The sequence below is a fragment of the Mya arenaria genome, chromosome 5 (assembly GCF_026914265.1).
Source record: "Mya arenaria isolate MELC-2E11 chromosome 5, ASM2691426v1".
NCBI classification, from domain to species: Eukaryota; Metazoa; Mollusca; class Bivalvia; order Myida; family Myidae; genus Mya; species Mya arenaria.
In genome coordinates, this window is record NC_069126.1 from 25567883 (window position 1) to 25835939 (window position 268057).

General features: G+C 37.6%; 5 protein-coding genes across 8 annotated transcripts; 1 reads left to right on the forward strand and 4 right to left on the reverse strand.

The window, feature by feature from the left end:
• Positions 1-14781: 14781 nt before the first annotated feature.
• Positions 14782-27195, reverse strand: LOC128236050 (uncharacterized). The gene is made up of 8 exons (XM_052950871.1): positions 27053-27195; positions 21454-21596; positions 20074-20213; positions 18923-19062; positions 16702-16789; positions 16331-16508; positions 15592-15760; positions 14782-15183 (listed from the first exon to the last, which is right to left on the reverse strand). The coding sequence occupies exons 1-8, from the start codon at positions 27156-27158 to the stop codon at positions 15149-15151; spliced, it is 999 nt and encodes a 332-aa protein (XP_052806831.1). The 5' UTR covers positions 27159-27195; the 3' UTR covers positions 14782-15148.
• Positions 27196-27509: 314 nt separating this feature from the next.
• Positions 27510-64254, forward strand: LOC128236059 (uncharacterized). The gene is made up of 9 exons (XM_052950878.1): positions 27510-27593; positions 30158-30215; positions 32655-32791; positions 44775-44923; positions 53096-53229; positions 60364-60454; positions 62101-62269; positions 62586-62727; positions 64091-64254. Exons 1-9 carry the CDS (start codon positions 27537-27539, stop codon positions 64141-64143), a joined length of 990 nt encoding a protein of 329 aa, XP_052806838.1. The 5' UTR covers positions 27510-27536; the 3' UTR covers positions 64144-64254.
• Positions 64255-64348: 94 nt separating this feature from the next.
• On the reverse strand, positions 64349-74147 carry LOC128234566 (semaphorin-5A-like). The gene is made up of 4 exons (XM_052948855.1): positions 74084-74147; positions 68039-68230; positions 67657-67824; positions 64349-67373 (listed from the first exon to the last, which is right to left on the reverse strand). The coding sequence occupies exons 1-4, from the start codon at positions 74118-74120 to the stop codon at positions 66931-66933; spliced, it is 840 nt and encodes a 279-aa protein (XP_052804815.1). The 5' UTR covers positions 74121-74147; the 3' UTR covers positions 64349-66930.
• A 27-nt stretch (positions 74148-74174) lies between these two features.
• On the reverse strand, positions 74175-157867 carry LOC128234564 (semaphorin-5A-like). Of its 4 annotated transcripts, none has more exons than XM_052948852.1 (18): positions 157374-157867; positions 153522-153577; positions 144271-144339; positions 113746-113941; positions 99469-99674; positions 96194-96325; positions 94783-94999; positions 94187-94275; positions 93740-93939; positions 92775-92910; positions 92377-92507; positions 82617-82839; positions 82215-82291; positions 81919-82055; positions 80463-80630; positions 79742-79918; positions 78076-78258; positions 74175-77518 (listed from the first exon to the last, which is right to left on the reverse strand). In XM_052948852.1, the coding sequence occupies exons 4-18, from the start codon at positions 113879-113881 to the stop codon at positions 77184-77186; spliced, it is 2547 nt and encodes an 848-aa protein (XP_052804812.1). In that variant the 5' UTR covers positions 113882-113941; positions 144271-144339; positions 153522-153577; positions 157374-157867; the 3' UTR covers positions 74175-77183. The 4 variants fall into 4 exon arrangements, with proteins under 4 accessions (XP_052804812.1, XP_052804814.1, XP_052804811.1 ...); XM_052948854.1 differs by having other exon boundaries at positions 157773-157810; XM_052948851.1 differs by lacking the exon at positions 144271-144339.
• Positions 116522-175413, reverse strand: LOC128235578 (uncharacterized). The gene is made up of 5 exons (XM_052950390.1): positions 175250-175413; positions 174376-174537; positions 123574-123634; positions 117241-118423; positions 116522-116526 (listed from the first exon to the last, which is right to left on the reverse strand). Exons 1-5 carry the CDS (start codon positions 175411-175413, stop codon positions 116522-116524), a joined length of 1575 nt encoding a protein of 524 aa, XP_052806350.1.
• Between the last annotated feature and the right edge of the window lie 92644 nt (positions 175414-268057).

Consider the following 268057-nt stretch of genomic DNA (forward strand, 5'->3'; position numbering starts at 1 on the left):
TCATTTGATTGGTCAAAAATAAGAATTAACAGGGGAGAACACCTTCGGAAAATTGGTTATATAACACTAGTATTCAACAGCGAGATAAAAATCGTGACCGGGCGAGCGAGGTCGCGGTGCAGTAGCGAAATCGATAGTGTTGCATTTTGATCGATTCTTCATCAACGAATAGTTCAATTTTAGTGTTTTTTTCTTTATAATGGAGAATATGAATTAATCTTGACAGGGAACCTAAATTTATTAAATAACAAATTACTTTTGGTATAAAAAATCGAATTTAAAGTACACAAATATTTTACGAAAATCGGCACCAATTACATAAATGACGTGACGTTCTGAACTCCCTATTTATACGAGACTGTTTAGCTAAAGTACACTTATTTCGTTATTGTTATTTCAGAAAAAAGCAATGTGACTAATTGTATTTTGTTTAATAATGCGGATGGTGAAAGCAATTTTTTAAATCGTTATATTACTTACTGGATAGGGACCTTAATGTCTGGCGCCCGAAACAATTCTATTTCGTTTCCACCGGCCATTTTAGTAGATTGTAATAACTATATGTAAAGCTGCTGCTAATTTTGCAAAGACAACGTTGACTACCAACGACGTCAATATATTAAAAATATACGTCATAAAAAGTTACGTCATAATAATGTCAAAAGACGTTGAAAAAAAGCGAAATTGTCAAGCAGTCATTGACACGGTGGAGAACCCACGTGACTTATTTGGTAAAGTGCACGGCAAAAATGTCAACAAGTCTCGATTTAGGTAAGGTTTTTAAAGATAACTTTCTTAATATTTGGAGAATTTTTGTGATTTAAAGACCATAAACCCCGCATTTAAGAGCTCTATCCACGGTAATAAAGAACTTTCTCTAATATCCTAAAGTTTTCCTGAAAATCTTGACCAACTGATTTCTCAGAGTTGAAATCTAAGGCAAAGTACACGTGGCATTCGTATCCCGTACAGTTGTGTGTACGTGGCATATTTATCCCATATAGTTGTGTGTTTGTGGCATTCGTATCCCGTTCAGTTGTGTGATCGTGGCATTCATATCCCGTACAGTGGTGTTCGTGGCATTCACATCTCGTACAGTTGTGTGATCGTGGCATTCATATCCCGTACAGTGGTGTGTACGTGGCATTCATATCTCGTACAGTTGTGTGATCGTGGCATTCATATCCCGTACAGTGGTGTGTACGTGGCATTCATATCTCGTACAGTTGTGTGATCGTGGCATTCATATCCCGTACAGTGGTGTGTACGTGGCATTCATATCTCGTACAGTTGTGTGATCGTGGCATTCATATCCCGTACAGTGGTGTGTACGTGGCATTCATATCTCGTACAGTTGTGTGATCGTGGCATTTATATCCCGTACAGTGGTGTGTACGTGGCATTCATATCTCGTACAGTTGTGTGATCGTGGCATTCATATCCCGTACAGTGGTGTGTACGTGGCATTCATATCTCGTACAGTTGTGTGATCGTGGCATTCATATCCCGTACAGTGGTGTGTACGTGGCATTCATATCTCGTACAGTTGTGTGATCGTGGCATTCATATCCCGTACAGTGGTGTGTACGTGGCATTCATATCTCGTACAGTTGTGTGATCGTGGCATTCATATCCCGTACAGTGGTGTGTACGTGGCATTCATATCTCGTACAGTTGTGTGATCGTGGCATTCATATCCCGTACAGTGGTGTGTTCGTGGCATTCATATCTCGTACAGTTGTGTGATCGTGGCATTCATATCCCGTACAGTGGTGTGTACGTGGCATTCATTACCCGCACAGCTGTTTGTTCGTGGCATTCATATCTCGTGCAGTTGTGTGATCGTGGCATTCATATCCCATACAGTGGTGTGTACGTGGCATTCATAACCCGCACAGCTGTTTGTTCGTGGCATTCATATCTCGTACATTGGTGTGTTCGTAGCATTCGCTTGGCATTCGTATCTGGTACATTGGTGTGTTTGTGGCATTCGCTTCCCATACAGTGGTTTGTTCGTGGCATTCGCTTCCCGTACATTGGTGTGTTCGTGGCATCCACTTCCCATACACTGGGGTGTTGGTGGCTTTCGTATCCCGTCCATTGGTGTGTTCGTGGCATTTGCTTCCCGTACAGTGGTGTGTAAGTGGCTTTCGTATCCCGAACAGTGGTGTGTTCGTGGCTTTCGCTTCCCGTACAGTGGTGTGTTCGTGACTTTCGCTTCCCGTACAGTGGTGAATTGGTTGCTTTCGTATCCCGTACAGTGGTGTGGCATTCGCTTCTCGTACAGTGGTGTGTTCGTGGCATTTGCTTCCCGTACAGTGGTGTGTTCGTGGCTTTTGCTTCCTGTACAGTTATGTGTTCGTGGCTTTCGCTTCCCGTACATTGGTGTGTTCGTGGCATTCGCTTCCTATACAGTGGTGTGTTCGTGTCTTTCGCTTCCCGTACAGTGGTGTGTTCGTGGGATTCGTATCCAGTAAAGTGGTGTGTGTAATAACTTAAGATTTCATAAGCTTTACACACATTTATTCTCGACAAGTATCACAGTACAACTGAATACATTTAGACAATGCGAACCATAAGTAATATCAAGCTATAGTCTATTTCACATTACTACATCCTTCCCCCCTAAATTAAGAGTTCATTCATGAATCAATCGAGAAGTTTTCTCTGAATTTCCATGAAATAAAACTGTCTTGTTTTGATAACCTTTGCTAACATTTGTAAGTTGAATCCTGGGTTTGGCAATTATACTCCAATAACAGAACGTTATCAAGTTAATGCGGTGTTGACCGATTAAAATGTCAAACACTCTGGAAATGTACATGAAAATAATAACCCGATGTCCTAGATTAGCTTTTTGTGAAAAATAGTGTTCCAACATTCCAGGCTTAATTTAAGTAGATGTACAAAGAAATGTTGGTCCTTTCAAACAATCATTCACATAACGTAATAAACATATACAGATGAATATATATGGTTATTAATTATAATAGCATATACTAGTATATAAATATTGATCTATACTAATTTTCTATCAATTTATGAAAGAAAATATCAGCTTAGTATGATACTTGACACTTATTAATGGTTAGGGATTATTATGCCCTTTTAACACACAACAATATTGTAAAAATCTTTTAGCACACATAATCCTTGTAACGGATTGGCGGTTTGCGCTCGCGTTGTGGTCGTTGATACTGCTGTTGTTGTAGCTGAAGATTTGGTGGTTGCTGTGGTTGTTCCGCTGCTATTGAAGTATCGGCGGTGGTTGACGAATCCTGCGTTGTTGGCGAATCCTGCACTTCTGGCATACTCTCGATTGTATCCTTCTGTTGCATGCGCGTAGCTGGATTTGGAATTGGGGGTATACCATCCTCTAATTCAGGCTCTTCTGTGATATCAACACAGTGTCGGTCACGCAAATGATCCACATGTTTTTTTTTCAACAAACGACCATCATTTGCTTCAATTTCATATGAAACCGGTCCTGTTTGATTAATAACTGTCCCCTGTGTCCATGATTTTCTAACACTTTCCCACACAAAAACCTTTTCTCCAGTTTGAAATTGTCTGTCTTTTGCATGTGCATCGTGGTAGGTTTTCATAGTTGCCTGTTTATTTTGAACTTTTTCAGTGAAATTTGGCATTACCATATCTAACCTTGACCTTAATTTTCTTCCGTAAAGGAGTTCACTCGGGCTCACGCCAAGTGTCGTCTTTGGTGTAAGTCGATATGTGAGTAACACCTTTACCAACCTTTGCCGAATAGTCCCATGACGTTGCTTCTTCAACCCACTTTTGATTATCCCTACAGCTCGCTCCCCAAGACCATTGCTCGCTGCGTGGTAACTTGCAACTCGAATGTGCTTTATGCCATTCTTTTTCATGAACTCGTCAAATTCTGAACTAGTGAATGCACTTCCATTGTCTGTGACCAGTTGCTGGTATAGTCCATATGTAGCACATGTCCTTTGTAATAGTTCAAATGCCACTGCTAAAGTCGACATGCAGTCTCACCCAAGGTCGTTGCGGCCATTCCCACGGATGCAATTTCGTTTCTGTGTGCATGTTTCTGTTTGTCTGACAAAGTGTTTCACATGATTTTCAATTTCAGTGTCCATTAAAGGTCACCATACATACATTCTGGCTAAGGATTTCATCCTGTTTGCACCTGGATGTTCTTCGTGTAACGTGTCCAACATCGTTACACGTCCACGTGGAGGTATAATTACACGATTTCCTCGAAGAATGCATCCATCATGCATGCTCAAATCATTTCTAACAGCATAAATAAGGTCTTAATTCCTTATTTGGACATTTCTCCGGCCATCCTTTTTGCAGAAACACAGCAACTTTTGACATAACCGGATCTCGTTGCGTCCATAGCCTGACCTGTTGTGATGTTACCGGCGTTTCATCCAATTGTTCAATGGCTAACACGACTTCCGTTGGAATTGGCGGTTCGGAAACCTCTGTAGATCTCGGTAATCGACTTAGACCATCAACAGTTCCAATACTTGGTCCCGCCTTGTATTTCAAAACATACTCTGAACCTGCCAATGTCAATTCCCATCGCTGTATTCTTGCGGCTGCCTTTGTTGGAATTTGTTTGTTTTCCTTCAGTAAACCCAGTAGCGGTTTATGGTCCGATAGCAACCCAAATTTGTTTCCATACAAATATTGGTGAAATGTTTTCACTCCAAATACCAATGCTAATGCCTCCTTTTCAAGTACTGAATAGTTTTCTCTGCACCAGATAGAGTTCTAGAAGCAAACGCAATCGGCCTCTCGGAACCATCTTCCATATTGTGTGACAAAATCGCTGCAACTCCATACGGCGATGCGTCACAGGCTAACAGTAGCTGTTTTTTAGGGTCAAAATGAACTAACAAATCTGAAGATGCCAAAAGCTTCTTTGATTGCAGAAATGCCTGACTTTCGTTCTCGCCCCAATGCCATGTTGCTCCTTTCACAAGTAACGCATGTAACGGCGTCAAAATCTGTGATATGTTCTTGAGAAACATATGATAAAAGTTAATCATTTCCAGATAACTTTGTAGCTGCTTCTTGTTGCTGGGTGCTGGCATTTCCTGTACAGCCTTTACCCGTTCTGGTAGTGGTGCAACTCCCTTTTCTGTGAGTTTGTGTCCCAGATATATAACCTCGTTTGCTAAGAAGACACACTTGTTTCGATTCAGCCTGACACCATGCCTCTGTAACCGGTCTAACACATATTCCAGATTTTTCAAATGTTCTTTGCGTGTACGTCCTGTGACTAAAATGTCATCAACTCTTACAATAACACGCGGTAGTCCCTGTAGCATATTTTCCATGGTACGCTGAAAAATTCCTGGACAAGACTTTTCACCATAAAGCATTCGATTGTACACAAATAAGCCTTTGTGCGTATTTATGGTGACATACTTCTTCGAATCTTCTTCAAGTTCCAATTCCAAGTAGGCTTGTGACATGTCCAATTTTGAAAACTGTTTCCCGCCATTTAGCGTAGCATACAAATCTGTAATTTTGGGAATCGGATAATTGTCCGACTTTGAACACTGATATATTGTTACTTTATAATCACCACATATCCTGATTGATTTATCACTTTTGACAATCGGTACAATCGACGCTGCCCATTCAGAAAACTCTACAGGGGTTATTGTTTCTTCGTTTTGTAGACGCTCAAGCTCTTTTTCAATGTCTTCTTTCATTGCATACGGTACTGGTCGTGCTTTAAAGTACTTTGGTTTGGCATCTACGTCACTGTAGATGTTTGCCTTCACGCCAGTTATTTTTCCTAATCCTTCATTGAATACGGTCCAGTATGTGTTCAAAATCGCATTCAAATCATTGTCATCAGTTGCTCCACTGACTTTAACAGAAATTTTTTTTCTCTCCAGTCAAGCTTTATTTTTTCAGGCCAGTTTAATTCTTCCAAGGAGATTTGGCCCGTCATTATTCACCACAATGATCGGCAATACAACGTTCTTGTCCTCGTATATCACGTTGACGTTGCATTTCCCAAGAATTGTTAAATACTCTCCAGAGTATGTTTTCAACTTTGCCTTAGTTTTCTCAAGAGATGAAGATTTTTTCAACCTTTCCCAGGTCTTCCGATTAACTATCGTTGCTGAAGCACCAGTGTCCAGCTCAAATGACACAGTTGTGGAGTTAAGGCTTATTTCAACCTTATATGGCGTTGTATGATCACCAATGTTATACATGGTCTACACTTCATCGTCGTCATCGTCCTCCACAAAGTTCGGTTTTCCTGGTCTCTTTTTAACTGTTTTGGCGGAAGCTGTTTTTGCTTTTTCTCCGCTCTACAAGCTTTTTGCACATGTCCTGTTTTTGAACAATTGTAGCAAACACAATCCTTATATGGACAGTCGTTTGGTCCATGAGTTGTACCTGTGCACCTATAACACGGCTTACCACCTGCTTTTCCAGATTGCCTGTTGGGAGCAGTCCTTGCTGGCTTGTGCCTATTTTGACCAACTTTATACACAGTAGTTCCATTTATCGACTGATTATGTAAAGTGGCAGCACTTTTTGCCGCAAGTTCCAAGCTTGTCGCAATATCCAACGCTTTTTTAAAATCCAACTTTGGTTCTGACAGTAATCTCCGCTGCATCCTGTCCTCATTAATACCACAAACGAGTCGATCACGAAGCATTACTTCTTATGTCTCTCCAAAATTGCAATCCTCCGACAATTTACGTAATTCCGCCATATAGTTTGATACAGTTTCTCCACTTTTTCGAGCACGGCTGTAAAACTTAAATCTCTGTACTATTTCTGATGGTTTAGGATGATGATGTTTCTGAACAAGTTTTTTTAATTCAGCAAAAGATTTGTCACTTGGTTTGACTGGTGAAATTAAATTGCACATCAGTTTGTATGTTTTTGCACCAACCACTGATAATAAAATCGCTTTCTTCTTGTCCGCATCAGTAATTTCATTTGCAATAAAATAATATGCCAATCTTTCAATGTACTCGTTCAAATCTTCTTCCCCATAGCAAAACTCTTATTCTTCCGTACATAGCCATTATCCACTATCCTCGTCGCCAAATGTAATAACTTAAGATTTCATAAGCTTTACACACATTTATTATCGACAAGCATCACAGTACAACTGAATACATTTAGACAATGCAAACCATAAGTAATATTACAGTGTGTTCGTGGGATTCGTAGCCCGTACAGTGGTGTTCGTTGCATTCTCTTCCCGCACAATACACCATATTGAGTGTACACCATTACTGCCCACACATCGCCTTATTTCATAATGTAATGAAATAACTGTGTCAAGTAAGTTTAACATGAGACATTGGGCATTGAACACTTAAAAATAAATGTGATGGTACGACATTGCCAGCACGACTTTTCATTTTTAATGTCAAATGTCGTGCCAGACATTTGTTTTTATATATCTAATGTCCTATTATTGTGCCAGCACGATTTTTTGAAAGTCCAATTTACACAACATTTATTTCAATAGTCATTGTTGCGCCAGCAAGAAATTCGTTTTTGAATGTCCAATATTCTGCCAGCACGGCATCTATTTTTGATTGTCCAAGGATCAATGTCGTGACAACATTCGTTTTTGAACGTCAAGTGTCCAATGTCACGCATTTATAAATAGCTTAATGAAATACAACTCCTGAAGCTAAAAAATTGGTAGTTATGAAACCGTCATGGTGGCTGCATGACTTATTTATCATGACTTCTTATAATGTCAGTTTGACACAGTTCATCATAAAAGTTTAAAACGAATGATAAAACATCCCTCAATTTGTTCATCAACGGACACCGATTTCAAGGTAAAGGAACTTATTTCATTTCGACAAATTACTTACTTTATATTTAACAGATAAAAAAGTTGAAACTAAGTTGTCGATATATTATTAAGTTTACTTCATCAACTCAGAACTCTTCGAAATAAGAATGTTATATTAATTGCACGAACAATGTTCTTAGTATAATCCTGCTATAAAGGACTTGAGGCAAACCACCAGGCAAGTGCCAAACTAGTCGAAAGCCTCAAAGTAAGAGCTGACTGCAAAACACCGTTTAACACTGTTAAAGCAGTTGTGTTTTCCTTTCGAATAAGCTTAAGAAACTATTGCTGAACTTTTTTTAAGAAATCGCCACAAGGATACTATTCTAAAGTTTTTCATAGTTCGATTAACAATACTAAATATTTCCCTAAAGAAGAACTATTTCCATTGACGTCAAAAACGCATATCACTTGTTAACCTCACATTTGACGTCACGTCAATGTTCTAATGCACCAATAGTTCCCAGTAATTTCGAAAATATGTCTACATTTAAACACGATTGATCCGAATTCGTCGGGACACAGAAAGAAGTTTCGAAATGACGATATTTCGGATAAAGAATTTTTAGAAATTGGATATAGGCGTTTATGCCGTAACAAGGTGAGATACAGGTGTGTAGGCCATTAAAAGGTGAGATATCGGCCTGTTGGTCGTAACCAGGTGTGATATAGGCGTGTATGTCTTAACAAGGTGAGATATAGGCGTGTATGCCGTAACAAGGCGAGATATAGGCGTGTATACCGTAACAAGGTGAGATATAGACGTGTATGCCGTAACAAGGTGAGATATAGGCGTGTATGTCGTAACAATGCGAGATATAGGCGTGTATACCGTAACAAGGTGAGATATAGACGTGTATGCCGTAACAAGGTGAGATATCGGCCCGTTGGCCGTAACAAGGTGAGATATAGGCGTGTAGGTCATAACAAGGTAAGATATAGGCCTGTTAGCCGTAACAAGGTGAGATATCCGCCTGTTGGCCATAACAAGTTGAAATATAGGCCTTTATGCCGTTACAAGGTGAGATACAGGCGTGTAGGCCATACAAGGTGTGATATCGGCCTGTTAGATGAGATTTAGGCGTGTATGCCGTAATAAGGTGAGATATAGGCGTGTATGCCGTAACAAGGCGAGACACAGGCGTGTATGCCGTAACAAGGTGGGATATAGGTGTGTATGCCGTAACAAGGTGAGATATAGGCGTGTATGCCGTAACAAGGTGAGATTTAGGCGTGTATGTCGTATCAAGGTGAGATATACGCGTGTATGCTGTTACAAGGACAGATATAGGCGTATAGGCCGAAACAATGCAATGTGAGCATTATCCGAACAGGCCGTAACCAGGTGAGATATATGCGTGTTTGCCGTAACCAGGTGAGATATAGGCGTCTTGGTCGTAACAAGGTGAGATATAGGCGTGTATGCCGTAACAAGGCGAGATATAGTCGTGTATGCTGTAACAAAGTGAGATAAAGGCGTGTAGGCTGTAACAAGGTGAGCAATATCCGAACAGGCCGTAAAGGGTGAGACATAGGCGTGTTTGCCGTAACAAGGTGAGCAATATCCGAACAGGCCGTAAAGGGTGAGATATAGGCGTGTAGGCCGTAACAAGGTGAGCAATATCCGAACAGGCCGTAAAGGGTGAGACATAGGCGTGTTTGCCGTAACAAGGTGAGCAATATCCGAACAGGCCGTAAAGGGTGAGATATAGGCGTGTAGGCCGTAACAAGGTGAGCAATATCCGAACAGGCCGTAAAGGGTGAGACATAGGCGTGTTTGCCGTAACAAGGTGAGATATCGGCCTGTTGGCCGTAACAAGGTGAGATATAGGCGTGTATGCCGTAACAAGGTGAGATATAGGCGTGTTAGTCGCAACAAGGTAAGATATAGGCGTGTTGGCCGTAACAAGGTGAGATATCGGCATGTTGGCCGTAACAAGGTGAGATAAAGGCGTGTATGCCGTAACAAGGTGAGATATATGCGTGTATGCCATAACCAGGTGAGATATAGGCGTGTTGGTCGTAACAAGGTGAGATATAGGCGTATAGGCCGTTACAATGTGAGATATAGGCGTGTAGGCCGTTTACAAGATGAGATATAGGCATGTTTGTCGTACCAAGGTGAGATATAGGCGCATATGTCGTACCAAGGTGTTTAATATGCGTATTGGCCGTTACATAGTGGGAAATAGGCGCGTATGTCGTACAAATTTGTTTTATATGCGTATAAGTCGTTAGAAGGTGAGAATTAGGCGCGTTTGTCGTACCAAGGTGTTTTATATGTCTACATACCGTAACAAGGTGAGAAATGGGCGTGTATGTCGTGCAAAGGTGAGATATAGGCGTGAAGGCCGTACCAAGGTATTTTATATGCGTATAGGCCGTTACAAGGTGAGAAATGGGCGCGTATGTCGTACCAAGGTTATCTGCGAATAGGCCGTTACAAGGTGAGAAATAGGCGCGTATGTCGTACCAAGGTTATATGCGTATAGGCCGTTACAAGGTGAGAAATGGGCGCGTATGTCGTACCAAGGTTATATGCGTATAGGCCGTTACAAGGTGAGAAATGGGCGCGTATGTCGTACCAAGGTTATCTGCGAATAGGCCGTTACAAGGTGAGAAATGGGCGCGTATGTCGTACCAAGGTTATATGCGTATAGGCCGTAACAATGTGAGAAATGGGCGCGTATGTCGTACCTAGGTGTTTTAAATGCATATGGGGCGTTACAAGGTGAGAAATGGGCGCGTATGTCGTACCAAGGTGTTTTATATGCGTTCTGGCCGTTACAAGGTGAGAAATGGGGGCGTATGTCGTACCAGTGTGTTTAATATGCGTATAGGCCGTAACAAGGTGAGTAATGGGCGCGTATGTCGTACCAATGCACTGTATATGCGTTCTGGCCATTACATGGTGAGAAATGTGCGCGTTTGTCGTACCAGTGTGTTTTATATGCGTACAGGCCGTAACAAGGTGAGAAATGGGCACGTATGTCGTACCAGTGTGTTTTATATGCGTACAGGCCGTTACAAGGTGAGAAATGGGCGCGTATGTCGTACCAAGGTTATCTGCGAATAGGCCGTTACAAGGTGAGAAATGGGCGCGTATGTCGTACCAAGGTTATCTGCGAATAGGCCGTTACAAGGTGAGAAATGGGCGCGTATGTCGTACCAAGGTTATATGCGTATAGGCCGTTACAAGGTGAGAAATGGACGCGTATGTCGTACCAAGGTTATATACGAATAGGCCGTTACAAGGTGAGAAATGGGCGCGTATGTCGTACCAAGGTGTTTTATATGCGTGTAGACCGTTACAAGGTGAGAAATGGGGGCGTATGTCGTACCAATGTGTTTTATATGCGCAATGGCCGTAACAATGTGAGAAATGGGCGCGTATGTCGTACCAAGGTGTTTTATATGCGTGTAGGGCGTTACAAGGTGAGAAATGGGCGCGTATGTCGTACCAGTGTGTTTTGTATGCGTACAAGCCGTTACAAGGTGAGAAATGGGCGCGTATGTCGTACCGGTGTGTTTTGTATGCGTGTAGGCCGTTACAAGGTGAGAAATGGGCACGTATGTCGTACCAAGGTGTTTTATATGCGAATAGGCCGTTACAAGGTGAGAAATGGGCGCGTATGTCGTACCAGTATGTTTTGTATGCGTACAGGCCGTTACAAGGTGAGAAATGGGCGCGTATGTCGTACCAGTGTGTTTTGTATGCGTGTAGGGCGTTACAAGGTGAGAAATGGGCGCGTATGTCGTACCAAGGTTATATGCGTATAGGCCGTTACAAGGTGAGAAATGGGCGCGTCTACATGTCGTACCAAGGTTATATACGAATAGGCCGTTACAAGGTGAGAAATGGGCGCGTATGTCGTACCAAGGTTATATGCGTATAGGCCGTTACAAGGTGAGAAATGGGCGCGTATGTCGAACCAATGTGTTTAATATGCGCATTGGCCGTAACAATGTGAGAAATGGGCGCGTATGTCGTACCTAGGTGTTTTATATGCATATTGGGCGTTACACGGTGAGAAATGGGCGCGTATGTCGTACCAATGTGTTTTATATTCGTATAGGCCGTAACAAGGTGAGAAATGGACGCGTATGTCGTACCAGAGTGTTTTATATGCGTTCTGGCCGTTACATGGTGAGAAATGTGCGCGTATGTCGTACCTAGGTTATATGCGTCTAGGCCGTTACAAGGTGAGAAATGGGGGCGTATGTCGCACCAGTGTGTTTAATATGCGTATAGGCCGTTACAAGGTGAGAAATGGGGGCGTATGTCGTACCAGTGTGTTTAATATGCGTATAGGCCGCAACAAGGTGAGAAATGGGCGCGTATGTCGTACCAGTGTGTTTAATATGCGTATAGGCCGTTACAAGGTGAGAAATGGGCGCGTATGTCGTACCTAGGTTATATGCGTATAGGCCGTTACAAGCTGAGAAATGGGCGCGTATGTGTACTAGTGTGTTTTATATGCGTATAGGCCGTTACAAGGTGAGAAATGGGCGCGTAGGTGTACCAGTGTGTTTTATATGCGTATAGGCCGTTACAAGGTGAGAAATGGGCGCGTATGTCGTACCTAGGTTATATGCGCAATGGCCGGTACAAGGTGAGAAATGGGCGCGTATGTCGAACCAAGGTGTTTAATATGTGTATTGGCCGTAACAATGTGAGAAATGGGCGCGTATGTCGTACCTAGGTGTTTTATATGCATATTGGGCGTTACAAGGTGAGAAATGGGCGCGTATGTCGTACCTAGGTGTTTTATATGCGTATATGCCGTAACAAGGTGAGAAATGCGCGCGTATGTCGTAGCAAGGTGTTGTATATGCGTTCTGGCCGTTACATGGTGAGAAATGTGCGCGTTTGTCGTACCAGTGTGTTTTATATGCGAACTGGCCGTTACAAAGTGAAAAATGGGCGCGTATGTGGTACCAAGGTGTTTATGCGTAAAGGCTGTTACAAGGTGAGAAATGGGCGCGTATGTCGTACCAATGTGTTTAATATGCGTAAAGGCCGTTACAAGGTGAGAAATGGGCGCATATGTCGTACCAATGTGTTTTATATGCGCAATGGCCGTAACAATGTGAGAAATGGGCGCGTATGTCGTACCTAGGTGTTTATATGCATATTGGGCGTTACAAGGTGAGAAATGGGCGCGTATGTCGTACCAAGGTGTTTTATATGCGTATAGGCCGTTACAAGGTGAGAAATGGGCGCGTATGTCGTACCAATGTGTTTTATATGCGCAATGGCCGTAACAATGTCAGAAATGGGCGCGTATGTCGTACCTAGGTGTTTTATATGCGTATAGATCGTTACAAGGTGAGAAATGGGCGCGTATGTTGTACCAAGGTGTTTTATATGCGTATAGGCCGTTACAAGGTGAGAAATGGGCGCGTATGTCGTACCAATGTGTTTTATATGCGCAATGGCCGTAACAATGTGAGAAATGGGCGCGTATGTCGTACCTAGGTGTTTTATATGCGTATAGACCGTTACAATGTGAGAAATGGGCGCGTATGTCGTACCTAGGTGTTTTATATGCGTATAGGCCGTTACAAGGTGAGAAATGGGCGCGTATGTTGTACCAAGGTGTTTTATATGCGTATAGGCCGTTACAAGGTGAGAAATGGGCGCGTATGTCGTACCAAGCTGTTTTATATGCGTGTAGACCGTTACAAGGTGAGAAATGGGGGCGTATGTCGTACCAATGTGTTTTATATGCGCAATGGCCGTAATAATGTGAGAAATGGGCGCGTATGTCGTACCAAGGTGTTTTATATGCGTGTAGGGCGTTACAAGGTGAGAAATGGGCGCGTATGTCGTACCAAGGTGTTTTATATGCGTATAGGCCGTTACAAGGTGAGAAATGGGCGCGTATGTCGTACCAAGGTTATATGCGTATAGGCCGTTACAAGGTGAGGAATGGGCGCGTATGTCGTACCTATGTGTTTTATATGCGTATAGGCCGTTACAAGGTGAGAAATGGGCGCGTATGTCGTACCAGTGTGTTTTATATGCGTATAGGCCGTTACAAGGTGAGAAATGGGCGCGTATATCGTACCTAGGTGTTTTATATGCGCAATGGCCGTAACAATGTGAGAAATGGGCGCGTATGTCGTACCAGTGTGTTTTATATGCGTATAGGCCGTTACAAGGTGAGAAATGGGCGCGTATGTCGTACCAAGGTGTTTTATATGCGTATAGGCCGTTACAAGGTGAGAAATGGGCGCGTATGTCGTACCAGTGTGTTTTATATGCGTATAGGCCGTTACAAGGTGAGAAATGGGCGCGTATGTCGTACCTAGGTGTTTTACATGCGCAATGGCCGTAACAATGTGAGAAATGGGCGCGTATTTCGTACCTTGGTGTTTTATATGCGCAATGGTCGTAACAATGTGAGAAATGGGCGCGTATGTTGTACCAAGGTGTTTTATATGCGTACAGGCCGTTACAAGGTGAGAAATGGGCGCGTATGTCGTACCAATGTGTTTTATATGCGTATAGGCCGTTACAAGGTGAGAAATGGGCGCGTATGTCGTACCAAGGTGTTTTATATGCGCAATGGCCGTAACAATGTGAGAAATGGGCGCGTATGTCGTACCAAGGTGTTTTATATGCGCAATGACCGTAACAAGGTGAGCTATGTACGAGTAGGACATAGCAATGTGAACTATATCTGTATAGGCCGTATTTAGGTGAGATATAGGAGTGTAAACCTCAACAAAATGAGCTTTATGCGCATAAGACTTAACAAGGCGAGATTAAGGCTATAGGCCGTAAAAAAGATGAGCTGTATGCGAACAAATGACATGCACATTCCGCATATAGCTATATATAATATGTCTAAACGTTGAGCTTGCTGTATACACGATCGAGTAAAATGATAAGATATGAAACAAAATGATTCCACACATATATATTATACAAAGAAATCATATAAGTGGATATTGAATTACACCTGCACACACAGTAGAACTAGGGTATAAAGACATTTAGACATGTTCTAGAAATGATAAACAATATTATATCACTATGGGAATTGAGCATGCATTTAAATACGTTCGCATATACATGTAGCTTACATTGCCACGTGCTATATGTGGAGCGGGCATGTATTTTGTAGTACTCAGCAAAACTCATATCTGCCAGCTATTAAACTAAAGCTATTTATGCATATTTTTTTTGTATTTTAATCAATAATAGAGATTTATTATCTTTCAAAAATTAATATTCGTTTTCTAATACAAAGTAATTTGGCGGGTCAGTTCAAGTCACGGGAGCAGGGCACAGAGTCAGACGGACAGGTTAAACACAAGCAACGCCATCACTGGAAAGAAAGACATATCATAACCAGAATTAATAAACGGTTATAGCAATTCATTAACAATATTAATGTTTAAAAAAATATACGAAACTCGTCAGGGACGGCGAAGTTAGTAATGCAATATTTAGCACGAGGACGAGGAAATACGCCGTTAACGACGCTGACGCAATACTGTAACGTGTTGCTGAAGAGTGTGATCACATAGAACATAGGACCGTACACAATTAATTTAAAATCGATCAAAGTGGGCACAAGAACATCGTTAACAGGTGCCACCAATCGTTCTGTCTTTGGCGACGAAGGGTACTTGCTATACAATTGTAAATTGCCAAAGTAAACACATGCACAAAGCCTTTAATTACTTTCAAGTTAAGGTTAACTTTTTGTTGACATAGAAAAAAGTTTGCTCACTTGTCAAAACATTGCCTCCAAATCTTTCCCCACCATTTACTTGTCGAGTCATAGTGGGCTCCAAGATGCGGATATTCCTACTGGCGACAACACGGAGCGCCGTGCCGTCAATGACCTTTTTGTGTATACTCCTACCGGACAAAGACCGCTTTGACACGTTTGAGCAAGTCTGAAAGGTATATTATAATCTGTTTGTAAATTGCAAGTTCTGTAGATTTAAGGATTACCAAATCGTTGTTCCTGTCATCGTATATAATACAGTTCCAACCAGAGGTGAGCGTCAAATAGCTTGGACATTAAAGAAAAACATTTTATGATAGTTCCGGCTACGATTCTTACATTATCAGACGATAATATTCGCAGACTAAACACTGACAATGCAAAAAACAACAACGAAACAATGAAACGGTTCGAGTGCTACGAAACAATCCCCCCAAAACAATTAAAAAACTGACTGACATGCTTAGATTTGCGCATGCATGTAGTGCGGGAAATGGCATTGCCTTGTGGTAACTAGAGCAGGTGAATAAGGCTGGTCATTGTTGCTATTTTTTAATGGTAGAGCATGCGATAAAAGGAATCTGACACTCGTCATAATATAATTCACAATTTTATTAAACTCACTAAAGGCTCGCTTACTAACACAAACCCCGAACTCGTTGATATGCATTATATGACAACTCGTGACGGATCCTATCTACAGTACTTATATATGATTTGAAAACAAATGTTCGCGTACCATGTCGCAGTTTGACTGGCCATCAGGCGGACATATGAGCAAGGTGCACTGGAAGAAGACATTGTTACTCTGGAGGAAGCGAAACATGGTCAAAGCGGTGTGGTAGACGCGGGTGGTACCCACCACTGCGCTCTTGGACGGATGGAAGCTCCGTGCCAAATTGGGCAGGTCTGTACAACTGTAAGTGAAAGGGGCAATTTAGGCGTACGTTAACACGGGCATCGATGAAACTCAATGATGAATGATTGGGGTACCCTGTCTTATTTGAAATTTAACTGCATTGTTATTGAAAATGTTAAACAAAAAAGTAATTGATTGCTTCCGCTTTTTATTCATAATTCTATAGCCGGAGCGTGTGTGTATATATTCACCCATCAGTGATGACAGTGGCTTTCGTGTCCTGATCCTCGGTCGTCCCAGGGTTGACGGAACAGCTCAATACCTTCAAGTAGTAGTCCTCTGTGGGTAAATAAATACAGGTTAACAAACAACGTATTGTGTGCAAAGTCGGGACAAAAAACTGTAAAAATGATGTCCCTCTGGGATCAAATTTACCTCTAAGATGGCGTAACTTGGAACAAACATACCTCTAACATGGCGTATCTTGGATCAAACATACCCCTAAAATGGCGAACCTTGGAACCTTGGAACAAACATACCTCTAATGTGGCGTATCTTGGAACATAAATACATCTTACATGGCGTACCTAAGACCAAACATACCCCTAACATGGCGTACCTAAGACCAAACATACCCCTAACATGGCGTACCTTGGAACAAACATACCTCTTACATGGCATACCTTGGAACAAACATAACTCTAACTTGGCGCCCCGAGTGCATCTTGGAAGAAATAAACAGGTCAAATAGCGAACATTGTGAACTGTGGAACAAACATACCGCTCACAGGGTGACCCTGTGGAACAATTATACCTCTTACCTGGTATAACTTGGAACAATTATACCTCGAACATTGCGTCCCTGTGCGTCATAGAACAATGTACTATTAACATGGCGCCCAAAGTGCATCGTAAAACAAATATACAGCTCAAATAAAGAGCATTGTGAACTGTGGAACAAACATACCAATAACATGGCAGACCTTGTGAACTGTGGGACAAAATAAACAGGTTAAAATAGCGTAACACACCTTAAATGGCAATCCTTATGCACCGTGGAACAGTTATACTGCTAACATGGCACACATTGTGAACAGTGGAACAAAATTGATATACAGCTAGTATGTCGCACTTTGTGCAAAATGGAAAAATATACCGCCAACATAACAAAGCTTGTGTCAGTGGAATAATTATACAGCTAACATGGCGCACCTTGTGTACCGTGGAACAAATTAATATTCCTATCATATGGCCACCGTGGAACAAATGTTCTTCTAACATTGGCACCTTGGAAGAAATATGCTGCTAACATGGCATACCTGATGCACCGTGGAAGAAATATACTGTTAACATGGCATACCTTATGCACCGTGGAACAAATGTTCCTCTAACATTGCGCACCGTGGAAGAAATATGCTGCTAACATGGCATACCTGATGCACCGTGGTAGAAATATACTGTTAACATGGCACAAGGCAGTCATACATTGACCAAATTAAACTGGTCGCCATTTACTAAATGACTATTTGAAAAGTTGAAAGCGTTAGCAAAACAGTTATAACAATTGGATTGAAAACGTGTTTCCAATTTTAGTGTTTGTTTCATGACAATCACATTGATCGACTAGATTAGATAAGAGATGGACCTTATTCGCTTGTGGACGGGTCTTTTCCAAGATGGTGTGAAAACCACGTTTAGTTGTTGATATTCAACATTTAACATTTTGTGGTGGGGTATTTTATTATCAGCTAAGTATCAGTTAATTGTTGTGTGAATTTTCCACGGAGTTCGTATTACAGTAAGACACTTTGAAAAGAACATTATTTTTATTATACGCAACATCAATGTGAGGTACTCGGTTTTAATCATAGGGAAGTAACTACAATTGGTTTTAAAAGTAGTTCTTAAAACTTTATATATATATTTTCACTCCTGAGTCTGAAATGAAAATACAAATTGATATTTTCGCTAATGTTATTTCACTGATAAAACTCCATATTTCAACGAAAAGCCTGAATAAAATATTCAGTAATCACGACGTGCCTTGAGCTTTCATCAAAATACGGCACTCTTTCCCAGAGTTTACCTGACGATGCAATCAAACCAAACCCCTTGTTGTGACATTCCATCAGTTAGGTTACATGTCACACAAAATAACAAAAGAGTATTATCGCATGCATACTACTATAATTATGAAAATTAACATTCCTTCATCAAGACATGTTTCTCGTGTTTAGCAACATCAGTTCAACTACGCCTTCCAAGTATGGAGCCTCATATCGACGCTATGGAATCCTTTTTAATTGTTCTTAACATGTTTTCAAGAGGTTTAAAGATATAGAACTGTTATAACAAAAGTGATAAATTTAATCAAACGGACAGAATACTTATTATTAAAGATCACTATACCAATACAAACACTCCTGTTAGACCTTCACCATTAACGGCTCAAGATGACAAGACTGGTCTTACCGTCAACCTCGAGAGTCCATGTGAGGGTATTCCCTACAACACCGGAAGTGACGATAGTCCCCGTGTGGTCAACGTCCCGGAAGTTCATCGTGACGCCTACACTGGGAGTCACCGGAGGCCCGCTCGTCGGTACAAGTGTTCTGGTAAAATAAGCTTAGGTGTAATGTAACAAGATAACTTTGAAATGGACAATTCCATAAAAAGGTAAATTAGAAACAAATTATGAATTTTGCTTTGATTTTGCTTTAGAGTAAATAACAAGAAACGACACAATGCAACGAAACCAGGTTTTCAATGATTGACAAAAGAACAGCAGCCTTCTTTGTAAGATTCAGTTTAAATTGTATTTCTATTATTTAAGTAACAGCGACCTTGACACTAGGGCCACAAACGCAATCCAATGAAAGATCACCTTAGCTCATCCTAAACACCAAGTTTTACTCGTGATATGGCAACCCTAATTGAGATTTTTCGGGTTCAACCATTTTTCTATTTTTACTAAGAGCGACATTGACATTGACCCAAGGGGCCCCAAATGCAATCCCATGAAACCTGTCTTAAAAACCAAGTTTAGTCAAGATATGTCAACCCTAACTTAAGTTATTATTTAGTTTCAACCGTTTTTCCATTTCTAGTAACAGTGACCTTGACTTTGCCCACAGGGGACCCAAACACAATCCCACGAAAGGTATCCATAAACATAAACTCTTCCTAAATATCAACTGAAGTCAAAATATGTCATTCCTACCTGAAGTAATTAAGTTTTAATCGTTTTTCTTTTTTTTAGTTATATCGACCTTGACCTTGAACCTAGGGGCCCCAAAATGCAATCTCATGAAGGTCTCCATAATCTCTTCTTGTCAAGATAAGTCAACCCTTACTAAAATTATTCAGTTTCATAGGTAAGTTTGACGCCGCCCGCCCGCTCGAACAATGATGTACGTCATACTAATGATCAGGGCCGCATTCAATAAGCAACTTAGATTGAACTTAAAATTAAGAATAGAAACTAAGTGTTTTGATTGGCCGGTATACTTAGCTGACCAATAGGCTAAATTGAATCACCGAGGCATGTCTAAGGATAAGATAAATATTGAAAACTGGCCCTGGTTAAAACAAATATTCTTCATACAAAGGAAGCAACCACTTACGAAACGACAACTCCCTGTACAACGTCTTTGGAGATACCGTCTTCCTTACAGTGGACGATGAAGATTGTGGCGTCCAGGCCTCCAATTATGGTTGGACTGTCCCCGCTGCTGCTCGACAACGACACCACGATGTTGTCGTCCTGTCAGGATTAACGACACAGTAAGGCTCTCGCACGGCAAGAAACATGCAAAGTGTGCATACATTCATGATTGTGCACTTTTATAGACGTGTATTCAATGAGTATCGCGCACCATTTGACACGTTGACACGATAGGCCGGTGTAAAAACACAACAACAAATTAACTCACAGTCACGAATGTCACGCAGATCAGTGATTTGATGGGAATAAACTCCTGGTTTTGTGTCATTTGACCTGTACAATATTTAGTGACATCTAACCTAAAATATTTTTTTTTCAGATTTATCGAAGGGGTCACTCCTACCAACTAAGGCTTTAAGATTATGACCCTACAAAGTGTGAGAATATTATAGTAGCTACTGTTTTTAATCATGTTCAGATATCATGACTGATATTTGCAGATAAACATGTATCCTCTTAGCAGAATAAGTAAATAATTATGACGTAATTTTTTAAATGACCAATATAAGTTATGACCGAGACCTTTGACTCTATGACCTCAAAATCTGTAGGGGTCATCTACTGGTCACCCCAACCTAAATGTCAAGTTTGAGGGCCATGGGTGCAGGCATGGTCGAGTTATCACTCTGACAACCTTTTAGCATTCTAGGTCACTGTGACTTTGACCTTCGACCCAATGACACTTAAAATCAATAGGGGTCATATACTTGTCAGGCCCAGCCTCCATATCAAGTTTGATGAGAATAGGTCCTGAGGCATTGTTGTTATAATCACTCGGACAATCTTTGACAAACTTTTCAAGTATAAGGTCAATATGACCTTGACATTTGACCCATTGACCCATAAAAATCAATAGGGGTCATCTATTGGTCAGGCCCAATTATGTCAAGTTTGATGACCATAGGTCCAGGAATTGTCGAGATTCACTAGGAAAAGGTTTGGTCTTCAGACGGACGGACCGACGGACGTGAGCAAAGCAATATACCCCCTTTTCTTCGAAGGGTGGGGGGGGGTTGATAATAATGGTTGCATGTAACCTCAAATCACTCTCAAATGGAGTTCACTCATTGAGAGATGCTACGCTAATGTACACTGGGCATACAATCATAAGGGTTATAAGCGCGCCAAAAATATCAGAGAGGATACAAATACGAGAGAGGAAATTTACAGCAAGGGACGCACATAGTAATAAATGACCATCGTTTAGAACGCAGGAAATTAGGAACGCAAATATATATTAGTTAAAATGCATATATTCAAGTATAACTGACTAAAGTACCTTTTTACATCCTGTTAGAGAGATTGTTGACATATCAGCCGCCATGGTAACCGTGCATATGTTTGTCGAGTCTTCTGCATACGCGCTTAGCCACGTTCCCGGGTCAGGGTTGGTTATCACAATCGTGTCGTCAGGGAAGCATTCTGGTATAATTCAAATACTGCAGTAAATATGAAGTATGAATTCAAGACATTGTTTTATTAAAATGGCATTACAAAGATTTACACATTAATCAATATGGTCAAACTGAAATCTATCATCTTAGTAACACACACATAGAATAACATACACACACGTAGAATATACACACACATAGAATAACATACACAGGTAGAATAACATACACACACGTAAAATAACATACACACGTAGAATAACATACACATACGTAGAATATCATACACACACGTAGAATAACATTCACACACAAAGAATAACATTCACACACATATAAGAACATACACACACGTAGAATAACATACACACATGTAGAATAACATACACACACTTAGAATAACATACACACACATAGAATAACATACACACACATCAAATAACATTCACACATGTATAATAACATACACACACATAGAATAACACACACAGGTAGAATAAAATACACACACGTAGAATAACATACAAAAACATAGAATAACACACACAGGTAGAATAACACACACACACGTAGAATAACAAACACACACGTAGAATAACATACACACACGTAGAATAAAATACACACAAGTAGAATAACATACACACACGTAGAATAACATACACACATGTAGAATAACATACACACACGTAGAGTAACATACACACATGTAGAATAACATACACACACATAGAATAACAAACACACAGGTAGAATAACAAACACACACGTAGAATAACATACACACACGTAGAATAAAATTCACACATGTATAATAACATACACACACGTAGAATAACAAACACACAGGTAGAATAACATACACACACATAGAATAACATACACACACGTAGAATAAAATACACACATGTAGAATAACATACACACACGTAGAATAACATACACACAGGTAGAATAACACACACAGGTAGAATATAACACGCACTCACGTAGAATAACACGCACTCACGTAGAATAACATACACAACGTAGAATAACACGCACAGGTACAATAACATACATACATGTAGAATATTATACACACATGTAGAATAACATACACACACATATAATAACATACACACACATATTATAACATACACACACGTAGAATAACATACACACGCGTAGAATAACATACACACATTTAGAAACAAGAGCTGTCACAGACAGCTATATCCCCCGCCTCATGGGGGCATTTTTTGTAACAAAAGCCAATCAATGGTAAGGTTAGTTTCTCAGGAACACAAGAAATGCGTAAAATTAAGAAAGGGCAATAACTCTTTCAAAAAAGGTCAAATTGCAAAAGCCTGACAATATGCGCTGCGTCACTATATAGTCATCAATCTGTGAAAGTTTGGTAGAAATCGCATGAAAAACTTAAGAGGAGTTGCGAAGAAACCAATTTTATATGTAAAATAAGCAAAGGGCAATTACTCTTTCAAAAATGGTCAAATCAGGAAAGCCAGACAATATGCGCTGCTTCACTTTATGATCATCAATCTGTGAAAGTTTGGTAGAAATCGCATGAAAAAACGTAAAAAGTTGCGAAGAAACCAATTTTAAATGTAAATTAAGTAAAGGGCAATAACTCTTTCAAAAATGGTCAAATCGCAAAAGCCAGACAATATGCGCTGCTTCACTTTATGATTATCAATATGTGAAAGTTTGGTAGAAATCGCATGAAAAACGTAAGAGGAGTTGCAAAGAAACCAATTTTAAATGTAAAATAAGCAAAGGGCAATAACTCTTTCAACAAGAGCACCAGGACACGGAGCATTATACGCCCAAAGAAGATTCGGATTGAGGTCCTTTCAATGTAGTGATGATTTGTATAAAGTTATTTGAAAATCGCTTTATTAGTTACCAAGTTATGGCCCGGACACGGAATTGCTAATGGACGAGTAACAAAGATGTGGCCCGGACACAGAATTGCTAAAGCCCCCATGGTGATTCTAGTCTTTGAGGTATGAACCTGGAAATTGCGCGCGACACATCCTTTTAATGTAGTGATGATTTGTATAAAGTTATTTGAAAATCGCTTTATTAGTTACCAAGTTATGGCCCGGACACGGAATTGCTAACGGACGAGTTACAAAGATGTGGCCCGGACACAGAATTGCTAACGCCCCCCCATGGTGATTCTAGTCTTTGAGTTATGGCCTGGACATGGAATTGCTAACGTCCCCCCCCCCCATGGTGATTCTAGACTTTGAGGTATGGACCTGGAAATTCCATGTGACACATCCTTTTAATGTAGTGATGATTTGTATAAAGTTATTTGAAAATCACTTTATTAGTTACCAAGTTATGGCCCGGACACGGAATTGCTAACGGACGAGTTACAAAGATGTGGCCCGGACACAGAATTGCTAACGCCCCCCCATGGTGATTCTAGTCTTTGAGTTATGGCCTTGACATGGAATTGCTAACGTCCCCCCCCCATGGTGATTCTAGACTTTGAGGTATGGACCTGGAAATTCCATGTGACACATCCTTTTAATGTAGTGATGATTTGTATAAAGTTATTTGAAAATCACTTTATTAGTAACAAAGATGTGGCCAGGACACGGAATTGCTAACGCCCCCCCATTGTGATTCTAGTCTTTGAGGTATGGACCTGGAAATTGCGCGCGACGCATCCTTTTAATGTAATGATGCTTTGTATAAAGTTATTTGAAAATGACTTTATTAGTGACCAAGTTGTGGCCCGGACACGGATTTGCTAACGCACCCCCATGGTGATTCTAGTCTTTGAGGTATGGACCTGGAAATTGCGCGCGACACATCCTTTTAATGTAATGATGCTTTGTATAAAGTTATTTGAAAATGACTTTATTAGTTACAAAGTTGTGGCCCGGACACGGAATTACTAACGCACCCCCATGGTGATTCTAGTCTTTGAGGTATGGACCTGGAAATTGCGCGCGACACATCCTTTTAATGTAGTGATGATTTGTATAAAGTTATTTGAAAATCGCTTTATTAGTTACCAAGTTATGGCCCGGACACGGAATTGCTAACGGACGGACAGACGGACAGACAGACAGACAGACGGACAGACAATAGAGGCCATAACATTATACGACCCTTCGGGCGTATAAAAATGGTTGAATCAAGAAAGCCAGACAATATGCTCTGCTTCACTTTATGATCATCAATCTGTGAAAGTTTGGTAGAAATCGCATGAAAAACGTAAGAGGAGTTGCGAAGAAACCAATTTTAAATGTAAAATAAGCAAAGGGCAATAACTCTTTCAAAAATGGTCAAATCAGGAAACCTGACAATATGCGCTGCTTCAATTTATGATCATCAATCTGTGAAAGTTTGGTAGAAATCGCATGAGAAATGTAAGAGGAGATGCAAAGAAATGAATGTCGGACTAACGCACACACGCACGCACGCACACATGCACGGAATCGCGCCAACCATTACTATATCCCCTCGCCTTTTCAAGCGGGGGATAATAACATACACACACGTAAAATAACATACACACACATATAATAACATACACACACGTAGAATAACATACACACATGTAGAATAACATACACACACATTGAATAACATACACATGTAGAATAACACACACGAAGAATAACATACATGTAGAATAACATACATACACGTAGAATAACATACATACACGTAAGATAACATACACACGTAGAATAACATACACACACATAGAATAACATACATACACGTAGAATAACATACACACCAAAGAATAACATACACACACGTAGAATAACATACACACGCGTAGAAGAACATACACATACGTAGAATGTCATGAGTATTTGTATGCAGTTCTAACCAAAGGATTTTAATAAGCGCACAAATGATCTGATTATTTCAAGATCCTTTGTTTATAAATGTAAACTCACATTTACCTGTATTCTATGAAAAAGAGAAATACATAAAGGATCAGTGCTTATTACATTTTGATACCGATCATTTGTTACCGATTGAGCACCGAAAGTCATGTATTTTCATGAATCCACTTTTGGTGTTTACGAGATAAGTCCCTTTACAACAGCAATAAAATATTGACCTCGATTGTTCATATTCATTTGCTTTGTGTCACCTCCGAACAATGTCGTCCGCGACAGCGCACTTTCGTTTGTGATCAAAAACTTTTTGAATGACTTGACGGCCTTCACATTTATCATGGTAATAAGATGATATTATTGAGTAACCGTACATACTTATTTATGTTATAAATTATACGTGGGTGATTGTTCACTTCCATATCTTGTCCATTATACCAGTAACATTACAATAGGATATTCATACCTGATCAAACTCTTCAACAATCAAATGATAGAAATATGGGTAAATGCTACAAATCCAATGAGGTCAAATGTTTGTTTTTTTGGAATCCATTGGTTCACCTTTTTACTAACCAATTGACAATACCAATATGAACAAGAGCACCAACTGTTACAAAATGCGACACAAAAAAAGGACACCAAGTTTGTTGAAAAAAATGTGTGTATATTGAGCCAAATTTAGTGAGCGGACACTGTTAATACAGTTATTGTCAATTCAAAGGCCATAACTCTGGAGTGACTGAGGCTACATGGCTAGTTATGGAACCTGACCAGGATATTCTGCCCATACACAGTCTTACCAATGTTAGTGTTGATTGGACAAGGTAACTAAACTAGCTGATCTGATATGACGGATTTTAGGGAATTTCTATACTTAAAGAGCAACTACTTTTTTTTAAGGTTTATTAAGAGACATGGCTTAATTATAACCAAAGAGTTGTGAAATAAAACATATTAACAAATAACATGGTACAAACAACAAATTATCTTAATAGTACATGTTCTTAGGTCAAAACAAAAACATATATGTAAGTTTATACTACTATTTACTTTTGAATCTGAATTGCACAAAACTAGAAAAAAGAAAAAGAACATATTTATATATGATATATATATATATATATATATTAATTTTAAGGGGAGACTATAAAATTTAATATACAGTAATAAACTGAAGACGCCATTAAATAATTGACTTCTTGTATTTTATGTTTTGACACAAGCTATATAGCTTTCGAATGAACTTGTAAATTATTAAAGGTTGATGTATCAAACTGAAATAGTGTGTATGAAGAGCAGAACTTCAGTCACTAGAAGCATCCTGATCCAATTATTTAGTTTTAAATCCATCAATTTAAATATTCATGTAAAAAATCAAGCAACTGCTTGAACATTCGTTTAAATTAACGTAAGTGTTGAAAGCACTGAAGTATTATTTTATTAGCATGCCTAGCCTTACAATATTTGAAGGCAGAAGCCCAAGTTTTATTTCTATCAAGGGCACAAGTTAAAATGTACATTACGTAAATGTATTGCATTAAACATATACTTATTCTAGGCCTATACCAATGCACATTTCTATCTACTGATGCTATATAAACCTTACCCATATTCACCTCCAGAGCTCCACATGGAATGGACAAGGACGCCCAAAGAACAATTACCAGAAGTCCTGACATGTCTCCACTCGTCAACCTCGATGTGTCCGCCATGTCTTTCCTAGAATCCAAGTGTAATCCAACACCTTGTTTTATGTAAATAACCGCGCCCGTGCAAAATAGGTGTGTTACACGGGTGCAGTTATCCGCCAAAAAAGAGTAATTTGTAGTTTGTAATTGTTGTGCAAAATTGGTCGCATTTTGCACACACTAACAATATAATCATATATAAATTTGGTGTGTGTTAAATTGAACTACATGTACATTGTCTGTTGTCACTTACCTTTCTAAAAGTGTCATATTCGACAAAGTGAATCCAACAGCCATATGCATTTGTGACGAAGTATTCACCCAGTGAACCTAGCTTGACACTTTCCCCTAGATTTCCTCGGACCCTTCCTCGTGCGCATCGTCCAATTAGTCTCAGATACAATGGCGTGTGGACAGAGAAGAAGACGGCATTTTATGCATACCTGGTTTTGTTCAACAGTGAGTAGAAAACCTTTTCATGAAAATGCATTGATATAATGTTGACATTGTATTGTTTGCAAGTAAATATTTCTCTTTTATAACTTGCCGTCCGATCAATAACAAATATCCAAACTAAAATAAAAAAGAACCCGACCTGGTTCCGCCTCCAACACTAAAACTTATATTATTCAACGTACGCCTGGAAAAAATCTACGCCCAGAACTTCTAGTAAAATTTTCTGGTCAATTAAGGGCGAAACATTTCTTACAGGTAGAGTACATCAGTCGTTTTAGAAGTCCTAGTCAAAATAAGTCTATACCGTGCGACGTCAAAGAAGGCCAGCAGATCCCTTCAGAGAAAAGCATGCTCGACCTTGAAGGGGTCCACTGGTCTTTATATACAGTAAATTCTCAATCCACACGGAGCCCACGCTTTGCTAATTTGCATATTACCAACCAAGTAAACATATATACTATGAACGTACTTCCGTCTAAAACGGAATGTAATACTATGAACGCTCATCCACCTACAGCGGACCGTTACAAGTCAATCTCGGAAAGAAAATCTCATTGTCAAATAAAAAAGCAGAGTATTTATTGTCTATTTCAGCTTTAAGATAAAGCTTGTTTAATTTTTTTCAGAAACTCACAAAAATACTAAAAATAGGTCTCGAATAGCATTTATTGAAGCTCATAATTTTAGTCTCAGAGTCCTGACATACCTTGTTTGTCAAACCCTGAATTTGGAAATAACTAAATAAGCATAGGCCAAGCATATAATCCAGCTTGAAAGTTATTCTCATAAATATGGATCCAAGGTCATTTTGTCTCTTTATAATTTTGCAGACAACAGAAGGATTGGGAAATAATTAATGCCACAAATTATCACATTCCAAACGCATGTTCAAGCCATATCACTTCAAGTAGAATGTCTTACTTTTGCACCAGTCAATTGTAACCACGGCCCCCCAGGTCCGGGGAATAGCCGGGACTTTGACTTTCGGTCAACCCAACCCCGGGTAAAATCCCCGTCCTGCGGGGACAAACTGGTCAAATCCCCGCCAAATGCCCCTACCCCAGGAAGCCTAGGTAAGGCCCATTCCCCGGTATTGCTTTGCACATGTCAGTCGGTCGGTCGGTCAGTCAGTAGACCAAAGCTTGTCCGAGTGATAACTCAACAATTCCTGGACGTATTATCATCAAACTTGACATGAAGGTTGGGCCTGACCAGTAGATGACCCCTATTGATTTAAGAACTCATCACACAGTGACCTTTAATGGTAAAAATCATTTTAAAGCTTGTCCGAGTGATAACTTAACAATGCCTAGACCTATGGTCATCAAACTTGATATGAAAGTTGGGCCTGACCAGTTGATGACCCCTATTGTTTTTGGGGGTCATCGGGCCAAAGGTCAAGGTCACAGTGACCTTGAATGGTAATAGGTTGTCCGAGTGATAACTCGACAATGCCTACACCCATGGCCCTCAAACTTGAATTTGAGGTTGGGCCTGACCAGTAGATGACCCCTTTTGATTTTAGGGGTCATTGGGCCAAAGGTCAAGGTCAGTGACTTTGAATGATAAAAGGTTGTCCAAGTGATAACTCAACAATGCCTGCACCCATGGCCCTCAAACTTGACTTGGATGTTGGGCCTGACCAGTAGATGACCCCTGTTAATTTTAGGGGGTCAAAGGTCAAGGTCACAGTGACCTTGAAAGCAAACTTGACCATTCCTGGACCTATGGTCATTAAACTTGACATGAAGGTTGGGCCTGACCAGTAGATGACCTCTATTGACTTTGGGGGTCAGTGGGCCAAAGGTTAAGGTCACAGTAACCTTTAACGCAAAAAAGTTAATAAATATTCTCCAGTGATATCTCAACAATGCCTGAACCTATGATCATCAAACTTGACATGGAAGTTGGGCCTGACCAGTAGATGACCCTTATTGGTTTTAGGAGTCATTGGGTCAAAGTTCAAGGTCACAGTGACTTTGAATGTGAAAAAAGTTGTTCGAGTGATAACTCAAAAATGCCTGCATCCATGGCCTCCAAACTTGACTTGGGGTTGCGTCTGACCTATACATGACCCCTTATGATTTTAGGGGTCATCTACTGGTCAAAGGTCAAGGTCACAGTGACCTTGATAGAAAAAAAGCTTGTCTGTGTGATAACTTTACAATGCCTGCACCCATGGCCCTCAAACTTGACATGTAGGTTTTTGGTGACCAGCTGATGACTCCTTTTTAGGTCATATAGTTAAAGGTCATAACACACTGTCCTGACACTTTGAATGGTCATAATCTTAAAACTGCCTCAACGGCATCCAATGTCGGTGACAAATCAGCTGTCATTTTGGTCCATGCATATTTCATTCAATTGTCCATATAATGCTGACAACAAGGCACTCAGGGGGGCATAATGTTTGACAAACATCTTGTTAGTGTCTGTTTCCCAATACACAACTCACCAATTATGACAAGGGTTTACACAGACTAATTTGACAGTAACATGTATGTTCACTATAATGATTGATGGAGCAATGGTTTCAAGACTCAATCATACATTTAAACTGTTTTCAGGCACAAGTTTGTGCGGTACTGCTGTTTGCCGTCCCTGTGACGAGTACCCCAGCCTGGCGTAAGTAATGCCCTTACTGCCTTTACAAGTTTGTAATTTCTGTTCCCGAGGGGTTATTCATGTAGTCTGATTAATTTTGTTGATTTCTTGAAGTCTTGATTTAATTATGTCATATAAGTGTAGTTGGCGTATATATATTGCCTATGCAAATACAAAACAGGACAAATACCCAAATCATGCTATTTTACTATATTAAATCATATTCCATTTTAAATACAAAATATATTATACTTTTACATTATTGTAGGAAATCGGTAATTGTTACTGCATACACAACCCAACCCCAGTTAATGACTGTCGGCTCAAGAGAATTCTTTTAAATCAAAATGTAGCGGGTGGCATTTGTACCGTGCATACATGCCATATTTTCTTGAGACTATTCAGGGGGATTTGTTCAGAAAGACTGAAAATTCAGGGGGATTTTGGTAGTATTCAGGATTTTTTTAGCAGGTATAAGTTGGCGAAATTTCAAAGTATTTTTAGACGCAAGTAGGAAAAAATGTATTCACATATATTTTGCTATGAAAACCTCTAACTTCTTCATTACACAGAATTATTTTATGTCATGATTTATCATATTCTTATGATACACTGTCATGTGATACTGTACTATACTGTAAATAAAATTTACCTTCCTCCAAAGTCTTTTAAAAAATTCTGCTTAATACTGTCAGCTATGATGAAGTTCAGACACTAAGAGAATGGAATGAATATTATTAATTTCTTCCTTTTTTCCAAAATAGTAATATTTCTTTGCCTTTGATCATTACTTCAAATTAATTGATCACTTGTTGTTAAGGTTTCCTTTTGGCATTTATCAAACCTTTTTTAAACAGGCATTTCACTCTTGCGGAGTTGTTTCTTTACATTCAGTTTCACTCACATACTGTGGTTTTACTTTGTCATTATTGCCTGATGTAAAATCTAAAAAAAATAAAATAAATAAAATAAATATTGTAGCAAATTTGGGCAGAGCGATACATTGTTAAACTGTTGTCTGCTGCTTTTACAGTAAGGTATATATTTTTGCTATTGTACACTTTCGCTTTCGTTTTGAATAGTTAGCAAACCGCTGTTTTTCAATTGTCTTAAAAACAATATATTTCTGTAGCAAGTATTCTTTAAAAGCACAAGATGAAATAGTAAATAGTAAGTTTTCATTATCAACTATTATTTGGATTACTATTTGGATATCTTTGATATGCACTTAATGCTTAACTTTTAATATGGGGTATGAAATAGTTAAGAGAGTGAATTTTCAAGAAAAACGACAGCTAATGATACAACATGACCGTAAATTGGAATAAGATGGTTGAATATTTACAATCATGATGCGAACAGCGATTTATACTTATACTGTTGTTTTCTGAAAATATGAAAATATAAGGCGAAACCCCTACGGAAAAGGACTTAACGTTGAAAATGGACTATTCCAACCGGTTAGGACCGTCCAATGTGGTCACGTGATATCGTGAGTATAAATACAGCAAACCAGCGGATTTTATTCATTCTTGTGCTGGCTTCTGCGAGAGTAACAACTTGATAAGACAAGGTGTAATATATTTATTATCTCTAATAGGGGTTAAACACTATTTGTCCTAGTGGCAAATATACATGTTAATTCCCTAGGGGTTTATACCAAACTATCTATATTAATATAGATATAAGTATGGTATAAACTGTGAACCAGAGAATATTAAATAGAAAAGCGCCTCCTTAACAATAGAAGTAATGAAAGTAAACTCAAAAGTCCTTACCGTACGTTCTTACCGTACATTGACCTAATACTATTAGAACAGTTTTTAAATAGAAAGCTGGGGAAATCGAAAAAGTTGGATAATTTAATATGTGTGTCTATGAAAACTGTAAATATTCCAGTCTTTTTTGATTTATCATTGATTGAACGATAATTGTATTCACTATCCAATCATTTTAAATAATCATTAGTGCAAATTATTTGGCAAACTAGCCAAAGAGGAAAATCTTATATAACTATTTGAAAGTTAGCCCCGGCACGTTGCAATATATATTTTTTGAAATGCCGGGGGATTTTTATCTCCCGCCAGGAGACCGGGGGATGAATCGAAATTCTGGGGGATTTTTCTTCCCACCGGGGGATATGGCATGTATGACCATGTTGTGAAGGACAATATTCAAAAACTAGATTGCAGTATATGTGTATAGTGTTGTATTTTAGATGTATGCTTGTTATTGAATGGTTAAGCTCCATCTACATGTACTTGTTGTCAATTGGATATAGGGATCATGTAAAGATGAAACCAACAAAACATTTCCAACCAATGGTACAATTGAATTGATATAAGAAGCATAATTTTTTTATTAAAATCATTTCATCTATGCTTTTCAACAATTGTCAATAAGCGCTCCAGTATTATAAATATGAATGAGTTTGAGCATGCCATGATGTATTTTCACAAGGATGTTTCCCTAATGACACAATTGTGGTGGAGAACCCGGGTGGATCGACACGTGTGTTCACTAACAACGACAGCAAGAAGTGCACCGCAGATTGGGTTCCTAACAAGTTGGCCGCCATTATCACTGGATGTGAGAAAGTAAGTTAAACTTATTAAGATTTTGATGAATACAAGTTTGAATAGTATATATATCTATTTAGCTATAGAGTTGTGGAAAGTTGCTGCACCCTGATATTGCACCTTAGTAGCACCCTTCTGCCCTCATGTAAACAACCTTGGGCACCTTTCTGCTTTTTATACCCCCGACAAACGAAGTTTGAAGGGGGTATATTGAAGTCACCCGGTTGGTCGGTCGGTCGGTCGGTTTGTTGGTCGGTCCGTTGCAATTTACCTTGTCTGGAGCATAACTTAAAAACTACTTGATGGAATTGGATTAAACTACATACAATGGTAGAGCATAATGAGAGGAAGTGCAATGTACAATTACCATAGCTCTATTCTTGCTTATTACTGAGTTATTGCCCTTTGTTACTTTTTTTTGTCCGGAGTATAACTTGAAAAGTACTGGATGGAATTCATTGGAACTTCATACATTGGTAAAGCACAGTGAGAGGAAGTGCAATGTTCAAGAACCATAACTCTACCTAAACTATTTACTGAGTTATTGCCCTTTATTTGTTTTTTTTGCTGTCAATTTTTTTTCAAGACATTAACTTGCAGGCTACTGGATGAAATTTATTAAAACTTCATACAATGGTAAAGCACAATGAGAGGAAGTGCAGTGTACAGGAACTGCAATTCTATTTCAGCTAATTACAGAGTTACTGCCCTTTGTTACTTTTTCTTGTCTGGAGCATAACTTGAAAACTATTGGATGGAATTTAATAAATCTTCATACAGTGATAGATCATAATGAGAGGGAGTGCAGTGTACAGGAACTGCAATTCTATTTCAGCTAATTGCAGAGTTACTGCCCTTTGTTACTTTTTTCTTGTCCAGAGCATAACTTGAAAAGTATTGGATGGAATTTAATAAAACTTCATACAGTGATAGATCATAACCAGAGGGAGTGCAGTGTAAAGGAACCGCAATTCTTTCTCAGATAATTACAGAGTTACTGCCCTTTGTTACTTTTTTCTTGTCCAGAGCATAACTTGAAAACTATTGGATGGAATTTAATAAAACTTCATACAGTGAAAGATCATAATGAGAGGGAGTGCAGTGTACAGGAACAGCAATTCTTTTTCAGCCAATTAAAGAGTTATTGCCCTTTGTTACTTTTTTCTGTTATGTAGCATAACTTGAAAACTATTGGATGGAATTTAATAAATCTTCATACAGTGATAGATCATAATGAAAGGAAGTGTAGTGTACAGGAACTGCAATTCTATTTCAGCCAATTACAGAGTTATTGCCCTTGGTTACTTTTTTCTTGTCCGGAGCATAACTTGAAAACTACCGGATGGAATGTAATAAAACTTTATACAATGGTACAGCACAATAAGAAGGAGTTCAGTGTACATGAATCACTAAACTATTTTAGCAAATTACAGAGTTATTGCCTTTTTCTGTGTTTTTTTGTCAAACTTTTGTCCGGACAGTAACTCGAAAACTACTTGATGGAATAGCATTAAACTTCATACAATGATAAATCATAATGAAAGGCAGCGTTCGGGGGTATTAATCACCTTCAGTGATAGCTCTAGTTTAGAATTTAATATGCATTTGTAATGCTAAAGATTGTCAAGGATTCCTTTTGTTTTGATTACATTTATTAGATGATTACAATGCATTCAAAATATTTTGCAGTTGAAACCTATTATTGAAGAAGCAAAATACAGATTAATGCATTTTTAGCTCGACTATTCGAAGAATAAGGAGAGCTATCCTAGTCACCCGAGCGACGGCGTCTGCGTCGGCGTAATCACTTATGTTAAAGCTTTTGTAAGAGTTTTTGTACCACCTCAAATATTTTCAAAGTCCATTGACATATGGCTTTGAAACTTTGAACACTTGTTCACCATCATGCCCCCAACCTGTACACAGGAGGAGGTAACTCTATCAAGGATTTAGACAAAATTATGCCCCTTTTTCTACTTTGAATTTATGTTAAAGTTTGAGTACCACCTCAAATATTTTCAAAGTCCATTGACATCTGGCTTTGAAACTTCCCACGCTTGTTCACCATCATGCCCCCAACCTGTACACAGGAGGAGGTAACTCTATCAAGCATTTTGAAAAATTATGCCCCTTTTTCTACTTTGAATTTACGTTAAAGTTTGCGTACCACCTCAAATATTTTCAAAGTCCATTGACATCTGGCGTTGAAACTTCCCACACTTGTTCACCATCATGCCCCCAACCAGTACACAGGAGGAGGTAACTCTATCAAGCATTTTGACAAAATTATGCCCCTTTTTCTACTTTGAATTTACGTTAAAGTTTGCGTACCACCTCAAATATTTTCCATTCAATTTATGTAAATATCTCGGCACATCATGTATTGCATTGAAATCTAATCTAACAGTGATCCATGCATGTTTCGCCAAAACTTTTCAATCCTTACACTGAAAAGCGGCGGAATAGAAGAGCGCGCTGTCTTTGTGACAGCTCTTGTTATTTTAACGCATTGTTATGTTCAACTTAAATTATCAAAACAAAAATAGTTGATGTTTTGTATGTAGATTAAGATATTTGGCGCATTTTTAGCTTGACTATTCAAAGAAAAAGGAGGGCTATACTACTCGCCCCAGCAGTGGCGTCAGCATCTGGTTTTAGGGCAAGTTTGTATTTTCACTTCAAAGTCCAATACCCTTCATTCAATTCATTTAATTCTTCACAGAGTTATTCAGGGCCATCACATAATGAGGTTAGATAACTTCATATTATGCTTTATACAAATTATGGCCCCTAATTGACTATGGAACTTGGGTTAAAGTTTTAGGGCAGGTTGGGATATTTATTAAAAGCTTCTATACCCTTCATTCAATTGATGTAATACGTCACACAGTTGTTCAGGACCATCATACAATGAGGTTACATAACTCCATATTATCCTTAATACAAGTTATAGTCCCTGATTGACTTAGGAACTTAGGTTAAAGTTTTAGGGCAGGTTAAAGTTTTAGGGCAAGTTTGGATTTTCACTTACCGTAAATGACTGGGTATAAGCCAATAGGGGATATAAGACGCAGGCAAAAACATCCGTGAAAAATCCTAGAAAAAAACTTTTAACCTATGTTTTTGGTTAAAGGACGCATAAAAAAAATGTCAAAATCGTCTGCCGCGATCGGCCACCATGTTTGTTGACAGTGACGTAAAAAATATTTTTTTCGTGAAAATGGTGATGGTTATTTTTAAAACCATAGAATACTAATGCAAAGCAAAATATGTTTCATTGTTGATTGGTTTCATGTTATATAAAACATAATAAATTATTTAAAATTTATTGCTGGATGGCTCTGTAAAGTACCTTTTATAACAATTTGTAAGATACTGTCTTTCTGACAGTATATCGTAAACCTGTCGAGAATGAAAAGTTTAGTAATGCAAAAACCTTATACTGTAAGGGTTTTTTCTCAAAATGTCAACACCTACAAAAAGAATAAAGAACGTGGCAAAGTGTGAAAAATCGAGTTCATTTTCGCAACAGTTTGTAGTATTGGTTTATTAAACAGCTTTAAAGGCAGAGTGAGTTTTCACACCTTATCGTACAACTGACAAAAAATATTTTGACAGTGCACAGCTTTGCTTCTTTATATGCATGTTTAATTATTGTTATATTCAAAATGATATTGAATAATTTTAATAATTTTAATCGTACAATTTTTTTTTTGAATTATAAACGTCTTACGATATACCATATCCTGATCTTCAACTGCAGTTTTAACCCGTATATACTCTATCGATATGACCCAAGTAACATCCCTTTCTACATAAATCTAAAGAAACGTTCTGCCTGAAATCAACTTCAGAAAAAAAGTTCAAAAGCTTGTTACCGGTTAAAAGATGCAGGAATTTTTTTTACATCGAAATCTGAGGGAAAAAAGTGTGTCTAATACCCAGTCATTTACGGTATAACTTCAATACCCTTCATTCAATTCACTTAATACTTCACACAGTTGTTCAGGGCCATCACATAATAAGGTTAGATAACTCCACATTATCCTGTATACATATTATAGCCCCTGATTGACTATTGAACTTAGGTTAAAGTTTTAGGGCAGGTTTGGATATTTATTAAAAACTTTTATAACCTTCATTCAATGGACTTAATACTTCACACAGTTGTTCAGGACAATCACACAATGGGGTTAAATAACTCCTTATTATCCTTAGTACAAGTAATGGCCCCTGAATGACTTAGAAACTTAGGTTCAAGTTTTAGGGCAGGTTAAAGTTAAGGCAAGTTGGGATTTTAATAAAAAAAACTTCTATATCCTTCATTCAATGCAGTTAATACTTCGCACAATTAATGACGACCATCTAACAACAAGGTAACAAACCGTAAATGACTGGGTATAAGACGATAGGGGTATTAGACGCAGGGAAAAAATTCTGTGGAAAGTCCAAGGAAAAAACTTTTAATCTATGTTTTTGGTTAAAAGACGCATAGAAAAGATGTCAAATCGTGTCATTTTCGGCCACCATGTTTGTTGACAGTAACAAAAAAAAAAAAAAATCGTGAAAAATGGCGACGGTTATCTTAAAAACCATACAATGATAAACTGTCGAGAATGAGAAGTTAAGTTATGCAAAAACCTTATATTGTACGGGTTTGTTCTCAAAATGTCAACACCTACAGAAAAGAATAAAGTATGTGACAAAGTACGAAAAAAAACAAGACCATTATCGCAACAGTTTGTAGTATTGGTATGTTTAACCGGCATTTGCGTACCTAATATTAGGACACCCAAAGGACATCAATCATAACTTGCACAGTTTCCAAGTTTCACAGACGAAGATTATTGATTTTTATCTTTACAATGCCTGGCTAGATAACTTAAGGTATACACCACTGTGACAAGTTAATTAGTTATTACCCATCCTAAAGGATTTATTGCCTGTTGAAAAGGAAGTGTGATATATTTATTGGAGGATTAAAGAAACAACAAGGGCAATCAAGGGATTAAGAAAACATAGACATGACATGTTTGTAAAACGATCTGCCAATAAACTTTCAAACTTGTACCACACAGACTGTATGAAGCAATAATCGTACAGTTATACATTAATCCTGCATAGCAATGTCCATGCTCTCCACGAGATCCTCGTGGGTATAACTGTAAGTTATGTGACGTCACACAGTGTGACTCTTTGATCTGAAGCCGATAGAATGTGTTAATTCAGTTCAATGCATGTATAAAATGGTGTTTTAATTAACTTGATGAAGGATTTACACTTATAGGCGTAATAAATAAGTTTATGACCAATGATTACTACGGATAAATTAATAAGTGGTAAAATGCAAACATGAAGAAAAAAGGCAGGTTAAACAAACATGTTAATAAAATGTAAAAATGGTAATTTTCTATGTATTAGGACAGCGAAAAAAATAATTAAAGGTGTCCGAACTCTAGTTGAATTCAGGTAAATAACTAATCAAAAAATATTTTTGTTTAAATTATAAAGGTCTTACGATATACAGTATCCAGATATTCAACTGCCGTTTATACTCGATTAATATGACGCAAGTAACGTCCCTTTCTGCATAAATCTAAACAAACTCTCGGCTTGAAATCGACCTCAGAAAAAAAGTTAAAAAAATTGTAACTGGGTATTATACACAGGCATCTGAAATCTGAGGAAAAAAAGGGCGTCTAATACTCAGTCATTTACGGTAACTTCATTTTAACCCTGAATACAAATTATGGCCCTTGATTTAATTTTGTTATGCCCCCCTTCAAAGAAGAGGGGTATATTGCTATGCACATGTCGGTAGGTCGGTCGGTCGGTCGGTCGGTCTGTCCGTCGGTAGACCAAAGCTTGTCCGAGTGATAACTCAACAATTCCTGGACGTATGGTCATCAAACTTGACATGAAGGTTCAGCCTGATCAGTAGATGACCCCTATAGATTTAATGGCTCATCGGGTCAAAGGTCAAGGTCATAGTGACCTTTAACGGTAAATTATTTTTTAAACTTGTCCGAGTGATTATTCAACAATGCCTACACCTATGGTCATTAAACTTGACATGAAGGATGGGCCTGACCAGTAGATGTCCCCTATTGATTTTAGGGGTCATTGGGCCTAGGTCATGGTCACAGTGATCTTGAATGATAAAAGGTTGACCGAGTGATAACTCAACAATGCCTGCACCCATGGCCCTCAAACTTGACTTGGAGGTTGGGCCTGACCAGTAGATGACCCCTATTGATTTTAGGGGTCAAAGGTCAAGGTCACAGTGACCTTGAAAGCAAACTCGACAATTCCTGGACCTATGGTCCTCAAACTTATTTCGAAGGTTTGGTCTGACCAGTAGATGACCCCTATTGTTTTTAGGGCTCATTGGGTCAAAGGTCAAGGTCACAGTGACCTTTAATGGTAAAATGATTTTAAAGCTTGTCCGAGTGATAACTCAACAATGCCTACACCTATGGTTATCAAACTTGATATGGAAGTTGGGCCTGACCAGTAGCTGAATCCTATTTTTTTTTGCGCGTCATAGGGCCAAAGGTCAAGGTCACAGTGACCTTGAATGGTAAAAGTGATAACGCAATAATGCCTGCACTCATGGCCCTCAAACTTGACTTGGGAGGTTGGGCCTGACCAGTAGATGACCCCTATTGATTTTAGGGGTCAAAGGTCAAGGTCACATTGACCTTGTAAGCAAACTCGAAAATTCCTGGACCTATGGTCCTCAAACTTGATATGAAAGTTGGGCCTGACCAGTAGATGACCCCTAATGATTTTGGGGGTCATTGGGCCAAAGGTCAAGGTCACAGTAATCTTTAACGCAAAAAAGTTAACAAATCTTCTCTCAATAGTGCCTGAATCTATGATCATCAAACTTGACATGGAAGTTGGGCCTGACCAGTAGATGACCCTTATTGATTTTAGGAGTCATCGGGTCAAAGGTCAAGGTCACAGTGATCTGAATGCGAAAATGTTCATTTAATGATAACTTGACAATGCCTGCACCCATGGCCCTCAAACTTGATATTTAGGTTTTTGGTGAAGAGCTAATGACTCCTATGGATTTTGAGGTCATAGAGTCAAAGGTCATGGTCTAACACACTCTTTCCTCACACTTTGATTGGTCATAATCTTAAAACTACATCAACGGCATCCAATGTCAGTGACAAAATCAGCTGTCATTTCGGTCCATGCATAATTTCATTCAATTGTCCATAAAATCCTGACAACATGGCGCTAATGGGGGTGGGGCATAATGTTTGACAAACATCTCTTGTTAACAAGGTTTTCAACGAAAACCGGGTTATTAGAATGAGGTTGTCGTTGGGCGGGCGGGCGGGCATCCAACATTGGTTTCTGTTCAATAACTTTAGTTAGCATTGACCGATATTGATGAAACTTGGTGTGTAAGTTGCTTATGTGAAGAGCTAGCTTGGGATTGCTTTTGAGTGGGGAGGGGCTAAGGTCAAGGTCACTGTTACTTTAAATAGAAAAATGGTTTCTGCCCAATAACTTTAGTTAGCATTGACCGATATTGATGAAATGGTGTGTAGGTAGCTTATGTACAGAGCTAGCTTGGGATTGCTTTTGAAGGGGTGGGGCTAAGGTCAAGGTCGCCTGTTACTAAAAATAGAAAAATGGTTTCTGCCCAATAACGTAAGTTAGCATTGATAGATATTGATGAAACTTAGTGTGTAGGTAGCTTATGTGAAGAGCTAGCTTGGAATTGCTTTTGAGTGGGGAGGGGCTAAGGTCAAGGTCACTATTACTAAAAATAGAAAAATGGTTTCCGCCAACAGTAATTTTCAGTTACGTCTTTTTTTGATAAAAGTAAAGATAAAGTCATACAACAAATTAATTGGCTATAATTTCTGATTGCCCATAACAAAAACCTGGTTTCGTCGCATTGCGGCGCTTCTAGTTTTATTTTTATTTTAATTTCTTTTCACAAGCACATTTTTATATTCTTAACCAGGTTTTCATAGAGGAAAAACAATGTATTAGAATGACTTGCGTCATTGTTCAGGCGGGCTGGTGGGAGGGTAGCGTCAAAGTCACCTTATTTTTCGAATAATTTTAGCTAGGTTTGACATAAAGTGATCAAACTTGTTATATACGAAGAGTTTATGGAGACCTTTGGTGGGAATGCGTTTGAGGCCCCTAGGATCAAGGTCAAGGTCAAAGTTACTATTAATATAAAAATGGTTTGTATTGATTAATTTGTATAATAATAAGTAAGGGTCTATATATTGTGACACTTGGTATATAGGAAGAGTTTATAGAGACCTTTCCTAAGATTGTGTTTCAGGCCCAAGAGTTATGGTCTAGGTCATGGTCACTGTTGCTAAAATTAGAAATATGGTTAGTACTGAATAACTCAAGTAAGGGCTTGACATAGTGTGACCAAACTTGGTATATAAGGACAAATTTATGCAGAGCTTTTATTGGATTGCCTTTTGGCCCCCTAGTGTCAAGGTCACTGTTAGGCCACTTCTTTTATGTAAATTGGTTTACAAAACCGGCGGGTCTAATTTTCAGAAAAGTACAAAAAGAAATAAAAAATGAATTCCATTTTTTTTTTCAAAATTATTTTCCCGACCGTATTGATTTTGGTGCGAAACAAAAGAAAAACGAATAGATATGAGTACTAATGCAGTAGATCTCGACTGGTTTGTTGTTCCGTAGCAGTATTTGCCAATTTATAGTGATAGCATGTGAGCCAGTCAACTGTTATGGCAATTTAAAATAATATGCCATATGTAATTGACACATAAAGACAATGTTGCATTTGTATGACCAAAGCTGTGATGTTGTAAAGCATAGAGGATTCTCAATCCTATGGCACAGACATTATGTAATGTGGTCTTGTAAATAAACCAGCCATGTTGGTTAGACATAATGCCCTGTAGTCTTGCAATGCCACCAGCAATATTGGTAAAACATAATGCCATATGGTATAGCAAATGCATCAGCCGTGTTGTAAATTATGCCATGTGGTCTTGCAAATGTGCCAGCCATGTTGGTTAGACACAATGCCATGTGGTGATGCAATGTTAGTTAGACATAATGCCATGTGGTCTCACAAATGCATCAGCCATGTTGGTTAGACACAATGCCATGTGGTGATGCAATGTTAGTTAGACATAATGCCATGTGGTCTCGCAAATGCATCAGCCATGTTGGTTAGACATAATGCCATGTGGTCTCACAAATGCATCAGCCATGTTGGTTAGACACAATGCCATATGGTCTCCCAAATGCATCAGCCATATTGGTTAGACATAATGCCATGTGGTCTCGCAAATGCATCAGCCATGTTGGTTAGACATAATGCCATGTGGTCTCGCAAATGCCCCAGTCATGTTGGATAGACATAATGCCATGTGGTCTCACAAATGCCCCAGTCATGTTGGATAGACATAATGCCATGTGGTCTCGCAAATGCCCCAGTCATGTTGGATAGACATAATGCCATGTGGTCTCGCAAATGCTTCAGCCATGTTGGTTAGACATAATGCCATGTGGTCTCACAAATGCTTCAGCCATGTTGGTTAGACATAATGCCATGTGGTCTCACAAATGCATCAGCCATGTTGGTTAGACATAATGCCATGTGGTCTCACAAATGCATCAGCCATGTTGGATAGACATAATGCCATGTGGTCTCGCAAATGCATCAGCCATGTTGGTTAGACATAATGCCATGTGGTCTCGCAAATGCATCAGCCATGTTGGATAGACATAATGCCATGTGGTCTCACAAATGCATCAGCCATGTTGGATAGACATAATGCCATGTGGTCTCGCAAATGCATCAGCCATGTTGGATAGACATAATGCCATGTGGTCTCGCAAATGCATCAGCCATGTTGGTTAGACATAATGCCATGTGGTCTCGCAAATGCATCAGCCATGTTGGTTAGACATAATGCCATGTGGTCTCACAAATGCATCAGCCATGTTGGATAGACATAATGCCATGTGGTCTCGCAAATGCATCAGCCATGTTGGTTAGACATAATGCCATGTGGTCTCGCAAATGCATCAGCCATGTTGGTTAGACATAATGCCATGTGGTCTCACAAATGCATCAGCCATGTTGGATAGACATAATGCCATGTGGTCTCGCAAATGCATCAGCCATGTTGGATAGACATAATGCCATGTGGTCTCGCAAATGCATCAGCCATGTTGGATAGACATAATGCCATGTGGTCTCGCAAATGCATCAGCCATGTTGGATAGACATAATGCCATGTGGTCTCGCAAATGCTTCAGCCATGTTGGTTAGACATAATGCCATGTGGTCTCGCAAATGCATCAGCCATGTTGGATAGACATAATGCCATGTGGTCTCGCAAATGCATCAGCCATGTTGGATAGACATAATGCCATGTGGTCTCGCAAATGCTTCAGCCATGTTGGTTAGACATAATGCCATGTGGTCTCGCAAATGCATCAGCCATGTTGGTTAGACATAATGCCATGTGGTCTCACAAATGCATCAGCCATGTTGGTTAGACATAATGCAATGTGGTCTTTTAGTCTCGCAAATGCACCAGCCATGTTGGTCAGACATAATGCCATGTGGTCTCGCAAATGCATCAGCCATGTTGGTTAGACATAATGCCATGTGGTCTCGCAAATGCCCCAGTCATGTTGGATAGACATAATGCTATGACTGTGGTCTTACAAATGCACCAGCCATATTTGTTAAACATAATGCCATGTAGTCTTTCAAATGCACCAGCCATGTTGGTTAGACTTAATGCCATAACTGTGGTCTTGCAAATTTACCAGCCATGTTGGTTTGACATTATTTCATGTGGTCTTGCAAATGCACCAGCCATGTTGGGTAGACATAATGTCATGTGGTCTTGCAAATGCACCAGCCATGTTGGTGAGATGTTGGCTAGACATTATGTCATGTGGTCTTGCAAATGCACCAGCCATGTTGGTGAGACATGTCATGTGGTCTTGCAAATGCACCAGCCATGTTGGTTAGACATTATTTCATGTGGTCTTGCAAATGCACCAGCCATGTTGGTTAGACATAATGTTATGTGGTTTTGCAAATGTGCAGGCCATGTTGGTTAGACATAATGCCATGTAGTCTTTCAAATGCACCAGCCATGTTGGGTAGACATAATGCCATGTAGTCTTTCAAATGCACCAGCCATGTTGGGTAGACATAATGCTATGTAGTCTTTCAAATGCACCAGCCATGTTGGGTAGACAAATGCACCAGCCATGTTGGGTAGACATAATGCTATGTAGTCTTTCAAATGCACCAGCCATGTTGGGTAGACATAATGCTATGTAGTCTTTCAAATGCACCAGCCATGTTGGGTAGACATAATGCTATGTAGTCTTTCAAATGCACCAGCCATGTTGGGTAGACATAATGCTATGTAGTCTTTCAAATGCACCAGCCATGTTGGGTAGACATAATGCTATGTAGTCTTTCAAATGCACCAGCCATGTTGGGTAGACATAATGCTATGTAGTCTTTCAAATGCACCAGCCATGTTGGGTAGACATAATGCTATGTAGTCTTTCAAATGCACCAGCCATGTTGGGTTGACATAATGCTATGACTGTTGTCTTACAAATGCACCAGCCATGTTGGGTAGACATAATGCTATGACTGTTGTCTTACAAATGCACCAGCCATATTTGTTAGACATAATGCCATGTAGTCTTGCAAATGCACCAGCCATGTTGGTTAGACATAATGCCATGTAGTCTTTTAGTCTTGCAAATGCACCAGCCATGTTGGTTAGACATAATGCCATGTGGTCTTGCAAATGCACCAGCCATGTTGGTTAGACATAATGCCATGTGGTCTTGCAAATGCACCGACCATGTTGGTTAGACATAATGCCATAACTGTGGTCTTGCAAATGCACAAACCATTCGTCACATGCTGTGACAGCTCTTGTATAGTTGTATGATGCAGTTGATTGTTTTTCTGTCCTCTGTCTAGGATAATGTTGTTGAAGTGACGTTTTTCACGCATGACTTCACTAGCCCTGATGTGTACGGAGGGCCGAATGCGCTGACATACTCGTTCAAATGTAAAGAGATCTCGGAGTCAGGAGAGTTCCACACCATTTCAGTCTCTCTACAGGCTAAGTATGGAAACCCCCTCTTGGTATTTTGTTAGTTAAGAATTAAAGTTACTTTCTACTTATTTTGCATATCACGCCAGATTGAAGTAGATGAAGTATATATACTTTAGTGAAATATATGTCGGTCAATCTCTTGGTTTATCAGTCTGTTTTGTTGACTTGTCGGTTGGTCAGTACACCATGTCATGAATGGTAAAAAATGCTTTGATCTTATATTTTGAAAAGAATACCCTCCACAAAACACTAGAAGTAGCTTCTACTTGATAAATTTGAGTTTCAAATGCCTGCAAAGTACATGCACTAGATTTAAAACAATCATGAATGTAATCTGTTTGTTTTGAAAAGCATTTCTTTTTTTCACAAACCAATATTCTTAATTTCACTTTTAGTTTCATAAAACATGTTGCCATAGTTACAACAACCTACTATGTACTGAACAGTTAAATCTGTGCAGTGGTTAATAGTTCAATGTCTATTCTAAAGATAGAGGCACATAATCAGATAGGCACCTTTAATTTCAAACAAAAAATATCAACAGACTCTACTGGCCAAAGGCCAGAAGAGCTTATGCGATGGTAATGTGTACGTAGTATGTGCATCTGTGCGTCCGTGCATTCGTGCGTCCGTGCGTCTGTAAACAATTGCTTGTGAACACGATACAGTCTTCAGTTTTGATTGTATCTCGATGAAACTTGTACAGTATCTAGATATCCATTAGAGCTCGGTTCCTTTCGAAAACCAGCCAGATCCGCCCATGCATGCCTAGATTATGGCCCTTGATAGTATAAAAAAATGCTATTGTGTGAACACGATACAGTCTTCAGTTTTGATTGTATCTCGATGAAACTTGTACAGTATTTAGATATCTATTAGAGCTCGGTTCCTGACCAAAACCAGCCAGATCCGACCATGCATGCCTTAAAAAATCAGTTTGTCTGTAAACAATTGCTTGTGAACATGATACAGTCGTCAGTTTTGATTGTACCTCGATGAAACTTGTACAGTATTTAGATATCCATTAGAACTCGGTCCTTTTGAAAACCAGCCAAATCTGCCCATGCATGCCAGGATTATGGGTCTTGAAAGTATAAAAAATGCTATTTAAGCTAAGTCTATTTTTAGCCAAGTCTGCATGAGCGAAGTCTATTTTTAGCCAAGTTTACATGTAAAGTCACATTTGCTTGTGAAGGTTTGTTCAAATTATGCCCCTGGGGTCATTACTTCCCCCCCCCCACCGAGATTGTCCCGCAAGGGACGGGACCAGTGCGGCAAATGCAAACGACCTCAGCGACGTTGGCGGAGGCCCAGGGAAGAGTACTCTTTTCTTTGTAAGGGACGGACTCCCCCCCCCCCTTAAATTGGGAAATGTTAAAAACCTTTTTGTCTGAAACCACTATGCAAATCCTTGCTATTTTGAACAAGGCTTTATTTAGTGGTCTACTACAATGGTTGTTCAACTTATGCCCCTTGGGTCAAAACTGGCACTGCCCTGGGTGTCACAATTTTCCACACTTATTTAAGAAATATTTTCAAAATCTTGTTTCAAACCACAAGGCCCATACCTTTGATATTTGTTGTGGAGCATCATATGATGCAATTGAAAACATTTGAAATAATGCCCCTTGGGAAAAAGCTGGCCCCACCCCTTTTGACTTACTTATTAATTTTTAAAGCTACAGTAATGAAATTTGACCATGTGAACAGTTTTGCAAACAAGCATTAATGTTGTCCTCGGATGTCCTTGACTTTGACCTTTGAAGCTACAGAAATTTCGAAATGAAATTTTGACGATGAGTACAGTTTTGAAAGCAAATATTTTTTACCCTCAGATTACCTTTACTTGGCACATATTAAAAAAGTTCATGCAACTAATCTGCTTACAACACTTCCTGTCCTCAGATGTTGAATGTGCAGCGTTTTCAGCTAACCCAAATACTAAAAGTGAACTATATTAGTTGCCTATTACTCAAACGTACATGCTCTGGATTGAAAATGACCACAAGAGCCATGCCAGTAGAGCATAGGCCCTTTTGGGCCTCTTGTTTCATATTCAAATAGTAATATCTAGTCTTAATGAAACATCGAAAACATATTACGTTATATTTGAATGCGAACAGTAATTTTGTTTAAGCTCTGTCTATGTTAGTTGGCAAATGGTCAACAGCAGTTGTTTCATATTAAGATTATTTTAGGCATTTTGATGTTCAATTATCTTGACCGAGGTTACATGCTTTATATACATGTCTTCAAAGCTTGGGTAGAGCTTAACAACACAAGCAAAACCAATATTTGAAAAAAATATAGTGGCATTACCATGATTGATTTAAAACCAGCATTAGCCACACAAAATACTCATCGTACCCAAATATATGGTATCAACCAAAGCAAGTAGACTGTCAAATACAAAGTAAAAGCTGTGTTATATGGAAGATAAAGAGTTTGTTCTCCTGAAATGACACATATTTGTTGTCATGTGCCATACATTGCAATACTTCAATTTTGTTCAAACCCATTTCAACAAAAAATAAGATGTTCCACAGAAGTGCAGGCTTTCTTTTCATTATCAGATAAAATTCTAAACAATTTGTATATGACCTTGCTGGGACAGTTCAGTATCTCACTCATTATTGTTCAGCACAATTTTGTCCTAGATATGAGAACATTTCAAATGTCCTAACATACCTGTCTCTGTTCTTTAATTAAATTTCCTTTCAATATTCCAAAGATGTTATAAGTATACACCTGGACATGTGCAGTTAAAACAGTCACTCATTTATGGACAAGGTATACACCTGGACATTTGCAGTTAAAACAGTCACTCATTTATGGACATAGTATACACCTGGACACGTGCAGTTAAAACAGTCACTCATTTATGGACAAGGTATACACCTGGACATGTGCAGTTAAAACAGTCACTCATTTATGGACATGGTTTACACCTGGACATGTGCAGTTAAAACAGTCACCCATTTATGGACATGGTATACACCTGGACATGTGCAGTTAAAACAGTCACCCATTTATGGACAAGGTATACACCCGGACATGTGCAGTTAAAACAGTCACCCATTTATGAACAAGGTATACACCCGGACATGTGCAATTAAAACAGTCACCCATTTATGGACAAGGTATACACCCGGACATGTGCAATTAAAACAGTCACCCATTTATGGACAAGGTATACACCCGGACATGTGCAGTTAAAACAGACACCCATTTATGGACAAGGTGTACACCTGGACATGTGCAGTTAAAACAGTCACCCATTTATGGACAAGGTGTACACCCAGACATGTGCAGTTAAAACAGTCACCCATTTATTGACATGGTGTACACCTGGACATGTGCAATTAAAACAGTCACCCATTTTTGGACAAGGTATACACCTGGACATGTGCAATTCAAACAGTCACCCATTTATGGAAATGGTATACATCCAGACATGTGCAATTAAAATAGTCACCCATTTTTGGACAAGGTGTACACCTGGACATGTGCAGTTAAAACAGTCACCCATTTATGGACAAGCTATACACCTGGACATGTGCAGTTAAAACAGTCACTCATTTATGGACATAGTATACACCTGGACACGTGCAGTTAAAACAGTCACTCATTTATGGACAAGGTATACACCTGGACATGTGCAGTTAAAACAGTCACTCATTTATGGACATGGTTTACACCTGGACATGTGCAATTATAACGGTCACCCATTTATGGACAAGGTGTACACCTGGACATGTGCAGTTAAAACAGTCACCCATTTATGGACAAGGTGTACACCTGGACATGTGCAATTAAAACAGTCACCCATTTATGGACATGGTGTACACCCAGACATGTGCAGTTAAAACAGTCGCCCATTTATGGACATGGTATACACCCAGACATGTGCAGTTAAAACAGTCACTCATTTATGGACAAGGTGTACGCCCGGACATGTGCAGTTAAAACAGTCACTCATTTATGGACAAGGTGTACACCTGGACATGTGCAGTTAAAACAGTCACCCATTTTTGGACAAGGTTTACACCTGGACATGTGAAATTAAAACAAACATCCATTTGTGGACAAGGTATACACCTGGACATGTGCAATTAAAACAGACACCCATTTATGGACATGGTATACACCTGGACATGTGCAATTAAAACAAACATCCATTTATGGACAAGGTATACACCTGGACATGTGCAATTAAACAAACATCCATTTATGGACAAGGTATACACCCATACATGTGCAATTAAAACAGTCACCCATTTATGGACAAGGTGTACACCTGGACATGTGCAATTAAAACAGTCACCCATTTATGGACAAGGTGTACACCCAGACATGTGCAGTTAAAACAGTCACCCATTTATGGACATGGTACACACCCAGACATGTGCAGTTAAAACAGTCACCCATTTATGGACATGGTATACACCTATACATGTGCAGTTAAAACAGTCACTCATTTATGGACAAGGTATACACCCGGACATGTGCAGTTAAAACAGTCACTCATTTATGGACAAGGTGTACACCTGGACATGTGCAATTAAAACAAACATCCATTTATGGACAAGGTATACACCTGGACATGTGCAGTTAAAACAAACATCCATTTATGGACCTGGACATGTGCAATTAAAACAAACATCCATTTATGGACCTAGACATGTGCAATTAAAACAGATACCCATTTATGGACAAGGAATACACCCGGACATGTGCAGTTAAAACAGTCACTCATTTATGGACAAGGTGTACACCTGGACATGTGCAATTAAAACAAACATCCATTTATGGACAAGGTATACACCTGGACATGTGCAGTTAAAACAAACATCCATTTATGGACCTGGACATGTGCAATTAAAACAAACATCCATTTATGGACCTAGACATGTGCAATTAAAACAGATACCCATTTATGGACAAGGAATACACCCGGACATGTGCAATTAAAACAGACACCCATTTATGGACAAGGTATACACCCGGCCATGTGCAATTAAAACAAACATCCATTTATGGACAAGGTATACACCCGGACATGTGCAATTAAAACAAGCATCCATTTATGGACAAGGTATTCACCTGGACATGTGCAATTAAAACAAACATCCATTTATGGACCTGGACATGTGCAATGAAAACAAGTCACCAATTTTTAGACAAGCTAATGTTTACACATTGACATGTATGTGCAGGTCGAACAAACACCCTTTTAGGTGTAAATCAGTTAAACCAATGTCCGTGACATTCAATAATCTCCGATTTAAAGAATGATATTATTCGAGTCCAATGAGATCACTTGTTTGAGCCCTTAATAACAAGTTAATCATAAAAAACTGAATATACCCAACCTAATAATCGCCCCCTTTGTGCAATAACATGCAAAGTGCATTTTAAATGTTTTCAAGATAATCGCATTTATATGTTTTTCATACTTGAAAATGAATATATTGCAATAAAATCTGTAAGGTTAAAGCCATTGTGTAGATTTATGTACCCAGGAAGTGGGACATGACTTACCTCATTAATTATTTGTATTTAATTAATTTTATGTAATGGTACTTCAAACTATTTCTTGAAATTATAGGGTTTGTGTACATGACATTAGGTACCCTTTTTACTTTTTATGCCCATGAAGATGGACATATTAAAGTCTGTCTGTCCTTTTGTCTGGCTTAACTTCCCACGTCCAGGCTGTAATTTTCTCTTGTATGGACAGATTTTAAAATAACTTGACATGTTTTTCACATACATAGACAATGACTCATGTACAAGACCTGTGTTTCTACCTTTAAGGTAAAGGTCACTCTAAGTGTTTGAATATGATTGAATGCTGCATATAAGGTCAAAGAGTATAAGTGATTGTATTAAGCCTTTAACTTTCTCATATATGGACAGATTTTAATATAACATGTCAAATGTGTTTGACATACCAAGACGACATGTCTCGTGCAAGACCCATGCCCCTACCGCTAAGGTCAAGGTCACACTTAGTGTTTAAATACATTGGAATGCTGCATATGAGACAGAGTATAGGTGATCTTGTCGGGGCTGTAACGTTCTCATGTATGGACAGATTTGAAAACAACTTGCAGCATGTGTTTGACATACCAAGATGACTTGTGGCGTGTAAAACACGTGTCACTACCTCTAAGATCAAGGTCACACTTAGTGTTTGTATACTGAGACGAGTTGGAATATGGGTTATCTGGGATGAAAAACTAGGTCACATGACCCAAAAATAGAAACATTTTATTAACACTCTAGAGGCTACTTTTTCAGGCCAAATATAATGGAAATTTGTCAGAAAGGTTGTTTCGATGATTTTTAGCTCAAGTTCAAATATGGGTCATCTGGGATAAATAACTAGGTCACAGAGCCCAATATGGAAAACCTTGATAACACTCTAGAGGTAACATTTTCATTCCAAATATTCTGAAAATTTGTCAGAAAGGTTGTTTTGATGATTTCTAGCTCAAGTTAACTAGGTCACAGAGCCCAAATATGGAAAAACCTTGTTAATACTCGAGAGGTAACATGTTCAGCCCAAATATCCTGGAAATTTGTCAGAAAGGTTATTTCAATGATTTCTAGCTCAAGTTCGAATATTGGTTACTGGGGTCAAAAACTAGGTCGCAGAGCCCAAATATGGAAAAACCTTGTTAACATTCTAGAGGTAACATTTTCAGCCCAAATATCCTGGAAATTTGTCAGAAATGTTGTTTTGTTGATTTCTAGCTCAAGTTCAAAAGGTTGTTTTGATATTTTTTAAGTAAAGTTCGAATATGGGTCATCTGTTTTTATGCCCCTGAAGGTGGGCATATTAAAATTGCACCGTCCGTCCGTCTGGCCGGCCGGCCGGCTTGGTAACTTTCCCTTGTATGGACAGATTTTGAAATAACTTGCCACTTGTGTTCCACATACCAAGACGACGTGTCACGTGCAAGACCCGTGTCCCTACCTCTAAGGTCAAGGTCACACTTAGATGTTTATTCGTAATGGAGTGCTGCATATAAAGACATTGAGTATAGGTTGTCGTGTCCGGGCTGTAACTTTCTCTTGTATGGACAGATTTTAAAATAACTTGCCACATGTGTTCCACATACCAAGACAACGTGTCACGTGGTAGACCCGTGTCCCTACCTCAAATGTCAAGGTCACACTTAGTGTTAATTCACAATGGAGTGCTGCATATAAGGACATAGAGTATAGGTTGTCGTGTCCGGGCTGTAACTTTCTCTTGTATGGACAGATTTTAAAATAACTTGCCACATGTGTTCCACATACCAAGACGACGTGTCACGTGCAAGACCCATGTCCCTATCACTAAGGTCAAGGTCACACTTAGTGTTTATTCAAATTGGAATGCTGCATATATAAGGACATAGAGTATAGGTTGTCGTGTCCTGGCTGTAACTTTCCCTTGTATGGACAGATTTTAAAATAACTTGCTACGTGTGTTCCACTTACCAAGACGACGTGTCACGTGCAAGACCCATGTCCCTACCTCTAGGGTCAAGGTCACACTTAAGTGTTTATTCACAATGGAGTGCTGCATATAAGGACATAGAGTATAGGTTGTCGTGTCCGGGCTGTAACTTTCTCTTGTATGGACAGATTTTAAAATAACTTGCCACATGTGTTCCACATACCAAGACGACGTGTCACCTGCAAGACCCATGTCCCTACCACTAAGGTCAAGGTCACACTTAGTGTTTATTCATAATGGAATGCTGCATATATAAGCACATAGAGTATAGGTTGTCGTGTCTGGGCTGTAACTTAAGCAAACACATATTTGTCATGTTTTTACACGCCTGTTTAAAAAAATGGACAAATAATAGTTTCACCTAACGCTTTTAGCCATAAAACATAAATTGTCAAGGGAAATATAAAAATCGTCAATCTGATCTTTGGTCAGCAATCTATTATCACTGGTTTGCAGATATTTACGAAAAAATTTACTCATTCCAAGACAGTAAATAAAAAAAAGTTGTCTAAATGGTCAATCGATAAGAGTGCAGCTTTAAAACACTTGCCACATGTGAATACATTATGATGCGTGTACAGTATGTGTGCACTAACTTTCTAATCAATGATCTGGTGAATACATTATGACATGTATGTACTTTAACTACTTGTGCATGTACTTCCATATCAGTGATCTGGTGATAGAGAAGAGGATATACCCTACATTTGCTGTGAGATCAAAGATGTTCCTAGATGACACAGAAGAAGACATTGCAGAAACAGTACCCGCAGGGACGCCAATATGGTGGACCATAGAAACTATACGTATGCATATCCTAATTTTGTGGATTTGAACAGATCAACATTTGAAATTCAGTCATGTTATTCTTTAAAAATCAGAACATATTTGTCACGGAAGTACACTTTCCTTCAATAAAGGACTGAAACCATACTTTTAGCTACAGTTGAACACCGTTAATCCGAAATCGTGTGGACCGAACAAATTACTTCGGAATAGCGATGTTTTGGATTAACAATTTCAGCAAATGACAGTGTTCGCGAATTACGTGAAATACTAAGTCGTGAAGATTGCAATGTCGGTTACACATTACCAATACGATACACACAGTTTAGTCATTTTTCGTAATATTTACTTCAGAATAGCGATTATTTCGGAATAGCGATTTTGGAATAAAGACCAAAAGTTAAGTTAAAGGAGTAAAATCGGGACCAAAACATAATTTCGAAATAACGATAACAGCGGTGTTAAACTGTATTTGAAAATAGTATTGAATAACATATTTGGCCACCCTTTTTACCTCACCTGAGCATGAGTACTCGGCGTGAGCTATTGTGATACAGTGATTGTCCGTCGTCTGCTTGTCCCTCATCAACATTTTCTTCCAAACAACTCCTCCTAAACCACTGGCACAATTTCAATCAAACTTCACTGGAATGTTCCTAGGGTGGTCCTCTTTCAGATTTCTTCAACAAATGTGGTTCCATATAGAACTTTGGCAAATAAAAGGAAACGCTTTGAAAATGTTTATATATCAAATTTCTTCACCCTATTGTGATTAATTAGCTAACTTGGCTGCCAAGGGTGCAGCTAGTTTTCACTTTGTCTTGTTACTCTTCTCTTCAGAAAACACAGGCCCAACTTCAAAATATTTTCACAGAATTCTTCTTTCCTCGAAATTATGTTTATTTATCATTTTATAATTAGTGCTTTTTTTTATGCCCCCGAAGGTGGGCATATTAAAATCACACCGTCCGTCCGTCCATCCGGCTCTGTAACTTTCCCTTGTATGGACTGATTTTAAAATAACTTGCCACATGTGTTCCACATACCAAGACGACGTGTGGCGTGCAAGACTCGTGTCCCTACCTCAAAGGTCAAGGTCACACTTAGTGTTTATCCACAATGGAGTGCTGCATTTAAAGGACATAGAGTATAGGTTGTCGTGTCCGGGCTGTAACTTTCTCTTGTAAGGAGAGATTTTAAAATAACCTGCCACATGTGTACCACATACCAAGACGACGTGTCGCGTGCAAGACCCGTGTCCCTACCTCAAAGGTCAAGGTCACACTTAGTGTTTATTCACAATGGAGTGCTGCATATAAGGACATAGAGTATAGGTTGTTGTGTCCATGCTGTAACTTTCCCTTGTATGGACAGATTTTAAAATAACTTGCCACATGTGTTTCACATACCAAGACGACGTGTCGCGTGCAAGACCCGTGTCCCTACCTCAAAGGTCAAGGTCACACTTAGTGTTTATTCACAATGAAGTGCTGCATATAAGTACATAGAGTATATAGGTTGTCGTGTCCGGACTGTAACTTTCTATTGTATGGACAGATTTTAAAATAACTTGCCACATGTGTTTCACATACCAAGACGACGTGTCGCCTGCAAGATCCATGTCCCTACCTCAAAGGTCAAGGTCACACTAAGTATTTATTTACAATGGAGTGCTGCATATAAGGACATAGAGTATAGGTTGTCCTGTCCGGACTGTAACTTTCCCTTGTATGGACAGATTTTAAAATAAATTGCCACATGTGTTCCACGTACCAAGACGACGTGTCGGATGCAAGACCTGTGTCCCTACCTCAAAGGTCAAGGTCACACTTGGTGTTTATTCACAATGGAGTGCTGCATATAAGAACCAAGAGTATAGGTTGTCGTGTCAGGGCTGTAACTTTCTCTTGTATGGACAGATTTTAAAATAACTTGCCACATGTGTTCGACATACCAATACGACGTGTCGCGTGCAAGACCCATGTCCCTACCTCAAAGGTCAAGGTCACACTTAGTGTTTATTTACAATGGAGTGCTGCATATAAGGACATAGAGTATAGGTTGTCATGTCCGGGCTGTAACTTTCCCTTGTATGGACAGATTTTAAAATAACTTGCCACATGTGTTCCACATACCAAGACGACGTGTCGCCTGCAAGACCCATGTCCCTACCTCAAAGGTCAAGGTCACAGTTAGTGTTTATTCACAATGGAGTGCTGCATATAAGGACATAGAGTATAGGTTGTCATGTCCGGGCTGCAACTTTCTCTTGTATGGACAGATTTTAAAATTACTTGCCACATGTGTTCCACATACCAAGACGACGTGTCGCGTGCAAGACCCTGGTCCCTGCCTCAAAGGTCAAGGTCACACTTAGTGTTTATTCACAATGGAGTGCTGCATATAAGGACATAGAGTATAGGTTGTGGTGTCAGGGCTGTTACTTTCCCTTGTATGGACAGATTTTAAAATCACTTGTTATAATTATTTTTTTGTTCTACTATCATTTAAATATCAGCTTCAAACTTCATAAACTTATTCACAGTAACAATGTGCTTTTTTGTGAAAAGTTATATACCTCCAACTTAAATAATGTAAGAGTATTGGCCCTTTGTAAATTTTTAAACAAATACATATTTTTTGTGTTTTTATATGCCTGTAAAAAAAGGGATTTATAATAGTTTATCCTGCGTTATACGGTGTCGAATATGATGTCTGATCAATAACTTTTGAACCCTTTGTCTAATCATGACCAAAATTGGTCAGAATGTGTATGAGCAAAATATCTTGGACAAGAGAATAACCAGCCATATTGCTCTAGTCACTCAAGAGGTATTGCCTTCCCACATGGGACCCACATGGGTTTTGGAACAGGGCTCGATTTAGGACCCATATGGACCCCACATGGGTTTTTGAACAGGGATTTAAATGGGACCCATATGGGTCCCACATGGTGTATGTGGGCTGTATATGGGCCATACCTAAGCATTATTACATGTTATTATATATTGATTCCAATTACCTAAAATATTTGATCTCGAGTGTTCACCTATTGCATAACTATCCTTTCATTTGTTATCTAGACTGACAGCTATGTTGTGAAGTACAAATGACATAATGTCAACATAATATTTCATTACACAACAAAAATAGCAATCATCTTATTAAGTTTATTAACATGAAAACATCAGAAATGTAAAACAAGATGTACAAACTAAATTAAGTCAACAAAAATTAAATACTGACAGGATTTTGCGTAATACTGGCAATATAAAAGTGGCACACAAGAAAAAATGTGACTGAAATTTTGACACATTTTTTTCAGTTTGGTTTGACAACACCAAGCTAAAAAGATCTAGTACATCTATATGGGAATTTGATGAATGACTTAATAATAAGTCTAAACTTCGTTTTATTGATTGTATCTGTCACTTAAAGGTGTCAAACTGAAAAAGCCTGTCAGAAATTACATGTAATAGAACACACATTTTAAAGGCTTTAACGACATTCGGAGGTCCTCGACTATTTTTATCGAAAACAACTTCGGATGTATTAGGACGGTTTACATACTCAAAAAGCGGTATGTTTAAGTCTGCTTCAAGTAGATCGCGTAGTAATTTTATTTAGCACGTCAACTTCAAGACTTAACTCAAGGGAATCTTAATTATCTTTGCAATAATACACTTCACTGGCAATCAATTTAAACTTAGAGCAATAAATACAACTCTAAAATCCTACATTCTGTAATGATAAAATTCAAAAATTTACACACTATTTCAACTGATGTACCAGCATACATCCAAGGTTGTTTGGCGGAGTGCTTTAACAAATGTGTTTAAAAAAATACACACATCGAAAGACACACAATTCTAATAAACAGAACATGTAGAGAATCTACACATTCAAGTATAACAATATTGCTTAGACATAAAGCAGCATTTCAATCCAGAAATGAACTAACAGTTTCAAGTTAATTGTCACATTGGGTTCAATCACAAAAATCATGCATGTAAAATAAAGAAGAATTTAAAGGAGAAAAACTAAACACAAACAAGAACTATTGACTAACACAATTAATGCACCTTGAAAAAATGACTACTGAACTGACATCACTGAATGTTAAAACATATATATCCTTATTTCCTCCATGTATGAAGAGTTACATAAGTTACATAACAAAATACATATGAAACAAAAGTAGAGCAACAGCATAGAACAAATATTTACATAATAACTTAAGATTACATCATTAAGACCCATTTCATTGTTGTCTATCAAGAAGGATTAATTAATATATACACACTTACTCCATAGGTTAAAAAAAATGTATCTACCATGTACAAATCAGGGATCACTGTTATGGCCAGGAAAATAAATGGTGTTGAAATAATTACAGTCATCTGGCCCCAATTTCTTAAAAGTTCTAAAGCGTAACACCCTTAAGTAACTGCCATTTAATTCAGCCAAATTCCTTACTTCATCTTGATATTTTACTACACCCTGGATAAGAAAATATTATAGTAAAATTAAAACCGACATCATTCTGAGATATAATGATAATTAGTCAATGCCAACAGGTTTCGCTTTCATCAGGGAAACAATAATCTAAGTAAAATATGACAATATTGACACCGTCACTTGGGAATTCACATATGTACACGTGTTGGTAAATGAAATCTGACATCGTCACGTTTTGTTTAGAATTGGATCAAAATTGTTAATAAAATATATTTATTAAGAGTCTTCTTTTGAATAATCATCCAAATGTGAACTAAACATATTTGTCTTGTTGATGGGTCTCTTATTTGTCATGGACAGTTTGTCTTATGTTTATACAAAAATGTAAAAGCAACATGGATTTGCATATAAACATAGATAAGAAATGCTCTTGCAACTCTTAATGATATGAAAATTTATGGCAAAAGTTGAAAATATCTCATTATTACATTATTGTGTATTTTGCATACGAACTACATAACATGTAGTTCGACGTTGATGTCTATATGATAAAACAATCGATGCATACAAATTGTATATAATCAATTTGAAAAGCGGTGATAAATATTCTGCAATTTTTTAGTCATAAATCCGATTTTTTGTTGGTAAGTAAATAAGTCAACATTCTAGGTGCACTTGTCAGAATCCATTCAAGAGAAAACAATATGTTAAAGTCTCTTTGGAGGTCTATATGTAAATAGGTTCCCCAGAGCTGCATGAACAAAGAATGTGTCGTTGTTTAGTTTTGCCATCTGCCATCCTGAATGCCTTTATAGTTTATATCGATATGATCGCGAAATTATATGACAAATCGTAGCACAAACAATACTTCTATATGAAAGTCATCAGTAATTAACTTGTTTGGAATCGATCAAAATACTATACATATAAATAAAATTTGCTTTTAAAGTAAAATAAGAACCTTTACCTTTTCTTTTATGATGCCTACCCTTGTTTTTTCACTCAGTCGCGTTCATCATTCGCACGTCAATGAAATATCACGTGACATATTTTCCACATATTTTTTTTTATTGTGACTAAATTGCTACTAAAAACACAATTGCAAAAGTTTTATATTTAAGAAGTTATAAAAAAATGAAATTACTGAAAAATATCTGTTCCTTGGTGTATTTATGTATCATCACCACAACATCGTGCCTTACCATCTAACACTGCCCTACTATGATGATAATGCCGAGTTAATGGGACCTATCTGGGACATATCATGGCAAAAGAAATGAAGCCGATGCATGAAATAATGAACATTTTTCACTTTGTATCGATGTTTACTATTTTTCATAAAATTATAACAATGATCTTCGTTTTCCTTTGTGTATCCAATTACAGATGAGCATATATACATATATATGGGTCCCATCTGGGCATTTTTAACCATATGGGTCCTATATGGGCCCCATTTAAAGGTCAGAGTACACATACTCTTGTCCGCACTATAACTTACTTATGCATTGATGGATTACCATATTACTTGGTATAAATAATGTCTTTATTGAGACTATGTGTAGTGACCTTGACCCGGGTCCATACCTCAAAGGTCAAGGTCACGAGGCATTTAAAGGTCAGAGTACACATACTCGTGTCCGCGCTATAACTTACTTATGCATTGATGGATTACCATATTACTTGGTACAAATAATGTCTTCATTGAGACGATGTGCAGTGACCTTGACCCGGGTCCATACCTCAAAGGTCAAGGTCACGAGACATTTAAAGGTCGGAGTACACATGCTCGTGTCCGCGCTATAACTTACATATGCATTGATGGATTACCGTATTACTTTATTGAAAATATTTAAGGCTTGCTATTTCATCGATGTTATAAATCAAGGACTCATTTTCCTTCTTTTTTTAGCTAAAATAACCTTGACATTGAACTTAATTACACTACACACAATATGAATAAGTTTAACAAATATCCTTTTATAATATGCTCATATATCCAAGAATATTAAGGTTACCGATCAAACAACTTGTATTTTCTATATTCCCACTCTTGACCAGTGGTTGTGTACAATTTTGGTCAGATTCAATGTAACAGTCAGGTTGCGAGAAAAACAAAATATACTAAAAAACAACGGGGGGGATATAGCCATCCTTTGGACTGCCTTGTTTAATTTTTGTTTGGCTGATTTTGGCCGAAAGAATGTTTGAGTGAGCAGGCGAAACAAAAAAAATATTTAGTTAAAAAATAGTAGTCAGAAAATGAAAGCATTATTATCTATAGAGGTAATATATGGATGGAATTTCTGAACAGTTTTAATTCAATTATACCTTCTAAGTGTAATTTAAGCTCATGTATTTAATTGTTGCAATGTTTCTGATATTATCAGAGACATACATGGATGATAACATGTTTTGCCTTGTTTGATGCAACATTTTTAATCAAGAAAGTGAATAAGTAAGAGGAATCAATGTTTAAACATCTTAAGATAACATTTCAAGTCTGTTTAATGGGAGAATTGGTTTCAAAATAGTATAAGTGAAAATATACAAACTTTATGCCTAATTGAACAAAGTCAAAATAACTAAAAACATGTGTCCTTTCTTAGTTTAGGTTTAGATCTGGACTTTAAGGCCAGGGTGAGAGGTGAACACTTTAATTATTAAATTTGACCACTTCACAATTTTCATTTCAGCGACTTTTGTGATGAAGCCAGAACACTGCTGGGCATATGGAGGTCAAGAAGTGCTCGATGATGTGCCCAAAGTCCAGTTGATACAGAACGGGTATGTCACACCGTCTGTTTAAATAATATCAGTGGCATTGTCTCATTGTTTATTCATAATAAGCTCATCTGTTTTTGGAAGATGTGAAGTCCTCGGTGTTGAAGTCAGATGTGATGGCCGTGGTGTTGTAGTCAGATGTGATGGCATTGGTGTTGTATTCAGATGTGATTGTCTTGGTGTTGTAGTCAGATGTGATGGCCTTGGTGTTGTAGTCAGATGTGATGGCATTGGTGTTGTAGTCAGATGTGATGGCCTTGGTGTTGTAGTCAGATGTGATTGCCTTGGTGTTGTAGTTAGATGTGATGGCCGTGGTGTTGTAGTCAGATGTGATGGCCTTGGTGCTGTTGTCAGATGTGATGGCCTTGGTGTTGTAGTCAGATGTGATGGCCGTGGTGTTGTAGATAGATGTGATTGCCTTGGTGTTGTAGTCAGATGTGATGGCCATGGTGTTGTAGTCAGATGTGATTGTCTTGGTGCTGTTGTCAGATGTGATGGCCGTGGTGTTGTAGATAGATGTGATTGCCTTGGTGTTGTAGTCAGATGTGATGGCCATGGTGTTGTAGTCAGATGTGATTGCCTTGGTGCTGTTGTCAGATGTGATGGCCTTGGTGTTGTAGTCAGATGTGATGGCCATGGTGTTGTAGACAGATGTGATTGCCTTGGTGTTGTAGTCAGATGTGATTGCCTTGGTGTTGTAGTCAGATGTGATTGCCTTGGTGTTGTAGTCAGATGTGATGGCCGTGGTGTTGTAGTCAGATGTGATGGCCGTGGTGTTGTAGTCAGATGGAATGGCCTGGGTGTTGTAGTCAGATGGAATGGCCTTGGTGTTGTAATCAGATGTGATGGCCGTGGTGTTGTAGTGAGATGTGATTGCCGTGGTGTTGTAGTCAGATGTGATGGCATTGGTGTTGTAGTCAGATGTGAAGGCCTAGGTGTTGTAGTCAGATGTGATGGCCGTGGTGTTGAAGTCAGATGTGATGGCCTAGGTGTTGAAATGCAGACTTTGGCAATAGCATGAAGAAAGTTTATGATATTTAAATGAGTCTATAAAGTTGTCCAATCTTTAAAAGAAACAATGGCCTTGTGTTTGGCATGGTTCCATGGTGCTTTAGTAGTTTTGATCATTTGGTGAAGGCATGGCTCAGCGGGTCCATTGCCCCACTCATGATCTTGCTGCACAATGATAATTGATTGATCATAATGAGAAGATTGAGATTTTGATAATTAACAAATGTAATAAACTTACTTCTCAAAAGATAAGCTTATATCAATGTTAAGCTCAAAGTGTATATAGATAAAGCTTATTTAAGAGTTCAATGCATTTATGATTTACAAATGTTCAAGTTCAGAATTTATCTTGATATCAGATGAATGACAGTCTCAATGGGGTCTCAGCCCCTTTACCTTGCTCTGGGCATGAATCCTTCATACTCAAACAGACCCTGGGCAGATTTTCAGAATAGACTATCAGCTGTTAGAAGCCCTGATTTCACTTCATCATTAACTATCACAGGCTCTAAATCCAAAAAGTTAGCATATGAAATGCTCTAGAATAACCATAATGATGTGCCTATAGATAATTGCTGTTGCTTGGTGATGTGTGAATATGAGCATGCAATACAGACATATCCTCGCTTCTTTACTAGGTGCACAATAGACTCGAGCTTGTGTTCAAACTTCATGTGGAACACTGCAAACAATGGGTCCAAGATCAATGCTGCCCTGATCGGCTTCCGGTTTTATGGATCAGACTACATCACCCTCCAGTGCTCCATGCGCATGTGTCCGTCCGATACATCAAACTTCTGTGATTGGGTAAAGAAGACTTTCAAAATTGTTAAGAAATTGTATATATTATGAAAGGTCATGTATAGACAAATATCCGGAGTTGGAATTTGATTGACTTAATTAAATAGTTGATAATGTTTATTCACGGTTTCCTGTAACACCATGATACAAGTGATGTTACTGTTGCTATAATGGTATTATAATTACAAGTATTTGCTACCAACTTTAGGTCAAATTGCAAAATCAGGATTAAATTTGGGAATGAATGAACCCTCTTTGTATTTCAACAAAACAGACTCCGTGTAAAGTCATGTGTATGACGATGACATTTTCTTTTTACCAGAATTGTTCTTCAACAAAACGGAAGAGATCTTACCTATCGGAAAGTGATGGCAGTGAGACCAAGTCAGAAACAAGAAGCGTTCTCTACAGCCTCAGGATAACAGACAATGATTTAATTTTTTCTTCTGAGGCAACACATCTAGGTATGTTTTAATGGGTCTGTTTAACTCTGGTATGACATATGTAAAGCCATTAAGAAATCAACAAGTATGTTGCAAACTACATAGATACTTGTATCATTTTGTCATTCGGAATGAATCAGACATATGCAATGATGGATGTCAAGGGTAGCCTGAAACAGCGCGAAAAATAAATCAATGCTGAGTCCTGAGTTTCAGCCTTTCAGTATCTGAGAGTTGAACGATGTTAAGCTCGTGTCAACAGCATCTTTTAAGGCTCTTCTATCTATTAAGTCTTACTTTTCAATATTGAATACAGCTCCATTATTCATGTCGGAGTCTTAATTAGTCGGCGCCCAGAAGGGCGCCGACTATATTTGATATTACTTTAGAAATATTCCAACTTAGGGACTAGTTCATAAATTGCAGAACAATGCTTTCAATAGTTTCCACGCTGCATGATAAAATATGAAATTTAGTTTGTTTTATAAAACTTTGCACTTTAATTGATAATGAAACCTTAAATTATAATAGCCCTGCTTATCATTATGAAAATTTTGATTTTAAATACCAACTCAATCATAACAACTCGGCCATCTCCGAGATAGATACAGACCGAGGTGTTCTGATTGATATCAAATAGATGATGGTTACACGGTACTATTAAAATATCCTTTGTTTGTAAACCTCCTACGCAGTAATCTCCCTTGGTGACAGCAAAAATGCCGAGTTTTGAATAATTAACCTTGAGCTTAATTGTTTTGAAAATGACATTCGAAAGAATGAACTCCAGATAATTCCCCTTTGATGTATAGTATTTTTATCCCCGTTCTATATACTCATATGAGTGAAATGTGTTACAAAAACTTATAAAATATATAAAGCAAGGAATTCACATAACATGCTGGTACAAATAAAAGGTGAATTTCATGCTATTGAAATCTATGTATTAGACCATTGACTCTATTTCATCCGAAGAAACCAATGTATATTTTTGTTATAATTTCTATAATTCCCGGCTTAAACTATTGTAACAATATTATTAACCATAATGTCCTTCGAGCACAACATGAAACAAAATATTATCATTAAAATAATAACCATTTTTGGTTATCTGCATGCACTTTTTCTTCTAATTTCATTGTGCCGACTTGATGCTATGCATCAACTTTTTTCTTGTCCTCCCTGATATTAAAAAGTATACACAGGGCTGCCAGTAGGTATCCCTTACGACATGGGCCTCAGCCACGGGAGAGCTTTACTACCATGCCACGTTAAACGGGACAGCTTTACTACCATGCCACGTTAAACGGGACAGCTTTACTACCATGGCACTTGAAAGATTTAGCTCTGTTGTCGGTGTTGTAATTATTAAATTGGTTTTCAGAGACAGAGTGTGTGTGGCTCTTCCTGGTTTGGCTGTGTACCCGTTTCCTGTGACCCTTGTGCCTAAGTCTGATGTTACTTCCTGATACATGATGTCACCTTTACAACACATGCTTTGGGCCTGCATGTCAAGGACCTATATTATATGAGAATTATTGAAATACCCTTGGTTAAAGTAAATAAAAGAAAGAAAAAAATGCAATATAACGTTGCTTTATTTAATAAGTTAGGAGTACATTGCCATGAATAAATTATAGATATAAATATATACACTTTTAGCAGGTCAAAGTTGCTACGTTTTTTGTACAATACACTTTTCATAAAAATGAGCAATAAATGACAACTTCAAATTTAACATTTGAAAATATTTTTAAGCATTTCTTTATATTCTGTATGATAAGATTTACAAAACATGTCTTTATGAAAAATACTAATTGGCTCAGTTTTAGAGAATGCATCATTTAGATAAAGAATTGTTTTTAGTGAAGATATAAAACATGGGACAATGGGGTACACCGCATTTAAGCTGCATTTTCATTTTATGATGTTTTTTTTCATTTTGATTTGTGGTTCTTGGGCAGTAATTAAAATTTGCTCTTTACTACCGTTTATTCTTAAGGTTTGAGTAGAGCTAGATAAAAATCTGTCATGATTCAAATAATCTGACAAACAGACATTATGTCTGTTTTTTACTGTTTATGGGATAGCAAGTGAAATTAGTTGTTTACAAGTTTTATGAAAATTTTATTAAACAGGTTGAATTTATGACAGGGGATTTGACATGTAGTGACCTATTTTTGACCCGAGGTAACCTTTGTTTAGAACTGCTCAAGACAAGTATTCTGACCAAGTTTCATAACAATTAGATAAAAACTATTGAATTTATGACATATATTTTCTTTTAAGATTTGACCTAGTGACCTGGTTGTTTTACCTGAGGTGACCCATATTAATGTTTTGTCAAGACAACTTGCAGACAAGTATTCTGACCAAGTTTCATAACAATTTGATGAAAACGATTGAATTCATGACCTGGAAAGAAACTTAACCAAAAATTGTGACCATCACCCGATTTTACACCATTCCAAATATCTTAATTTTTCATTAAAAAATATGACTAAAAACTGGGTTTTTTTATGTCATTTTGGGAACAAACACAACACTTTAAAACCTGAAAATGCAATTACAGGATAACAATATACAACATTTGATTATAGCACACAAAGATAATTATAACACTGAGCAAACTATTGTACGAAATTGAGTGGATCAGATCCAGGGACCTGAATAAATGAAGGAATGGGCTGCACACATTCACAACATCACAGTGATAATCTGCATCTACCTGTCATGAAGGAATGGGCTGCACACATTCACAACATCACAGTGATAATCTACATCTACCTGTCATGAAGGAATGGGCTGCACACATTCACAACATCACAGTGATAATCTACATCTACCTGTCATGAAGGAATGGGCTGCACACATTCACAACATCACAGTGATAATCTACCTGTCTACCTGATTTTATACATCATATGTTTTAAAAATGCCTATATGTACAATGTTCTTGCTGGCATAAAACAGTGTCCTTGTGACCTAGACAAACACACAAGTTCAGCATGCGCTGGCTTCACTTTTCGGATAAGCAGCACTACACAACTGAGCTAACAAGTAACACTGTACAACCTCAATAAGGTCAATGTTTATTGTACATGGAGTAATACATGGGTAATACAGGAGTTAAACAATTCAAAAATCACTGAGCTATACTTATAATGGATGTCTTCCCTGATATAAAGTCCTGCTATAAGCTGTTAAGAATTACTAAGAGCTACTCAGAACTTATATTAGTACCGGTATTTTTAATGCATATATAGCTTATAGATAAATATGAAGAAGTTTAAAAAGATTTAGTTTTAGGACTATTAATTATTTTTTTTACTTTAATCTAGATTTTTCACTGTGTTGTGTTTAATTAAAATTTAAACACATGAAGCATTTTTGTAAGGAGTTTTCTGAGGCAGCATGTTTAAAATGCAATATCGATATCAATTCATTTAGCTATGAATATATATATTAATAAATCTATAAATAAAAACTGGTATTAATCAACAGTGTTGCATTGAAAGAAATTTTGAGATGTCCATAAAACTTAAATTGCTACTAAGAAAAATAGAGAGCTGCTTAAAGCACTAATAGATTTAACATCTATATAATCAAGTTTAAAATCCGGTAAAAAGTGGACAGATTAAAATGAATTTTGAATTTAATCTAGATGTCTAGTGTTTGATTAGAATTGAAATAAGTCTTTTTATTGAAAAAGAAGATTCTCTTGAGCATTCTATGGATATGCGTATACATGCAGCAACTTGAAAAAGAGCTTCTGTAGGACTTTTGGATATATTTTATTTCATTACTTCTCTTTATAACATTACATAGTGCTTTTAAGTGTCTTGTAGTAGCTCTCAGTAGTTCTAAGTGGCTATTTGGGGAGTACCGCCTGATTCAACGCTATGAAAAGAAAAATGTGTGTAAATTTCCATGTTCTTCTTAAAGAGTAGACAAAGTCTCTTCGTAAATGCCCTGACAAATGGGACAACCAATGAAATTAGTAATTATAATGCCATTTGTAAGTCTAAGCTTCATCCCTATTTATTACTTAAGTTGATTTACTGCTAATTAGCACGGTACATACAAGTTATTTTGACAGTAAATAGTACATAAACTGGTTTTAAAATTAACAGAATTCAACCAATCAGTGTAATATTTACATGATATCACAATGAACACCTTCAGAAATTAAAGATTAAACACTGCACCAAAGACAAAGTTGAGCTAAAGGTCTTTGATGGTGAATGTCTGTAGAGTGCACTTTTTGTCAATGGTTGAGTAGTACGGCTCTGCTTGTTCACCCATAACATCCTTTGAGATGCCCTGTACGTCATACACCTTGCCCCTCCCACCGAACATGTGCTCAATGCTGGCCTGTGATGTTACTGAAGGGTTGTAGCGCAACGATGAGTGGATGGAGGCAGCAGAGAGCTCTGACTGGCGCTTCTGGTGTTGTTCCCGCTGTTTACGATGAGCGGCCTGCAGGCGCTCCTGCTGCTTGGCGTCCTTCATTGCACGACAGAAGCTTGTGACATAGGCGTAGAGCACAAGGGATGCAGAACCGCCAAGGAAGAAGGCAAGGGCCCCAACGAGGAACATCTGCCCGAGGCTGAACCGCGGCCGTGATAGGTACCCGTCCTCAGACAGCGAGCTTGCAATTGCTACCACTGTAAAAGTGATTTGGTTTGATTGAAAAGCAAAATACATGTATTTCAAAGTTTTCAAGTTATAAATATCTTTCATGTGATTGAATGAAATATGTACTGCCAGATTTCCCTTCATTGGCAAAACAAGTTCTGAAAAACACCAGTGACAACCTGAAGAAATTAAACCTTTTAAAATCTACATGTACGTGTTCAGAATGCATAATACCATGATATTACAGACACATTAATAAGAATCTTCTATTAGAACCATAAGGACACCAAGATATTTAGAATACAGTCTTACCCCTGCATGGTCCCATATCACAGTTGGAGAAGTCCTCGCTGCTGCCATCACAAGTAATGGTGAACTTCCGTCCAGGTGGATGAGAGCTGCACATTCTTGTGCGTGACGTCACACCCTGTCCGCATGTGACAGAACATAGGGACAATGTGGACCAGCAGCCCCATTGACCTAGGATTGAAGAAAATTAGAGCTTTAATTTTCTGTTTAAATATACATGTAAAAAGCAACTGAACATAAAGTGACAAAATGCCAGTGTGAAGGAAAGGAATACAACACCTCACTTGCCACTCATTAAATGTCCTAAAAATAAAGCCTTGTGTGTAAAGGGGAGGAATTTATGGTTCTCTTTATCGAGTTTTATTGAATAAGAAAGAGCACATACCTTTACATGGGTGGTCATTGCACAGCTGACCCTCAAGCGTGTGACCAGGGCAGTCCTGACCGTGTCCTAGGGGTAATGGGTCACTGCATTCCCGCCGCCTCCACCGCTGTCCACCCCCACAGTCACGTGAACACAAAGTCCAGTCTGTCCATTGCCCCCAACCACCGTCTACATCATCAACTAACGACACCTCTGAAACCCACAGATTTTTTACCATCCAGAAAGGAGAGGATGAGATGGTATTGTATAAGTGAATGTGTGGCATGTCTTTTATACAAGAACAGGGAACTTTTACACAATCACTGCCATATATTACTTTACAAATCGGTGGAAGGCATGAACTCCATTATACTAATGTAATTAGATAAGCGCACTGACATCACTATAATGCAATGAATGCTATGGACTGTTATGACCAGATTTAAGTATTACAACTCGATGAGTCATATGCACTATATTATATCGGAATACACAAGATGTATGCAATTGAAACAACTAGATGGATACACTACATACCACATAGTGCAAGAAGCACCACAAACTGAATCTAATGTTGAGATGTATTGAATTATTACACAATGAGCAGGGTTTACTGCATAACAAGACTGGGAGCTGTATGAAGTCCATTACAAGACAGGAAGCTGGATAAAGTCCATTACAAGACAGGGAGCTGGATGAAGTCCATTACAAGACGGGGAGCTGAATGAAGTCAATTACAAGACGGGGAGCTGTATGAAGTCCATTACAAGACAGGGAGCTGTATGAAGTCCATTACAAGACAGGGAGCTGTATGAAGTCCATTACAAGACAGGGAGCTGTATGAAGTCCATTACAAGACGGGGAGCTGAATGAAGTCCATTACAAGACAGGGAGCTGTATGAAGTCCATTACAAGACTGGGAGCTGTATGAAGTCCATTACAAGACAGGGAGCTGTATGAAGTCCATTACAAGACAGGGAGCTGGATAAAGTCCATTACAAGACAGGGAGCTGTATGAAGTCCATTACAAGACAGGGAGCTGTATGAAGTCCATTACAAGACGGGGAGCTGAATATAGTCAATTACAAGACAGGGAGCTGTATGAAGTCCATTACAAGACTGGGAGCTGTATGAAGTCCATTACAAGACAGGGAGCTGTATGAAGTCCATTACAAGACAGGGAGCTGGATAAAGTCCATTACAAGACAGGGAGCTGTATGAAGTCCATTACAAGACAGGGAGCTGTATGAAGTCCATTACAAGACAGGGAGCTGTATGAAGTCCATTACAAGACAGGAAGCTGGATAAAGTCCATTACAAGACAGGGAGCTGGATGAAGTCCATTACAAGACGGGGAGCTGAATGAAGTCAATTACAAGACAGGGAGCTGGATGAAGTCCATTACAAGACAGGGAGCTGGATGAAGTCCATTACAAGACAGGGAGCTGGATTAAGTCCATTACAAGACAGGGAGCTGAATGAAGTCCATTACAAGACAGGGAGCTGAATGAAGTCCATTACAACACAATGAGCTGAATGAAGTCCATTACAAGACGGGGAGCTGGATAGAGTCCATTACAAGACGGGGAGCTGGATGAAGTCCATTACAAGACAGGGAGCTGAATGAAGTCCATTACAACACAATGAGCTGAATGAAGTCCATTACAAGACAGGGAGCTGAATGAAGTCCATTACAAGACAGGGAGCTGGATGAAGTCCATTACAAGACAGGGAGCTGAATGAAGTCCATTACAAGACAGGGAGCTGAATGAAGTCCATTACAAGACAAGGAGCTGGATGAAGTCCATTACAAGACAGGGAGCTGGATGAAGTCCATTACAAGACAGGGAGCTGAATGAAGTCCATTACAACACAATGAGCTGAATGAAGTCCATTACAAGACAGGGAGCTGAATGAAGTCCATTACAAGACAGGGAGCTGGATGAAGTCCATTACAAGACGGGGAGCTGGATGAAGTCCATTACAAGACGGGGAGCTGGATGAAGTCCATTACAAGATGGGGACCTGAATGAAGTCCATTACAAGACAGGGAGCTGAATAAAGTCCATTACAACACAATGAGCTGAATGAAGTCCATTACAAGACAGGGAGCTGAATGAAGTCCATTACAAGACAGGGAGCTGGATGAAGTCCATTACAAGACGGGGAGCTGGATGAAGTACATTACAAGACGGGGAGCTGAATGAAGTCCATTACAAGACAGGGAGCTGAATGAAGTCCATTACAAGACAGGGAGCTGAATGAAGTCCATTACAAGACAGGGAGCTGGATAAAGTCCATTACAAGACGGGGAGCTGAATGAAGTCCATTACAAGACAGGGAGCTGAATGAAGTCCATTACAAGACAGGGAGCTGAATGAAGTCCATTACAAGACAGGGAGCTGGATAAAGTCCATTACAAGACAGGGAGCTGAATGAAGTCCATTACAAGACAGGGAGCTGAATGAAGTCCATTACAAGACAGGGAGCTGAATGAAGTCCATTACAAGACAGGGAACTGAATGAAGTCCATTACAAGACAGGGAGTTGAATGAAGTCCATTACAAGACAAGGAGCTGGATGAAGTCCATTACAAGACAGGGAGCTGAATGAAGTCCATTACAAGACAAGGAGCTGAATGAAGTCCATTACAAGACAAGGAGCTGAATGAAGTCCATTACAAGACAAGGAGCTGAATGAAGTCCATTACAAGACAAGAAGCTGGATGAAGTTCATTACAACACAATGAGCTGAATAAAGAACATTGCAAGATGGGGAGCTGGATGAGGTCAATTACAAGACAAGGAGCTGGATGAAGTCCATTACAAGACAAGGAGCTGGATGAAGTCCATTACAAGGCAGGATGCTGGATGAAGTCCATTACAAGACAAGGAGCTGGATGAAGTCCATTACAAGACAGGGAGCTGAATGAAGTCCATTACAACACAAGGAGCTGGATGAAGTCCATTACAACACAAGGAGCTGAATGAAGTACATTACAACACAAGGAGCTGGATGAAGTCCATTACAACACAAGGAGCTGGATGAAGTCCATTACAAGACACGGAGCTGGATGAAGTCCATTACAAGACAGGGAGCTGGATGAAGTCCATTACAAGACAGGAAGCTGGATGAAGTACATTACAAGACAAGGAGCTGGATGAAGTACATTACAAGACAAGGAGCTGGATGAAGTACATTACAAGACAGGGAGCTGGATGAAGTCCATTACAACACAAGGAGCTGAATGAAGTACATAACAAAACAAGGAGCTGAATGAAGTCCATTACAAGACAAGGAGCTGGATGAAGTCCATTACAAGACAGGGAGCTGGATGAAGTCCATTACAAGACAGGGAGCTGGATGAAGTCCATTACAAGACAGGGAGCTGGATGAAGTACACTACAACACAAGGAGCTGGATGAAGTCCATTACAAGACAGGGAGCTGATGAAGTACATTACAAAACAAGGAGCTGAATAAAGTACATTACAAGACAGGAAGCTGGATGAAGTCCATTATAACACAAGGAGCTGGATGAAGTCCATTACAAGACAAGGAGCTGGATGAAGTACATTACAACACAATGAGCTGAATGAAGTACATTACAAGACATGGAGCTGGATGAAGTCCATTACAACACAATGAGCTGAATGAAGTACATTACAAGACATGGAGCTGGGTGAAGTCCATTACAAGACAAGGAGCTGGATGAAGTCCTTTACAACACAATGAGCTGAATGAAGTCCATTACAAGACAAGGAGCTGGATGAAGTCCATTACAACACAATGAGCTGGATGAAGTACATTACAAGACATGGAGCTGGATGAAGTCCATTACAAGACAATGAGCTGAATGAAGTCCATTACAACACAATGAGCTGAATGAAGTCCATTACAACACAATGAGCTGAATGAAGTCCATTACAACACAATGAGCTGAATGAAGTCCATTACAACACAATGAGCTGAATGAAGTCCATTACAAGACATGGAGCTGGATGAAGTCCATTACAAGACATGGAGCTGGATGAAGTCCATTACAAGACATGGAGCTGGATGAAGTCCATTACAACACAATGAGCTGAATGAAGTCCATTACAAGACATGGAGCTGGATGAAGTCCATTACAAGACAGGGAGCTGGATGAAGTCCATTACAAGACAGGGAGCTGAATGAAGTCCATTACAACACAATGAGCTGAATGAAGGTCATTACAAGACAGGGAGCTGGATGAAGTCCATTACAAGACAGGGAGTTTGGTGAAGTCCATAACAAAACAATGGACTTCAACGCGAAAATGAGTACATTATGACATAATAGATTAAAATGCATTAATGTCCACCATTAGAATGCATATTTTCCATGTAGTAACCCAGTGATGTACTCAAATGAAATGTGTTCATTGACTCCAATGCAATAATATGTGGAATGACCTGTATTTAATTGCTGAAATGCACTTCATGATATGTCAATATTTATACACACCATTATAACTCAAAATGCCAGGTGTACTGTGTACTCCTTTATAACATAATTGGGAATGAACTCCATTGAAATGGAATACATTATAACATATGTTGGAATGTACTCCATTATAACATAAGTAGGAATGTTCTCATCTAAAACACGGAAATGGAGTACATTGTAACATAAATGAGAATGTACTCATCTGAAACTTAGAAAAGGAGTACATTATAACATGTGGGAATGTACTTCATTATAACATAAGTGGGAATGTACTCATCTGAAACACGGAAATGGAATACATTATAACATATATGTGGGAATGAAATCATCTGAAAAGCGGAAATGGAATACATTATAACATATGTGGGTATGTACTCCATTATAACATAAGTGGAAATGTACTCATCTGAAACGCAGAAATGAGTGGGAATGTACTCATACTGTGATGATGCCTGTCTATTTTTCTTTTGGATTGGTCAATTTTCCTTAGTTATTGCCCTTGATTTTTTAAAAAATCATTGTTTGCAGCCGTTTCTCAGTAAAACCAATGTGCTTATCTTATTCTTTCTGAGATTTTTTTTAACCTTCAAGCACAAACAAGCCATCAAGCACAAACAAGCCATCGTTGGCGGGGGATATCTTTTCACTGAAAATGCTTGTTCATTATTGAGTGCAGTCACGATCATCTAGACGCTCAAATATGATCCTAGTTTCACTTTTCATTTATATTTTAGTACATATGTATGTATAAAATGCAATGAAAAGGCCAAATTAAAAGCATGAAACAACATTTGTTTTCTTTTTATTGATTTTCTATTAAGGTGCATACTGTCAGTTTTATTTAAAGGTGAAAATGACAAATATTACAACCAACGCACAAAGTACATGATGGTACATGTATACACGAACTAGTCTTTCCCGAAAACCATTAAAGTTATCCGAGTAATCGAGTACCCAAGTACTCCATCAGATGATTGTCCGAGTACTCGAGTACCAATTTTAGTACTCGTTGCCATCCCTAATTATAACATGTGCGAATGTACACCATTATAATAAAAGTGGGAATGAAATGCATTTAAATGCGATCAGGGATTTGCTCTTGCTTTAAGCTAGCCTGACAGCTCAATCTAAATGCAAGATGTTAACAAGCTTATAAATATTGTCAGTTGGAATATACCGGGTACTTCATTTGAAATTCCGTAAATTCTAAGAATGCAGGATAATTGTACTCTTTTTTAACGCCAGCTAGTATCACTAGCACAAATGTACTCATTACAAAACATGATGTGACATGAGCCGAATGCCATTTTTTTGGTATTGCAATTAAATTGGATGTTATGTGACACATTGCATATTTATCAAGCCTCAGGCAGAATAAAAACAACTTCCTTCTTGTACTCTGTTTTGAGTTGAATGGATAAAACACTAATCAAGAAGTAAAATTTACTAGTGACACATTGACCAGTTTTGTAGTTTTTCACGATCATTCAAATTTACAGGCCATACCTATATCATTAACAGTAGATTGGCAAAAACATTGCCATTTTCTTTATAAAGATTGTACCATGCCAGCATTATAAAGGATTTAATCATTTACCTTGGAAATTTGATGGAGTAAAGTCTGGGTGACACATGCAAACAGTGGTGTGTTCTGCTACTATTTGGTTAATCAAACAACAACAAAAAAACCTAGCACAATACAGTTTATTATATACATTTTACAAAAAATAGAAATTTAAATAAATACACACATATATACAGAAATAAAATTCTAAAACAACACAGAAATGTAGAAATCTATAACAAAAGAGGTTTAAACAATATAAAATATTTGTAAGCACTCGTAATAAACTGTAAGTAGATTTATTGGTTTAACAGATAATTTGCTTATTTCACAATTCAAAAACAACAGTAAAATGACACTTTCCATATTTCCCCAGCAAGAGCATAACAGTAAGTCAAAAGGCTTGTATCAAAATACACAAGGAATGATCATACATATAGATGGTGATAACAATGTCTGAATGTGATGGAATTCGATCATGCCATTCTGAGAGAGAAAAAAACATGGGCTGCAAGGATATGTAAGCCCAGCCAAAGAAGGCCTATAAATGCGCCAAAACTGGTCACATTTTGCTGCTACCAGAGGTAGAGATGATGTCAACATAAACGTCCTACTCTGGGGTGGCATTATCCAGTACAGCCCATCCATTGAATGCATACACGTAAAAGTGAAATCCATTTAAAAGTCTTAGTTTCTTAATAGGTAAATATCTATCTCAATGTTCTTAAATGCTGCACAAACAATTTGGTTTAAACAGGAAACAGACACAGTAAATATTGCAAACAGCTACATATTGAAAGACCATGCATTGTTTTGCTTAGTTTAACCTTGCAAGTAATTAACACTTTTTTATGATAATTAAAGTACTGTAGAACTAAGGAAAACCTGTCCTCCTAAAAATGTATGGGAAAACACTGCTATCATTCTTGATCCCAAAATATCAAAAAAATGATAAAAAGCGAATTCATTTAATGATACAGGACAAAAACTGTTTGAACAATAAGTTTAAACATACATTAAACCTAGTATGCCAAAACAATTTAGGGAAATGAATGAAAAAAAGTTTATACAAGGGTTAAATGTGGAAACAGCAATTACGATGTATTTTTCATTATGACGAATGCAATGTTGCCGCTGGATGTCAATGAATGTAAAGGAAAAAATCAATGCTGCTTTTCACTACCATTTATTGCATTGTATGGATTAGAGAGCATTATGTAGGTATTGTTATAACTTTGAAATACCTAACCTGAAATTGAGATGCTGAACATTTATAAGGCAATCCACACAGCTTGCTTTATAGTCACTCCAGAAGGTTTTGATGACACCTGTTTTTGAGTTTTTTGAATATTAGATGAGCACAGAGATGACCCAAATTCACAATGGTCTTCAAATATGATGATGACAAATACTCTGACCAAGTTTCATAAAGATTGGATAACACTATTGAATTTATGGCACATTCCTTTTTTTTAATTTGACCTATTCCCTAAAATGACCCATATTCACACTGGTTCTAAATATTATGCTGAGAAATATTCTGACTCAGTACCTTGAAGATGGGATGGACACTGATGAATTTGTAAAATAAGGAATAAAAAACTATAACACAAATTGTTTCGTCTTAAAATATGAATTATTGACCTAGTTGTCAACCAAAGATTACCAATAATCACACTGGTCATATATATCATGTTGAAAAATATTCTGACCAAGTGTCATGAAGATTGGGTTAAAACTGTTGTTTATGACACAGTAAAAATCATGTTTAAAAACTCTGCTTACTGCTCATTTTTTACCAATATATAACCCAGATTTTTACAAGAAAAGTCCAGCAAATGATTCATTTATGGTATAAAATGAATTTCATATGTTCATTTTTCACAGGTTTAGTATCCAAGAATGATGCAAAGAAGTCCATGCTTAATAAGGAATCTCAATGAATAACAGTATCACATGCTTCAGTGTCACAAATATTCAGATATTACCTAAATATCTCATAAATATTATTACTGGTTTTAAAATACTGCATTACTTTGTATGGTGGTTGAGAGATTTTGATTGTGGAGTACTAGAAATATTTGTGACAAAAAGCATGCTCAACCTTACAAAACTGTATAGAAATAAATGTACAAGTATGGTTGAGGGAAAAAGAGCTGGTGTAATAAAATGAGAAAAGTCTGGTGCCTTTAGAACTACATCATTCCAATAAACAAACACAGTAACATGATACCTGGCAAGATTTAGAAACATTTGGGAAATAACTACCCTTTCAATGCCTTCCTTGGTACTATTACCATTTGCTTCATAGAAATACAAAACATGTATCGTAAAAAAAATTTTTTTCCTTTCTAGGAAGTATTGAAATAATAATTACATCTTTGATACAATGCCGTTTTATGTTTGTGACTGTATGGAGATTCATAACCCAAACATCTTGTGAGGTATCATCATGAAATGAAGGTGAAAAAATGAAACATAACATATTCCAGTGGATATGAATGAAAATCATGTGAAACATGTAATGTCTTTGCCACAAAAACAAGACTTTCTACACACAGTTAGTAGTATACATACATGTATAACTTTTAAACTTCAATAAATATTTGGAAAAAAAAATGTTTAATTTGTCTAAAAGGAACATGTAGTTATATAACGTTTAAAAAAGGCTTATTTCTGTGGCAACTACAATATACTGGCGCTTTTGTCAAAACTGACACTTGTAACTACATGTACCATAATTACAAATCATAACCTAATTCACTAAACAATAGTCTTATGTGGCACTCAAGAGAGAGGAATGAACAACAGCCTGACCACAGATGAAGCACTCAATACTTTCTCTTCCTCCTTAAACAGTGAGTGTGTGCATTTGGAAATCAGCTCTGACCAGATTCAAAGCAGCACTATTGAAATGACTGTAATACAAACATTGACACTATGACACTGGACACTAATCACATGTAACTCTTGTGACTCAGTCAGTTGACAATGGACATTTTTTGTTATTTTAAGCACATTTTAGATTTCCCATTTTAATCTCAGTACCTACAACAGTATTCACTATGTTTTGTAACTCTTGACTCCGGAAAGACTAAATTTGTACAAATTCCTAATTTCACATGCCGTTTCTTCATCCATACCCACATTTCTGACAAATTAAAAATATTCCAAGCGTTCTACACTTACAGAAGTGTCTAAACATCCGTTTTCTACGCTTGCAGTAATGTCTAAGAACACGATCTATGGGTGAGTGCGTGTCTATTTCAGCGCTTTTAATCTCACCTGTTTGGTGACAATGTCCGCCATCAATACAAAATCTTGTATCAGGTGTTGATGGCACTGATCTAATCATATTACTGCTTGTCACATTAGCTTTACATGTAAACCGATGTCTCTGTTCAAAATGTCCGCCTCGGGTGCGGTTGGTAATAACCCATGGGGTCCATGAAGTGTGTTTAGTCAGCTCTGAAATCAGAAGAAAAGAATGTCTTTCTACCAACTAAAGGAAATTGTCATGATTTTAAAGCTTAGAGGATAAGTGTAAGATCGTAATACATTTCACTTGTGAGCACCAAAATTTATATTTCACAAGTTGTGTAGTCTATATATAATTGTGAAAACAGTGAAAAGTATATCTTATTTTTCTGATAATTTTCTAAATTGATCACCACTGAGTTTTTTTTTATTTTTATAATAAAGAGGTTTTATTTTTCTTCTGAATATAATTTTTCTTTAGAAAAGGAAACAGAAAATCTTTTTATTTGACATGGTATATGATCTCGCTTTTTGCATAAAATATTCATCCAATATAAAAAACTTATTTTACAGATAGTAATCATAAAAATATCAAATTCAGATATATTTAGTAGATCTGTTTTACTTCAGCAACACATTAACAACAGTAATGGCCAGTGCTACCATCAAAGACAAGGCAAACACTCACTTGATTTTAGGTCACTTTGACATCAAACATTAAACGTCACCACCAAACCTTCACTTTTACAATAAAACATTTCCCCTACCTTCACAGGGTTTAGTATTGCACATTCTGAGTTCCTGGTTATTGCCATTACATGGAATGCTCATGTCTGCCGAGGGCTCCGGCAGAGAGCATGTGCGCCGGCGTGTCATGAATCCCCCGTTACAGTTAGCAGAACACTCGCTCCAGTCTGCCCACATTGTCCACGTTCGCTGCACAGGCGGCACTGGAAAATATGCACTTATTGTTTTATTAATTTCAAACAAGTTCTTTTCAACCACAAATCTATTGTCTTAAAGTAAAAATCTGTTGATTGTATTTGATAGCATCTACAGTTACTGTAAATCTAGAAATAGTGATGTCTAATGTACATTTGCCTGATTAAGAGATGAATGAATACTTGGTAATCAGTACTTCCATGGACAGAGTGGTAATCAGTACTTCCATGGACAGGGTGGTAATCAGTACTTCCATGGACAGGGTGGTAATCATTACTTCCATGGACAGGGTGGTAATCAGTACTTACATGGACAGGATGGTAATCAGTACTTCCATGGACAGGATGGTAATCAGTACTTCCATGGACAGGATGGTAATCAGTACTTCCATGGACAGGATGGTAATCAGTACTTCCATGGACAGGATGGTAATCAGTACTTACATGGACAGGATGGTAATCAGTACTTACATGGACAGGATGGTAATCAGTACTTCCATGGACAGGGTGGTAATCATTACTTCCATGGACAGGGTGGTAATCAGTACTTACATGGACAGGGTGGTAATCAGTACTTCCATGGACAGGATGGTAATCAGTACTTCCATGGACAGGATGGTAATCAGTACTTCAAAGGACAGAATGGTAATCAGTACTTACATGGACAGGATGGTAATCAGTACTTCCATGGACAGGATGGTAATCAGTACTTCAAAGGACAGGATGGTAATCAGTATTTACATGGACAAGATGGTAATCAGTACTTATATGGACTTGATTGTAATAAGTACTTACATGGACAGGATGGTAATCAGTACTTCCATGGACAAGATGGTAATCAGTACTTATATGGACAGGATGGTAATCAGTACTTACATGGACAAGATGGTAATCAGTACTTATATGGACAGGATTGTAATAAGTACTTACATGGACAGGATGGTAATCAGAACTTATATGGACAGGATGGTAATCAGAACTTATATGAACAGGATTGAAATAAGTACCTAAATGGACAGGATGGTAATCAGTACTTCCATGGACAGAGTGGTAATCAGTACTTCCATGGACAGGATGGTAATCAGTACTTCCATTGACAAGATGGTAATCAGTACTTACATGGACAAGATGGTAATCAGTACTTACATGGACAGGATGGTAACCAGTACCTACATGGACAAGATGGTAATCAGTACCTACATGGACAAGATGGTAATCAGTACCTACATGGACAAGATGGTAATCAGTACCTACATGGACAGGATGGTAATCAGAACTTAATGGTTATCAGTACATACATAACCAGGGCAGGTTACCAAGGGCTTACATAGACAGGATGGTTACCAAGAACTTACATGGACAGAGAGGGTGACCAAGAACTTACATGGACAGGGTGGTTTACCAAGGACTTACATGGACAGAGAGGGTTACCAAGGACTTCCATAGACAGGGTGGGCTATCAGGAATAACATGGACAGTAATCAGTACTTACATGGACAGGGAGGGTTACCAGGGCAGTACTCATCCTCGTTGTCATTGCCGACACATGCCCTGCCACCAAATCGTGGTGGGGGGTTGCTGCAGTAGCGGTGACGCCGCCGGATGGCTGTGGAACCGCATGACTGGAAACATGTTGACCACTCAGTCCAGTCCGTCCACTGACCATGGGCTACCAAAAGATAAACACAATAACTTAAGTTGGTAAAAGCCTTAATTTTGTTCTTGAAATAACAAGTTTTAATGTAGCAGATATAGATGGTGTTCAATCATGTTATTACTTGAGAATTGAATCAATAGCCCTGCACTACAGACATCTATTGTGTTAAAATAGTCTGAATAAACGTAGTAATCTCTGTTTACATTTGTTTTAGATAATATACAAAATAACTAAACGTATAAATTGTTAATAAAATTGAACTTCACTTTGAAAGATATTTTAAAATGAGAGCTACAGTGCAAACACAAATGCTTGTCTGCTTGTTCGTTTTCAACTGATCAATGGGTATAAGGCGGGGGAGTAAGTGACCTGGTTATATATGTGCATATTGTCTCTGTTGACATATGTACCAAGTTTTATTTGTTTGTTTTAGTAATGGCCAATGTTAAATAATTTGCACATCAATGCAAAATTACAAACAAATTTTTTTTCTTCTTCAGAAAGAAGAGAATGATGACCTTATAAAGAGACAAAATAATCCATAGACCATGCATACCTGTGCAGTTAGTGACCTCAACACTGGCACCAGGGCAAGACTGACCCCCATAGAAAGGGGCAGGGTTGTCACATGACCTGGAACGACACAGGCAGTCTCCAGATGTGGTGTCTCCCCCTACCTGGGAACACTGTTGCCATAGGGACCACTCCGACCATACACCATTCACTGGAAAGAAAATTCAAAACTATAAGTATACACGTAATGTAAATCTATGAAGTAGATTAGGTGACCTTGTGACATTGTCCACCTGGCTTCAATCCAGGTCTAGTGTGCTATCTCAATGCCTCCCAAAACAGACACCACCATGCTGTTGCAAATCAACAAAAGTGTGAGTGGGTTTGTATGAGTCGTTTATTTTTGTTTTCAACAATTTGTTATCAATTGAGGCAAAAAAGTAACAAGCAGTCTTCCCGAAAGCTGTCACTCCGACGGACATGACCGGCAAATTTTGATCCGGTCCGACGATTTCCAAACAAAAATCGGTCCAACTGTCCGGCTATTTTTTATTCCAGGTGACCGGGTTTTAGCATCAACTCAAACTCAAACTCAAACCTCCAGAAATATTAACATTCCATCCACAGAAAGTTATGGACACTTTGCTGGCAGGCAATTATTACTTCTATCTTTAAAAAAATAGCTCTACCTTTAAAAAATTTAAAAATAATTTATTCTGTACAAAAAAACTAAATCCATAATAAGCTATAAAAGTGTAATCTAAATTCACCACTGTAATATAATATTTGGCATGGTGTATAAGGCATTTTATATGTGAAAAAAAAAATGTTAATAAAAGTTTATTTGTACATCCACTGTCCATGATAAATTTTTGTACTTTTAGGCAGAGTCTAGATGTGCCTGCGCAAATAATCGAACAGACTACACCAGAACCATTGGCATCATAGGAGGTTGTCATCCTGTCCGACACTGAAAAAGTCTCTAGCGTTTCTGAGCAGGGATTCCAGGATATAAAAGACCTCGCCTCAGAATTTTTACCTGTCTGTCTGATACTGAGATAATACAGGAGTCTGTAAATCATGTGATTGAAAGTCCTTACATCAGGCTCTTGAAATGGAGATTTTACACTCTTTGTGACTAACAGGACTTATACCCCAATATTGATGAGGAGTGTTTCGAATATCAAGATGAACTTTTGAATTTTGACAGACTGATGATTTTCATAAGAAACATACTATAAAGCCTTTATTTAGAAATAAGCTGCCATTGATGAATAAAGCAATGTTATAACTTCGTTTTTGTTCCCTTTGTTTCGGTGTGACAGATTTTTATGTCTTGTCAGACCGAATGTCTGCCACTTTTTTCAACTTTCGGGAAGTCTGAACAAGTGTTTTGTTTATAATTTTAATTTACTCATACTTAGTTTCATAGCAAGGCAGATGAGGACAGTCTCCAATTTCAATTCTAAAGATAACTGAACCCAACCCTGCATATTTACCTGGGTGGTGTACAAATGGGCAGCCAGTGAGGCCCTGCCTCCAGTAATGAATAGCTGGCTGACCCTCCGGCGCGACTGTGCATTCATCCTTGTCTGTGTCCCAGCCACAGTAAGGGTCTCGCGCATTCAAACATAAACTGGAAACAGAACATTAGCTGATAACAATTTTTTTCTTTAATTCATGCAATACCATGACGCAACTATAGTACAAACTTTACCAGCTTTACATGTTCCATATTTCCAGAAAATTTAAACAAGAAAGACACATAGATGTTATATCAATATAATGTACTTACTCAATATTAATAAACCTAGAACATCTATGTACAGGAATTTTCAAAACTGTTTGCTGTGTCGAAATATAAATGGCCATCTGAAATAAATCAATACAAATCAATTAACCTTAGAAATGCAAAGACCTGAAAATATGAGATCATTTTCACTATACTAAACAGTGTAGTACTGCAATTTCAGAGAATATCTATAATAACACAGTAATCACAATATTGGTAGCCAGACTTATATAACATAATAGTATAGCAATAGTGAAAATCATAATTTTTTCAACTAGAAATTTTTTTGAAAGCTCAGAACTAAAAATGCATATGTTGAGTTAAACATGGCCATACATAACTGTTTTTACTCCTCAAAGATTGTAAACAATTTAACTTAAGTAACTTTAATGAATCTTGACCCACCTTATCAGGTGCCAGCTTCATGGCCTTAACCGGTTTGTGGTCCCCGTTGGGCACGATTTTCACCTCCTCAATCATGCAAGGCTCCGTAGCCCCAGGGATGTGGGCAAGTTTCCGGACACGCCCATCATCTGTGGCGACAAAGATGACCTTGATGGAGACAACCTTTAGCCCCCCTTCCAGCGGGGCCTTTGCCAGCACATCATCCACTATCACATGCGTCCATCTGGGGGCAAAAAAAAAAGGTAATAAAAACATGATTGTATTGCGCTATGTTCAGGTTTTTTGGTAAATTAACCTCCTAATTGGGACCTGGAAAATATATGATATTCAAGGCTAATCAATTTTATAAAAACAATTTTATGAAATGTTTACAATGAACATGTATGAGTTTTATCACAGTAAAACATGGACACTAGAGAAATAACCAATAAACCATTCTCGATGATATAACATTAAATAATTTGTTTGTTGTACAAATAAATATACAACAAACAAGAACTATCACATGAGTGATAACTTCCAGTACACACTTCTTTGACATTAGATATTATAGCTTGAGCCAGGCAATACTCTAAATAGAAATCATAATACTGAGAAATCATTTATATTCGTGGTAGTTGAAATTTCGTGGTTTTTCGAAAAAGGACGATTTCGTGGGTACTTAAATTTGTGGATTTTCATTTTAAAAAATAATAATTTGAGGCTGCGATCCGAAATGGTCTGCAAATTCACCATGCGCCGAACTCGTGCTATATATCATACACAACATGCAGTTTATGGCACTACAATGGGACAATTATCACAGATACCCATGTAGATTATCGCTGATCTGTAATTTAATGGTCATAAATACAGACGCACCGCAACAAGGATATATCAAAGCACTGAAAGTGCTGAGGGACGGTACTGCTTAAAGCTGGCAGCAGGAGAGTTACAACTGGTTGTATGAATGTCAGATGTGTGGAAAGAGGAGATTGAATCAGACCGTACAACACTCTAGTCTGGTATTGTTTTGTAGAAGAAAGTTTCTTAAGTGGGAATTCAGGACCCGAGCTATGATTTAAAAAGGGCAGGGTGCAAGGTCAGACTGTGATCTTATGACGTGCACTGAAAGAGCGCTAATGGGGCATTTGCAAGGGTCAATGTTCAAAAGATATTGTGCATGTGTTGTAACTACTCTCAATACCAATACAAATGGTAAGGGTTGCTTTTATCTCAAATAAGTATCACAATTATGTGTCTGTATTATTTTTAAACTTTTTTGAATTGACATTTTGAATATCAAATATAATTCATAATTATTGATGGAAGCTCTGCCTAACAAAAGGGCACAGTGGGGAATAGTAATACAGCAGCAAGGAGTCGGAAAATGGAAGCAGGCCTACCTTAAGCATGGCAATGTTAAAAAATTGGGTAACATCTAAAAGGCTATGACAACAACTTTTTTGGCTTTGGTAAGAAGGAAACCACAAAACATGAACACTGAAGTGCATACAGATATAAATTTTATTGATAGGTTGTAAATGTTTTTAATGAATCTCAAAGGAAAAATGTAAAACAAAATAGATTTAAACAATTAAATGTTGAATATGATTTATAAATGGCAGCTAATATAAGAGTATAGCTATTGGAGGTTCTTCATTAGCTGTAGCAGTTAAAATGCTGACAGTGGTGTCTGCATATGATGTAGCTGGTTAAATTTACATATCAACAGTCAACCACACCTGTCATAGACCAATGCCTAAACACCAGCAGTTCAATTCCAGAAAAATAAGAACAAGGTATATGAAAAGGAACATTCTTTTGTGTTTTTATAGTTGGTCTATGATTTAATAAAAGTTATAATGCAGTATTTTATTTCATAATCTGAATAGGTCTGAAATTGAGCCCAATTAACATTACATATGAAGAATGTCTTTATTTTTCCATAATTATCAATATTATACCAGGGTTTATTGGATTAATTGGGGATGAACCAGAAGTACAAAAATCAGCAAGTTCAATTTTTCCTTAAAACATGACTGAACTTATGAATAAGGGCTAGTATGAGGTCAAAATTGCAATATTTTAAATGAAAAAAATAAATATTTCTATCCCTGTCTCAGCTGTGTGTATACACTAAAGAATAGCATGTGAGGGTCTGGGTTTTTTACAAGACACACTCAGAAGCTATTTTTTAAAAATAACTGGGATTTACTCGGTCCAAAAATTCAATTAAAATGTACACTAAGATATAAAGTCCATTAAAGTTTTGGACAGTTTTTTTTCATATTGCAATGGTATCATCTGGTGTCTAGTCCCTTGAAATGTATTTCAACCATGCCTGAATGACAGAAATGCAAGGTAAAGCTCTAGCAAACAATGGTGTAAGATGAAGGCTATATCAAAGGATGGATTTCTTTTAAAAGAATTGAAAAAAAGTTTACCATTACAATTAACCAGTCTGTAGTGTTATATGAATCTATAATGAACTACTTTGGCGAAATGATAATGTACAGGATATTTGGCTTATCAAAATAACCCCTGTTCTAATAGCAACAACATAAAACCATCACACATACTATTAAATCTGAGGCAAAGTAAAAGTAATGCAATTCATGGAAGATGCCGCAGCTGACAATTATCAAATAACATGAATGACGGGAAGAGTATATCCATTATCACACTCTTTTGAGCAGCATTTGTCATTATTAACAATTGAACAAGAAGACATTTACATAAAATGTGATAAGCAATGAATCATGAGTGAAGTAATAATGTGAAAACAATGAATCTAAATGATACACATGAAAACGTGATAACATTGTAGTAGAAAAACAGGCAATAAGTGAAAATGATTATAATATGTCAAAAATCATTTATTTATGGGTTAAGCAGTGCATTTGGTTGGGGGAAAATCTTAATTTTTTAAAGGCTGTAATTTGCAAAAAGGTTTGTTCAAAAATAATTTCATAGCTGTTGAGGAATGTTTAGACTATGTTTCCATAAGGGCATTAGGTTATTGTTATTTTAAATAATTATCAATTTGGAAGACATTTCTAGACAGCCATAAAGTAGAGCCTGTTTTTTACAGTGATCAGACTTCAAACTTAGAAAGAAATGTTAATGAAAAATATAAAGACAATTGAAAGCAGAAATGTCAAAAGGCTTATTGCTGAGTTGATATAGGAAATTAGACATTGACTGCCTTGTATATAATGAAGTGTACTAACTATATGATATGAAAATGATCATAGACAACAGTGGTAGAAATAAATAAAAACAAATTAATCTAGATTATCTGTTAGTGGCACTGGCAACAGAAATTGAAGTATGTGAACATCAATACAGAGTGAAAAATTGCATCTTAATAAAATCATAGTTAACTTCAAGTACAATATCTATGCATAGAGCACTGATAAGACACAAGTAATAAATGTAATAAATTTGGCAATGTCTGTAAATACTGGTGATCTCAAGTTGCAGCAGAATTTATAACACAGGAGTTAATCATTCTTCATTTATCACTGAAGATAGCATGATTGCCTTTCAGACCTTTCTAGTAATGTTTGAATATGAGGAAATGGTAGTTGAAGTAGTATACTGTTCAAGCTGATGGTCCAGGTACACAGATAGTTTGTGTTAATGAAGGAAGTTGGTGTAATTTAAATCTTTTCAGTTACATGTTATCTTGACAAATTGGTGGCATTAAAACTGAATTGTTTAAAATAAAAGTGAAGTGTTCCTTCTGCTGCCAGTAGGAGCAAAATCAGCTGGGTGGAAACAGTCAGCATTGTGTCGTCTGAAACTCCACCATCCAATCCTCTCTTGGCCTCTTTCACAAAGGTAGCTCAGATTTTCTGCAAATGTTCACATATGCTAATTATAAATTCAAACCTTGAATACTTTAAAATACCAAACAGCAAACATATTTTAATCAATAAATAAGAAATACAGCTGAAATTAGAGACAAAATAAAGAATGTATTGTATTTGGAAACAAGCCCAGCAGGCACACAACGTTGAAATATAGTTGAATATTGGTCACAATGTCAATCAACAATATTTCAACGTTGAAACAACGTTGAAGCTTCAACGTTGAAAAATTGTTGACATTTCGACGTTGAAATACGGTCGATACCTCAATTTGAGGATGGTTGAAAAATGGTTGTCATATTGATGCTGTCATGACATTTGAATATAGATCGATATTCTGTTCTGTTTATATTTCCATTTCCACATTCAATTTTTTATAGAGAGCCATTCATGCTTGATGAGTAGACTTCTTTTTTGAGGCTGAATGGCCATCTACCGCAATACAGAGTTACCCCGATTGGAAAGTTTGAAACGAGTTGCGCCCCTTTCGTATTGGGTAGTTCCGGTCAGTTTTAAAAAAATATCAATTATGCAGATCATCAGTAACAGCAGAGCTTTAAAATTATTGTAAATTCCATTAGTTCAAGCTAACTACGTGTGGGAAGTGACAGTCGGTTCCATTCGAGTAAGTACGTATAAAGGATGGTTTATTTACATTTATTGTTCTAATCTTTTACATTTCAGCATGGATGAAGAAGGGGTGGTGCATCGCATTGTTGATGGGGCAGTGGATGAGGAGACATTGGCAAATCATATCTTTTGTATGACTCGTATTAAATTTAAACTCATTATACCATTTACATGTACATACTGTATAAATGCAATCCAAACAAAACTGTGTTCTTTATAGTTTTTTACCTTACCTTAACCCTTCAGCGGTTTAACTGCAACGTCTATTCAATGTTGAAACTGAAACGCTGGTTCAACTTCATTTCAACCGTTGTTTCAACCTCATTTCAACGTTGTTTCAACGTTTAAACCACAACGTTGTTTCAACGTTTAAACCACAACGTTGTTTCAACGTCTAAACCACAACGTTGTTTCAACGTTGAAATCACAACGTAAATACAACTTTCAAATACAACCATATTTCAACCTTTCTCAATGTTCAAGGATGTCTGTTGTTTCAACGTTGTTGTGCCTGCTGGGAGTGGTGTTTTTTTCTTTAATTATGGGCATTTGTCATGATGTATCATCTAGACAAACACAAATCTCAAGCTGAATGAAACAAAAATGAAAAAGTTTTCAAACAGCATTGATGCTTGTTGTTTTAAGTATGATCTGACAAAAGATCATAGGCTTTTGGACCAAATGAATGACACTCAGCTGAAATTTTCTAGATATCTGATGGTTATTCTAAAATCATATTCACCTGCTTTATCAGTACATTGTTTGTTGTGGTAGTTGTATAGAATGGTTTGTAGGTGTTGGCAACAACATCAGTAAAGCATAACATCAGTATGTCTTCTGGCCAGACATCTTTCTCCACAGCTTTGAGCCTAATGGTCACAACCTGATTGCGTTCCTTAACAGTAAGACCAAGGGTTCTTCCTGCATTAGAAGACAAGAAGAAAATGCTTAATAAACTCAGTGATTTACATGAACAGAGAAACACAAAAAAACATGTACTAGCACTATATAAAAGCAAAGTTATATATGTAACTAGTGACTGTGTCAGTGTGAAAGAGATTAGGGCAAACTTAGAAACTGATATATCAGCAAGTTGATAATTAGATATTTTTCAGTAGTTAAATTTATATTTTGAAGGTGAAATGGATTGAAAAAATGTATGATATATGAAAGATTCCATACCTGGATTATTTTGCTGGAAACTGACATCCTTGTTATCCTAAAGGAAGATAGTGGCGGCCCCTGCATGTTAACAAACCAGCACCGGATGCATTTGCTGTTCATGCACAACCAAACGGCTATTACATTAAGTGGAATTACTTGTTCCTTAAGTCTGCCAAATACTGTCTGTGGATGGTAGAGAGCACTTTTGACCTGCTGAATTTGGTAAGAGATGTAATTCCATCATGGAATGCCATCTGACCTCCTGTGGTACAGCACATCCCCACAGGCAACGACTGGGGTATGGCCCGCTTTTTCAAAGGCTTCATTGATGGAATTTATCTGCAAATACATATGTTCATTTTAAAATGGCGACGTCTATTTTATCAATTGATCAGCTTAATGATTTTTTATATGGAAATTGAAGAATCAGGTTCATTTGTAGTGCGTCAATACTGTGCTACAGATGCTGGAAATTTTTTAAAACAACTCCAATCAATAATTCAAAAATATCATTCAAAATGATAAAGTAACAGTTGAATTAATAGTGTTGCTATACAGTGATAAATGTTGAGACCAGGGCCACTATTCAGTATTGATCTTAGCCTTATCCTTGTCATCGAAATAAGACTTTTGGATGAACAAGCCCGAATTCTTATACTATTGCATGGAATCATATTTTTGAACAAGCCGAGCTATATAAAATTCAGAATTTGAGCAAGCCTGGAAGTCATTTTACCAGTGCAGGGCTTGTGGGCTGGTGCTATTTTCGACCACTGGCTTCACTTATAATAATCTTCAATCAAAGTTGCTTAATAAATACAGCCCCAGGGCTTTACCTAGTCATTGATACACATAAACATCTAACTCTGTTTTGCACAATATCAATTTTGATAAGAAAAAAATATTACTCTATTTATTAGTCATGTTTAAAGGAGGAACTTTCAATGTCAGGGGTGTTAAATATTCATACAGACTTCTTAATATGGTATTGTGTAAACACCTAGTTATTATATTAGACAGGCAGGTGCATTGTTGCCTTTGTGTGCACTTTTTCAGTCAAAGAAGCATAGTTGGTAACTTACTGTCAATCATATTATAGCATTTAACTAAAATTTAGTCTTCTTTCAGTACAGGGTACAATGGTATGTGATCAGAGTAGTATGATTCTAGAGTGCCGTAAGATCTTAAACAAGTTGAATCCAAGTTTGTGTATATATGGTATTAATATGAGCCATAATCAGTTGTAACTGAATCTATTAACTGGCGTAGATTGAAATTGGTATAAAATAAGTGTGCAATAGAAGCCCTTTCATTTTGATCATAATTGAAATCTCCCAATAAAGCGATCTTGACCTGTAATAGCTTTTTTGAGTTCTTGGAAAAGAACTGAATTATTTGAAGTTGTTGCTTCCTTTGGTAAACAATAAACAAAACAAATTAATAAATTGTTTCTGAGCTGTGTAATGGCACACTCGATACCTGCAACACCATGAATTTTTAGCATTTGCAATAAAAACAGTAAATGCACAAATCAAACCTAAATTAACTATAATAGTTACGCAGTCTATTGAGTAACCCTACCTATGCTTTAACCTACTTTCTACGTCTATTGTTAGACTTGGATGGTAATAAACAAACAACGACTATATTGCACAGTTTTGTTTAAATGCAGTTGAATACAGACCGACAGGCTATACAAAGCTAATGCACAATAATTTCACGTTTAAAAGGCAATAATAATACTCACTATACACATAGACGTTGAAGTCAGTCGCTTGCATAGTCCTTGTTTTGTTCTGTAAATCTTCGTGACAGCGTGTGAAGGTCTCCTGTCAATAGGAAGAATTTAAACTGAACAAAAATAATAACAGCAACTAAATTTCGAATTTCCTACAAATTAAGATATTTATAGCTTAATAACTGACCGAAATAATTTTTCAACTGTATGTGCTTCTACATATCATTTTCAAAATATCAGAACAAGATACCAATATCAGTGAAATTCAAGATAAAAGAACAAACTAAATTCGTTAAAAAATTCTATTGTAAGTAGTCACTCACCGAAACTTGCTGGCCGATGATTGGAAGATGCTTGAAACGATGTGAAACATATCATTCAAATTCCTTGAATCGCATAGTTAGGTACTTGTTTGGGAATTATGTATGAAAATCAATTATCTTGACGCGCTAGCCACATCTATATCCCACTTGTTGTTTTCCTAGCCAAGAATGACAGATCCCAGCGCTAAGTATTATCGAATAGCAAGCGAACGGAGAGATACTAAAAGGCTGACCTAAGGGCTGAACAATAGATAAAGAGGAAAAGGCTGACCAAAAAAAAAAATGAATGGAAATATTTTGATATATTTTTTAAAGTTTTATGGGTTGCTGAGTTTTGAAATTTATTTAATGTACGTGGTGTGACCTAGATGTAGATTGATACAGGTTTCTATTTCTACAAATGATAAAAAAAGTCATCTATCTTAAACTAAACACTCTTATAAATTATACAAATATTTATAATAAATCAGTTATAATACATTCAATAGTACAAGGAAATCAAAATAACCCATTAAAATTAATTCAACAGAAATAATTCAATTTCAATTTTTCTGGTCAGCGTTTTCCCTCTTCATTTATATGGTCAGCTCTCGGATCAGCCTTTTAGCACAAGACAACGCGCACCTGCTAGATAGTTCCAAAATAGCGATGTTTTGTTGAAAGAAGCCGATCTGAATAAGTTTTTCCTATAACACTAGTGTTATAGGAGAAAGGTATAACCTACCAACAATTCATGTGTAACCATTGTGTTTTTATTTAACAATGCACTGTTAAATATTGTGGAAATACAGTCGAAGAATATATTTTACAATATGAATCAGCCGCCTTTGGGCGCTACTTGACTCGCGTACTTATGAATAGCGGACAAAAGGTCTATTTTATTTGGCCGTGCACTTCTGTTTAAAACTGGTTCCTGGACGCTTCTGTTTGAGGTATGAAGCTGGGGACCAAATGATGCATGCCTGTCGAAAAGTAGCATGATACCTATGAACAGCACCGCTTCGCAGTACTGTCCAAAAATAGTGAAGCCATTGAATGTCAATTAAGAATTTTTGCAAACTGTGAAAACACAGGAAGAGCATTTAATTACATGATCGATTAAATATTTGATCAAAGAAAAAAAATCAAGTGGCAAAGATAATAATTAGCACATTTTACATGTGCTGCACAGGAGGTTGATAATCAGCTTGTTTTAATGTTCTGCAATGACTGGCAATGTCATATAAAAAACTGCATGCAAGTACTAATAATTGACTTTAATTTATTACTGTTGAGGTTAAATAATATAGGATATAAAACATATTTATCGTAAAATAAACAATGATCTAGGTACTTTAACTTACTTGTAAGTTGTTTACAGTGACCATATATATTCATGTGAATATGTGTATACCCTTTAACATTTCTATGATTTCAGAAGTAAAGGTCAAATTTTCGTTGGGATCTTGAATTCGTGGATAAGCCAACCCACGAAGTCCACAAAAATTAATGTGCCACAAATATTTATGATTTCACAGTATATGTTTCAAGGAAGTAAATTAAATCTTATTTGACACCAGATCAATCTAAACTAAATAGTCAGTGTTTAACTGATGTTGAAGGGCACATAATTCAAACACACACACAAAGATCTCGACAGAGTCATGTGAATGGCCTTGAAGCCGTAGAGCCAGGGTGTTGTCTTCTTATGGTTGTCACTAATGCCAAAACATTTTGGAATTTAACCATGTACCTCCAATGAACCACTTTCATTACCAAGATGCACAAAAACCTAGACATTGAAGCTTTGGTGTGTGGCCCCTTGCCCCCTCATAGAGGGCACTATTGCCAAATGATTTCAAAATCCCAAAATGAATGTCGACAATGTCATGGACCGGACATGAAAGCAGGATGGATAGGACGGACCGGACAACACCCATGATTCCTATATAGCACTTCAACTAGTGAAGCAGGGTATAATAAATATTAGTACATACATTTACATAAATAAAGACATTGATAGAGTTCCTTTATGAATCTATTAATTCAGTTATATTTTTTAATCTGTATACCGTTCATTCTGTGCCTGTATAAGAGGTCCGAGCATGTCCGGCTGTACGGCCTGGTCCATCAGCTGGAACTTGGACTCCTGCATCTTGAGAACCTCATTGGAGCGCTTGCTCTGCTCACGACGCTCTGGACACTAAACATGTGAACATAAGGGCAAACATTGGAAAGTGTAGCTGGAAATTTTCAATAACACCAACAAATGTTTCCACAAAATGTTAACTCAGACTTATTAAGTAGCCTAACCTTACATTGTGCTTAAATTAACAAATGATTTCAATTCCTTCCCTCATTACATGAATAGTGAAGCCTTTACAAACAAAAAATTGCATGGTTGGTTGTGTTATATGATAACATCTAAAAAAAATTGAATATGGAAAGTATTACGTTTACAAGACCATACTTGTGTAAGTTTTTCTGTTTGTTCAACAGGGACCCAGGCGGACTGAGGTTTGTCCTGGAACTTGAATGGACCATTGAATGAGGAATTAAATGCTGTCATGTTGAATACACACACTGCAGAACCTGCAATACTGTTCCTGGAAAAAAAAGTTTAGTTGAATAGTTAGGTACTTTGTGAACAAAAGTACATGACAAACAATGTCTGTTTACTACAGATTAGTACAGAAATGTACCAGTTAAAATTATTTTAAAAAAATCTTGAGCTGTACATATTAAACAAGCAACTTCAGATGTTTTTAAATACCTAATGCAGTGTTCTCAATAAGAACCGGCTGCCAGTCAAAATGGACTGTTCAAATGGCAATTGGACCGGTTCAAATTTGGAAAACTAAATTAATTTTAAGTAGAAGCTGGTCGGTTACTTTACTATTTGTAACGGTTCAACCGAAACTTATTGAGAACCCTGCTAATGCTAAGTATTAATGTTTGAAATGTGGTATTTCCTGAAGAAACTAAGTCTGTAGAAGTGCTTTATAATATTGAAAAAACAGTTTCAATATTTTACTTGAAAATTATGCATTAAGTGAAATTCTTTCTTAAAAATAAATCAGTTATGGAAATTGTCAAATTTAAGGAAGAGGTGAAAATTCCACTAAAGGGGCCGGCTGGGCTGATATTCATAAAGCATCTTATTTCCTAACTTAAGTCATGTTCTTAATATACAAATATATATCTGAATAAGAATAGGATATAATTATTTGAAACGTTTTGTCATTGATAATTATATATCATTAAAAAATATACACATCTTCAAATTTGACAATGAAAAAATAACTTAATTTAAAAAATGACTTAAGATGATTTATGAATACCAGTTCTGTTCTTCGACATTATTAAAAATAAGAATGTGTTGTTGTTTTTTAATTATTTACAATAAAAAAATCATCCTTTTTGCAAACAACTTACATGGGTGTGTTGAAAACTGCATAGAGAAGCTTCTGGTCACCCTCTTCCAGCATAAAAGTGTTCTGTATCTCATCATAATAGAAGGGGAACTCTCCGGGCCTGGAGCAGTTGAGACGAGCCTTGAAGAACGTCGTCCATGTGTGCTCAAACATGGGACCCTGGTCAGCCTTGCAGAGACGAGCCACACGTGAATACACACGCTGTAAAACAATAGCAAAAACACAAATTATTATGGTTTAGGTGCTAAAAAATGATGTATATGCCACCCTTTAAACTTCCTAGTGATGCATATCCTTTTTATATATGTAAAGTGTTTTGTTTTCTTTATGTATTTAAATACAATTTATATAAAATTCAATTTCATTATTCATTCTAATAGCATTATTAAACACCTATGTCTATGGACTCTGAGATCAAATAATGTCAGCACTTTACAATTCCTGTTACCTTGCCACAGTTGATGAACTCGTCGGCAAACTCTCGGAAAAAGAAGAACACCTCATCATCAACTTCGTAAGATGACACAAACTCCGGTTCTGCAACAACAAACAATTATTACTGCAGACCAAGAAAACAGTCTTCCTAAATACCTGTCATGCCATCCCAGATCATATCTTTCACAACTGCTAGTATGTATTTAATAATTGTGAGGATAATGCCAGAATTTTAAAATTCCCCACGTCTGTTTTATTGAGAAAATATGACAATCATACTGTATGAACGCCAATGTGTTATGATGTCATTGTTTTAATATATTCAGGATTGCACTCTGTTTGGACTTAAACAAAGGTATGGTATACAACCTTATAGCAATTATCAGCTATTCTTTTATAAAACAATTTAATACTAAGGTGCAGGAACTTGACTCATTTTTCTAATGTAAAATATAAGAATATGTGAACAGAAGGGCATGCAAGCAAATTCCATACAGCCCAGCCCGCCTGGCTAAATTTCGCTTGGTGCCCAATGTACTTAACTATGTAATTGTAATCTGATAAAATTATTTTAATGAATTCATATCACCAGTGTGTTACAACACGCACCGTTTAGCCACAATGAATTGGACTGCGCTGTCCTGAGTGCCTTAGACTGGCGTCCCTCTTTCCTATAAATAGCGGGGTCACGATCATCTGGCCCCAGATTTGTGGCCCCATAACTCTCCCCGTCACTCGTGATGATGGCCGTGGAGTTGTGACTTGGATCGTATGGACATCTACCCAGACCAGCCTCTTTTTCTAGGACAACAGATAGGTCAGTCACCTGTGGTAGTCGTGGTAACAATTCCATTATTCATATGTCAGTTATTTATGGCAAATAATCAGCAACAAATGATAAGAAAGCCAGAGATGAATGCTTTGTTTCATTTGCATGTTATAATGATAGTTGCAATATTTCCCTTGTACGTCACCTTATATGATATTATCATAGATAAAAGTGCTAAAAATAGTGTAATATTAGATATGTTTTGGGTTTTATACCAATTTCTAAAGCCATGGTTCCATAGGAACCAAAAATCTTTGACATGGCTTATTTGGTTTCAATCGGCTATATTGCTAAAAAAAGTCAAAGTTAATCATTAAACTTTTATAGATTAAAATTGTGTACGTCTTAAGGTCCAAAATCGTATGACCCAACGCAGTCCAAAGGACGGCTATATCCCCCACCATTGTTGTTTTCTCTAAACCTGACTGGTACGTTGAATCTGACCAAAATTGTACACTACCACTGGTCAAGAGTGGGAAAGCAGGAAATACAAGTTGTCTGATTGGTAACCGAAATATGCTTGGATATATGAACATGTTATAAAAGGATATTTGTTCAAGTTAAACAAATTGTGTGTAGTGTAGGTATGATCAGTCAAGGTTATTTTGGCTAAAAAAAGAAAAAGAAAATGAGTCTTTGATTTATAACATCGATGAAATAGCAAGCCTTTATTATTTTTAGATAAAGTGATACATATATATTGTGGTAACATCATAACATTGTTTTACTGCTTTTGAAGAGAAAACACAAATTTCAAATATATTATCACATTTGTGTCCATTGTTTATTCAAATATTAAAATTGTTGCACATGATGATAATGCTCGGCAGAGTGCCTAAAGTATCAATCTGTGCAACTTGTTTAACACTTTCAATTGACAAACAGTTTTACTTGTGTATTCTGACCTTAAAATGTCTTGTGTGACCTTGACCTTTGAGTTATGGACCCAGGTCAAGGTCACTGCACATTATATTCATAAGGACAACATTTGTTCCAAGTTATATGGAAATCCATCAATGCATAAGTAAGTTATAGCCTGAACAAGAAATGTTATGGACAGACAGACAGACTGACGGATGGACGAAGTGCACTCCTATTATCCCCTCCACACTCTGTGGCAGGGGATTAACAAATAATTTATTACAATTTTTTATTTTCATCATTAGCCTGATCTACCATTGTGACAATTACCTTTCTCCATGAACAGATGGGTTTGAATGCGTTGGTCCCACATACATAAAAGGCACTCTCCTCTGTCGAGTCAAGGTTTGTCTGTGTGTAGTTGTGCAGCAGCAGCACACGAATAAAGTTGTGACACTTTGCCTGAAACAATAAGTGTAGTTGAAGAGTGTCTTATAGCAACAGAACATTAGGAAGGAAAAAGCTTCAACTGACTGAGATCTGTTCTGCAATGTACATAAGAGAATGATCATTAAGCATTACACAAACACCATGCTATATTTCATGCTATGTAAACAAACACATTTTTTTAATGATTTAAATCCGATGAACAACCTCTGAATAAATTAAAGATTGCCCCTGCCCTACTTCTCCTCCATTTAGCAACATCAAAAAATACCATCATTATTGCGGAATATACATGTAGTTGTATCTTTAAACAAGAGGGCCAAATGGCCCTGAATCGCTCACCTGTCATATATTGCACATTGGTTTGATAAGAAATCTGGATGGTTCAAAGTAGTTAAGGTTTTTTAGAAGTCTGGGTCATTTTTTACCCCAATGCCAAAGTTTGGACAATAAAGGTAGAGGTCCACTTAATGATGTATTATGCTAAATAGCTCTAGTCCTTGTGAATTCGGAGAGAATTTTTTTTAATGCTTCTATTATATACAAGTATTGAAAACCTAAGCCTATGAACATGGGGCGTGGCCAATTTTGACCCCAGGGCTAAAGTTTGAACAATCTTAATAGTGGTCCAATAAACGATGCTTCATACCAAATATCTAAGGCCTTCGCCTTTTGGTTTCGGAGAAGAAGATTTTTTTAAGTTTTCATCATATACATATATAAGGAAACCCATGATCGCCCAGGTGGGGCCATTTTTTGACCCCAGGGCCAAAGATTGAACAATCTTTGTAGAAGTCAACTAGATGATATATCATGCCAAATATCTAAGCTCTTGTCACTACTTGATTTTACGTGTGTATCTATATATGTATATTTGTAATTAATTGTTGTATGTGGCCCATATTGAAAATTTGTATGTGTACTTAATATGTTATCCAGTTTAGATTAAGACGTTACTTGTCTTTGTGAGTTCGAAGAAGATTTTTTAAGTTTTCACTATAACACATATAGAGAAAACCCATCAGCCCCGGGGTGTGGCCAATTTTGACCCCAAGGCCATAATTTGAACAATCTTTGTAAAGGTCCACTAGACGATGAATCATGCCAAATATCTAAGCTCTAGTCCAAGTAAGTTCAGAGGAGAAGATTTTTGAAGTTTTCACTATATAACATATAGAGAAAACCCATGACCCCCCAAGGGGGCGGGGCCAATTTTGACCCCAAGGCCATAATTTGAACAATCTTTGTAGAGGTCCACTAGACAATGAATCATGCCAAATATCTAAGCTCTAGTCCAAGTAAGTTCAAAGGAGAAGATTTTTGAAGTTTTAACTATAAACATATAGAGAATACCCTAACCCCCCGGGGCGGGGCCAATTTTGACCCCAAGGCCATAATTTGAACAATCTTTGTAGAGGTCCACTAGACGATGAATCATGCCAAATATCTAAGCTCTAAGCAACGTAAGTTCAGAGGTGATTTTTGATTTTTTTTACTATAAACATATATAGAAAACCCATGACCTCCCGGGGGCGGGGCCAATTTTGACCCCAGGGCCATAATTTGAACAATCTTTGTAGAGGTCCACTAGACGATGAATCATGCCAAATATCAAAGCTCTAGTCCAAGTAAGTTAAGAGGAGAAGATTTTTGAAGTTTTAACTATAAACATATAGAGAATACCCTAACCCCCCTGGGCGGGGCCAACTTTGACCCCAAGGCCATAATTTGAACAATCTTTGTAGAGGTCCACTAGACGATGAATCATGCCAAATATCTAAGCTCTAAGCAACGTAAGTTCAGAGGTGATTTTTATTTTTTTTTACTATAAACATATAGAGAAAACCCATGACCCCCCGGGGGCGGGGCCAATTTTGACCCCAAGGCCATAATTTGAACAATCTTTGTAGAGGTCCACTAGACAATGAATCATGCCAAATATCTAAGCTCTAGTCCACATAAGTTAAGAGGAGAAGATTTTTGAAGTTTTAACTATAAACATATCAAGTATACCCATGACCCCCCGGGGCGGGGCCAATTTTGACCCCAAGGCCATAATTTGAACAATCTTTGTAGAGGTCCACTAGACGATGAATCATGCCAAATATCTAAGCTCTAGTCCAAGTTAATTAAGAGGAGAAGATTTTTGAAGTTTTAACTATAAACATATCAAGTATACCCATGACCCCCCGTGGCGGGGCCAATTTTGACCCCAAGGCCATAATTTGAACAATCTTTGTAAAGGTCCACTAGACGATGAATCATGCCAAATATCTAAGCTCTAGTCCAAGTAAGTTCAGAGGAGAAGATTTTTGAAGTTTTAACTATAAACATATAGAGAATACCCATGACCCCCCGGGGCGGGGCCAATTTTGACCTCAGGCCCATAATTTGAACAGTCTTTGTAGAGGTCCACTAGACGATGAATCATGCCAAATATCTAAGCTCTAGGCCAAGTAAATTCAGAGGAGAAGATTTTTGAAGTTTTCACTATAAACATATAGAGAAAACCCATGACCCCCCGGGGCGGGGTCAATTTTGACCCCAAGGCCATAATTTGAACAATCTTTGTAAAGGTCCACTAGACGATGAATCATGCCAAATATCTAAGCTCTAGTCCAAGTAAGTTCAGAGGAGAAGATTTTTGAAGTTTTCACTATAAACATATAGAGAAAACCCATGACCCCCCGGGGCGGGGCCAATTTTGACCCAAGGGCCATAATTTGAACAATCTTGGTAGAGGACCATTTGGTGATCCTACCTACCATATATCAACGGCCAAAGCCTTGTGGCTTGGGAGAAGAAGATTTTTAAAGTTATTCCTTTTGGTTGCCATGGCAACCAGAGTTCTGCATGGAATTGAATTCTTTGAACAACTTTGATAGAAGACCACCCAAGGAACATCCCTATAAAGTTTTATTAATATTGGCCCAGGGGTTAAGGAGGAGATGTCTTTTAAGTAAATTGTTGACGGATGATGCAATACGCACGACGGACAAAAGGCGATCACAAAAGCTCACCTTGTCACAAAGTGACAGGTGAGCTAAAAATCACTTCGTAACATTCTTTGATACCAATTTCAAACAATAATACACGATTTCATGAAGCTGCATTGCATTTTGGAATATCAGGTACAGGTTCACATTCATATTGCATACCTTTTCCTGGGTGGCCAAACAATCTCGATACTCCTCACTGGTCGGGGCAACGGACACCTCCTGTAGAACGGTCAGATCGTCCAGATCCAGACGAAACAGTACATTCCGTGCCCCCACCACAAGCTGGTTACGTTTCACATCCACCAACAGCTCTGCGTAGTCAACGATATCCTCACTCTTAAACACTGGTGACTCTGATATCAAGTCTGAAATGTAAGAAGGAAGTGGTGAATTTACCTAAATCTTTGTTCAAGGGAAGCTATTTTCATATTTGACATGTAGGTCTTAGACAGGGTTGCATTTCCTTCAACAAGGCAAATATTAAGTCTTTAGTATGTAAAAGAACCTTTAGTAATGGTTTCTTAATTTCATTTCTCTGTGAAAATTAAATAATTTCACACCATTTGTGCCAATTTGTTTTGAACAATGTTGACAATTCACAGAAGCTTAAATGCGTTCCAAGCCCAGGATTATATCCAAAGAATGGCCTCAACTTGTGCAATCTTCTTACTGGATTTGCAGTGCCCATGATCTAACTCAATTATCCAAATATTTATCAAACAGATTGAAGAAAATATGCAGCAAAAGCATAATTAAAAGAAATAATTACAACCATTCAAAAAATAACTCATTCAATAACTGTATTTTAAGCATTACTGTAATGTTAGTTTGAAAAATATTGACAGATTTCATCAAAATGTTATAAAGGAAATGAGAAGAAAACGAAACCTAAGAAATTCTTTGTTGAGCACCGAAGTAAAGAAGTCATTACCATTTATATAACAAGTGCAAATATTCTGCAATGTGAAAACTAGCTCTTTATAGCATAGTCAACCACTTCAAAATAAACGAGCTACCTAGATAACCTTTCCTCTTAAAATGGCTTTCAAAAGAAATGTATGCAGAAATGTTAAAAATAGTCACTATTATTACTCCTTATGCAACAGTCAATTGTAACCATGGCCCCCCAGGTCCAGGGATTAGCGGGGACTTTGACTTTCGGTCCAGCCAACCCCAGGTAAAATCTCCGCCCTGCGGGGACGAACTGATGGTCAAATACCCACCAAATGCCCCCGCAGCCCAGGGAAGGCAAACTCCCCGCTATATTTTGCGCGAAGACAAAACCACCGCATTCACCCAGCACTGCGGGGCCTCCTAAAAGGTAAAAACACGGCCCATTTTCCCGGCTATCCCCGGTTTACCCCCGAACCTGTGGGGGGGGGGGGGGGGGGGGGGGTACAATTGCTGCTGCATTAATATCATCAAAATGATTTTTGACAGAACAAAATACATTAATCTTCTTCCATACTTCAGAACTGGCGGCACTCTCTTCTTCAATTAGGGATGTATTAAAATGATATGAATATTACATCATAAAAACAACAACTATAGTGCACTTAAGCTTTTCCTAAAAAGTCATTTATTCGCTTCAAACCAGATTTTGAATGAGACAGCACTAAAATAACACTTGTAAGAAAGTATTTTCATAGAGTCAAATAAAAATAAAATAAAAAAAGTAGCAGTCGACCCCAAAAAAGTACCCAAAGGGCATTTTTTTATATATTAATTTTTAACTCTGAATATTGTTAAATAAAGCTTAAAAGCTTAAAGTTATTTGGAAATTAATGTCACTTGTTTGTTTACATCAGTTGTGACCCGTGGTGACCCATGTGAGAACCCCTTTATGTCGAGCAATTTCTCACTAAGTTTTTGTTGAAATGTGATTTGCTATGTTTGTTCCTATTTAAAGATTTTCGGAAAAACATGATTGAAAGTGACTTTGGTCAAACACGCGTTCAAAACACATGGTTGAAGGCCTAGCTTCTTGCTATTTTTAACCATCAATAATTAATATAATATAATTATATGCTACATTGTATTCAATATATTATTTATTCACATTCACATGAGGGCATTAGAAATTTGGATAAGTGCAAATAAAGTGACAATAGTGTCTGAAAACTTTTACAGTTGCAAAGCATAATTTTCAGGGATCAGACTACGTTTCGAGTGATTTGTAGATTACAGGTCGAGTTCGTTCCGACTAGGAAGTATATTTAAAGGAAGGGAACAAAGCAATAGTCTTCTGAAAATTGACAGCTGCCTTAATCACCATTAATAAATGCTTCGCAATACCGTGTATAGCGTTGACTCCACACAGTGGAACGCGGGGAAAATTATAGAAATGAATGCGGCAGGCCTTACGCAGGTATAGTGAAAATCAGATAAAGATAACATAGTTACGCAGTAAGGAAAAATTGTGGCGATAAGCAAAATCTGCAAAATGTGCGTGGTTGGTAGTGAATATAAACTGCAGGTGGTAAACTATCTGTTGCAGGTGGTAAACTATCTGTTGCAGGTGGTAAACTCTCTGTTAATGAACTTGACTATTCTTCAACAAAAAATAGATTTCTATTTGTAGCTTTTTTATTCTGGCTGATATCAGAGTAACTAAGGCATCCTTGTAAGCTAAATTGCAGATCAAATTATGGAGATAATTAAGTTTAATTGAAGCTAAATTGCAGATCAAATTATGGAGATAATTAAGTTTAATTGAAGTTTCCTTTTTGCCATTTAAGTAGTTTTTTTTATCGAAAACAACTTCTTGATACTGTCACCATTATTGAAGACAGATAAAAAAAGTTGTGACAGTGACCTCCCTTGATGAGCCAAAATACATCATAACAACTCGGCATTGTCGGGAAAGCTGGGCAAATAGCCAAGAGTGGTCCAAATGCTTAATGGCATCTGAAAAAATGTCACTAAATTTAGAAAAAAATTATTTCCCTTTGCTACTAATTTCAAGGTTGACAGATAAATTAAAAAAAATCAAAAAAATCATGATCTCTTTTTTTTCAATATCACAGAAATTAGGGCATACATGTGCTAACGTCCCGGATGTCCGGATTTATCCCGGAAATGGTATCTCTGTCACGGAGGGTGCATGTTTGTCCCGGAAAGTCATAAAAAAAAAAACGAAAAAAATAATCTCAGAATCGATTATCTTAATTTTACAAATGTAAGTCAGCTATTTTGCCTGCCCGGACACTGGTCGTAAAACACAGGACATGTTGACACTAATCCGTTAATTGGTACATGTGTCGTCGAGGTCATCGTCAATCACCCGATAATTTATCTATTGGCCTATTGTTCTGCTTAACGAGTCGGGGAGGGTTCTTGTATACAAATTCATTGTTTTCATATGGATTTGTTTGGTCTTATGAATGATAGCTTTTAATTGATGAATTGATATTTTTCACACATTTTACCGACAAACGAGCATGAAGGTAAGTTCAAAGAAAGGGACAAAATGAGTAAAAAAACAAAATTAAAACACAGAAAACATCCCATATTCCATTCAAATTTCAAAGTTGATACGTCGTTATACTTTAAATAACTTTAAACAACTTACGCGTCCATAAGGAATTTTAGTGTTTTGAATTTTTTTACGAACTATCTTTGTGTATATTATTCATCTTGGATTATCATTGGCTTTGTGTGTGTATAAAATGCAATAAAATTGAAATCCTTCAGTTGATGTTCTTGTTCAAACCCACAAATATCGCGCCCTGCAGACACCGCGGGTCTTTCTCCTGATGTGACAGACACGTCTCTATCAAAATTATATGCATCTCCAAACGGAAAAAAGCTCATCAACTGGAAAATCTTCTTGATCGTCTGGAAAATATTGTGTGTCATAAATTGCAAACGTTTTAAATGTAATGAAAAAATAAATATTTTGTAACGCATTTTCTCAAAAGCGCGGGAAAGCAGGTGCCCGTATAGTTGTTTATTTCCTGTTTTGATAAAACAGAAAGTAGACTGCATATCCTCCTGGTTAGCACTTCATTTAAAGCCTGGGAAAATATCTAGTGGTTTTATTTTTTCAAGAAAATGCAGAAAAAAAAAAACCATGTCAAGTATAAAATACGTCTTGGCAGTCAAAAAAGGTACATTTTCCCGACGTTTAAAACGACTAAAATAGCCCCAGATATGCTCTAGAATGCACCACAGACGTTCCCCGAAAAATTTCCCGGACCCCCCCTAGTGTGCGTTGACATTACGAGTGTCCCGGAATCGACCCAAAAAATTATCACATGTATGAATTAGGGGCAGGTTGTTAAATCATTTTACTAAAAAATGATGGCCTAAAACTGATGTCACCACTTTGCATTCCCTTATTCTGTAAATCATCAAATGTAGTCAATTTTCATTACAGAAATGAAATGAAAATAACTAGCAATTTTCAAAAAATGCTAAAATGGTCATTATAACTTTTTTTGACATTAATGTTTAACAAAGTTCAATTTCCCATTGTTTTTTATGTTATAGCAGCAATTTCCCTTTGTTTCTCAGAATTTATGGAAAGGTCAGTGTTCGAAATTCGCGGTAGCCCAAGGCTACCAAATTTCAGCTGGGGCTACCGATTTTCCATAGAAACTAGCCCGACCGGGCTACCATTTTTTCCATATGTGATTTAAAACTTTATACGCAAAGCCTTATTATTTAAGAATGCGTCCTTCAAGGCGACTGGAGCGACTTAGTCGCCTTGACAACAGTTAAGTCGGATTCGCCGAAATTTACGATGATAAAAAGCTAATTGCTCTGCGATTCAGGGCTCAAGCCATGTGCTGAATGTTTGTTTATTTAATCAATGAACATAAATACATGTCAAAATTAATAAATGCCCGAAGTAATTATCGATCAGTTTCTAACCAGTAGCTGTGTCTGCTAGCAGCAGTCAAACTCTATGACGTCAATAACTCAGCCCATTATGTAAATTAACGGATAACGTTGGCAGTTTCCGAAAACTATGATGGCTATGAAAATCAACAATGCTAAAGTAGCAATATGAACATTGATATTTTATTTATTTTGTTTAAATATATTTTATTTATTAGCTAAAATAAAAAGAAAGATATTTAAGTTTTTAATGCGGACAGAAAATAATCATTCTACAAAAGTTAAATGCGCAGGAAACAGGTGCCCGTTTACTTCCTGACAAATTTTATCAAAGTGAACGGAGAACTGTTGGACAAAGTTAACTCGTTGTCAGTGTACAGTGCAGTAAGGTTCTATTTTACAATTTTGAATTGTTTTGCCATTTATTTTAAAGAACAATAATAGGAATATTGGCAATATAAACATCGGAACATTTTGTTGTAACTTCCGAAACTTAAAAGTGAAACTGAAAGTTGAAAAGGGAAACATGTCATTGCACAATCGCTGGTGGATATTGGATTTGACAAGGATGCATTGAATAACAAAACTTATAGTACATGCATAATTCTTTCCTTTAAATAAATGATATGTTCAGAAAATATTTCTCTCTTTTGATTACCTTTTTGAAAACTTTAGTTACTATTAACCTTTTGATGACTATACTATTATACTTTATGACTATAATTTATTATTGACGCATTGTTCAGATTGGGGAACATTTATTGAAACTGTATGAGCGTGAATGGGCTAGTGGATTCCAATCCGAATTTCGTACACTGAAAGGTTAGTTAAATAATTTTGTACTGGGGAAAACTTTCCCAGCAATAAATAAGAACATAATCTGTTCAAATACAAATAAAGGAAGAGCTATAGGTCATTTTCAATGTTCCGAATTGTTCTGAAAATTCAGTTTAATAACAAACCTTTTTTGCATAAGATTCATGTGCACAAAAATTTAAGATTTAAAAAATAAAAAATACCTAAATTTGTCACACTTTCCCATTACCTAGATCGAAGGCGAGGCCAAACACCCGCAAATAACCAATCAGCAATCAGTATTTGCTGCATCATAGCTGCATCAACACTCTGGTGTGTAAATCAATAAAATGGTACCATCCACTGAACACATGGATTCAATATATCAATACATAACTTTCTGCAAGAATAAGGAATGTTAGGTTCTCTAAGTGGTAGAAAATGTTGCAGACAAGACAAAAAGCATTATAAAAATTCTTTAATCATCATGGAAAAAATTGTTAAAACAAAACATTTATTTCTTTTTAATTTAAAACTGACTCAAGTTTATTCCTTATTTACTGGGATGAGCAAATAAAACCAATAGTTAGTTGTTGCCTTTTATTCTGCCTGACAATGCATCAAATTACCTATTCATTAAATATCACATGACTTTTATCATCTGCACTTGTTATTGTATATAATAGGGTAAAAGTTTACCGCAAGGCCTCTGAAAACTGATTATTTGCCTGTTTTGACCATGCCCGACCGATTTCAGTAACATTAAATGGCTAAAAAAAAAATCCGATTTTTTTTTTTTTTTTTTTTTTATAATTTTGGTCTTTAATGGCTGTCATTAGAAAATGTAACACTGACAAACCTTGTTTGTCCTTCACACATACTTAAATACCGCCAATAAACGTGTCAAGTTATCCATTAGACGGATGCGACCAGTGCTACTCCGCTATGATGCTCAAACCATATTTGTTAGTAATGGCAGTCTAAACACATGGTAGATAACAGCATGGAGACACAATTTAACAAATTATGTCATATATAAGAATAACTGCTTATGCTGCTTATAATTACGCAACATTATGCTGCGTGTATTGATAGTTACCATTTAATGTTCAGTTTGTGGATAATCAAACTGTTACAACAGTTTGAAGAAGGTCTTAAAGATATCTTATTTCAATTGTTTCCCCTTTCGATTCAATTTTGAAATGGATCAACACAATATTCTTGCAATGTTTAAAAAAATATTTTTAACTTTATTTGTAATCAAGCACTAAATGTTTTTTGTATGATAGGTAGTGTAACTGAAATCGATATATTTGTTATTTTCACAATATTTTAATTTTTTTCCTATTAAAAATTGTTAACTTTCAGTAGATCGTTTTTTGAGGGGCAACGTTGCAGAATCAGAAAAAAGACCCACAAAAAGACTCCTGGTAGCGCGTCTTTTAAGTCATGTGGATTTACGGTATATTTAAAATAAGTTTCTGATACTCTTTTCTGCATTTTTTTCTTTCATTTTTCCAGATGTTATTAGGCATGCGCATATATCCATATAAATAGCTATGCCCCAATAGTAGTATTGTCTTATGATTATTTTCCATTGTTATATTAATCAATCTGTCCACTTTAGATGGGGGTCAGAAAAGACTGACATTGTGTTAATTGTGTTAAAAGGTAACTTAGTGCTCATCAATAATTAACACAGTTTAAGTAACAGATTAGTCAAGAACTTGACCTTCTAAATCAACGAAACCTTTACACTAGCTAGCAATATATATCATTTAATTATCAGTCCAACTTCATAAAGTGAGAGGAAACCTGTCATAAAACCTTCCACGACATGTCAGGTGAGTTAGTTCCATCAAATGCGAGTTATAATCGGCCACTGCTTTCAGTAATTATACCTTCGGCTGCTATTGTAAGTTTGGGAAAGTTTTTGTTAATTAAAATAGAAGGCATCCAAAAAACATTTATTGTATAAATCCTGGAAAATCAATGGGTAATATTTTAAATGATTTCTATACAATTGTGGTGAAAATATCAAAATTTAGAATCACAGTCAATTTGCATTTCAATGTTGAGGCCACATCTTTTATAAATGTCAAAAATCCGTCAAGACACACCTAGGTCAAGTTGTATAAATGTCAAAAATCTCTCAAGTTTGTTCCTTATCTAAAAAAAAGTATTTCATGCATAATAATAATTGAACTAAACAAGAACAAGTTTCTTTGCATAATTCTAATTAAAACACACAAGAACATTTCCTATTACATTATGATTACAAGATGTTATAATTTGTTTTTGTATCCAAATTTGCATAAATCTCATTAAAACAGCGGAAGAAGGAGCTCCGTCTTAAAAACTTGGCATATTACCTTGTACTTCTTTACATGTTATCGGCTGCTTACAAAAACATCAAGTAGTGGTGCATTACAACATTTACATGTATATAAAAGAATTGCAAAATTACAAATAAAAAACTGCATGTTAATTAAAGAATTTGCAGCATACATAATTCCTTACACACCACTATGCATTTTTTTGCAATGCTGTAAGAGGACAGAAATTTAATAAGAATATCTGGAACAGAAGTGGAGTTATGGACAACGTTAAAGATTTTACATGACATGACACCTATGCCAGACAATTTTTTCATTAAAAAATAGACAAATTAACAACAGCTTCGCGTAGCTTAGGCCAACACTACTTTAACGTGTTTTTTTACAACAAGAGGGCCATGATGGCCCTAAATCGCTCACCTGAGTAAAAGAGTTTAACCTTTGTTATCAATATAGCTTGTTTCTCAAAGAATATTGAACAAGAGCTGTCACAGTATGTAACAAATGCCTCCGAATGTGACATTGACCTATGAACAAGTACATAAAAAGTTGATCTTGCCTTTGTGTGTCAAATACATATGGCAAGTTATACACATGTTGCCTGAATAATCGCTGACAGGACTTGTCACAGTTGCCTGAAAAAGCACCTACCAAGGATCATTCCTATGAAGTTTCATCAAAATTGTCCAAGCCGTTTAGGAGAAGAAGATGATTATAACCAATTGTTGACATTTCCTTTAAGTTGCCATGGCAACCAGAGTTCTGCATGGAATTAATTTCTTTGAACAATTTAAAAAAAGCACCAACCAAGGATCATTCCTATGAAGTTTCATTAAAATTGTCCAAGCGGTTTAGGAGAAGAAGATGATTATAACCAATTGTTGACATTTTCCTTTAAGTTGCCATGGCAACCAGAGTTCTGCATGGAATTAATTTCTTTGAACAATTTTAAAAAAGCACCAACCAAGGATCATTCCTATGAAGTTTCATCAAAATTGTCCAAGCGGCTTAGGAGAAGAAGATGATTATAACCAATTGTTGACATTTTCCTTTAAGTTGCAATGGCAACCAGAGTTCTGCATGGAATTAATTTCTTTGAACAATTTTAAAAAAGCACCAACCAAGGATCATTCCTATGAAGTTTCATCAAAATTGTCCAAGCAGTTTAGGAGAAGAAGATGATTATAACCAATTGTTGACATTTTCCTTAAAGTTGCAATGGCAACGAGAGTTCTGCATGGAATTAATTTCTTTGAACAATTTTGAAAAAGCACCAACCAAGGATCATTCCTATGAAGTTTCATCAAAATTGTCCAAGCCGTTTAGGAGAAGATGATTATAATCAATTGTTGACATTTTCCTTTAGGTTGCAATGGCAACCAGAGTTCTGCATGGAATTAATTTCTTTGAACAATTTTGAAAAAGCACCAACCAAGGATCATTCCTATGAAGTTTTATCAAAATCGTCCAAGCGGTTTAGGAGAAGATGATTATAATCAATTGTTGACATTTTCCTTTAAGTTGCCATGGCAACCAGAGTTCTGCATGGAATTAATTTCTTTGAACAATTTAAAAAAAGCACCAACCAAGGATCATTCCTATGAAGTTTCATTAAAATTGTCCAAGCGGTTTAGGAGAAGAAGATGATTATAACCAATTGTTGACATTTTCCTTTAAGTTGCCATGGCAACCAGAGTTCTGCATGGAATTAATTTCTTTGAACAATTTTGAAAAAGCACCAACCCCAAGGATCATTCCTATGAAGTTTTATCAAAATCGTTCAAGCGGTTTAGGAGAAGATGATTATAATCAATTGTTGACATTTTCCTTTAGGATGCCATGGCAACCAGAGTTCTGCATGGAATTAATTTCTTTGAACAATTTTGAAAAAGCACCAACCAAGGATCATTTCTATGAAGTTTCATCAAAATTGTCCCAGTGGTTTAGGAGAAGAAGATGATTATAACCAATTGTTGACATTTTCCTTAACGTTGCCATGGCAACCAGAGTTCTGCATGGAATTCATTTCTTTGAACAATTTTGAAAAAGCACCAACCAAGGATCATTCCTATGAAGTTTCATCAAAATTGTCCGAGTGGTTTCGGAGAAGGTGATTATAACCAATTGTTGACGACGGACGACGAACGACGGACGATAGACACCGGACATAGACCGATCACAAAAGCTCACCTTGAGCACTTTGTGCTCAGGTGAGCTAAAAAAAGGTCATAACTTGATATCTATAATAGTATGAGTTAAAGACCTTGCTATACATTTGCATATTGTCTGTGGCAACATATGTACATTTAAGTCCCATTTGAACATCTCAAACAATTTTTGAGTTACGGCCAAGTGATAAATTGAAAATAGCTCAAAAAACAGAAAAGCTTAAAATTGTAATCAAGCTATTACTTATGCCTGAATTAATACTATTCTTTTAAAAAATTGTGACTATTTTTGACTATCGTGTTATTTTGGTGTAAACTGTCAGTGAAACATGTTTGATAAAATATGATTTTCACTCAGAAGTCCAGCCAATCCTAGGATTGTGTACCCTAACCTTGCATGATATCCACAAGACACCTGAGCCACTAAATATGTGCACATTTTATTGCTTGACAATACATTGAGCAGGTGTGAATGATTTAATGTTCAGAAATGTAATAAAATAGTGATCAAAAAATGATAAGGCTATTTTTTGTCTTATTATGGGTCAGATAACATCAATATTTCTGCACTGAAGGTCAGACAGTTACATCATGAATGGTACTAAATTTTTGTCATACTTTAGTCTATTATAAATAATTTGCTTTTCAGATTATAGTTAAAAATTATTTACCATACAACAAATAAATTGTCACAGTCAAAACACATGAACACAAAAGCACATGCCAATTTGACCCTGGTGAAAGGGCATTACAATAGTTACCAGAAATTAAAGGCAGAATTATGGGCCTTGTCTGCTAATAAACATGATTTTTTTTGAGTTGTGGGAAAGGGTATAATTGTTGTGGGAAAGGGTAGAATTGTTGTGGGAAAGGGTAGAATTGTTGTGGGAAAGGGTAGAATTGTTGTGAGAAAGGGTAGAATTGTTGTGGGAAAGGGTAGAATTGTTGAAGGAAAGGGTAGAATTGTTGAAGGAAAGGGTAGAATTGTTGTGGGAAAGGGTAGAATTGTTGAAGGAAATGGTAGAATTGTTGTGGGAAAGGGTAGAATTGTTGTGGGAAAGGGTAGAATTGTTGTGGGAAAGGGTAGAAGGTAGAATTGTTGTGGGAAAGGGTAGAATTGTTGTGGGAAAGGGTAGAAGGTAGAATTGTTGTGGAAAAGGGTAGAATTGTTGTGGCAAAGGGTAAGAGGTTTTAGACAACTCCACTGTTCAAGAAAAAACAGTAGAACTAAAAACCAGATAACATCCGTATAATATTTTCAGGATTATTGATTATACAAGCTCTTATGATCCAGACATCACTTCCCACATTAGCTATCATATAGAGTACAGGCCAGCACCTCCATAGTATCAGGAAAATAGCTGGATTGCCCAACCCCACGAATAGACTGGGTGATAGGCCCAGCCAGAATCCCACCCTATCACTCAGAAATTTTAACTTATCTAGCAAACTGATTACTATTGGCCATTTCTAATATCCAGACACTCTTATGTGTATGATTTTTATCATTTTGAAAAAGGTTTTGTTTTAGACAGAATTACTTAATGTGTTTGTATTATGCTGCTATGTTGATTGCAATAAAAGCAGTTACTTCTTTTGTTTTATCATAAGTACCGTTTGTTTGCGAGAAAAAAGAAGCTCTGGTGCAATCTACGAAAGTTTCATGCTGATGCTGTGACTATGTGAAGTTGGTGCAATCTACGAAGGTTTCATGCTGATGCTGCGACTATGTGAAGTTGGTGCAATCTACGAAGGTTTCATGCTGATGCTGCGACTATGCAAAGTTGGTGCAATCTACGAAGGTTTTATGCTGATGCTGCGACTATGCGAAATTGGTGCAATCTACAAAGGTTTCATGCTGCTACTGCGACTATTTGAAATTGGTGCAATCTACAAAGGTTTCACACTGATGCTGCGACTTTGTTAAGTTGGTGCAATCTACACGGTTTCATGCTGATGCTGAGACTATGTGAAGTTGGTGCAATCTACGAAGGTTGCATGCTGATGCTGCGACTATGCGAAATTGGTGCAATCTACGAAGGTTTCATGCTGCTACTGCGACTATGCAAAGTTGGTGCAATCAACAAAGGTTTCACACTGATGTTGCGACTATGTGAAGTTGGTGCAATCTACAAAGGTTTCATGCTGATGCTGTGACTATGTGAAGTTGGTGCAATCTACAAAGGTTTAAAGCTGCTGCGACTATGTGAAATTGATGCAATCTACGAAGGATTCACGCTGCTGAGATTATGTGAAATTGATGCAATCTACAAAGGTTTCATTAACTGCTACTGCGACTATGTGAAATTGGTGCAATCTACAAATGTTTCACGCTGCTGAGACTATGTGAAATTGATGCAATCTACAAAGGTTTCATACTGCTGCTGCGACTATGTGATATTGGTGCAATCTACAAAGGTTTCATACTGCTGCTGCGACTATGTGAAATTGATGCAATCTACAAAGGTTTCATACTGCTGCTGCGACTATGTGAAATTGATGCAATCTACAAAGGTTTCATACTGCTGCTGCGACTATGTGAAATTGGTTCAATCTACGAAGGTTTCACGCTACTGTGACTATGTGAAGTTGTTAATAAATATAGGCTTATACAAGAACAACAGACTCTTCTTGCAGAATACGCTCATACGTGGAACATGAAAATATTTAATATACTCTGCAAGATTACTGGGTACTTGATTTTATTTGTTTGACACATTTCCTATGATTTACTACTTTCATAGCAGGAGTGATTGCCCAAAACTGAAAAGTATTCAGTGCATCAAGTGTATCAAATTGAAATAACCAATATTTTGATAATTGTTATCAGCAATATCTTACAACTTGTTGACATATGATTGATAAGGTATTTCACACTTGGCAATCAGACTTTGTTTTCTATCAAAACAGCTGAATCTGGTATCTCGACCACCTATCTGTATAAATATTGTCCCATGTAAGCTATCTGTTTAATCCTGTAACTTGTTGGCTTAGCAGATTAGATTTCGGCAAATCACCCTTGTTCGCTTTCAACACTAGACTGTCAAATGGCAGACCACAAGAGCCAAAACCATGTTGATAACAAACCAGATATTGTAGCATGTGTTATGGCTGATTCTAGAACATGGCCCATGAAATTATTGTCTTCAGTAAACAAAATGTTGGCAATATATAGAAATAAAACTTCATAGTCCAAGCTTCTTAGACGATTCTATGCTCATTATAGGCTCCTATCATGTCTTATTAGGGCTCTTTGAAACTCAACACATTTGTGGACACACTGGAAATGTGTCAGTATACAGCATCAAAAACACCCTCACTGGAATGATCAATATGTTTCATGTTTTCTTGATGTTAAATGGACTTCTTCATGTCTGTAAATAGTGACCAATCAACATATAACATAACATTATAAATAATATTGTCATGATAACCACGAAACTTGGTCCACTTGTTCACATCTTACAGGTGGGTAAAGCAAGTACAATTACTCTTGCAAAAATACTGATTGAGGATAGCTGAAAAACATGATTTCACGTCACAGCATTACTTCAATAAGCATGTTTTATCAAAGTTCAAGTTTAATAAAATTCTTTATTGTTCAACATTTAGTGTCACTGTGATCAGCACATGTCAACAGGGGTCCATGCCATAAGATCTGTGTCAAGTGATAACAATTTTATACTGACTGAATGTCATGTAATGTTGTGGGCACATTTTGACACTAAATTTATTGTAAGTAAATAACCTGAAGCATTTGCAGACTTAAAGCCAAATACCTTATAACTGAGACAAGATACTTCAAACATGATTAATTGATTACTTGAAACCTAAGACAATTGTTAAGATCTTTATTGTTCTGACCTTTGACTCAGTCACTGAAATTGAGGGCCATAAATGTTTTTTTAAATACTGTTTTTGACTTAGCAGACTCTCAAAGCACATATTAAACTCACCCCCAAGCTGCTATATACGAGTTTCTAACATAAGTTCTGGGTACCCAACACTATTATAATAGGGTAATTGGTTATTTAAGAGACTAATGCTTAGGTGCATTGGTAACAATATGGCAGCCAAGTTTTCAGACAGGGAAGGCATTGCTCACTTCCTTAGATATTGAATCAGAAAAAAACATCACCTAAGTATCTATTAGGGCATGACAAAAATGTTAGGAGATGCTGCTGTGCTCTTTAGTTGACATGGAACTGATTAATGCCAAATTGCTAGGATAGCAATTGGTAACAGGTATATTTACGATGAAATTATAGATATATAAACAAATATCCAGCACTCACCATCATAGGATATGTATCTGAAGTCAAACTCTCGTGGAAACTCTGGAGCCTGGTGGGCTGCGAGACAGAGGGAGATGATGGCACACCAGAGGAGACACCTGGGGGTGGCACACGGAGCCTCGAGCTTCTCACCCATACTTCACTGAGGTATGCTCCTGTACCGGGCCTCCACACATCCTTCCCACATCACCACAACCTGCCACAAGAATGATGTTTGTGAAAATCTTGGACAAAATGATGGGGAATTATAGTCAATGAAGCAGTGGCACTGGGACCTAGTTGTCCAGTCTTCACTGTGGTTTGGCTCCATTAATCCTCATCGGATATATTGCTTTATACTGCCACCAGAATCGTTGTCATGATTGACTTGAGGAATCACAATGGTTATTAAGGTATGTAAGAGTCTCAGTAGGTAAGTGGGTGGTCTTGTACTTTTAAGACTTTTCCAGAATGACAATGAGAATGGCACAAAACAACAACAACAACAACAACAACCCCATTGCCAATGAGCATGGCCCAAATAAAGAACATTTTCACTGCTTCTGTCCACAATATAGAAACAGACAAGCTGAACATTCATAACCTATTTTGTAAATTATGTTTAAAAATGGATTGCATTTTTCCTCACAATATCTCCCAAAGGGTCATGTCAAAGCAGTATAACATGAAACAAAAACCCTGCACAAGATGGCATAAATCATTTTAAAGATGGCTTGAGTAATTATTTTCCCATTTAATACTGCAATATATTATTAAATTTAAACATTTATGGTTTTTATGGTACTATATTTATAAAGAAGAATGTATACTGGACTGAAAGTAAATAGAAAATGATTCATTGCATTATAGGGGCACCAAATAAAATTTATAAGTCTTCACTGATTCATAAAAAAGTAGCAGGGTTCATCCAAAATTCAAGAAGAGGACAGATGAAATACCATTATTCTTTTGAAGTCATTTCATATTACAAGTCATTTCTTCTTTATGGTATTATAAATCTAATCATAGAACTTATTTTTTGATAAGTTTAATTTAAGCCCTGCATCTTAAAAAGAGTGGCCAATGGGAATAACTTATATTCTAGCCGGAGTAACCAAGAAGCATATCACAACAAATAGTCTAGACGGAGTAACCAAGGATCAACAAATAGTCTAGACGGAGCAACCAATGAGCATATCTCAACAAATAGTCTAGACGGAGGAACAAAGGAGCATACCTGAACAATTAGTCTAGAGGGAGTTACCAAGGAGCATAACTCAACAAATAGTCTAGACGGAGGAACAAAGGAGCATACCTGAACAATTAGTCTAGAGGGAGTTACCAAGGAGCATAACTCAACAAATAGTCTAGACGGAGGAACAAAGGAGCATACCTGAACAATTAGTCTAGAGGGAGTTACCAAGGAGCATAACTCAACAAATAGTCTAGACGAGGTAACCAAGGCGCATAACTCAACAAATAGTCAAGACAGAGTAACCAAGGTGCATTACTCAACAAACAGTCTAGATGGAGTAACCAAGGAGCATAACTCAACAAATAGTCTAGACAGATTAACCACGGAGCATAACTCAACAAATAGTCTAGACTGAGTAACCAAGGAGCATAACTCAACAAATAGTCTAGACGGAGTAACCAAGGAGCATAACTCAACAAATAGTCTAGACGGAGTAACCAAGGAGCATAACTCAACAAATAGTCTAGACAGAGTAACCAAGAAGCATATCTGAACAATTGGTCTAGAGGGAGTTACTAAGAAGCATAACTCAACAAATAGTCTAGACTTGGTAACCAAGGCGCATAACTCAACAAATAGTCTAGACAGAGTAACCAAGGTGCATAACTCAACAAACAGTCTAGATGGAGTAACCAAGGAGCATATCTGAACAAATAGTCTAGAGGGAGTTACCAAGGAGCATAACTCAACAAATAGTCCAAACGGAGTAACCAAGGCGCATAACTCAACAAATAGTCTAAAGGAAGATACTACAACAAATATTCTTTACATATTGACTGAAGAGAATTAACTCAATACATATCGTAGAACTTTAAGAGTAATTGCATACATTTACTGTAATATTCTAATTGAGGAAATAAACTGTAAGTTGATATCTAAAACAGTTTCTGAATGATGTGCAACACTAGTCTTTGTATGATAGAGGTTGTAACCCCCTTTTAAAAAAAAAAGGGATTTTTTTTTACATAGTACCTGTGACTGATAATTGTGGTGCCAAGTATGCACCCAGAATCCAAAATATGGCATAATTTAGTATGCAGACTCTCAAAATAGTTGAATATTATTTGTTTCTAAGGTTTCGTGTAGAAAATGAAGAAGGATTTGGTATGTGAAGTTTACACAATTTCTAATTTTGCCTTGAAAAACACATGCTAAAATGGCAATTACTTCTATTGATTTGCTTTTAAGACGTTGATATATAAAGTGCATTGCTAAATAAAAAGAAAGTGTGCATGGTTTATAAAGTTATTCTTATGTATGCACAGATGTGTTATAAAAATGTTTCATGTGTCCATCAAGTCATGAATGTGACACCACAAGTAACATGACACAATCTTAAGTGTTACCTTCATACTCAAATTGTAATAAAAAATCTCAAATACAAAAATGTAGGTGCAGCACGCATAATACAAAATGCCTTGTTAGCATTCTGCATGAAAAAATGCATACTAAAACATTAAGAAGTAAATATCAAATTTCAAATGAGACCTTTAAATGTTAGATCTTATAAATTAAACTACCTTAGTATGAGACACTTTCAATCTAGCCTGTAATGTAGAAGTATTACAGAATTTATCTTAAATTATATCTATCAGGATGGATATCAAGATAAATAAAAAAAGTGTGTGGTTTTGAGTTATTCTAACCAAGCTGTGCAGACACTATTGTGGTGTTTTCAAGTATTGAAGTTTATTGTTTCTTATCCTTAAACATGTTATTAAAGGATAAGGTTTAAATGAAATATCATTGTACTTATAAAAAAATATAATATAATAATTAAAAATGAATAACTTACATCACACTGCAGAAAAATAGATTTAACATAGAGACCAACACAATACTGAGGTTCGTCTGTTATATTTTAGTATGAAAATTCTCAGCACAATTATACCCCAAAAATGAAATATCTTAAAAATTCACATAAATCATTTCATCCACTTGAACATTTATAATCCAATTAAGGTTCAAATAGAATTGCACAACACAATAGAGATTTTACTTAATAAATGTTTCTAAAGATTGTGGGCAAATATTTTTCCAAGTTATGTCACCCCACCAAAAGTCTCGGTGACCGATGAACGTACAATAAATCTTCAATTATACATGTCATGCCCAAGTCTCGACACATTTACTTATTACCCATATTATATATCTCCTAACCTTATGAACCATTGTAATGAATTGTTTATGAGCCAAGCTCACTATAATTTAATACAATTATTATATCAACTTAAATAAAACTAGTGCATTATAAGTTATACTGAAGGTGATTGGGAATGGGGGAAGGATGGCGGAATGGGATGTGGGTATGGTGAAAGTGATAGGGAATGGGGGCAGGGAAGGCAGAATGGGATGTGGGGATGGTGAAGGTGATAGGGAACGGGGGCAGGGAAGGCAGAATGGGATGTGGGGATGGTGAAGTCGATAGGGAATGGGGGCAGGGAAGGCAGAATGGGATGTGGGGATGGTGAAGGTGATAGGGAATTGCGGCAGGGAAGGCAGAATGGGATGTGGGGATGATGAAGGTGATAGGGAATGGGGGGAGGGAAGGCAGAATGGGATGTGTGGATGGTGAAGGTGATAGGGAATGGGGGGAGGGAAGGCAGAATGGATGTGTGGATGGTGAAGGTGATAGGGAATTGCGGCAGGGAAGGCAGAATGGGATGTGTGGATGGTGAAGGTGATAGGGAATTGCGGCAGGGAAGGCAGAATGGGATGTGGGGATGATGAAGGTGATAGGAAATGGGGGCAGGGAAGGCAGAATGGGATGTGGGGATGGTGAAGGTGATAGGGAATGGGGGCAGGGTAGACAGAATTGGATGTGGGGATGGTGAAGGTGATAGGGAATGGGGGCAGGGAAGGCAGAATGGGATGTGGGGATGGTGAAGGTGATAGGGAATGGGGGGAGGGTAGGCAGAATGGGATGTGGGGATGGTGAAGGTGATAGGGAATGGGGGCAAGGAAAGCAGAATGGGATGTGGGGATGGTGAAGGTGATAGGGAATGGGGGCAGGGAAGGCAGAATGGGATGTGGGGATGGTGAAGGTGATAGGGAATGGGGGCAGGGAAGGCAGAATGGAATGTGGGGATGGTGAAGGTGATAGGGAATGGGGGCAGGGTAGGCAGAATGGGATGTGGGGATGGTGAAGGTGATAGGGAATGGGGGCAGGGTAGTCAGAATGGGATGTGTGGATGGTGAAGGTGATAGGGAATGGGGGCAGGGAAGGCAGAATGGGATGTGGGGATGGTGAAGGTGATAGGGAATGGGGGCAGGGAAGGCAGAATGGGATGTGGGGATGGTGAAGGTGATAGGGAATGGGGGCAGGGAAGGCAGAATGGGATGTGGGGATGGTGAAGATGATATGATATGGGGGAGGGTTGGCAGATGAGAATGTGGGGATGGTGAAGATAATAGGGAATCAGAGGAAGGGTTGGCATTGATAAACTATAGGTTTATAATTTATAATGTAAAATCAAGCAGAAATTTCATCAGTAAATAAGTTTATTTAATATAATTCTCTCATTAAGAATCTATTTTAGTCACTCAAATAGTAGTGTTAAGCTTATAATGTGCCTGAGTAGACATTGTCTATCGGACCACTTGACATTAAATCCCACATTAATTATGTTATTGAAGATAAAATAACATGTTAAACCCTCATTTCTGATAAAAAAGAGATAGGTCCATTAACTTTATATAAATCAACTCTGTTTATCATAGCAATTCTTTAATAGAAAGTGACATTAACTTACATTAATTATCATGTTATGAGAAATCTATCCATTTAAATAATTCTGTTTTAGTTTGTTGATATTTTTTCATAACTGCATCACCTACCAAAGATGATGATTTTGATTCTGATCAACCCCCCCCCCCCCCATCCCACAATATTGTATGATTACATGTAAAGATCACACATTATGATTGCATTCATGATATATATATATGGTGCATGCTGTCATAATGTGTGTGATCTTTTCAGAGAAGACTAAAAATATTGCTCAATCAAACAGACACAGTCCTTGTATTCCATTTACAGCTACATGTAGACTACTTCTTACACAAGAGTTGCACTCATTGACCCTTTTTGAATTAACTCACACAGATTCTGAGGTTTCCCACAACATAACTTCTATTAGTTAATACATATGATGGTGCCAACCATCCTATAAACATGTATGTTACACTTAAGTATGTTGAAGTTACGATAAATTTACTTGAAGGAAGCATTAGTGATAATAAATTGTAAGATGTGAAAAAATAACAGCCATTTTGCACAAACATACATGATTTTTTTCAAAATCAGTCAAATTCAGTTTTTTAAATAATTGGTTATTAATGTCAGTGTTCGACACTAACGGCGTCCCGGGATCCCGAGGACACCAATTTTTCAGGAGGGACACCTGAACTTCGAAGTCCGGTATTCCGTCGGGACACTTAAATTTTTGACTGATAATCGCTAAATATCAATAAATAAGTAGCATTTAATTAATTTATTACCTAAATTCTAACTCCCCTAAATTTCTTGACAGCACATGTCAAAACGATATTATTAATTATCGTTATCAGACTCATCAAAGCGAAAGTATAGCTGACTATTTGACTATAGTTACGTCATGAATCTATAAATAAACAGGTCATTTCAGAAGGCGCATGCAGGTTAACGCTTCCGTTTTGTTATTTACATTTTAAACAAGGTCAGAGCTGACAGAGATTTATTATCGGTAAAATACTTATGTGGAATTGTTTTGCTTATGTGTCAGAACCGCCCAAAAAGATGCCAACTCTGATGATACCTTTTTATATAATATGATACGACCTTTGAGTATTTACAGTAACATTTACGACACAAAAGAACTGCATCCTACATTCAGCATTCTTTGTTAATTGGCATTCAACTTATCAATATTCTTTGTTAATTTTAAAGACATATATTTTATGCTTTGATAAAAAAATAATAGAAATAAAATTTGCAGGGTTTTATTCATTAATTCAATCAATTTGTAAAATTTTATGACTTTTTGGCGCGAAAATTAACATGTATACACAATTTTTGGTCGTCTGCTCTTCCGGTATGCACTACGACTGTTGGGCAGTCTGATTGATTTATCAACAGCTCTACTAAATATTGATTGGAGTTTTCACAAGCCAGATGTAATATTCCTACAGTTTCTTAATGAAAAGCACGACATTTGACAAGACCCTGAACCATAATGTATTGTATGCGTATTTTCCAAAAATCTAAAAATAGTAACAACATCAAGTTTTTGTTTACATTGTATCCATCTCTGTTTTTGACTGAAAACAAAAGGGACTTCTCCCGCTTTTGAACCCAATCTACCAACTTAGAGACCAAAATATACCTTACTGCCATTCAGTGCTACTAACCTGTCATTACATGCTGCTGAAAACATGTATAATATGGTGGTGTATACTTGCATTACAAATTGAAAAGTAAAAGGATGTTGAATTTAATATTAAAACGGGCTCAAAAATGTAAAAAGTGGAAGGGACTCCTAATTTCAGGAAGGGACACCTGATTTCAAATGTTGGTGTCCCTTCGGGATCCCTTGGAAAAATGGTTAGTGTCGACCCCTGAATGTAGTCAATCAATTTCATGTTTTATAGCTTTAATATTGAATATCATTACAACATTGAACAAGCAATAAAAGGAAGGTCATGCTAATTATGTAAGATATTTACATTCCTGAATAATCATAATGTTCCATAGATGATGGACATAATATATTCTGAAGAGAAAGTCAAGTCATGTAAACATTACTTTATTTGAAACATCCATCAAATGTTGACATTCAATTATTTACTAAAGAGGCAGGACAAAAAAGCCCTTAAGGCCTAAAATATGATTTATAAATGTTTATGACAGTCTGGGATACACATATGCACTGAGGTCCTGCTTGTAATGCTACCGTTCTCTGTACTCTGTATGACATTTATTTGTGTGGTCGATGATTAAAAAGAACTTAAACATATTAAACAGAATTTAACTTTGAATTTCATTCATAAAAAAGCCATTTTCTTCAATGGACTTTTATCCAGGAGCCACTATGTCTCCACTGAACGAGCACCTTTACTTGTATTTTTTACTGATTCCTTTCACAATCCACCACCAGTTATCTAGCTTACCTTTTTAAGTTGATTTATAAAAGATAAGAGGTAATATCAGAGACATATATGATTTTTATTACACCCTGACCAGACTTTTTGGCTAATATATGGGAATTATATTCTTGTCCAATAAAACATTCACAATATTCCTTCATGAATGTCTCATTAATATAGCTTCCTAAAAAATTGATTATATTGAAATATTGTAAAATATCAACAACAATTATTCCTGACATTTTATTAAGATTATACACAAGATTTTTTGACTTCCAAAGAATTGTACTCAGAAATTAATAGTGATATGAAGAATAATTCTCCCAAGAAACAACATAGCAGTGTGGCACTGATGGTTCCCAAGAAACTACAAAGCAAGTTTGGCACTGATGCTTTCCCAAGAAACTACATAGCAGTTTGGAACTGATGCTTCCCAAGAAACTACATAGCAGTTTGACTCTGATGCCAATCCAAAGAAACTACATAGCAGTTTGGCACTGATGGTTACCAAAAAACTACATAGCAGTTTGGCACTGATGGTTACCAAGAAACTACATAGCAGTTTGGCTCTGATGGTTACCAAGAAACTACATAGCAGTTTGGCACTGATGGTTACCAATAGTCTACATAGCAGTTTGACTCTGATGCTAATCCCAAGAAACTACATAGCAGTTTGGCACTGATGGTTACCAAGAAACTACATAGCAGTTTGGCACTGATGGTTACCAATAAACTACATAGCAGTTTGACTCTGATGCTAATCCCAAGAAATTACATAGCATTTGGCACTGATGCTTCATAAGAAACTACATAGCAGTTTGGCACTGATGCAAATATGCCAATGCTCTAATGCCAGATTGTTTTTTTTAAATACAATCTATCCCTAGAGAGCAGCAATTTTCCCCATTTACCCTGACCCTTATATTGCCTACAGCCTGCACATATCACTCTTCTCTAGCTTTAAACTCCTCAAGTGTAGGTACTTGAAGTCCATTGACCATTCTTGACAAGGTCTTAACTATGTACTGTGAGGTCATCCCAGGTCAACAAATGTCTGGAAACTCTCAGACAAGGTGATCATTTCTGTTATCCCAATAATAAAAGCACTAGACCATCTGTATGTAATGCCTGCCATAATTGCTGTTTGAACACTCTGTGTCAGGTCCATTAATTGCCAATAATCTCACCATAACTTCTGGCTTCCTGGCCAAGGCTGGTGCCAAGTCTATAGGTTAAGGTAGAGTAACCTCAATAAGTAGACATATCCACACCAAGTGTGAAAAAAATTGTGATCATGTTCTGTTTATGCCTTAACTTGTTGAAGACATGGCACTTATTCAAAAGTCCTGCAAGTTTTCAGAACACCTCAGTTATTGTGAATTTAATTTCTACTAGCATTCATTTTCCATCACCCTCTCTAGATCTTAAATCCATTCCTATAAGAAGACTGTGCAAATTTGGTCAAGAACCTGAATTAAACAGCATTTATAGAGGTCAAGACAATGTCCATTGACAGTTACACATGTAGTACAGGTCTGTCAGGCATGTATCCTCTGTGCTAATGATGTAGAAAATGAATGCCATTCACTCCATATTATGACAAGTTGACAGTGACACAAATGACCGTAAATACAGCTACATTTCACCTGGACTTGGAGTACGGGCTATAAATCAACTTATTTGAGCATTATAGCAAAAGAAATTGACAAATTGATTATCAGTTTTGCAAGAACATTTATTATATATGAATTTCAATGAGATTGTTTTGTTTTGACTGATGCCAGATAAGCAATAGATTAAACGCAAAATGGCTGAATTTGCTCATGAAAACTCAACTTTAGTACAATCATGCAAATAAGGACAATTCCCAGCACTTACAGGGCCATTATGTAACCACCAAATACTCCTAAATTACAAGGAAGTCCATTTTTATCTGCAATTTCTCACACAGAATTGGCACAATTTCCTGTTGGGTAAATTTGGCTGGTGATCAAGCCATAAAAAAAACACAGTTCAATTCTTTTGGATTGAGCTAATATCTGTTAACATTTCCAAGAAAATATTTTTTATAATGTCATGAAACGTATTGCCACTGGCTTTGTGAAAAATCTTTAATGCCAGCCATTTCACACTTTTGTTCAAAATAATGGACATTTGTAATTGTGGGCATCATGGGTAAACAGCCATTCTTTGGTTTATTTTGCACTAAAAACCAACAGCAACATAAACAGAGATTGGGGGTATAAAGAAAATTGCTGCTTAAAGGTTTGATCTAAAAAAAATTATGGTTTTCACGTTTGCGGTGAAATCAGAACAGAACTCAGATGGCATCACATTTAGAAAGTTACTCATGTGCCCAAAGGAATGGCACGTGAAATGTGCGGTGTTGCAGGTTCCGTGCAATAACACATGGAATATGTTAGCTTGTGTGTGGGCTGAGCAATAGAAGTATATTAATCTTAACATGTTACCCCAATAAATGTCTCTATCTGCAGAAACAAAATCTCCAAAGCCTTATGGGGCTGCCCCACCCTGAAAAATTATTGTTATTCTATAATAGTTAAATTATATAATAGAAAAATCTTTCAGAATTCATCCAAGTCAAAACATATTTCTAAGCAATTGTCTCGAAAATAACAAAAAATACTATGAATCATTAAGAAATAGTTTAATGTGACAGATAATTGATGTTTGTTTCAAACACAACCCATTACCATCTTGAAATGAACAGCCAAGCAACAGAAATGTTCAAGTTAAAACGAAATATTAGATACTAATCCTAGGGTTGTTGACAAAGTCATGAAACATTGCAGTGAGGTGATAAACTTCCATTGTTCGGAGGGCGGGTCAAGTAGGCACAAGTCTGGTCCTCAAATTAGGGCCTCATGACCCTTGATAAAGTCAAACTCCATTACTTTAACCAAGCCCCAGCAGAGACCTAACCAGGGAATGGTAAATATTAATTAAACAATACAGAAAACAACAAAACTGTTTGATACAATCAGAAGACAACATTTTAACAAACAGTTCTAGGGACAATTAGATGGTGAAGAGAATTCATTGAAGCCAATGAGCTGTATCATGGTAATTCAGCATTTTTAAGAGAATTGTTACTTATATTAATTTTATTGATTCAACAAACAGTTTCATTCCCATTTAGAAAAACACATAAATTTGTAAATAATGTTAAGAGCAACAAGCAACATAGTATGTGCTTATAAACAGGTGTAAAGTTTAACTTTCACAACATTGTTGACACAATAAATTAAATTTAACAATGTTTTTGTTTATTTTTGGTGATCTATTACAAATGTAAACACTCCACATAGAATGGAAACATAGGTCAGACCTACAGGTGGTTTGGGAGGTGAAATTTCACTCCAATGTAACATTATCTTGTAAATTATTTCACAATTTATTGCTAAATTGACAGAAATGATCGACCTCCAAATGAGCTATGAAAACCACAACACAAGGTTTTCAGACTTGGTAGCAAAGAGTACTAAAACATATGATGCATTTAAAATTGCACTTGTTTTTTTATGGTTTCACTGTCTCAGTCAGGATTTTAGGTTTGATTCTTCTTAAAACATGTCTGTGTATGGTCTTTGGCAATGTTTGTACTAAGTTTTTTTTCAAAATCTTGAACAGGATTTGAGTGATTTCCAAAATGTAAGTTTTTGCATGATGTAACAACTGCTGACAAGATTAAAACCAAAGCCTTAACAATACCTTGACATTTTTCTTCGAAAAAACAGATAATGATAAGTAAGTTCTGTTCACATTCATGACCAAAATTTGGCTGGAGCCCAGGGTCCCACAGAGAAAACACATCTTTCACAGCCTTAGTAGCAGTTATGTTTTGTGAAGATTTTATCATATTTTATTGGTAAAATGAAAATGTGAAAACACTTGTGAACTTTGGCACCTTGGTGAATGTAGGCTAAAAAACATTAATTTTATAGCACCTCAGCTTGATCACGTTTACATTTTACTTGAATTAAAACTAAAAAAAGGAAGTCTTTAATTCGATTGGGACACATAGCTGATGTCTCCTGTTTGAGACCAGATAGCACTATGACATGAAAAGTGAAGAAGTCGCGCTACTATTTCAATGATCTGGAATTTCCTATCATTGTCATAACAATGTCTTGTGATGTCTAAACGTTGTCTGGACGGTGTCCTGTGGAATGGGTATGATCTGGAAAAATATTTCATTGCCATTTCTTGCCGATTGAGGTCAGATATTGCCGATGTCTTCTGTCAGTGTCGGATCACTGTCTGATCTCTGTCGGCATCGGGGAAATTCAGGACGCTGTGGGAACAGATTTGGTTGTTTTTACTATGTGAAAGATACAATTCAGATTGAGAATGGGATGCCCTTGGACAAATCACTGTCTCATAGAATGGCTTATCAGATATCATCTACATGGTTCAACTCTCAGAGTGTTACATTAATTCAACCTTAAGTATTACTACAAAGTTCTTGTGACAATGAGAAAAGCCTGTAGTAATGTTTTCTAAAGTCAATGACTCCTTAATATTGACATCAATGTGCTACAAGGCAAATTAATTCCCTCCCTTTTCTCTGATCAAACATTTGAGGATAAAGGCTTGTACTGAATTTCAACAAAAATCCAATTAATTTTAAAAGATCTTGAAGCAATAAAAAACAACAAAGCCTCAAATAGTTTACTTAAATAAAAAACGTAGAAAACAAAACACCAAGTGTCTACATCTTGTACGCGAAATGGGATACTTATGGACGTGGAGACAACAAAAATAATTGGAAGATTCGATGAACATTTAATGGGCCAAACCCAGTGTAAACCAAAACCAAAATTGGCTAATAAAGTATTATGACCTTCCACCAAGACAAGTAGAGCCAATTTTCCGCCTGGTGTTTAAATTGATTGGATTACCAGCAAGAAACACTACACTTAAAGGCAGTTGATATAAATTCTTGACTATAAAGGTTCACCTTGTGGGTTCATTATGCCAAGCCCAACATCAAACTAGCTGTCAACAGGAAAATGAGTGGTTTTGCATATCTGTAAATGGCGTGACAAAAAGATGTAGTCACTGTAGACATTTTGACTTAAAGCAGCAATCTGACAAATGACCATTACAAAATATCACACATGGGAACATAATTGACTGTAAACATGAAGTCAACCCAGCATCATCATATATTTTCTACATCATTAGGTTGTATGACAGGACACTAATGTTACACATAATTTACATCATAACCTAAATCAAGAGGAACAATTTACAAAATACTGTAAATCACTGTGTATAGGACCCTAGCAAAAATAAAGACATATATAGTCAAAAATATATGAGAAAAATCGAGTTGAAAAAAACTTAAAACCTCTATAAATACTATAAATAGGACCCAGTGAAAAAAATCGACAAGTACCAAAATCACAGCGCACAGTGATGCCACAGTATGCATGCTTATTTGTTATTTTTTTAATAGTACTGATCGCTATTTAGTCAGTATATCATATTTTTGACTCTATACAAGACTGATATTGTTTAATTGGGAAAATGGTTGTAATTAAGCGTGCAAGGTTCTCAAAGACACGAACCCTACCCATTGAATAGGACTTTTATGGTACTGCAAACTGATGCCTTGATAATCAAGCTTAAATAAATAAGTACAAACCTATAATTTCTATGATTTAAACTGTTGTATACAGCTTGTATACATTTATAGAAACTGCAAAATGGAAGTTTGAAATTTTTCGGACAGAAATCCTTTGTCTTTAATTGCGTTGCACAGATTATGATATCACAAAATGTATCTCCCTTTTCTGTTTTGCACTGCCAGATTTTTGATGATGCAAAACGCACAGGTGTAGATACTTTTTCAAACATTTGCATAAACGTGTCAGTCGATAAAGATTTATCATGCTCTTATCTGGCAAACTTTCTTTGCAGAGTGCTAAATGTGTTAAATATTTGCAACCTCAGTGCCCCCACTCCAAATGATGATGGCCTGCAATACAGTTTGCATTTGTCTTAATTCCAATGGCTTTAAAAGGCGCATGCAGTGTCTATTCTTCCAGAGATGAAAGTATGGGTGTAATGCAGATAAAGCCCATCACATAATATCGCAATCACCTGGTATTTGCCAAATCAATAGTTATATTCTTTCCTAAAACATTAAGATTTTGTCAACTTTGCAATACAACACTGTAAAACACAACAGGGTTGAAGGAACACAACGGGGTAGAAGAAACACAAAAGGATAGAAGAAACACAACAGGTTAGAAGGAACAGAATGGGTTTAAAATAGAAGAAACACAATATTTTAGAAGGAACAAAATAGGGTAGAAGGAACACGCTGGGTTAGAAGAAACACAACAGGGCAGAAGGAACACAACAGGGTAGAAGGAACACAAAGGGTTAGACGGAACACAACATGGTTGAAGGAACACAACAGGGTAGAAGGAACACAATAGGTTAGACGGGACACAACAGGGTAGAAGGAACACGACAGGTAATAAGGAACACAAGCAGGTAGAAGGAAAACAACAGGTTAGAAGAAACACAACAGGGTAGAAGGAACAAGATGGGTTAGAAGGAACACGATGGGTTAGAAGGGACATGACAGGTTAGAAGGAACACAAGCGGGTAGAAGGAACACAACAGGGTAGAAGGAACACAACAGGTAAGAAGGAACACAACAGGGTAGAAGGAACACAATGGATTAGAAGGAACAAAACAGGATAGAAGGAACACAACAGGTTAGAAGGAACAAAATGGGTTAGAAGGAACACAACAGGGTAGAAGGAACGCAACAGGTTAGAAGGAACACAAGCGGGTAAAAGAAACACAATGGGTTAGAAGGAACACAACAGGGTAGAAGGAACACGACAGGGTAGAAGGAACACGATGAGTTAGAAGCAAACATAACAGGGTACAAGGAATGCAGTAGGATAGAATGATCACAGCCAGGTAGAAGATTCATAAAGGGTTAGAAAGAACAAGTAGAAAGATCACAGCAATGTAGAATGATAACAACGGGGTAGAAGGAACACAACAAGGTAGAAGGAATGCAACAAGTTAGAACAATCATGATCTACAACTTAAAGGCTTTTAAATTAGCACCATTATAGTCTCTATGAGTTCGGATTTTACAGAGATATGTTTTAAAAAGATAGTTTCAAAATTGTTAGATGAGTTATCCTCAAAATTACTTTTCAATAAAAAATATTGTGTCATAAGTTTCGTATAATAAGTAAATAGATTAAAGAAAACTCATTAAACCAGTGAAACTACCTGTGCAACATACTTATTTTCTAAATGAATCCTTGCAGAAATAATTTTAATAGCAATCTCTTGCAGCCCATGTGCACACCTGATGCAAATTCAATAAACCCGGTAGATTGTTTTCAAACTGTATACTCACCCCCACACAAGGTCTGATTGCAAATATTTCAAGCCTTTATGTTTAAAGGCCTTACAATGCAAATTCCATAACCGGAAATCATACAGTCATCATGACTCATTTTACAAAAAAGCTGCAGATGCAATGCCCATTTGGGGACTGATATTCCCTGTTTCTCATAAAAAGTATTCAAGGGGTTTCAAAGGGTTTCCTAGGCAGTATTCATTACTAACCAGGGTGGTATGCCCTAAGAAGAAACTTTCCAGTACCCAGACTCTCAAATTTATCTAAAGAACATTTGGAAACTTGTTTATGGATGCACCTACAAGGACAACAAGAGCACTAGGGTGCAAACACTAATGCTTGTCAGTGTCTCAGCATGCAGACAATGTATTTTCGGAAACTCTTCTGAAACTGAAGGTTGATACAGGCCAGAACTTAAAAATTGTGGTTTGTGAGATAAATCAAAGTTGACCTGTAATTTATGGTGTTAAACAGGTGTACAAAAGTTACTTAAACCTTTCTTTCCTTTCATGATGTATTGTTTGGTCAAAACCAACCTACCAAGTGACCTACAAGCTCACTTCACCCCCCCCCCCCCCACCCCCCACCTTACTTTGATTCAAAATGTATTTTAAAATGTTTGTCAAACAAGAGGGCCATGGTGGCCCTAAATCGCTCACCTGAGTTAAAGAGTTTAACCTTTGTAATCAATATAGCTTGATATTTGTTCTAAAAGAATATTGAAAAACATACTGGTCAAACATGTTGCCTGGATAATCACTGACAGGACTTGTCAGAGTTCCCTGCACACTGCACTTGTCACAGTTTCCTGCACAATGACAGGACTTGTCGATTGACTGAACACTGACAGGATTTTGTATAGTTGCCTGCACACTGACAGGACTTGATGATTGACTGCACACTGACAGGACTTTGTTCAGTTGCCTGCACACTGACAGGACTTGATAATTGACTGCACACTGACAGCACTTGGTACAGATACCTGCACACTGACAGGACTTTTTTCAGTTGCCTGCACACTGACAGGACTTGTTCAGTTGCCTGCACACTGACAGGACTTCATTCAATTGCCTGCAAACTGACAAAACTATGTTCAATTGCTTGCACACTAAAATAACTTTTAGTGTAGATACACAAACAACAAACATTGCACCATCCAATATTATCTACATCATTTGTTCCTGTGTAAGGCTTATTCACTATCCACACAGAAGATAAGATTTGTTGTTTTGAATAATCTACATGAAGTTTACAATAATATACATGAAGTTCAATGGAAAAGTCTGATTATTAAATTTATCATGAAGTAAAAATGAAATTTCTTATATGGAATAGAGTGTATAATAATTATTTTAATCTATAATCCTGAAAAAACAACAATAATTACCTTATAAGTGACTATGTTGAAGACTTAATAGACTTTAAAATCTATTCCCTTGTTACTAAAAATAGAAAGTAGAGGAATCTCCAACAGAAAGGGAGACCATATAGCTAGACTTGCTGCCCTTGTTTCAAGGGTAAACTTTACATAACTATCAAATTTTAACAAAATGTATTTATAATGAAAACTGTGTTGAGTGAGGCCAGTTTTTCTTCAGGGGCATAATATAAATAAACATGGTAGGTAACCGATAGACAATGTAACACACCAAATATTTAAGCAATGGGCCAAATAGTATTTGCCAAAAAAAGTTTTGTAATTTTGTTCTTTAGGTTGCCATGGCAACCAGAGTTCTGCATGGAATTCATTTCTTTGAACAATTTTGAAAAAGCACCAACCAAGGATCATTCCTATGAAGTTTCATCAAAATTGTCCAAGGGGTTTAGGAGAAGAAGATGATTAAAACCTATTGTTGACATTTTACTTTAAGTTGACATGGCAACCAGAGTTCTGCATGGAATTAATTTCTTTGAACAAATTTGAAAAAGCACCAACCAAGGATCATTCCTATCAGGTTTCATCAAAATTGTCCAAGCGGTTTAGGAGAAGATGATTATAACCTAGTGTTGACATTTCCTTTAGGTTGCCATGGCAACCAGAGTTCTGCATGGAATTCATTTCTTTGAACAATTTTGAAAAAGCACCAACCAAGGATCATTCCTATGAAGTTTCATCAAATTTGTCCAAGGGTTTAGGAGAAGATGATGATTATAACCAATTCTTGACATGTTCCTTTAGGTTGCCATGGCAACCAGAGTTCTGCATGGAATTCATTTCTTTGAACAATTTTGAAAAAGCACCAACCAAGGATCATTCTTATGAAGTTTCATCAAAATTGTCCAACCGGTTTAGGAGAAGATTATTATAACCAATTGTTGACATTTTCCTTTAGGTTTCTATGGCAACCAGAGTTCTGCATGGAATTAATTTCTTTGAACAATTTTGAAAAAGCACCAACCAAGGATCATTCGTATGAAGTTTCATCAAAATTGTCTAAGCGGTTTAGGAGAAGAAGATGATTATAGCCAATTGTTGACGCCGAACGACGGACGGCAAACGACGGATGACAGACGCCTGACATAACCCGATCACAATAGCTCACCTTGAGCACTTTGTGCTCAGGTGAGCTAAAAAGTAGCTGTTTATTTATTTTTAGTCTGTAATCGTTTTCAACAAATTAAAATGTCTTAATATTTGCACAATTTGGCAACATAATTGCTGGTTTTGAAGGATACGAGCCAGGGTTCTTTTCATTTAAATTACTCCATAAATACTTTAATTGCTCAATTAAACAATGAGATATGACTTACATGTTTAAATATATCACCATTACTCAATGCATACACACTTTTAAAGGAATCATTACAGTTACAACTAATGTACATAATATTTAACAATAAAAGATAAGAAAAAGCCACATACATTTATGTCAGATATTGAGTTGAGAGAGAGACAGGGTAAGAGGGTCTGGAGAGACAGGGTATTGAGGTCAGGGCAGATTGGGATTTGTGGAGATTGGGTAAAGGGAAATTGGGTACCAGGGTATATTGAGGTAAATGAGCCAGAGGAGACATGGTCAGGGGGGTCAGTGCAGATTGAGGTAAGGGGGAGATTGAGGTAAAGGGGTGAGCAAGGTAAGGGGGTCAGGAGAGATAGGGTAAGAAGATCAGGGCAATTTGAGAATACATGGAGATTGGGTAATGGGGAGATTCGGTGAGGGAGAGATTGGGTAAAGGGGGAGATTGAGTAATGGGGAGATTGGGTTATGGGGAGATTGGGTAAAGGGGGAGATTGGGTAATGGAGAGATTGGGTAATGGGGAGATTAGGTAAAGGGGGTAATTGGATTTTGGGGAGACTGGGTAATGGTGAGATTAGGTAAAGGGGAAGTTTGGGTAACAGGGAGATAGGGTAATGGGGAGATATGGTTAGGGGGATATTTAGTAAGGAGGAGATTTAGGTTGAAGGGGAGATCAAAATAAGGGGGTCAGGAGAGGCAGGTTAATTGGGTCAGAGGAGATTGAGGTAAAGGATATTGAGAAAGGGGGAAATTGAGGTTAGGGGTCATGGGAGGGTAAGGGGTCAGGGTGTTAGAGAAATTGAGGTAAGAGGAGATTAGGTAAGGCGGTAATGGGGTCATGGGAAAAACGTTAAGGTTAATAAAGGGGTTTAGGGGTGACTGTGATAAGTGGGGGATCAGGTAAAGGGGTGGGGGAGATTCCGTATGAATAAAAAGGGGAGGGAAATTCGTAATATGGAGATAGTGGGGAGATTAGGGGGCCATGACAAATTGATAAAAAAGAGGGTCAAGAGATTGTGGTAAGGTGTCAGGAGAGATTGAGGTAAGGTGTCAGGGGAGAATGAGGTAAGGTGTCAGGGGAGAATGGGGTAAGGTGTCAGGGGAGATAAGGTAAGGTGTCGGAAGAGATTGAGGTAAATGGGTCAGGGGAGATTTAGGTAAGGTGTCAGGAGAGATTGAGGTATACTGTCAGGAGAGATTGAGGTAAGGTGTCAGGGGAGATTGGAGTAAGGTGTCTGGGGAGATTGGGATAAAGTGTAAAGGGAGATTGAGGTAAGGTGTAAGGGGAGGTTGAGGTAAGGTGTCAGCGGAGATTGTGGTAAGGTGTCAGGGGAAATTGTGGTAAGGTGTCAGTGGAGATTGAGGTAAGGTGTCAGGAGTTGAGTTAAAGTTTCAGGGGTGATTGAGGTAAGTGTGTCAGGGGAGATTGAGGTAAGGTGTCAGGAGAGACTGAGGAAAGTGGGTCAGAGGAGATTGAGGTAAGGTGTCAGGGGAGATTGAGGGAAGTGGGTCAGGGGAAGTTGAGGTAAGGTGTCAGGGGAGATAGGGGTAAGGTGTCTGGGGAGATTGAGGTAAGGTGTCAGGGGAGATTGAGGTAAGGGTTCAGGGGAGATTAAGGTTAGTGGGTCAGCGGAGATTGCGGAAAGGTGTCAGGGGAGATAGGGTAAGGTGTCTGGGGAGATTGAGGTAAGGTGTCAGGGGAGATTGAGGTTAGTGGCTCAGGGGAGGTTGAGGTAAGGTGTCAGGGGAGATTGAGGTAAGGTGTCAGGAGAGACTGAGGGAAGTGGGTCAGGGGTGATTGAGGTAAGGTGTCAGGGGAGATTGAGGGAAGTGGGTCGGGGAGGTTGAGGTAAGGTGTCAGGAGAGATTGAGGCAAGGTGTCAGGAGTGATTGAGGTAAGTTGTCAGGAGAGACTGAGGTAAGGTGTCAGGGGAGATAGGGTAAGGTGTCTGGGGAGATTGAGGTAAGGTGTCAGGGGAGGTTGAGGTAAGGTGTCAGGAGAGATTGAGGTAAGTGGGTCAGGGGAGATTGAGGTAAGGTGTCAGGGGAGATTGGGGTTTAGTGTTAGGTGAGATAAGGTATCAGATAGTAAGGTTAGTTGAGGTGGGGGGATGTATAACTTTTTTCAGTGAATTCACTGTGTTGTTTTTTCATAAATAATATAACCCTCCAATGTCAAGCATGGGTGAGTTCTCCAATGTCAAGCACAGGTGATTTAACAAGGTGTATCAAATTAAATATGGTCATAAGAAGAACACATGTAATTATCTGTACACTGAACAGGGTGTAAACTGTTGTGAAGACAATTTTCAAGTATCATCGAATTTCCTTAGGTAATTTAAGGATAAAATACTACTTTTATTCACAATGTAAGAAAATGCTAGAAATGGTGTGTACCAAATGGCTGATATGTTTCAGAAAGATTGACAGGAATTTAAAAGGTGTACATTACGCACTGTGCAGAACAACCCTTTTGTTTAAGACATGTTCACAATGCAACCCCTAATTAGAAATATCTATACATGACCTAAACATTGCCAAAATGCTGAATCATGATAATTAACTACAGATAAACATAATGTTTCAATGTTGCAGTGTGAAAACCGAAGACATGTGGATTTGCATCTAAAAAGTATGTTAATATTTAAGCCACATGGTAAAAGATGAATTCAAAATTTTAGCGATTATTAACTTTATTTTACATTGAAGTACACTAAATACTATCTTGCTCCACCCAGTTTGGTTTCAGAACAGGCTTTTCCAAATTATTATTAAGCACTTGATATCATAGAACAAGAAGGACAAAAATGTTACCTGTTTGAACAAGATTTTGGACGCATATAAGCCCTTCCAATTTGTCTCACATCCATTGCGACCTAGCTAGCTAGCTAGCTATGTCTCTGGTTCTTAAACTGATTTTTGCCAACCTGTTTGTTGTACCAAAATTACTTTAAAGGGGCTTGACACCAGATGCTACAATTGCAAGGAAAAAAAATACATCAAATTGACAATGTTGTGTGCATTGACTCTTATTGAATCTATTACATCTTTTGCAGTTGTTCCTCAATTTTCCAATTCAAAATTTACTTGAGTTGTCAACTTGACTGTTGCCTTTATTATTTTAACCATGTAAAGTGATGTATTATCAGCCTCCTACTAGCTTGCATTGACAATTCTAGGCTTGCTTTGAGGAAATATTGTATTTGCCATTTTTTGGACCATCTGGTATCTAGCCCCTTTAAAATTAAACAATGTAAAGATTCTCAAGTGTGGTGCACATTGTTGAATAATTACCATGTAACATTGATATATTATTATTCACCGTCAGTTGTGAAACATATCTTCAAAGCATTCACAACTGCTTTCTCAAGGTTTTTGTTATGTAATTATTTAAATCTCAGATGGATAAGACATGATATAAATGCTGCTTCTAACAAAGTCAGTTGCCCAGAGCTGCCAATGACATAATGAGGTAAATATAACATTCTCAGCAAAATTGAAACACCAAGTCATAGTTTTTTGCTCTACTGATTTAAAACCATTTAATCAGCCAAGTGCCAAACTTTTGAGTACTTATTATGATAATGCAAGAAACATTAACTATTTAAACTATTGATTCATTTTGTAACTGAAAAACAAGAACACACATTACATGCCCAGATGCCAACCATTATAAGTCTGCAAACATTGTAGCCAGAGTGAAAGCACTTGCTCCTCATTGTAGCCAGAGTGATAGGACTTGCTCCTCATTGTAGGCAGAGTGACAGGACTTGCTCCTCATTGTAGCCAGAGTGAAAGCACTTGCTCCTCATTGTAGCCAGAGTGACAGGAATTGCTCCTCATTGTAGCCAGAGTGAAAGCACTTGCTCCTCATTGTAGCCAGAGTGACAGAACTTGCTCCTCATTGTACGCAGACTGACAGGACTTGCTTCTCATTGTAGCCAGAGTGACAGGACATGCTCCTCATTATAGCCAGAGGGACAGGACATGCTCCTCATTGTAGACAGAGTGACAGGACTTGCTCTTCATTGTAGCCAGAGTGACAGGACATGCTCCTAATTGTAGCCAGTGTGACAGGACATGCTCCTCATTGTAGCCAGAGTGACAGGACATGCTCCTCATTGTAGCCAGAGGGACAGGACATGCTCCTCATTGTAGCCAGAGTGACAGGACATGCTCCTCATTGTAGCCAGAGTGACAGGACATGCTCCTCATTGTAGCCAGAGGGACAGGACATGCTCCTCATTGTAGCCAGAGTGAAAGGACATGCTCCTCATTGTAGCCAGTGTGACAGGACATGCTCCTCATTGTAGCCAGAGTGACAGACCTTGGTCCTCATTATAGCTAGAGTGAAAGGACTTGCTCCTCATTGTAGCCAGAGTGACAGGACTTGCTCCTCATTGTAGCCAGAGTGACAGAACATGCTCCTCATTGTAGCCAGAGTGACCAGACATGCTCCTCATTATGGTCAGAGTGACAGGACATGCTCCTCATTGTAGCCAGATTGACAGGACATGCTCCTCATTGTAGCCAGAATGACAGGACATGCTCCTCATTGTAGCCTGAGTGAAAGGACATGCTCCTCATTGTAAGCCAGAGTGACAGGACTTGCTCCTCATTGTAAGCCAGAGTGACAGGACATGCTCCTCATTGTAAGCCAGAGTGACCAGACATGCTCCTCATGGTAGCCAGTGACAGGACTTGCTCCTTATTGTAGCCAGAGTGACAGGACATGCTCCTCATTGTAGCCAAAGTGACAGGACATGCTCCTCATTGCAGCCAGAGTGACAGGACATGCTCCCTCTTGTAGCCAGTGACGGGACTTGCTCCTCATTGTAGCCAGAGTGACAGGACATACTCCTCAATGTAGTCAGAGTGACAGGACATGCTCCTCATTGCAGCCAGAGTGACAGGGCATGCTCCCTCTTGAAGCCAGTGACAGGACTTGCTCCTCATTGTAGCCGGAGTGACAGGACATGCTCCTCATTGTAGCCAGAGTGACAAGACTTGCTCCTCATTGCAGCCAGAGTGACAGGACATGCTCCTCATTGTAACCAGAGTGACAGGACTTGCTACTCATTGTAGCCAGAGTGACAGGACTTGGTCCTCATTATAGCCAGAGTGACAGGACATGCTCCTCATTGTAGCCAGAGTGAAAGGACATACTCCCTATTGTAGCCAGTGACGGGACTTGCTCCTCATTGTAGCCAGAGTGACCGGACTTGGTCCTCATTGTAGCCAGAGTGACAGGACATGCTCCTCATTATAGCCAGAGTGACAGGACATGCTCCTCACTGTAGCCAGAGTGACAGGACATGCTCCTCATTGTAGCCAGAGTGACAAGACTTGCTCCTCATCATGTCATTGTGAACCAATTTTGGTATTTTAATTTACAGTTTCTGAGACATGTTTCAGTGCCTACTTAACTTCTACTTCATCTAAACAAGCTTAAAAGGATATAATATATATATATATATATATATATATATATATATATATATATATATATATATAAGCAGTTTCATGGATGGCTAATTGATAATCTAAACTTTCTGGTATTTATTTTTTAGTCCATATCTAGACAGTATCTTTTTAAGTTAATTTAAAATGTTGCAATGTCATCCCAAAATGAATAAATCATATCTTATGCGCTGATTACCTGTAAGTTTATAAAACAGTTCAATCCCATACAGGTGATAATGCCTTCAATCTTCCAGCCATTTATCACTGACAAATCTTGCCTATCTTCAAGATGTGCTTTAAAAAAAAATATATATGCCTCAACACTCAAAAGACTGTATTAGTTTTCTTTATAATGTAAGATAATTACTTATCTCTTCAAACGAGAAATGCGGATGCATTCTGTGCGTTATAATAATTACAGTCTTTTTCAAGTATTAGGTAAATAATAATCTCCTTGCTGTAAAATTAATTTCATACCCTACAAAAGGCTGAAGTAAATTAATTTTCTATCTTGTTATAACTTAAGAAAAAGGAATGATTAATGTTTGATAATAGCCAATCTCAGCACACAAGGCAATTTTTATAAATTTTCATTTAAATCATTCTGAAAAAACGCACTCTCTTTTGTCTGTCTGAAATAATGTACCCTCCTTTACCTGCCAGAAATAATGTATGCTCTTTAACCTATCTGAAATAATATACACTCTAATATCTGTCTGAAATAATGCACGCTCTTTCATCTGTCTTTGAACATGGCATGGCACTAAGCTGTTACTACATTTTCAATAGTATCTGAGGTATCCTGAGTGTGACCACTAAGAGAATAAATATGTATCAAGAGGGCCAAAAGGGCCCTATATCGCTCACCTGATTGGACAAAGAGTTCTGAAGACATTGATCGGACAACATGCAGGACGCCTCCCACCTGTACACCACAGGTGAGACTATTATATTTTTTAACTATCATGTTTTTCAAACATGCTGGTTCATAAAACATGAAAAATATTGTTTTGGTTTAAAATGTTACAAAGGGCCATCACTGTTACAAAATAAGTCGGAGTTATATAACTTGTCACAAATAGCACTTTGTTAATGTGAATGAGTTCATTAAGTTTGAAGTTGATTTCTTCAATGATTGTATGGTCACCTAAGAAACATTTCTGTAAAAAATATTTTTGAGATATAAGTAACCTTCGTGCAATACTTGTTGATACAAATGATATGGGGTCACCAGCCATCAAGATTTAACGTTACGCACTATAATGGCATTATACAATGACAAGCTAAATATTTCTACATCGGGTACCTACATTGTATTTCTTTATTGTTTTCATGAATGTACTTATTATTTTGTGTACTTCCTTGGGCAAATGCATTACTGCTGTACAACAAGCACAAAAAAGAATTCCCAAGTGTACATCATTTTCCTAAGTGTCTCTGACAGTAAACACAGTAGAAACCCCCAATTACAAAATATCCAGCAATTTTCCTGCAAGCCTACATTAGTTTTCACATTGTTAACATTTCACAGAAATGAAGCAGAAAATTGCCATGTGTAGTACAATGACCCCTCATTCTTACCATACATCTAACCTAACCATTCTCATTACTTTTCCTAATCTACTTCTTGTATTTGGTTACCTGAAATTACCCATTAAGCTTGGCCAACTTTGACGCAAAATGTCCTCAACAGACGTTTAAACCCTTACAGCAATATTTCACCTGCGCAATTACCCCTCAGCCACCTTCATCATATTTTGAAAATCCATCAGAAGATGCTTACTTAACCAGCACACCTGATAAAACTCCTTTTAGAGACAGAAAAGGTGCACCATAGTTTAACTGTCTATATATTGTGGTGGAACTTCAAGCCCTAAAATATTGAAACCATATCATAACAGGATGAAAATGTGTTGTAGTTGTAGCGGTTTTTGCATTTCATCCAAGTGGTTCTGTGGTCCAAGCCTCACCAGGGGCAATATAACAGCCCACTAAAATTCACATATAATACATGATGGTCAGACTTTAAAATTAATTTGTTTTCTTCACAATTGAGCTCAAAGGAAGTGTTATAAAACAAAGAAACATTTAATTTTAATGATTATACATGCCATATCTGGCAGACAGGTAGGTGCATAGAACAACTTGAAGATTGAACAATCCCAGAACAATCCTGAGCTTTACCTTTCAGCGCAAACGAATATCCTAGTGATGAACAATGCCTCTTATTCTCCTTGCCATATCGTAAAACGGCAAGTCTTTGATGCAAAAACAAATTTTATAGGTAATAATGTTTCTTGTACATCACAATTTATTATTCCAAACAATTTTGATGAGTTTCCAAGAACTGAAATACCTATTCTTCTCTAAAACACAGATACCTTCAGGTAATCAAAAATCAAGGTTTTCATTCAGGTAATTGGAAATTGGAGTTTTTCATTCAATAATATACTGCACTGTTCTCTGAATTTAATGCTAAAGATGCAACACATCCTTCATTAATTGGTAAATATTCTAAGCCCCTCAAGCATAGAGTATACCCTATCACCAAGATAACTTCTAAGGATTGCAATTATTCTATATACCGGAAGTAGAACAGAAATGCATGGTGATTTAGGACCTCTGAGATCAACAAAACTCATTTTCCTAAATTCATGTGTTAAAGGAGCTAAATGATTTCTTTACCATCATGGTGAAAGCTAGAATGAAAATAAACAAGAAATCTCTCTGTAAGTAATTAGGAAACATGTGCCAGGTAAAAAGCCCTTGGTGTTTGACCACTGTTTTGGTTATAAATGCCAATCCAACGTGTTTGTTGGTGAATCACCATAGTATATTTGGTAATCGACACTTATTTTTATTAAAGCATGATGATGCCAAAATGGATTTAGACTACAGAGCACTGTAAGCATATATACCAATGCTTGTCTTTTGCTGTCTCATTTCACCAAGGGACATAATTCAAATAATATACTTTCCTATTTTTTTATTGACAACACTGCCAACCAAACCAAAGCTATTCTCATTAATAATTTATCAAAATTATTTCCAAAAACAGTCAATTTAAACATAAATACATGTAGCTAGAAGCTCAGCTCAAGATACTCAGGGCCCATGTTATCAGAGCTTTAATTGCTGTAAATTGACCTTATAATGACTACATGTTGATAAAAAGATAACAGACACTTTGTTTTAGATTATCCAGCAATGATCGAAGTACTGGTTTCAGTCACAGGAACAAGAGACCATATATTACACATTTTGACAGTTTCACAGCCAATTAATGCTAAAATGATGCAAATAAATGAACCATCACCAGTGCATATGAATTGAAAGCATTGTCAGTTGTAAGAAATAGGCACATCTATTTCCTGCACTTTGCCTAGGCAAAAAAAAAAAAATACCTGTTTCCGGTAACCCGACCGACCCTTTTTTTTCCTGGCCGACCCTTATCTTTTTTTTAAACATAAAAAGAAAAAAAAAAAAAATTTTATCGTAAAAACACGGTCCAAACACGTGGTTGATCCCCGGAGACATATTTTACTGTGTTTTTAATGAAAATATTTTGAATTATAGTTCGCGGTGTTTTTTATCCATATCCATGTCCAAAATAAAACTTACTTTTTTTACTATTACGCTAAAATGCGTATATCATGCAGGCTTCTTACGATTAGGCTTTGCGAATTCATGCAGGCTAACTGCCAGGTTCCAATACACATTACATTAATCGTTATATTAATTTATCCGCAATTATCAATGGAAATCCAAACAAAAACCTGCGAAAGTTAATAACACATTTATTGGAATGTGTCGGCTGCAGATCAAACAGTACAATTTGTGACGTCAGAGCACGAGCAGTGATAAGATCAAAGGCGCGTGGCTATGGTGTGGTATCTAATTCGGTCAGTCGGATACCGTATGATCCCATTTGATTGCCAGGATTTCGCCTAGGCTGGTACGAAAATACCATACGATCGAAAAAAATAATAATCAAAAATAGTCGTCTGGGAATCTTAAAACACTGACCGAAATGTTTAAAATTCACTATAAATATGAATGAAACTTTGATTGTAGTAATGTACGAAAATAAGATACGTAAAATAAATCCATATCCACGTTTACTTGTTCTTTTATTAACCTACCTCCACTTGAAGGCCTTAGGTTTAAGGAGCTCACAGTTGACAAGAAAATCGGTGATTTTCCTCAAGCAAATTAAAAATTTAGTTGATAATTGATTGTTTGGCTAGAACATTACCACAGATTTGTTAAAATCGAAGTGCTGGAGTTTTCCTAAAAACCGATCACGACTTATAAATGAGTATTGTATACCAAAAAACACCAGATTTCATGGGCAAAGTTGGCGGGAAAATACGGTAGTCGAAGGTAAGGAAATGATTTCAGACATTAAACAATGCTGTTTTATCAGACTTTTTGTAAATTAGGAAACGCGTAGATATAACGTAATTGATCTGATGCAACAGAAAATTGCATGATATGGAAAGTGTAAAAAAAAAAAAAAAAAAAAAAAAATCCCGACCTTATTTTTTTTTGCCATGTTACCGGAAACACAGGTATTATTTTTTTTTGCCCTATAGATATTATTAGAACAGCATAATTGTAAGAAATGACACTGCATTTTGTGACAGTACTCAAGTACCAGGTTCAAACTAAATTTTGTCTTATGTTTAAGGATTGTTCGTGCTATTTGGGATTTTAAGTCAGTGTCTATTATAGCTTATAGTAACACAAATATAAGTATACTAAATTATGGAAACTTTGAGATCACAGTTTATATTGCTTCCATATTATTCAAGTCTGATTTCTCTCACATGTAGGAAATATGAGATGGGATTTGAGCCCAAGTCAGTGAAGCCAGTTACTGGTACAATCTCATACCTTCACCCAGGATAGAGATTTAAAATAACTCACACATGATCACACTGCCCTCTAATTAAAGGGGCAAAAATAGACTGTGGAACATGCATAACCATATAACTTGATTTCTTTATATATAACTGTCTCTATTTAAGAAGCACCATAACTGAGAACTATGTTTGTGGACCATCATTTTTTGTGCTCTGTGACTCTTTACATGTAAACTAGCAAATTGCAAATAGTCAGTAAATTCAGAATGTGTAATAAAAATTAAACATGATTACAAACAGGTAGAACATGCTAACACAGTCTAGACCCCCTCGTCTGGTTGTGATGTAATTATGTGAGTCGTTAACATAGAAAATGATAACGCACATTGTAAATGAAATAACATAGGAACTTTGCCAAGATGTAGTCAATTTTTTCAGCATTATCAATCAATCTGTCAAGTTTTTATGACAAAATACTCAAATTCACATGAGAAAGAATCTAAGCAGGCTTTTGCATTTTACTTTCTTTAAACTGTGAGACAATATTGCATTTTATAAATGATGGTTTAATTTTGTATTTTAACATTGTATTTTAATGTGTCAAATGCGCCTTTTCTTCTTCTTTTTTTTAAATTGGTCAGTTTTTAAGTGTTCTGCATTCACTTTTGCTTTAGCATACCCTTAAAGCTAAACAAATGTCTTGCTGAGTGATATTCAATGTATCTTTGAAAAAAAGTGTAGTTTATACATGTATACATGTTTTATATTTCATTGATGTTTTATATGCACAGTATGTAAGATTTAAACTGTGTACGTGTTTAATTAGAACTTTAAAACTTTGAGTGTATAAATTAACACATGCATTAATAGGAGTTTAAGAATTTAAAATGTCAAGTAAATGATATAAATTTTCAATGTTATTATGTTGTTCTCTGATTTTCACCCTTTAAGAGTATGTTTTGTGACTTTTTTTTTTTCTCTCGACCACTCGGTGGACATTTTTTCCAAGAATTCTTGTTAACCAAAAAATAAGAAAGGAGTGGCCTTAGCTGCATTATAAATCTTCACACAGTTGAAAAGACCAATTGATGATGCATTCCCTATAATAATAAAACTACTTTATCATATCTTACATCCTAAATTTTGATTAAAAACTGTTCCCTAGTGTTATGAAATCATAAACAGCAAAATGCTTGTTCAATGTTTTCTCACTTAGTGCTGAAAGGACCCAGGGCTTCATGATTTTTCATGAATTAGTAATTGCCCTAATTATATTATTAAACTTAATTTATCCCAGAAAACGATACTAATGAAAATGAAGAAGAAAGTAAAATTAATGAATTGTCTTTTAACATGATTACATTTGAGATTGTGTCAACTAACAGTAAAAGGAAATAATTATGTAAAATTAGAAAACATAATTGACTTTTGTAATCTAATTAACATATCATTCAATAAAAAGTTTAGCTGAAGGGGACTTGAATTTTGCATCTTTCTGTTCTAAAATTAACTGCAATATAATCTATTAATTACTAGAAATATAATCAAAATATCATAGTTGGTAATGCATCCTTCTATTTAAGAATTATTTGGAAAAAATATTTACCATAAATCAATTAACAGTAAAGAGATATACTTTATATCCCATCAATTACCACATTTGGAGATACATAATATAAACATTACAAATTCTATCTCTGGAATGTCAGTGTACGACTTAATAAACAAACATTTGGCTGAATTAAAATACTAGTTAAATATTAATCAAATATGAACCTCATCCTATAATACCAGCTGGTTTGTTCAATTATAATAAAATAAAATAAGCATGAAAACTGTTGAAATATTAATCCTATTGCAAATATATCCAAAGGCAATTGGGTCAGTGACTGGCATCATGATAAAGAACTGCAAATTTATGCTTCTAAATATTTATAATGCACTCACATCTCTATAAGCAGTGATACTCATTAGCCATAGATTGAAAATGCACTTTGACATGCGCCAAAACCCACAAATATATATATACATTATACATACTTTTCAAAGACAGCCAAATCCCATTCAATAACTTCTCTTTTCAGCTCTCAACATTCATTGATTGTTAATTGCACTGCATTCACCAATATATCAAATTCAAATATATTCTACACTCAATTTAATTCAATTACTGAAATGCAAAACCCATTTTTGTGAGACTGTTTCAAACGATATTCATGAAGATATCGGTCCCTGACATCGCCCACATGACACACACATGTTAATTCTGCATAGCTCCTTACACTGATGACAAGTTATGAATTGTGATTCACCTCATTAAGCTAATTAACCAGGTTAATCAGTAATCTGTTCCATTAAAACAAAAGGTTTAAGATGCATTTGACTGGTCATCTGCATGACGGTATTGTCTACGGGCATTCAGTTTACAAGACACTTGTTGATAATTTATGGCCGAGCTGTAAAAGCTCTTGTTTAGTTATAATAATGATATGACACTTACGATCTGTCTGTCTTTCATGAGAACTGCAAAAGTCTCAGTGCAAAGACAAAGTTATCAGAACAAACAAATATCTATATATTTAGTGCATTATTACCCAGTCTATTTGCATGGGCAGACAATCTCCCATTTACCAGCCTTTATAAAATTGTTCATTCAATAGTTTAACAGCAAAGTTTACCTGACATGAGCCAGACTTTATTTTATTGTCCATCTTCAGTTGTTCAGTCATGAAGTCTGAAGTTCAATCCTGTAATTAAGTGGAATTAATGTAGGTGCAGTGCATATCTTAAACTGAAAGAAGTTTTGGTTTTTTAGCTTTATTTAACCGAAACTTCTTTACAAAACTAAATTACACTGTAAACTTAATACAGGAATGAACTTGAGACTCCTTGCACCAGAATTAACTTTTCTCAAACATGATGCAAATCTCATATTGAGTTTGGAAAATGTTCCCATATTATAAGTAGCCACACCAACTTCCATAGTATTATAATATTTCTTATAACCCATTATTATAAAGGTTTAACACACAAACACCACTGATAATGCTGGTAACAATCATTGAAACTGACACAAGACCAGCCCCGAACAAACTAAAGCCAACAAACTAAAAGCGTATTTCAAACACCCAATTAATGCCAAGTTTGTCAGTGAGAAATCTCTTCAGACTTGCTTACATGCGTTTCTTTAAGTTTTTGACAATTATAAATGGCAGTAAGCTGTAATGAATTCACTGTGAAATTTTGTTGATTTCAATGATAAAAATTGTGCCAGGGTTTATAAAACTGCAGGCAACCTGTGCTGGTGTTTTATGTTGAAGACAAAAGAAAACAGAAAGAAAAAATCCTGGATAAATCCTTCACAGCAAGAGTTCAGATATCCAAAGTTATCAACATCTCATTCTTGGTGCTTAAAATTGTTATAAAACCTTAAATGGATTTAAAGGCATTTGAAAATATCTTCATTGAACAGCAGGACATGACATATGACAGGGCATTTACAGGAGTTTATGTTTACATGTTAGAATTATTCACTAATATATAGTCTGCACAATTTAATTAACATGAGAGTGAATAAATTCACTGTGAGAAATATGATCAAGTCTCATTATATGACATACATCTAATGTTGCATCCTTTTCCATCCATTGTTTTACAATGATTTTTTAGACTGAATCAAGTCACAGTCTTTGCCTTAAAAAAAATCAGCAGTTAATTGTCCTTTCAGGCAAGTAATTGAAGAAAATCACTTGCCCAAATACAGTTTTACTTGCCCAAAATAACCAATTCATGCGTAAATATCGGGCAACCACCTGGGAATTTTGACTTGTCTAAAACAGTATTTACTGTCCCGGACTTCGGCTTCGGATACAACAAAGACTGAAGTAAGCATTACTACACATTTATTACATTTCAAAATCCTTCTGCTGCATACAAGAAATGAAGCACAGTTGGTGTTTTAATTTGCAGGTTTTATTATTATTCTGTAAACCATTTACTAGTGGGAGGATGCACCTGTTACCATTCACAAAAACAATTATTCTGCACATTTTTAAACAATAAATATCTGCAGAACTGAACAATGTTATCTCTATAATAGATGGCCAAGCCTTGCCTGTGTTTCACAAACATGCTCTTGGCAATCATACAAACTGCAGCATAATGGGTTTTTTCCTATTATCTTCAAATCTGTCAAAATATTAGTATTTCTTCAATCTGATTTTATCAAATTCATCTTGCAGTGTACATATTCAGTCTTCAATAATATTGCTATATAAGATTACTGTATGCCCCTGCGAAAATGATGGCCAATAACCATGGACTACCATGGACTACCATGGTAGTTCATGGTCATATGACCATGGACTACCATGGACTACCATGTTACGTCAAATGGCCGCCCCACGGTATCACACCATGGTAGACCATGGTATTATACCATGGTAGACCATGGTCTACCATGGTTTGATACCATGGTAGCACACCATGGTAGACCATGGTCATAAACCGTGGGGCGGCCATTTGACGTTACATGGTATACCATGATATATCATGAACTACCATGATATATCATGAACTACCATGGTATATGACCATGAACTACCATGGTAGACCATGAACTACCATGGTATATGACCATGAACTACCATGGTAGACCATGAACTACCATGGTATATGACCATGAACTACCATGGTATATGACCATGAACTACCATGGTAGACCATGAACTACCATGGTATATGACCATGAACTACCATGGTAGACCATGAACTACCATGGTAGACCATGGTCACATACCATGGTAGAATATGGTCACATACCATGGTAGACCATGGTCACATAAATAGGATTGACAACAAACTTAACAAAGATCAAAATCAGTGAAATGGAATTGTATTGATTAAAATATGTTTATGGCGTCATCTAGTTTAGCATGCCGAGTACTGTATTCTGTTGATATCCCATTTACATGTATATGAGAAGGAAAAAAAAATGTCTTATTTCTCTGCAATAGCTAACAACTTGTGCCAAACTTTGACTAGAACAAAATTATAGTATATATATATATATATATATTTAGTATGATATAGGCCTCAAACTGTCCATTATGTAAAATATTGGAGCGTCTTCAATAAAGTTCTTAAACTGAAACTGTTACATTTCAAGAACTTGAATTGTTCCTGCACACTTAAAGAGTAGTAAAAGTACAGTTCTTGAACAGTTCAAGAACAATTCATGCACATTTCTTAAATAGTAGTAAAAGTACAGTTCTTGAACAGTTCAAGAACAATTCATGCACATTTCTTAAAATGTTCTTATCATTTTCTAGTGGTTCTTGTACACGTTAAGAATAGATCAAGTACGGATCTAGAAATGTTCTTGCATGGATTAAAATCTTGAAATCTACCCAGTAAATTCCTGACTAGATGTGATAACAATTGTTGAACGATAACGTTTTAGGAACAAATCTTGAACAATTGTTACATTATAACTTTCTTGTTTAAAATGTCAACCACTATTATGAAAGAAATAGTCAACAAGAAAATTGAAAACACTTTCTTATAAGCTCCAGTTTTAGGTAACCAATTTCAATTCTTCATGAAAAGTAGATTACTTTTCTTAACTGCTTCTGTTTTACCACAATGAACATTTTTTTCATTTATGATTATGTATTAAAGTTACAAGTATTGCTCACATTTTACTGCGCTTATGCTGTATGAACGCAGTAGGGTAAGAAAGCAAATGACCCAAGATGCTCTAACATGCTTTATGAAATTTGCTCACATGCCCTACTGCGCTGTTACAGCATAGACGCAAGTAAAACTGTTATCTCTCCTTAATTATATCATTATATTTTTCAAACATGTACTTTTAACCAATGTGCATAAAAACATGGATAAAAAATTCAAACTAACACAGTTGATAAAGTTATTGTATTTAAGAAACAAAAAGTATGCACCTGCACATTAATGGTTCTTAAAGGTAATTCTGGAGTTTAAATGCATAGTTATTAATGTCTTAATTTTTTGCATCAGCGCGCCAAACTCAGTTTTGTATTTACTGATAAAAGTTAAGTCATACAGTTGTTATTTTGATTCTAGAACGACAGCGTATTAATTGATTCGCATTTATCATTTTCCATGTATCGAGCTTCTTTAGTCCAGCAAATTACTTATCCATGTCAGTGACGTCAAGCGTTTGATGAGAATAACATGAACTATTCATGAATGACAATTTGGACAAATCATGTTCATGAACTTCCACTAAGTTCATGAACTCCTGCTTAGTAAATGAACTTGACAGTTCATGAACATTATTTTTCCAAAATGTCATTCATGAACTAAATTCATGAATAGTTAATGTCATTCGACACAAGGTGATAATTTCATCATTACTACACATCCATTTATAACAGTTTTAATTTCTTATGACGCATATAAACACAATTAGTAAGAAACCATTGAATTGCTCATTTCAGTCCTTGACATTTACATCTAGTCTCTGTACCCAGGTCCCTTTTCCTTATACACTTGATGATGAAACGCATCTGCGAAAAGATTTTTTGCAGTCATTCTTTGCATGATTGTTTTTGTTGAAGTGGTCTTTTCTTAACTCTGGAAGCCTTTCGTTGTCTAAGACTTTGACATCCATCTTCCAACCTGAAAAATATTTCTTTTATTTATTTGTACTGCCAACATTTTCAAATAACTAACGGCCAGTTGGTTATCAAATCAGTGCGAATTAAGATTTCAATGTTGCAGGTAAATAAATTAATGATAGCTTATTTAATTCTTTCGAACCAAAGAGCTCAAATTTATTGAGTCTGATTTTTTTTAAAGATTCTCATTAGTGTTTGTCTGTTACATATAAAATCCACTCCACACATCCAACCATATTGTTTTCAAAACCAGAATGAAAATCTTACCATTTGCTTTAAAAAAATAGTCTACTCACTGATGGATTTGACAATTTACGGCTTTGAATGTTTTTCTCCTTCACTGGTTGATTCGTTTGAGGACTGATGATTTATTTGTTAGCTCCTTTGGGTTGGCTAAAATAGACGAAACAACATTTCAGACACTTAACCATAATTTGCTTGCATAGTGGTTATTTAAAAGGTCAAGGGTTGGCAGCGATGCAAAAGTCCATTGAAGGACCAAAATTTAAAAATGTTAAAAAAATCAATTTCTTCTTAGTTTTGAGGTTCAATATTTAACAAGCATGATTCATACCCATTTATCCATTGCAACATGAGAAGCTGTAATTAGGATTTGAGCATATTTTATGATATAAGATTTTATCAGATTTCAAATCAAAAAGCTATATTGTCTTTAAACATGAAGAGTATATTTGTGACTGAGTCGAAGTTATTGAAACTGTCCAATCAACAATGTCTTTGTTTTGATTGCAGCTATATTTAAAAAGATATTAACATATTTGTAACCCGGAAATGATCTCTCATCCACTACTTTTCATTATTAACCTGAAGAACTTTTATTTTTTATTTGACAAGATATAATAACGAACTCACAACATTGTTAAATAGGTAGTCTGGAGCATTTTGACATGAAAACAAAGTGATAATGTCAACAGACTTTTTAGAATAAATGTGAAAGTTTTTTTTATAAAAAATATTAATATTCTATTGTAAAATGTGTTAACTCCCTACTAACATGTCGCCAAAAATATATGTTTCACTCCCCTAATAGATCGTTCCTCAAAACAATAAAAACTTTTTTAAAGGTTTTAGTTTTTGACCTTCCCCACCCACTTTTGCATCGCTGCCGGCCCATTACAATTGATCCTTTTTCTCGACAAAAATAGCTTACCAACGTTAAGAAACAAATTTAAAAGCTGCTTTAATATATATATAAATTAAGTATTAGCTGAACGCTAGTCAAAAACAAGCATTTAACTGTGTTTCTACACAAACGTATTTCGTATGTTTGTCGCGAAAATGTATTACAACAAAACATATTTGCTCATTACTTCAAAATGTTGCTATGTTATTTTAAACAATAATATTAGCGTAAAAGATCGTTATAAACGTTACTGAATTATACTCCTTACATCGCTTGAACTTACCTTAAATAAACGAAACAAGACATCAGTTTATTTGGCGCATTATATTTCGACAAAAATGGCGGGCGTTCGAAACTATCTCCGCCAGTGAAGAGCGTTTCGTCTTAAATGCGTAACCGTTAGAATATAGTTATATAGCTACGTTAGAATATGGCTATAGTATTTTGTAAATATTATATTTAACCGGTTTAACAACTAATTAACCAGTGTTGACCACAGGTGCTCGTCACATTGCCTGGATACAGTAATTTTATATAAAATAAAATATTTTTATTTTTTTATTTTTTTATTTTTTTTTGACAAGATAGTGAATACATGTCATTTTAAAAAATATTCCACATTTTTCATGAAAAAAGTTACTAATAACTTGACAAAATCTTGACAAAAAATAAATAAAAAAATCTATTAAAAAAATATGTATATAAAAAATATAAATTACTGTATCCAGGCAATGTGACCAGCAATCCATGGCACCTTACATGATACATATGATATATGTGGTGCTTTAATTAAAATAAATTTAATTTTAATGTTCATGTTATTTTGATATGGAATTTTCTTTACGTTTGTTATTTTTTATTTATAATCTTTGGGTTATAACTGGGCCAAATGTGTTACACTAAATGCACCAGCCAGTTGTAACCACAGCTACCTCAACTTCCTGCCTGTTGCTGATGCAACTACTTGTTTTTGTACAAGTTTCCTTTCAAAGACATATATTTTATATGCAGAACATTTTAAGAACTTGCCATGTTCATAAGCTGTTCCTATGATGTGCCAAATTGTTTAAAAAGAACATTTCAAGAACATAAAAGTTCATAAACTATTCTTTAAATGTGCCAACTTGTCTTTATGAACAGTTCAAGAACATTTTAAGTGCAAACACTATTCATGAACTGTTCTTATATTGTACTTAAGACTTTAATATAGAACAGTATTAGAACAACAATAGTCTTTAAAAAATTCAAGAACTGTTCTTAAAAAGTATTCTTGAACTGTTCAAGTACAACTGTTCTTAAAAGTGATCAGTTACTGTTCTAGTACAGTTTTGCATAGTTCTTGAACAGTAATTAAACACAAGAACATCATTTCACAGAGGAATGGAGCATAGATGCTCATTAATGAGCAAATGCTCTATTTCCCACAAATTGTTTTCAAAGGTTTTCAAATTTGGCATTCTTCCTTTCCAATAGATATTCTTCCTTTCCATCAGATGCTTTCGTTGTGGATGAGTCTAAAATTAGCAGAACAGCTGGTAAAGGGTTAATACTGAAACACAACTTCTGTTGTTGACAAGTTGTGTGTTTACTAAATATCAGTAAAGAATAAGACCACATTTATTAAGTTGCTATTTCTGTTATTTACCAAAATCAACAAATCATTTTTAGACTTATCCAAAGTAAAGAATCAGATAAAAAAGGATGATGGTAGACTATGGTAAACTGTCACAGTGGCTGACCATGGTCAACCTTGGTGTACCATGGTAGACCATGGTTGAAATGGTGACTCTCGGAGTAAAACTTTTGTACCATGGTCTACTGTGGGGTTTTTCACGGTACTTGATGGTTGACCTTCAAAAACCATGGTATACCATGGTGATCTTTTTTTGTACCATGGTAGACCATGGTCGACCATGGTCAAACCATGGTATACCATGGTGATATTTTTTTGTACCATGGTAGACCATGGTCGACCACGGTCGACCATGGTAGACCATGGTCGACCATGGTCGACCGTGGTCCAGGCAATGATTTTCCCACGGTACTTGATGGTTAACCATGAAAAAACATGGTTGACCGTCAAAAACTGTCAAAAACCATGGGGACCATGGTCGACCATGGTCATTATTTCGCCGGGGTGTCTACCAAAACTACCATAGATGGGAGATTCTCAGAATTTTAACATCACTGCAGAGAAAAATCAACACTTAACAACTATGAAATGTACAACTTCATTTACTTGTCATTACTTTAATATATATTAATCATAATTTTTGCAGTGAAACAAATGGTGATTATGCACCAGTCAATTTTTACCATGGCCTCCCCAGGTCTGGGGGTATACCGGGGATAGCCGGAGAAATGGGCTGTGTTTTTACCTTTCAGGTGGCCCTGCAGTGCCGGGTGAATGCGGTGGTTTTTGTCTTAGTGCCAAAAATGGCGGGCAATGGGCCTTACTTAGAGTCCCTGGGGTGTGGGGGCATTTGGCATGGATTGTACCAGCAGTTTGTCCCCGCAGGACAGGGATCTAATACCCGGGCTTGGCTGGACCGAAAGTCAAAGTCCCCGCTATTCCCCGTACCTGGGGGGGCCGTGGTTACAATTGACTGGTGCATGAGAGTAAAACCAATATGGTGTGAAAATGTCCAATTTGCAACTAATTAAATTCTCCACATGTTCAAGTAATGAATTTTGAAACAAGTTGACTCCAAGGAACATTACCAATTTATTTTAATTCACATTTTTTATGCTAAATTAAAAAATGATCAAAATAATGTATATAATTATGTGTCCTGATATTACTTTGTATACACATTGAAGTCAGGAATGTAACTATACGTAGCTAGACCACCTTTGCCTGCTCTGGTCTACAAAGTTGAGGGCCGTTGTTACTTCCCTTTGCCATTAAAGGGACTAGACACCAGATGAAACAATTGTAAGAACAAAAAAATTGTCAAAAACTTACATAAAATTGATATCGTTAAATACAATGCATTGAATCTTACTTTTGGACTTATCAAATCGCATACGACAAATGCATTTTTCAGTTTTTGCACATTTTTCCAATTCAAAATTTACTGGGCTTGTTTACCACCTAAAATCAAGTAAGTTTAAATAAAGCGTCGGTGTATTTATCTGTTACTATTCATCAGATGACTTTCACATGCTAAATGCACATATTTCACTTCCCAGCAGAACAGACATTGTAAGTATGCGAAAATCTGCTGAGAAACAATGTAGACACAGAGCCCGCCAGATGACCATAGGTGATGAAATTGATCGTTGGAAACTTTTGAGAGGTCAGCTCTGCTGGTATAATGACAGAAAGTTGCTAAAACATGACTTGCAAGGTGTTTGGAATAACCATTCCACGCTTTTTTTAAGCTGGGAAACCATTATGCACTATTTTTAAACGGGGAAACTCAGCTGAGAAAGCAATATGATTGTTGCATTTATTCTTTTAATCATGTCAAATGGTGTATTATCAGCCTCATACAAGCTCGCATCGACAATTCTAGGCGTATTTTGATAAAAAACTGAATATGCTGATTTACAGACCATCTGGTGTCTAGTCCCTTTTTTAGACATGTTTTGGCAAGAAGCATCAGCGCTTTGCATTTGATGTTATGCATAAGCTAAGCTACCCTCGTCCTGTCCCCTTATGTACCAAATATTTTCCTTCAATTTCTACCCGATTCTGGCGGAACAAATAATATTGTACAATTTTGATAGTCTGCGTACCAAATACTGCCAAATTTTGAGTTTCCTTGACTGCCTGCCACCCTCAGAGTACTCCCTAAAACCTACTTGAATATTGCGCATCAACAAGGAAGGTTTACGGCCTCTTCAGCGTTTAATCATTTGCATCGGTTCAGTATCATGCAAAACAGCAATCATAACACTCTAAGCCATACTATTGTAACAAATGGAACATACATATTTATCAAAGTGTAACAATGATGTTGCAAAAGAAATTCTACATAAAAAAATGAATAAAACTGCAATAAATTAACATAAACATCAATAAAGAAGTAGTAAAAATGCATGTTCAGCTATATATTCACAACTTTGTACAAGAGCATTGACACTTTGATGAGGGAAATGTTAATTTAAGAAAACTACTTACATGGTAGTATGTTGACAAAATGGTCAATGCAGGGCTTATAATTTGGTCTGTGATTCCTGAAAAGAAAGAAAGGAACAGTTATACTTCTTGGGTTTTCATGGTAAGTTTGTGTTTTTTTAAGATATCAATGGACGAAAATGCTGGATTCACAGAAAAGTAACTCTGAAGCAATTTCCCATTATTCATGTGTCTTTGTTCTGCCTTATTTTGTTACCTGCATTACAGTACACTGAGGTGTTTAGTCTTCAGTTTGGCACTGTCATGAACCAGTAACCAGCACCAGGTGTCACTCTACCATGGGGTGATCACTCATGGGGTGCACTCAGCTTTGGAAAGTGTAAAGGTGCACTGAGCTGCAGAAAGTGTACACGCTACCGTGGGGTGCACTGAGCTGTGGAAAGTGTGCACTCTACCGTGGGGTGCACTGAGCTGCGGAAAGTGTGCACTCTACCGTGGGGTGCACTGAGCTGCTGAAAGTGTGCACTCTACCGTGGGGTGCACTGAGCTGCGGAAAGTGTGCACTCTACAGTGGGGTGCTCTGAGCTGCAGAAAGTGTACACTCTACCGTGGGGTGCACTCAACTGTAGAAACTGTACACTCTACCTTGGGGTGCACTCACCTGTGGAAAATGTACACTCTACCATGGGGTGCACTCAGCTGTGGAAAGTGTACACTCTACTGTGGGGTGCACTCAGCTGTGGAAAGTGTACACTCTACCGTGGGGTGCACTGAGCTGTGGAAAGTGCACTGAGCTGCGGAAAGTGTGCACTCTCCAGTGGGGTGCACTGAGCTGTGGAAAGTGTGCACTCTACCGTGGGGTGCAGTCAGCTGTGGAAAGTGTTCACTCTTCCATCAGGTGCAGTGAACTGTGGAAAGTGTGCACTCTACCATGGGGTGCGCTAAGCTGTGGAAAGTGTAGTCAACCCTTTCACTCAATCATTGATCAATACAATAGCTACACATTATTGATTTCTCCTGAAGTCAATTTGCTTATATACTCTCTACCTATAATATGCTACAATGTATTACTATATTGTATGTATTTAGCTATCATTAACCTAGTTGCTACATGTTAGTTTTTCTTATATGACTTATACAATCCCTTATAATATGTATAGCTAAGCAAGCTTGGTTTCCCCATCCGTATCATCATCAGCAATAGTGGAAGCAGCAGCAGCAACAAAAGTCAGCATCAGTGTGCAGCAAGAACAAGGATTGATGAAGCCAATACAATGCTAGACTTGGCTAGGATCTCATCCGATGGTTAACATGTTTAGATATTAAGATGTTTTAAGAAAACAATTCAATCACTAGGAAAACAGCTCTGCTGGGTTCCCCATCTCATTAAGTGTTTTACAAACAAGTTAGTTCTGGAAGTCTGGATATCTCATGGTTTGATCAATATCAATATAAGCAGATGCATTCTGGCAGAAAATATATCTTTGCACCAGAGATGTAATGCCAGGTAAGTCTGTACCATATAACCTGTTCATTTTGGGAGGCGTTTAATTTCTCATTATTTCAGAGCTGTTCTGTATTTATTACCTGCAATGTTTTAAATTCCAGGGCCAATCAGGGCACCGACAGTTTGTGCAATTGGAGTAACCAAGGAAAATATCAAAACCAAATAAGCAATACAGAGAACTGATCAAGACAATTTAAACACTCTTTTACAGTACCGAGCTGCTGAGTGAGTCTTTTAATCTTCTGCACTTTCATTACAACTAAAAGTACAGAAATATAATGTTTGTTACATGAACAGATGCCACTGGGAGCTTCCTTGTGGAAACATGGCTGCTGGCTCCAATATCTCACTGAGATCATCCCCAATCTGTAAATCTCTTATATCCAGCTAAAAAACAACAGGGAACTGTAAATAAAATCTCTTCAGGCCAGTGTAGTATTTTATGATCTTTGAGAGGAAATCGGTGAAAAATTTGGCTTACATTCAGCTGTCAAAGCTCTTTTACAATTAATTCCCATGCAGTCTACTGTTGACAGACATTGATTTAGAAAACCTGATAAGCATTTAGGCTAAATTATATAACTTGCAGCTTGTATGGATTAGAACATTATTTAGTCAAAATTCGCTGCAAAATACATTGCCATAAATATTACACATTTTTGTTTACATTAATTATTCTTTGCCATGTACAACACAAATTAAATATGAATTTAAAGTGCTTGAAGCATTACTTGCATGCATGCAAAATGAGACAGTAAAATGTCTTGCTGGGTGTGTATAATGATTTAATGAAATTCAAAATTTGCTGTTTATACCATTTTTTATGAAGCAAAATGAAATTCTGTGTTATCTTTACTACAAATCTGCAATAAATCAGGTCTCATTTTCATATTAACTGGTTCACAGCAACTGTTTCTATGATATTATTAAGCTATGATTTCTTAAACTCATTTACATAGAATTATCAATTGTTGTTGTATTAATTTTACACTATTTTTTTAACATGAGAATAACCTAAACTGTAAGAGTGTATGATTGAGCAAATATATGACTTTAAAACTGACAATTTCACAGAAGTGTTGAAGTTTGGACTATTGCTGGAATTGTTAACTTGGTTGTGGCAAGTCAGTTAAGAATATTTTTTCATTTTTTCTATTTTTCCAATTTTTCATTGGCAGAAAATCTGTTTCTTATAACAACAAGCAATTTCCCATGGCCTGGGAGTATGTCAACACTGTAACGAATGTGATGTGTTTATAATTAATCTAATTTTGTGCATGGCTTTACATAATGTACTTCAGATTGGAACACTGTGCGGTCTTCCTTAACAAACATCCTCATTAAACCAGTTTATATTACTATATCCAGGGCTTCAAGAAGACATTATAATATAACTGGTTACAAAAAGACATAATTATATCATTTACAGCAAAAATCTACAGTTGCTTAGACATAGCCAAGACATTTTTTTTTCTATGAACAAATAAAAACCTTTAATAGGTTCAGTTAAACTTCCTGTAATGAACAGAAAGTTTTCACAATAAAACAGACTTCAACATTACACATACTCATTTATTTACCTGGTACCTCTTTTTTTTAACTAATATTATCGCGAGTTTTAATTCTATATAAATTATGCAAAATCACCATTGCAACATTATCCACAATGTTGCCTTTTTGCAGGGAAACTTGCAGAAATCCCAGAAGCATTGATGATTGAAAACTTAAGGAACATGAAACCAAGTTAAGATGACTAACCAAATAACACAGAATTTTAAATGAAATAAATTAATTTTAAAGGGCAACACATCCGTCAACAGTTGGCATGAATGAGGCTTTTCGCCTTTTGTAATACATTTCTGACAATATCTTGATTTATCGTCAAAAATATTTGTTCAGCCGACAATTTTGCTCCAATTTCTACTGTATGGTGAATGCGTTATATTTCATATTTCACTAAAGAATAGGGTCTAGTATTTCAGAAAAATTATAGAAGTGGCAACCAAAACTTACTAATAATATGCAAAGACTATCACCTGAAACTTTAAATGGTCCTAAATGATTCCCCACCCTTATTTTAATGATGATCTATTGCAAAATTTAAGATTTAAACATGCTAAATTCTCTTAAATAATAAAGCAATATCATTTCAATGCTAAAAACACAAAAATCCCCTTAGATTTTAAAATGATTTGCATGATTATAATATAAAATATAAACATAAAATGAGATAAATAAATGAAAATGTAAAGAAACAGAAAAGAAGCTCTATCCAATTGTTTAACCAAATTTATCAGAGTCAATGTTCACTCTAGTAACACACTCATATTTTTTATTAAAGAACTTAGAATTATCTATCGGGATGAGCACATCATAAAATATACTACCTTTTTCACACTGAAAAAAGCAAGAGCTGCGTAACAACGAAAATATATGTCCAACTTATTTGAGGTAAAATCCAAGTGTGGTAGAGTATTCACTAAAGAACTTTTTGAGTAAATTTGCTTTGTCAAATGATGTTAGTTCAGCTTAGTCTGTTTTCAGCTTTCCATCTACTTGTTAAAACTGCACTACTAAACACGGGCCACTCTGTGATGACTGTTAAACAAATAGATCAACTATTACAAAGTTATCTTATCACAAATATACCATTAAAGTAATCACTACTTTTATCCACCAAGATATAGAAAATCCAAATAAATTCCATTAAATTCCCTAGGTACCTAAATGACACACAAAATGCAAATATTTAATATTTTTACTGAACATTATATCATATAATATACATAATATTATCTCCAATATGCTGCAGTCAGCCTGCCAGTCAGATTGAAGCTAAATAACGCTAGGCCAGCCGTCTACCACTAGCTCAGCTTTATAATAAACAGTTTTACACTGGCACACCGCTGTTCATTGACTGCCTCTTAAATAGTAATAGTCCCCACGCTCTAAAAGTTTCATTCAACATTCTCCCTAATAAACTGTCAATGTTCACCATAAGCTGTAAATAAGTGTCGCATAGTTAAAAGATTTTGTCACCCATTATGAAATTTACCAAAATATTTTCAATCTCATATTTGAAAGAAAACATAGCAATTTTTTGTTATTCTTTAAAGATTAAAATTACTGTAATTTACAACACTTGAACCTGAGTCTCAATACTTCTGTTACATCATTTCTTAATCAGGTCACAAAGGCTAAGCAGTAATATTTGGTTTTAAGATATTTAAAAGGAATTATTTTAAAGTCATTAATTTAAAATCTTAAACAAGCTCACTCTGAGGTTCTTTCAAACTTCTTAACAATGTATTGGCAGTGCACATTGTAAAGAATTAAATTGTTTACATCAAGTATTTTGTTATTTCGTTAACTTTTTAAATTACTTCAAGCGCAAAACATACTCCATAGCGCAACCACTACTCGACAGCGCCACCACTAGGGCAACAGCGCCACCACTTTTATAAATATGTGCATTTTTCCTTTTTAAGAAGTGCTTATTAGTTTTGTTGTGTTCCAGCATAGTTACTATACATAACAGTTATGTTTGCATGCGTGAGAATGTTCTTACGGGGTGTGTAAGCACCGAAATGTATTTGCTATGCAATCAGATCTCAAAATATGCACAAGTCCGATTCGGGAGAAAAGCTCCTGGCACCACAGTTTGCACAATATTTAAACGAAATAGTAACCAGCCTGCAGTAGAAGTGTTCTTACACGGTACCACATTCTCCGAATTTCGAAATACGTCCGTTAAGTGAAATTATCAAATAAAATATAAATCATACTCTCGTTTGTTCATGTAAACATAGGGCACAGCTCCATCACGGAAGTGTCGACAGCTCTTTTTCTTTGCACCACCGTAAAGTGGTGGAGCTGGCGTTTAGAGGCCGTGATTTATACAGTTAACTATTTTATACTACGACTACCATACAGTTTCTCAGGTAGACTGTTAACTATTTTCAGAAAGTGTTAACTATTTCTCAGACAGTGTTAACTATTTAAGGCTTCAACCCTTATACAGTTAACTATTTCACAGAAAGTGGTAACTATTTCTCAAGCAGTGTAAACTATTTCTCAGACAGTGTAAACTATTTCTCAGACAGTGTATTTTATTTCTCAAGCAGTGTAAACTATTTCTCAGAAAGTGGTAACTATTTTTCAAGCAGTGTAAACTATTTCTCAGAAAGTGGTAACTATTTCTCAAGCAGTGTAAACTATTTCTCAGAAAGTGGTAACTATTTCTCAAGCAGTGTAAACTATTTCTCAGACAGTGTAAACTATTTCTCAGACAGTGTATTTTATTTCTCAAGCAGTGTAAACTATTTTTCAGAAAGTGGTAACTATTTCTCAAGCAGTGTAAACTATTTCTCAAGCAGTGTAAACTATTTCTCAGAAAGTGGTAACTATTTCTCAAGCAGTGTAAACTATTTTTCTCAAGCAGTGTAGACTGTTTCTCAGAAAGTGGTAACTATTTCTCAAGCAGTGTAAACTATTTCTCAGAAAGTGGTAACTATTTCTCAGACAGTGTATTTTATTTCTCAAGCAGTGTAAACTATTTTTCAGAAAGTGGTAACTATTTCTCAAGCAGTGTAAACTATATCTCAAGCAGTGTAAACTATTTCTCAGAAAGTGGTAACTATTTCTCAAGCAGTGTAAACTATTTTTCTCAAGCAGTGTAGACTGTTTCTCAGAAAGTGGTAACTATTTCTCAAGCAGTGTAAACTATTTCTCAGACAGTGTAAACTATTTCTCAGACAGTGTATTTTATTTCTCAAGCAGTGTAAACTATTTTTCAGAAAGTGGTAACTATTTCTCAAGCAGTGTAAACTATTTCTCAAGCAGTTTAAACTATTTCTCAGAAAGTGGTAACTATTTCTCAAGCAGTGTAAACTATTTTTCTCAAGCAGTGTAAACTATTTCTCAGAAAGTGGTAACTATTTCTCAAGCAGTGTAAACTATTTCTCAGAAAGTGGTAACTATTTCTCAAGCAGTGTAAACTATTTTTCTCAAGCAGTGTAGACTGTTTCTCAGAAAGTGGTAACTATTTCTTAAGCAGTGTAAACTATTTCTCAAGCAGTGTAAACTATTTTTCTCAAGCAGTGTAGACTGTTTCTCAGAAAGTGGTAACTATTTCTCAAGCAGTGTAAACTATTTTTCTCAAGCAGTGTAAACTATTTCTCAAGCAGTGTTTACTATTTCTCAAGCAGTGTAGACTATTTCTCAAGCAGTGTTAACAATATTGAAACGAAATAGTAACCAGCCTGCAGTAGAAGTGTTCTTACACGGTACCACATTCTCCGAATTTCGAAATATGTCCGTTAAATGAAATTATCAAATAAAATATAAATCATACTCTCGTTTGTTCATGTAAACATAGGGCACAGCTCCATCACGGAAGTGTCGACAGCTTTTTTTCTTTGCACCACCGTAAAGTGGTGGAGCTGGCGTTTAGAGGCCGTGATTTATACAGTTAACTATTTTATACTACGACTACCATACAGTTTCTCAGGTAGACTGTTAACTATTTTCAGAAAGTGTTAACTATTTCTCAGACAGTGTTAACTATTTTAGGCTTCAACCCTTATACAGTTAACTATTTCACAGAAAGTGGTAACTATTTCTCAAGCAGTGTAAACTATTTCTCAGACAGTGTTTACTATTTTCCAGACAGTGTTTACTATTTACCAGACAGTGTTAACTATTTTCCAGGCAGTGATAACTATTTCTCAGACAGTGTTAACGATTTCCCAGACAGTGTTTACTATTTTCCAGACAGTGATAACTATTTCTCAGACAGTGTTGACAATTTCCCAGACATTGTTATCTTTTTTTTCCAGGTTGTATTAACTATTTCATGCTACAACTCTTATAAGGAGGGCTGATTGTTCAAAACTGTTCAAGTTAACCATGTGATTAACATGTGATTAACAACATCATTGCCAAGTGTTAACAATTTCTCAGGCAGTGTTAACTTGTTTATATAAAAACTCTAACAAGGTGTTAACCATTTATCAGACAGTGTTAACTATAGTTTTTGTCAAAACTCTAACACATGTTAACCATTTATCAGGCAGTGTTAACTCTAGTTTTTGTCAAAACTCTAACACATGTTAACCATTTATCAGGCAGTTTTAACTATAGTTTGTTAAAACTCTAACACATGTTAACCATTTATCAGGCAGTGTTAACTATAGTTTTTGTCAAAACTCTAACACATGTTAACCATTTATCAGACAGTGTTAACTATAGTTTTTGTCAAAACTCTAACACATGTTAACCATTTATCAGGCAGTTTTAACTATAGTTTTTGTCAAAACTCTAACACATGTTAACCATTTATCAGACAGTGTTAACTATAGTTTTTGTCAAAACTCTAACACATGTTAACCATTTATCAGGCAGTGTTAACTATAGTTTTTGTCAAAACTCTAACACATGTTAACCATTTATCAGGCAGTTTTAACTATAGTTTTTGTCAAAACTCTAACACATGTTAACCATTTATCAGACAGTGTTAACTATAGTTTTTGTCAAAACTCTAACACATGTTAACCATTTATCAGGCAGTGTTAACTATAGTTTTTGTCAAAACTCTAACACATGTTAACCATTTATCAGGCAGTGTTAACTATAGTTTTTGTCAAAACTCTAACACATGTTAACCATTTATCAGACAGTGTTAACTATAGTTTTTGTCAAAACTCTAACACATGTTAACCATTTATCAGGCAGTTTTAACTATAGTTTGTTAAAACTCTAATACAGCTTTGAAACTAACATTTTTTCACAGAAATTTTGGTACCAGAACTCTGTAATATAAGCTAAGCCACTTTATGCTTACACTAATAATGTTACAGAGAACTTTAACAGTTTCCCTTATAGTAATATTGTTCATTTACTCAGTTGTAAGATCTGCAAATCATGTTCATGTAAATAACAAGGCAGAAAAAGCTCTAAAGTTGCAAAATAGATCTTGCAAAACTTTTAGGATTTGTTTAAGGTCAGATCTCAGAGATAGCCCTACCTACTGAGCTTCTAGATCTTTATGTATGATTTATGAAAACCTCTTCTTAGATCATACCCAAGATACATCAACCTGTTGTATACTCCCTCATAAGTTATCATAACATGTTCAGCCTCAGTTCTCTGTTAATTTATTTTTCTTACATGAATTTTTAACAGGCTAATTACGATATGTATTCTTAACTTGAAGGAATACTTATACCGGCGTGTGACTGTCACTCTAACTTACATCACATAACATGTTGTTGCTTGTCAGGTTGGGCTTGTCAAGCCTGGCTCGTCAGGTCCAGGGCTCATCTTGTTGGGCTTGTCAAGCCTGGCTCGTCAGGTCCAGGGCTCATCTTGTTGGGCTCGTCAAGCCTCGCTCGTCAGGTCCAGGGCTCATCTTGTTGGGCTCGTCAAGCCTGGCTCGTCAGGTCCAGGGCTCATCTTGTTGGGCTCGTCAGGTCCAGGGCTCATCTTGTTGGGCTCGTCAAGCCTGGCTCGTCAGGTCCAGGGCTCATCTTGTTGGGCTCGTCAAGCCTGGCTTGTCAGGTCATTAAATTAATTCAAAATAACAAAATCCTTGCACGTGGAAAAAACATACTTATTATTACATCCAGATGCTATTAATGAAGAAACTTGATTGACATCTAGAAAGTAGTATGAAGTCAGGACTCACCACATGGGGGTACATCATTTTACATGATGTTTACAAATTTACAGCTGCATGAGCCATTTTTTAAAGTAAGTTTTAACACTTGCTTTGAATTACTAAATAACTTTTAACTGCTTTAAAACACATGATAAACTTTCCCAGTAGCATTTTTACGCCAAGAAAATGCGGTTAGTGTGACACTGTGCAATTTCCTAGTAGATTCATCATAATAATTGGTTTAGTGGTTTGAGATTCAAAAAAAATTATAATAATACATTACATCTTCTTTAAGTCTCTAAGAATTGGGGTACACCTTTGGCTACCGAACTTTGATCTAAACCTTTTGGTAACCCTCTTTTGAATAAGAGCTCATTCATTACTATGCACTGCATAGTATGCAGTACATGGAAGAATTGGAGTACACATTTGGCTCCTTGTCTTTGGACAAAGGCTATAGGTAACTTTGAAATACAGCTCTTATTACTATGGCCATACTGAACAGGTCATCATTATTTGCCACATTTCCCAAACTTTGCACAAATCAAATGCAGTGTCCCCCCCCCCTCCCACTCCCTCCAATCCACATTACACCCCCCCCAACCCCCACACACACACCCGACACATTAGTCAACCCAAGAGCAGTTGAACTCCCAAAACATCATACAAGGTTTATTGCTGAAAAAAAAGCATAGTTATGATCTTAAAAGTGAATGACATAGGTAGACTATGAATATCATAGTTGACAACCATGCTACTTTCTTCCATTACACTTCATGCATACCGTGCTCAAATTGATGGATAAAATTTTGTTTTTATGGATACGCATGAGGCAGGGGAGACAACTATTTTATCAATAAATTTGCATGTTACAATTAAATAGTCTTCAATAACCCTGTACTGTCAGTTGTCTCCACAGGCGAGTGGTCTACGCAGCTGTTTTGTAATGATAAAGCCGACCGACTTCAATTCAAGCTGTCGCCAGAATACTTTTTCAACGGGAAAACATTAGTATGAGTGTCTGTGCATATTTCCACATTGTGAAACCAATGAAACTGCATCATTAATAATTCATGATTACCAGATTTTCTTAGCCAAATAGCCCATGGTACACAACTAAGCTTGCCCCAGTAGTTTATCGGGGGTATAAGAGCAGGACACAAGCCTGGGAAAATTTACTTTTATGTAAATATTCAATAGTGCAAGTTTCAAAACAATGGGCAATAAATTTCAACAACGGTCAAATACTTTTTCCATAAATGTCAAAAAACAACAATTATTAAAGCAATACAATTCATCCTTTATTTGTCAATTTTATATAATAACAACTTCAATCAACAATTGTAATACTCATATTATCCTTGCTACATAAACCAACGATTCATTAGCCAAATTGTTTTAAAGTTTTTTTTTGTCATTTCATATTATCAAAAAGGGACTGTCATTGACTTTCAAATGTTAACTCAAGCACACTTAGTACATGTCTCCAAATTTGTTCAAAGTAAAAGGACATCATTGGTGTAAAAGATCATTTTTCGAGAGTCCTCTTGCAGTCAGTTTGACATAGGTTTCACCTGCAGGGGTTTTGTGTATGTGCTTGCGTGCATTATCATGTCTGTCTGGACTGAACCTTGTCCAGACTGTATCTTGACCATGCGTTATAGGACTTTCAAAAGACTTGCAGGTTCACCATGATGAGGCAGCGCGTAATGCACAAGACCAAGGTCTGTACCTTAAAGGTCAAGGTCACACTTGGTTGAATGTGAAAATGAGTACTGTTGGTACTAATATACAGGTGTGGCATAGACCATGGCACCTGGTAAATCACACAAATATGACATTGTCCATGGCACCAAGTGGAACAATGGGTGTGACAATGGCCATGGCACCTAGTAAATCACACAAATATGACATTGTCCATGGTACCAAGTGGAACAATGAGTGTGACAATGGCCATGGCACCTAGTAAATCACACAAATATGACATTGTCCATGGTACCAAGTGGAACAATGAGTGTGATAATGGCCATGGCACCTAGTAAATCACACAAGTATGACATTGTCCATGGTACCAAGTGGAACAATGAGTGTGACAATGGCCATGGCACCTAGTAAATCACACAAGTATGACATTGTCCATGGTACCAAGTGGAACAATGAGTGTGATAATGGCCATGGCACCTAGTAAATCACACAAGTATGACATTGTCCATGGTACCAAGTGGAACAATGAGTGTGACAATGGCCATGGCAATTAGTAAATCACACAAATATAACATTGTCCATGGTACCAAGTGGAACAATGAGTGTGACAATGGCCATGGCATTTAGTAAATCACACAAGTATGACATTGTCCATGGCACCAAGTGGAACAATGAGTGTGACAATGGCCATGGCACCTAGTAAATCACACAAATATGACATTGTCCATGGTACCAAGTGGAACAATGAGTGTGACAATGGCCATGGCACCTAGTAAATCACACAAGTATGACATTGTCCATGGCACCAAGTGGAACAATGAGTGTGACAATGGCCATGGCAATTAGTAAATCACACAAATATGACATTGTCCATGGTACCAAGTGGAACAATGAGTGTGACAATGGCCATGGCACCTAGTAAATCACACAAGTATGACATTGTCCATGGCACCAAGTGGAACAATGAGTGTGACAATGGCCATGGCAATTAGTAAATCACACAAATATGACATTGTCCATGGTACCAAGTGGAAAAATGAGTGTGACAATGGCCATGGCACCTAGTAAATCACACAAGTATGACATTGTCCATGGCACCAAGTGGAACAATGAGTGTGACAATGGCCATGGCATTTAGTAAATCACACAAGTATGACATTGTCCATGGTACCAAGTGGAACAATGAGTGTGACAATGGCCATGGCATTTAGTAAATCACACAAGTATGACATTGTCCATGGCACCAAGTGGAACAATGAGTGTGACAATGGCCATGGCACCTAGTAAATCACACAAATATGACATTGTCCATGGCACCAAGTGGAACAATGAGTGTGACAATGGCCATGGCATTTAGTAAATTACACAAGTATGACATTGTCCATGGTACCAAGTGGAACAATGAGTGTGACAAAGACCATGGCACCTAGTAGGTTAAACACATAAATGTGACATCAACAACAGTACAAAATGAAACAAGTGTGACATTAACCATGGTACACTGAGACACATGAGTGTGAAATTGGCCATGGCACCTAATACTGTAAACACACAAGTGTGGCATTGACAACAGTACCAAGTCAAACATACAAGTGTGACATCAACCATGGTACCAAGTGAGACACACATTTGTGACATTGGCCATGGTAAAGAGTGATTCATTAAGATGTGACATTGACCATGAGACCAAGTGAGACATACAAGAGTGACATTGACAACAGTATCATACATACAATTGCAACAATGACCATGGATCCATGTAATGAAAATTACAAATGTGATTCTAACACTTTGATTGCAACATAAGCATAAACAAGTGTGACACTAGCCCATGGGAAACATAGACATTGGAAATGGGCTTTTTTGAGTGAGATATATTCCTTTGCCAATTTCATTGTGATTTGGCCAGAACTGTCAGAAATATTTGAAAGACTAAGTGAACTCAGTCTCTTTACTCTGTAAGGTCAAAATGATTTACGGATCTTCAACCGGCAGATACATTGGAGATGAAGTCATTATCTGTCTCACCATCAATAGCTGGTTATGCACTTTTAGGGCCTTTGTACCTCGTCAGGTCTAGCAGTAGTAAATGTAGCATAATGATTAACAATCGTAAAATATCCGCATTTTTCCACCCCAGCTCTTTCCTGGTCACATGAACAACATAAACTTCACCTTAAGCTAATAAATATTCAATTTTTACTTAATAAATCCTTACATAAAAATTCATGTATTCCAAATTATTTTGAAAGACGGTAAGATAATCAAAAGGCTTCAAAAAACATATCGCACAGGCTAGAGATACTTTTTGTCATCGAATATGGTATAAATTTTGTCCTCTTCCTCTAAATTAAGTTTGCGGCATCTTTTCACAGATATCATTTCAAAAGTGGACAAAGTTATGGCTATTTTAAAGTAAAAATGAATTTGAGAACCTTTATTGAAATAAACTTGTCACATACTGGCCATTAGTGGAAATAAATGACATTAAATTTCATGGTTATATAATGAAATTAAGACCATGTCTGTAATACTACACTTTAGAGAAAATTGTACTATGCTATAAATTATTGAATGTTCTAGCCGACTTAATCATGACATATCACATATTTTAAAGTATATGTCAAATACCTTTCTCATATAAAGGCTCCATCTCAACATACGTTTGGTGGGGAAAAAATGTTCATACAGATTTATTTGTTTTAAAGAAATACAAGAAGTGCTACAACCCTTTGAAACCTAGTTTTTGATATGGGCTATCAGAAATTATACCCAATTAATTTCTTATGTGTTAAGAAAGCAACAGCCTTTATCTTTATTCATTCAAAGCAATCCCAAGCTAGCTCTTCACATATAAGCTACCCACACATCAACTTTCATCACTATAATCCATCAACTCTAATGTAATTGTGCAAAAACATTTTTAGTTACAGTGACAGTGACCTTAAGCCCACCCCACTCCTTCAAAAGCAATCCCAAGCTAGCTCTTCACATAAGCTACCTACACATCAACTTTCATTACTATCCATCAATTCAAACTTAAGTTATTGGGCAGAACCAATTTCTCTATTTTAAGTTACAGTGACCTTGACCCTGACCCACTATAAAGCAATCCCAATCCCAATCTTCAAATAAGCTACCTACACACCAATTTTCATTACTATCCATCAATGCTATTATCATTATTTATCATTAAGTTATTGGGCAGAAACCAGTGTTTGACGCCGGTCATCCCCATTCTTATAACCTGGTTTGCGTTGAAAACCTGGTTAAAAACTAATAGCTCCATTTCATTTCCTGGGTAGAAGCTGCAGTAACTAGCCCCAGTGCATTTGTTGGATGCAAACAAGTACTGGTTCCAGTCTGTTCCTTGGGTGGAAGCAAGTACTACAATCCACATCATGCGAAACCCCCATTTTCCTTTACAAGTAAACGCGGAACTAAGTTCCCCCAGTACGTATCCCGTTTTCCTCACTAAAATCCACTGAGTTGGTTACCATGAAGGGTTTTATTATCGATAGCACTGGTGATTGCCGGAGGGTATCGATTTATTGACCTTGAAGCTGAACTCTGCGTCTTATGAATTGTTTCTACATGGCTACTGTTATTATTAAATGATTACATGACAAGTTATTTTGTTTGTAAAAATAAGTCAATCATTCTCACATTTGTTTGTTTTTCCTTTTTAATAAAAGAGGAACATATTCCATACAGTGAAGATGTATTTTGTTTGGCTTTAAAATAAACCTTTCAACTCAAATTTATAGGTTTAATGTTAACCTTCATCAGCATTGTAAATTGCGTACTGATTTCCAAATTATTAAAATATAACACCGTTGCTGTTCATTTTCTATCATTGTTATCTATAACTCTTAGGCCTTTTTTTTTTTTATTAATTGGTTAACGGATTTTTTTGAAGAAATGTTGGACGGGTGGTGCCAAAAAAAAAAAAAAAAAGGATTTCATACTCATGCTATTTATTTTACAATACATGTACATGTATTTTTCATAACGTTTGTGGTCAAACCCAAAACCAAAATATCAAAATAACAACAAAAAGGGAAGACATGTTCATAGAATGAATATTGATATGTTCACATGCTCACTTTGTCATACTCATATGTTTGGCTTTATTGTCCAATTTTCTCTCCTACCAATTTCAAATTAAAATTAATGTAATCATTATATAAGCATTTTATACACTTCCACCTTATGATAATGTCACATTTTAAGACAATATTATTACAAACTTTCAGTTTTACTGTCACTTTTTGTTGATGTTTTTTAAAGCACATCCTGACTGCAAGAGTTTTCCTATTTACAACACTATTTCAACATATCAACCTTACAATGAATATGCCTGTGTCTCCTCATTGCTGGGCACTACTTCTTCTCAACAGAAAACTCACAATGTAACAAATTTCACGGACTTAATTATTTATTAAATGGAATATGAAATGTAAATAATAACAAGAGCTGTCATTAAGAGACAGCGCGGTCGACTATTCCGCCGCTTTTCAATGTAAGGATTGAAAAGTTTTGGCGAAACATGCATGGATCACTGTTAGATTAGATTTCAATGCAATACATGATGTGCTGTGATATTAACATGAATGTGGTTACATGGAAAATTTTAACCAGAATTTTTAAGTGTAATAATAAAGGGCCATTATTTGCAAAATACAGTTATCTTACTTGGTTATTCAATTACGTTGGGTGGTTGAATACCATTGTATAAAGTCTCAACGCAATACATCAAGTAGTTGCTGAGATATTATCCTGTGTGCTTACATGCAAGATCTTAACCAGAATTTCTAAGTCTCATAATAAAGGGGCAAAAATTATATAATATGAAAGATAGAGTTATCTTACTAGATTAAAGAAGAAGGTTAAATGGTTGGGAGCCTGTGTGTAAAGTTTCAATGCAATACATGATGTATTCGCTGAGGTATTGACTTAAAAGTGGTAACACGCAAAACCTTAACCAGAAAAAAGGGGCCATTATTTGAATTTAATGCAAACTAGAGTTATCTAACTTGGTTAATATAGTAGGTTGGATGGTTGAGTACCATTGTATAAAGTCTCAATGCAATATCTCAAGTAGTTGCTGATATATTAACCTATGTGTGCTTACACGTAAAACCTTAACCAGAATTTCAAAGCAAATAATAAAGGCCTATTATTTGCATTAAATGCAAAATAGAGTTATCTAACTTGGTTAATTAAGTAGGTTGGATGGTTGAGTACCATTGTATAAAGTCTCTATGCAATACTTTAAGTAGTTGCTGAGATATTAACCTATGTGTGCTTGCACACAAAACCTTAACCAGAATTTCTAAGTCGAATAATAAAGGGCAATTATTTGCATTAAATGCAAACTAGAGTTATCTTACTTGGTTAATTAAGTAGGTTGGATGGTTGAGTACCATTGTATCAAGTCTCAATGCAATACCTCAAGTAGTTGCTGAGATATTAACCTATGTGTGTTTGCACGCAAAACCTTAACCAGAATTTCCAAGTCGAATAATAAAGGCCTTTTATTTGCGTTAAATGCAAACTAGAGTTTTCTAACTTGGTTAATTAAGTAGGTTGGATGGTTGAGTACCATTGTATAAAGTCTCAATGCAATACCTCAAGTAGTTGCTGAGATTTTAACCTATGTTTGCTTGCATGCAAAACCTTAACCAAGGTGTAACGCCAACGCCGACGCTTGGGTGAGTAGTATAGCTCTCCATATTCTTCGAATAGTCGAGCTAAAAATGACTTTCTATTCAGTAATGAATTTTTTGAAGTTAAGATAATTCTCTGCAGCTTTAGCAAAATTTAAGTTACCACAGATTTTGATTACTTGAATAGTAGTTTCCATATAATTTGTTTAACAATTTATGCCCCCAGTGGGACAAACAAAGGACAATATATTTTATCAATTACTCTGGTTTATATGTGATTTGTTACCATTGATACAGACATCAGCCTTGATATCAGTTATTCCAAAAAAATAGTTTAAATGCAGATGGGATGTTGAAAATGAGAATTTATTTTTTTGTATGATCTCAGCTCAATTGAGGCCGCCATTTTGAAAACAAGTTTTAAAACTGTATCCTTATTTTGCAAAGGAACTGGCAACAGGTTTTACATTATTCATGTGTGCAAAAAAACAACTGATTTACTTTTTTCAATATTTAAAAAAAATAAAAAAAATACTATAATCATTTTTTTATTTTTTTTGGAGTTTTCGAAAATATTGGGCGGCGGATCCATTATCCAACTTATAAAAAAAAAAAGGCCTTACTGTGTATTAAAAGGTGTACATAATTCTTCTAGCCACTGTTTGGTAGCTGAGGGTGAGAGAGTGTTAACAACGAGCCTGTTTCCTGGGTTGAAACAAGTTCTAAGCTCCAGTTTGTATCCAGGAAAGAAACCAGTACTAGCTCCAGTCCATTTCCTTGTTGAAAACAAGTACTAGATCCAGTCCACCCTGGGTGGAAACAAGTACTAGCTCCAGTCCGTTTCCCGGATGGAAACAAGTACTAGCTCCAGTTGGTTTCCTGTCCATTTCCTGAGTGGAAACAAGTACTAGATCCAGTCCCCTTCCAGGATGGAAACAAGTACTAGCTCCAGTGCATTTCCTGAGTGGAAACAAGTACTAGCTCCAGTCCGTTTCCAGGATGGAAACAAGTACTAGCTCCAGTCCGATTTCTGAGAGAAAAAAGTACTAGCTCCAGTCTGTTTCAAGGATTGAAACAAGTACTAGCTCCAGTCCATTTCCAGGTTGGAAACAAGTACTAGCTCCAGTCCGTTTCCTGAGAGAAAACAAGTACTAGCTCCAGTCCGTTTCCTGAGAGAAAACAAGTACTAGCTCCAGTTGCTTTCCTGAGTGGAAACAAGTACTAGCTCCAGTCCGTTTCCTGGATGGAAACAAGTACTAGCTCCAGTCTGTTTCTTGGGTGGAAACAAGTACTAGCTACAGTCTGTTTCCTGAGTGGAAACAAGTACTAGCTCCAGTCCGTTTCCTGGATGGAAACAAGTACTAGCTCCAGTCCGTTTCTTGGGTGGAAACAAGTACTAGCTACAGTCTGTTTCCTGAGTGGAAACAAGTACTAGCTCCAGTCCGTTTCCTGGATGGAAACAAGTACTAGCTCCAGTCTGTTTCTTGGATGGAAACAAGTACTAGCTACAGTCTGTTTCCTGAGTGGAAACAAGTACTAACTCCAGCCTAAAATAAGAACTAGCTTCAGCCTATTTAGTGGGCGGAATCAAGGACTAGCTTTAATACGTTTTCTGGAAAGAAACAAGTACTAGCTCCAGTGGATTGCCTTGGTGGAAACATTATTTAAGTACTCATAGCCTTTTGCCCCTTTCAAGTTTACCTCTTGTTCAACCTGTACATGTACTCCTGAGTTAGTGTCATTGTTCCATATAAGCGGCACAACCTGGATGGTGAAAGTTACACAAAGTACACTTCAGGTGAGATCCTTTCTTAACATTCCTGGACAAATTGCCTCATTCTGAAAAATGAAGACATGAATATATGTGTACACTGGATTAAAAGTCATTTTTCAAAAATAGTTTGCCATATCTTGATACACGTAATAATATATTTGCAAGGGATTTTGACATTATTCCAGCGGATACTCAACATTTATTGCTTCAGTGCAGCAGCATTTTACCTTTTTCTACATCCAGAAGTATTTTATTTATACTTCTGAATAAATCACTTTTATTCCCTGGTGGAAACAAGTACACAATCATGAGGCACTTGCTTAACAAAATCCCCACCCCCTCTCCCAGGGGGTTATGGCATGTATCAAAGCAAAAGAATTGTGTACCAAGTTTTATGTTGATTAAAGCTTTTGCACACACAAAAACAACAGGCAAGCTTAAATTGACATGTCAACAATAGCAAAATGGCTAGCTAAGCAAGAAGTACATAGCTACCATCAACTGCAGTTTGAAGTATGCATTAATGAAAAGCATACAACATTACACAAACTTTGATAAGATAAAAAGAAACTAGAGCTGTCACAGGAGTGACGAATACCCCCAAATGCCGCCTGGACACAGGAATGGCAAACCATTCCTTTGAAAAGAGGCCATAACTCCAAGGTTACTGCACACTGCATCTTCTTTTATTATGCATGTATTGTTTTATTTAAATCTGTTGAGTAATTTAGAAGTTACACTGCTGACAAGAAAAACTAGCCTTTCATGAGTTATCGTCCGGAAACCGTTTTTCTATTTTTAGTAACAGTGACCTTGACCTTGGCCCCACCAGCCCCAATATCGAACTTGACCTGTATCTTCTGATGTTACACCTGTGTACCAAAAAGTGTTCAAATCTGTCTAGCCTTTCATGAGTTATCGTCCGAAAACCGTTTTTCTATTTTTAGTAACAGTGACCTTGACCTTGGCCTCACCAGCCCCAATATCGAACTTGACCGGTATCTTCTGATGTTACACCTGTGTACCAAAAATTGTTCAAATCTGTCAAGCCTTTCATGAGTTATCGTCCGGAAACCGTTTTTCTATTTTTAGTAACAATGACCTTGACCTTGGCCCCACAAGCCCCAATATCGAACTTGACCTGTATCTTCTGATGTTACACCTGTGTACCAAAAATTGTTCAAATCTGTCAAGCCTTTCATGAGTTATCGTCCGAAAACCGTTTTTCTATTTTTAGTAACAGTGACCTTGACCTTGGCCCCATCAGCACCAATATCGAACTTGACCTGTATATTTTGATGTTTCACCTGTGTACCAAAAATTGTTCAAATCTGTCTAGCCTTTCATGAGTTATCGTCCGAAAACCAATTTTCTATTTTTAGTAACAGTGACCTTGACCCCACCAGCCCCAATATCGAACTTGACCTGTATCTTCTGATGTTACACCTGTGTACCAAAAAAAATTCAAATCTGTCTAGCCTTTCATGAGTTATCGTCCGGAAACCATGAAAACCGACAGACCGACCGACAGACAGACCGACCGACCGACCAACAAGCTCACTCCAATATACCCCCTCAAACTTCGTTTGTGGGGGTATAATAATTTCAAAATAAAGCAAGTTAATGTGCATGGTTGTCAATTATCCATGTTCATAAAATTGATATACAAGCATGTGCTGAGATTTATGGGATTTTATTAAGCAGGCCTTTTGAAAAGTAAACAGTAACAGAGTGAAGAGGTAGATTGGAAGATTCAAGTGCCTCCCTATTCTTTACTTGACCATTAACTTTCATAAGTAGCCTTTAATGGTCATAATTTGGCTAGGCTTTCAATACAGGCGAAAATTAAACTCACTATGCCCATGGAAAATTGGTATAATGTATTCATCAGGATGAACATGAGATAGGCGCCAGGTATAATTCACATAAACCATTTGCTGTTAAACACATCATAACCAGATTTTATTTTTTTGTCAGAATATTTTATTCGAAAGGAATTTTTACACCGTAAGATACTCTTTTCACTTTGCAAATATTGAGAATGCTGAGTGTTTTTATGGGCTTATCGGTTCAGCTTAGTTTGTAATGCACCTGATTTGACCTGGAAGCAAGCTCAGCCTGTTGAGCACCTGTCCTGACTTGGAAGCAATCTCAATGGGTAGAGCACCTGTCCTGACTTTGAAGCAAGTTCAGTCTGTTGAGCACCTGTCCTGACTTGGAAGCAAACTCAATGGGTAGAGCACCTGTCCTGACTTTGAAGCAAGTTCAGTCTGTTGAGCACCTGTCCTGACTTTGAAGCAAACTCAATGGGTAGAGCACCTGTCCTGACTTTGAAGAAAGTTCAGTCTGTTGAGCACCTGTCCTGACTTTGAAGCAAGTTCAGTCTGTTGAGCACCTGTCCTGACTTGGAAGCAAACTCAATGGGTAGAGCACCTGTCCTGACTTTGAAGCAAGTTCAGTCTGTTGAACACCTGTCCTGACTTGGAAGCAAACTCAATGGGTAGAGCAATTGTCATGACCTGGAAGCAAGCTCAGCGGGTAGAGCACCTGTCCTGACTTTGAAGCAAGTTCAGCCAGTAGAGCACCTGTCCTGACCTGGAAGCAAGCTCAGCTGGTAGAGCACCTGTCCTGACTTGAAAGCAAGCTCAGCCGGTAGAGCACCTGTCCTGACTTGGAAGCAATCCCAATGGGTAGAGCACCTGTCCTGACTTTGAACCAAGTTCAGCCAGTAGAGCACCTGTCCTGACCTGGAAGCAAGCTCAGCTGGTAGAGCACCTGTCCTGACTTGGAAGCAAGTTCAGCCAGTAGAGCACCTGTCCTGACCTGGAAGCAAGTTCAGCCAGTAGAGCACCTGTCCTGACCTGGAAGCAAGCTCAGCCAGTAGAGCACCTGTCCTGACCTGGAAGCAAGCTCAGCGGGTAGAGCACCTGTCCTGACTTGGAAGCAAGCTCAGCGGGTAGAGCACCTGTCCTGACTTGGAAGCAAGTTCAGCCAGTAGAGCACCTGTCCTGACCTGGAAGCAAGCTCAGCTGGTAGAGCACCTGTCCTGACTTGGAAGCAAGTTCAGCCAGTAGAGCACCTGTCCTGACCTGGAAGCAAGCTCAGCCAGTAGAGCACCTGTCCTGACCTGGAAGCAAGTTCAGCCAGTAGAGCACCTGTCCTGACCTTAAAGCAAGCTCAGCGGGTAGAGCACCTGTCCTGACTTGGAAGCAAGTTCAGCCAGTAGAGCACCTGTCCTGACCTGGAAGCAAGCTCAGCGGGTAGAGCACCTGTCCTGACTTGGAAGCAAGTTCAGCCAGTAGAGCACCTGTCCTGACCTGGAAGCAAGCTCAGCTGGTAGAGCACCTGTCCTGACCTGGAAGCAAGCTCAGCTAGTAGAGCACCTGTCCTGACTTGGAAGCAATCTCAATGGGTAGAGCACCTGTCCTGACTTTGAAGCAAGCTCAGCTGGTAGAGCACCTGTCCTGACTTGAAAGCAAGCTCAGCCGGTAGAGCTCCTGCCCTGACTTGAAAGCAAGCTCAGCCAGTAGAGCTGAGCACCTGTCTTGACTTGGAAGCAAGCTTAGCTGGTAGAGCACCTGTCCTGACTTTGAAGCAAGCTCCATGGGAAGAGCACCTGTCATGACTTGGAAGCAAGCTCAGCCGGTAGAGCACCAGTCCTGACTTGGAAGCCAGGCTCATGGGAAGAGCACCTGTCATGACTAGAAAGCAAGGTCAATGGGTAGAGCACCTGTCCTGACTTGGAAGCAAGCTCAGCCGGTAGAGCACCTGTCCTGACTTGGAAGCAAGCTTAGCCAGTAGAGCACCTGTCCTGACTTGGAAGCAAGCTCAGCCGGTAGAGCACTTGTCCTGACTTTAAAGCAAGCTCAGCCGGTAGAGCACCTGTCCTGACTTGGAAGCAAGCTTAGCTGGTAGAGCACCTGTCCTGACTTGAAAGCAAGCTCAGGCAGTAGAGCATCTGTCCTGACTGAGGGTCTCAGGTTTGATCCAAGACCTGTCCACACCCTTTACAAGATTGTCTGACATAACATGCTGTTTCAATTTGGACCTATGGATACTTGTATGGGAATTAGCACTGCCCTGAATACTTGATAAATAGTAAATGGTGTTCAATAAATAAAATAACAATTGAAACTTTGCTTAATGTTTAATGCTATGATGGCTTAAACTTCTACACTGTTTATTATTCATCTCTTTTATTAAGCAACATCCTTTAACTACTGAAATTATTTTTTCAGCTTTACTCAACGTATGAATTTGTAACATGACCCAATCTGGTGATGATGTCAAGTAACTTGAGTGAACAAAATTGACACTTTAAATTGTGAGAGTAATGCTAGTGAGCTCTTGAAATAACACTGCTGTCTTCCTTATTTTAATTTTCAATCAGATTGTCTCCATACATTTAGATGGGCATGAAAAAGAAGATGATAATTGCACCCACACCCTCAATGCCCTTATCGCCCCCACCTTAGATGCAAAAAAACAATGGGTGTCAAATTTACAAACATCAAGAAATAAATGCAGGACACAAAATAATAAGATAAAGATTTAAGATTCAAGACTGTTCTAAAATATCCCAATCATTGTCATACAATTCATGTATCACTTAAATCATGACAGCATGAAGATACAATAGTCAAAGTTTGTTGATAATGCCAGATTTGAAAGCTATCACATGAGTACTACTAGCAATTGCAAATGCCTGTCTGGCGTTGGTTTTTCTTGAGGGGAATAACTCAACAATTAAGCCCGAGTTTCGGCCTTGCTACACATATGAGTATTGTCTTTAGCAACATGTCTATGCACTGGTTTTCAGTTAAATATTGTGTAAGCTTTTTAGTAAGTGCCAAGGTAGAAGATCCTGCATACTAATGATGCCACAACACATGAAAGGCTATCAACAATACCATCAAAATACCTTAACAAGAGGCCCAAGAGAGCCTATGCTCTATTGGCATGGCTCTTGTGGTCATTTTCAATCCAGAGCATGTATGTTTGAGGAATAGGCAACAAATATATAGTTCACTTTTTGTGTTTGAGTTAGCTGAAAACGCTGCACGTTCAACATCTGAGGACAGAAAGTGTTTTAAGCAGATTAGTTGCATGAACTATTTTAATATGTGCCAAGTAAAGGTAATCTGAGGGTAAAAAATTTTTGCTTTCAAAACTGTATTCTGGTCAAGGACATCCGAGGACAACATTGATGCTCGTTCGCAAAACTGTACACATGGTCAAAATTTCATTGCTGTAGTTTTAACAAGAGCACCGCGAAACGGAGCATTATACGCCCGAAGAAGATTCGGCTTGAGGTCTTTAATAAACATTTAGGTTATGCTAGTATACTGCTTACTAGGTGTGAAGTGTTTACAACAAAGGCTTAAACTTCCAATATTGAAACTTTAATGATACTTAAGTTAGCAGTGCTAATAAAAACCTTTGTTCAACAGTATTTTTTTACAACATAGAATAATTGTAAAACAACATACATACTGGTAAGTAGTGCAATGAAGGATGTACTAATATGGAATCAGATTTTATGAAATGAAATATTTTTATAAAAAAAATAGAATATCTGAAACTTCCTTAGAAAATCTGAGAATACAAGTTTAAAAGTAGCAGGACTTGGAAAGTGCTCACAACACATCCTTTTAATGTAGCAATAATTTGTATAAAGTTATCTAAAAATTGCTTTATTGGTTACAAAGTTGTGGCTAGGCCACGTTTTCTAAAAATTCCTTTATTAGCAGTAACACAAAGCTGTGGCCTGGACATGGAATTGCTAACGCCCCCCCAGTGAAATTAGCCTTTGAGGTACGGACCTGGAAAGCATGCTTGACAAATCCTTTTAATGTAGAGATGATTTGTATAAAGTTATTTGAAAATTGCTTTAGTAGTAACCCAGTTTATAATGGCCTGGACATGGAATTGCTAACGTCCCCCCCCATGGTGATTCTAGTGTTTGAGGTATGGACCTGGAAATTGCGCGCGACACATCCTTTTAATGTAATGATGCTTTGTATAAAGTTATTTGAAAATGACTTTATTAGTGACCAAGTTGTGGCCCGGACACGGATTTGCTAACGCACCCCCATGGTGATTCTAGTCTTTGAGGTATGGACCTGGAAATTGCGCACGACACATCTTTTTAATGTAGTGATGATTTGTATAAAGTTATTTGAAAATCGCTTTATTAGTTACCAAGTTATGGCCCGGACACGGAATTGCTAACGGACGGACAGACGGACGGACAGACGATGGAGGCCATAACATAATACGACCCTTTGGGCGTATAAAAATTAAAAAGTAAGTCAAAAGGGGTGGGGCCAGCTTTTGCCCAAGTGGCATAATTTCAAATCTTTTGCTAAACGGTCACCATATGATGCTCCACAAAGGAACCGAGCTCTAATGGATATCTTGATACTGTACAAGTTTCATCGAGATACAATCAAAACTGAAGACTGTATCATGTTCACAAACAATTGTTTACAGACAACAGATTTTTTTATACTTTCAAGGCTCATAATCTAGGCATGCATGGGCGGATCTGGCCGTTTTTTGAAAGGAACCGAGCTGTAATGGATATCTAAATACTGTAGAAGTTTCATCGAGATACAATCAAAACTGAAGACTGTATCATGTTCACAAGCAATTGTTTACACAATAGCATTTTTTTATACTATCAAGGGCCATAATCTATGCATGCATTGGCAGATCTGGCTGGTTTTCGAAAGGAACCGAGCTCTAATGGATATCTAAATCTGTACAAGTTTCATTGAGATACAATCACAAAACTGAAGACTGTATCATGTTCACAAATAATTGTTTACAGACGAACAGATTTTTTTATACTATCAAGGGCCATAATCTATGCATGCATTGGCAGATCTGGCTGGTTTTCGAAAGGAACCGAGCTCTAATGGATATCTAGATACTGTACAAGTTTCATCGAGATACAATCAAGACTGTATCGTGTTAACAAGCAATTGTTTACAGATGCACGGACGCACATACTACGTACACATTACCATCCCATAAGCTCTTCTGGCCTTTGGTCAGTAGAGCTATAAACAGAAAATCTTAAAGTTGTCAAAAGAATAGGACTCATGTTAGAAAAGCATAATGTATGTTTTATGATACAAACTGACAAGTGACATGAAAACTAGCTTGTATTAATTAAGTATCACAACTGGATAAAAACGGTTACATTATGAGAAGCCCCTAAAATGTGGGACTACTTGGATGAGAGGCAGACACCTCTTTGATTGTGTTCTTTTTCAGTATCAAAGAGTAAGATTGCTGTGGCTGCTGCAATTTCACTTATTTTGAAAAATAGTTTGTTTTTCCTCAGAAATTTGTGTTGTTTTGCTTGTTATATATGAATCTGTTTCTAAAACTATGTTGTTCTTTTGTTGTATTTTGTAGTATTTTTGACAGTTGCATTATCACTAAGAGTGAAGTCTGCGTGCCAGGGGTGCCAACACCGTCCTACATAGCTGCATAATTGGCTTAGTTTCTTGGCTCTATAAATATTACAGATTGCAAAATCTATGAGCAGAACTTTCATCAATTCTAAAACAAAAACAAATAACAATTGTTCTGTTCAAGCAGAATTCAATGCAAAAACAATTCAAATCATTTTTTTTTTAAATTATGATTGAGGACTTAATTGATTTGTGATGATTGTTTTAATTTATTAGCAAATTCCCTTTATTAATTATTGTTAGGGACACAAGGTAAACTGTAAACAGTTATATTGTCAAAAAAGTATTTAAAACTATAATTATTTATTACATATTACGCCTTTTACATGACCAACATTTGCACATGGGGTAAATTTGCCTGCAGGTGTATATTTAAATGTATTTTTTAGGTATTTCGATCATCATGTCATCATGGTATCTAAATCATTTCAGTCCTTTTTAAAGAAGATTTTGCATAGTATTAGAAAAAGTTACTAGAATGAATAATTTCGTATTTAACAATTTCCGTCCTCTTATTTGCGTTTATTTTTTTCTAGAAATTTAAGAAGTTTAAGTTCCATTCCAGAATCATTGTAACGGACAGGCTCATTATGCATGGTACTGCATGTTTGTCTAAACTGAAAAATCATGGGATGCTGAAATTTTATTCAGGAACAGTATTTCAATGGACCAGTGTCTGAGATTGCCATTAGACCAGCTCCAGACTCTGATCTGCAAAGCTTTGTCAGCAGGTCCACCTTTTTATCACCCATGCATGCTCCTTGAACAATAAACTACACCCTGGACTGATTTACAGGATAATTACAATTGTTTTATGGTATGTTTGCCTACAAACCAGGTAAAACATATGAGTTATCCTACATAGCAGACTTGAAGATATGCTATAGGTATTGTGATGTGCATTCTACATTGCATCATTCTACATGTGATGTTTGAACTCAAATTGGTAACCTTATTTCAACTAACTTGTCAAAGATCAAATCATAAATAACTTATAATAACTATTATCATGTGACTAGTAGCAGTGGTGTTGAGCCTTCACAGCAGTCATGGGTGTTGTCCAAATATTAAGTGTTTATATATTTCGTAGATACAAACATTGCTTTATATATTTTATATATATATATATATATATATATATATATATATATATATATACAGTCCAAACTTGCTATGTCAACGTCGGATATCTCGATTTTCTGGTAATGTCGACTTTTCTTTCCAGTCCCGAATTTATTCCTTCTTATTCTATATAAAATAAATTTGCTTGTATCGATTCTTCTATCTCGATTTTTTCGCTATGTGGGCAACCTATTTCAGTCCCATTGGTCGAATTTCACTCATTTTCCTTGTCCCTTATGTCGAACAGTAGATTGAGTTGTAGGTGCAAAAGTTGTCATGAAGGTTTGTGGCATGTCGCTAAATTACCGTGCGTGTCAAAACAACAAACTGTCATAATTGGAGGTTAATTGTTAAGTGTGAATAATTAAAGATGTTTGTTTATGTTTTTTATTAAAGAGTCTTTTATTGATCAAGCCATACATGTGATAATGTCCCGGACGTCCGGGATTGTCCCGGAAATCTTATCCCTGTCACGGAGTCACGGAGGGTGCATGTTTGTCCCGGAAAGTCATAAAAAAAAAGCGAAAAAAATAATCTAGGAATCGATTATCTTAGTTTACCAATGTAAGTCAGCTATTTTGCCTGTCCGGGACACTGGTCGTAAAACACAGGACATGTTGACACTAATCCGTTAATTGGTACGTGTGTCGTAGAGGTCATCGTCAATCACCCGATAATTGATCTATTGGCCTATTGTTGTGCTTAACGAGTCACACATTTTACCGACAAACAAGCTTGAAGGTAAGTGCAAAGAAAGTGACAAAATGAGTAAAAAACATGGAAAACATCCCATATTCCATTCAAATTTCTAAGTCGATTCATTATTATACTTAAAAAAAAACTTTAAACAACTAACGCGTCCACAAGGAATTTTAGTGTTTTGAACTTTTTTTCGAACTATCGTTGTGTATTTTTACGCCGAAATAAAACTGATGATATGGGGTTTACAGGTGGTTATATAGGGTGCTTTAATCACGTGACCATGCTAAGTCACGTGATCACTTTATACAGCCGATTGTTGGATTGTTGACACGTCTCTATCAAAATTATATGCATCTCCAAACGGAAAAAAGCTCATCGACTGGAAAATCTTCTTGACCGTCTGGAAAATATTGTGTATCATAAATTGCAAAGGTTTTAAATGTGATGAAAAAATAAATATTTTGTAACGCATGTCACGGACCTATAAACCATATAGGTCTGTGCGCATGTTCTCAAAAGCGCGGGAAAACAGGTGCCCGTATAGTTGTTTATTTCCTGTTTTGATGAAACCGAAAGTAGACTGCATATCCTCCTGGTTAGCGCACCGACCTATAGGTCCATGGTTAGCGCTTCATTTAAAGCCTGGGAAAATATCTGGTGGTTTTATTTTTTCAAGAAAATGCAGAAAAAAACAAACCATGTCAAGTAAAAAAATATGTCTTGGCAGTCAAAATAGGTACATTTTCCCGACGTTAAAAACGACTAAAATAGTCCAAGATATGCTCTAGAATGCACCACAGACGTTCCCCATTTAAAAAAAATTCAGGGGGAGCATGCCCCCGGACCCCCCTAGTGTGCGTTGACATTATCAGTGTCCCAGAATCGACCTAAGAAATTATCACATGTATGGATCAAGCTAAACATTGAAACACACAATTTAGGTCGACAATGACATCAGCGGAAAATTCAACAACATTGAAAAATATGTAACGAAGTAATTTCTCTATATTTGTATCTAAGCACAACTGGTTTAGGCTCAACAGCCCTGCTACTAGCCACATGATAAGGCAGTATTTGTATCTAAGCAGAACCAGTATAGGCTCAACATCAATGCTACTAGCAGAACTGGTATAGGCTCAACAGCCCTGCTACTAGCCACATGATAAGGCAATATTTGTATCTAAGCAGAACTGGTTTAGGCTCAACAGCACTGCTACTAGCCACATGATAAGGCAGTATTTGTATCTAAGCAGAACCAGTATAGGCTCAACACCAATGCTACTAGCAGAACTGGTATAGGCTCAACATCAATGCTACTAGCAGAACTGGTATAGGCTCAACATCAATGCTACTAGCAGAACTGGTATAGGCTCAACATCAATGCTACTAGCAGAACTGGTATAGGCTCAACATCACTGCTACTAGCAGAACTGGTAAAGGCTCAACATCACTGCTACTAGCAGAACTGGTATAGGCTCAACATCAATGCTACTAGCAGAACTGGTATAGGCTCAACATCAATGCTACTAGCAGAACTGGTATAGGCTCAACATCAATGCTACTAGCAGAACTGGTATAGGCTCAACATCAATGCTACTAGCAGAACTGGTATAGGCTCAACATCAATGCTACTAGCCACATGATAAGGCAATATTTGTATCTAAGCAGAACTGGTTTAGGCTCAACAGCACTGCTACTAGCCACATGACAAGGCAATATTTGTATCTAAGCAGAACTGGTTTAGGCTCAACAGCACTGCTACTAGCCACATGACAAGGCAATATTTGTATCTAAGAAGAACTGGTTTAGGCTCAACAGCACTGCTACTAGCCACATGACAAGGCAATATTTGTATCTAAGCAGAACTGGTTTAGGCTCAACAGCACTGCTACTAGCCACATGACAAGGCAATATTTGTATCTAAGCAGAACTGGTTTAGGCTCGACAGCACTGCTACTAGCCACATGATAAGGCAATATTTGTATCTAAGCAGAACTGGTTTAGGCTCGACAGCACTGCTACTAGCCACATGACAAGGCAATATTTGTATCTAAGCAGAACTGGTTTAGGCTCAACAGCACTGCTACTAGCCACATGACAAGGCAATATTTGTATCTAAGCAGAACTGGTTTAGGCTCAACAGCACTGCTACTAGCCACATGATAAGGCAATATTTGTATCTAAGCAGAACTGGTTTAGGCTCAACAGCACTGCTACTAGCCACATGATAAGGCAATATTTGTATCTAAGCAGAACTGGTTTAGGCTCAACAGCACTGCTACTAGCCACATGACAAGGCAATATTTGTATCTAAGCAGAACTGGTTTAGGCTCAACAGCACTGCTACTAGCCACATGACAAGGCAATATTTGTATCTAAGCAGAACTGGTTTAGGCTCAACAGCACTGCTACTAGCCACATGATAAGGCAATATTTGTATCTAAGCAGAACTGGTTTAGGCTCAACAGCACTGCTACTAGCCACATGACAAGGCAATATTTGTATCTAAGCAGAACTGGTTTAGGCTCAACAGCACTGCTACTAGCCACATGACAAGGCAATATTTGTATCTAAGCAGAACTGGTTTAGGCTCAACAGCACTGCTACTAGCCACATGATAAGGCAATATTTGTATCTAAGCAGAACTGGTTTAGGCTCAACAGCACTGCTACTAGCCACATGACAAGGCAATATTTGTATCTAAGCAGAACTGGTTTAGGCTCAACAGCACTGCTACTAGCCACATGACAAGGCAATATTTGTATCTAAGCAGAACTGGTTTAGGCTCAACAGCACTGCTACTAGCCACATGATAAGGCAATATTTGTATCTAAGCAGAACTGGTTTAGGCTCAACAGCACTGCTACTAGCCACATGACAAGGCAATATTTGTATCTAAGCAGAACTGGTTTAGGCTCAACAGCACTGCTACTAGCCACATGATAAGGCAATTTTTGTATCTAAGCTGAACCAGTGGTCACAACAGGCCTAACAACACTAATCTTAGCCATATTATTACGCAATGATAGTAAGGCCAGCATTTTTTTATTATGTGGTTTATGGGAAAATTTTCACTATTCTGAACTGGAAATAGGGTGATTATAAGTTATTTTATGCTCTTTTTAATACATTAATATGTAAAAGAAATGTTTCTACATTTTAATCTTGTTCATTAATAAATAATATTTGTTGGACAAGTCTGTTGGATTCATATCACGTGTTCTGTTTCACATGTCTCTTTGTAATACACTAAAACAATAATGAATGTCACAGTTTGCGCGTGAAAGATATATGTTTTAAATGATGTTTAAATGTAAACACTACTATTATTATTGTTTCCAACTATAACATTCTAGATGAAACTCAACACAAAAAAATAATTTCTGTATTTCTTTACAATTGTGCTTGTGCTTGTGTCACATATTAAAATACAGAGTTTCAAGCAAAAATACTACTACAAGAACCAAACAAATTTATTACACATAGATGATCATCATTCAGCTTTCCATACACAAGTAAATAATGTCTCTATTATTACTAGAAAATATGACAGCTTTCTTAACACGAAATTTAAACTAGAACACATTAAGGCATTTGAGCCAGGACTAGATAATGTGTATATTAAACTAGAACACATTAAGGCATTTGAGCCAGGACTAAATAATGTGTATATTAAACTAGAACACATTAAGGCATTTGAGCCAGGACTAAATAATGTGTATATTAAACTAGAACACATTAAGGCATTTGAGCCAGGACTAGATAATGTGTATATTAAACTAGAACACATTAAGGCATTTGAGCCAGGACTAGATAATGTGTATATTAAACTAGAACACATTAAGGCATTTGAGCCAGGACTAGATAATGTGTATATTACACTAGAACACATTAAGGCATTTGAGCCAGGACTAGATAATGTGTATATTAAACAAGAACACATTAAGGCATTTGAGCCAGGACTAGATAATGTGTATATTAAACTAGAACACATTAAGGCATTTGAACCAGGACTTAATAATGTGTATATTAAACTAGAACACATTAAGGCATTTGAGCCAGGACTAGATAATGTGTATATTAAACTAGAACACATTAAGGCATTTGAGCCAGGACTAGATAATGTGTATATTAAACTAGAACACATTAAGGCATTTGAGCCAGGACTAGATAATGTGTATATTAAACTAGAACACATTAAGGCATTTGAACCAGGACTAGATAATGTGTATATTAAACTAGAACACATTAAGGCATTTGAGCCAGGACTAGATAATGTGTATATTAAACTAGAACACATTAAGGCATTTGAGCCAGGACTAAATAATGTGTATATTAAACTAGAACACATTAAGGCATTTGAGCCAGGACTAGATAATGTGTATATTAAACTAGAACACATTAAGGCATTTGAGCCAGGACTAGATAATGTGTATATTAAACTAGAACACATTAAGGCATTTGAGCCAGGACTAGATAATGTGTATATTAAACTAGAACACATTAAGGCATTTGAGCCAGGACTAGATAATGTGTATATTAAACTAGAACACATTAAGGCATTTGAGCCAGGACTAAATAATGTGTATATTAAACTAGAACACATTAAGGCATTTGAGCCAGGACTAGATAATGTGTATATTAAACTAGAACACATTAAGGCATTTGAGCCAGGACTAGATAATGTGTATATTAAACAAGAACACATTAAGGCATTTGAGCCATGACTAGATAATGTGTATATTAAACTAGAACACATTAAGGCATTTGAGCCAGGACTAAATAATGTGTATATTACACTAGAACACATTAAGGCATTTGAGCCAGGACTAAATAATGTGTATATTACACTAGAACACATTAAGGCATTTGAGCCAGGACTAGATAATGTGTATATTAAACTAGAACACATTAAGGCATTTGAGCCAGGACTAGATAATGTGTATATTAAACTAGAACACATTAAGGCATTTGAGCCAGGACTAAATAATGTGTATATTAAACTAGAACACATTAAGGCATTTGAACCAGGACTTAATAATGTGTATATTAAACTAGAACACATTAAGGCATTTGAGCCAGGACTAGATAATGTGTATATTAAACTAGAACACATTAAGGCATTTGAACCAGGACTAAATAATGTGTATATTAAACTAGAACACATTAAGGCATTTGAGCCAGGACTTAATAATGTGTATATTAAACTAGAACACATTAAGGCATTTGAGCCAGGACTAGATAATGTGTATATTAAACTAGAACACATTAAGGCATTTGAGCCAGGACTTAATAATGTGTATATTAAACTAGAACACATTAAGGCATTTGAACCAGGACTAAATAATGTGTATATTAAACTAGAACACATTAAGGCATTCAAAACATGACTAGATAATGTCTTTTCAAGAACAAAAAAAAACAGCTTCCAAACATAAAAACAAAATGTCACTATCAGAAATAAAAAAATAAAAAAAACATTCTATACAACAATCTCACGTATGATAAAATAGCGGAAAAAAAAGAAAATTGTCAAAAACTGACATAAACTTGGCATCGATGTGTACAATGCATTGAAACTTTCTTCTGAAGTACCACATAGTTTACAATTTATTTAAGTTTAGCAGTTATTTCATATTTTTCCATTAAAAAAGATTACTGGGTATGTCTACCAGGTAGAATTCATTCTTTATGCGTGATTGGCTAGTCAGTGTTATCACGTGATATTACCGAGGTAGGTGTATACCTTAATTATGTCACCCGATTAGAATAAGCCTTTGTAGCTCAGTGAGTAAGACACTCGACTTCAATTTTGGCGACGCGGGTTCGAACCCGGTCTCCAACACAATTTTTTTTTTACATTTTGGTACTTTTTTTACAATTATGATATCAAAGCGTAACACATTCTATTTGATAATTGTCCTGAGATTCGTTAGAGAAAAAAAAAAATTTGGTGCCAATCTGTGACACAGTCCCTTTAACAATGTCCTGCTATGACTAAAATTAATTGTTACACCTATTAACACATCAGTTTTTATTGTCTCTATTAAGACTTCAAAATATATCTTTGTGGTGACATGAACTGTCATTTTTTGTACTCTTTTATTTTTTTCTAAGCACCGCTCGTCTTGATAGGTTTTGTTTCCCTGCATGTTGCGCATATCAGACAAACCATGCCACTTCATCAGTGTCAAGAACATCACTGTCCCCACAATAAAAGCAGATATCCTCAAAAATCATTGTTTGACCTGAAAAAGCAAACATTTTCATATGAAACCTTCATTAACTGGGTTCGTTATACAGGCTCAAACAAAGCATTATGGAGTAAATTAAGCTGTCAGTCACATTGAATAACCAGGCTGCCACTAAAAAGATGCTTTGCCAACAATCATCTTTTTATAATTCATGAGAATAAACTGAGCACTGATGAGGCTTGTATTCAAGTAGATGATTTTCAGGCTTGAAAAGTTGTATGTTCAACCTGCATAATAAGATGCCTCTTTTAAAGTACTGCATGACAAGCCTTCCTTGACAATGATTTGGTACCTGTAAGTCCGTGCGTGGAAGAGCGGATCCCCGCATATGTAAAGAAGCTCTTCCTCAACTCTGCTGACCGACTGAGCCTCAGATGATGTCAATTTTGCTGGGCTTTACACAATCCTACGTTTTAAACTGGAATCTATAAGAAATACCTTAAACAGATAATCAGCAAATCAGTTCATGTTCAAAAAAATTCTTCTGACAATGAGTACCTAATTGAAATATACATGTTTGATAAGAACCAAGAATAAAGTTTCTGCAAAATGCTGATTTGTTGTTGTTTTTTCAGTTGAACTCTATAAATAAACATGCATATAAAGCCATCTTGAGACAACTTTAAACATTATCATGCCTCAAGCTGGAGCTAATAAGGGTCATACCTGCAACAATGATGTGTTTGAGCGTCTTGTCCCTCTCAGATGAGAAAAATCTTTGAAAACTCTATCCACCAACTGTCACTAGTGTTAGCTTCTCGACAAGGACTTTATTTATTTAAACGTCCTTTTAAAATTGTAGCTGAACGTTAAATTCTCCCACAACTGCATTAACTGATAACGTTAATGTTTCTATGCGTATCAATGATTTTGAAGTGTTTTCGTCAATTAGAATCAATTTGAAATATTTAATATCACATGTATTGTCGCTAACATCAAATGCCCACATCTTGTTTAAAAGGCCTAGGACGACGTAATTACAATGATTCTCATTGGCTTACATCATATTCAACCGCAGTGAATATCCAATTAAAACAGCCGTTATAGACGCGGAATAGTACAAAATTTGACAAATCGTCTACGAATTGTCATCAGTTTGTTTTTTCGAACACACATGAAAATGACAGTTGACAGCCAGAATAAAAATTAAAGATAACGATAGAACTTTAATTTTCTTTGGTTTTGGCAAATAATAGGGTCGGCGCTCCCGTAAACCACATTATAAAAAAATGCTGGCCTAAGGTAGCACCGACATCTGCTGTCAAGGCTCAATGAAACTGCGACTAGCCACACAATAAAATAATCTTAGTATTAAAGCAGTGCCAGTGGCTGCTGTAAAGGCACAACAGCACTGCTACTATAGCAATGCCAGAAATAGGCAATACATCTGTGGGTAAACTGTTAAGTGTAAGTAAATACATATTAACAACTTAGTGATAAAATATATGCAGTTGAATTTTAGACATATTTCATTTTTATTCATAATGGTTCTGCAAATATTGCTAATGATACAAAGTTCATATGCTCAAAGGAAATAAAACCTTCCTTGGAAAGAAGGTATTTATAATAGTCTGCACCAAGAATCTAGATGGTGAAAAAGGCATCAATATAACCACAGATAATGTTTTTCACAGACACATCAGTTAATCCGAACAGATCTTCCGTATTGCATGGTTGGAAAAGCAAACACCTCTTCCATTAAACTGAGTTGGAAACAGAGATGAGATTTTCAGGCACTAAATACTAATAAATCACATCATGTTTTTATAAGCTACTTTATTAATTACAAGAGCTGTCGTAGGACAGCTCGCTTGACTACTGGTATATGATATGTCTTAGAAATGAATACAATAATGATATAATATGTGCCTGTCAAAAGCAATAAAAAAAGTCAAATTAAAAAGTAAACATGAAACTCTGCAATGCAACGAAAAGCAGGTTTTCAGTGACAGACAGAAAAACTTCAGCCTTCAACAAATTTAGTTTGAACTCTTTTTTTTCTATTTTTAGTAACAGTGACCTTGGCCCTATTAAAATGAAATCCCATTGAAGTCCTCCATAAACTCTTCCTACTCACCAAATTTGGACACAATATGTCAACCCAAAACAAAGTTATTAAGTACCAACAGTTATCTATATATAGTAACAGTGACATTGACCCTAGGGGTCCCAAATGCAATCACATGAAAGGTATCCATAAACTCATCCTATGTACAATATTTGGTATCAATATGTCAACCCAAACTAAGTTATTCAGTAAAAAACTGTTTTTCCGTTTAAGTAACAGTGACCTTGACCCTAGGGGTCCCAAATGCAATCCTATGAAAGGTCTCCATAAACTCTTCCTATATACCAAGATTAGTCACAATATGTTAAACCTAACTAAAGTTACTCAGTTACCATTTTCCTATTTTTAGTAACAGTGACCTTGACAAAGACTCTCGGGGCCAAACACAATCCTATGAAAGGTTTCTCGTAGTATAGCCTATTTATTCTTCAAATGCTTTGGTTTGAGATATACTTCTTATATTTCTCTAACAATGGTTGAATAACAATTTCCTCATTCAAATATTTCACTTAAGTGCAAGAAAAGTTACACAAACATTTTCATTGAATATTTGTTATTCTTGTTGGTTTTTTAAAGAAATTGGCACAGTTTATTGTAATTATTGTATATAAAATAATTTTACAAGTACTAACAAGACAGGCAAAGGACAGGGCTTATCTGCAGCATGTTGTAAACCAGCATTATTGTGGCCAGAAGAGTCATGAAATGCCTGCCCTATCTTCCCGACAAGAACCACACTCTAACACAGTAACTACTGCAAACTGGAACAGTGTTTGGGAAGACTGTTTCCTTCTTATAATTTACAGGAGATCTGTAGTAAGGCAAATTTAAGGTGAAATTATTTATGTATTTTTTTTAATGCATAATTCTTCATTTTGCTAAAATTGCTAATTGTTTAATATTGCAGTTGTTGTTGTTGTTGTTGTTTTTATGTATCAAAAGACATCTTGAAACTATTTCAAAAGTATTCTGCAATTTCAGTTTTAATCTCTTGTGTTTGGTTAAAGAAATTAGGTTCTTTTGGAGTGTGATAATATGGATTGAGTCTGGACTATTGTTGTTTTTGCAATTGTTTAATCTTGTTTTGGCTTACTGTTTATTCAGTAATTTTAGCACATTTCTTTGTATGGTGCAGTGAGCCACCTGACACCTAGACATCAAAGTTTTTAGAGTAATTAACAAGTCTTACTCTCTTTTCTTATTTGCATAATTAAATTATAAGTTTTAATTGGCCATAGGGGCCTTTTCTTTTTTTGTTAAAGGTATTTTAATTGGTTGAACTTAATATGTTCCCTCCTACCATTTTATCATTGGGTGAGGACATTTTTGTAAATAGGTACTTATAGAGAATTTTAGAAGGAAAAGAAAAAGGACTTTTCGGGATTTTTGACTTTCAATTAGGAAACACCGGAATTCTTCTAAGTGGCATAACCGTAGCCACAGTGGCATAACCAGAGGCTTCTAAATAGTCCAGCCACATATGAAGATTTCATATATAACTGTACATGAAACAAACTTTTACACTGAATTTACAATTGGATTAATGTTACTTGTTATTTGTTATCTCTGAGTTGAAAGGAACTTTATACACAAATAAACGAACAGAAAACTTGAACAAGTCTCTGTGTTGAAACTACAGCAGCCAAACAGAATCACTCTAAGGCTGACCAACGGTGTCTGTTAGCAGGGACTAAGAGCAAGGAGGCACAGGGGCTCTACTGAGTTAATTCCCCAATTATTCGGAGTACCCCCTGTGACCGCGTTAGCGGGCTTGCGCCCAAGTCTTAGCGAAAGACTGCGCATCAGGATTGCAACCCCCCCCCCCAAGGAACCAGACGCCAGCTTCAGCCCTGTGACAGGAGATGGTGGAGAATAGACGGGTACCATTCATACTGAATGTTAAACAGTGACTTGTTTAAGCAGATCTGAGGTGATTAAATTCATGTCCAAAAGAACCCATTATGATGTCATCTTTTCGACGGGCCAAACCATAGGACCTAATGAAACACAGGACCAGGCCGAGAGATCGAGTCTATGCCTGAACCATTGACGCAAGGGACCTCTGAACAGTAAAGACAACAGGAACAATTACAGCAACAACCAGTGACTGTCTCATAACAAACCATTGACATTTCATGGTGAGTACAAACTGTATATACTTGCTTTCCTGCTTACTAGTCATGTGTGATTCCGATACTCATAGGTTCTGAGCCAATTTACGTCAATCCTACTAAATTTTGTAACAACTCTTAAGGTGGTTTTAATATTCTAAACTATAGTCATTTTAAAGGTTTAATTAATTAAGTTATCTTTGTTGTAAATTTTTGAAACAACACCAAATAGGCAAAATGGCCCCTAGGAAACGCAAAACATGGTGTTGTAGCCAAAAGGTCTGCTCAACTTTTTCATCAAATGTTAAAGATGAACCTAAAATCAAGTTTACTACGAGTCTTGATAGAAACTTCATCAATGTTAAGTTCGGTGAAAATACTGTGTCTTGTCTGGTTGATAGTGGAGCAAGCATTTCTTGTATATCTAATCATTTGTTAAGACAAGTAGCTCCAAAGGCAAACATTATTCAATCAAGTATTGGTGCTATAATTGGAGTGTGTGGTGAAAGACATGCGGTGTTAGGTGAAGTAATTCTTGATGTGAATATTGAAGGACTAGTTATGAAACAAAAGTTTAGGATTTTTGAGACTCTACATGCCAAAGCTATTCTTGGAATGGACTTTTTAAGAGCAAATAAGGTGAAAGCTGACTTTGCAAATATGAAAGTGACAATACCAGCTCCGAGAGCATGCAAATCAGAGGCTACAAGGGACAGTGCGTATGTTGGGAACATTACTGTAAGTGCCTTCCAAGACAAGAACACTCCTGCGGCATTTGCTGCCACAAATTCAGAAGTCATCATACCTCCACATAGTGAAACAATTATTCCTGTTAGCATTGCGAAATTCCCAGAAGGATCTATAGTGCTACTTGAACCAATGTTGAACCTGATGAGGGCCCATTCTTTAGTCGGTGGAAAAACAATATGTGTAGTATATAAAGCCAGAGGTACATGCAAGCTCATGAATCCAACAAGTTTACCAGTATTTCTCAATCCAAGAACTGTCATAGCAAAGGCGCAACAAATTTCCAAATCCAATATCCATGAAATATCAGAAGAAAACATTTACCATATATCTGCCGATAACAAATCCCCTCCGTCAACCGGGCATTACAAGAAAATAGTTCAAGACTTAGGCATCAACCTCGGGAAAACTGACCTTACTGAGAACCAAATACAACAGTTGTATGAATTGCTAGGAAAGAATAGGGATATTTTTGCAAAGGACATGTCAGAACTTGATGAAACACACATGCATTACCATACAATCCACACAAATGATGACAAGCCTGTGAGTTGTGCTCCTTACCGACAATCACCGGAAATGCGTCGGAAAACTGATGAGATTCTTGACGATATGCTGAAGGCCAAAATCATCGAGGAGTCAACATCACCATATCATGCGCCAATTGTGATGGTAAAGAAGGGCAACACCAATGAGTACCGCTTCTGTGTGGACTTTAGGATACTGAATAAACAAACCGTTCCAATATCCTTTCCTATTCCAAACATAACAGATGTCTTTGACACAATTGCTGATGCAGAACCAGAAATATTCTCCAGTGTTGATTTGCGTAGCGGATTTTTCCAGGTCCCACTAGACCCGCAGACCAAGCACAAAGCAGCATTTATAACTCACCGAGGAATATACAATTTCCGACGCCTACCAATGGGTTTGTCCAATTCAAGTCTGTCATTTCAAGCACTAATGTGCAAAGTACTGAAAAGTATGAACTTCAAGCAAGCTTTAGTTTATATTGACGATGTACTGATATTCTCCAAGAACTTCACAGACCATATGAAACATTTAGAACAATTATTTTCCCATCTGAGGAGTGCCAATTTGAAACTTCATCCAGCAAAGTGTGCTTTCGCAACAAAAACTATCAAATATTTAGGACACATCATCTCAAAAGACGGAGTTAAAGTCAGCCCTGAAAATGTTGAAAAATTGCATAAGTTTGCTCGTCCAACAAATGCTAAGCAGGTCAAGAGCTTCTTGGGAATGGCTAATTTCTACAGAAGATTCATTGAGGGATATGCCAAGATAGCAGCACCTTTGAACAAACTTCTAAAGAAAGACCAGAGATTCAAGTGGACTCCAGATTGCCAGAGAGCCTTTGAAATTCTAAAGAGAAAATTGACTGAGGCCCCAATTTTGGCCTACCCTTGTTTTGACTTGCCATTTAACCTCACAGTTGATGCCAGTGACTATTCCTTAGGATACATATTGTCTCAAGTACAGAATGGTAAAGAACATGCTATTGCATACAATGGAAGAGCTCTACGTGGAAATGAACTTAAATGGCATATCACGGAAAAGGAGGCCCTAGCATTAGTTGAAGGTATACAGCATTTCCGAGAATATTTAGCAAACCAGAGATTTACAGTATATACAGACAACATATCAGTAAAATACTTACAGAGCCTTAAAGATTGTCAAGGAAGACTAGGAAGATGGAGTTTAGTACTACAAAGCTACAATTTTGAAATAATTCACAGACCAGGAAAACTAAACCCCGCAGATTACTTATCGCGACAAGAATATGCTAAAGAACAGCCAGAGTCAACAGAAGAGACACAGGTCTACGCAACTGAAACGGATGAACAGCGTACAGAGACCACCTTCATATATGATGGAGAAGATGAAGAAGTGGTAATAGCAAGTCTACAGGAAGAAAAAGATGTTCCACTTCCAGATTTAGTAAATCTTCAGAGATCCTGTCCTGAATTATCAGACATGTACCAGTACAAGCTTCTCAACATAGTTCCAGATGACCCGGAAAAGGCCAAGACATTGGTGGCCGAGGCATACAACTTTGAGATAGATAAAGGGGTACTGGTACATTTTTACGTCAAACGTGGGAAGAACACTCCGCGAGATATTCGCCTTGTGAAACAAGTAGCCATTCCAAGGGTTCTGCGTGACGATGTTCTTCGCTCGTATCATGACTGTGTACTAGGGGGACATCAAGGATTCGACCGCACATATGCTGCACTACGGAGCAAATACTTCTGGTCATCAATGTACCAGGACATCCAGCAGTATGTTCGATCCTGTGTGACATGTCAACAATCAAAGCGTGACTTCCATGCTCGACGACCACCTCTGCATCCCCAACCAGTACATGATGTGCTTGATCGATGGCATATGGACATTTTAAGTGGCCTACCAACCACCAAAAACAAGTATAAGCACATACTTTTAGTTGTGGACAGCTGCTCAAAATGGTGTGAAGCCTTTCCACTACGGACCCAGGAAGCAACGGAGGTAGCAGAAATCTTCTTTCAACAAATCATCACAAGATTTGGTGCGCCTAGAGTCCTGATCACAGACCGGGGAAGAAACTTCACTTCCAACTTGGTAAAAGCACTATCAGAACTTTTCCAGATCACTCGACATCTTACAAGTTCATACCACCCACAAACCAATGGAGCGTGTGAGAGGATGAATTCGGTGATTCTGCAAGGTCTGAGAGCTTACACCAAAGACCAACAGGATGATTGGCCTGAACTGCTACCTGGTATAATGATGGCTTACAGAGCCACACCAGCTACCCAGTCTACACAATACTCGCCATACTTCATGCTGTTTGGACGGGAGATGAGAATGCCCATCGACACAGCTCTTATCCCAAAGGAGCGTCTGGCACAGGACCACAAGATATTTCTGAGTAGAGTACTGCAGAACCTGGAAGAAGCTAGAAAGATAGCGAAAGATAATATACAGACAGCGCAGGACAGGTACAAGAAGATATATGATAAAACAGCAAAACCTCCAAATTACATTCCTACCGACAGAGTATGGTTGTATTGTACCAAAGTCCCGCTAGGAAAAGCACCAAAACTTCACAGAAAATGGATGGGACCATACTATATTACACAGATCTGTCCAAATCACACATACAAGCTACGAAATTGCCAAACGAATGAAGAAGTGAAATCCCTTGTTAATGCACAACGGCTGAAACACTACTGTGATCCAGAGGATAGACCAACCAACCCCCCAGCTGAGTTGGAGGATGGTCAAACAGAACTTGATCCTGATGAACTACCAGATCATATTGCCGACCCCCAGCCCCATCGACCACAGCAAGACCAACAGCTCCACCATCAGCCGCATCAACGGCAACAAAATCTTCCACCTCCACTAGTCCCAAAACATCAGAATCCTCAGCAGAACCCTAATCGAGAACATCCAGTTGACCAACCTCAGCTGCAGCCAACAGTCCCAAAACCAACGCTAAACCAACAACCCAAGCAATTGACAAATGGCCAGAAGAAACCTCAAGAGGCAACCCATCAGGCACAAAAACAATCCAAACAACACACAAGGCAAGGTACTTTAACTTCTTATAAGGAAAAGACACAAACACTTAACAAAGATTCCAAATCAACAAAACCTGAACCCACAAAACGCTTTAACCCACATTGTTTGGACTGCAAAAATAACAGCTGTCATGAGTACCGAGATGATGAAATCAAACTTGTGAAGTCAGCAAACCGCACCAATGGTATTTTGTACTATTATGTAGTTTTCAATGAACCTGGACGAAAAGGTATATGGACATTTGAGTGCAAAGTACCGCAACAGTTTACAAGAGAATTTCACGCCAAAAAGACAATGGGTGGCAAAAAGAGAAAGCGGCCTTTGCAAGAAAAACAAAACAAATTTTTTGATAGGGCCACTGTTAACAGATGTACAACTCAACCAGTAACTGATGCAGGGACACAGACCGACATTGAAACGGAACCATCAATAGTTCAGACTAATAAAGCAACAAACAATACAGAAAACTCACATGCAACACAACACAAACTTCAGGCAGTAAGAATCGTGGAACTGCACCCGTATTATTATGTTCAAGCTGGATCAACAAACCCTAGATGGCACACATTATCTGCAGCACGAGATTCAGCTATAAAGTTCTATTTGAAACAATGCGAAATTGCCAATGAAGCAAAACTTAAAGCTAAAAAATTAACAATGCAACGCACACTGGATGAAACGAGCGGCACAAAGCGTACGATTCATCCAGATGTTTATATATTAACCCAGCACATCATTGAAGTTGACTGCAAAAACGATGGCACTTTCATGTATCTAGTCAGCTACGAAAACCAACAATATGCACCGGAATGGACAAAAACGGAAGATGTTCCTCCGGCTCTACTTGAAAATTTCTGCAATATCTTAAAAGGTGACTTTGAAGTAGATGCTATAGTATTTTTCGTTCAATGACTTACGCTACATTGCACTATTGTTAAGTTGCAATTAGTTTTTTTTAAATTACATTCTTACGTTTTGTTCAATAATGTCAGGTATTTATTGTTATGAGCAGATCTGATTTTTCCATAAAGTGAAAAGTATAGGTCTATGTTCTTTTTCATTTGTGGCACTTATATTATTCCACATCATATGGTGGGCCACAGTTTTTGATATGGTAGGGGCAAGCCCTTAAGTTTGATCACCGTTGGCCACAAGTCTTAACTATAAATTTGGGTGAGCTTCTATTGCATCTGACATTGGTATCTAAATTTTTCAAAGAGTTATCTAAGCTCTCTATAGTGTTTTTTTTTTCTATTTTTTACCGGCTTATGTTATATTGCTTAGTTTAGGTAATAAACCACTAAAGTTGTGTACATGATCTAATTCTCTCCTTCTCAGAATCCCATTTAAAAGTGAGGAATCGCACATGATTTTCAGGGGGAAAACTGTATATCCAGGTTGGTACTCTCAGGGCAGAAGCTTAGCGACATTGTTTATTTTTTGCTTTTACATATATATCAGATGGAATATATGATGAAATTGTATGATGTAAATAGCCAGGGTACCTAACTTGTAAATATTGTAAATGCTGAAAAGATTAGAAGACAAGTGTGTCTGCATACCTACAATGCATACAGGCTAATTAATTATTATGTTTGGGACAAACATATTCCAAGCAGGGGTGAATATGTAGTAAGGCAAATTTAAGGTGAAATTATTTATGTATTTTTTTTAATGCATAATTCTTCATTTTGCTAAAATTGCTAATTGTTTAATATTGCAGTTGTTGTTGTTGTTGTTGTTTTTATGTATCAAAAGACATCTTGAAACTATTTCAAAAGTATTCTGCAATTTCAGTTTTAATCTCTTGTGTTTGGTTAAAGAAATTAGGTTCTTTTGGAGTGTGATAATATGGATTGAGTCTGGACTATTGTTGTTTTTGCAATTGTTTAATCTTGTTTTGGCTTACTGTTTATTCAGTAATTTTAGCACATTTCTTTGTATGGTGCAGTGAGCCACCTGACACCTAGACATCAAAGTTTTTAGAGTAATTAACAAGTCTTACTCTCTTTTCTTATTTGCATAATTAAATTATAAGTTTTAATTGGCCATAGGGGCCTTTTCTTTTTTTGTTAAAGGTATTTTAATTGGTTGAACTTAATATGTTCCCTCCTACCATTTTATCATTGGGTGAGGACATTTTTGTAAATAGGTACTTATAGAGAATTTTAGAAGGAAAAGAAAAAGGACTTTTCGGGATTTTTGACTTTCAATTAGGAAACACCGGAATTCTTCTAAGTGGCATAACCGTAGCCACAGTGGCATAACCAGAGGCTTCTAAATAGTCCAGCCACATATGAAGATTTCATATATAACTGTACATGAAACAAACTTTTACACTGAATTTACAATTGGATTAATGTTACTTGTTATTTGTTATCTCTGAGTTGAAAGGAACTTTATACACAAATAAACGAACAGAAAACTTGAACAAGTCTCTGTGTTGAAACTACAGCAGCCAAACAGAATCACTCTAAGGCTGACCAACGGTGTCTGTTAGCAGGGACTAAGAGCAAGGAGGCACAGGGGCTCTACTGAGTTAATTCCCCAATTATTCGGAGTACCCCCTGTGACCGCGTTAGCGGGCTTGCGCCCAAGTCTTAGCGAAAGACTGCGCATCAGGATTGCAACCCCCCCCCCCCAAGGAACCAGACGCCAGCTTCAGCCCTGTGACAGATCTACCATAACACTACGATTATCTACATTAGTTCCAAAGCTCTGAGGAAAGCTTTAAAATCAAAGCGCTTAAAGCGTTGAATGGCTTTCGGCCTGCAACATTTTGTGAGTATAGTCATGTAATTGTAAAACATATGTATCAACATATACATCTAAAGATGGTATATGCTCGCTCATAATTTCCTTCGCAAAAACTTTTATGTTTAATGTTGATTCTCAATAAGATCACGAAGTATAAGTCACTTGAAATGTGGAATACGTCAAATAGTTACTTATACGGTATGGAGTAATACTCAAAATCATATACTTATCTGGAGCTTTTGTTTCATAACAATGCAGTGACACGGATAAAGCATTAAGGAATTTTTAGTTAAATCTACTCTACACTTCAAACTTGACTTGAGGCGTATTTAATTTACTAACAGGGTATGCAGGCTTAACCAAATGCATCCCAACAAAATTCATTGGACATATTAATTAGGTTTATGTTTAAGACTTCTTTCTACCATGCCAAATACCTCTGGGTCGAATCACCCACATACTATTTCTTCCCTGTATGCTTTATGTACATGTATCTTAATAATGCCCTCAACATATGTCACTTGTGGACAAAATGAACAGATTTATATCAGTTTTGTTTATAAATATGCATATGCATTATGCTACATGCTCAAGATATTGGACTGAAATAACTGAGACAAACTTAGAAATATTCACATACTTTCCGTTTCATTCGGCATTACATGACTATGACAAAAATTGTAGCAGGTCGATAGCCTGTCAACGCTTTACGCGGTTTGATTTGAATTGTAAAAATGTATAATATTCATTTAGTAAATGTTTAAAGGATGATAGAATGTACTTACACAAGAGAATGGTTTTATGCGACAAACATTTTACAAACACAATTAAAAACTAACAATCTCAATAAAAATGTCAGGTAATAGCCGATTAAGGCAATTTAAAACGAAGAAATTATACTTATGAAAAAACTGATTGTAGGATAAATTGAAGTATCACAATTTCATTTAAAACATTATGGTTTGATATCTTACACCTAATTAGCATTTTATAGCATCATAATACGATCAATATTTTTCCGTCTTTTAACGACTTCTGAGTTTATTTCCGGGGAATAAACCTGTCTGAATGCGATGACCCACATTCTTTTTTTAACTACATTGTACATGTAGAAATTATCGGTCCCCAGCCGAAGCAAAATCTAAACACAGGTATACAATACATGTATTTATTGGATTCAGTACGCGTTCATTTTGCAACTATTTGCAGATTCTTCTTTTCTATATTGCGTTCTGTAACTGGCCGATATCAAAATATATAACAATTGCGTTATATTACGAAAAACGCAGCGTTTCCAAACCATATTAACTGCATAACATAGACTGAAGGCTCATTATGGCGCTACTTTTAGCAAGCTAATCAATATGCAGAACGCAGTCCGTAGCAATTAGATCGATTACTAGGTATGTTAATGTAAATTAGGTCGTTGACCAACACAGTTCTAACCGCGCTAGGGTTGATACGCCCGTGCGCACATTAATTCGCTAAAAGTTAAAAATGTTATGTCGATCTGCCGATGCGATTTCCGAGATACGGTTATAAAAGTCTGCAGGCCTAGCGGCCTACAGCCTAAAAACTAGGTAAGAACCTCACAGCTTTTATACAATTTCTGGTTGAAGACAGGAAGTTTTTCAAAGTTAGATTCTTCACATGTGAGTTTACCTTGACACAACAGCACCATTTGAAGCAATTTGGTAGAGGATCGATTATCAATGTGTTTATGCAAGACCATAACCTTTCTTGTTTCAGGAGGCATGTCCTTCATATCTATGATTGAGAGTCTTTTACAGATTTTATGTGCAATAATGGACATCAATGATGGGCAATAGCAGATGACTGACAATGGGCAGCCTCAATAGCTCACAAAGAACTGCATATAGGCCAGACAAAGGGCAGCCACAAGAGCACACACAGAACAGCATATAGGCCAGACAATGGGCAGCCACAATAGCTCACACTTAACAGCATATAGGCCAGACAATGGGCAGCCACAGTAGCTCACAAAGAACTGCATATAGACCAGAAAATGGGCAAGCACAATAACTCGCACAGAACTGCATATAGCCCAGACAATGGGCAGCCACAAAGGCTCACACTGAACTGCATATAGGCCAGACTATGGGCAGCCACAAAGTCTCACACTTAACAGCATATAGGCCAGACAATGGGCAGCTGCAATAGCTCACACATAACAGCATATAGGCCAGACAATGGACAGCCACAATAGCTCACACTGAACTGCATAGAGACAAGACAATGGGCAGCCACAATAGCTCACATTTAACAGCATATAGGCCAGACAATGGGCAGCCACAATAGCTCACACAGAACTGCATAGAGACAAGACAATTGGCAACCACAATAGCTCATACAGAAATGCATATAGACCAGACAATGAGCAGCCACAATAGCTCACACAGAACTGCATATATACCAGACAATGGGCAGCCACAATAGCTCACACTGAACTGCTTATAGGCCAGCTAATGGGCAGCCACAATAGCTCACACTGAACTGCATATAGGCCAGACAATGGGCAGCAACAATAGCTCACACAGAACTGCATATAGGCCAGACAATGGGCAGCCACAATAGCTCACACAGAACTGCATATATACCAGACAATGGGCAGCCACAATAGCTCACACTGAACTACATAGAGACAAGAAAATTGGCAGCCACAATAGCTCATACAGAAATGCATATAGACCAGACAATGGGCAGCCACAATAGCTCACACAGAACTGCATATATACCAGACAATGGGCAGCCACAATAGCTCACACTGAACTGCTTATAGGCCAGCTAATGGGCAGCCACAATAGCTCACACTGAACTGCATATAGGCCAGACAATGGGCAGCAACAATAGCTCACACAGAACTGCATATAGGCCAGACAATGGGCAGCCACAATAGCTCACACTGAACTGCATATAGGCCAGACAATGGGCAGACACAATAGCTCACACAGAACTGCATATAGACCAGACAATGGGCAGCCACAATAGCTCACACTGAACTGCATGTAGGCCAGACAATGGGCAGCCTCAATAGCTCACACAGAACTGCATGTAGACCAGACAATGGGCAGCCAAAATAGCTCACACTTAACAGCATATAGGCCAGACAATGGGCAGCCACAATAGCTCACACATAACAGCATATAGGCCAGCTAATGGGCAGCCACAATAGCTCACACTTAACAGCATATAGGCCAGACAATGGGCAGCAACAATAGCTCACACAGAACTTCATAGAGGCAAGACAATTGGCAGCCACAATAGCTCATACAGAACTGCATATAGATCAGACAATGGGCAGCCACAATAGCTCACACAGAACTGCATATAGGCCAGCTAATGGGCAGTCACAATAGCACCACAGAACAGCATATAGGCCAGACAATGGGCAGCCACAATAGCTCACATTTAACGGCATATAGGCCAGACAATGGGCAGCCACAATAGCTCACACAGAACTGCATAGAGACAAGACAATTGGCAACCACAATAGCTCATACAGAAATGCATATAGACCAGACAATGGGCAGCCACAATAGCTCACACAGAACTGCATATATACCAGACAATGGGCAGCCACAATAGCTCACACTGAACTGCTTATAGGCCAGCTAATGGGCAGCCACAATAGCTCACACTGAACTGCATATAGGCCAGACAATGGGCAGCAACAATAGCTCACACAGAACTGCATATAGGCCAGACAATGGGCAGCCACAATAGCTCACACTGAAATGCATAGAGACAAGACAATTGGCAGCCACAATAGCTCATACAGAAATGCATATAGACCAGACAATGGGCAGCCACAATAGCTCACACAGAACTGCATATATACCAGCCAATGGGCAGCCACAATAGCTCACACTGAACTGCTTATAGGCCAGCTAATGGGCAGCAACAATAGCTCACACTGAACTGCATATAGGCCAGACAATGGGCAGCAACAATAGCTCACACAGAACTGCATATAGGCCAGACAATGGGCAGCCACAATAGCTCACACTGAACTGCATATAGGCCTGACAATGGGCAGACACAATAGCTCACACAGAACTGCATATAGACCAGACAATGGGCAGCCACAATAGCTCACACAGAACTGCATGTAGGCCAGACAATGGGCAGCCTCAATAGCTCACACAGAACTGCATGTAGACCAGACAATGGGCAGCCAAAATAGCTCACACTTAACAGCATATAGGCCAGACAATGGGCAATCACAATAGCTCACACTGAACTGCATATAGACCAGTCAATGGGCAGCCACAATAGCTCACATAGATCTGCGAATAGGCCAGACAATGGGCAATCACAATAGCACCACAGAACAGCATATAGACCAGACAATGAGCAGCCACAATAGCTCACACAGAACTGCATATAGGCCAGTCAATGGGCAATCACAATAGCTCACACAGAACTGCATATAGGCCAGTCAATGGGCAATCACAATAGCTCACACAGAACTGCGTAAAGGCCAGACAATGGGCAGCTGCAATAGCTCAAACTTAACTGCATATAGGTCAGCTAATGGGCAATCACAATAGCTCACACAGAACTGCATATAGGCCAGTCAATGGGCAATCACAATAGCTCACACTGAACTGCATATAGGCCAGCTAATGGGCAATCACAATAGCTCACACAGAACTGCATATAGGCCAGACAATGGCCAGCCACAATAGCTCACACTAAACTGCATATAGGCCAGACAATGGGCAGCCAAAATAGCTCACACTGAACTGCATATAGGCCAGACTATGGGCAGCCACAAAGTCTCACACTTAACAGCATATAGGCCAGACAATGGGCAGCTGCAATAGCTCACACATAACAGCATATAGGCCAGACAATGGACAGCCACAATAGCTCACACTGAACTGCATAGAGACAAGACAATGGGCAGCCACAATAGCTCACATTTAACAGCATATAGGCCAGACAATGGGCAGCCACAATAGCTCACACAGAACTGCATAGAGACAAGACAATTGGCAACCACAATAGCTCATACAGAAATGCATATAGACCAGACAATGAGCAGCCACAATAGCTCACACAGAACTGCATATATACCAGACAATGGGCAGCCACAATAGCTCACACTGAACTGCTTATAGGCCAGCTAATGGGCAGCCACAATAGCTCACACTGAACTGCATATAGGCCAGACAATGGGCAGCAACAATAGCTCACACAGAACTGCATATAGGCCAGACAATGGGCAGCCACAATAGCTCACACTGAACTACATAGAGACAAGAAAATTGGCAGCCACAATAGCTCATACAGAAATGCATATAGACCAGACAATGGGCAGCCACAATAGCTCACACAGAACTGCATATATACCAGACAATGGGCAGCCACAATAGCTCACACTGAACTGCTTATAGGCCAGCTAATGGGCAGCCACAATAGCTCACACTGAACTGCATATAGGCCAGACAATGGGCAGCAACAATAGCTCACACAGAACTGCATATAGGCCAGACAATGGGCAGCCACAATAGCTCACACTGAACTGCATATAGGCCAGACAATGGGCAGACACAATAGCTCACACAGAACTGCATATAGACCAGACAATGGGCAGCCACAATAGCTCACACTGAACTGCATGTAGGCCAGACAATGGGCAGCCTCAATAGCTCACACAGAACTGCATGTAGACCAGACAATGGGCAGCCAAAATAGCTCACACTTAACAGCATATAGGCCAGACAATGGGCAGCTGCAATAGCTCACACATAACAGCATATAGGCCAGCTAATGGGCAGCCACAATAGCTCACACTTAACAGCATATAGGCCAGACAATGGGCAGCAACAATAGCTCACACAGAACTTCATAGAGGCAAGACAATTGGCAGCCACAATAGCTGATACAGAACTGCATAAAGATCAGACAATGGGCAGCCACAATAGCTCACACAGAACTGCATATAGGCCAGCTAATGGGCAGTCACAATAGCACCACAGAACAGCATATAGGCCAGACAATGGGCAGCCACAATAGCTCACATTTAACAGCATATAGGCCAGACAATGGGCAGCCACAATAGCTCACACAGAACTGCATAGAGACAAGACAATTGGCAACCACAATAGCTCATACAGAAATGCATATAGACCAGACAATGGGCAGCCACAATAGCTCACACATAACTGCATATATACCAGACAATGGGCAGCCACAATAGCTCACACTGAACTGCTTATAGGCCAGCTAATGGGCAGCCACAATAGCTCACACTGAACTGCATATAGGCCAGACAATGGGCAGCAACAATAGCTCACACAGAACTGCATATAGGCCAGACAATGGGCAGCCACAATAGCTCACACTGAAATGCATAGAGACAAGACAATTGGCAGCCACAATAGCTCATACAGAAATGCATATAGACCAGACAATGGGCAGCCACAATAGCTCACACAGAACTGCATATATACCAGACAATGGGCAGCCACAATAGCTCACACTGAACTGCTTATAGGCCAGCTAATGGGCAGCAACAATAGCTCACACTGAACTGCATATAGGCCAGACAATGGGCAGCAACAATAGCTCACACAGAACTGCATATAGGCCAGACAATGGGCAGCCACAATAGCTCACACTGAACTGCATATAGGCCTGACAATGGGCAGACACAATAGCTCACACAGAACTGCATATAGACCAGACAATGGGCAGCCACAATAGCTCACACAGAACTGCATGTAGGCCAGACAATGGGCAGCCTCAATAGCTCACACAGAACTGCATGTAGACCAGACAATGGGCAGCCAAAATAGCTCACACTTAACAGCATATAGGCCAGACAATGGGCAATCACAATAGCTCACACTGAACTGCATATAGACCAGTCAATGGGCAGCCACAATAGCTCACATAGATCTGCGAATAGGCCAGACAATGGGCAATCACAATAGCACCACAGAACAGCATATAGACCAGACAATGAGCAGCCACAATAGCTCACACAGAACTGCATATAGGCCAGTCAATGGGCAATCACAATAGCTCACACAGAACTGCATATAGGCCAGTCAATGGGCAATCACAATAGCTCACACAGAACTGCGTAAAGGCCAGACAATGGGCAGCTGCAATAGCTCAAACTTAACTGCATATAGGTCAGCTAATGGGCAATCACAATAGCTCACACAGAACTGCATATAGGCCAGTCAATGGGCAATCACAATAGCTCACACTGAACTGCATATAGGCCAGCTAATGGGCAGCCAAAATAGCTCACACAGAACTGCATATAGGCCAGACAATGGCCAGCCACAATAGCTCACACTAAACTGCATATAGGCCAGACAATGGGCAGCCAAAATAGCTCACACTGAACTGCATATAGGCCAGACAATGGGCAGCCAAAATAGCTAACACAGAACTTCATATAGGCCAGACAATGGGCAGCCACAATAGCTCACACAGAACACCATATAGGCCAGACAATGGGCAGCCACAATAGCTTACACAGAAATACATATAGGCTAGCTAATGGGCAAGCACAATAGCTCAGGCAGAACTGCATATAGACCAGACAATGGGCAGCCACAATAGCTCACGCAGAACTGTATATAGGCCAGACAATGGGCAGCCACAATAGCTCACGCAGAACTGTATATAGGCCAGACAATGGGCAGCCACAATAGCTCACGTAGAACTGCATATAAGCCAGACAATGGGCAGCCACAATAACTCACGCAGAACTTCATATAGGCCAGAAAATGGGCAGCCACATTAGCTCACACAAACACCATATAGGCCAGACAATGGGCAGCCACAATAGCTTACACAGAAATACATATAGGCTAGCTAATGGACAAGCACAATAGCTCACGCAGAACTGCATATAGACCAGAAAATGGGCAGCCACAATAGCTCACGCAGAACTGTATATAGGCCAGACAATGGGCAGCCACAATAGCTCACGCAGAACTGCATATAAGCCAGACAATGGGCAGCCACAATAGCTCACGCAGAACTTTATATAGGCCAGACAATGGGCAGTCACAATAGCTCACACAGAACTTCATATAGGCCACACAATGGGCAGCCACAATAACTCACACAGAACTGCATATAGGCCAGCTAAAATGAGGATCTTCTAGAGTTAACATCTGAGTCTTTCAACTTGGTGATTGCTGGATGATTCAAGTGAAGCTACTGAACTTTCAAGTATTTCTTACCAGCCAAAAGAATAGTAGAATTTGCATAAAACAATCATGATTTCCCTTCAGAGATATGTCATCCTTATCTTGAAGCAAAAAGGCAATAGCATTTCTTTGTGAGGCAAACATTATTAAAACAATTGAAGCATGGTTCATTAGGTTTTCAATAGTTTGATGACAGAATCAACTGAGATTTATTGGAAACTGAAGAGCAGCAATTGGATGTTCAGACTTCAGGCATCAGGTCAATTTGCCAAAAGAGGTGCAAGGCCATCTGCTCTACGGGGAAGGAGTTGTCACTGTTTTGAGAAAGCTGGTTTGACAGTATCGATTCAAAGTGAGAGTCTTGGTGGCATCTCTTCTACGGTAATTTACTATTAATTAAAGCCTATTGCTAATTCTTTAAAGCATCAGACCCTAAAGTATGCCTGATTTGTGAATTACATATTATCCAAAATTTCATACACCACAAAAACACTTATATATACTATTTTACTTAGTGTTTTATCAGGGGAATCTGTCAGTCTTTTGTATGCACATTTTTGAAATAGTAACAATCACTAACATGAAGTGATTTAGAAACCAGCCATACAAAATAGCCAGGAAAATAGAAATCATCATTATGTGATCAATCTGTATTTGACATAATTCAGTTGTCAGAACCAAATGAATGGCCTTTCATAATGAGCCACTCAAACTGTTGGTAATATCCTTTTACTGCAAATTTGAATGAAAAGACCGACAAAAAGGTAAAATTATTATTTGAATATTTGGAGTATAACGAACACACCGAGACTAGTTGTAAAAATATTTGATTGAAAAAATAGTAAAGCTAATGTAGCGAAATAACAAGGGTTGTCAATACAATGAAATTGAATGCTATTAAAAGGTTTAAAGTCATCCCTGGCTTTTAAATTGTAAGAAAACTCATTTATAGGCAATAAGTATCAATTTAAGTACATATATTTATGGTTTTGAAAAATAAAAATTCAAAGCAAAAGATATGTGGGATCTCACCTCATGGTCTGAAGGTTACAAAATATTGTAATCACTGTATTTTTATGACAGATCTTACAAGATCACATGAAAGTGAATAAAGGCTATAAAGTTAAAAGCTTTTTCGGCCAAATTAAATTAGGTATTTCATGATACAATTTTTAACTACAAATCAAATTAAATCAGACACTATGTTCTGAGTGTAAACCACTTAAAAAGAGTTCAATGAAAGATAATCACTACTAATTACTCCTCAAACTAGTGTTTTAAGAGTGCATATATTAAGAATTATATTCTCTCATGATCAGACACCAAAGTTTTAGTTTGCTCAACTGTGTATAGCACATTTATTTTCTTATTCTATAACACATCAATTCTCTTGGATTTAAATGCTGTTGATGGAAAAAACAAGAAAGGATAAAAAATATTACATTATCCAATAACATACAGGCTTTGGGCATGCTTGATTGGCCAAAAGTACATTACTCACAGTGTTCCAACTTCTGAAAGTTCTACCATACCCAATTCCTCCCTGGAAAAGTAGAAACGATGACAGAACCGGATTCCTTTAAGCCTGATTGCCATTTCTGTACATTTTGACAATTCTGCAGCCTTCGGCATCATCTTTAATTTTTCAGGGAGGTAGTCCTTAATAGTATGCTCATTCTGTTGCTGAAAAAGATATTCCATCCCATGAATGAAAAATCCACACTTATGCAAAAAGTATACCAATTTAATGACAGTGGACAAAATAATATACTTGCAATACATTCATTCGATTTTGAGTTCAACATTTTTTACAAGTAGATTGAATTTCCACGCATGACTAGGAGTTAACAATAGCGTATTAATACACAAAACATGAATGTTCCATAAAATGAAAGTTCATTCCCAGATATAATGTGGACATTGTTTAGTACCAATCATACCAAGACATTTTATACTCATTGGGAAATTTACTTTTAAGAGTTCCCTAGCTGCTGGGATATTCACCATGAACATTTCATACTTTCTTGTCTGAAATACATTGATGGTTGGACTCTCATGTGTATTCCTGAATCAGGCAACTGAAGTACAGTGTGGTCTTGCCAACATTCTCCAGCAGGACTTTCAATACTTTTGATATACCATCACCAAGAAAACACCCCCTGTTTTTCCACATAATTCTTTGATATCCACGTTTTTCCATATCCATTTGTAAACAAAGAATACAATTAATGTTTTATTCTATGTTTTAATCTGAACATTTCCAGACATCGTTTGGTTGAATAATCTTTAAACCAAATACAATATGTTTCTCAAGGCGTTCTTTCACCATTTTCTTTTGTTCTGAGCTAATTGATCAAATTAAGTGATTGGTACTGTCATTCTGACATGAAACATATCTTTACTGTTACTTAAACCCTACACAAATATAATCTGAAAACACAAACATGCCAAGAAGAACTTTCTGGTAAATATGGATATTCACATTATGAACAAGACATTTTATCTACATACATGCAACCTAATTACTTGCAAGGCAACCCTTGGAAATGATGGATGCTCTGGAAAGTGTTTTAAAGAGGATCAATCAAACTTTTTGAGACATGAAAGGTTGACTACAATTTTCAATTACTTATCAATGATACAAGGGATTAATGCAGAAACAACATTAAAGCCAGACATCATTTTATTTTGACCAATAACATTTTGCAGCAGGATGAATGTATATATATATGTATATAGAGGAAAATGCTGCTGACTCATATATACACAATGATTCGACCAAGTTTTTGTACAGAGATGACCCATGTTCACACTGGTCTTAAATATCATGGTGACAAATATTCTAACCAAGTTTCATAAAGATTGCATAGAATCAGTTGTAAATTTAACATGGAAAAAAGCTTTAACACAAAAAATTCAACGATACTCAAACGCCTTCCCCAATGAGTTCTCAGTTTCTCCAAAATATTGTTATGAGCATTTTATTGTACAGTTGAACACCGCTTTTCCGAACACCGTTTATCCGAAATTATCTCTATTTTGAAATTATTTTTCGGTCCCGATTTTACTCCTTCTTTGTTTAACTAAAATTTTGGTCTTTAATCAAAAATCGCTATTCCGAAATAATCGCATTTCCGAAGTAAATATTACGGTCTCGATTTGGTTATTCACACCTATTTATCAATTCTTATTTCGAACACGATTGTGTCAAAGATTTTCACACCATACTGTGAATGCACTCGGGCATTGTCTTGAGGTGACAATGGAGCACAATTAGCGCTTGTTAAAGATGGACATTTGGGAGCACGCGTATGTTACAAACATCTATGTCAGAAAATGAGCAATTCATTTAGGTGATGTAGTGTGTATATAATTGCACAATCTGAATATCATTCGAAAATGTCTATCTCATCTGATTCGATCGCCGCATTGAGATTCGATCGCCGCATTGCTCACTCGACCCGCTACCGAACAATCCGAATGCATACATGTGCTGTCATTTTGTTTTAAATGTTTTATGTTGTTTTAATAAAGAAGTATAATAACGAATTATTTGTCAATTATCAAACACCAAATCAGCAAATATTTTTGTATACAAAAGATAACTCAAACCGAGTGTATCGTATTGGTAACGTGTAACCGACATTGCAATCTCTACGACTTAGTATTTCACGTCATCTATAATTCGCGAACGCTGTCATTTGCAGAAAATTGTTAATCCAAAACACATCTATACCAAAGTAATTTGTTGGGTCCCTACGATTTCGGAATAACGGTGTTCAACTGTATATTTTTTGTGGAATGTTATATGCAGGGTCAGAAGTTGAGAACTCCCTCTAATCAAAGACTGAGGTTTTACACCTAGACATGTACACAGCCCAATACCCAATTGTAGTTTTAGAGTGTAATACCTCAGTCAGGCTGAAAGGAACTTGTGTTAACCAGTGTAGGTTAAAGATGTATATCACTATTACAGGGCAAAATTTCCAATGTCTGTGAATTGAGGTTCTGTGAGGAGGTTCTATGATTCCATTAATATGTGTGTGCACCAGGGACTGAAAAGGTTCTATATGTTCCAATTTGAGTGCACCAAAGACTGAGGAGGTTCTATATTTTCCAATTTGTGTGCACCAAGGACTGAGGAGGCTCTATGTTTCCAATTTGTGCGCACCGAAGGACTGTGGAGGTTCTATGTGTTCAAACATGTGTGCATCAGTGACAGAGGAGGTTCTATATTTTCCAATTCCAATTTTCATGGACTGAGGAGGCTCTGTATTTTCAAATATGTGTGCACCACAGACTGAGGTGACTCTAAATTTACCAATGTGTCCACCATGGAATGAGGTGGCTCTACATTGTCCAATATGTGTGTATTTTTGAATATGTGTGCACCATGGACTGAGGAGGTTCTATATTTTCTAGGAATGCAAACGAATGGCAAAATTGATATTCGAATATTCGGTAATTCTTTCGAACGAATATTCGAATATTCGATTACCAAAATACATATTTTTAAAAGTTGTAAGTGAGCTATTATAATATTCGCTCAAGTAATAGCAGAGGCATTTTAGCCCTACTTTGTCGTAACCACTGCGCGCGGCGGACCCTTAATTTCACCAAATGAGCCTCTGAAATTCCTCAATTCAGAAAGACAAAAAGTAAGACATTATAAACAAAGAAAAAAATATTTTCATTTATATTCCTGTGCCTTCATATTTATAAGATATGATTTCTTGGATTTCTTGTCAAATGGCTTAATACGCCAATGGAGGGTCTTTCCGTAGGACTAGCAGCCTCGTTCTGGGATTGACCTGTCCTAAATAAAACTATGGCAAAACCAAACCAACTCGGAAACTAGTTTGTTCCTTAATTGGCAAAGGCATTTAAATTTACCGAAAATAATTGATTTTTTGTGTCACTTATCTTAGCCAGATATTGTAAAATTACGGGGAATTTTATAGTACCCAACGATATGTCCCTAAATGACATATGACGCATGTTTAGTGCACTGTCATCACATTCACACCTCTGGCAGTATGGGCCAATTATTGTAAAAACAAGACAAACAAACTTTTAACACAACAACAGAGTTGTAGGCAAAACGTTTATTATTATATTTATTCAACAACAAAACATCGAATATTTGAATACCAATTTTGAAATTCAAATACCAAATGTTTTATCGAATATTCGTTTGCATCCCTAATATTTTCCAATGTGTGTGCACCTGAGGCACTGAGGAGGCTCCGTATTTTCCAATATGTGTGCAACAGGGACTGAGAAGGTTCTATATTTTTCCAAAACATGTGCCTCAGAGACTGAAAAAGTTCTATATTTTCCAATATGTGTTCACCAAGGACTGAGAAGGTTCTTTATTTTCCAATTTCTGTGTGCACCAGTGACAGAGGAGGTTCTACATTTTCAAATATGTGTGCACCAAAGGACTGTGGAGGTTCTATGTGTTCAAATATGTGTGCACCAGTGACAGAGGAAGTTCTATATTTTCCAATATGTGTGCACCAGGGACTGAGGTGGTTCTATATTTTCCATTTTGTGTTTACCAAGGACTGTGGAAGTTTTATATTTTCCAATATGTGTGCACCATGGACTGAATAAGTTATATATTTTCCAACATGTGTGCACCAACTGTTAGATTAGATTTGAATGCAATACATGATGTGCTGAGATATTTACATAAATGTGGTAACATGCAAAATTTTAACCAGAATTTTTAAGTGTAATAATAAAGGGCCATTATTTGCAAAATACAGTTAACTACAGTCAAACCTGTATTAAGTGGCCACCCTTGGGAAATGATCAAAGTGGCTGCTTAAGACAGGTGGCCACTTAATCCAGGTTTGACATTTCGGCCTTTAGCTTTATTCAGAGATGGAGTATGTATCTTAACCACCACCTCACACCAAAATCAGTAACATCTGTATCAATATTAATGATACATTTGTATAGCTAAAATAAATTTATTTCGAATTAATAAATAAAACACAATAGATAAATGTTGATACAAAGCATAAACAAAACACACCTCATATCAGTCTACACATTTCACGCTTACGCTTAAGTAAGAAATTGATTTGCGTCCTTCCACAGTTAAATTCCTTGGCAACACTTCTTGCACTACAGCCGTTTTCTAATAACTTTATAAACTCGACACGTTCTTTTAGAGTCAAACACTTTCGATTAGTCTTAGTTTCAGCCATAATCAAAGGTAAAAAAATATCAAGAACAATGCATTGTAAATATCCGTTCGTAGAAATATAAATCCGTGCACTTTGAAAAATAATATTAAAGTGCATAAAAATCGTAACTCGTTTAACGCCTTCGAATGACAATGCAAACTGTGAAGTCGTAAAAAAACGGTGTTTTTGTCGGTATTTAATAATTATCTTCGTAATTATTTAATTATCTTATTGATTGTGTCAATAATTGTGATCAAAACATTCGCCGACGTGTAATAAACATGATTTCTCGATGAGTAAACACGCATGGCAATCGTGTGATGCAATATTCATTTTCATTGGATGACGGAGATACCCGAGGCCTTCGTTCTTTTCTGTAAACTTCTACACGCAATTAAAGCTGTGTATTGGAAAAAATTATAAGCGGAAGTGTCAGTGACAAGGGATTAGTGGCCGCTAATTAGTGTTAAAATGGCTTCATGGGGACAAAAATTAGTGGCCGTGGCCGCGTTAGACAGTTGGCCGCTTAATGCACGTACATTATATAGTAAAAACGTACGGGGGGGATTTGGAGTGGCCCGTTAAGGCAGGTGGCCATTTAAAGGAGGTGACCGTTCAACCAGGTTTGACTGTAACTTGATTATTCAATTAGGTTGGGTAGTTGAATACCATTGTATAAAGTCTCTATGCAATACATCAAGTAGTTGCTGAGATATTATCCTATGTGTGCTAACATGCAAGACCTTTACCAGAATTTCTAAGTCGCATAATAAAGGGGCAAAAATTATATAATATAAAAGATAGAGTTATCTTACTTGATTAAATAAGAAGGTTAAATGGTTGGGAGCCTGTGTGTAAAGCTTCAATGCAATACATGATGTATTCGCTGAGGTATTGACTTAAAAGTTGTTACATGCAAAACCTTCAGCAGAATTTCTAAGTCTAATAATAAAGGGCAATTATTTTGTTATCTAACTTGATTGATTTAGTAGGTTGGATGGTTGAGTACCATTGTATTAAGTCTCAATGCAATACCTCAAGTAGTTGCTGAGATATTACCTTCAGGTGTGCTTACATGCTAAACCTTAACCAGAATTTCTAAGTCTAATAATAAAGGGCAATTATTTGCATTAAATTCAAATTAGAGTTATCTAACTTGGTTATTATAGTAGGTTGGATGGTTGAGTACCATTGTATCGAGACTCAATGCAATACCTCGAGTATAGTTGCTGAGATATTAACCTATGTGTGCTTGCCACAACACCTTAACCAAAATTTCTAAGTCTAATAATAAAGGGCAATTATTTTCATTAAATGCAAACTATAGTTATCTAACTTGGTTAATTAAGTAGGTTGGATGGTTGAGTACAAGTGTATCAAGTCTCAATGCAATACCTCAAGCAGTTGCTGAGATATGAACCTATGTGTGCTTGCACGCAAAACCTTATCGGAATTTCTAAGTCAAATAATAAAGGCCTATTATTGGCATTAAATGCAAACTAGAGTTATCTAATTTGGTTAATTATGTAGGTTGGATGGTTGAGTACCATTGTATAAAGTCTCGATGCAATACCTCAAGTAGTTGCTGAGATATTAACCTATGTGAGCTTGCACGCAAAACCTTAACCAGAATTTCTAAGTCAAATAATAAAGGCCTATTATTGGCATTAAATGCAAACTAGAGTTATCTTACTTGGTTAATTAAGTAGGTTGGATGGTTGAGTACCATTGTATAAAGTCTCAATGCAATACCTCAAGTAGGTGCTGAGATATTTACCTATGTGTGCTTGCACGCAAAACCTTAACCAAGGGGTGACGCCGACACCGACGCTTGGGTGAGTAGTATAGCTCTCCTCATTCTTCGAATAGTCGAGCTAAAATGGCATTTCAGTACTAAAAGCTTTAAGAATATTTTTAATCATAATGATGTGCAGAACAATAACATATAAATGTGACCAAGGTCTTATGAAATTTCACCACTATAGTGACTAAACACTCTTCACTTTTCAATACAGTTTTACTTAATAGGATTTTTCAGAACAGGTTTTTCATGTTTTGGCAGGCAACACACATGGGAAGCACAACTCTTAACTGATTACGGAGTGCTTGGTCTTTTTCTGCCCCAGAAGCCGCACAGTAGACGCACAGATCATGGCGGCACAACGTTGATGCAAAAAAAGGATAATTCTACCGGTGTCTCACAGGACATCTGAAGGCGTATCGTTATGACACCATAATGAGAGCACATCGCCTGCAATAAAACATGAAGAGTTTACCTTTGAAGAAATTATCAGATTCTTAAAATGCATTATTAAGAAATATCAAAACAATATTTTGTGCACATCTTTCAATCCTAACATTCATAAATTTATAATATAAACAAACTAATATAATTTTTTTCTTTTTTAATGAATTCAGATGAGGAATACATGTGCTAGTAGGCTACAAAAAATGATTTTTCTATATTTAATTCTGTTCCTTATAGTCTACTTTTATACTTGTTAGAAAACATAAATGGAATCAGTTATAAAACTGTTCAGGGACAGCAGCAAGGACTGAGAAGGTTCTATATTTTCCAATATGTGTGCAACAAGGACTAAGGTTTTAAATTTTCTAATTTGTGTGCGCCAACTATTCCATTAAGCTTTGTATTATTTTTGTAAACTGAAACCTGCTCTATAAATTAAATAGGTCATGCGGAAGTGTAACAATAGGTCACTGGAAAGTGTTACAATTATTGAATTTGAGAAGAGATTATAGGTGAATCACCTTAAAAACTATTTAATATACAAGTGTCAAAAATCGTAAATCAATGCTGATTAGCATGCTGGCAATTATCTGTAAAAATCATAGGTACCCATGTTTACTGCTCATCAAAAGTGTAATACTTGATGATTTAGGCCATGATTAAATCAAGTTGGATTAATGATAGTTTTAACAGCTGGATGATCAATGAAGCTATAAATCATCATGGATTCTCTGTGGCTATTAGCATTGGCTTGTAACTTTTATACAAATGAGAGCTCCCTGTGAGTTTAAAATATTAAAGTATAACTGAGTGTAATCATTTGGTTAAGGCCAAAAAAAAAATTACCTGTGTTTTCGGTAACATGGTGAAAAAAAACAGGGTCGGTAGGTCGAGATTTTTTATTATTTTTTTACACTTTCCGTATCATGCAAATTTCTGTTGCATCAGATCAATTATGTTATATATACGCGTTTCCTAATTTACAAAAAGTCTGATAAAACAGCATTGTTTAATGTCTGAAATCATTTCCTTACCTTCGACTACCGTATTTTCCCGCCAATTTTGCCCATGAAATCTGGTGCTTTTTTGTATATAATACTCGTTTATAAGTCGTGATCGGTTTTTAGGAAAAATCCAGCACTTCAATTTCAACAAATCTTTGATAATGTTTTAGCCAAACAGTCAATTATCAACTAAATTTTAAATTTGCTTGAGGAAAATCGCCGATTTTCTTGTCAACTGTGAACTCCTTAAACTAGGCCTTCAAGTGGAGGTAGGTTAATAAAACAACAAGTAAACGCAGTTATGGATTTATCTTATTTTCGTACATTACTACAATCAAAGTTTCATTCATATTTAAAGTGATTTTAAACATTTCGGTCATTGTTTTAAGATTCCTAGACGACAATTATTGATTATTATTTTTTCGATCGTATGGTATTTTCGTACCAGCCTAGCGAAATCCTGGCAATCAAATGGGATCATACGGTATCCGACTGACCAAATTAGATACACACCATAGCCACAAGCTTTTTATCTTATCACCGCTCGTGCTCTGACGTCACAAATTGTACCGTTTGATCTGCATTCGACACATTCCAATAAATGTGTTAACTTTCACAGGTTTTGTTTGGATTTCAGTTGATGGGACTTAAATAAGGCGAAATAAATAACCATTGATAATTGCGGATAAATTGATATAACGATAAATGAAATGTGTATTGGAACCTGGCAGTTAGCCTGCATGAATTCGCAAAGCCTAATCGTAAGAAGCTTGCATGATATACGTAAAGCCTTATCGTAAAAAAGTAAGTTTTAATTTGGACATGGATATGGATAAATAACACCGTGAACTATAATTCAAAATATTTTCATTAAAAAGACAGCAAAATATGTCTCCGGTGATCAACCACGTGTTTTGACCGTAAACATGCGTTTGCCAATTTTAAAATATCGGACAGGGTTTGCCGCCCTCTGCCATTTTGTTTTTCCGTCTCGGTAATACATAATCAGGAATGAAAGTACATTCTCCGGGGACATTGAAAGACAGACAACGAAAATAATAACGATATATTTGAAGAAATGTATTTTTTTACGAAAGGATTTAAAAAATATTGTTTTTTACTTTTATCATCCTGTTGGAAAATTTCCAACTAACTATGAAATAAAAGAAGCATTATTCCTGGAATTCACTAACTTCGTGCAATACATAAAAGCAGTATTATTATGAACTCCATCAGAATATTATTTAAGACCCATGCTACCTAAATGATTCATTAGTACACTCTTAAAACCTCAGCTTCAGCAGTTATTGTAATTAAACACAAGCAACACCAGCCAGAACTTATTAAATACCTTTGTGCAGTAGATCCATGGTTCATGGGTTGATAGTGGTTTTCTACATCACTGGGTGCACCAAACAAGCATTCATCAATCCTGCAGGTGTCTGTAGGCCATATTTTACAGCCAGCAAGCTACTGGACTACTTTCAGAATTTGGTAACTAAGGAAGCACCATGGTTATGCATGTTTGCCATGTATTTTGCTGTTATTTATCAACATCATAGCATTCCATTATTATACCATCATTTTGTTAGAATAGCTTCATATAATTTATGAAACAATATTTTTTGTAAAAGTACATTTCTCAGTTTTCTTTGTAACTGTTATAATGGTCTATGTCCCAGTCCCTATTATACACCAGTCAATTGTAACCACGGCCCCCCCCAGGTCCGGGGAATAGCGGGGACTTTGACTTTCGGTTCAGCCAACCCCGGCTAAAATCCTCGCCCTGCGAACAGATGCCACCTGAAAGGTAAAAACATGGCCCATTTCCCCGGCTACCCCCAGTATACCCCCGGACTGGGGGGGGGGGGGGCATGGTTACAATTGACTGGTGCATTACAGTGAGTATCCTATTACCATGATTATGTCAAAACAATGCCAACTGAGTACATATGTGTAGTTGTTTTTTATCATTTTCAAAGCATAAGTAACTGTTGAACTTTCAGCAAGGGATTCAAATAAGGTCAGGCAAAGGGTTTTTTCCAATGTTAATGAAGGAATACAGAATAATAAAATTCTAATTTTTATTCTAGATTAGTTGGTTATCATTTCTGTTATGTTAAATAAAGGTCACGTTTGGAATACTTTGTAAATACTCTGCTGTGATTGGTGAAAGAAATTCTTCACAGTATCTATTGAAGTCCCAAAATAAACAAAATGGCAGAAGACCATAAATCATGTGAACATGTATGGTGTGCATGTAATTGTAAATAATTTATGTGCTTTTGATAGCATAGACATTAGATAATATATCATATTTATATATCTTGAACATGAATTAGGGATCTTATATTGTTTATTTCATTCCAATAGATGTTGGCAAAGTCTTTAAAGCTGCACTCTCACAGATTGAAAATTTTGACTTTTTATTTTTTGTCTTGGAACGAGCCAATTTTTGCGACAATACATGGAAACCAGTTATATATCAGACTGCTGACAAATAATTAGATCGCAGATTTTTATATTTAAGTTAAAATTGATGTTTTTATATGCATTTTTCTTAACCCGTCAGTAACAGTTTAAGCCATAAAACATTAATTTTTTAACAGAAATATGAAAATCTATGATCAGATTTTGTGACAGCTATCTTTTATCATTGGTTTGCAGATATTTATACAAAAAAATGCTCTTTCCAAGACAAGAAATAAAGAAGTTGTAAAAATGGTCAATTTGTGAGAGTGCAGCTTTAAGGCACACCATATTGTTTGATGCAAAGAAATATTGTTTTACTTCAAATTAATGCATTATTGAGTTTATCTCATTTGATCAAAAAGAAAATGCATATGATTTATGCACCAGTCAATTGTAACCACGGCTCCCCCAGGTCCAGGGAATAGCGGGGACTTTGACTTTCGGTCCAACCAAGTCCGGGTAAAATCTCCGCCCTGCGAGGGCGAACGGCTGGTAAAATTCCCGCCAAATGCCCCCGCACCCATAGATCTGTATATTTTTGCGCCTACACAAATTCTGAATTTAACATATATATAAAGGGCCATAGAGTAAAATATATAGGTGATCATACTTACATACTGTTCGTACATTATGATTATGTTCATTAAAACTTCTATCATAGTTTACCGCAATTTGTCGCTTCCAATGAAGATCTAAATTACTTTCTGTACTATGGAAGTTTTGATTTTTTCCGCGCAAGGTGACTCATGTATTTAGATATTGTGGGAATTGCAAATTGGTTAATTGCAACCATTTTTATTTAAAATTAAACAGAAGCACCGAACTTCACGCAGTGGCTACTCCCCATCTCAGTTTACGTGTAAGGTATATTTACAAATCACTAACCACCTAATAACTTGATATTGGTTGAATCAGAGGCATTCATTTTAATTGCTACACGTTTTCTATTCCCTGCGATGCCGGTGAAACGTTGTAAACTGACCCCCATAGAATAATGACCCCAGGTCATTATTTTATATATAGAATAGTGACTCCCCGGTCATAGGGTCATGATATTATGACTCCCCCACTAGTAGAATCAAAGTGCTGAAAGCACTGATGGACTAGGGCTTCATTCAGGGGAATGTTGACAACCATGTTCTAAGCATTGAAACAATCGGCTCACATCACAAGGGGTCACTGTTTAATGGGCTAGCTTAAACTTTAGACTAAAACTGCTTGCAAGCTGCAAAGGAAATTTGAAAAATCTAGTTAAGTGTGTGTAGAGTAAAGGGGTGGGGGACTAAAGCGTTAAATCAGATAAAGTCATAGTTCTTTTGAATTTCTCAAAGTCGTTCAATTAGACTTGTACAAATTAATTTACGTGGTTGGCACACATACTTCTTTAATTTGATCAAATCCTTTTATATCAAAGGACTGTTATTTGCAGTTTCAGAGAAGATTTTCAATGATGAAATTATATACTATATAGAAAACCTGTCACCTCTTTTTCAGGGGAGCTTTAAACCATAGGGCCATACTTTGAACAATCTTTGTAAAAGGCATCTACATTGTACACCTATGTCAGACTGCATACACAGTGCTATTTGGAAGTAGTTTTTATTTAAAAAGTGAAGAATAATTTTGTCCCTCTTAATTTGTGCTTGATATTCAATTCATATAACATGTTACCATGATAACTTAGTACTGTTGATAAATATTAGGCACTGCCTTCTGTCTAATGCTATTCATATTACTGCTGCAGACTTTTGTACATATAGCAAAGCAAGTTGAATAGACTAAGATGAGATGAATATCGTTTTTAAAGTATGAAATATTGAAATGTCTTTTGAACACTTTGACCATCAAATTTCATAACATGGTGTCAGCAGTTCATCACACTGCTAGTGAGAATGGAATACCAAACATAATTTTATTCTTTATTTTATACCCATCATCAATCCACATGCAATACATATCACAAAATACTTTAACCCATATTCCGCTCCAGTGGAATACAGCCATATACCACTCTTGTGACGTCACGTCATAACAAGTATGTTGCGCAATATTAAATTGACGTCATTAAGCCAATGAGTGCATCCTTAAAATGAAATTTATTATGCAAAGATGTGGCTTCTAAGTGATCTAATCAGTAATGTATATAATAAAAGGGTTATTAGTACTGCGTTTTGATCCAGATATGGCGGAATGTCATATTTGATTCTGGTAGTTTTTTGTAGATTTTGATTTTACTCGGCTTGTGCCTTGTGAAATCCGAATCTGCAAAAATCTACTTGAGTCGATTACAACCTCCTGGATCAAAACGCAATACTTATAACCCTATTATGTACAAAACCTGTTACCCCGTGGACAGAGCATCTTTAAAACACAGGGCCATTGTAACTTTGAACAATCATTGTAAAAGACAACTACATACATTTACAAAATGCTTAAGGAAGTAGTTCGGAAAAATTAAGAATTATTTTCTCCGTATGCATTAGATAACTCAATAAATGCAGCAGTTGGCCATTCTTGTATTGTCCTCTGTCACTGTCCTGATAGCTCCCTATCTCAATAGATGCAAAAGGTTGTACAGAAAGAAGATGTTGAATGTACAATCAAGAAGCTTTCTTTTCAGGCACTCCAAATTGAATAGTACTGTAACATTTGGAGTGCCAAGAATTTGTTGGATTCCTAGGCAACGGGTATCAGGTGTTGCAGTACATTTGGCAAATACTTTTCACCCGTCCTTGTAAATCTAAAAAAGCTTTCATTTCGCTAAAGTAGTTCATATAACTATATTAAGGTTGCTAAATCAGAGTTTGAATAATTCTGAAAACTAGATGTGCCTTTAATTGCAGCAATTTGAACTCCAACTCATAATGTCAATTAAGCTGGTTATGCAGTACTGCAGTTCCTTGGTTTGGGGATTGCTTTATTTACTTGAATAAACAAACAGTTCTTGCGTTGGAAAGTACAATGTATTAACATGCATTTTTCTTGCCCTGACTCCATCCAAGCCTTAAATCTTAGATCAACATGTACTTGGGGCTATGTGTAATATCAATGAGAACTATAAATTATGTTCAACTTAGTGCCACTTATGATATTTCATTTCACATACAAAAACAATAACATGTTCTTTAAAACCAATATCCTATGTTATGATAAAACCATTGCCAAGTTGGTAATTTGAAAAGACAAGAAATTATATCTGTTCAGGGTTTGACATAGTCTTTCTAGACAGCTGGACTTGTTTTGCAGTTACTTTGAAAATCTTCAAAAGCTAAACTGAACAAGACTGGAGCAAAAAACTCACAATACCAAAAGGGGTTTTAAAGACTGACGAGAGCATTCTCACATCACCTATACCATTAGTTCTTATCTACAAACTTAAGTCAACATAATAATTAATGTTTTACATAAATATTGCAATGAAAAAACATATTGCAATAAGTGCCAATAACATAGCAATCAAGTATGATCACTATAGGCCTAAACATGAGATTTCAACATTTTCCTGATAAACAATAAATAATTTTACTAAACAATTTTCTCATTTTTACACAAGCTGAAAAAAATGGTCTCGTTTTCAATACTTCACATATTTCATGGCTTTCATCATTCAAACTAACATTTCGCTTGTTATTTCAATATTCAATGATTGTGTAAACATTCATAAATGATGGTTAAAATTAACATTCATGCTAATCATGCTTACCAAAAGCACCTGACTGACCAATCAGTATCCAATTTTGGCAGGGCTTATTGGTGGTTCATTGAAATCAACCATGACCTCCCACAATCTGCTCTGATCAACAGTAGATAATGAATTGTTTCAATTGTTCTTATTTTCATAAACTTACAAAACATCTCTGAGAGAAAAATAAACGAAGCCGAGTTACATCTAGTAGGATATCAAATCCTACAAATGTATTCATCATTTTATATAACCGTATTTAGTAAATGTTAAATTTTTGAAAGTCTAAAAAGTTTCATTTTTTTTGTATATCAAAAAACATTTGTGTGTATAATTTTGATGATATTTTGTGATTCATTTAATTTCATTCTTGTTTCATTTAGTGTTCAATCCCAAGCTTTCTTGTTCATATTTAAGTGCAAGAAAAGTCACATAATTATGATCTGAATAAATTCATTATAATGTAAGGTCACATAAAGGATATATTGTGCTTTTTAAAAATAACATTTTTTCATCTGTTTTAAATTATGTCAAATGTAGTGCATTGAAAGTGTATTATGAGTTTAAAGCTGCACTCTCATTTTGACAACTTTTTTTTTTTTTTTTGTCTTGGAACGAGCCAATTTTTGCGAAAATCCATGGAAACCAGTTATATAAGACTGCTGACCAAAATTTAGATGGCAGATTTTTATATTAAAGTTAAAAAAATAATGTTTTAAACATTATTCTAAAACTGTTAGTAACGGTTTAAGCCATAAAACATTAATTTTCGAACGGAAATATGACAAACTACGAGCTGATTTTTGTCAGCAATCTGATATCATTGGTTTGAAGATGTTTAAGCAAAAAATTGCTCTATCCAAGACAAAAAAAGTTGTAAAAAACGGTAAATCTGTGAGAGTGTAGCTTTAAACTATGACAGGAATAATTCAAGGGAATGACTTTTTGTGATTTCTAGCATTAAAATTGTCTGAATCGCATGAAAATTTATAAATTATGTAAGGTATTCTCACATTGGTCACACTTTTTGAACTTTGTGCTGTCTTCTTTTTGTTTGTCTCAAATTAATACAACATTGGCTTCTATTGTTGTTTATGAAAGGGACTTTACACCAGATTGGCACCAAAAAAGTTTGTTTTTTTCCTGTAACGAGGACACTTTTTTAATAAAATATTTTACTCTTTGATATAGTTATTGTAAATAAAATACCAAAATAAAAGAAAACTACAGTGAAGTGTCGTTTCCACTATGCTATGAAGACTTACTTTTACTGGGTGGAATTTTCCAGATGTATACCTAACTCGCTAATATCATGTAATAACATCAACGGCAGATCACGCATAAGGAATGAATTCTACTCGGTAGACATACCTAGTAATCTTTTTTAATGGAAAAAAAAGAAATAACTGCTATTAATAAATCATTTGTAAACTATGGGGATCACCAGTAGGTTTCAATGCATTAATTGTACACATCGATACCAAGTTTATGTCAATTTTCTACAACTTTCTTTAAATTTTTGCTTTTACATCATTAACTGAGTGCAGCCCCTTTAAACTGTACCTTATAATGTCTGTGACTTATCAAATATTTAATAGTAATGGATTTGTTTTAATTAACCAGGTTTCAAACTGCATTGTGTATGCGATTAGAAAGGTAATCTTGAAAGCTCACTTAGTATAATTTTTACAAATAACATTCACCCTGCAAGGTACTCATATTTGGATGATACATAAAGATTTGCACAGTCATTTATGTATACTAGCATTTATTGATAAAGGATACCTTTTTCAAATCTTTGATTTAGATTGCAAAGTATAACTTATATTAATATATATATATATTCTTAACTTTATCTGGATACACAAGCTAATCATCAGTCAATTGTAACCATGCTAATCGCCCCGCCCCCCCCCCCCCCACCCCGGTCCCGGAATAGCGGGGACTTTTACTTTCGGTCCAGCCAACCCCAGCTAAAATCCCCGTCCTGCGGAGATAATCTGATGGTAAAGTCCCCACCAATTGCCCCGCACCCAAGGGACATTAGGTTAAGCCCCATCCACACTGTATTTTTCGGGAAGACCTGGCACTGCGGGGCCACCTAAAAGATAAAAACATTGCCCATTTCGCCGGCTATCCCCGGTATACCCCCGGATGTGGGAGCCGTGGTTACAATTGACTGGTGTATAATAATCCATAGTGATCCAATCTCATGCCAAGATGATTTCTGGTCTGACATCGCGAGGTTAGTTATTCTTAAGCATAATCAAAGCGCGAGGCGCTGAAAGACTATCTGCGGGCAAATATGTGAGAGTTGCAAATTTTATTTAAACTATGGGAATGGGTGAAGGGCACATAAATAAAAGTGAAAAATGTGCCGAGAGCGTTTGTGCCCACACTGGGCGAGGAAACAAACACATCTATATCTTTATGGCGTCTTGTGTCATTGTGTTTTTGTAAATGTCACTTCAATCGTCGTAATCCCCTATCCCCATGTGTTTAGTGTTACAATGCATGCCCCCTTTCAAGCGTTTCTAAATGTTTTTCGTTTGCTTTGATTAGATACCATACGATAGGAAAATGCAATACATCATATATATATATATATATATCATTTCCTTTTATAAACATACACGTCTTGTTTAGGGAAAATCATTTTTTTACAACTTCAGCAATAATTCCATTCAAAATACACAGCTTATCACTTCAGTCGACGTTTCCCCATGTATTTGAAGTTACAGTTAATGCTCTTTTCAATCGCGTCTAAAGGTTTTTCGGTGTTTTGATTAGATAGCATGCATACGTTAGACAAGTTTTATGAACTTACACGTTTTAATTCTTTAAGGAAAATGATTCTATTTTTACTAGCAACTTAAGCAATAATACCTTTTAAAATGCAGAACTTATCAGATGGTCGTTTTCCCGCGGTGAGGACAAACATGTGGTCAGTTAATGTATGTAGAAACTATGTTTAGAATACCGGTCAGTTATTGTAGTTGAATCTATATTTAGATTATTGGAACTTGTCTGGTTTATGAATGAGAATATGATTGTGCTTTTTAAAGTTTATTAATGAATTTAATGTTATTAATGTTTTATGTAAGTACCTGTGTAGAAATAGTACTAGTGCTGTTATGAATGCTTCGTACTCTTTGGATGTTAAACAGGTTTAAACCGAACTACTTTGCTTCACCAAACGTATGCATGACTCGCTGTCGTATCAGGGCATGTGTGCTTATATAAATTGAAAGCCTAATGTCTAAAACTATGCCAAGAATACACCGGAACGAAGCTTTTATGCAAAAAATGAAAACATCTCATTAGAAATATAAACGCCTAAAATCATAGAATGAATAGTATCTTGTTATTGTGTTGCAGATAAATTACAATGTACTGTATTTGAAGCATTAGCAATGCGAAACCTGAGATACAACTATTTTAAACTAAGACAATTATTTTTGTTTCTTATCTCATAAAAGTAAAATAAAAAAGCACCATTACAAATAAGCGTGCTTCAGGGTCACGTCAGGTTATAATAGCAAATCCTGCAGGCGATGGGACACTTGCGGTCGGTAATCATTTCTGAAACGTCATGGGCTGAACTCAGAGTGAATATCAATATGTTATCTTCCTACCAGAGCCTCCTATCTTGACCCTCATTAATCTGATAAATATAACGATCTAAAAATAGTTATATTATGCTAAAAATAAAACGCCGGGATACATAATTACAGCGCGGAATTAGCCGAACAAGCAAAAGCTCATACTAGGACTGCAACACAACCAATCTTTTTTTATGGTTTCGACGTCATTCTGCTAAACATAGAGCGCATTGAGACAAAAAAAATGGGTTAAAACGACATGAATAGAAGTAGTTCTTTGGAGTTTGTGGTCTTAAGACTAGCTGCGCGCATGCGCAGATAGTCTAAAAAAGCATAGACAGCATTTGAGAAAGACTGTTGTGAGGTTAAATCTTCATTACTTTACTATTCCACAACATTGGGTGATAAGGGAACTTTATTAAATATTTTGATTTTAATTTTGTTCCCTTAACGCCACAAGTCAACTGATTAATTAATACAAATTCAATTCTATCTCCACAATATTCGACACTGCATTGTTAAATAAAACTCAAAAGTTACACTTGTAAATTATTTAACCAAATACCTTTCCCTCAAATATTTCACAAATTTCTATTGAACTATCAACAACAATGCATCACCATACTGTATCTCTGACTGATGTTTGATTTACATTCTTGGCTAGAAAACAAAAAGTGAGCACAAAGCGTCTTCAGACAAAGAACTTGTAAAGTATGCACCAGTCAATTGTAACCAGCCCCCCCCCCCCGGTAAAATCCGAGAACGAACTGGTGGTAAAATCCCGTGAATAAACCCGCACCCCGCGGATCTATTATAAGAGCAATTCCCTGATATATTTTGAGGGAAGACAAAACCACCACAATCACCCGGCATTGCGAGGACACTAGTTCTGGCTTCCATAACTTTAATGTTGATATTTATTTTTTTGATGTTTACAACACGCCCAAAAAGGTAATATATAATGTTTTCGCTGAAGTTCTTTAGCTACGAGGACACCTGAAAGGTAAAAAACACAGCCCTTTTCCGTGGTATATCCCCGAGGGAGGCATGGTAACAATTGACTGGTGCATTATAAGAGAGGAAATCAAAATTGAGCATGCAAGATTTTTTTATCAATGGCGATGGTTTGTCACAATGTCATGTACTTACACTGAGAGTGGCTCCAAGACTTTTCTATGCACATAGGTAAACAATCATCTTATTCACAGATGCTGTGCACATATTCATACATTTTGCTTCATTTAGAATGAAACTTCATAAATAAGTATGCGCATATTTGATATTTTTTTATCTCCATTTTGCAAAATTGAAATCACATGATTTTTTCAAACGAACTTGTATTGCTTGAAAAACTTAAGTGTCAAATTAAAAATGCTACCCACGGTAAGATGAAAATAAATCCGTTTGATAGTGGTAATCATTCATTGATAAATTTCCTCAATAAAACACTATGAAATTCACGTCATTAGCATCCGATGATTAGTTAAAAAAACTTTGTATCGAAAAGAAAATATCACGGGAACACGCAAATAATGTCGAAAAAAAAAGAACAGGGACCGACTTCGGAATACCAACATTGTATACAAAGGATAACAATACTTTTTTTAAACCAACTTTCCTGGTTGTTTTCTACTTAGACCGCACGCTTTATTCGCTATACGTATGAATTCACAAGACATTTCGAATGCGCGACGGGCACCGCGGTTAGCTGATACTGGTTTCTTTTCGGATAAAAGAGAATGAGGGTACCAGTCTATCAATACAGAGCATTGAACAGAAAAATTTGGATGCGTACTTTTCAAATATGTCCATATTCTTATTGCATATAATCTGACCGTATGCAAGAACATTCATGTAGTTAACCCGATTAACTCACTCGCTACGTATGAATTTCTTGTGCTTCATTAAAAGAACATACAGTTAGCTTGAATTGTTAGGAGAACTATTTTTATTGGATGTTTTCATCAGTTCTGGTACTACTTTGATTATTCAAATTCGCTAACGGCAATCCAATCAAAATACAGCGTATGAATACATTACGTCAGTGAATCCCCAGATGCGGCTTGAGCATGCAGCTACCGTGTTTATGGCTATGAACTAGGCCACAAGTGCCCTAGTCCAAAAATGACCCTCACATAGAATTGCCACCCCCTATAGAATAACGACAACTAACCCAAACCCAAACCTTAACCCATCTAAGGTACACTTACAACATAATTATCCCCACCGATAGGCATCGGAGGACAATATGGTAATAGCACCCGTCCGTTCGTGCGTATGTGCAACATTTTTTTTGTGACCGCAACTCTTCATTCATTATTTTACGGAATTGATTCAAACTTTCAGGGACTTCTACTACCGATGCCTAGTTGTGCAAAAAGAAAAAAAAATGGATTTGCTCCACCTGTTCGGGAGTTATGGCCCTTAAATTCGAACAACATCTTATTGTCATGGGCGTCACAGGTCATAAAACATGGGACTTCCCCACAACCGATTCGAATATTGTATGCCTTATATTGATATAATGGTTTACTTTTTCTTCTTAGAAACGCCTGAAAAGTGACACAAAAACCCTAAATCCTAAGAAGGATGTCTCTTCAGCAATATACTGAAATTTGAATAATTTCTAACGACGAGGAGCGTCACAGGTTATAAAACCACTGGGCTACCCCACACCCGTTTCGCCTATTTTTGGAGGTACATGTGTATATATGAGTGACATATAGGTGACATAAAGAAGGTTAAGGGTATTTGACATCACTTTCAGGGGTGGCATAAAATTTTGTGCTTTTCCACGAATGAATTACTCTTTTTACAATCTTGCACTCCAGGAAATGAACTATTTTACCGTCAATAGCATTTTTTCGTAATGAGCCCGCGAGCCCATGCTATTACGAAATTAGTGTAACATGAGGGATGCAATAACAAAATGATGTTTCTTCTAAAATTTCGGACGAAATCACCGTTACTATAAGTTCCAGAATGCTTACACTACATTGTACAGAAGGTAAATTAATAATTATATATGTATGCGTAACATAATGCGACGACACAAAGTTACGAGGCTGTTAAAGGTACGATCTCAACGAATCTTGGTAAAATCTTGGAAAAATAAAATTTAAGCCTGTTTAAATACTGGTACTATCTCAACGAATCTTGGTAAAATCTTGGAAAAATAAAATTTAAGCCTGTTGAAATACTTGAAGCATGATACAGGTAACAAAAATATTTAAATCTAAAAAATGTTCTCAACAAAAAGCTATGCACCTTTAAAGCAAGGGTTTCGTGATCTATGTTCTAAGTATGTTCTACCGTGAACCTTAAAAGTTGCAGGGGTTTCAAGTTGCAAAAGGATTGCTTTATGTATCCCTATTCCATTAGGTCATCTGTTTCTATTGGCAAAGGTTTGATACGGTGAAACAACACCCCTTTGGTGAGACTTATCCTCTTTAATTAGCAAGCGTGCTATCATTGCGCCACCGAGGCTAACGGTCAAGATCGTTCATGTGATCAAGGAAGCTAACCAGCTAGCTTGCGGAACGCCGGTGGTTTTACCCAGGTGCCCGCCCGAGCCTGAAAATTGCACGGGGAGGCACCTGGGGTCTTCCTCAGCGGGACCTCTAAGTAATACTGAAGTGGTGTCAGCTGTAGACGCAGCAGCAGCAGTAGCAACAGTAACAACAACAACAACAAAAATAAGCAATAGAAACACGACAGTGACTTGAATTGATATAGAGTATGTTAGTAATAGGTTAGGTAGGGGTCAATATTTTATAGATAAAATCGAGGGGTCATTATTTTATAAGGAGTGTCAGTATTTTATAGAAAGGTGTCATTATTCTATATAAAATAATGACCGTGGGTCATTATTCTATGGGGGTCAGTTTACAACGTTACACCGGTGAATACAGTATAGACCTTTTTTCAGAAGCGCATGACCGAACATGCTTGAACTTGTCATATGTATTTCAGTTACGTGGAAAATTCTTATTAAAAATATGAGCGATATACATGTTTTCACATACTCAATACACTAAATCAAAAATGTCATTATTCCTGAAATTGTTATACCTTGAGTATATATTCTTGCTTGATTTATCATTTAGAGTAGAGATTAAAGCATTAACTGCTTCACTAAAAGTGAAAGTGAAAACTGTCAAGGCAGACTGTGAAATTTTGTTTCAAGTGGAGATATTTTTCTGATAAATAATTTACCCCCTTTTTCTGGTTTCTGTTTTCCCAAATGTAAATTCATACAAACTAATAAATAAATAAATGTCATATACAATAATTCAGTATATCATGTAATTTGTGCTAAACCTTAACTTTGTTGAAAGTTCCGTGCAATATAGCAATAATACTGAGTATACAGATGCTAGTAATAGCGCAGACAAAACAGTATCATAAATGTAAATGACCATGATGGTCACTACAGCTGCCCTTATTTAATGCATGGCCAATGCAATGCAATCACACTCTGCCCGTAAATATACCAGTGCAAGCAGCGCTTTGATTAATAGAGCGATCATAGCAAACTAAGATCCTGACCAGTACTATGCAATGTTTAAAATGAAGTGGTGAATGTATGAACACATGTTTCAGGCCAACTTCACATGTAAAATGTCTATATGGGTATGCATAAGCAGTATTTGTTAAACATTTAACATCAAACATTTAATTGCACAATGAATCCCTTTCACGAACACCAGAACAATATAATTATAAACATGTATATAAATTCGTCTATCGTAATTATTCTGCAAAACGTGTAGGATGGAACTTTATACGGTAAGATTTCATTTCAATCCAATTCAATATCTTTATAATTTAATTATATGTAAATGTATGTCATGAATATACTATGTTTAAACCAAGTACACCGGTACTGACGCAAGCAAAATATAAACATGTTTGGTTGAACATTCAACTCATTACCTGATCATGTTTGATCTGGTGGAAATATTTAAGTTATCTCTTCTTTTAATCCTAATCTCTTCATTTCATACACAGGCAACTCTTGTAGTGCTTATCGGCGATAGATATCGTGATTAAAACCAAAACAAAATGCATTATAAATCAACAGCTGTACTGTTGAATAAAAGTTCACGCGTTTGGCAACATTCTTTAATCGAACTTACATCAAATTAGTTTAGAGCCCAGGCAGAAGAACACAGTAACTTAACATTTGTATTATACATTTCGTTGTAAGGTTACTTATGACCATTTCGGGACTCTGTAATGGAACGCATTTTGGTAGTTTCGAAGACTTCATAATATTTGATGATGATGATGATGATGATGATGATGATGATGATGATGATGATGATGATGATGATGATGATGATGATGATTATTATGATGATTTTTATTTTTTTCCACAGTATGTCGCTGTCCATGTATATGTTACACTCTGGTAGAATACTATACATCGTATACTGTATCTCTGTACTACTGTTACACTCTGGTAGAATACTATGCATCGTATACGGTATCTCTGTACTACTGTTACACTCTGGTAGAATACTATGCATCGTATACTGTATCTATGTACTACTGTTACACTCTGGTAGAATACTATGCATCGTATACGGTATCTCTGTACTACTGTTACACCCTGGTAGAATACTATACATCGTATACGGTATCTCTGTACTACTGTTACACTCTGGTAGAATACTATGCATCGTATACGGTATCTCTGTACTACTGTTACACTCTGGTAGAATACTATGCATCGTATACTGTATCTCTGTACTACTGTTACACTCTGGTAGAATACTATTCATCGTATACTGTATCTCTGTACTACTGTTACACTCTGGTAGAATACTATACATCGTATACGGTATCTCTGTACTACTGTTACACTCTGGTAGAATACTATTCATCGTATACTGTATCTCTGTACTACTGTTACACTCTGGTAGAATACTATGCATCGTATACGGTATCTCTGTACTACTGTTACACTCTGGTAGAATACTATGCATCGTATACGGTATCTCTGTACTACTGTTACACTCTGGTAAAATACTATTCATCGTATACTGTATCTCTGTACTACTGTTACACTCTGGTAGAATACTATGCATCGTATACTGTATCTCTGTACTACTGTTAACATGTCATCCCACTGACATTGTTCCTGTGTCTTATATTGACCACTGGTCAGTTTCGTCCTAGTCTCAAGTTACACGTGCTCGGTTATCAAAGGCGATGGTGTTGATTGATGCATTAAGTTTTACTGTCAGAAAATTGCCGTACTGTGTTGTTTGTCCCAACCTCTAGTATTGTGTCTCCAGCGTTCACACGGCGTGTCGTTAACATGGCGATACAGCTGTATGCGAACACGCACTTAAACTTTTATTAAACACTAAAGGACTGCAATAAAATGTAATAAAATATTTAAGGCGATGTATTGTAATTACTGGACGACTGTCTTCATTTTCCTAAACAGATGTTGGTTTGGATGTTGCCTCCCGTTGATCTGTGTTGTAGCATAATTTTAAAAGCACTATAATTATATACATAATTATATGTTTAAATGTCATGTTGTTCATCATTGGAATAGAACGCAATTTTTTCTTAAGGTTACATTCATTATTGACAATCAAATGATAAAATGGTTACACATCAATATCATTAATATATTGTTTCTTCAAATTAAGTAACACAATACTAAAGCATTGCATAGTTGGATTGTTGCTTTTTATCTCTAGTTTTAATATTTTCGGATAAAATAGGGCTCACATAAAGTTTGCAAGAAAACGTGCGACGGAACTTAAACGACTTATAACATGTGCATCTAACTATTGGCCTATTGCGTATACAATTTACATTGTATTTCAATGGGAAACATTTGAGTTTAATGAGTTTGCCAAGATTTGCCATTCTATCAGGAACAATCCACCCACTTTAATAGGTATTTCAACATCATAACACTCTTGAAATTCGATTTAAATGATATATCAGGCGTACATCTTGCAAATTATTTTGTGAATTCGTGATATAAAATTTAATCGACCAGATTTAAGACAGATTTTCATCTTGCGTTAGGTGCGATGAGTTTGCTTGTCCGAATTACAAATTCATTGCTTTTATTTTCTGTTAAATACAGCTGAATCCCGCTAGCTCGAACTCGCTTAGCTCGATTTCCTCGCTGGCTCGAACTGGATGTAACTGACCGAATTATTTTTATTGAAGGAAAGTTTTCCCGCTTGGCTCGAATTTCCTGAGGCTCGATGTATTTTCGCCGGACCCTGGAAGTTCGAGCCAACGGGGTTCGACTGTAATACTAAAACTTCTGCATAAATGTATTCAATAAAAAAATACATTAGTCATATACATGTATTTTACAACGATTGTGAAGAAAACTATGACAGCCTATACTAGGTCACTCTCCTTGGCACCGATGTTGCGCGATGAAGGTTGTCCGGTTAGCACAGTGGTTAGCGCACTCGCTTCTCACCAAGGCGACCCGGGTTCGATTCCCGGCCTGGGCGCATATGAATTTGGTTAGTGGTCACCAAGCCGGACAAGTGGGTTTTCTCCGGGTACTCCGGTTTCCCCCGCAACACAAGACCACACTCTCGCGCAAAAAAAGATACATTGATTTAAATAGGTATGTGAAGTTGGCTTGTACATTTTAAATCGTAGTTCAGCTTGTAATTCGCCAATTACAAGCTTGTAGTTTGGTATTCAGCTTGTAGTTCGGCTTGTATATTGTACATAGCAATTCAACTTGTAGTTCGCCAATTACAAGCTTGTAGTTGGGTATTCAGCTTGTAGATCGGCTTGTACATTGTGCATCGTAATTTAACTTGTAGTTCGCCAATTACAAGCTTGTATATCGGTATTCAGCTTGTAGTTCACCCTAACTGCACCAGCATTCATAATATTTGAATTACAAGCTAGTAGTTGGGTATTCATCTTGTAGTTCGGAAAAATATATTAGCATACATTATATTTGAATTACAAGCTAGTAGTTGGGTATTCATCTTGTAGTTCGGACCAAATACATCAGCATACGTTGTATTTGAATTACAAGCTAGTAGTTGGGTATTCATCTTGTAGTTCGGGCCAAATACATCAGCATACGTTGTATTTGAATTACAAGCTAGTAGTTGGGTATTCATCTTGTAGTTCGGAACAAATACATTAGCATACGTTGTATTTGAATTACAAGCTAGTAGTTGGGTATTCATCTTGTAGTTCGGACCAAATACATCAGCACACATTATATTTGAATTACAAGCTAGTAGTTGGGTATTCATCTTGTAGTTCGGACAAATACATTAGCATACATTATATTTGAATTACAAGCTAGTAGTTGGGTATTCATCTTGTAGTTCGGACCAAATACATCAGCACACATTATATTTGAATTACAAGCTAGTAGTTGGGTATTCATCTTGTAGTTCGGACAAATACATTAGCATACATTATATTTGAATTACAAGCTAGTAGTTGGGTATTCATCTTGTAGTTCGGACCAAATACATCAGCATACGTTGTTTATGAATTACAAGCTAGTAGTTGGGTTTTCATCTTGTAGTTCGGACCAAATACATCAGCATACGTTGTATTTGAATTACAAGCTAGTAGTTGGGTATTCATCTTGTAGTTCGGAACAAATACATCAGCAAACGTTGTATTTGAATTACAAGCTAGTAGTTGGGTATTCATCTTGTAGTTCGGACCAAATACATCAGCACACATTATATTTGAATTACAAGCTAGTAGTTGGGTATTCATCTTGTAGTTCGGACAAATACATAACATACATTATATTTGAATTACAAGCTAGTAGTTGGGTATTCATCTTGTAGTTCGGACCAAATACATCAGCACACATTATATTTGAATTACAGGCTAGTAGTTGGGTATTCATCTTGTAGTTCGGAAAAATACATTAGCATACATTATATTTGAATTACAAGCTAGTAGTTGGGTATTCATCTTGTAGTTCGGACCAAATACATCAGCATACGTTGTATTTGAATTACAAGCTAGTAGTTGGGTATTCATCTTGTAGTTCGGACCAAATACATCAGCACACATTATATTTGAATTACAAGCTAGTAGTTGGGTATTCATCTTGTAGTTCGGACAAATACATTAGCATACATTATATTTGAATTACAAGCTAGTAGTTGGGTATTCATCTTGTAGTTCGGACCAAATACATCAGCACACATTATATTTGAATTACAAGCTAGTAGTTGGGTATTCATCTTGTAGTTCGGACAAATACATTAGCATACATTATATTTGAATTACAAGCTAGTAGTTGGGTATTCATCTTGTAGTTCGGACCAAATACATCAGCATACGTTGTTTTTGAATTACAAGCTAGTAGTTGGGTATTCATCTTGTAGTTCGGACCAAATACATCAGCACACATTATATTTGAATTACAAGCTAGTAGTTGGGTATTCATCTTGTAGTTCGAACAAATACATTAGCATACATTATATTTGAATTACAAGCTAGTAGTTGGTATTCATCTTGTAGTTCGGACCAAATACATCAGCACACATTATATTTGAATTACAAGCTAGTAGTTGGGTATTCATCTTATAGTTCGGACAAATACATTAGCATACATTATATTTGAATTACAAGCTAGTAGTTGGGTATTCATCTTGTAGTTCGGACAAATACATTAGCATACATTATATTTGAATTACAAGCTAGTAGTTGGTATTCATCATGTAGTTCGGACCAAATACATCAGCATACATTGTTTTTGAATTACAAGCTAGTAGTTGGGTATTCATCTTGTAGTTCGGACCAAATACATCAGCACACATTATATTTGAATTACAAGCTAGTAGTTGGGTATTCATCTTGTAGTTCGGACCAAATACATCAGCATACGTTGTATTTGAATTACAAGCTTATTACATAAGCCTCAAATCTTGCGGTCATGGTTGAGCGCTTTTTTGCATGTATCTCTTCAAGTATTCGGTTAAGCGCTTCGGTTCCTATCCCAATTTGTTTGAGAGGTCTTTCTCCCTGAATCGGGAGAGGTCACATATTGGGCGCATCTAGTATAAATTAGAACCGAGTCTAAAGCGTTCGAATGTTATTTAAGCCAAGTCAAAAGTTTATTTTCATATCATGTTATTACAGAACATAACTTTACTCAAAATTGAACATATTGACATGGCATGCAAGTAAACATAATCAAAAGCATATGAAGAAAAGTATAAAAAAACGACGATTGAAACTAATACATATAAATAAGTAATACATATATATACAATATACAAGCCGAACTACAAGCTGAATACCAAACTACAAGCTTGTAATTGGCGAATTACAAGCTGAATTACGATGTACAATGTACAAGCCAACTTCACATACCTAAATTATGTCAAGAACTGCGCCATCGGTACCGTCTGCATGGCTATTTTTTATTTTATAAAAAAACATAATATTATTATTAAATAGTATTTATAGTATAATGTGGAATAATGTGGAATAATGTTGAACATTGCCAGCGGAAGCATACCAAGTTATACACAGACGGTCTTTTAAAGTTGCACTTCATATTTTTTTTTTTGTATTTTGGTACAAACTTTTCATAAAATGCACCGATTTTCAAAGGTATCAAAATAATGCAACATGAAATTGTTTCGTTTTCTTCTTCTAACACAGTTACCAAAAATTTAAATGTATTGATTTTGAAAATCGCTCAGTTACAGTTCTGTTAAGCAGAGAATATTGCATGTCTGCAGTTGAGTTTGAACAAAATTTATTGAGTTGATAATTTCGGCGCATGATAAAATGATAGTTTAGAACACAGCGGGGTAAATCACATGACGTGTATGTTATTATGGGACAGGGTACGATTTACGATGTGAAACGAGGGGGAAACGGGGAATGAAATCAAAATTTATGAAAAAACATTTTTGTTTTGATCGGTAATAATTTTTATACTTGCTGCATTGTGAGCTGCATCACAGCGGATAGGTCATGTTGAATACAAACCAACTAATTTAATTATGCAATAACAGGTTGTGCTCTTGTTTTTAAAAACTAAACGAATTTATTCCATTTAGCGACAGCGTCCCTAGAGGAAGATGTTCTATTTATTTGTAATACATGAACTATAACCGACTCATATTTTATTGTTGAAACTCCAATAGATACATATCAAGTGTTTAATCACGACCCAAAACATGAATCGAATGAGTCATATACACCAATAACCAACATAAAGTACAAGAAATATTTTATCCTGATTGATTTGTTAAAATCAACGAACATGTATTCGTTTTAATATGCATGTTCAACGTTCACGGTCAGTATACTTTGTTGAGTGCAATATTGTTAGGTCAAGCACTGGACCGTTCATTGCTTAATTTCTAGATGGTACTATATGTTGTGTATGTGTATTTGCGGGACATCTTTTTAAACTCTATCATCATATCAAACATACAAAAGTAGAATTTAAAACCTTGGTTGTAGTGGGGATCGAACACACGCCGGTACAGTTATATTTTTTTAGAAAACTGACACCAAAACCGCTCGCCCACGAAGGCTCATACATGAGCCGAGGTATAATTTAACCTCTAAGCCTCTCTCTAAGCCTCTTGTTGAATTGCGTGACTAACGCAATTCGAAATCGTGGACTTCAAAGACAATATTTGATCATATATCAACATTGGTTGAAGGATACCAGCCGCCAATTATTAAAACCTGTTATTAAAATCAGATTATTTGGAATAACCAAAACATCCTCCGAAACTTTCTTTCTGAGATTTGATTATCGGGCCCTAAGGCTCGAAAACTAAGCTATAAAAACCGTCGACTACGAGATTGGGTACAAGTTATAAGATACCCATTTAATTTGTCCAAAGGTTTGTAATAACGGTATAAGACATATGTTTTTTTTGTATTTTGATGTTTCGCTGTTTTTCTATAATAAGTGTATACAATTTTTGTGTCATAATGTTGTGTTGTTTTTTTTATCAAACATATATATAAGTGTTTTATTTTACAATAATAATGTTGGCTGGTCCATTTTGATCACGTGACTCTCCATCATGGGTAACATATTCCATGCTGACATCGCGTTTGGTTGTTTATATTTCAACTCCTAAGTAATTCGTTTTAATATTTTTAAACAAAATAATCATACTCACACTGTTATAACATATTTGAATTGAAAGCCGAATTATTTTAATTTGAAGGAAAAGGGAGGCAATAAGACCATGTTTATTGCATATAGTTTGGTAACATACAGTTTATACGTATGTAATAAATTGTCATTGCATTTTCTATTTACCTATTATTAAAAAAAAATCAGATTATTTAGATTAGCAAAACATCCTCCGTAACCTTTTATCTGAGCTTGAATAAATCGAGCCATAAGGTTCGTAAACCAAGCTTTAATAAAACCCGTAGCCTATGAGTTGGAGGACAATGTTTTAAATACCCAGCATATGTGTCCAAAGGCTTGTAGTAACGGGTTGAGAAACATTGTTTTTTGTATCTTGATGTTTCTTTTTTCTTGACTCAGTTTTCACAATTGTTTGTTTATGAAGGTTGTTTTTATTATCAAACGTATTTTATAGTTTTATTTTACAATAATGTTGGCTGGTCTATTTTGATCACGTGACCCACATATTGTAAAATGTTCTTTCTTAAACAAAAAGGTTCTTGAGACCCCAGCTCTTTTAACTGGGTTTTCTCAAAATATGAATAGAAACTGTGATCAATAGTAAGACATTTTAAGCGACACATTGTATAATTATGTAGAGCGACTTGTTGCTTGAGACATTCACACCAAAGCCAAGTGTTGGTACTGGTAAACTAGCGTACGTCGAGGGGGGTCAAGTACTATAGGAAATGACGTCATATCAGACCATTCTTAAAACAGAATATTTTTAAATGAATGGTTATATAACACATGGATAATTAAAATTCCTCAGATGTAAAAATATGCTTCCTGCGAAGAATGCACTTTTATACTTTTACACTTCATTTAACAATAAGAAGTCGCCAAGTGTTTCGGAAACAATTATTTATACGTAATAGCTTTGGTAATATTGTTCATAGTCCATAATACTTGACGAATTGAGTGGTATTTTATTGTAATGTTTGGTGTTCAAGCCTGAATGCGACTTTAATCTGTACTTCAAATGACACAATTGCAATTGGATACTATAAAACACGAGTGTCCAGTAATAATTTAGACCTTGCCTAGGTATTTGAGTCTGCCTTAACTTCATATAATGCGTTTTTGTGATAAATGGTTGGCATTGGTTTGAGATACAACGATGTAGTTTCAACATGCAATATACTGAATATATATAACCAATTCCTTTTGAGGAAAAGCATGTATATATACATGTAAATATTTAACTGCATGTAGCTAAAGAACTTCAGCGAACACGTTATATATTACCTTTTGGGACATGTTCCAAATGTGTAGTAAACATCAAAAATAAATATCTACATTTAAGTTATGGAAGTCAGAACTAAACTGCATGACGTTTATCCCCTTTTCCTAAAAAGGAATGGGTTTTAATCATCCTTTTCATATGTACATCACCCAATAAGTACTTCCGTATATATACGAGTCGTACATCTTCATATTTACATCCGTTTATGGGTCAACAACACAAAGCCGATTATATCTGGCAGGAGTTCCACTGTACAATTACCAGAGAGGAAGAGCCTACTCGAGGCCATCCTAGTATGGCTTCCTCTTGTGGTCGGTTTGATCGGCTTCTGGTTGCGAGCTTTCGGAAGAAGTCCTCGTGAACACTAGTAAAATACTTGTCACACGGAGCACTCAGCTCGTCCAATTAGTTTGACACACGTGTGACCGGGACTTGATCCTGTCTTAAAATGTAAATAACTGTATGTTTTACAGTGCACCTTTTACAGGTCCGTATATCTATAGACCTCAGGAAGGCATGTGACGTAAAACTTACGTGTGGCGTCACCGACTTTATAAACTTTTAGGGCCAGTTTAATATATTAAACTTCGTACGAAGTCTTTAATAAAACTGGTAGACTGCAGACCGTTAGTCAATATTGTGCACTTCATCAGCTCAATAACTTCGCAGAGTTATGCTGACGTTTAACAAACACAAACATCTCGAGGGCAATGTTTCGATATCATAATCTCGTTTATATTGTGTAATTCCATAAATAAAATTAAATCGAGGGTTTCAATGGCTAACATTTGACGACCATTGCTTATGATAAAAGTTCCTTTGGCGTAAGGGCTAAGATTAGGCTAAGCGGTGTAGCAAGCGTAAGAATTAGCGTATAAGTAAAGGTCAGGGATTGGCGTAGGGGTAGCTTTATCGCTGGAGTAATCTAACGGTTAAGTGTCGGACAAACCGTGAGAGTTAACGTTAGCTTTGGAGTAAGTGTTAGGGTTAAGGGTTACGTTTTGATCAACCGGTAGGGTTATGGTTGGGACAATGAAAAGGTTAGGGTAATGACTAGGACAGTGGAAGGGTAAGGGTTATGACTAGGATAGTGTAAGGGTAAGGGTAATGCCTAGCATAGTGTTAGGGTAAGGGTAATGACTAGGATAGTGTAAGGGTTAGGATAATGGCTAGGATAGTGTAAGGGTTAGGGTAATGACTAGGATAGTGTAAGGGTAAGGGTAATGACTAGGATAGTGTAAGGGTAAGGGTAATGACTAGGATAGTGTAAGGGTAAGGGTAATGACTAGGATAGTGTAAGGGTTAGGGTAATGACTAGGATAGTGTAAGGGTAAGGGTAATGACTAGGATAGTGTAAGGGTAAGGGAAATGACTAGGATAGTGTAAGGGTTAGGGTAATGACTAGGATAGTGTAAGGGTAAGGGTAATGACTAGGACAGTGTAAGGGTGAGGGAAATAACTAGGACAGTGTTAGGGTAAGGGAAATGACTATGATAGTGTAAGGGTTAGGGTAATGACTAGGACAGTGTAAGGGTAAGGGTAATGACTAGGACAGTGTAAGGGTAATGACTAGGATAGTGTAAGGGTTAGGGTAATGACTAGGATAGTGTAAGGGTTAGGGTAATGACTAGGATAGTGTAAGGGTTAGGGTAATGACTAGCATAGTGTAAGGGTTAGGGTAATGACTAGGATAGTGTTAGGGTAAGAAAAATGACTAGGATAGTGTAAGGGTTAGGGTAATGACTAGGATAGTGTAAGGGTAAGGGTAATGACTAGGATAGTGTAAGGGTTAGGGTAATGACTAGGATAGTGTAAGGGTAAGGGTAATGACTAGGATAGTGTAAGGGTAAGGGTAATGACTAGGACAGTGTAAGGGTTAGGGTAATGACTAGGAGAGTGTAAGGGTAAGGGTAATGACTAGGATAGTGTAGGGGTTAGGGTAATGACTAGGATAGTGTAAGGGTTAGGGTAATGACTAGGATAGTGTAAGGGTTAGGGTAATGACTAGGATAGTGTCAGGGTTAGCGTAATGACTAGCATAGTGTAAGGGTTAGGGTAATGACTAGCATAGTGTAAGGGTTAGGGTAATGACTAAGATAGTGTAAGGGTTAGGGTAATGACTAGCATAGTGTAAGGGTTAGGGTAATGACTAGCATAGTGTAAGGGTTAGGGTAATGACTAGGATAGTGTAAGGGTGAGGGTAACGACTAGCATAGTGTAAGGGTTAGGGAAATGACTAGGATAGTGTAAGGGTGAGGGTAATGACTAGCACAGTGTAAGGGTAAGGGTAATGACTAGGATAGTGTAAGGGTGAAGGTAATGACTAGGACAGTGTAAGGGTAAGGGTAATGACTAGGATAGTGTAAGGGTTAGGGTAATGACTAGCATAGTGTAAGGGTAAGGGTAATGACAAGGATAGTGTAATAGTGGTAAGAGAAATGACTACCATAGTGTAAGGGTGGTAAGAGAAATGACAAGCATAGTGTAAGGGTGGTAAGAGAAATGACTAGCATAGTGTAAGGGTGGTAAGAGTAAAAACTAGCATAGTGTTAGGGTAAGGAAAATGACTAGGATAAAGTAAGGGTTAGGGTAATGACTAGGATGGTGTAAAGGTTAGGGTAATGACTAGCATAGTGTAAGGGTTAGGGTAATGACTAAGATAGTGTAAGGGTAAGGGTAATGACAAGGATAGTGTTAGGGTTAGGGTAATGAATAGGAAAGGGTAATGGTAATAACTAGGATAGTGTAAAAGTAAGGGAAATGACTAGGATAGTGTAAGGGTAAGGAAAATGACAAGGACAGTGTAACGGTAAAGGTAATGACTAGCAAAGTGTAAGGGTTAGGGTAATGACTAGGATGGTGTAAAGGTTAGGGTAATGACTAGCATAGTGTAAGGGTTAGGGAAATGACAAGGATAGTGTAAGGGTTAGGGTAATGACTAGCATAGTGTTAGGGTTAGGATAATGACTAGGATAGTGTAAGGGTTAGGATAATGACTAGGATAGTGTAAGGGTTAGGATAATGACTAGGATAGTGTAAAGGGTAGGGTAATGACTAGGATAGTGTAAGGGGTAGGGTAATGACTAGGAAAGTGTAAGGGTAAGGGAAATGACTAGGAAAGGGTAAGGGTAAGGGTAATGACTAGCATAGTGTTAGGGTTAGGGGTTGCGTTTTGATCAATCGGTAGGGCTATGGTTAGGACAATGAAAGGGTTAGGGTAATGACTAGGACAGTGTTAGGGTTAGGGAAATGACTAGGATAGTGTAAAGGTTAGGGTAATGACTAGGATAGTATAAGGGTAAGGAAAATGACTAGGATAGTGTTAGGATAGTGTAAAAGTAAGGGTAATGACTAGCATAGTGTAACGGTTAGGGTAATGACTAGGATAATGTAAAAGTGAGGGTAATGACTAGCATAGTGTAAGGGTTAGGGTAATGACTAAAATAGTGTAAGGGTTAGGGTAATAACTAGGATAGTGTTAGGATAGTGTAAGGGTTAGGGTAATGACTAGGATAGTGTAAGGGTAAGGAAAATAACTAGTATAGTCTTAGGGTAAGGGTTATAACAAGGATAGTGTAAGGGTAAAGAACATGACTAGGGTAATGTTAGGGTAAGGGTAATGACTAGGATAATGTTAGGGTTAGGGTAATGACTAGGATAGTGTAAGGGTTAGGGTAATGACAAGGATAGTATTAGGTTAAGGGTAATGACTAGGATAGTGTAAGGGTAAGGGAAATGACTAGGACAGTGTTAGGTTTAGGGAAATGACTAGGATAGTGTTAGGGTAAGGGTGATGACTAGGATAGTGTAAGGGTAAGGGTAATGACTAGCATAGTGTACGGGTAAGGGAAATGACTAGGACAGTGTAAGGGTTAGGGTAATGACTAGGATAGTGTTAGGGTAAGGGTAATGACTAGGATAGTGTAAGGGTTAGGGTAATGATTAGGATAGTGTAAGGGTTAGGGTAATGACTAGGACAGTGTAAGGGTAAGGGTAATGGCCAGGATAGTGTAAGGGTAAGGGTAATGGCCAGGATAGTGTAAGGGTTAGGGAAATGACTAGCATAGTGTAAGGGTAAGGGTAATGACTAGGATAGTGTAAGGGTAAGGGAAATGACTAGGATAGTGTAAGGGTTAGGGTAATGACTCGGATAGTGTTAGGGTAAGGAAAATGACTAGGATAGTGTAAGGGTAAGGGAAATGACTAGAAAAGTGTAAGGGTAAGGGAAATGACTAGGAAAGTGTAAGGGTAAGGGTTATGACTAGGATAGTGTAAGGGTAAGGATAATGACTAGGATAGTGTAAGGGTAAGGGAAATAACTAGGACAGTGTTAGGGTGAGGGTAATGACTATGATAGTGTAAGGGTAAGGGAAATGACTAAGAAAGTGTAAGGGTAAGGGAAATGACTAGGACAGTGAAAGGGTTAGGGCAATGACTAGGATAGTGTAAGGGTTAGGGTAATGACTAGGACAGTGTAAGGGTTAGGGTAATGACTAGGATAGTGTAAGGGTTAGGGAAATGACTAGGATAGTGTAAGGGTTAGGGAAATGACTAGGATAGTGTAAGGGTTAGGGTAATGACTAGGACAGTGTAAGGGTGAGGGAAATGACTAGGAAAGTGTAAGGGTAAGGGAAATGACTAGGAAAGTGTAAGGGTAAGGGAAATGACTAGGAAAGTGTAAGGGTAAGGGTAATGACTAGGATAGTGTAAGGGTAAGGATAATGACTAGGATAGTGTAAGGGTACGGGAAATAACTAGGATAGTGTAAGGGTGTGGGAAATGACTAAGAAAGTGTAAGGGTGTGGGAAATGACTAAGAAAGTGTAAGGGTAAGGGAAATGACTAGGATAGTGTAAGGGTAAGGGAAATAACTAGGACAGTGTTAGGGTAAGGGAAATGACTAAGAAAGTGTAAGGGTAAGGGAAATGACTAGGACAGTGAAAGGGTTAGGGCATTGACTAGGATAGTGTAAGGGTTAGGGTAATGACTAGGACAGTGTAAGGGTGAGGGAAATGACTAGGATGGTGTAAGGGTTAGGGAAATGACAAGAATAGTGTAAGGGTTAGGGAAATGACTAGGATAGTGTAAGGGTTTGAGAAATGACAAGGATAGTGTAAGGGTTAGGGTAATGACTAGAATAGTGTAAGGGTTAGGGAAATGACTAGGACTGTGTAAGGGTGAGGGAAATGACAAGTATAGTGTAAGTGTTAGGGAAATGACTAGGATAGTGTAAGGGTTAGGGTAATGACTATGACAGTGTAAGGGTTAGGGAAATGACTAGAATAGGGAAAGGGTTAGGGAAACGACAAGGACAGTGTAAGGGTTAGGGAAATGACTAGGATAGTGTAAGGGGTAGGGAAATGACAAGGATAGTGTAAGGGTTAGGGTAATGACTAGGATAGTGTAAGGGTTAGGGAAATGACTAGGACAGTGTAAGGGTTAGGGTCATTATGACTTGGACAGTGTAAGGGTGAGGGAAATGACTAGGATAGTGTAAGGGTTAGGGAAATGACAAAGAAAGTTTAAGGGTTAAGGAAATGACTAGGATAGTGTAAGGGTTAGGGAAATGACAAGGACAGTGAAAGGGTTAGGGCAATGACTAGGATAGTGTAAGGGTTAGGGTAATGACTAGGACAGTGTAAGGGTTAGGGTAATGACTAGGATAGTGTAAGGGTTAGGGGAATGACTAGGATAGTGTAAGGGTTAGGGTAATGACTCGGATAGTGTTAGGGTAAGGAAAATGACTAGGATAGTGTAAGGGTAAGGGAAATGACTAGAAAAGTGTAAGGGTAAGGGAAATGACTAGGAAAGTGTAAGGGTAAGGGTTATGACTAGGATAGTGTAAGGGTAAGGATAATGACTAGGATAGTGTAAGGGTAAGGGAAATAACTAGGACAGTGTTAGGGTGAGGGTAATGACTATGATAGTGTAAGGGTAAGGGAAATGACTAAGAAAGTGTAAGGGTAAGGGAAATGACTAGGACAGTGAAAGGGTTAGGGCAATGACTAGGATAGTGTAAGGGTTAGGGTAATGACTAGGACAGTGTAAGGGTTAGGGTAATGACTAGGATAGTGTAAGGGTTAGGGTAATGACTAGGATAGTGTAAGGGTTAGGGAAATGACTAGGATAGTGTAAGGGTTAGGGTAATGACTAGGACAGTGTAAGGGTGAGGGAAATGACTAGGAAAGTGTAAGGGTAAGGGAAATGACTAGGAAAGTGTAAGGGTAAGGGAAATGACTAGGAAAGTGTAAGGGTAAGGGTAATGACTAGGATAGTGTAAGGGTTAGGGTAATGACTAGGATAGTGTAAGGGTAAGGGAAATAACTAGGATAGTGTAAGGGTGTGGGAAATGACTAAGAAAGTGTAAGGGTGTGGGAAATGACTAAGAAAGTGTAAGGGTAAGGGAAATGACTAGGATAGTGTAAGGGTAAGGGAAATAACTAGGACAGTGTTAGGGTAAGGGAAATGACTAAGAAAGTGTAAGGGTAAGGGAAATGACTAGGACAGTGAAAGGGTTAGGGCATTGACTAGGATAGTGTAAGGGTTAGGGTAATGACTAGGACAGTGTAAGGGTGAGGGAAATGACTAGGATAGTGTAAGGGTTAGGGAAATGACAAGAATAGTGTAAGGGTTAGGGAAATGACTAGGATAGTGTAAGGGTTTGAGAAATGACAAGGATAGTGTAAGGGTTAGGGTAATGACTAGAATAGTGTAAGGGTTAGGGAAATGACTAGGACTGTGTAAGGGTGAGGGAAATGACAAGTATAGTGTAAGTGTTAGGGAAATGACTAGGATAGTGTAAGGGTTAGGGTAATGACTATGACAGTGTAAGGGTTAGGGAAATGACTAGAATAGGGAAAGGGTTAGGGAAACGACAAGGACAGTGTAAGGGTTAGGGAAATGACTAGGATAGTGTAAGGGGTAGGGAAATGACAAGGATAGTGTAAGGGTTAGGGTAATGACTAGGATAGTGTAAGGGTTAGGGAAATGACTAGGACAGTGTAAGGGTTAGGGTCATTATGACTTGGACAGTGTAAGGGTGAGGGAAATGACTAGGATAGTGTAAGGGTTAGGGAAATGACAAAGAAAGTTTAAGGGTTAAGGAAATGACTAGGATAGTGTAAGGGTTAGGGAAATGACAAGGATAGTGTAAGGGTTAGGGAAATGACTAGGATAGTGTAAGGGTTAGGGAAATGACAAGGATAGTGTAAGTGTTAGGGAAATGACTAGGATAGTGTAAGGATTAGGGAAATGACTAAGACAGTATAAGGGTTAGGGTAATGACTAGGACAGTGTTAGGGTGAGGGAAATGACTAGGATAGTGTTAGGGTTAGGGAAATGACAAGTACAGTGTAAGGGTTAGGGAAATTACTAGGATAGTGTAAGGGTTAGGGAAATGACAAGGATAGTGTAAGGGTTAGGGTTGTGACTAGAATAGTGTAAGGGTAAGGGAAATGACTATGATAGTGTAAGGGTAAGGGAAATGACTAAGAAAGTGTAAGGGTAAGTGAAATGAATAGGACAGTGTAAGGGTTAGGGTAATGACTAGCATAGTGTTAGGGTTAGGGGTTGCGTTTTGATCAATCGGTAGGGCTATGGTTAGGACAGTGAAAGGGTTAGGGCAATGACTAGGACAGTGTAAGGGAAAGGGTAATGACTAGGATAGTGTAAGGGTAAGGGAAATGACTAGGACAGTGAAAGGGTTAGGGCAATGACTAGGATAGTGTAAGGGTTAGGGTAATGACTAGGATAGTGTAAGGGTTAGGGTAATGACTAGCACAGTGTAAGGGTGTGGGAAATGACTAGGATAGTGTAAGGGTTAGGGAAATGACAAGGATAGTGTACGGGTTAGGGAAATGACAAGGATAGTGTAAGGGTTAGGGAAATGACCAGGATAGTGTAAGGGTCAGGGTAATGACAAGGATAGTGTAAGGGTTAGGGTAATGACTAGGATAGTGTAAGGGTTAGTTTAATTACTAGGACAGTGTAAGGGTGAGGGAAATGACTAGGATAGTATTGGGGTTAGGGTAATGACTAGAATAGTGTAAGGGTTAGGGTTAGGTGTAGGATAGTTAGGGTTAGGGTTAGGTTTATGTTTGCATTAGGGATTATTGTTTGGGTAGTGGTAGGGTTATGATAAAAATTAGGGCAGTGTTAGCGCTAGAGCAGTATAAAGGTGAACCACGGTTTAGCGTTAGAATTAGCGATCGCATAGGATTTCAATGAAAACATTCGTTTTTCCGTGTTTGTATTTTAACATTCAAAATTAATTCTCTACAAATACGTCCTTTATAGTTTTATAAAAAATATTTCAAGCCACAATATTGGAATAATTTAAAGTGTTGCCAGTCGCTTTAGAATCGACTCTGCAAGGAATCAGAACACATTCTAGGACGACATATTAGTGAATTGTATATGCACTTTTTGTATTTAGTTTACATTAAAAAGCATACCTGTGCTTTTAAAAAAATAGTAAAAACTTCTATTTTACTTCTGAAATGGAAAGACACTATCCCTTTGCAATTTAATAAATCACACGCACACAGAAGCAGGTGCGCACCTGTTCAGTGCAATTGAGCAACGCACGAAACTAAGTTATTGCATAAGCGAGGGTTTGAAGTTAATTAGATTCCAGAAAGCTAATACAGTATCGCAAGGCAAAAATCAAGCTTATTTATAAGTGTGTTTCAGAACAAACAGATTAGCCTAATCCTCCCATTTTATCAGGTTCCTGCTGAAATGCCAAACTAATTGAGGCTCCTGGTTATTGTTACAACACTCAGAAACAAAGCTGTCTATTACGTCATTCCTATATCATTATTCCTATTCGTATGTTATATATTGAACTTCAATTAGAAGAACAATGCTCTGTATCAAATACTATGGTTACCAGTTGTACTATTCTTTTCTCCTAATTCTTGATCGTGAATACGAAAGCCCCAGGTTCTTTGCCTAATCGTCAATAAAAAAAATCTTACGAAAAGTATAAACTCACAGTTAGTATTTTTTAAAACGATCTAATAATTACTATACAATTACGATGCCAGCGTATAATGCATATCCAGCTCATGATGCCTAGCGAGCATATGTGACCAGCTAATAACGCATAGCCAGCTCATAATGCCTAGCGAGCATATGTGGCCAGCTTATAACGCATAGCCAGCTCATGGTGCCTACCAAGCATATGTGGCCAGCTTATAACGCATAGCCAGCTCATGATGCCTAGCGAGCATTTGCGGCCAGTTTATAACGCATAGCCAGCTCATGATGCCTAGCGAGCATATGCGGCCAGCTTATAACGCATAGCCAGCTCATGATGCCTAGCGAGCATATGCGGCCAGCTTATAACGCATAGCCAGCTCATTATGCCTAGCGAGCATATGTGGCATAATTTTATGTGGCCAGCTTATAATGCATAGCCAGATCATGATGCCTAGCGAGCATATGTGGCCAGCTTATAATGCATAGCCAGCTCATGATGCCAAGCGAGCATATGAGGCCAGCTTATAATGCATAGCCAGCTCATGATGCCTAGCGAGCATATGTGGCCAGCTTATAATGCATAGCCATCTCATGATGCCTAGCGAGCATATGTGGCCAGCTTATAATGCATAGCCAGCTCATGATGCCTAGCAAGCATATGAGGCCAGCTTATAATGCATAGCCATCTCATGATGCCTAGCGAGCATATGTGACCAGCTAATAACGCATAGCCAGCTCATAATGCCTAGCGAGCATATGTGGCCAGCTTATAACGCATAGCCAGCTCATGGTGCCTACCAAGCATATGTGGCCAGCTTATAACGCATAGCCAGCTCATGATGCCTAGCGAGCATTTGCGGCCAATTTATAACGCATAGCCAGCTCATGATGCCTAGCGAGCATATGCGGCCAGCTTATAACGCATAGCCAGCTCATGATGCCTAGCGAGCATATGAGGCCAGCTTATAACGCATAGCCAGCTCATTATGCCTAGCGAGCATATGTGGCATAATTTTATGTGGCCAGCTTATAATGCATAGCCAGATCATGATGCCTAGCGAGCATATGTGGCCAGCTTATAATGCATAGCCAGCTCATGATGCCAAGCGAGCATATGAGGCTAGCTTATAATGCATAGCCAGCTCATGATGCCTAGCGAGCATAGGTGGCCAGCTTATAATGCATAGCCATCTCATGATGCCTAGCGAGCATATGTGGCCAGCTTATAATGCATAGCCATCTCATGATGCCTAGCGAGCATATGCGGCCAGCTTATAATGCATAGCCAGCTCATGATGCCTAGCGAGCATATGAGGCCAGCTTATAATGCATAGCCATCTCATGATGCCTAGCGAGCATATGTGGCCAGCTTATAACGCATAGCCAGCTCATGATGCCTAGCAAGCATATGTGGCCAGCTTATAATGCATAGCCATATCATGATGCCTAGCGAGCATATGTGGCCAGCTCATAATGCATAGCCAGCTCATGATGCCTAGCAAGCATATGAGGCCAGCTTATAATGCATAGCCATCCCATGATGCCTAGCGAGCATATGTGGCCAGCTTATAATGCATAGCCAGCTCATGATGCATATTAAGCTGATGATGTCAGCTAAAAGTATGATGCCTAGCCAGCTTATGATTCCTAGCGAGCTTATGATGATAGCATTATGATACTTGCTCATCAGTGGTAAAACAGCTTCACGATACTTTTACCTTAGTTACTCCCAATAATTAATACCTGGATTTATATTACAAAGATATCTCAAGTTAAGATAGTACATTTTCCTTAAAAAGCAATTCCCATAACTGCTTTTATCCACATTTAGAAAGGATTACAGTTAATGAATATAAGAAATCATGAACATCTGGAAATATTTTAAAACAGAAATAATAAACATTTTCAAGCAATCTTGTTGTTGTTTCTTTAAGACAAATACCAATCCAAACACTAATGAACACTTACATAATACGTTTAACTGTTTAAAAATGTTTTTCTTTCAAGATGCTTCTTTAATACAGCCCCTAAATCTATTTATATATAAGGAATTCACATAAAGTATCCTACGCACACAGATGTGAATTGTGGACTTCGGACCCCGAATATCACCAGGTAAACAATGTACAATGGTGTGACTTGTGGATGCCACCAATATAACCAGGTATACAACATACAACGGATTGAATTGTGGATGTCAGACCCCAAAAATATCACCAGGTTATCAATATATAATGATGTGAATTGGGGATGCCAGGCCCCCTATATCACCAGGTTATCAATATACAATGATGTGAATTGGGGATGCCAGGCCCCCTATATCACCAGGTTATCAATATACAATGATGTGAATTGGGGATGCCAGGCCAACTATATCACCAGGTTATCAATATACAATGATGTGAATTGGGGATATAAGGCCACCAATAGCACCAGGTTATCAATACACAATGATGTGAATTGGGGATGTCAGGCCCCCGATATCACCAAGTTATCAAGAGACAATGACGTGAATTGGGGATGTCAGGCCCCCGATATCACCAATTTATCAATACACAATGACGTGAATTGGGGATGTCAGGCCCCCGATATCACCAAGTTATCAAGAGACAATGACTTGAATTGGGGACGTCAGGCCCCCGATATCACCAAGTTATCAAGAGACAATGACTTGAATTGGGGATGTCAGGCCCCGATATCACCAAGTTATCAAGAGACAATGACGTGAATTGGGGACGTCAGGCCCCCGATATCTCCAAGTTATCAATACACAATGACGTGAATTGGGGATGTCAGGCCCCCGATATCACCAAGTTATCAATACACAATGATGTGAATTGGGGATGTCAGGCCCACGATATCACCAAGTTATCAATACACAATAATGTGAATTGGAGATGTCAGGCCCCCGATATCACCAAGTTATCAATACACAATGATGTGAATTGGGGATGTCAGGCCCCCGATATCACCAGGTTATCAAGAGACAATGACTTGAATTGGGAACGTCAGGCCCCCGATATCTCCAAGTTATCAATACAAAATGATGTGAATTGGGGATGTCAGGCCCCCTATATCACAAGGTTATCAATACACAATGATGTGAATTGGGGATATCAGGCCCCCGATATCACCAAGTTATCAATACACAATGACGTGAATTGGGGATGTCAGGCCCCCGATATCACCAAGTTATCAAGAGACAATGACTTGAATTGGGGACGTCAGGCCCCCGATATCACCAAGTCAGCAAGAGACAATGACTTGAATTGGGGATGCCAGGCCCCCGATATCACCAGGTTATCAATACACAATGATGTGAATTGGGGATGCCAGGCCCCCTATATCACCAGGTTATCAATACACAATGATGTGAATTGGGGATGTCAGGCCCCCGATATCACCAGGTTATCAAGAGACAATGATGTGAATTGGGGATGTCAGGCCCCCGATATCATCAAGTTATCAATACACAATGATGTGAATTGGGGACGTCAGGCCCCTGATATCACCAAGTTTTCAAGAGACAATGACGTGAAATGGGGATGTCAGGCCCCCGATATCTCCAAGTTATCAATACACAATGATGTGAATTGGGGATGTCAGGCCCCCGATATCACCAAGTTATCAATACACAATGATGTGAATTGGGGATGTCAGGCCCCCGATATCACCAAGTTATCAATACACAATGATGTGAATTGGGGATGTCAGGCCCCCGATATCTCCAGGTTATCAATACACAATGAGGTGAATTGGGGATGTCAGGCCCCCGATATCACCAAGTTATCAAGAGACAATGACGTGAATTGGGGATGACAGGCACCCGATATTACCAGGTTATCAATACACAATGATGTGAATTGGGGATGCCAGGCACCCGATATTACCAGGCTATCAATACACAATGATGTGAATTCGGGATGCCAGGCCCCCGATATTACCAGGTTATCAATACACAATAATGTGAATTGGGGATGTCAGGCCCCCGATATCACCAGGTTATCAATACACAACGATGTGAATTGGGGATGTCAGGCCACCGATATCACCAGGTTATCAATACACAACGATGTGAATTGGGGATATCAGGCCCCCAATAGCACCAGGTTATCAATACACAACGATGTGAATTGGGGATGTCAGGCCACCAATAGCACCAGGTTATCAATACACAATGATGTGAATTGGGGATGTCAGGCCCCCGATATCACCAGGTTATCAATACACAACGATGTGAATTGGGGATGTCAGGCACCCGATATTACCAGGTTATCAATACATAATGATGTGAATTGGGGATGTCAGGCCCCCAATATTACCAGGTTATCAATACACAACGATGTGAATTGGGGATGTCAGGCCACCAATATCACCAGGTTATCAATACACAACGATGTGAATTGGGGATGTCAGGCCACCGATAGCACCAGGTTATCAATACACAACGATGTGAATTGGGGATATCAGGCCCCCGATATCACCAGGTTATCAATACACAACGATGTGAATTGGGGATGCCAGGCACCCGATATTACCAGGTTAACAATACACAATGATGTGAATTGGGAATGCCAGGCCCCCGATATTACCACGTTATCAATACACAATAATGTGAATTCGGGAAGTCAGGCCCCCGATATCACCAGGTTATCAATACACAACGATGTGAATTGGGGATGTCAGGCCACCAATAGCACCTGGTTATCAATACACAATAATGTGAATTGGGGATGTCAGGGCCCCGATATCACCAGGTTATCAATACACAACGATGTGAATTGGGGATGTCAGGCCACCAATAGCACCAGGTTATCAATACATAATGATGTGAATTGGGGATGTCAGTTCCCCGATATCACCAAGTTATCGATACACAATGATGTGAATTGTGGATGTTAGGCCCCCAATATCACCAGGTTATCAATACACAAGGATGTGAATTGTTGATGTAAGGCCCCCGATATCATCAGGTATACAATACACAATGATGTGAATTGGGGGTGTCAGGCCCCCGATATCATCAGGTATACAATACACAACGATGTGAATTGGAGATGTCAGGCCCCCGATATCACCAGGTTATCAATATACAATGATGTGAATTGGGGATGCCAGGCCCCCTATATCACCAGGTATACAATACACAACGATGTGAATTGGGGATGCCAGGCCCCCTATAACACCAGGTATATAATACACACTGATATGAATTTTGGATGTCAGGCCCCCGATATCACCAGGTGTCCAATACTCAATGATGTAGATTGGGGATGTCAGGATCCCAATATCACCAGGTATACAATACACAGTGATGTAAATTGTGGATGCCAGGCCCCCGATATCACCTGGTTATCAATATACTATAATGTGAATTTGGGATGTCAGGCTCCCGATATCACAAGGTATGCACTATATAATGATGTGAATTGGGGATATCAGGCCCCCGATATCACCACGTTATCAATATACAATGATGTGAATTGGGGATGCCAGGCCCCGATACCACCAGGTATACAATACACAATGATGTGTATTGTGGAAGCCAGGCCCCCGATATCACCAGGTTATCAATATACAATGACGTAAATTGGGGATGTCAGGCCCCCGTTATCACCACGTTATCAATACACAATGATGTGAATTGGGGATGCCAGGCCCCGATACCACCAGGTATACAATACACAATGATATGTATTGTGGATGCCAGGCCCCCGATGTCTCCAGGTTATCAATATACAATGACGTGAATTGGGGATGTCAGGCCCCCGATATCACCAAGTTATCAAGAGACAATGATGTGAATTGGGGACGTCAGGCCCCCGATATCACCAAGTTATCAAGAGACAATGACGTGAATTGCGGATGTCAGGCCCCCTATATCTCCAAGTTATCAATACACAATGATGTGAATTGGGGATGTCAGGCCCCCGATATCACCAAGTTATCAATACACAATGATGTGAATTGGGGATGTCAGGCCCCCGATATCACCAAGTTATCAATACACAATGATGTGAATTGGGGATGTCAGGCCCCCGATATTTCCAGGTTATCAATACACAATGATGTGAATTGGGATGTCAGGCCCCCGATATCACCAAGTTATCAATACACAATGATGTGAATTGGGGATGTCAGGCCCCCGATATCACCAAGTTATCAAGAGACAACGATGTGAATTGGGGATGCCAGGCACCCGATGTCACCAGGTTATCAATACACAATGATGTGAATTGGGGATGCCAGGCACCCGATATCACCAGGTTATCAATACACAATGACGTGAATTGGGGATGTCAGGCCCCCGATATCACGAAGTTATCAATACACAATGACGTGAATTGGGTATCACCAAGTTATCAAGAGACAATGACTTGAATTGGGGATGTCAGGCCCCCGATATCACCAAGTTATCAAGAGACAATGACTTGAATTTGGGACGTCAGGCCCCCGATATCACCAGGTTATCAAGAGACAATGACGTGAATTGGGGATGTCAGGCCCCCGATATCTCCAAGTTATCAAGAGACAATGACGTGAATTGGGGATGTCAGGCCCCCGATATCACAAAGTTATCAATACACAATTACGTGAATTGGGGATGTCAGGCCCCCGATATCACCAAGTTATCAAGAGACAATGACTTGAATTGGGGACGTCAGGCCCCCGATGTCACCAAGCTATCAAGAGACAATGACTTGAATTGGGGATGTCAGGCTCCCGATATCACCAGGTTATCAATACACAATGATGTGAATTGGGGTTGCCAGGCCCCCTATATCACCAGGTTATCAAGAGACAATGACGTGAATTGGCGATGTCAGGCCCCCGATATCTCCAGGTCATCAATACACAACGATGTGAATTGGGGATGTCAGGCCACCAATAGCACCAGGTTATCAATACACAACGATGTGAATTGGGGATGTCAGGCCACCAATAGCACCAGGTTATCAATACACAACGATGTGAATTGGGAATGTCAGGCCACCGATATCACCAGGTTATCAATACACAACGATGTGAATTGGGGATGTCAGGCCACCAATAGCACCAGGTTATCAATACACAATGATGTGAATTGGGGATGTCAGGCCCCCGATATCACCTGGTCATCAAGAGACAATGACGTGAATTGGGGATGTCAGGCCCCCGATATCTCCAAGTTATCAGGGGAAAATGACGTGAATTGGGGATGTCAGGCCCCCGATATCTCCAAGTTATCAATACAAAATGATGTGAATTGGGGATGTCAGTCCCCCTATATCACCAGGTTATCAATACACAACGATGTGAATTGGGGATGTCAGGCCACCAATAGCACCAGGTTATCAATACACAACGATGTGAATTGGGGATGTCAGGCCACCGATATCACCAGGTTATCAATACACAACGATGTGAATTGGGGATGTCAGGCCACCAATAGCACCAGGTTATCAATACACAATGATGTGAATTGGGGATGTCAGGCCCCCGATATCACCAGGTTATCAATACACAATGATGTGAATTGGGGACGACAGGCCCCCGATATCACCAAGTTATCAAGAGACAATGACGTGAATTGGGGATGTCAGGCCCCCGATATCTCCAAGTTATCAATACAAAATGATGTGAATTGGGGATGTCAGTCCCCCTATATCACCAGGTTATCAATACACAATGATGTGAATTGTGGATGCCAGGTCCCGATACCACCAGGTATACAATAAACAATGATGTGAATTGGGGATGCCAGGCACCCGATATTACCAGGTTATCAATACACAATGATGTGAATTGGGGATGCCAGGCCCCCGATATTACCAGGTTATCAATACACAACGATGTGAATTGGGGATGTCAGACCACCAATAGCACCAGGTTATCAATACACAACGATGTGTATTTGGGATGTCAGGCTCCCGATATCACCAGGTTATCAATACACAACGATGTGAATTGGGGATGTCAGGCCACCAATAGCACCAGGTTATCAATACACAACGATGTGAATTTGGGATTTCAGGCCCCCGATATCACCAGGTTATCAATACACAACGATGTGAATTGGGGATGCCAGGCACCCGATATTACCAGGTTATCAATACACAATGATGTGAATTGGGGATGTCAGGCCCCCGATATCACCAAGTTATCAAGAGACAATGACGTGAATTGGGGATGTCAGGCCCCCGATATCTCCAAGTTATCAAGAGACAATGACGTGAATTGGGGATGTCAGGCCCCCGATATCTCCAAGTTATCAATACACAATGATGTGAATTGGGGATGTCAGGCCCCCGATATCACCAAGTTATCAATACACAATGATGTGAATTGGGGATGTCAGGCCACCAATAGCACCAGGTTATCAATACACAACGATGTGAATTGGGGATGTCAGTCCCCCGATATCACCAGGTTATCAATACACAACGATGTGAATTGGGGATGCCAGGCACCCGATATTACCAGGTTATCAATACACAATGATGTGAATTGGGGATGCCAGGCACCCGATATCAACAAGTTATCAATACACAATGATGTGAATTGGGGATGTCAGGCCCCCGATATCACCAAGTCATCAAGAGACAATGACTTGAATTGGGGATGTCAGGCCCCCGATATCACCAGGTTATCAATACACAATGATGAGAATTGTGGATGCCAGGCACCCGATATTACCAGGTTATCAATACACAATGATGTGAATTGGGGATGCCAGGCACCCGATATTACCAGGTTATTAATACACAATGATGTGAATTGGGGATGCCAGGCCCCCGATATTACCAGGTTATCAATACACAATAATGTGAATTGGGGACGACAGGCCCCCGATATCACCAGGTTATCAATACACAACGATGTGAATTGGGGATGTCAGGCCACCAATAGCACCAGGTTATCAATATACAATGATGTGAATTGGGGATGTCAGGCCCCCGATATCACCAGGTCATCAAGAGACAATGACGTGAATTGGGGATGTCAGGCCCCTGATATCTCCAAGTTATCAAGAGACAATGACGTGAATTGGGGATGTTAGGCCCCCGATATCTCCAAGTTATCAATACAAAATGATGTGAATTGGGGGATAACAGTCCCCCTATATCACCAGGTTATCAATACACAATGATGTGAATTGGGGATGTCAGGCCCCGATATCACCAAGTTATCAATACACAATTACGTGAATTGGGGATGTCAGGCCCCCGATATCACCAAGTTATCAAGAGACAATGACTTGAATTGGGGATGTCAGGCCCCCGATTTCACCAGGTTATCAATACACAATGAAGTGAATTGGGGATGCCAGGCCCCCAATATCACCAGGTTATCAATACACAATGATGTGAATTGGGGACGTCAGGCCCCCGATATCACCAGGTTATCAAGAGGAAATGACGTGAATTGTGGATGTCAGGCCCCCGATATCACCAGGTTATCAATACACAATGATGTGAATTGGGGACGACAGGCCCCCGATATCACCAAGTTATCAAGAGACAATGACGTGAATTGGGGATGTCAGGCCCCCGATATCTCCAAGTTATCAATACACAATGATGTGAATTGGGGATGTCAGGCCCCCGATATTACCAGGTTATCAATACCCAATAATGTGAATTGGGGATGTCAGGCCCCCGATATCACCAGGTTATCAATACACAATGATGTGAATTGGGGATGCCAGGCCCCCGATATTACCAGGTTATCAATACACACTAATGTGAATTCGGGACGTCAGGCACCCGATATCACCAGGTTATCAATACACAACGATGTGAACTGGGGATGTCAGGCCACCAATAGCACCTGGTTATCAATACACAATAATGTGAATTGGGGATGTCAGGCCCCCGATATCCCCAGGTTATCAATACACAACGATGTGAATTGGGGATGTCAGGCCACACATAGCACCAGGTTATCAATACATAATGATGTGAATTGGGGATGTCAGGCCCCCGATATCACCAAGTTATCAAGAGACAATGACGTGAATTGGGGATGTCAGGCCCCCGATATCACCAGGTTATCAATACACAATGATGTGAATTGGGGACGTCAGGCCCCCGATATCACCAAGTTATCAAGAGACAATGACGTGAATTGGGCATGTCAGGCCCCCGATATCTTCAAGTTATCAATACACAATGATGTGAATTGGGGATGTCAGGCCCCCGATATAACCAAGTTATCAATACACAATGATGTGAATTGGGGATGTCAGGCCCCCGATATCACCAAGTTATCAATACACAATGATGTGAATTGGGTATGTAAGGCCCCCGATATCTCCAGGTTATCAATACACAATGATGTGAATTGGGGATGTCAGGCCCCCGATATTACCAGGTTATCAATACACAATAATGTGAATTGGGGATGTCAGGCCCCCGATATCACCAGGTTATCAATACACAACGATGTGAATTGGGGATGTAAGGCCCCCGATATCTCCAGGTTATCAATACACAATGATGTGAATTTGGGATGTCAGGCCCCCGATATTACCAGGTTATCAATGCACAATAATGTGAATTGGGGACGTCAGGCCCCCGATATCACCAGGTTATCAATACACAACGATGTGAATTGGGTATGTAAGGCCCCCGATATCTCCAGATTATCAATACACAATGATTTGAATTGGGGATGTCAGGCCCCCGATATCACCAAGTTATCAATACACAATGATGAATATCACCAAGTTATCAATACACAATGATGTGAATTGGGGACGTCAGGCCCCCGATATCACCAAGTTATCAAGAGACAATGACGTGAATTGGGGATGTCAGGCCCCCGATATCTCCAAGTTATCAAGAGACAATGACGTGAATTGGGGATGTCAGGCCCCCGATATCACCAGGTTATCAATACACAATGATGTCAATTGGGGATGCCAGGCACCCGATATTACCAGGTTATCAATACGCAATGATGTGAATTGGGGATGCCAGGCACCCGATATTACCAGGTTATCAATACACAATAATGTGAATTGGGGACGTCAGGCCCCCGATATCACCAGGTTATCAATACACAATAATGTGAATTGGAGATATCAGGCCACCAATAGCACCAGGTTATCAATACACAATAATGTGAATTGGGGATGTCAGGCCCCCGATGTCACCAAGTTATCAATACACAACGATGTGAATTGGGGATGTCAGGCCACCAATAGCACCAGGTTATCAATACACAATAATGTGATTTGGGGATGTCAGGCCCCCGATATCACCAGGTTATCAATACACAACGATGTGAGTTGGGGATGTCAGGCCACCAATAGCACCAGGTTATCAATACACAATGATGTGAATTGGGGATGTCAGTTTACCGATATCACCAAGTTATCAATACAGAATGATGTGAATTGTGGATGTCAGGCCCCCAATATCACCAGGTTATCAATACACAAGGATGTGAATTGTTGATGTAAGGCCCCCGATATCACCAGGTTATCAATACACAATGATGTGAATTGGGGGTGTCAGGCCCCCGATATCATCAGGTATACAATACACAACGATGTGAATTGGGGATGTCAGGCCCCCGATATCACCAGGTTATCAATATACAATGATGTGAATTGGGGATGTCAGGCCCCCTATATCACCAGGTATACAATACACAACGATGTGAATTGGGGATGCCAGACCCCCTATAACACCAGGTATATAATACACAATGATATGAATTTTGGATGTCAGGCCCCCGATATCACCAGGTATATAATACACAATGATATGAATTTTGGATGTCAGACCCCCGATATCACCAGGTGTCCAATACTCAATGATGTAGATTGGGGATGTCAGGCTCCCATTATCACCAGGTATACAATACACAATGATGTGAATTGTGGATGCCAGGCCCCCGATATCACATGGTTATAAATATACTATAATGTGAATTTGGGATGTCAGGCTCCCGATATCACAAGGTATGCACTATATAATGATGTGAATTGGGGATATCAGGCCCCCGATATCACCAGGTATACAATACACAACGATGTGAATTGGGGATGCCAGGCCACCTATAACACCAGGTATATAATACACAATGATATGAATTTTGGATGTCAGGCCCCCGATATCACCAGGTATACAATACAAACGATGTGAATTGGGGATGCCAGGCCCCCTATAACACCAGGTATATAATACACAATGATATGAATTTTGGATGTCAGACCCTCGATATCACCAGGTGTCCAATACTCAATGATGTAGATTGGGGATGTCAGGCTCCCAATATCACCAGGTATACAATACACAATGATGTGAATTGGGGATGCCAGGCCCCCGATATCACCTTGTTATCAATATACTATAATGTGAATTTGGGATGTCAGGCTCCCGATATCACAAGGTATGCACTATATAATGATGTGAATTGGGGATGTCAGGCCCCCGATATCACCACGTTATCAATATACAATGATGTGAATTGGGGATGCCAGGTCCCGATACCACCAGGTATACAATACACAATGATTTGAATTGGGGACGTCAGGCCCCCGATATCACCAAGTTATCAAGAGACAATGACGTGAATTGGGGATGTCAGGCCCCCGATATCTCCAAGTTATCAATACACAATGATGTGAATTGGGGATGTCAGGCCCCCGATATCACCAAGTTATCAAAACACAATGATGTGAATTGGGGATGTCAGGCCCCCGATATCACCAAGTTATCAATACACAATGATGTGAATTGGGGATGTAAGGCCCCCGATATCTCCAGGTTATCAATACACAATGATGTGAATTTGGGGTTGTCAGGCCCCCGATATCACCAAGTTATCAATACACAATGATGAATATCACCAAGTTATCAATACACAATGATATGAATTGGGGATGCCAGGCCCCCGATATTACCAAGTTATCAATACACAATAATGTGAATTGGGGACGTCAGGCCCCCGATATCACCAGGTTATCAATACACAACGATGTGAATTGGGGATGTCAGGCCACCAATAGCACCAGGTTATCAATACACAATAATGTGAATTGGGGATGTCAGGCACCCGATATCACCAGGTTATCAATACACAACGATGTGAATTGTGGATGTCAGGCCCCCAATATCACCAGATTATCAATACACAAGGATGTGAATTGTTGATGTAAGGCCCCCGATATCACCAGGTTGTCAATACACAACGATGTGAATTGGGGATGCCAGGCCACCTATAACACCAGGTATATAATACACAATGATATGAATTTTGGATGTCAGGCCCCCGATATCACCAGGTATACAATACAAACGATGTGAATTGGGGATGCCAGGCCCCCTATAACACCAGGTATATAATACACAATTGTATGAATTTTGGATGTCAGACCCCCGATATCACCAGGTGTCCAATACTCAATGATGTAGATTGGGGATGTCAGGCTCCCAATATCACCAGGTATACAATACACAATGATGTGAATTGTGGACGCCAGGCCCCCGATATCACCTTGTTATCAATATACTATAATGTGAATTTGCGATGTCAGGCTCCCGATATCACAAGGTATGCACTATATAATGATGTGAATTGGGGATGTCAGGCCCCCGATATCACCACGTTATCAATATACAATGATGTGAATTGGGGATGCCGGGTCCCGATACCACCAGGTATACAATACACAATGATGTGAATTGGGGACGTCAGGCCCCCGATATCACCAAGTTATCAAGAGACAATGACGTGAATTGGGGATGTCAGGCCCCCGATATCTCCAAGTTATCAATACACAATGATGTGAATTGGGGATGTCAGGCCCCCGATATCACCAAGTTATCAAGAGACAATGACGTGAATTGGGGATGTCAGGCCCGCGATATCACCAGGTTATCAATACACAATGATGTGAATTGGGGATGCCAGGCACCCGATATTACCAGGTTATCAATACACAATGATGTGAATTGGGGATGCCAGGCCCCCGATGTTACCAGGTTATCAATACAAAATAATGTGAATTGGGGACGTCAGGCCCCCGATATCACCAGGTTATCAATACACAACGATGTTAATTGGGGATGTCAGGCCACCAATAGCACCAGGTTATCAATACACAATAATGTGAATTGGGGATGTCAGGCCCCCGATATCACCAGGTTATCAATACACAACGATGTGAATTGGGGATGTCAGGCCACCAATAGCACCAGGTATTCAATACACAATGATGTGAATTGGGGATGTCAGTTCCCCGATATCACCAAGTTATCAATACACAATGATGTGAATTGTGGATGTCAGGCCCCCAATATCACCAGGTTATCAATACACAAGGATGTGAATTGTTGATGTAAGGCCCCCGATATCACCAGGTTATCAATACACAATGATGTGAATTTGGGGTGTCAGGCTCCCGATATCATCAGGTATACAATACACAACGATGTGAATTAGGGATGTCAGGCCCCCGATATCACCAGGTTATCAATATACAATGATGTGAATTGGGGATGCCAGGCCCCCTATATCACCAGGTATACAATACAAACGATGTGAATTGGGGATGCCAGGCCCCCTATAACACCAGGTATATAATACACAATGATATGAATTTTGGATGTCAGACCCCCGATATCACCAGGTGTCCAATACTCATTGATGTAGATTGGGGATGTCAGGCTCCCAATATCACCAGGTATACAATACACAATGATGTGAATTGTGGATGCCAGGCCCCCGATATCACCTTGTCATCAATATACTATAATGTGAATTTGGGATGTCAGGCTCCCGATATCACAAGGTATGCACTATATAATGATGTGAATTTGGGATGTCAGGCCCCCGATATCACCACGTTATTAATATACAATGATGTGAATTGGGGATGCCAGGTCCCGATACCAACAGGTATACAATACACAATGATGTGAATTGGGGATGTCAGGCCCCCGATATCACCAAGTTATCAAGAGACAATGACGTGAATTGGGGATGTCAGGCCCCCGATATCTCCAAGTTATCAATACACAATGATGTGAATTTGGGATGTCAGGCCCCTCATATCACCAAGTTATCAATACACAATGATGTGAATTGGGGATGTCAGGCCCCCGATATCACCAAGTTATCAATACACAATGATGTGAATTGGGGATGTCAGGCCCCCGATATCTCCAGGTTATCAATACACAATGATGTGAATTGGGGATGTCAGGCCCCCGATATCACCAAGTTATCAATACACAATGATGAATATCACCAAGTTATCAATACACAATGATGTGAATTGGGGACGTCAGGCCCCCGATATCACCAAGTTATCAAGAGACAATGACGTGAATTGGGGATGTCAGGCCCCCGATATCTCCGAGTTATCAAGAGACAATGACGTGAATTGGGGATGTCAGGCCCCCGATATCACCAGGTTATCAATACACATTGATGTGAATTGGGGATGCCAGGCACCCGATATTACCAGGTTATCAATACACAATGATGTGAATTGGGGATGCCAGGCACCCGATATTACCAGGTTATCAATACACAATGATGTGAATTGGGGATGCCAGGCCCCCGATATTACCAGGTTATCAATACACAATAATGTCAATTGGGGACGTCAGGCCCCCGATATCACCAGGTTATCAATACACAACGATGTGAATTGGGGATATCAGGCCACAAATAGCACCAGGTTATCAATACACAATAATGTGAATTGGGGATGTCAGGCCCCCGATATTACCATGTTATCAATACACAATAATGTGAATTGGGGACGTCAGGCCCCCGATATCGACAGGGTTATCAATACACAACGATGTGAATTGGGGATGTCAGGCCACCAATAGCACCAGGTTATCAATACACAAAAATGTGAATTGGGGATGTCAGGCCCCCGATATCTCCAGGTAATCAATACACAATGATGTGAATTGGGGATGTCAGGCCCCCGATATCACCAAGTTATCAATACACAATGATGAATATCACCAAGTTATCAATACACAATGATGTGAATTGGGGACGTCAGGACCCCGATATCACCAAGTTATCAAGAGACAATGACGTGAATTGGGGATGTCAGGCCCCCGATATCTCCAAGTTATCAAGAGCCAATGACGTGAATTGGGGATGTCAGGCCCCCGATATCACCAGGTTATCAATACACATTGATGTGAATTGGGGATATCAGGCACCCGATATTACCAGGTTATCAATACACAATGATGTGAATTGGGGATGCCAGGCACCCGATATTACCAGGTTATCAATACACAATGATGTGAATTGGGGATGCCAGGCCCCCGATATTACCAGGTTATCAATACACAATAATGTCAATTGGGGACGTCAGGCCCCCGATATCACCAGGTTATCAATACACAACGATGTGAATTGGGGATATCAGGCCACAAATAGCACCAGGTTATCAATTCACAATAATGCGAATTGGGGATGTCAGGCCCCCGATATTACCATGTTATCAATACACAATAATGTGAATTGGGGACGTCAGGCCCCCGATATCGACAGGGTTATCAATACACAACGATGTGAATTGGGGATGTCAGGCCACCAATAGCACCAGGTTATCAATACACAAAAATGTGAATTGGGGATGTCAGGCCCCCGATATCACCAGGTTATCAATACACAACGATGTGAATTGGGGATGTCAGGCCACCAATAGCACCAGGTATTCAATACACAATGATGTGAATTGTGGATGTCAGTTCCCCCAATATCACCAGGTTATCAATACACAATGATGTGAATTGTGGATGTCAGGCCCCCAATATCACCAGGTTATCAATACACAATGATGTGAATTGTTGATGTTAGGCCCCCGATATCACCAGGTTATCAATACACAATGATGTGAATTGGGGGTGTCAGGCCCCCGATATCATCAGGTATACAATACACAACGATGTGAATTGGGGATGTCAGGCCCCCGATATCACCAGGTTATCAATATACAATGATGTGAATTGGGGATGCCAGGCCCCCTATATCACCAGGTATACAATACAAACGATGTGAATTGGGGATGCCAGGCCCCCTATAACACCAGGTATATAATACACAATGATATTAATTTTGGATGTCAGACCCCCGATATCACCAGGTGTCCAATACTCAATGATGTAGATTGGGGATGTCAGGCTCCCAATATCACCAGGTATACAATACACAATGATGTGAATTGGGGATGTCAGGCCCCCGATATCACCTTATTATCAATATACTATAATGTGAATTTGGGATGTCAGGCTCCCGATATCACAAGGTATGCACTATATAATGATGTGAATTGGGGATGTCAGGCCCCCGATATCACCACGTTATCAATATACAATGATGTGAATTGGGGATGCCAGGTCCCGATACCACCAGGTATACAATACACAATGATGTGAATTGGGGACGTCAGGCCCCCGATATCACCAAGTTATCAAGAGACAATGACGTGAATTGGGGATGTCAGGCACCCTATATCTCCAAGTTATCAATACACAATGAAGTGAATTGGGGATGTCAGGCCCCCGATATCACCAAGTTATCAATACACAATGATGTGAATTGGGGATGTCAGGCCCCCGATATCACCAAGTTATCAATACACAATGATGTGAATTGGGGATGTCAGGCCCCCGATATCTCCAGGTTATCAATACACAATGATGTGAATTGGGGATGTCAGGCCCCCGATATCACCAAGTTATCAATACACAATGATGAATATCACCAAGTTATCAATACACAATGATGTGAATTGGGGACGTCAGGCCCCCGATATCACCAAGTTATCAAGAGACAATGACGTGAATTGGGGATGTCAGGCCCCCGATATCACCAGGTTATCAATACACAATGATGTGAATTGGGGATGCCAGGCACCCGATATTACCAGGTTATCAATACACAATGATGTGAATTGGGGATGCCAGGCCCCTGATATTACCAGGTTATCAATACACAATAATGTGAATTGGGGACGTCAGGCCCCCGATATCACCAGGTTATCAATACACAACGATGTGAATTGGGGATATCAGGCCACCAATAGCACCAGGTTATCAATACACAATAATGTGAATTGGGGATGTCAGGCCCCCGATATCACCAAGTTATCAATACACAATGATGTGAATTGGGGATGTCAGGCCCCCGATATTTCCAGGTTATCAATACACAATGATGTGAATTGGGGATGTCAGGCCCCCGATATCACCAAGTTATCAATACACAATGATGAATATCACCAAGTTATCAATACACAATGATGTGAATTGGGGACGTCAGGCCCCCGATATCACCAAGTTATCAAGAGACAATGACGTGAATTGGGGATGTCAGGCCCCCGATATCTTCAAGTTATCAAGAGACAATGACGTGAATTGGGGATGTCAGGCCCCCGATATCACCAGGTTATCAATACACAATGATGTGAATTGGGGATGCCAGGCACCCGATATTACCAGGTTATCAATACACAATGATGTGAATTGGGGATGCCAGGCACCCGATATTACCAGGTTATCAATACACAATGATGTGAATTGGGGATGCCAGGCCCCTGATATTACCAGGTTATCAATACACAATAATGTGAATTGGGGACGTCAGGCCCCCGATATCACCAGGTTATCAATACACAACGATGTGAATTGGGGATATCAGGTTACCAATAGCACCAGGTTATCAATACCCAATAATGTGAATTGGGGATGTCAGGCCCCCGATATCACCAGGTTCTCAATACACAACGATGTGAATTGGGGATGTCAGGCCACCAATAGCACCAGGTTATCAATACACAATGATGTGAATTGGGGATGCCAGGCCCCCGATATCACCTGGTTATCAATATACTATAATGTGAATTGGTGATGTCAGGCCCCCGATATCACCTGGTTATCAATATACTATAATGTGAATTGGTGATGTCAGGCCCCCGATATCACCAGGTTATCAATACACAACGATGTGAATTGGGGATGTCAGGCCCCCGATATCACCAGGTTATCAATACACAATGATGTGAATTGGGGACGTCAGGCCCCCGATATCTCCAGGTTATCAATATACAATGATGTGAATTGGGGATATCAGGCCCCCGATATCTCCAGGTTATCAATACACAATGACGTGAATTTGGGATGTCAAGCCCCCTATATCACCAGGTTATCAATATACAATGATGTGAATTGGGGACGTCAGGCCCCCGATATCTCCAAGTTATCAATACACAATGATGTGAATTGGGGATGTCAGGCCCCCGAAATCACCAAGTTATCAATACACAATGATGTGAATTGGGGATGTCAGGCCCCCGATATCACCAGGTTATCAATACACAAGGATGTGAATTGTTGTTGTAAGGCCCCCGATATCACCAGGTTATCAATACACAATGATGTGAATTGGGGGTGTCGGGCCCCCGATATCATCAGTTATACAATACACAACGATGTGAATTGGGGATGTAAGGCCCCCGATATCACCAGGTTATCAATATACAATGATTTGAATTGGGGATGTCAGGCCCCCTATATCAACAGGTATACAATACACAACGATGTGAATTGGGGGTGTCGGGCCCCCGATATCATCAGGTATACAATACACAACGATGTGAATTGG

Excerpts from the sequence above, each read along its gene's own strand:
- LOC128234566 (XM_052948855.1), bottom strand. The coding sequence starts at position 74,120 with ATGTGTCACCCAGACTTTACTCCATCAAATTTCCAAG. Across the intron at positions 67,825-68,038 it reads CAATGACCACCCATGTAAAG|GTCAATGGGGCTGCTGGTCC; the intron begins GTATGTGCTCTT and ends CTTCAATCCTAG. Across the intron at positions 67,374-67,656 it reads TGATATGGGACCATGCAGGG|TGGTAGCAATTGCAAGCTCG; the intron begins GTAAGACTGTAT and ends TCACTTTTACAG.
- LOC128234564 (XM_052948851.1), bottom strand. The coding sequence starts at position 113,881 with ATGGGTGAGAAGCTCGAGGCTCCGTGTGCCACCCCCAGGTGTCTCCTC. Across the intron at positions 80,631-81,918 it reads CCCATTTGTACACCACCCAG|TGAATGGTGTATGGTCGGAG; the intron begins GTAAATATGCAG and ends TTTTCTTTCCAG. Across the intron at positions 77,519-78,075 it reads CAATACTAAACCCTGTGAAG|AGCTGACTAAACACACTTCA; the intron begins GTAGGGGAAATG and ends TTCTGATTTCAG.
- LOC128236059 (XM_052950878.1), top strand. The coding sequence starts at position 27,537 with ATGGCGTGTGGACAGAGAAGAAGACGGCATTTTATGCATACCTGGTTT. Across the intron at positions 53,230-60,363 it reads GTGGACCATAGAAACTATAC|CGACTTTTGTGATGAAGCCA; the intron begins GTATGCATATCC and ends TTTTCATTTCAG. Across the intron at positions 62,728-64,090 it reads TTCTGAGGCAACACATCTAG|AGACAGAGTGTGTGTGGCTC; the intron begins GTATGTTTTAAT and ends ATTGGTTTTCAG.
- LOC128235578 (XM_052950390.1), bottom strand. The coding sequence starts at position 175,413 with ATGACAGGTGCTCTTCCCATGGAGCTTGCTTCAAAGTCAGGACAGGTG. Across the intron at positions 174,538-175,249 it reads TTGCTTTCAAGTCAGGACAG|GTCAGGACAGGTGCTCTACT; the intron begins GTGCTCTACCAG and ends GCTTGCTTCCAG. Across the intron at positions 118,424-123,573 it reads AGATAGAGACATTTATTGGG|TTTATCAATGCCAACCCTTC; the intron begins GTAACATGTTAA and ends ATAAACCTATAG.
- LOC128236050 (XM_052950871.1), bottom strand. The coding sequence starts at position 27,158 with ATGGCGGACACATCGAGGTTGACGAGTGGAGACATGTCAGGACTTCTG. Across the intron at positions 21,597-27,052 it reads AGCTCTGGAGGTGAATATGG|AATGCTTCCCTGACGACACG; the intron begins GTAAGGTTTATA and ends GAATTATACCAG. Across the intron at positions 20,214-21,453 it reads CTCTAACAGGATGTAAAAAG|GACGACAACATCGTGGTGTC; the intron begins GTACTTTAGTCA and ends TAATCCTGACAG.